At 37.4% G+C, this 209,719-nt stretch overlaps 14 protein-coding genes and 3 long non-coding RNA genes across 23 annotated transcripts in view; 11 read left to right on the forward strand and 6 right to left on the reverse strand.

Moving 5' to 3' along the window:
• The first annotated feature begins 3,951 nt into the window (after window positions 1-3,951).
• LOC107045933 lies at window positions 3,952-4,956 on the forward strand. The gene is made up of 3 exons (XR_001461496.1): window positions 3,952-4,072; window positions 4,278-4,332; window positions 4,766-4,956. It is a non-coding gene; the product is annotated as an uncharacterized LOC107045933 (long non-coding RNA).
• A 1,867-nt stretch (window positions 4,957-6,823) lies between these two features.
• Window positions 6,824-8,774, forward strand: LOC107045931. The gene is made up of 3 exons (XR_001461494.1): window positions 6,824-6,934; window positions 7,815-7,887; window positions 8,485-8,774. It is a non-coding gene; the product is annotated as an uncharacterized LOC107045931 (long non-coding RNA).
• An 8,685-nt stretch (window positions 8,775-17,459) lies between these two features.
• LOC107045932 lies at window positions 17,460-19,938 on the forward strand. Its single transcript, XR_001461495.1, has 3 exons — window positions 17,460-17,584; window positions 19,457-19,514; window positions 19,588-19,938. It is a non-coding gene; the product is annotated as an uncharacterized LOC107045932 (long non-coding RNA).
• Window positions 19,939-35,603: 15,665 nt separating this feature from the next.
• Window positions 35,604-36,845, reverse strand: LOC107045930 (speckle-type POZ protein). Its single transcript, XM_015268343.1, has one exon. The coding sequence runs from the start codon at window positions 36,727-36,729 to the stop codon at window positions 35,719-35,721; it is 1,011 nt and encodes a 336-aa protein (XP_015123829.1). The 5' UTR covers window positions 36,730-36,845; the 3' UTR covers window positions 35,604-35,718.
• Window positions 36,846-39,520: 2,675 nt separating this feature from the next.
• LOC107045924 (speckle-type POZ protein A) lies at window positions 39,521-40,300 on the reverse strand. Its single transcript, XM_015268335.1, has one exon. The coding sequence runs from the start codon at window positions 40,298-40,300 to the stop codon at window positions 39,521-39,523; it is 780 nt and encodes a 259-aa protein (XP_015123821.1).
• Window positions 40,301-43,857: 3,557 nt separating this feature from the next.
• LOC107045951 (cubilin) lies at window positions 43,858-70,283 on the reverse strand. The gene is made up of 16 exons (XM_015268379.1): window positions 70,207-70,283; window positions 69,862-69,991; window positions 68,923-69,105; window positions 68,825-68,851; window positions 68,612-68,752; window positions 67,477-67,580; window positions 66,826-66,973; window positions 64,611-64,853; window positions 62,365-62,991; window positions 59,694-61,297; window positions 56,332-58,421; window positions 53,590-54,113; window positions 52,138-52,336; window positions 45,852-50,785; window positions 44,121-44,232; window positions 43,858-44,026 (listed from the first exon to the last, which is right to left on the reverse strand). Exons 1-16 carry the CDS (start codon window positions 70,281-70,283, stop codon window positions 43,962-43,964), a joined length of 11,208 nt encoding a protein of 3,735 aa, XP_015123865.1. The 3' UTR covers window positions 43,858-43,961.
• A 4,716-nt stretch (window positions 70,284-74,999) lies between these two features.
• On the forward strand, window positions 75,000-86,617 carry LOC107045934 (tubulin alpha-2/alpha-4 chain). Of its 2 annotated transcripts, none has more exons than XM_015268346.1 (8): window positions 75,000-75,080; window positions 80,537-80,759; window positions 81,691-81,992; window positions 82,128-82,220; window positions 84,497-84,682; window positions 84,760-85,008; window positions 86,003-86,166; window positions 86,251-86,617. In XM_015268346.1, exons 1-8 carry the CDS (start codon window positions 75,078-75,080, stop codon window positions 86,372-86,374), a joined length of 1,344 nt encoding a protein of 447 aa, XP_015123832.1. In that variant the 5' UTR covers window positions 75,000-75,077; the 3' UTR covers window positions 86,375-86,617. The 2 variants fall into 2 exon arrangements, with proteins under 2 accessions (XP_015123832.1, XP_015123831.1); XM_015268345.1 differs by lacking the exon at window positions 75,000-75,080 and adding an exon at window positions 78,987-79,116.
• Window positions 86,618-97,091: 10,474 nt separating this feature from the next.
• Window positions 97,092-135,776, forward strand: LOC107045927 (sodium leak channel non-selective protein). Its single transcript, XM_015268340.1, has 19 exons — window positions 97,092-97,220; window positions 98,868-99,056; window positions 99,202-99,425; window positions 101,870-102,144; window positions 102,230-102,471; window positions 102,901-103,293; window positions 104,343-104,534; window positions 104,679-104,816; window positions 104,887-105,290; window positions 106,834-107,313; window positions 108,394-108,646; window positions 109,532-109,699; window positions 111,200-111,829; window positions 116,037-116,673; window positions 117,546-117,682; window positions 117,756-117,892; window positions 132,801-132,957; window positions 133,039-133,342; window positions 135,388-135,776. Exons 1-19 carry the CDS (start codon window positions 97,116-97,118, stop codon window positions 135,564-135,566), a joined length of 5,244 nt encoding a protein of 1,747 aa, XP_015123826.1. The 5' UTR covers window positions 97,092-97,115; the 3' UTR covers window positions 135,567-135,776.
• Window positions 127,427-130,069, forward strand: LOC107045928. The gene is made up of 4 exons (XM_015268341.1): window positions 127,427-127,543; window positions 127,647-127,844; window positions 127,917-128,119; window positions 129,632-130,069. Exons 1-4 carry the CDS (start codon window positions 127,541-127,543, stop codon window positions 129,702-129,704), a joined length of 477 nt encoding a protein of 158 aa, XP_015123827.1. The 5' UTR covers window positions 127,427-127,540; the 3' UTR covers window positions 129,705-130,069.
• A 6,053-nt stretch (window positions 135,777-141,829) lies between the features above and the next one.
• On the reverse strand, window positions 141,830-150,001 carry LOC107045926 (DNA replication licensing factor Mcm3). Its single transcript, XM_015268339.1, has 6 exons — window positions 149,845-150,001; window positions 149,654-149,766; window positions 147,375-147,583; window positions 146,504-146,839; window positions 143,734-144,796; window positions 141,830-142,597 (listed from the first exon to the last, which is right to left on the reverse strand). Exons 1-6 carry the CDS (start codon window positions 149,905-149,907, stop codon window positions 141,943-141,945), a joined length of 2,439 nt encoding a protein of 812 aa, XP_015123825.1. The 5' UTR covers window positions 149,908-150,001; the 3' UTR covers window positions 141,830-141,942.
• Window positions 150,002-150,137: 136 nt separating this feature from the next.
• On the forward strand, window positions 150,138-166,455 carry LOC107045949 (zinc finger CCCH domain-containing protein 13). Its single transcript, XM_015268375.2, has 6 exons — window positions 150,138-150,349; window positions 153,741-158,067; window positions 159,762-160,344; window positions 160,423-160,613; window positions 163,255-164,728; window positions 165,922-166,455. The coding sequence occupies exons 2-6, from the start codon at window positions 153,758-153,760 to the stop codon at window positions 166,210-166,212; spliced, it is 6,849 nt and encodes a 2,282-aa protein (XP_015123861.1). The 5' UTR covers window positions 150,138-150,349; window positions 153,741-153,757; the 3' UTR covers window positions 166,213-166,455.
• Window positions 166,456-168,865: 2,410 nt separating this feature from the next.
• LOC114841613 (putative gustatory receptor 28a) lies at window positions 168,866-170,282 on the forward strand. The gene is made up of 4 exons (XM_029126664.1): window positions 168,866-169,837; window positions 169,909-169,980; window positions 170,045-170,134; window positions 170,211-170,282. Exons 1-4 carry the CDS (start codon window positions 168,866-168,868, stop codon window positions 170,280-170,282), a joined length of 1,206 nt encoding a protein of 401 aa, XP_028982497.1.
• A 2,093-nt stretch (window positions 170,283-172,375) lies between these two features.
• On the forward strand, window positions 172,376-176,779 carry LOC107045938 (fas-associated death domain protein). Of its 3 annotated transcripts, none has more exons than XM_015268356.2 (4): window positions 172,376-173,094; window positions 173,437-173,583; window positions 175,653-175,783; window positions 176,564-176,779. In XM_015268356.2, exons 1-4 carry the CDS (start codon window positions 172,722-172,724, stop codon window positions 176,696-176,698), a joined length of 786 nt encoding a protein of 261 aa, XP_015123842.1. In that variant the 5' UTR covers window positions 172,376-172,721; the 3' UTR covers window positions 176,699-176,779. The 3 variants fall into 3 exon arrangements, with proteins under 3 accessions (XP_015123842.1, XP_015123843.1, XP_015123841.1); XM_015268357.2 differs by having other exon boundaries at window positions 173,440-173,583; XM_015268355.2 differs by having other exon boundaries at window positions 172,376-173,583.
• On the reverse strand, window positions 176,778-196,028 carry LOC107045940 (eukaryotic translation initiation factor 4E-1A). Of its 3 annotated transcripts, none has more exons than XM_015268360.2 (4): window positions 195,922-196,028; window positions 180,580-180,758; window positions 178,800-179,117; window positions 176,778-177,365 (listed from the first exon to the last, which is right to left on the reverse strand). In XM_015268360.2, exons 1-4 carry the CDS (start codon window positions 195,949-195,951, stop codon window positions 177,251-177,253), a joined length of 642 nt encoding a protein of 213 aa, XP_015123846.1. In that variant the 5' UTR covers window positions 195,952-196,028; the 3' UTR covers window positions 176,778-177,250. The 3 variants fall into 3 exon arrangements, with proteins under 3 accessions (XP_015123846.1, XP_015123847.1, XP_015123848.1); XM_015268361.2 differs by lacking the exon at window positions 195,922-196,028 and adding an exon at window positions 183,614-183,694; XM_015268362.2 differs by lacking the exon at window positions 195,922-196,028 and adding an exon at window positions 183,294-183,399.
• On the forward strand, window positions 187,177-191,244 carry LOC107045937. The gene is made up of 5 exons (XM_015268354.1): window positions 187,177-187,316; window positions 188,268-188,894; window positions 189,420-190,241; window positions 190,486-190,809; window positions 190,901-191,244. The coding sequence occupies exons 1-5, from the start codon at window positions 187,305-187,307 to the stop codon at window positions 190,955-190,957; spliced, it is 1,842 nt and encodes a 613-aa protein (XP_015123840.1). The 5' UTR covers window positions 187,177-187,304; the 3' UTR covers window positions 190,958-191,244.
• LOC107045939 (proliferating cell nuclear antigen) lies at window positions 192,914-197,579 on the forward strand. Its single transcript, XM_015268359.1, has 4 exons — window positions 192,914-193,271; window positions 194,315-194,480; window positions 195,753-195,897; window positions 196,851-197,579. Exons 1-4 carry the CDS (start codon window positions 193,051-193,053, stop codon window positions 197,105-197,107), a joined length of 789 nt encoding a protein of 262 aa, XP_015123845.1. The 5' UTR covers window positions 192,914-193,050; the 3' UTR covers window positions 197,108-197,579.
• Window positions 197,580-200,469: 2,890 nt separating this feature from the next.
• Window positions 200,470-209,719, reverse strand: part of LOC107045925 (zinc finger protein 3 homolog) — an 11,412-nt gene continuing 2,162 nt past the window's right edge. For both annotated transcript variants that reach the window (XM_015268336.1, XM_015268337.1), the window contains exons 2-6: window positions 207,933-208,174; window positions 205,274-205,849; window positions 204,044-204,151; window positions 202,983-203,147; window positions 200,470-201,279 (exon numbers count right to left, since the gene is read on the reverse strand). In XM_015268336.1, coding sequence (XP_015123822.1) covers window positions 200,896-201,279; window positions 202,983-203,147; window positions 204,044-204,151; window positions 205,274-205,849; window positions 207,933-208,174 — 1,475 coding nt within the window. In that variant the 3' untranslated portion in view covers window positions 200,470-200,895. The remainder of the gene's footprint in view (window positions 201,280-202,982; window positions 203,148-204,043; window positions 204,152-205,273; window positions 205,850-207,932; window positions 208,175-209,719) is intronic.

Raw genomic sequence — 209,719 nt, forward strand, 5'->3', positions numbered from 1 at the left:
TTTTTATAGAAGATGTGTTATTCCAGTAAAATAAACTTCGTGAAAGATTGACACTGCGTTGGTATAAAAGAAAACGTCTCCCCTTGTGGATTTGTATTGGAATAAATTGACCGCGTCTTCTAAGAAGGGAAGAAGAAAAATTTATTTGCATCATGAAGTTTCTCTCTATTTTTGTAGTCATTGCGATGGTGCTAACGGCTGCTAATGCGCAGTGGAGCTGCCGAAGCCGGAGGTCCCCAGTAAGCCCTTTATATTATTAACAATTATTGTAATATAGTCTCTAGTATACTTTCCATTCTGTTGAATTCACTTGATCCTTACAAAAAAACTGAACAACTTCGAAAGTTAATGCGATGTTTTAATGCCATTTGCGTGATTCCAGTGCTCGTCCCATTGGCAGTGTTGTTCACAAATTTGCCGTAGAAACAGATGTGCCTGTATGTAACAATTTTCTTTTGCTAAGAATAATTTATCAACTCATTCGATTCATCAAGTAATTCATTTGCACTGGAACTAATTTTTTTTAGAGTTGGAAACACATCCAAGCTCGAGAGGAACCAATCCCTGTCTTTGGAGGAGATACCAGACGGGATATTGTGTCTTCTCACATTTTCACTACTTCAGAAGACTATCTCCTGAGTACCCTCGATGCAAACGAAATATCTAAAAATGGCTTTTCACAAGGATTCTTTCATTTGTACTAATTTTCACTTTAAGGATGAATACAATTAAATATTAATATTGAGATATATTGCATCTTGAATTATTACGATACGAAAATCCATCGAAATACGCCTGAATTTCCTCATTCCCGCTACTCCGTTAAAACTTACTGCTGAAGCGATTTCATTTGATGATTATCGTTGAATTATTTTATTTTACTCCCATTTTATGTAGTATAAACATAACTTGAATTTAAAAAATTGAAATATGAAATAAAAAATGAAATCTAAAATGCCAAATTTCTGAAAAATAGGAAAAAATTAATGAGAATTCTATGTCCAATATGAAAATTATCATCAGTGTCAAACTTTTGTAATAAATAATTTATGTTTTGAACTTTCCATTGGTTTTTGTCCTACTCTGTTGAAAAGTTTAATAGGAAATATTCAATAGAAAAAGTCTATATTAAGACATTGTCTATAAAACTTCTTCGGCTTCAATTTTTCAGGTTTTTTCAGTTAATTTTTCCTTTTTTCATCAATAAAATCAACCAAAAAAAAATAGAAAATTTGAGGCAGGGAAATTCTATAGAATATAACTCAATAGCATAAGTATACACGGAGAGAATATAAAATTAAAAATGACAATGTGAACATAGTAATCGAAGACCATACCGAAACAATTTTTATGTCGCGCCGTGCAATAAGTCGAGTTTATCGCACGCTGCGCTTCGCGCAGCCTGCTCAAAACTAGACTTCTGCACGACTTGGCATAAAATATTATAGAGCACTCGGTAATAAATTTCGTTTTCAACGAATGTGTGTACAGACCTCGCCTTCGGCTCGGCCTGTAAACTACACATTCGTTGAAAACGAAATTTGTGCCCTTGTACTCTAATGTACTATAAAATTTGATTTATCTTGACCGAGTTTTTAGGCGTGTCAAATTAATTTTTACTTTCATGCTACCACTTTCTACTATACCGACTCGCAATTTTTACTATATATAGTAAAATTACTATAACCCGTCCAGGTATATCCAAATGAACATCTTCGAAATCTCATGAGACAAAGCCCATTCGATTTTCCTCCTAAGATTTTTAATCGTACTACTCTCTAATCATCATCACATTGGAATTTTTTCATAATGAAAGAAAAAACAAGAAAAAAAAATGAAAAAAACCGACGCGACCGAGATTTGAACTCCCGACGCCGAGAGAATATGCGAATGGAAGGGGACGTTGTCCGCGTGAGGAGAAGAGACGGGCCAGCGCCGCGCACGGTGGCCAGTGGTACTTGTCCCCTGTTTTGGAGATCCGATCAATTAGCTCCTCATGTATAGATATTCCAAATTTTTATTNGAACACCTCCCTGTATCATACCTTAGCCCAACCCTGCTTGACAGTGCCAACACAGTCCGCAGATGGCGTTTGAGTAGAATGGCGAAATACTTGGAAAAAAAAGCTTTCGTGATTCCACAAAAGTGGAAGTCTTTTAAACGTATGTTGAAAAACAGCGATGGGGTTTCATCAGACCAAATGACTATCGGAATATTTAATTTACAAAATTGATGGTCTCTGTGACTAGAGCCTAAGAGGAGTCCGCTCACAATTGGAATGGTTTTGATGGAAATAGGTCGATAGCTGATCACTCCCGTTTAGCTAATAAAATGATGATTTACTTCGAAAAAAAGTGTTCAATGCGAGGGGCTATTCACAGGCGAATTGGGTGACACCGCGATTACAAAATGTAATCGATTACCCAGGATTACGGGACTGATTACACTGATTACCATTGCCCATGTGATAACCGTGATTACCAAGAGCACAGAATGTGATTATATGATTACAAATTATTTCGTCGATTACATTCTGTGATTGCCAAACATCAGTAATCATTGAAAGCACCAAAAATGACTTCTAATTAAATATGAATTGATGGAATAGTGAATTATTAGAACTTGCAAAGAAATGAGGAAAGAGGGGCAGAGATTAGACAGAGGAATGCAGTCTCCATCACTCCATCTAAAAATTTGGGCATTTATAAGTGCTATCAGCAAAATAAATTTACTGAATATCTACCATTAATGGAGAATGAAACTTACCAGCAGATAATTCAGAGATAATTCAGTCGTTGGTTCTCCAGAATAAGAAGAAATTTTAACTCTGTTGAATCAATTTTCTACGGACAAATGCTCTGTGCAAAACGCATTGGCTATGCAAGGTACTGAACCATAAACATCTGGGATTCCAAGAAAAATTGATCCAGGGATCTCTGAGGCTTACCGTTGGCGGAAATGACGCGCTCGAAAATTTAAAAACAAAATTCACGGTTTCACTAGGAACAACTACGAAAGATTACACTGATTACAGTGATTATAAATGATTACCAAAACTTGATTACAAATATGGTAATCATGTGATTACAATGATTACATTGATTTCACTGGGATTACAACTGATTACATCAGCGAGTGACACCACCTTTACGCCTGTGAATAGCCCCTCGGTTCAACGTCTGAAAGACAAATTGAAGGAATTGGGTCCAGCACGCGTGATTAATAAATGTTCGAAATATTTGAGGGGGAGGACCGACTGTCCTGATCCGCCTCTGCCCATGATCCGCATCTGCCTTTGTTTTCAAGCTGCAGCTGGAGTTGGAATTCCAGTTAGGAGCTCCAGTTACAAATTGCGCATTCTCACGGTTTTTGGAAACTAAAACGACCATGCTGCTATCAATGACAGTGTCCAATACAATCCAGCAGTTTCGGGGCGGAAACTGGACTCAAATGCTACCGCGAGACTGCTTTACGCAGTCAATGTCTACAGACACCGAAGTTTTTTCAGTTTCGGGAATGGAAATACAATGGAGAATATTATTTATTTTAGAATAAAAGAACCGATGTATAGACTAAGCCCATACGTCACATCTCTCTGTTTTCTACGACTCAGCCTGCCGGAACTTTTTCCATAGAGATCCGCAGACAAATTTTTGTAACGAAAATTTCTGTAACAAAAACTGTAAAAATCCAGTTGAACAATCAGAATCAGGTTCAGCCGGGACTTACACAGTCGGAACAGTTTATTATCGTGACGTCAACGTATCTTCATTTCCTCATTTTCTTATTATATTTTCGTTTATTACTATAACAATGAGGTAGACAGAAAACTTTTTTATCTCAATTCAAAATATGCAAATATTTTCATAAGAAGAAAGATGAGGACTTTGCTGTTATATAACGTTACTCACCTTCCCTAATCCACATTCGCATTTGAATAAGTCGATCGTATCTTCCGAGACAGAAGTGAAGAAAATTTCTCTGCATCATGAAGATCCTTTCCATTTTCCTAGTCATTGCAATGGCTCTAGCGGCCGTAAGTGGACAATATTGCGAAGGACGGGGACTTCGTGTAAGTTGATCATATTGTTCCCAATTTTATTGATATGTTTTGTAATAATTTCCAATCTACTGTCGCAATTGAACTATATGGAGTTTCGAAACGTAGATAAGTCTATGGAACATGCCAACTATTTATACTTGAAAGTCGATGTTACATTTTCAAATATGAAGTGCGTTGGTGAATTAAATTTTTAAAATAATTTGTGTGATTTCAGTGCCGGCAACATCGGCAGTGTTGCTCAGGGTTTTGCCGCAGGGGAAGATGCGCCTGTATGTGAAACTTTTCTTTCGCTGAGAATAGCCCGGGTGGAAGCTCAAATCAGGCTGGGATAAGAGACTGATCAGTGAAAACCGCTTTTGATCAGTTTTGGATCAGAAATCTAATGCTTGTTTGAATCCATGCCTGATCAAAATGCTAGGATCCGATCTTTCTGATGAATACCCTATCCAATACGGATTCAGTTGCGATTTGACTGGTCAAAATCATATCGAAATTCACTCCATCACACTGGATCCAAATATTCTATTCAGAATCTTACCAGATTCTGATCCGAAAGTCTAATCGAGTAATTCTGACCAGTTTTGGATCTAAAACTGATTTGGACTCAAGCCAACTGAGCAAAATTTCCACTCGAGACTTGATCGATTAATCGATAACTTACTAAGTAATTAATTTGTAATGATTGGTATTATATTTCTCCAGAGTTGGAGACACATCCAGGGAAAAGAGATCCAGGGATACGACGGTGCGTCATTCGGCAAGTCCAATGTGCGAGAAGACCATCGCTTGGGCTACCTTCATGAGGATGAAATATCTGGAAATAGCATTTCTTAAGCATTTTCTCAACTATTTTGCACTCATTCTAAGCGAATGGATGCAATAAAATATCTTTATTCAAGCATACTATTGGGATTCTTCAATTATTATTCCAATACGAGGATTTATCCAACGCTCCTAAATTTCCTAATTCGTCATAGAAGAGAGAAATTTCGTCCGAAATAATTGCGTGGAGCAATGATTCGCTAATTCCTTCGTCTCCTTCTTACCTCCCTTTTCTAAACCGATTCGACACTCAGCTTTCTCGTGCGACGTATTTGCACCGATTGAGTTTGCATATCTATCGTGCATTCTTCTCTTTGACGTCATGCGTCATACAAATGTAAACCACTGCCACGATTCCCCCCACTATTCTCGATCCTTTCCCTCTTCTAATGGTGCTGTAAACTGGACGAGTGGGGATGTTCCTTTATCTGCTTTTCACATGAAATGACGTCACGACAGAGTCCCGAGGCCTGCGGATAAAGGAGATAAGAGTGCACTGTACCGATATTACAGGCACCGGGTTTCTAGGTGTTTCGTAATGAGTCATGACTCGTTTTACTTTTCTCACTGTATAGTTCCTAAAGGTCTTGGTTCCTAAAGGCTGTTTTTTCCACTCACATCTTTCATGTATTTATAACAAATTTTGCCCTATTTTGGCCGCAATTTATTGCTTCACTTCTCGTGAACAAAACTGTTTCACTTCCCGCATTCCAATATGATGGAATTTTAACGATCTACATTACAGTAGACTCCCGTTAGACTCCCCATCGTTATACAGTGGACTTCCCCTAGCTCATAGCGTTCGGGGGTCTGATTCCAAGAACTCGAGCTAGGGAATTACCACCTCCACATCCGCAGGGACGTGCTTACGCGAGAGACAACGTCATTATCTGAGAGAGAACGCTGTAACATACCGGCCGACGACACGACGCTTCCCCTCTCGTGCATGACGTCACTAGTGCAGTGGGGGACACATTCCCCGCCGCTAGGACACGCCCCCCGAGCTACGGATAGTAAGAGCTAAGGGAAGTCCACTGTAGTCGCATTTCCCCTCATATCGATTTTTCGGCCCGCGAGCACTCCCCCCACTCCATTATCTATAAAAGCCTTTAAATGAATGCTCCTGTTTTTCCTGGAGAAGTCATTCTTTTTTAATTCTCGGAAATTTGCAAAATAAAATACTGAAAATATGAATTTACGATAAGTAGACATTTAGTCTGCTCCTGATCGTCACAGAGAGAGGTTATACTTTTATTGTGGTTAAATAGGTTAAAATTTGATTCGTTAGTTGATTGAGTGAAAATTTAAATGAATTGAAAAATGGATCCACATGACAATAATTAATTATTAATAATAACTAATTAATTTTTATTTTTATTGGTCATTATAATATCATAATTGTTATGATAATTATTATTATATTTTGATTTTTTCATCAATAAAATAAAAAAAACATTCAGTATTTTTATTTTATCAATGTCGATTCTGAGAAATGATGCCCGGAGTAAGCGCGTGGTGGTGGAAGGTGTATACAGTCGCATTCCCCGAATTCACTTCCCCAACAGCCCCTTGAGTGTGACTCCAACGGGAGTCTACTGAATCTTATCGCCTCTGTATATGTACGGCAGTCATACATAAATTCCAAAATACACAAATACTCCGAAATGAACAAAATAAAAGCATTTAGCGAAGTGCATCAATATTTCTGTTTCGTCGCTTGAATCCGATTGTGAGTGATGAAATGCCGTTGTGAGGACATACGAATGATAATAAAATAATGAGGTAAGAGGAAAAATGATCTTATCTCCGCCAGTCAGAACCCGAACATATGCATAAGGAAAAAATCGAACTCAAGCATAAACCTTGACAAACATAAGTGATGCCATTGCTGTATAAAAGGCGTATTTCTATTCATATATTCCCCATTCGCATAAAAATTCCAACGTGTGGAATTTGAAGCGAATGTTTTTTTTCCACATCATGAAGCTCCTGGTGTTTGTGGTGGCGATTAGTGGGCTCATAGCTGTCGCTAGTGCGGAAGATAATTCGGTGGGTTTTATCAATTCTCTCCATTTTTCATTTTTTTAGATACTAGGAAAGAGGGCGCGCTTCGCACCCGCAAAAGTGATTAGTGATTTATACATATTATTATTTTTGATCAGTAGGTATTCCTTTTAAATAAATTTAGTACGTATTCCTTTTTAGTAAATTTATTTATTCAAAAGGAGTTAATGCCCGCTTTTATTATCATAAGATTTGAGAAAAAATTTGAAAAATGATCCTCAAAAATTTGCACAATGGAAAACTCACGTTGTAAGGTTTAAAAAATTAGGTGCATCTAAGAGTGAAATTGATCTCATTTTCCAAGTGTGGATATAACAATCGTTTCGTTTTTGTTTCATCTTCGTCTTTGTCTTTTAGTACGTTATTCTTCTTTTTTTTCAATGTGCATATAAATTTATTCATAATAATTCCATTCCATTTCTTATTTTTTTGAAATTTTTTTTGAAAATTTCATTTGAATTTTTTAACTATATTTTCCCATCCATCTTTTCTGCATAGCTTAGCCATCACCATTGATTTGTTTTAACATTTTTTCAAATATATATATATATTAATACAAATATATATATATATATATATATATATATATATATATATATATATATATTATATATATATATATATTTATTTATTTATTCATTTATTTATTTATAAGCTAACATAACCGCGAAATATTCATAAGTCTAGCATATGCTTAACGAAATAGTTTGCTGACCAAACATGTTTCACCTATTTTTTAATAGAGGAAGTGCCCGATTAATAACATGTGATATCTAATTAAAACTGATGCCGTAGAGTGTTGTCTCCGTGGGACAGGTATGAGTTGAATAAAATAACATGTAATAATTGAAATGTATGATTCTAGTGCACTGAGAGTATCCAGTGTAACAGTATCGAGGGTACTCCACCCTATTGCCGTAATGGACAATGTACCCGTTGTAAGTGAAACAATGTTCGAAATTTCTTGATATTCCAGTCACAGCGCCATCTGAATTTTCGATGTTGTGAGGTTGAATTCAATTTCAAGTGAAAGCGTTCGCTAAATTGCTCATTCATCTTGAAAACTGAAGAATATTGGGGTTTTCATGTTAAATAATCACTGATTTTTTAATGAAAGCTTGAATTTTCAAACTCATTGTAAAAATCGAACATCACATATAATTAAATTTTCAATAGATTAAGAATTCAGAAAAGTTGTTTCCTGAATTTTCAAAATTTTCAAGGTTTTTCAGTACCGTATAGACATGAAAATGGAGAATTACTTGAATATTCAATTAANCTCCTGAATTTTCAAAATTTTCAAGGTTTTTTAGTGCCGTATAGACATGAAAATGGAGAATTACTTGAATATTCAATTAATTGATTCGTCAATGAAGAAATATACAAAAATTTCATGTAACTTTGTTGTTGTTAAAAAACTTCAAACTTTTTCGCTTGAAATTTCAAGAGTAATTTTCTAACAGTAAAATTAAAATTAATTTACCAAATAGTAACCAAAATTCCTGCACCAAGTTATTCTAAAATCATCTTTCCAGGGGGATTGATTCCGGATGAAACAGGCTTGGATCCCTGCTCCACAGTAAGATGTACCCCAACTACAACTTGTGTCATCATCCAAGTTCAGTGTGTCACCACACCTTGCCCTGGACGCGCTCGATGTTACCCGAATCCCTGAAGACTTTAAAAAATTCTTGATATACTCAAATATTTCAACAAGGAAGACATACAGTATCGAAATTCCAGAGCATCTATTATAACGATAACAGAAATATACTTGTAGAGGGAGGTTTACCCATACGGAAAAATATATATTCTGAAAACTATATATTTTGTAGATGTAATTTGCACCAACACCGCCGAACCACCTTTAAGCATTAAATCAATTCGACGAGAATTAGAATTTAGAGAGAAAAAATCCAGCACCGCCTAGATTTATATATAAAAGTTGTATAAAATATAAATTTATACAGGATGCCCCAAGATGATTTGTACGGTTAAATAATTAGCTAAAAAGTAGTTAAGGATAATCGAGCGAGGAGGACATGTAGAAGGTGAGGTGGAGGGGTTTCTTTTGTTTTCCTGCAGATAACCAATCGCCGAACAAAAAAATTGTTCCCATTCGGATTCAAAATTCAGGCAATATTAGGGAGTATCTCTGGTTAAAAATTATTTTCGGAGCTAATCAAATTTATTNAGATAACACAGAAATATACTTGTAGAGGGAGGTTTAGCCATACGGAAAAATATATATTCTGAAAACTATATATTTTGTAGATGTAATTTGCACCAACACCGCCGAACCACCTGTAGGCATTAAATCAATTCGACGAGAATTAGAATTTAGAGAGAAAAAATCCAGCACCGCCTAGATTTATATATAAAAGTTGTATAGAATATAAATTTATACAGGGTGCCCCAAGATGATTTGTACGGTTAAATAATTAGCTAAAAAGTAGTTAAGGATTATCGGGCGAGGAGGACATGTAGGAGGTGAGGTGGAGGGGTTTCTTTTGTTTTCCTGCAGAAAACCAATCGCCGAACAAAAAAATTGTTCCCATTCGGATTCAAAATTCAGGCAATATTAGGGAGTATCTCTGGTTAAAAATTATTTTTGGAGCTAATCAAATTTATTTGTATCTGTTCCACGCATTGAATCGTTTACAGATTGTTTTTTTTTAATAAATGAAAAAATATTAATCTATGCGAAAAAGCAGCAACATCGTCGGTAGTTTTTTTTTCACCAGGAGCTGGTACCACTGGCTCGAGGGAGCTCCAATCACAACGCTTTATCACTCTCTCTCAAGAGACGTTTAAATTAACCGCGCTACCCCCACCCTATCGGTACTTGGGACGTTGCTGCGGCTTGGGTACAGTCATCCCAGTCTAATTCAGCCGGTTTCAGGGTTCGTGACATAAAATTTTGTTCAGTACTTGTTGGGAAATTTCGTCCTTAACGTGTGTGGTTACATCACTCGCCTTCGGCTCATGCTGTAAACCCCACACACGTTAAAGACGATATTGCCCCACATGTACTGAAATATACTATTCCTTTGTTTTTGTTTTTTTTTCATGTCAGTAATCTGACAAGTCATTCATCAATCTTCCCATCGACTCACAACCTCTCCATCTTTATCGTCACGCGTCCAAAATATTTTCCAAAACTCAAAAAAAGAAATTAAAATAGCCATCTTTTTATTTGTTTTTCTTATTTTTCGATGTCGGCAATGAGACACGTCATCGAGACCTACTGGAAATAAAAGAAAAAAAAATTCTTCGGTTTCTTAATTTAAGTTTTTTTGAAATTAATTCTCCGCGATAATGGGCCGGAAGGGGTGGAGTGGGTAGGTGACGATGTACTACATAAAAAACCCATTTTTTTTTAATATGAACATTTTGAAAAAATCTTTTTCGGCCCTGGAATAAGTAGTAACAGAATTAAAAAATAAAAAGTCAGACAACATTAAAAAATCAAAATCCAAAAAAAAATGGCCTGATCCAAAAACCGAAGGGGAACTTTCGATTCCAAAAATCATCCTCTACAATACCCTCCGAGGAAAGTGATTATATTTCGCATTCAAATAATTCTTGTAAATATTCATACACTTGACGCGTTTATAATAAATATTATAAACAATATCTACTGGAGTTGATCTACTGCATTTATGTTAATGATTGAAGACTCTCCAAACCACCACAATCACTACATCTCCCCCCCCCCTCCAGCCGGGAATGGAACCCGGGGTTCCCGCGTGCCAACCCCACACTCTAACCATACAGCTACTGCTGTCGATAAGGCTAAATATATTTTTGCAATAAAAATTTTCAATCTCGGCGCACGCTTCGCGTGTTTGGCACAAAAAAATTTGAAAATTTTCAGTAGTAATACTACTAGTGCTTCAAAGTCATCGGACATTTTCCGATAGCTTCGTTGCCTGGTAACGATTGTGTCAAATTTTGCAGGTGTAAAATCCCGAATGCGAAGCACGAGTGATATTTAACGAATTATCTTTCCACTCGGATTTCGGCCAAGCTAGAACAGTGCAGTGAACAGCATCCGGATACACACAGCCATACATTTACAACCCACATTTTTGTTTATCTGTCACACAGAATATTACACGTGAAATGCGTTGAAAAATGAGAAACATTTGAAAAGCTACTAGTGAAATTCCGTCGGAAATTTTTTAGAAATCCGAGTGAGAAAAATAATCAACAAAAGATTTTTTTTGCACAAGTAAGAATTGTTTGAGAACACTGCACTGAGGAAAAAAATGTTTTTGCCAAGTTATTTACTAGCCATAAGTGAATATACATAAATATCTGCATAAGACATATGTAAATTTTTTTGTATTTAGTAAATATACTTGGCAAAAGTAATTTTTTTTCTCAATGTGCTGGTTTTTTCTCAGTGTAATTTCGAGCGTTTTTGTAAAAGCTTATTAGTTATAAGTGCCAAAAAATAAGTTCGATATGTATCCTTGGTTGAATTAAAATAAAGTTTGTATAAAAAAAAGAGGACCCATAGTGAGGGAAATGGTCACTCCCCCGAAAGCGTTGAATAAAGTCTCCAGCTGTACGGACAACGGAATAATTTCTAACTTACGTGTATTGACTTGCCAAGATACCAACATTTGGTCAAATACTTGACTATTATTAATTTCAAACAGTGAAACAGCTTGGATAATGAAACGTCTGTAACTCGAGAATTTCATGGACAGAACTTTGCCTTGAAAAGTCAACAGAATTGTGAGGAAAAAATTCAGTAATGGAAACTTGAGGTATTTCGGGTGTAGATTACCGGAGGATGAAACAGAAGGGGAGTCTTACTGTTCTTGAGCCCTGAGTCAATCGCTGAGCACGAAATTTTTCAATTTTCAAGTAGCTATTTAAGTGTGTATTTGAACATTTTGTGAATATTGATTTTATTCATCAGATTGATTGATTGATTTTTTCCTCATCACCTACAAGTGTCAAAATAGTATATTACGCACGAGTTTCGTATACTATTTCATGTCATAGGGCCCAGAATCCACGATTCTACCGAGCGAAGCGAGGTTAGAATCGCGTGATTCTGGGCACCTATGGCATAAAATTTGTATTGAATGTCACTTTAATTATTGAAATAATATTGAAATGCGTCTCGAGTTGGTAAACCTGTTGAGTGTTTTCTCTCTCAAAGTTCCATGGTCCAACCCATACATTTCCCATGATGCTCACTGACATTCGAATCATGCGTCTGCGCATAAGGGCGTAATTGCCCCGAAACTCATAACTTTACGAATGATTTGTTCAAATAACTCTTATGAAATCTGAAAAAAATCGGAAACTTATACGTGTTCTCAAGAAAGATGTGATTTATCACCCACTAGTTTTTCCTCAATAGTTCATTATTTTTTTGGGTGCCGTAGAAATTTTCCCTAATTGAGAGTGGGGTAACCTCGGAGGTTATAGCTGGAGAACTTACAAAAATACCCACATTGTATTTTCTTTTTTCTTGAAACTGAGATCTGAAGAAAATGTGAAATAATTCTCAATGATGCAGCATATTTAGAAACTTCTCCCATGAATTTTCCATTTTTTTTTTCATTATTTTGACTTTTCAACCGAAACACCTTAAGTAACTAAGGTAGAAGTAAAAGAATTGGTTTAACCCTCGATCGGTCGCGTCATGGCACGAGCGCCGTTCTGTCTCGATTTTTATTTTTTACGCTGAAACGTTGTCGAAAAAAAATCTGAAAAAATTGGAATTCCTACTTTCCACCATATCAAACATTTAAACAATTTTTGTTCTGTGCATCTTTGCACCGATCAAAAATTAAAATTCCTTAAAAATTCGACTCGGTTAATACCTTCGTGTTTAACCTCTAAATGTCAAATTTTCGCACCGAATGGAAATGAATTTTTGAATGATGTTTTCACTTTTCTCGTTTTCTACTGATATTAGCTGTTTTTTTTTATTTTTTCAATTTTTTTACGGCCTCGGAGCCCCTTTTCGGGTCCCATTCGGCACTCTATCCAACCCTATGCATGCGGCGGTGGATTCTACACTGTACCGCATTCGCACTCCTATAGAACATAGAAGTTGCATGGGGAAACCACAGAAAACCATGCCGGTACAGGTTGGTTCCTGTATTAGCAACCTGCCACTCGCCGGAGCCTTCCGTTGAAAAATTCGGTTCCACGGGGAATCGAACTCACAATCTTTCGCATACTAGACTTGCGTCTAATCCACTCGGCCACCGACGTCGGTCCTGATATTAGTTGTTCGTTGGAAGTTCAAAATTACTCATTTAATCATAAATACATCATTCTTTTGAACTTTTGTTTTCTCAAAATGGTAAAATACACGGAACGGCGCAGCGCTCGAGGGTTAATGACACCAACTTTTCAGAGCATTAATACAAAAAAATATCGAATCTAATATCGCATTGAGATAACGTCAATGGTAGCATTAAAAGAAAAGCCACCTGTGCGATACCCTCACATACCATTAATGAGTGTTCCGTAAAAGCCACGTTTGTGGTATTTATTCTCCAGTGGCATTGAAATTTCGAGACGTTAGTTGCTTGTCCAACGACATAATTCTTTTTTTTTTTATCATGAAGGTATGCGCTATGTTCTGGATTTCATTACTCGTAACTCCTGGAAACGTAATGGCTTACCCGGTGAGTTTCACAAACTTCTTTAATTTTTGGGATAATTAAGGTATTTGCAGCGTCGTCAGGGGAGATCGAAAAAAAGTCAAGAAATTGATGATTTTTTTTATACATTCTTTGTTTTTTCAAAACTTCTAAGCGAAATTCCAAATAGCCTAGGAAAATGGGTGAAACAGAGGAATTTTTCTAAAAAATGCAGTTTTCTAATTATTATTAAATATTATGAATAATTAATGGAAAGTAATAATTATTATTACCAAAGACAAGCTAGAAAAACAAAAGAAGGCTTGAAATATGTGGGAAAAAATAGAAAAGTTAATACAAAAATATTTCGAACACAAAAATGGTCGAAATAGATTGAAAATTTATAATTGAAATATCGTTTTTTTAATTAGCGATTGGTTTTTTGCTCCAGACCAATAGATTCCCCTCCGTCTCACCTCCTACATGCCCAATTCGCCATAAATACTTCAACTTATTGGCGTAGGTTTGAAGTAACTCTATTCACAGGATTTTTTTTTCAATTGAAAGATTTCCAAAAATTACAAACAAATACTCGAAAACTCGATGAGATTCGGAATCGTTATTTTTTCCTCCATTTAATTGCCGTTTTTTTATGACTGAAAAAGTTCAAAAACCATTATTCAACTCAGGGTCTTATTTAAAAATCGCCAGATGTTGCATCTCTCCGTTCCAGTGATCGGCACAAATATTATTTTCACCAATATTTTCACTGCAAATTTGTATTTTTTACTTCACCACTGATAATATGCAAATACTTTTTATTATACTACGAATGAGAATTGAGAAATTCCCATTTTTCGAATACTATATCAGAGACTAACCCGAGGAGAAATTTTGTCGGTTTATCATCGGTTACACGGAGAGAAATATTCAAGAAAAATTACGGAACATTTCACGTAATCTGCAAGCGAGAATCGTTTTCAGTGAATTTCTATAGGAATATAAGAGAATAAATCTGAAACGTTCAGTAAATTTTCGGGTCTGTCACCGAAAAAATATGAAAAAGTCACGTAATTTTTCTGGAAGTTGTAAAATCTAACAGAGACTTCAAGACTTATTATGCCTCAGAACATGAGAATTCCTGGATGTTTAAGAATTTTTACGAAAAGTTCCGGAAATATTACGGAACATGTTGTTAAAATCTCCCCCTCACGGTGACTCATGGCTAATCGTGAGGCGTCGGACTGATGAGTAATTTTTACGGAACAGATCGTAGAATTTACGTGACGATTGATACTTTTTATTGAATTTTACTTCGCTCCCAGATTACGTTTCGAAACGTAATTTTTGCGTCTTTTCTTTGGTAATTTTTATTGAATATTTCTCTCCATGTACAGATGCGGTGCAACCGACATGATCATCGATTCCACATAGGTTTCGATCTACAAGAAACTCATGAAAACGTCACGCAGTTACCTCACAAGTTACAAGTAGGTTGCAACCCATCAAAAACTCACGTGATTATTTATTAACCTCATTATTATTAACAATTTGTCAATGATTAATAACTCATTAATTGCCATTGGGGCCAAAGTGTCATCTTGGATTTTTCAGGGGAAAGTCGACTGTCGGCAAAATCGAATTTTTCCGCCAAGTGAACGTTGATTCTGTATTTTCTGGTCCGCCTAATGCCACTGAGACCCTCACTTTCCCCAGAAATGCAGAAATGAACAAATTTTTTTACACGAGGTACTGTACATAGTCCCGTCAGTCTTTTTCATAAGTTGCTCTGGATTCATAAAAGGGGTTATGAAGCAATAAGAAATTATTTGAACACATATCCGCAAACATTAATATTATTTATTTAAAAGAAGTGCGATTGAGNGACTTCAAGACTTATTATGCCTCAGAACATGAGAATTCCTGGATGTTTAAGAATTTTTACGAAAAGTTCCGGAAATATTACGGAACATGTTGTTAAAATCTCCCCCTCACGGTGACTCATGGCTAATCGTGAGGCGTCGGACTGATGAGTAATTTTTACGGAACAGATCGTAGAATTTACGTGACGATTGATACTTTTTATTGAATTTTACTTCGCTCCCAGATTACGTTTCGAAACGTAATTTTTGCGTCTTTTCTTTGGTAATTTTTATTGAATATTTCTCTCCATGTACAGATGCGGTGCAACCGACATGATCATCGATTCCACATAGGTTTCGATCTACAAGAAACTCATGAAAACGTCACGCAGTTACCTCACAAGTTACAAGTAGGTTGCAACCCATCAAAAACTCACGTGATTATTTATTAACCTCATTATTATTAACAATTTGTCAATGATTAATAACTCATTAATTGCCATTGGGGCCAAAGTGTCATCTTGGATTTTTCAGGGGAAAGTCGACTGTCGGCAAAATCGAATTTTTCCGCCAAGTGAACGTTGATTCTGTATTTTCTGGTCCGCCTAATGCCACTGAGACCCTCACTTTCCCCAGAAATGCAGAAATGAACAAATTTTTTTACACGAGGTACTGTACATAGTCCCGTCAGTCTTTTTCATAAGTTGCTCTGGATTCATAAAAGGGGTTATGAAGCAATAAGAAATTATTTGAACACATATCCGCAAACATTAATATTATTTATTTAAAAGAAGTGCGATTGAGCGTCTAAAATTTTGTAATTCAAGGCTTGGACCAAGCCTTGGCTCCAAGCATTGTTCAAGCCTTATGGACTAAGTCTGAAACGAGGTTATCATTTTGGGGCTGAAGGAGGGCTGATTCAAGGCTGAGCTTCAGCCCTGGTTGAGCATTTCCAAGCCTTGCTCCAGGGCTTGATGAGTCCTGTTTCTATCATCAATTCCTACCTGGGCGTCTCAGTCTCGAAATACGTAGTATCGACGGGTCTCGTGATGACTCTGAGTCGATTTATCTCCTCTCGGTTTTCATCTTTTCGCGTTTTTATATGGAGGAAACTGGGACGAAACAAACCGAGATTAAAAAACACGAAAAACGTGTCCGTCACTCGAGACCGAGATGACATAAATTGACTCGGAGTCATTACGAGAGGAGGAGAGAACAAAGATTTTCATGTTCATTGAAACCGAGATCATTTCTCCAAAATATTGTCTCGTAAAGTCTCTCACGGCATCACTACTTATCTTCCTTTATCCAAAAATTGGGGGGAATATTATAACGAATTTGTTTTCTTCAAGTAATGAAATTATTCAACAGGTTTTTCGAATGATACCACTTCAACTTACCGCATTTTCTTACAATTCTAGTGCCTCACGTCTGGGCAGTGTGAAAGTATCGATGGCAGCCCAGCCTACCTCCGTGATGGACGATGTACCAAATGTACGTAAAGGAAAATTATTTCCTTAATCGGAATCCGAAATTTGAATCAAGTCCACATCAAATTACTCTTTCAGGGGGATTAATTCCAGAGGAGAATGGCTCACACCCCTGCATTGGTGTAAGGTGTGGGTCGCATTCAATTTGTGTCATTATTCAAGTTTTCTGCGGGGCTGGACCTTGTCCCGGACAAGCTCAATGCCAGTACTTACGGAAGAACAAAAGTCGTTGTAAAATGTTTTCATAACGTAAATAAAGGTTATCTATACAAGTTTGTCATTGAGATATTAAATTTCCTCGAATTGAACGTCATATCAAAGATAAATGTTCGAGTTTGAAGAATAAGAGTGAAAATATTTCAAATGAATGAATAAATGATACTTCAATCATTGCTTGAAACAATAATGTTATCTGTAGCGCACATAAATTATCCGTCAGGAAAAAAACTCAATATTTATGGAACCTGCAAAGAACAACGCTGCGTTCATATATAACGTATATCGCGCAGACCGTACTCGCATTGGAAAGTTATTCACGTTGAGAAACGGAAAGTGGTAAAAAAACAAGAGCCTTTAATAATGAAGTTCTTTGCTGTTTTTCTATTCGCAATACTGCTAGCAGTGTCTACAACTGCGCAGCAGTGTAGAGATGTCGGAAGATGGGTAAATATATCTCTTACGGAGTTAAAGTGGATTATGTCGGGACAATTTAATCAAATCTACATTCAGATTGGTGCAAAACAGAATAGTATATTGTGCATCAAGGGCGGAAAGTCTTGACTTTCCGCCCAAGGTGCACATGCGATTTTTTAACACCCCTCCAAAGGAAAGTTCGTATTTTGCTCTTTGATGAGCAGGAGGAAAGTATGAACTTTCTGTGCAGGGGTGTGAAAATAGTATATTGTGTTATTAGAGCGTAGAGTTCCACTTTTTTGCACGCACGCGTAACACATCCTTTTTCTTGTGATACCTGCCGAGTTCACAATTAGTAACGGTAGTGGGGGTTGTTTTGTACACGAGTGCGTAAGCATCCACTTTACGCACGCTCTTGAAATTTACGCACGCCGTGCGGAAAATAACCGCTTTACACACACTAAATCGTTTCGAAAACAAAAACAAAAAACACTTACGCACTCGTATTAAAATATACTATTACTCAATAGTATTGAAATATACTACTGAATATCATCCTATGGTAGTTGCAAGATAATATAGGTGCCATCAGGAAATATAATTCAATTTTAAAAATAAATAAAACAATAAATGATATACGATAGAAGAAATTGATGTGCAAAATGACAATCGGGAGGCATATTGCTAATTTATTAGCAAAAATAGTTATGAAGACATGTCCCTCTTGTTTCATCTTGCACCGCAGATCTTTGTTCAGAAATGGCATTTGCAATTTCGCCATCTGGACGAGGCGATAGTCAATACATTGACCACCTTTACCCAAGGTTACTACCCAGGCTGGACAGTACATGTGAATCTAACCAATCGGCGATTCTGATTTGAGCCCAGCGACAGTAACTGACCAATCAGGGAGCCAGAAATAAGCCCAGCGACATATCTATCCTCCTTATCTGGATATCTAGTAACCTTGGCTGCAACGCGTGGGATTCCCCTTTTTCCTGGCTCAGTCCTCGGGAGCTTTTAAAGGTATTTACGGCGCGGACAGGAGGGGGGGGGGGTCGAAAAAAAGTCAAAAAATTGATTTTTTAAATATAGTCTTTGATTTTTTCAAAACCCCTATGCCAAATCTCAGCCTAAGAGAATGGGTGAAACAGAGGAATTTCTCTAAGAAATGTATTTTAACAGGGGGCTCTTATGGCACTTCGGAAAAAAAATATTAAAAATAGAAAAAAAGTTGCCATTTTTCTGAAATTTCGCACTTGGGTGGACCTTTAATGGAGGAACATAACAAAAAATAATCCAAGTGCCATAGGAGAATTGTTTAGAAGGGATAATTAAAAAACTCATGAAAAATAGGAATTCTGCGTGCGCAACTTGGAATAGCGACAACGCCAAGGTTAGGAATCGTGGACGGGTAAGCGCAGCAAATACAAATGGAGTTGTGATGATACATTTTGCTATGGGAAGGAACATAACAGCTTAGTGAATCAGTGCTACCAACTCAAACCTCAAATGGCACGACGTTGTCACTTTTTCTATCCATATTAATTATTTTCCAATTATCCAAAAGACAAGCTAGGAAAATGAAAGAAGCCTTGAAATACGTGAAAAAAACATAAAAGGTATTAAATAAATATTTCGAACACAAAAATGGTCGAACTGGATTGAAAATTTGTAATTCAAATATCGTTATTGTTGTTCAGCAATTGGTCTTCTATGAGAGAACAATAAATTCCCCTCTGTCTCACCTCTTACATGCCCGTCCCGCCATAAATACCTTGAATTCGAAAGAACACGAACTATTCCAAGAAGCAGAGATAGAAGAATGGAGGAAGGGAGGGAGCGGAATTCCCCTACAAATTTAATAACTTCAAAGGGATTAATTGCTGCTTGTGATTTCAGTGCACAAGGAGTGAACAATGCTGTACATCCTATTGCCGTAACAATCGTTGTCTCCGTTGTAAGTAAGAAGCACCTTCATCTCATGATTGAGAAAAAGAAAAGGTTTTTTAAGTCGAAGTTTTCGGTCGTAGGGGGAACAATTCCATCCGAACGAGGCCGTACTAACCCCTGCTCCATCGTGAGATGCGCACGTGGACCGTGCGTAGTTCAGCAGGTTCGATGCCCCAACAGACCAGAGTGCCCTGGAGTCGCGCGGTGTACTATCCGTGCGTCGTAATACACTTCAACTTAACTTTATGTAGTAACTTCATGAAGTAACGCTTGAGAATGAGAAAATACTTGGAAATGAATCGTAGAATTCTATGTGAAATGCATTAGAGGGTTATCGTATGGTGGAAATAATTGGAAGATTAAATAATTCAGTAGCGAAGGGGTAAAAGGAAATACGTCAATTTTGACTATTGAGCAGTTTTCAATCAATATCTCGGAATCTAAGGTAGCAAAATTTTTTTTATATCCTTTTTTGTAGAGCCGATTGAGTGCTATAATAAATGTGATTACGAAAATTTCGCCTTCTCCCTTGGATTCGGAAATATTCCTCAAAAACTCAACTGGGAGATAAGTCGATTTATCTCCGTTTACCACTTCACTAATGAATTGTATGAAACACCATTCCGAAGAGACATCTCTCTGCCACACCCATTCTTCATCTTTAATCTCAAATTGTAACTGAATGGCTGAAGAAATATATGAGTTTTCAAATTCATGGAATTGTTATTTTTGCTAGAATCATTTTTGTCACATGCATCCTGGCTCACCAGTAAACCTTGCAGAATGGTTTGGATCATAGTAAATCTTACTGTAAACCTTCCATTTTTGCAGTTCCATCCATCGGATTCTGAATGGTTCACTTCCGTTTTGCGTATATGTACACTATCGTAAGAGCTATCTTCTTCTGCTATATTTACTGTGTTAGTACAAGTCTGTCTTTGAGGTATGCAAAAATTTAGATTCTCACTTGACTGCAACAACTCTTCGTTACCAATGAATTCCCGAAGAACGGCGAGCGTCTTTAATCCTTTCGAAAAGTTTTTCTTGCGTGATTGCATTGCCTCATTGATGAGCTCTACTATGTTCAAATGACGAATCACATCGTCATTGACAGTTACCACTCCAGCACTGTCCCAAGATGACATGCCTTGACATAGCTCGCAGCCTGCGTACAATTATGGCAGCCTTCTTTTGGTATTTTTTGTGTTCACTCTTAATTATTGATCCGTATGACCGGCGACGGTGGCCGAAGCGGTTAAATCGCTCCTCCGGGTTGGAGAGGAAATCGGCCCATGAAACCGCAAAACATGTAAAAACCCGAATAGGGTATATATGGCATTAAATAAAATGAAAAATATTGGTCCCTATCGATATTGTCATCTGTATAATTATGAATCCGAGAACTGCCTGGATGAATAGCTTGGATGAATATTTCTCAACTCCACAATGTGATTAATGTAAACATGTTCATATTTATCAGTTTCCCTCATTGAACATGCTGACCATCAGTTCAGTGTAATGAACTGATAAAAAAAATAAACCCAGGTGATGTGTTTGTCTCTCCTTCACATTGATTGCCTTGATATGCTTCACATGAACAACAAATACTGACGCATAAAATACCGTCTTTGAGAACAAAAACAAAAGGAAAAAGAAGAAATGATCTCATGAAGCATTAATCTGTCTCGCTTTTTATATCAATAGGAGAGAGAATACTGAGAATAAATATAGGAATAATAAAAGGTGCATTTCCACGAATTGCATTTATTGAGGAAAAATGACATTAAGATCTTGTATCATTTATAAATACAGATGAACCATCACCAACAAATTGAATACCTCGTACTTGAGAATAGTATATGGTTTATAACTCTATGCTCATGATACTCATCATGATAACTGTAACCAACGGATTAATATGAACTGCCCATGAGTTGTTCCCAAAATTGATGCTCTCCAGCTCAACGACATGCCACTATTCCTGGACACGGTGCCCGAACGCACTGGACTTGGTCGATTACACAAGCTGCACCCACCGAACAGGAGGTGTAGGAACAAGGATGAGGCAGATTTCTTTCATCTTCAATAGTTCCCCCTGGAGGTAGCAAAATTCGATCATTTTCGTCTTCGTGGCAATGAGATGATGATGAATCATTTTCATTTATTCAATTTATTGTTTACTAGCTTTAGTGAGGAGATTACAATGTTCTCGATTAGCTAGGGGGAAAAGTGAAGCTATGTTAGCAAATGATACATGAGAATTCCTGCGGTTAAGCATGGAAACAACTGATAGAAATTACCGAGGGGCTATTCACAGACGTAATGTCATTCACTGATGTAATCATTTGTAATCAGTGTAATCTTTCCTAGTTGCTCCTAGTCAGACCGTGAATTTTGTTTTTGACTTTTCGAGCGCGTGTTTTCAGAGATCCCTAGATCAATTTTTCTTGGAATCCCAAACGTTTATGGTTCAGAATCTTGCATAGCCAATGCGTTTTGCACAGAGTATTTGTCCGTAAAAAATTAATTCAACAGAGTTGAGATTTCTTCTTATTCTGGAGAACCAACGACTGAATTATCTCTGAATTATCTGCTGGTAAGTTTCATTCTCCATCAATGGTAGATATTCAGTAAATTTATTTTGCTGATAGCACTTATAAATGCCCAAATTTTTAGATGGAGTGATGGAGACTGCATTCCTCTGTTCTAATCCCCGCCCCTCCTTCAACATTTCTTTGCAGGTTCTAATAATTAATTATTCCATCAATTCATATTTAATACGAGGCCATTCTTTGTGATTTCAATAATTACAGATGTTTGCTAATTACAGAATGTAATCGACGAAATCATTTGTAATCATATAATCACATTCTGTGCTCTTGGTAGTCACGGTTATGACATGGTAATGGTAATCAGTGTGATTGGTCCCATAATCTTGGGTAATCGATTACATTTTGTAATCGCGGTGTCACCTCATTTGCCTGTGAATAGCCCCTCAGGAATTACAATATCATTTCATCAGAAAATATCAAAATTGAAATCTAGTGAAATTCAAAGAAGCCGAGCAATTATAATTCATTAGATTTAGATTGAAAATTAAGTAAGTGAAGCGGAGTGAACACAGAGCGTTAAAAATTTTGATTAAAAATTTCAAGTGTGACAACTGGAATGAAGACTGGCAAATAATAGTAAAGAAAAATAATTATAATGCTAGAAGGTGCTTCCTATTCACATAATAGAGATAATGAATTATATCTATTACTTACATCTGATACAACGCTGATCACGGCAGTAACCCGAACAGCATTGCTTGCTGTCGGTACACTAAAGCAAAAAATAATACATATTCATAAAAAAACCATCCAAAAACCATTCCAGAATTCATGAAGATATTTACCCGAGCCCGAAGACGTCTGCAACGTTGCTCTTGCTCGGGTTGTGCAGCAGCCAACACCACTAGCAATAACATAATAACGAAATATTTCATTTTGCGAGACTGATTTCTCTATTGCCGCAATTATTACTGAAGTATATTTTATGACACAACCGTACCGGGAGCCCTCGTTTTATATACAAAACAAGATTGTTGACTCGTGAGTGTGAAATAAATGTTCAAGTTGTTGTTATATGCATATTTACGCACTTGACAATGTGTTTATTGAGGAAAAAAACGACGCCTTCGTTCATTTTCTCGACAACAAAATTTGACTCTCGAGATAACAAGTGTTATTGCTCGGATTGGTCTGATTCACCGCAATATTTTTGAGAAGAGCTTATTTGGTAAGGATCAAGAAGGCGAACGTGAGATGCTATAAATAATTGTTGTCCCGAAGATCGAAATTTTCCCTTATCTCTCATACTATGGTCATGTATAATTAATTAGAAAAGTTTTTCTTCCACATGAAGAGGCTCACGATCATTAATACGGTGATTTGACTATTATTGATATGACTTTGTATCTTCGAAATTTTAATTTTATTGAGGTCCCCTGAATGATTTTCTCTATATTCGAAAAATCTAAAAAAAAATTTCATATTTTTCTTAAATTTATGATGTGAGAAAATTCAATTCTTCCGAATTTTGAGTTGTCAAAATTTTGTGTTTTAAAAAAGTTGAAAAACATGATTGGAGTTTCAATAACTATCAATGGAAATTATCTGCTCCTTCGATTGAGCATGATTTCAATGAGTCTTGTTCCGATACGAATTTAACATGATATCGGGGAGGTACAACGGGTCGGGTGGGGGTTCGTACCTACCGCCTAGTCACGCTTTTCTAGCATCTCACTCGTTCTACAGTGACGCCCTACACGTTGCCTCTGGTTTAGCGGGTATTCCCTTACAATGCGCCCACCTAAGGGTTAACACCATAGACATATAATACCTAGACCGCGCATTCTCCATATCTAGAGATGCGAAATGACGGTCATTTTTGTGATTGTGTCATATGACCAAAAAATGACGGTCTTGTGACAGTCATGTGACGTCCCGAACTTTCTAATGGCAAATGACGGTCAGATTTTTGCGACCGTCACAAAGAATTTTTGACCGTCAAAAGAGTAAAATAGTAATTTCCGTTACCAAACCATCTATATAGGTGCAAAATGACCGTCATAGTTTTCGGCCAATTGTGACCGTCATGGAAAAATTTTTTGTGACCGGACCGGCGGTCATTGGGACCTCGCCATGTGACCGTCAATGACGTCACATGTAACTGCCGAAGCGTCATGAGGCGTCATTGACGGTCACATGTAACTGCCGGCATCATCCAATGCGAAATTATTGAATTAATCGAATTCATAAGCTCCAGATTACGTGATAATTGTAGAATGAAACCAGCAGCAAAGACAAATACTATTGTTGAGCTCTATAAATTATTCTCGTCTTATCAAACGTCTCATGCCCATGTCTTCGATTACGAATGATAATCATAATAATAGAAAAGAAGGAGAAATGGTCTTATCTTATGTAATTAATACATAAAAACATTACCGTTAAAAAATCGTAATGCTGAATACATTTCAGAAATATGTGAGTCACTTTTTCCTGGTATATAAGATGTCCCCATTCTCAACCTTCACTCATATCGCAAGATATTGACTTTGCGTTCATAGTTTTGAGAAAGGAGGAGAGCATTATTCTTTATTATGAAGATCTTGGCTATTTCTGTCATGATTGTGATGTTGTCGGTGGCTGTCAATGGACAAGGCGATAGGGGCCTTGGAGCCTCGGTGAGTCAATTATCATTAACAACCGGATAATTCAAGAGAGTGTAACAATACGTGGATGGAATCAACTTTACAATTAAAAAATGTGTGATTTCAGTGCTCTGACAGTATCCAGTGTTCTTCGGCCTATTGTTACGATGGAAGATGTATCCAGTGTGAGTAATAAAAATTGACTGATTAAATCTGATTCAGTCTTAATCCGTCAGTAATCGCGCTATGAGACTTTCTCTCACAAAAATTTTCAAGGTATAAGAAACACCTGAAAATTGTAAATATTGAAAGGAACCATTTTTATATGCCTCAAGTAACTATCTCGATTTCTCCTGGTGTAACAAAATTTCCAAAGTGCACCAATAAATGTATAAAACATATTTTATCGGAACAGATCGGAAGATGTGAGAGATTCTCTCATCGCCCGCCTACTGACGGGTTCATGTAGTAATAGAATCGTGAAAAGTATTGAATATACAAAATACAAATCTCAATGCTTCGTCACGGAAAATTGTAATTTTGTCGGAATTCAATTTTCATCTTATGACTTTTGCTTTCAGGGGGGACGATTCGGGGCGAAGCTGGCCGTACAAATCCCTGCTGGTTAGTGAGATGTGCTGGGCCTTGTGTCATCCAACAAGGTAGATGTCCAAATCCACCATGTCCTGGTACACCTCAATGCCGGCCACCTAACTAACTATCGAATTCCAAACGAGCTTTCGAAATTGAGATTTTTCGTCATTAGTGATGCCGTCGAGATTACACGATAAAATTTTTGGATAGATCATCACTGTCTGAAAAAACATCAAAAGTTTTGGAATCGTTGCAATCTCCAAAGACATTGGATCGGTGCATTTCGTCACGATTTTTTGAGCACTTATTTTGCCTGGGTCTCGACTTTTTCCTTTTTTTCTGTTTTTATATCGCCGATATATCGTAACGATAGTGTAGTCTCGACGGCATCACTATTCGTCATCAAGATAGAACTTAATCTGCTCATCATTCTTAATATTCAGTATCGCATATTACATGTACGGTGAAAATGGATCCAATGTCAGAAGTTTAAATTACATTTCTATCTACAGATGAATGAGATAAACATATTATTTAATGGATTAGACTTTCACTTGTAACACAATGTAACATAAATTATGAGAACTAATAAATGAGTTCGGAGAGGTCAAAACGACTTTAACAAGAGCGATTTTTTTAGACATCTTAGCTTTCGTTATCGAAATTTTATTGGTAGAGTACTTTCTGCAAAAGGGACTATCCTAAAAATCCAAGGAAAATTGCGCAGTTGACCACTACAGAAATTGAGAAATCGTGACATCTTGTGCCGCAGATAGAAGTACCCAGCGCGGTTGTGCGAGGTCCCAGGCTTGATTTCCGGCGGGGGATCCGACATTTTTTATCGCGATAATTGCAATTTTTTATTAAAACAGAAATGGATTTTTTCTATTTGAATATCACGGATTTGTCGTCCATCCAGTGATCTATGTTTTTCAAGATCGCCAAAAAAAATGAAATAACCTGTACTTTTATACTCGTAAACACTACTCTGTGAATTTTTTCAAATTTTTTTAAGCACCCGTGGTGGAAGTATTTAGGATAAAAAAATTTCTTTTAGGTGTAAAGAGTTTAAACTTATTCTAAAATTCTTCAGCTTATTCTAAAATAGTATATTTCGTCATTAGGCCGAAAAAAACTTTTCTGGCGAATATGAGTTAGAAAAGTTTTTTTAGGCCGTATGGTGAGCAATATTTTTTGTCATAACGGCTGTAAGCAGTGATTCACGGACGCGTAGCCGCATCTTCATAATACTGAGACACTTTGATATACTGAGACTTTTTTTTCTCGGAAAAGATTAAGATGATATGATGATTCAAATTCAAGGTTCATCGATAGAAATAGATATAAACATAACCCGAAACTCTGGACTACTGTCGTATTAATATTTCTCAACATTCTCCAGCCGTCGCGTTACTCTAAATGCGTTTCGTTACACATTCCCAGTTGTCAGACCAATGACTCATGTAAAAATCCTTCCTTTTAGTAACAAAGCAATGAGGTAAAAAAATATTATCACCCTCTCTCAAGTTGTGCAAACATTTACATGAGGAAAAGGCTGCACGTTAAATACCCTCGAGCGATAGGAGCTGCTTCGTTCATAGAACGGGGGGAATCCCCGGTTCAATTGCCCCACTACATGCAGTCACGCGCGACATTGGGATAATAAAAACATCTGACACCATCGAGTTCCTAGATATCTGTTGTGATTTATGTTTTTGCAGCGGCTGTTCATGAACAATGACCCGGCTAGCCAGACTTGCACGTCTCGCCAAGTGGATTATTATTAGAAATAATGAGCATTGAAGAGGATAATGATATAGTACATGAAGTAGGGAAGAACTGTTATGCTAATTGATTTAATGTTTATCATTTCAGCCTTCAAATAGCATAAATTGTTTGTTCCGGCTATTATCGTGGAGGACAATATATGACCCATCTTGCCCCACTCGCTTCAATTATACATAAAATTGTATAACGAGTCGAGTAAAAAAAAAAATAAAATTTTTCAATAAATCTGCGATACGAGCTCATCATAACACTCATGGCAGAATATGTCTGGTAAAGAATATAATTGTGCGAGGGGAAGGGATTATATTGTTGCGTAATTAAAATAAAATGAATAATCAGAGGAGAAGGAGAAGGAAAAACCTCGATACAAGTATAAAAGAAGGTATTCCCGTACTCACGCGTACTCAGAAACTATTTTTGCATCGGGACGTCAGCAATTCCGTCACCAAATAATGAAGTTCATCGCTGTTTCCTTGTTGCTGGTGTTCTTGATGGCTTCGATGGGAGAAGCTAGAATAAAGGAAATTCCGGTAGACAAATCTTAGACTTGATTTTAGAAAATTGAAAATTGAGTAGGAAAACGAAATGATGAAATGTGAATTTTGCAATTGCGTATTTTTTATTTCAGTGCACCAGCAGTTCCGAATGCAGCACGAAATATTGCCGTTTTGGAGTATGCACTACTTGTAAGTACTACACTGTTAGAAAAAAATGAAATGTCGTGGACAGTTGACTAGCAATTGTCAGGACAGTGACAGTGAATGCCATTTAGGGGATAAAAAAATCCTGAAATTTCAGGTTTCACTGAAAATTCAACTTGGAAGAATCCATCACGTCTGAGTTTCAGTATTTTCTGTTTTTCAAATGTTTGTCTCGATATGTCTTATCTCGTCTCGTGAACTTAAAAAACCGAAAATCTCGAGATTCAGACAAAATAAATACTCCCGGAATTGTGACGAGATGCACCGATCCAATGTCTTTCGAGATTGCGACGATTCCAAAACTTTTGATGTTTTTCCAGACGGCGATGATCTCTTCAAAATAATTCTCGACTAGTCTCGACGGCATCACTAGAAATGTCCGAATGTCGTGGACGAAAATCTTATAGAATTTCTATACGCAATCCGTATAGAAAATTTCTATACGAGTCTTTCATAAGTGCTCCCCCCCTATGACCGTAACAATTTGCCAAGAAAAAATCAGTCATTTTTCATCTACATAGATGCAACTTCATCAATTTTTATGTAAATAAATTTTTTATTAGTCTAATACGCATAATGAAATGAAAATCATAGGCAGTTGTCATATATACAGATCAAACTATTTTCAAAATTGATGACCGTCAAGAATTAGAAGTTGGTTATGACCGTCATTATGCACCTATATAGATGATTTGACATCAATTTGCGTACAAATTATTTGTGACCATAATTTCTAGTTGGAAAATTTGTGCATCACATGAGCGTCATTTTTTGGTCATATGACGCGATTTCAAAAATGACGGTCATTTTATATTTCGAATTGAGTGATGTATTTCAGATTAGCATGAAAACTAAAATTCAAGGGTGCTATGTGTTCAGAAGCCTGTAGTCACCTACAGTAATGAAAATTCATTAATGACAAAAAGGTGAAGTTACAGAAGTGTGACTCAGTTCAAATTTCTGATTTTATACATGAATTTCATTTGCTTCGGCGATGGATGAACAGACCAAATGATATAAATGAGCGGAAACAAAACCACGAATTGATGTGGTCTTTGTTAGGTGTGAATTCGTCACTGTCTATGAGCTGGGTTTCATAATTTAAATTCCTACTTCCATGAGTCATTTACCTTTTTAGGTAGGTGATCATATAGATGTACGAAATGGTTCCCAATACTCCGCCTTACCTTCTAAAGGCATCAATTCAACTTAGAATCCTCAAATAATAGTATACATTTGAAAAAAAAAATTGTTGACCGAGTAATGAGGTAATAATCAAACCTCACCAGCTCTTAACGTAACCCAGCATTCACGACGTGGGTATTACTAGTATGAAATCCCACGACTCTACTTACTACTTGCGCATTGTAAATTTAGAAAAGCAAAAAACAAATTAAAATTAAAAAATTCAATCGGTATAAGTCACATAATGATAATCTTATGGAAAAAATGGAATCTTATCATATGAAATTTCGACTACATCGAAATTGGTACTGATATTTCATAAGTTCATTGAAGACTAATTTCTTTCAACTTGCATATTCATTGAGAAGCCAAATAGCTAATTCATCAGGTGAGTAGTCATATCTCAAATTCAATTGTCTACTTGATTTGCTTTCAGGGGGAGAGAACGAAGGGGAACAAGGCCGCGAGAATCCCTGCAATTTGACAGATTGTGCAAGCGGCTTCTCTTGTGTCATTATGCAAGTCAACTGTTTCACAGCGCCGTGTCCTGGGGCATCGTATTGCGTTGAGGACTCTCGAACTCGATAGATTAATATTTAATATCAGAAATAATTTATTGAAGTAAAGAATTTCACACGATACCACATCTTACCACCTACTTGTCACCTGGGTCCCTCCTCAATTGCAATTTTTTTTTTAACACTGACTTTTTTTTTAATGTCGAGAACATCATGGCAGAAGATAATTTGCATAATAATTTCACAGTTTTGCCAACTGTGTTTAAGATATTAGAAACCTCGTAACAATTGCCTATGGAAACGGGAGGATTTTCATTTTTTACGACACGTTTACTTAGGCATCCCGGTAACTTATTCACCACCCGGTCTATTACGTTGTCGAGTGTCGACAGTGGAAGGGGATTCCTAGGAATGGAAACGATCAACCGCTGGAGCGCGATTATGTGCGTTTTTCTCCAATTAAAACTTATTATTTTTGTCCCGTTTGGAGGCGCTTCTGAACCGCAAAATGACCCGTGGATGGGAAAAACAATCACATGAATGGGTAAATTTAAATTCCCGTAAGTCAGTTAACGATGATGTACCCTTGCTCTTTCCCTAAATGCAAGAACAAATGTAGATTTCAGATCCCATCGAAATCTCCGCATATTCGTCAGCAGTGGTTGGATTTTATTGGTATTCAAGATCTGAACCCGGGAAGGGGTTAATGCGAGAATCATTTCACTTCCGATCATGTCATTGTTGAAAATTAATCTATAGGTAAATGATTTTATCCTATTGTTCCACCTAATATGATAAAACACCTTAAACAGCTAAAAATGAATACAAACTGATTTCTTAGGGAAAAATTGATTAGAGCGAGGGTGAAGACTAATGCTGTTCCTACGATAAAAATTCTTTCAAAATGTATTACCTACATACTCAAAGATAAACAAACATTATTTCGCCCCAACCTCCATAGAATTGGCTATTTATACACTCCCGCCAAAAAAATCGGCCGGTGGCTCTATGGCGCCCTCTACATTGAGTTTGATATAAAAACAAAGTTGGAAAAAAGGCGCAAAATCGCTCCTCTGTTTCGTAGAGTGAAAGTAAGAGGCGCGAGAGTATAAATAAAAATTTTTTAACATAAAAACAACGATGTGACAGTAAAAGTTCATACGATTTGAGTCATTCTTCATTGATTCAATAGTAAAACTGCCTTTAAAGAATAGCATTTAAGACGCTCTTAAATATAATTTTCATCACGCTGACGAAAAGTGAACTTTTCGGCACGCTCCGCGTGCCTAAAAGTCCAATTTCCGCCACATTGTGATGAAAAATATTGTTCGTAACTCGTGAAAAAATGTTTTTTAGCTCGTGGGATTATATCACTCGCCAAAAAACACTTTTTTGCACTCGTTACGAAATATACTCTACTCCTATGAGTTGACACTACTCCTATGTTCACCTCGTGCCGAAAAGTGCTTTTTCTGTACTGCTTCTCACGATTTCTCGTCTGGGAATTGGTATTGCATACTTCCCAAACTCGAAAACTTGAAAATCACTACAAAAAAATCGTGACCCGGGCTGGTGCGATGGGGTTTTTTACTCGTGTGGTTGGCCAGTCCTGGCCTTCAGCTCGGACGCCAACGCTACACGAGTAAAAAACCCCATCGCAGCAGCCCGGAAAAATACTATTTCGGCGTTTACTGGTGATCGAAACATAAACGAAAAGTCTTATTAGTGTACTTGTAAGCGAAAGAGGCACAGTTCGGCCACTCATTGAATGTAACATGACTGTCAAAAAAATATTGTTCGACACATGTGAGCTGAAAATTCCCATTTCACTCGTATCGAAATATACTATTTTTTGTAAACCCATTTTATACTGCTTTTTTTATTCAAAATTATCATCTTGAATAGTAAAAAAGAAATTTAACATCGCAAAAATTCAGTTGAAATAGATCAAATTTTAACGTTTTTCCGATATAGTCTTGGATTACTGTGTTCACATAGTAATTTTTCATTTTATATTCTTTCCGTGTGGATGACCGTATATTGGCTTTTTTTTACATGAAGACGTTGAAACATTGTCATTGTTTTCAGTGAGGGTTGTAGTTGTACAAATAATCTGAATCTATCAATATGTTTATTGTATTACGGGAATGATTTGTATAAATCAACAATATGTGATTCCCTATGAAGAATGAAATCGTCTATATGAGACACATCTTCTCGATACTGTTATCATTCTAACACTTCGTAAACCTAATAAATTTTCTCTGATGTAAAAGGCTCCGACTGTATTTATAGTTTTCGCGAATTATCTTTTGGTTTGAATACAGTGAGGAATTCCAGGACATGGCGCTCGAATACACTGAACCTCTTTAATGATACACGGCCCGCCTGCACAGAATACCGTAGCGCAAGGATCAGTAGCTTTGTCATCCGGAACCTCTCCCCCTAAAAGTGAATAATTCAACTGGAAATGTAATCAACAATTTTTCTATTGATTAGAAGAACAATTCATTTACTTACACTTAATGCAGCGTCCAGCCCGACAATAGGACGTGCAGCACTCGGTACTTTCAGAACACTGCAATCACATTGATGATATATTGTAAAGAGACAGTTGATTTTTCCATTTTGTAGCCAAGTATTAGTTTTTCCGGGATTTTGACCCTTTTGACCCTCGTAACTCTGCTGCACCCTGAGACCCTTATGACCCTAAGGGCCCCAAGGGTCCGCAGGGGTCAAAGGTCCCCTCCGTTACGCTTTCTTGTAACATCAAGTAGACTTAAAATGAAAAAAATTAGGGATTTTGACCCTCTTGATCCTTGTAACCCTCTTGGTTCCAAGGGTCCCTTCCGTTATCCCTTCTTGTAACACCAAATAGACGTATAATAATTAAAAAAGTGATTTTGACCCTCTTGACCCTTGTAATCTTGCTGCACCCTGAGACCTTTATGACCCTAAGGGCTCCAAGGGTCCGCAGGGGTCAAAGGTCCCCTCCGTTACACTTTCTTGTAACATCAAGTAGACTTAAAATAAAAAAAATTAGGGATTTTGACCCTCTTGATCCTTGTAACCCTGCTGTACCCTGAGACCCTTATGATCCTAAGGGCCCAAAGGGTCCGCAGGGTTACAAAAGCCCCCTCCGTTACCCCTTCTGGCAACATCAGAAGGCATAACATTTTAACCCGCTTGACCCTTGTAACCCTGCTGCACCCTGAGAACCTCGGACCCTTGGGGTCCGCAGGGTCACAGAGGTCCCTTCCGTTATCCCTTCGTGTAACATCAAATAGACGCATAATAATTTAAAAACGTGATTTTGACCCTCCTGACCCTTGTAATCTTGCTACACCCTGAGACCTTTATGACCCTAAGGGCCCCAAGGGTCCGCAGGGGTCAAAGGTTCCCTCCGTTACGCCTTCTTGTAACATAAAGTAGACTTATAATAAAAAAATAAGGGATTTTGACGCTCCTGACCCTTGTATTCCTGCTGTATTGTAGAAAGGAGAGCAGAACAAGATTATTTTTCGTCAGAAGGCCCGGTAAACCGCGATCTAACCGAGCGAAGCGAGGGGTCCTCGCGAGGGGGGGGGGAGAAGGTCCTTTACGGGCCTTCTGACGAAAAATTGCATTCATCCCACGGTCCAAAAGTATTTTCTGACGAATGTGATTATACAAAGCCACATTCGTCAGAAAATACTTTGTGGACCTTGTGATGAAAATAACTATTGCAAGCTCTTCAAGCCCGAACAGCTGAAGAATGTCAAATCGGTAGGTTTTTCAAATATTAGAACATGAAATCCTCTGCATAAATGTCTGCACAGGAGTTTTCATAGACCTTTTCCTTCTGAAAATATTTAGAAAAAATATCTAGGAATTTATTTTGAAAAAAAGTTATCATTACCACTTCATAAGTCATTTTATTATCTTGTCTCTGTCTTCTTTTTTGATATAAATGATGATGTTATTTTTACGAGTCCCTAAGATAATCCATAACTTATCTATTTCAATCAAAATTACACTAATTAATTTGGTTGCTGAAGGGAAGACTGCGGTGAAATTTGAATTTGTAATTCATTAAGATAGTATGAACCGGGGTTTCGTCTATATTATAACAAATTGCGACATACCACGGGGGAGAAAAAAATTAAAATACATATCGAAAATCAATATTTTTTAAATCCATCGTTGGTTCTTTTGTGCATATGTCAACTGTGCGCAACGTAATTTTTTACAATCGTCTCTATAATACCCAGAGACTTTCAAATATCACCGCGGCACGTATGAAAAAATTCAATAAAAAATTCTATAGGAATTCTATAAAAATTCTATGGGGTTTCTGTAGAATTTCTGTTGGAATTCTACTGAAAAATTCTATTTGTTTTTTGCGCTGATTCTATTGGATATTCGATAAGAAAAAGTCAATAGATTGTGAATTTCTGTTTGAATTTTTCTCTTGAGATTTTTTCTATAAAAATGCTTGGGCACCAAGTTTCAAAATTTTTTCCACTCGGATTCTGTAATGCAAAACAAAGCAAAATCCTGCGGAAAAAACTTAGAAAATTTGTGCCCAATAATTCTAATAGAAAAAATCTGAAGGGAAAATTTCGAACTAAAATTCAAAATATATTGACTTTTCCCTACCAAGTATGCAATGGAATCAGCGTAAAAAACAAGTAGAATTTTTCAATAGAATTTCGATACAAATTCTATAGAAGAGAAGTCCAATAGCATTTTCTAGCGAATTCGGTAGGTTTTCTACTTAATTTGTTCATGCGTGGATCTCCCCTTAAATTAGTTCATCGTTTAGAAATTCTCTCACCTTGCCACCGTGTTCCATGCAACTGTTCTGCCCATTCGCAAACATCATCAACACCGCCAGCAGTAGAATAATTCCAATGAATTTCATTCTGATATCCGGGTGTTTTCTTGCTGACTCGAAATATCAAGACTGTTCTGATGCCAGTCGACAGTGAGCGTCGTGTATTTATGTACAGAGAAAACCTTGACGTTCGACTATTCCGTAAGCATCTTTTTTCCTTGTAAATATATTAACATTGATTGCGGGGGGGGAGATAATTATTATGTTGGCGAAGGTACATGTGTCAATGCATGGGTTTATATGAAATTAGAACAGATATTGTAATTGAATGTTATACTGATATGAGCTGTTACACCAGCGGGCCAAAAAAGTCGATGCTGGAGATTTTTGTCTCAATTTTTTTCTGAAAATATAATAATTAGACGAAAATTATGAAAACAGAAAAAGTGAAAAATATTGAGAATTGAGGGAGTTATAATTTTTTAAAAATGACTCGTTTTTGTCCAAAAATTTTTTTTTCCAAATTTGCCTCATTATTTCTGCGGAGTTTCAAGCTAGCAAATCGCCCTTTGGTACACTCAAAGAAAATGAAAAACCCTTGAAGTTGAGACGTCATACATAGCATCATCTTCAGTTTGACGGGGTTTATACGAGAAAAAGGTAAATTTATAAAAATCTGAAATTGTCACCAAAAATTGTCAATAAAATGAAAGGAATTTTAGCATCAATTAGATTTTGTCTTTCGCCGCAGTTCGATGGTTATTTTTTTCAGTGGAACTAATATTGAAAATGACCGGAAATCTCGATTATTCATGCAATTATCCTCCAAATGAGGGAATATTCAATTGAATAATAAAAAATGAGCCAATTCAATTAAATTCTCGATTACCAACAAATAAAAGCTCTGTGAAAAATGTATTTCGATTGTATAATTAGAGAAATAATTATTTTTCACTCAAAAAATAATACTGACGATGAATAATAAAAGATACGAGTCTAACCTCCACCATTTGTTAATATTTAATGGAATATTCACTTATTTAAGTGATAATTGTATGAATCATAGCGATTTTCGGCCAAACTCTAATTGGCGTCCAAAAAATTGACATTTTATTCACAATTTTTGGTAAAATATATCCCAGAGAGATACAACAGCTGAATCCTAATTGGAGGATAATGGGATAATGGCGACGCGGATGTATTTCCAAAGGTATATATTTAATGCATAATAAATGGAATTACATGCTTTTTGAATCCATAAAAAATACTTTTTTTAGTTAAAAAAAATTATCCTTCATCAATTTTTGACAGTAAATTACGGAAATACAAACACATGGATATCGATCTCATAATGATGAAATTGAGAATGTTTACAATCAGGAAGTTCTTGGAATGAAAATCTGATATAATGATCAAAGTACTGTATCTGCCTCGAACATCTCCAAAATAAGCTCTCCATTCGATTGTCGCAATGCTTTATATCCTGCGGTCTTCACGAAGCTCTTCCTGTGGAAGTGAATGAATTCCACAGCACTCTTCTTCAATCGCTCAGCATTATGTAAATTAGCAGTTTCCAATATTTCAGCAGCATTCTCAACAGTCATATATTCGAAAAGGTGTTTTTCACATCTACTTTTGAGACTCTCGACATTATATCTGTCCGCGGCTGCAAGCAGACTCATTGCCATAGTTGTCAAATTTGGAGTTTCATCGGTGTACATGAACGTCAATAACTCCCCGAGTACATCTTGATGCATATCAGGAACTTCAACTTTGTTCTCTTTATTCTCCTTCCAATCGCCTTTAAACGTCGCAGCGAACACTGGACTCCGTGCAGATAAAATTGCTTTGTGGGCCTTGAATGTTTTGTTGCCAGTTTGAAGAATCACATCAGTATTAGTATGGTTTTCAAGAAGATATTTCATATCCTGGCGGAGGTTACTCGTAGTATTGGCTGGGAACGGTTTCTGAGAGTCGTCGATAATTTGGAAGTTACATAGAATCTTCAGAGTCTTATCGGAGATCACTTCGGGGTTTTCTTGTAGAGTGCTTTCAGGTATCAGTTGGGACCGTTGGAACGGTAGGAACGAAGTGGGGTATCCTCCTCGAAACGTTTGTACGCCGCTACATATCGTGTCCTTCTTGAAATCATTCGAATTCAAAACTGAAGCCTCCAAGTTCAGAAGTATTGGCTGCTTATACACCAACTCTTTTCCCAGAGCTATTCTGAATGAAGCATTCAATCGATCTAATATGAAGTAAAATTGTACTTCGTCCAAACCATCAATTAAAAAGTTTGACGACGTAATAGAACCTTCGCTTTTACAATTGGGTATCACCCACTTGTACGAACACTGGAAAACAGTAAACTTTTGCAGACGCAGGCGTGTTACTTTAACTACATTATCACAATTCGTCGACATTTTGTATTGTCTAATGCACTTGAACGTCACTATTTGTCTAGCCTCTGTGCACTTTCAACGTTTTTTGGGAACGAGAAATGATGCAATTTATTAGCGATACAAGTCTTATCGTGAATTCTACAGCTGTTTAGGGTTGGCAATAAATCATGCCATGAGTGAGTAATGTATACATAGTTCACTGTAGATGTCGCCAGTCACTTGAATTTCCATTGAATAAAGAATATCAGGGGTCGGCTCTTCAGGGCACTTGGACGGTCTATTCTGTACTTTAAAAATTTGGCTGAAGAGGGCTACAAGTATTAGAAAGTTCATGAAGTATTCTCCCTACGTACGACTTCATGTGAAAAAAAGTGACATTCAGAAAGGTACGGTATTTAAATTCAATCGAGGTTACTTAATAGACCTTTTCATTCTGGAAATCTAGGGGAAATATTTATTTCGTTCATTCAACGGAAAAATCTCCGAAAAAACCATGGAAAATTCTGATAAATATTGAACTTTACAATGATATACACTTAAGCACTCAAAAACCATGATTTATATGTAAATTCGATAAAGTGTCCGCAAATCCTAGGGGAATTAACATGGGAAAAAAGTGTCCGCAAATCTAGTGACTCTCAGAATGAAAAGGTCTATTAGGCATTTGGCGATCGATTTGATCGATTTTGGCAAAGCGATTTCTCGCCGTCTGGTGGTGGTTTGTAGAATTACTATCTTGCGGAACCAATCTGATGGTAGTGCGCCAAGGTTTTGGAGTATGAAATAACAAACTATTCATTGATGTAGACACAAATGTAGACCTAAAAAAGTTCATTACCAAAATTTTTTAACTTGCTTTCGGTTACGAGATATTCAACAAACAATGGACTCAACCGACTCGGCTAATTTCATTATAGAATATTCATCTCTACATGAAATACCTACGCCGCTTTATATAATCGTCAGGAGAGAAATGATGACTGCAAACTTTCATGTTTTTATCGTAAATTAGTCTCAGTTTCAATGCTTCCATCCACTTGTTCCGTAAAATTAAATCGGATAGAAAACTATGGAAACTTAAATTCAGTTTATCCTTTACTTTGCACTGTGGAACACAGCATCCTCTTTTCGAATTCTTGAGATAATTGTTCTGTGCCATTTTCATAAACAATCGGTAGGTTATAAGATCAAAATTTAATTCACGGCTTGTACTTGAAACAATTGGACATTTCAGCACTATTTGAGGTTAGGGTTCTGAGCAGCTCCGCAAGTTAGTAGTTCTCCACGGTCCCCCATTTTTGGCCAGAGCGCCGACGGCGGTTTTGCGATCGCGATTTATCGAGTGCAATACGTCGTATTCTGTCATTTGCAGACTGTCCGCTACGAGTGAAAACCCACCGTTATATAGACATAAAATCGTTAATATCAACCAATGACAGTCCTGGATTCGGAATACTCAACTAGAATTGGTTGAGATTTATGATTTTTTGTCAACATAAAACGAGCAAAATCGCTCCCCTGAATTGGATTCCGACACTTACAAAAGTCGTAAACTCTTTGTAATCAATCAGATGAGACAGTAATTATAATCAAATAATAAATTCTCATATTTTAATGTCGATAAACTACTGGTGGCATTTACCCCTTCAAGACAAGAACCTACTATAATTATAAGTATCCCCCACGCTGGGTACAACAAATTTAGCATTCGATCTGTACTAAACACAGAATCCACCATAAACAGAGGAAACGCAAAGTATACTACCGGACAATCATCCGAACTGAGGAAAACGCCTTGTTCTCAACTCGCTATGAAAATTTAAAAAAAACAATGAATCTTCATTCAATCAATACTCTGTATGACGCATTGCCATCATTAAATAACAAGTGCATTTTTTACAAATGAGTATAGTTATCGTTGTTAATAAATCAGCAATTTACTTCCGGATGGGTTCTCGTTTTTTATTCTTATTTCACTATTTTTTTCTTCTATTTTTTCATGTGATAGTACTATCATTAATTAAAATGTCATCAAAGTTTCGCGTATTATTTCGTTGTGGCAACCTAGCGAATTGCCTAGACAATTTTACTGGCTTTTTATGAAACTTTCTATTAGTTTTTGGCCGATTCTATTGAAATGTTCGATAGAAAATGTTCTATAGAAAACCCAAAAGAATTAGATTTTTCTATACAACTTACTCTATTGAGATATTTTATATAAAATTTCCTCGGCTCAATTTTCTAAATTTTGTTATTTAATTTTCTTCATGAGAAAAAAAGAAAAGTAGAATTTAAAAAATACAAAATTTGAACCGAGGAAATTCTATAGTAAATATCTGAAGAGATAAATTGTATAGAAAAATCGAATTCTATTGACTTTTTCTATTGAATATTTTCTTTCGAACGTTTCAATAGAATCGACCAAAAACTAATCGAAAGTTTAATAGAAATCAAATAAAATTTTCCAACGAATTTTCTAGGTTTTTCTATTCAATTTTCTCGTGCGTGTACTATTGTGTTTCAAATATAGAAAATTGTACAAAAAAATGAACGTCAGGTTATTGAATAAAAATGATAATATTTTGAAAATACATTGTTAACTGATAAAAATGCAAATACACTATATCAATGTGTTACGATTTAATTATTGAAATGGATTATTAAAGTAAAAGTGAATTGCTACCGACATATAGTGATTTTTGTCAGGTGTATGGAGAAATGAATTGGATGCATGCAGTAAAAATACTCTCGCTGATATTCCATGCAGAACAGGGTTGTCAGATGCACTATTTCCCTATTCCAAACATTATTTTTACTTGTTAACAGCAATAAATCGCATCAATTCCTTCGTGAGTGAAGGATAAACTTCTTCCATCACCTTGTAGCTATCAGACTCCACTGCATGACGTAGATGATCAGCCATGAACCCCATAACATGCTCCTTCAATTTGGGGGAACGATGAAGATCAGCCAAAATCAAGATCTCCGCAGCATTCTCTGCGTTGACTGTCGCATACAGAACTTCCTCGCACATACTCCTCAAGAGTGGTACATCGTATTTATCAGCTGCTTCCAATAAATCATGAGCTAATTCCTCCAGATTTGTCACTTTGTCTGTGTAGAAAAATTCAAGCATGGCTTGTATGGTGGCTGGCTCCATGTTCTCAATCTTCACTTCGTTTTTGAGATTTTCTTCCGTCTCCTCATGTGCGAACATTGCTGAGAAAACTGAGCTGCGAGCTGCCAAAACGAGCTTATGTGCTGGGAATTTGTGGGTTCCCACAAGGAGTGCAAAGTCAGTGAACTTTGATTCCTCCAAAAGTCGGCGAAAATCTTGACACCACTGCCCTTTTTGAGTATCGAATGCTTGCTTCATAGATTTCCTTGCTTCGATCACCTTTGAGGTGACTGGTCCTGGTAGTTTAATTTGACAAAGTATTGTGAGAGTATTATCAGAGTCACATGACTCCAGCAGCTTTGCATAATTTGTACGAAAGATACATTGAGACTTATGGCTACCGTCATATGTTGATATGGAGGTACTTATGACTGGATTGTTGGGTATGGAGAGCTCGACGAAAATGTATCGCATCTCGTTAACGTTCTGAGACCAATGAAGATAAAATAATGCATTATTGTTATCCCGCCTAGGCATATGACTCAATCCCTCTGGATACAGGCTCAGCTTCCATTCTACGTCATTGTCAACTGTACAGAAGACTGGTGAATCGATGGATATATTACTACTATGGGGGAGATATTTAAACTCTTTTATAATCCACTTGCACGTGAAGTGTTCCACTTTAACTTCGGTACAACCAATTATACTGGGTCTTGTAGCAGACAGGGTTGATGAGGACATTGTTGTAAATAGTACGAGAATAATTCAGCGCGTCAGGATACTTCAATGTGTTCTGAAATTGCAAATGTTTATAAATTAATAGGTTGATATTGTAAAAACTGCATATGCGCATCTGCAATCATGATTGATCAATCACTCACAAATTCTTCAATTACTTCGAAGATTATTTCAATTGCTAGCTGCAACGATGCTCTCGATGCGGATATTGTTCATGTAGCGTTAGTTTGGTTATTGATCAGATGAAGAGATTATACTGGCGACAATATGAGAGTGATCTTTCCATCTAACCCCTACTTCCCCCACCACCGACGCGCGCATGCGCGGTGGGACGGTGGTGTATCCCTCCGCGTACGGCGTGTTCAAAATACATGAAAAATAATTTCCTGTTTTGTTTTTTTCATTTTTGATGGAAAAACAATGAATTGATAACAAAATTATGAGGAAATACGTGAAAATTAATACTTAATAAATTAATAATAGTAATTGACTTGTCTAATTCTCCAACAGTTGACCAAAAGTNATTTCCAAGTCCTACAGTTCCTGTAACGTTTTGCGTCAATGTCAACAGGCTGACCCACAAGCAGGGTTGCCAGATACTTGGGAAGCCGAACCGCCAATACGTGGCGCTGGTACAGCCCAAAAATAGTCCCCTCCAAAATTTTCCCCGCCAATTCCCGCCCACTTCAAACAAGAAAATTTGAAAAAATTACGAATGTGAAAAATCCAGTACAGCAAATATAAACAAATAATTATAACATATTAAACTCTTTATTCTTTACATTTCCATACAAACTATATTAATATTGATAGCAATATTTTTTTGGCAACACACTTTTGGTCCCGAGTCATTAAAAAGAGTACGAATAGAATAACAATATTAAGATATTCGTCAATTAAATCAAAATTCAACAATATTAGATTCTCTAGTCTTGTGTACTCCTTGTGGACTCCTCAAAAATCTCATAAGCTTCCAGGAAGGTGGAATCGATCTCAACGGTTTTCATTCCAGATATAGATGCCTCGTACATGTTTTTATTAAATCTATATAAGTCTATATAATCTATATAAGTCTTACAGCACTGGTTCATTGTTTTCATATGAACTCGTGTACGGATCAAAGCGACCAACATGGGCATGAGTAGTCGGTTACGTACTTTTGTCTTAACAGCTGTCATAATGCTGAAAACTCTTTCCACTCCAGCATTACTGATAGGCAGTGACAAAACTCTTAGAGCAAACATACTCAACTCTCCAAACGTTCTCTCCTCATTTGCATTCCTCATATTCCACACAGCAATCCAGAAATCAACCACTTTTACAGGCTCCTCGTGATTCGGCAAAATTTCACCGAGTCTCAACGATTGTAGAATCCGCCACTGCGTCTCGATAGTCTCTCGGTCCGCTCCATCACCTGCTAAGTCCCTAGGAAGATCCCTGGCTGGGATGGGATATTGGGAAAGGCAAGTCAGGGGGGAAAAATATTTCAGACTGTCAATCATACCCAGATTCTGGGGTAGCCTCTGCCACAATTCTTTGCACAGACGGATGATGAATAAAGAGGCTCTTTCCTTGATTTCATTGAGAACAGTGGTCTTCACCTGCATCTGTCTGGCAGCAATATCAAATTTTTCACCTAAATCTCGCGAATCAGTTGGAAGAAGAGAATTTCCAAANATATCATCGATGAGATCCTTGAGAAATGTTGGAGCGATGACATTTAAAATTATCTGGGACACTTTGGTGCGATGGAGTCGCAACTTTACAAATATGCCCTTTCCCACAATCCTTCAATAATTCACAGAGATGATCGATACTGTTTATTGTTCCATGAACTGCTGCATGTAGTACAAGTTTGATACCAGTGATTTTACTGTGATCACTGACATGTGCAATGCCTAGATGGAAAAATAAGAAAAATAACAATAAATTTTTATCATGGCCTGACGACAATCAACACCGAACAATATTTTTTTTATCGTTATTTTACATCGCTTCGACCTGGTTAGGGTATACTGCGATAATGATCAAGACTTTAAATGGTTAGATCGCACCATTCTACCCGGCCGGGATTTGAACTCGGAACATTTCGCATATGTGAGTCACTGAACAATAAAGAATTTAATGACATAAAACTTACCACAGTCGGCCAAACTTTTCTGTGCATACAAAATCCTCGTTTCTGCTCTTTGTTTGTGGCCAACTGTGCCTGCATGAGACTTGAGATCATTTTTGTGGGAACGAATGGTCACTCGACACCATTTACAATAGGAATGATCAGATTTTCCCAATGCTTCAGAAGCTGAACTCAGCCATCCTACAATGAACATTTCGTGGGGATGGTGATGTTGATAATAATAAGCTGTTGGTTTGTTGATGTGACAAATACTCATAACCTCAACCGTTTACCTTGGAATTCTTTCTCTTTCTCCCATTCCTCTCGATATTTTCTGACTCGAGAATCTTCCTTTTTCTCATTTTTTTGGATCGCTGGCATTTGAATTACGGTGGGAATGAATAAAAACGCGATAAAAATAAGTCCAGATAATGTATTTATCTTAATAGAACAGAGAATACCAAGAATCGAGAGGTAGTACTCGGTCAGCAACCACGTGTAGGTTATCTTCCAGAAGAATAGCCGTGAATTGTTTTAGTGGAGTCCAAGCATGTGAGTGGGAATTACGTAGAGTGGGGGTACCCTCGGAAGGATAAACTTCTACTGGATAGCCTATATCTGTTGATGCAATCGCCGCTCAGTGGCGCCAGTTGGAAACAAAAATTCCACAGATACAAATTTCACGCAGTTCCTCCCAAGCACCCACACGTTTCACACTTTGCATGACTGACTCTTCATAAAGTGCTTCTTGCCAAAGAAGTAACCTCATCACTGAAATCGAGGTTACTTCTTTGGTAAAATTTAGTATACCTCTCGTCATCTATACTATATTTTTAAAAAGCCATGCAGCCAGCATATAGCCCACTTGGCGGGTTATAGCCCGGAGTAAAAATTTGCCCGCCAAAATGTATCCCGAATAGCCCAATTGGCGGGAAATAGCCCAATCTGGCAACCCTGCCCACAAGTAACCTATTGAAGCAATGAACAGGCCGCAAAAATTCGGCGAGCTTCACTCTGTCACCGCTAGAATGCACCACGGTGGCCGAAAACTGATGACGGTATTTTTTTGGCATCAATTTCAAATACTCGAAATATAGGGAGAGAAGAGAAAAATGGGATAAATCATCAGGAGTGAGGAATGAAGATCAGATATATGTAATACAAACTACCACCGTTATGATTCATAACAATCATACTGAAATTTATCACATTTACATCTTAAATTTTAAAAAACACTAATTTTTTCGGTATCTTATTCAGCACGTTCGAAAGATCGAATTAATCAATCATCATCAATGGTTTGTATCCCCAGATAGTCGGTCCATCACTCGAGTCGTCGTAATCTGGTAAACACAAAACGAGAAATGAATTCACATCTAGTTTAAATGATTCTAGATCAAACGAATATCACATAGATCAATCAACAATAAAAGTCACCTTCTCTAACAGCAACGAAATTGATCTCCCATCCAGTCCCACCATTATTCAGAGTTGTAGTGTACGTTATCTTCACTTCGTTCGTATGACTCTTATACTTTGCAGGGCGTTCCTAAAAAAAAGTTCCTTCGTATAGACAAATTCTTGCATACTACATACGACTAAATTTAATAGAAAAACCTAGCCAATTAGCCAGACAATTTTATTGGATTTCTATTGAACTTTCTATTGTTTTTTGGCCGATTCTATTGAAATGTTAATGTTAAATAGAAAATATTCCACAGAAAAAGTCAATAGAATTCGATTTTTCTATGCAACTTATTCTATTGAGATATTTTGTGTAGAACTTCCTGGGCAAATATTTTCGAAGTTTTTTTTTATTCCATTTTTCTTTGAGCTGCGAGATGGTGATGAGAAGACTGAAAGTATCAGATAGAGTCTGGTGAAAAGGATGTAATCAAAGAAGCTGAAGAAAGAAGTTACTATATGCAGTAGCAGGCGAAGTAAATGTACCGTTGTGCATAGGGCGAAAAGAAGCTTGAAGAGACTAAGAATTGAGTTAATCATAATGCTAATATAATTTAAATATCAGATCAAATTATTCAAATATGTTTTCCGTCAAGACGAGTTCTTTTGATCCTTTTAATGACTGTTAAAACTGCTTAAACTGTGATACTGTGTAATTACCATTACTGATTATACATCTGTCTGTATTATAAAAATCCAAATCGACTCTTGGTGATGAACATTTAGTACTCGAAATTAAGACTTCAAAATTAACAGTCACAAGGGTCAAAATAAGGGTCACGGAGGTCAAAATAAGGGTCACGAGGGTCAAAATAAGGATTATGAAGGTTAAAGCAAGGGTCACAATAAGGGTCACGAGGTTCAGAATAAGGGTCGCGAGGGTCGGAATAAGGGTCACAAGGGTGAGAATAAAGGTTCAAATAAGGGTCATAAGGATTAGATTAAGGGTCGTATGGGTCAGATTAAGGGTTCAAATAAGGGCTAACAAGGGTCAGATTACGAGTCTAAAAACAAGGTCACAGGGACCAAATTAAGGGTAACAAAGATCTGATTAAGGCTCCAAAAATAAGAGTCATGGAGGTCAGAAACGAATGGTAATAAGGGTCAACATAAGGGTCCCTATCTCTTTATATTATAAAAATCCAAATGACCTGGTGATGAAAATTTGGTACTCGAAAGTAAGACTCCAAAATTAAGGGTTACGAGGGGTATAATGAAGTTCAGAATGAGGGTCACAAGGGTCAGATTAAGGGTCACAAGAGTCAGAATGAGGATCATGAGGGTCATGTGAGCGGAGCGGCAGGGTGTTCAGCCCCCTAATTATTTTATATGAAAACAATTTATTGGAGTGTTACAGGGAGTATTTTTCAATGTGTAGATGTAAAACTATAATAGTAGCATCCACGAAATAAAGTATTCTATTCTATCGTTTCTTCTTTTTATCAAGGAAATCGAACAAAACAGAAAATTTAAGCCAAGAAAATTCTATAGAAAATATCTCCATAGAATAAGTTGAATAGAAAAATCAAATTCTATTAACTTTTTCTACAGAATTTCTCTAATGAACATTTCAATAGAGTCGGCCAAAAAGAATAGAGTTCAACAGAAATCCAATATAATTGTCTACCGAATTCGCTAGATTTTTCTATCAAATTTTTTCACACAACATCAGGCAAAAAAATACGTTATCATCAACTTCCTTACCCCTCCGCAATATCTAGTAGCAGATGCCCCATGTTCACTCGTCTCCTCAACCATTAGATACGTGTCGCAATTCTCTCCAGACCCAAGATCAAACGTCGCAAAGTCCAACAAAACCTTCGACCCTCTCGGGACACTAACTTCCCAAATGCAACGGCTATCATTCCTGTAATTATTCGGGAACATCGGCGACGTCAATTTCCCCGCATAATTGAAGATTTTCCCTCCGCAACCTCTCCCCTTATCCGTCGATGTGTAAACGATATCATAATTCTCCCACGTAGTACCGCTCTGAGAGTTCGACATGAGACTAATCGTATTTCCAGTGCTGAAAATAGGCGCGGGCAGCTGCATTCCACAGTACGTCCCAATAACCGGAGCACTGAAGTCCCCATCATAAACCTTGATATATTTATTAGGACATCCAGATCGATCGTAAATTCTGAGGCTCATAAAGTACAGGGAAATGGTATTCCCAGGGGGAACAGTGATCGTCGTCCAGCAGTTGTTGAACCCCTGATGGAAGATTCTCCCCTGAGGACTTGTGTAATTTCTCCTGCAATCCGCGATGGAGACCTCCAGCTCGAACTTCCTCGGCTTCTCAGAGTTTTCGTTCTTTGATTTCAACGCGACTTCAACAACATTCCCCCCAGCATAGTAATCGTAGTAATCGACCTTGGCACAGAAGGTGTAAGTAGCCACAGGTTTGTGATCGTTAAAATGCCTGAAAAGCGATCCGGCTTTTCCATTGATCAAGAAATCCTCCCCGAAGCCTTCTTCAATATGTTTATTCAGTCTTCTGTCAGTCAGCCGAAGGTGGTCCCCTTCGCAGTCGTTCGAATTCTCCATATCAATATTCTTAAAATGAATGTGAAGATCCTTTCCGTTAGATCCCGACAGGACCCACTTGCACTCGAGTCCGAGGGGGTAATCCGCAGGGTAATGAGGGGATTTCAACGTCACAGTTGTATTCTCAACTCTGATAACGGACTCTCCACAGGGGGTGTCAAACGCCTCCAGCGTGGCTGTTGCCCCACGTCCCGTGTTCTCCCCATCGCTGTAGAACCGAATCCAAAGAAGATTCCTCGAGGAAGAGATCGCCGCTGGGAGGGCACTCCCACAGTATCTCCCCACCAATTCCGAGTACGGACCTCTGCCGTCTCTGACTTCCAGGTAATCCCCGCTGCAGGGAGCTGTCTGAGGTAGCACAGTTCTGTTCGGAGTATTTTGAATATCGAAACTCTTGAACGTCATCCTGATGGCTTTCCCAGCGCCGGCGCTCACGCTCCACATGCACTCCTCGAAGTTCTCGTAGAAGGCTTCTCGCTGGGTCCTCCAATCGTGACTGCTGGTCAGGTTGATCTGCCCCCCGCAGCCCGAGGCAATGCTCTTGGTGAAGACAATTCTGGCCTTGAAGCCCTTGTAATGCCTCGAGTAGTCAGAGATGAAGCTGACAGTCATGATGTTGCCCAGGGATTTAGTGAGAGGGAGATTCTCCGTAAGATTTCCACAGTAGGTCGACAGAATCTTCGTGGCGTTCAACTGAGGCCCCTCGTACACTCGCACTTTGTCGTGGAAACATCTGCTGCTGTACTCGATCTCGAAGGTGTCGAACCTCAGGGCGATGCTCTTGTCCGCAGGTGCTGTTACGATCCAAGTGCAGTTCAATCCCCCGTAGTAATTAGAACTGTCACTTGTCATCGGTGGTGATATCACTCCCTCTTCCGTCACCTCTCCCCCGCACTCGTTCATCAGGTATTTGAACACAAAGCCACGTCCGTTGAAGCGTGCGTAAGTCCTGAAGATCATCTCAATCTTCTTCGGGGACATCTGCACCGGCGGCTTGTTGCTACCACAGTAAGGGGTTTCCTGTCTTCTCCAGTAGTACTCATTAGTTATTGTGAGATTCGCCCAGTTACAGCTGGGACTGATATTCTCAAGCTCGAATTCGTCGAATTCCACGATCACCATTCGTCCTTTGGGAGCGAGGATGGTGTAGTTGCAGATGAGATCACGAGGGTAGCCGGCTGGATACCTGGGGGACATGATCGTCTGACCGGACTTGGAAGCCATGAAGACCCCCCCACAGTTTTTATCGATGTGCGCTTTGAAGCCGTCGCTCTCCGTCACTTCGTTCGAGTGAAAGACGACTTTTATGTGATTCGTCGTTGTGTTGAAGGGCGACGGAGTATTCCTCCCGCAGACTTTCCCCAAGGACTTCCAGGCCCTCTCGCTACTGCTCTCGCGATCGAACACTTCGACGTAATCACTGACGCAGTTGGCACTCGTCTCCAGGCTGAATCTCTCGATGAAGGACAGGCCAATGTGATACCCCGGCTCCACATCAAACTCCCAGACGCATTCGCTATTGTTCGGATAGGTCTTTGGGAACCCGGGTGAGGAAATGTCCAGCCCGGAGGATCCGCAGGCCTTGGGAACCGTGTTGAGCTCGAACTCGAAGTCCCCAGGGGCCTCACTAGCGTAGTACTCTATCCACAATTTACTGGATGTGCTGGTGAAATTCTCGGGCCTGATGTTGCCGCAGTACTTTCCAGCCTGCGGTGACTGCGGCCCCCCGTTCCTCACGATTATGTGCCCCTTGTCACAGGCGCCCAGATTGATCTTATTGAATCGCATGAGGATCCCTTGCCCCTCGGGGTACTGCGCCTCCCACACGCAATTCCTCGGGAAGGACACGTTCGCTGGGGTTGTGATTCTGTGCGACGGACCAGTCAGAGCACCACCGCAGCGGTTCCACTGATACTTCACGTCGACACTTATGGGGCCTCCCATAGTGCCATTCATAATCTGAAGGAGATTTATGGGGGATCGACTTCGCATCACGAAAGGTTCTTGTGTTACATTCCCGCAGACAGCACCAATGACTTTATCAGAGACATCTCTCAACACTACGTTCTTCGATCTTGCAGCACACCGTCTGTACTGTCGGCCGAATTTCCCCAGGGAGCCAGTGATGGTGACGGCTAGAGTAACTTCCACCGGCGTGTTGAATGTGATCATACTGATTGGGGCGACGAGCGTCCACGGACAGAAGAACGGTCTACTTCTGTAGGGTTCAGCACTTGGAATTGATAAAGAACCACTGGCATCCCTGATCAACCCCCCGCAAGGCGCTGAAGGCTCAGAACTAAATTTCGCGCTCAATCCCCTGTATCCTGGCTCCGCAAAGAACGTCACCAGCATCAAGTTCGATGAACTGTAGACTACTCTCTCATAATTCGGTGTGTTCGCCATTCCGATGCGCGATGTGAACCGATGATCGTTGTAGAATCTCACGCCGTAGACGTCGGGGCCCTGAAAGTCGATGTCCAGATCGAGGATTTCAAGCTTCACTTGATCACCTGCGGCCACTGTTATCTTCCACGAGCAGTACGTCGCGGAGAGCCGCGGAATTGGATATCCGGACGAGTGGAATGTGCCCTCCATAGTGTTGAGTTCACCCCCGCATTCGCCTATGGTTGCGGAGAAATTGAGACGAAAACCTCGGTAGCTCCCCACGATTTTACCGTTTGTGTGCAGAGTTATGATTGCCTCGTTGGATGATGTTTCGATGGTGTCAGGTCGGCTCCTCATTCCGCAGAAGGTCTGGGGCTCACTCAGTGTCTCATTATTGGGCATCTTCTCGATGATGGCCAGGTGATCTGTGTCATTGCAGTTCCTCCAGCCGGGGAGGTGGAAATCCGTGAATTGGAATTTGAGGGAGTGATGCTCGGGCCCGATGATCCACCAGACACACTGTTTGCCCTTGGGGTATGGGTTTGGATAGTTCGGAGATGAGACTACACCCGATGACGCTCTGATGACTCCTCCGCAGACCTCGTCGTTCGTCACTAGAGCTTTGAAGCCGTTTCCGGGGATGTTCATGTCTGTGTAGTACTTGACGTAGAGCATATTTCCAGAGCTGGAAATGGTGCTTGGGGCCTTGCTACCGCAGTAGGCACCCAGCAGCTGTGCATTATCTGTTCCACCGTCCCTCACTTCGACGTACTCCTTCTGGCATTCGAGACTGAATGTCAGGTCGAAGCGTTCGATGAAGTGGAGAGATAATCTCTGACCAGCTGGTGCCATGAACGTCCACAGGCACTCGGTGTAAGGCGGTGGAACGTTTGGATACCGTGGTGTCATAAACTGCTGCTCATTGACACCTTCTATCAATTCGAAAGTGCCTCCACACTCGACACCAACTTCGCGGTAAGATATTTTGTAGACTCCCTGAGCACCAACAGCAGCAACTTTCACGTAGAGTTTGTTACTGGTGGTCGTCAGGGGCTCAACAACGTCGGAGCTGCAGTATTTTCCGTCGCCGAGGAAGGGAGAGCCTGGCTCTTGGCCGTTCTTCAGGAGAACGTAGTGGTCTCCGCAGCCTTTCTCGGTTGTCTTTGGGACTTCTATGAAGTTGATGGTCACTTCTATCGTTTTTCCACGTCCGACTGTGACATTCCACTCACACATGTATCGCCAGCCCCAGGTTGTACCTTTGGTAGTCTCGTTGAAGTGGATTACACCGTTGGGACCACCCAGTTGACCACCACAAATGCGCGTCACTTCGGCTTTGAAGCCGGTCCTATTGAGGTAGGAGTCGGACTCGAATTTGACGGTCATGGTATTGGTGGGGCTTTCTACGATTGACATGGACTCGTTGCTCAGGCAGTATTTCCCGAGGAGTTGGGCTTCTGGAGGGGGCTCACGGGGTAGTGCCATCCCCGAGAACACTGAGATACGATCGCCTACGCAGCCGTCGGTCTCTTCGAGGTTGAGGTCTTTGAACCTCAGGACCAGGTGAGTTCCAGGGGGGGATGTGATGAGCCAGTTACAGTGTAACATGCGGTCGTAACCATTTGGATAGCCTGGGGAGGTGATGATGTACGAAGAGTTGTCCTTGCTGGTGAGAGCTATCTCCTCGTTGCAGTCGGATACTGGAAGGAAAGGGGAAAATACTAAACGGCTGTGTCATTGATACAGTTGTTAGAATCAACGTGGACACGTCTAGTTGCTAGTTATCTGTGGGTGCGGCGACGTGTCGATGTGGGGATAATGGGGGAGTTACATTCTAGGCGCTTAGGGTTTTTTTATTGTAGGGATTGACATAAATTTAATTTTTCAAAAAATATCCAAATGCTCTAAAAAATGTGAGAATTTTTTCAGACGCAGTAACTGAAGAATTTTCTGTAGAACCGGAGAATTCTCTAGAAATCCGGACAATTTTCTTGAATTTTCCAGAAAACCGGAGAATTTTCTCGAATTTTCTAGAAAATTCAAAAAACTTTTTCGATTTTCTAAAGAATTCAACAATCTAGATTCTAGATTCTAGAAATCTAGATTCTAGATTTTTCTACAAAAAATTGTAAAATTTTCTTGAATTTTCTAGAAAAATCTAGAAAACTACTCGAATCTCGACAGATGGCCCTGGCTGTTAGGAGTAACTCCGCGAGTGACCCCCAACATGAAATTAAAGACGTGTCCACGTCAAAAAAAATCTAATTCAGTAGCCGAGTGGTAAAACGGTTCAAGCCGATTTCAACTATTGACCAATTTTCAATAAATATCTCAGAATCCAAGGGAGGTAGGTAAACTTTTGTTATGACCTTTTTTGTAGCCCTCAATTCGTTCCACAAAAAAGGCCTATTTGGAGAAGAGCTAGGTTTAGGGTAGATGTGGGAAGTGTTTTTTGTGGATAGGCCGGAATTAACTATTAACACTGAGGTATAAAAATTCACTTGTTATTCGTGGGATCGAGCCACGTCGTTAATCTAATATGTACACTCTTCGGTTAATGAAATGAGTTCGTTGACAATTGAACTCTCTATTAATTTTTGGCCAATACTATTGAAATGTTCAATAAAAAATATTCTATAAAAAAAGTGAATAGAATACAATTTTTCTATACAACTTATTCTATTGAAATGTTTTCTACAAAATGTCCTCGGTTCAAATTTTCCAAGTTGTTTTTTCATTCTACTTTTCTATTCTTTTCATCAAGAAAATCAAACAAAAAAACTTAAAAAATTTGAGCCGAGAGAATTCTATGGAAAATACCTGAATAGAATAAGTTCGATAGAAAAGTCATATTCAATTGACTTCTTCTAGAGAATATTTTCTATTGAACATTTAGATAGAATCGGCCAAAAGCTAATAGCAAGTTCAATAGAAATCCAATAGAATTCTATTTTTCTGTCAAAATTTTTCATACATTTTGTTTCCATTTTCTGTAAAAAAATATTCTCCCTCACAAGCTCCCGAATGGATTCGGAAATTCTACACAACTTACACTGAACGATCTCATTGGGGCCCGTGTTTATGATCCTCGGAACTTCATAATAACGAAGTTTGAACCAATTTCCCAATCTTCTTCTATCCCCTTGGAAAGCAATGAACATAACATTGCTAGTAGTTTGAAAAGGTTCAGGAAGGATGGCTCCACAGAAGTTATGGAGGCGTTGTGCGTCACGATCGTAGCCATCGAAAATCTAGACAATAAACAGATCGTGAAATCAATCCCGTAAAAAATTATGAGTAGGGGAGCTGGTGCATGTACCGACCACCTAAGGAAAATGAGTCTTTTTTTCCAGCCTCGCACTCTACAAGAATTCATAAACGGTTAGAATGGGCTTTTCGAGGTGTTTACTCGAATATGTGAAGAGGATAGATTTTTTATTAACATTAAACATATTTAATTATGTAATTCGATTGCCATCGCCCAGTGAGCGATGACCCAGGGCGATGGACTCCAGAGCGATGGAGTCGAAGTTTGAGGGTAATAATATTTTAAAACCTTGTCACCTGGTACCAGAAATACTTCACAATTTCAGGCCTTATATGGCCCATTCCCGTTAATCACTGTGAAAGGCCAACAATTTAATAGTAAAAGCAGGGTCCATTCAAACTTCAATTCTGAACTGTATTCACGGGACTACGCAGCCCTATAGAAATCCTGAGCGGCATTAGGGAAAAACTCTGGGCGGAATTAGCCACAAACGCGGAGGCTGATAAAATAGCCAATCATAACTGATAAAGATATTTTTCTGCTATCGAAAAGGTTGCAATGGATGTGGAAGTGTATAACGAACATACATTTCGCACTCCATTCAATTAAGGACCAACTGGAAATTTGAAAAATCTTAAATTCTGGGGTCGAAATATTTTAAGAATTCGGTAGGAAATGATTTGGATTTTTTTAAACGATGTTTCCACGATAGAAAATTGAAACTTTCTGTTGAACAGGAATCGGAACAATCATCAATTTCAAAATAAATTAAATTTAGCTTCTGTTAACTGATAGTATTACCCAACAATTTTCAATTACCAAATTAATCATCACTCGAATATTCAAATTCCGAAATAATCTATCAACCAGTAATCGTGTCAGAAGTTTGACCATTACATATCCTATTGAAAAATCCTTTTATGGAATTTAAAATTATTTACTCAATAGTTGATAGAAAATTTAAATTATGAATTATTTTAATATTTTCAAATTTCAAGTAACATAATAAAATCATAGTCATAGAACGGCGCAAATTCTAATAGCATTACAAAATATTCCAAATATAATGATTGTCGACTGATCGCTGCTGTTGAAATTACTTGTTGTTATCAAATGGTTGCATAATAAAAAAAGAAAAAAAATTTCTCCGCCAATTCTGAGAAATACGGGTGGGCGGTATTACCTGCATGATCGGTATAAGCACCAACTCCCCTAGTTAACAAGGATGAAACATACCTGGAGTCCGCCGTCGTAGTAATCACACGAGTCTTCACCAAAGCTATCAACATTGAAAGCATCAAACTCGACTTTGATCGAGAAACCATGTTGGACGGTAACTCTCCAGGTGACCTCTTCACTTTTGGTGAAGGGATGAGGGTATAGAGGAGATGCGATAACACCGGAGGAACCAGTAAGCTCGGAGCCATGATTAAACGTGTACTCAGCCACGAATCCCTCCTCTGTACCGACTCCATCACTTCTGAACTTCATCCAGATTGCTTCTTTGGATTCTATGGTTTCTATCTGAGAGCCACAGTAAATACCGATGATCTTTCCCATTGCCGATTGCTCCCTGATTTCCAGATAGTCTCTGTCGCAATTCTCACTGTGCTCAATACTGAATTTCGAAAAGATTAAGGTGATGCCGTTTCCGGGGGCTGTGTGCAGAGTCCATTCACATTCGGCGTTCATGATGTAGTTGTCGGGGTACCCGGGAGAGGCTAGAGTGCCTGATTCCGCATAGTAATCACCTCCGCAGGCTGGAGAAGACGTAGACAATCAACAAATAATGTTCCGTCGAAACGGAGTATTAAAAACTCAATTGATAAGTTATTCATCAGTAGTTTTAAAATATCGCTTGAAGACGTTAATTATAACGAATTCCATGAGTCTGTAACAGTCAATTCCAGTGTTTATACAAATTGTAACATTTGCGTATTTCCCGGGTTCAACTCAAAGATGAAATTATATTTTTCTATGCTGCTTCTCGCGATTCCTCGTCTCGATTCCTCGGTCGGGTTCCGTTACCCCTTAAGGGTGCCAAGTGAATTTGAAAAAAGATTCAAAAAAAATTTTTTCTTTCCCTCCATCATTGGAGAAATATGTATTCATCCATCCGACGAAATTTCAAACCCGCAACCGGAACTAGACATCGAGAAAATAAATGCGGAAAATCCTCTATTTCGCGTGACGAACCTCGAGAAAGCATGGGATCAAATGGGTACGGCGGGTTGAAATATCTCTCTTATTCACCCCGGTATCCCATTGTTTTTTGTCGCNAAATTTCTCGATATGCATAAGTTCTAAAATTTTAAAATTGTCACCGATGTTCACCATCTGTCTAATACTATTAATTAAAAAAATTATAACTTTGTTGGTGAATGTCAATTTTCAAGGTCATCGCCAAATTCACTTGGCACCCTTAAGGCTAACTGTTATGTAAAGATTGCAGCTTAGGATTTTTTTAATTGTATGGATTGACATAAATTGAATTTTTCAAAAAATATCCGAATGTTCTAGAAAATCGGAGAATTTTCTCTAATTTTCTGTAAAATCAGTGGATTTTCTCAAATTTTCGAGGAAACCGAAGAATTTTCTTATATTTTTATTCAATGCTGAAAACAACCCTAAGGAGTCATCCTTGCAATACGTCGAAACCCAAAATGGACAGTCTTCCCCTAGCGTTCAGCCCGGATATATCAAAGGCTCAACTTGTGCAATTTTTCAAATGAATCCTCCCCTGCCCATTACTCAAATGAATGTTATCATATCTTCCATTCAAACAAACTCAATCAGTTCAACTTGTTACATAAATTGTGATCAAATCAAATTAATGTCTCATACAAAATATGTTTACCGTTAAAAAGACTAAATAAGCAAAAAGTATTTCATAACAAACGAAGACCTCGAGACAATCGAAACAAACTTGACAAATAGAATCTTCCACTTGTAAAAATATCGTATGAAAATCTCTATCAAACAACAAAACCTATTACGAATTACTGTTTTGAAATTTTATTTAATCCGTCAGCACTCACGCTGTATGATTTTCTCTCGCAAAAACTTTCAGGGCATACGGAACATAGTAAAAAAATGGAGATTTTGGTGTTACGTGGGCGGTTTTCGTCCTCCTTTAATCAAATCGCTTTTCGACTTGAAGACTATGCTGCACTAGCTACGGTCAGGGCTCACGGGGAGTTCGCTCAAGATCTAACGCGACGCGACTAGGAGAAGGATTTCGACAGGTATTTCTCAGTTAAATAACCGAACACAATCGATCTATTGATAATTTATGGTATATTGAATGGATAATCGATGGTTAAAGTACAAAATCAATAATCAAATGGGTTCGGTTTTTACGCGTGTCTACTATAGATTTTTGGTCAGGAGTGGACGTCCGTCCCACTTGAGCTCCTGCCGTACTCTGTCTTATTCCATAGCTTCAAAGTCGTTGCTAACCGAAAATGCTAAATAAGCGTTTTCACGATTTTCATACCTAACACAGGCATATGTCATCACTGACAATGGCCAAGACAGTCAAACAACTTCATTCTGAGAAGTTGGACTCAGTTATCATCGTGAGATTGCTTATTGAGCATTTTAGACTTTTTCCATAAAGAAAATATCAACTAATCAAAATCGACGAGGTGAATATCTCCACACGTCACATTGGATTGAAACTTTTTGATTGCCTCAAGCAACTATCCATATTTCTTCGGGGGTCAATAAAAATCATTTAGCATGTTTCAATAAATTATAAAAAAAATGATCAAACTCGGTTGAGGGGTGTAAAAGATTTTCTCACGGTGCGACTAAAGGTTCTCGGTGAAACGTCGCGAGTGCTGACGTGTTAATAAAATAAAACATGAAATAAAAGTCGTAAATAACCTGAGGGAGCTTAATTATGAACTCAGGGGCATCGCCCTGTCGATACAACTGACATTCCGTCATTTAAAGATGAAAAAAACTCAAGCTCACCTGAATTTAAGGCCGAATAAGTTGCGCTAAATGACACATCGACATAGTAATACGTGACAAGATGTACAGTAAGTGCATTTCCATTGCTGACAATCGGCGGAGGAGCCTTCGACTCGCACCAGTGCCCTTTGAGCGGTCCCTCCGTGCCTTCTCCCTCATAAACTTCCAGATAATGACTAGAGCAGTTATCGTCGCACGACCCCCATCGGCAATTCATGTCCATATGAGAGATAGTCAGAGTGATGTGATCAGCAAGATCCTCAGCCGCGATGATCCAACTGCAGTTGTGACCCAGATCATGCTGCAAATGCAGATCAGAAGCTGTTGTCAAGAATCCGGTTCCGTTTGTGACGATGCGAGCGCCGCAAGCTCGCGTGAAATCCGCTCGGAACCCCTTAGCCGTCTGAGCTGGGTCGCTTCTCATAACTACCAGAAGGCTATCACCGGATGAGATAATGGGTAACGGAATCTGCTTTCCGCAGAAAGTCTTCAGAAGCGCGTGCTCTCTGGTCGGTCCGTCGAACACTTTAATGTAATCCATAGTGCATTCGATACTTCCCTCAAGATCGACATCGACGAATGTGAGATTGACAAGATGATGTTTGTCGACTTCAATCAACCACTCGCAATTCTGGTTGACCGGATAGTTCATCGGGTAATTCGACGAGTGAATGGCGCCCTGAGCAGCCTTAAAACGACCCCCGCACATCGATTGAACTTGACTGAAGTCCGCAGTGAACCCTCTACCGGCGTGACTCCAGTCCGAATGCAGCTTGATGAACATCTTGTTGATGGGACTCACGAAGAGGATCGGGCTCTTAGAATGGCAGAACTCTCCCAGTTTCGGGGCTTCCTCGTTCTCCCCTCCGAACACCTCGATTCTGTCCATGATGCAAGTACTCTCCTTCTCGGTGTCGACGTCTGTAAAATTGATTTGGACACTGTATCCATAATCGACTTCGATGATCCACTCGCAGTCAACATTGGTGGGGTACCTCTTCGGGTATCCCGGGGAGGTGACAGTGCCCTTCTGCTTTCTGATGTGTCCGCCACATCCGTTGACGATCCACTCGAGCCTGAAACCACCGTAATGTGAGTCACTATCAGTCCGGAAATTGATGAAGACTTGATTTTCCGTTGATACGATCTTCGGCGGAAGGGTATGACCCTCTGTGGGACAGAAATGTCCGAGTTCTGTGCTGGGTGTGTCATACGAGCCTTCCTTGATGTTTAGGTAATCGAAAACACAGGGATTTTCGGTGTAAGGATTTCCAGGCTCAAGATCGAAATGCGAGAACGATATGTTGATCTTGTTCCCTATCGGTGCATCAATGATCCAAGTACAGTTGGAATTGGGTGGATAGCTGTTAGGGAAATTGGGAGACTCGATGACTCCGCTGTGAGCGTGCAGTTTATTCTGGCAAAGAGTGTTATATTTAATGTGAAAACCGTGTCCTCCGTTTCCGAAAGCGCTGCGGAAATGCACAGTGGCGACATTCGAGTTCAATTCTATTGGTAATTGGTTATCAGATCTGCAGTATTTCTCCTTGCTCTTGACAATGCCATTGATGCCTTCCGAGATTTCTAGGTAATCTCCTGAACATGTGGTATCTTCTCTGAAGTCCACATCAACGAGAATGATCTGTAGATGATTTCCTCTCGTAACAGCGATGTTCCAGGTGCAGAAGGAGAAGGCTGCGTACGGCGCTGGGTAGTTCGGGGACATGATGTCCCCGGAACTTCCGGTCAATGTTCCTCCGCATCCGCGTTGTGTCGCGTCCCACTCGATTCTGAATCCCGCTGTATTCAGGGACTCGTCTGATTTGAATCGCAGGTAAAGATAATTCGTGAAACTCTGGATGACTGAGGGTATAGTCTCCCCGCAGTATTTTCCGATCAATGGAGATGTTGCGTGAGCGCCGTTCCTTATCTCCAAGTAATCGTACCGACAGCTGTCTGATGACTCCACCTCGAAAGAATCAATCGACAGCCTAATTTGCATTCTGGTTGGCGCTTCGATTACCCAAATGCATTCCCTCTCACTCGGGTATCTTCGAGGCCACGCGGGGCTCGTGATGGCGCCATTGGAGCTGAAAGTGGAAAAGTATTGGAAGCCGGGTAATTTCATTTATTCCATATCTAGTATTCAAAACCGTCTTAACCCTAGGCTGGTCACAAACGCGACCCTGCGGTTCTGGTCAACTCCACGGGGATTCCCCGCTGTGTTATTTAGGCTCTAGCGTTGCCGAATTCACTCTACACTGCCCGGGCGCGTTTAGCAAGTTTCCGGCAACGTCGCATGACGGGCAATTTCATTTAACATGGGGAAAGAAATTCATCTGTTCGAAATAATTTGTTTTCTTTAGGTGTTTCGGGAAATACGTTGTTCTAAAATCTGCTATAATTCTTTAGACACTTTATTTGACAAAGTCAAATTGTTTTGAACTTTTTCGGTTAGGCAGTCAATTGTTAAAGAAAAAGGACGTGCGGCGGGGTTTCCCTCATATGGTGACCGATCTAGGGTTAAAATGGTTTGGCAGTGATTGGCATAACCTTAGAATTTGAATATTTTCAAAAGTACTCGGGACGGTTAGTTTATTAGGAGGTAGATAATGTAGAAAAAAACTGGCCGTTATCCCTCTTAACTCTCGAGTAGTCGCGCTACGAGCAAAGCGTAGTCTGTTTCATTTGGTTCATGATAACTGCGAAAATATCGATAATCACGAAATGTCAATTTAGGAGTTCCTCAAATAATCTGTCCTCGTGGCATTAAATCTTGTTTTATTGTTCAGCGGCCACTAAATCTTTTTTTGACTCAGCGCTGTCGACGGGGCCTTTCGGGTCCATCGTAACGTCACAGGCGCCAGCCAGGCGGACGAGGGATTATGATCATAAATAGGTCATTGAGTTCAGTATTAAGTTTAGGGCATGAAAGGCTTATGGCTTATGGTTTTATGTCTTGGACGAAAGTTCTAGATTTTTCCGAGGGATTAAAATGTCTCGGATTTGAAAATGAGGTTTGTGGAGCGTTTTTATGAATCTGAATAAATTCGGGTAAATGCTCCATGGGAATTTTTCGTGTCTAGACAAAGGCATAGTGGAGACACAGTCACCACAAAACCAACAGTTAGTGAAGAATTCAATCCTCACCAACTCTTGGCGTGACCCAGGACTCACGACGAGGCCATGTTTGATGGAGAGTCCAGAAAAGGAACTACAAAAAAAAATTATTGATCACGTATATTCGAATTTAATCGATGGACCTTTGGTGTTAGGGTACCATTGGCCGCCAATCGTTTTGTCATCATCCTCTACTCGAAGAATTTATTAATGTTTATATGCCCCTGCCAACTTATATTTACCTGAAATACCGGCCTCCACACGACCTCGAAGTGTCGACAAATCTGTACTCCCCAACGAAACCCTCGGAGGTAACAGTCTCATCGCTCTTGAAGACTATGTTCATGATGCTGCCCAGGGTGATGACTTCAGGCGGCTTCGTCTTCCCGCAATACTTGCCGATCAACAGGTCCTCCCCGTTGTACTCTTCCTTGATCTCAACATAATCGTGCCTGCAGCGGAAATGCGTCTCCAAGCTCCACGCGGTCCACGAGAGCTGAATGACGTGTCCAGGTGGTGCCTGGATAGTCCAGGAACATTCTTCCTCGTTAGAATATCCCTCACCCGCCCCGGGGCTCACAATACTCCCAGGACTGGTCTTCAGGAGACCTCCGCACCTTCTGTCGATGGTAGAATAGTTCGCCTTGAACCCGCGGTATGAGTAACTGCTGTCAGTTTGGAACTGAATGTACATGACATTGTAGGATGAGTAGAACGGATCTTCAGGGATCTTCTCCTCTCCCCCGCAGAGTTCCGCGAGCTTCGTGGAGTTCTCATTGTCCCCGTCGTAGATGTCCAAGTGATCGAAGTAACAGCCACTGTGCCAGTGTCCCTCTATATCCAGGTCGATGATTTGAAGGATAATACTCTTCTCCGCGGGCTGTATGATTTCGTAATGACAGGTTTTTTCACCGGGATACTTCATCGGATAGTAAGGGGATGTCAAAACTCCGGAAGACTCGTGGAACTCTCCGCCGCAGTGGGTGTCGTATTTGATGCTGAAACCCTTTCCGTGGAAGCTGTTATCGGTGCTGAAGACTACTATCGCTACGCTGGTGTTCAGGGTCCTAGGAGCGGGTAGATCTGTTCCACAGTAGGTTCCGACTTCCGGGGATTCTTCATCGGGACCTTCGTAGATTTTAACGAAGTCGTAGTAGCAATATCTGTGGTCCTCTACGTCGAGCTCCTGCCAGGTCAGGCGGATCCTCTCGCCTTCTGGCAGCTGGATCTTCCATGTGCAATAGAGTCCGGACTCGTAGGCTCCCTGCACTGTTGGGGAGGAGATGGTGCCCTGAGGGGCCGTGTGAACACCACCGCAACCGGGGGAACCCTCGACGGTGCTGTAGCTGAGTTGGAAGCCCTGGTCTTGGGTGTCACCGTCCGAGTGGAAGTACAAGATCGCTGTCGATCCGGAAGTCAGGAGAGGAACCGGTTGTGTGTGACCGCAGTAGCGCTGCAACTGAATCTCCCGATCTCCTATTGTTTCGTTGATCTGTAGATAATCCTTGCCGCATGCTGGGTGTTCCTCGATCTGGAGGGTGAAGAAATGGAACTGGATTCTACGCCCTGGAGTCACGACGATCTCCCAAGAGCAGTTTCTGTTCAGGGGGTATTTTCCTGGAGTACCTGGGGAACTGATTGTTCCGAAATCTGATGTTAGGTAACCACCGCACACCGGGGGTATACTGTTCCAGTGGAGGGTGAAGCCCTCGTTTGCCTCTGTACCGTGGACGTTCAGCCACATGTACAGGCTGTTGTGGGTCGAGATGATGTTCCCGTCGCGGGGGAGTTTATCGCCACAGAATCTACCGATGAAGTGGTCCGCTGTGCTTACGCCGTCGTGGAGCTGTAACAAGAGGACGGGAATGGATTTTTTTCTTCTGTTCCTTCGCTGGAGGATATTCCTATCACTCCTGTCATCCCTTTGTTGTTTCACGGGCTGATATTCTTGTTCTAACTACGTAGCATTTACATCAGGATTTATGTTTCCTGTTTCCGTTTGAGTGTTTCTATTTCCGTTCAACAGTTTTCTAGTTATTGAAATTGGCTCTTTTATTGACGCCACATTGCAAAGGTTTGTTGCGTGCGTAGGCCACGTTCAAACAGGTGTTGTCGATTATTATTAATGTATAATGGAAAATTGGAAATTTGCCAAAATTATCATGAAAATAAAATCAACTGATGTAGCGATCGTAATTGAGCAGATGCACGCCAAATTAGCGGGATAAAAAAGTCGATGCTGGGTATTTTCGTCTGTTTTTTTCTGAAAAGATGGCGATTAGACAAAAATTTTGAAAAAGGAACAAGTGAAACATATGGATAATTGACGGAGTTGATGATTTTTTGAAATTTGTTTTTGTCCACAAAAAAAAATTTTCCTCCAAATTGGCCAAATCCATACCCAAATCAATATTTTTCAGTTTTTCTTTCTTTCAAAGTTTTTGTATAATCGCCATCTTTCCAGAAAAAAATTGAGACAAAAATCCCCACCGACGTGTTTGTCCTGCTGATTTCGCATGGATCTGCTCAATTATTGTTTAACTTTGAAAGTGTGGCATTGACACGAACATTGTAAGCTATAATTGAATTGCCTTGAAGCTTGATATCTCAAAGTATCACCGGAATTCCGATTTTCAAAAAATACAAAAATTTTGCAAATTCTATTATACATACACGTACGGACACGGATCAAACATTGCATTTTCGTACTTTTTGGATGATAACGGGTCTTTATAATATAAAAAATCCGAAACTTAAATGTGAATGATTTCAAACTTCCATCCGGAGTAAAAATGTAAAAAACGAAAATAGGTTTTTGTACACATTTCCGATTACGTAAAACAATCGTAAATTTTCCCAATGGAATACAATTGCATTCGAAAGACTTTCTCTATTAATTTTTGGTGAACTTACCTGTAGGAAATTAACGCGACATGCCGGTGTGCTTCCCAACTTAAATCTCGTGAAAGTGACATTCAAGACCAGACTGTGATTGGTCGAAAAAATGAAAGCGCATGATTTCACATTAGGATCACGTCCACCATCAGGAGGATACGACAAGGTTCCAGCAAGGTCTCTGATGTATCCACCACAGTTGCTCTTGGCGGTTTCACACCTAGGTCCCTTATAGGCCGCTGTGCACTCACAAGTAAAAGTATTATCAAAAGCCCTAGAGCAAATGCCATTGTTTTTGCAGGGATTGGGGAGACAAGGATTCACCGCAACATTACAAAGGGCACCGGAAAATCCTGGTTCGCAGTGGCAGATCATGCTGTGCCCATGAGGAACGCAGGTCCCGTGAATGCAGGGATTCCCCGCGCAGGGGTTGGTAGAAATGGTTGATGTGGCGCAACCGTTGGGACCTATCCCGTCTCCTGCGTAACCCGCTGGACAGCGACACTGTACAACGGAATTCGTAGTTTCTACGCAGGCTGCCAGCGGGTGACAGCCTCCATTGTTGATTCTACATGTGCCAATGTAAGTGCATGTTTCGCCGTTGCCCGAGTATCCTGGAGGACATGGACCACAAATTCGCGATCCCTGAAAAGAAAATTGGGAAAGCAATGTGAGAACTTTGCGGATGCTCTGGTCCAGTGGTGGCGTATCTATCTACTGTCACTTCATGATTACACTTAGAAGAAAAATTATTTTTGCCAAATATCCATTTACTTGAGAAGCATTTATTTTTTCAATAACGTATTTCTTCAGTCAAGGCGTTCCTAGGCAATTCTCATTAAGTTTCAATTATGAGCATTCAGTACCGAAGCGGTAAAAGATAATAAGTCGGTTTTTTCCCGAAAATGAATTATTGATGGAAGACGATTCTATATATTGTATTACATATCCCCTATAAACGTTTTGAGGAAAAAAAAATTAACTATATTTTTATTCGAGTGAAAAACGGAGTAAGTGTTGAATTTCATTCTCAACTATGATCCTGCGAGTTAAGTCGACTTATTTCGCTCGAAAATTTTTTCATATCGGAATAAGTCGACTTATACCTTCATTCTCCTTTCATCGATATTTTTCATATTAATTTTATTGAAAAAGAGTTCGAAACTCCACACCGTGTCCGTCTGGCGGTAATTTTTATCACCTCTTCCAAAGAGAATCACCCGCACGGAAAATTATATATATGGAACATATATAAATAAATCTATAATGCATATATGACACATATATTCATCATATACGTGCTATGCAGCATTTTTCGCCGATTTCTATACATAAAAAATATATGGATTAACCCTTCTGAACTGGCTCAATGAGCAAAGCGCCGCCTTTTCTCGATTTTTTCTTGCTGTCTGCAAAATTTTGTATGAAAAAATTTGTAAAAATTACAAAGCCTAGCTCAAACCCTCTAGAATGGACTGGTAAGATTCCTATCCCTTGAAAACCTCATGAATACCATGAATAATAATAATTTAGTGAGACTGGTACGGAAAAGCGGCGCCTCGCCGCCCGGAGCCAGTGGACTCGTGTAGTCGGTTTTTAGCGGCGCTGTTGCCACGTCGTTCATTTCAGTTCAGACATACTAGGAACATCTCTATCACGTGCCGTGTTTGGCGTCTCGTAAAAAACGCAATTTTTTTTTTCGAGTCTAAATGGTGTTTAATTCGAGAAAAATGTGTGCAGTGTAGATTTCTATTCACATATGGGGCTTCAATGTGGCAACACCGCGCTAACCATAATACGGGCGGTGCGTTGCTCACCGCGCCAGTGGACTCGGGTGGGCACTGAACGCCAGTTCACGAGGGTTAAGTATACTGCTATTATGCAATGGTGTATGCAATATATATGCGATATATATATATACGAATATTAAATTCGCATTTATATTAGGTCTATCGCACGGATGTTGATCATATATGATAATTTCTAGGCAACATACATGCAATATTCCCATGTAATTTTTGAAAATTGTTAATTCTCAGTTTATAAGTTTGAATGATGATTTTCTGCTTATTGCTATCATAGCCCTATCTGAAAAACCTATTAGCTAAAATTAAATTCTTCTATCGGAGACGGGTTCAAACCTACAACCTGCAACCTACAGAGTAGCAACCTAACGCGTTACCCCTGGTTGGGTGAATGTCCCTGGTTGGACAATTGAATACTTTGACGATTGACCGCCCATTTATCATGATAAATGTCATTACCGGCACATTTCTGCAATGAACTTTCGGCATTGTGCTACATCCGCCATTATCAACGAGACACTCATCGATGTCCCGGCAAAAGTATCCATTGCCGGAGAATCCAGGTGGGCAATTGCCGCAGTGGAAGCTCCCTCTCAGATTAATACATTCAACTTCAGGGTCCACAGAGCAGACAGGGTGCTTCCCGGCGCACTCGTCCACATCGACTATGCAGGCCGGATTTGTGCCCTCCGCTTTCCAACCCTGTATCAAAGCATAGTCATTGTTTTTATTCATATTATGTTTTGATGCACAGCCGTTGTTTTTTCCATCACTTGTGCATAAAGTTCACTTTCCACACATTGAGATGAAAAATAAGGTTCGACACTCGTGGGAAAAGGGTTCTTTAATCCTTTGCACTCGCCTTCGGCGAGCGCTACACACCTTCCACGAGTCAAAAAATTGCGTGCGGCTGTATCTTCGATACAGCAGTAATTGTACGTGGCTACGTCCATGGCCTTTCCTTCTTTCGCGAATTTTCTAGACGAGGAAGGACGCGCGCTTCTCGCGCGCCAGCTAGATTGCATGGGATAATGCATTCATTTCATAAAATTTACGGAATTACAACTCGAGGTAATTTCAATCATTTGTAATTTCTATTTATACTGATATATGTACTCTCTCGAATTTTCTAGAAACTCCTTGAATTTTTTCGAAATTTCAAGAAACTTCTCGAATTACCAAGAAATGTCTAGAATTTTCTAGAATTCCGACAGATGGCGCGGCACATAGGCACCGTTTCCCAAAATGACCCCCGATATTGAAACCATAGACGTATCCAAGTCAAAATTCTTTGACGCACTCCTATCGAAATATACTATTTTCATTACTATGTGTCGGTTTACGGACATTGTGAAGAACAATTCAGTAGCGAAGTGGTAAAACGGTTTAAGTCGATTTATCTCCCAGTTGAGTTCTTGAGGAATATTTCCGAATCTAAGGGAGATAGCGAAATTTTCGTAATTACATTTGTTGTAACTCTCAATTGGCTCAACAAAAAAGTATTTAACAAAAATTTTACCATCTCCCTTAGATTCGGAGATATTCATTGCAAACTGCCAATAGTCAAAATTGACTTGAACTGCTTTACCACTTCGCTACTGAATTATGCTCGTCACTTGGCCAAAAACAACTTTTCTGTGTTATATCCAAACCAATGTCCATATGTTATATCCAAAGACATCAGCCGGGAATGCTGATTGAGAATTAAATATTCTAAGTTTCCGAAAAACGATGATACAAACAAAGAATGAAAATGAGTTTTCATTCGTTTCCCGTAAATTTTTTTCCTTACAATTGTTTATCCATTTAAATTTAAAAGCTTCTACACTTCTTAAGGTTTATTGGTTGTTATTTCAATAGAGTGATTTTAATCGTATTTATATCTTTAAACCAAAATTTATTAATTAACAATCAATAAACCTGAAGGAGTGTAGAAGACTTTAGGTTTTTTTGGCCTTATGACGAAAACAGTTATTTCGTAATGCCTGCCTGAGAAGTTCACTTTTCGGAACGGTTGAGCGGGCGTAAAGTGTTTAAATCCGCATTGCGTGTGTAAAATTCAGAGGTCGTGCGCAAAGTGAATTCTCGTGCGTAAAGTTTTGCGTACCCCCCGAAAAAACCAAACTCTTACTGCATCCCCGAAAAGTGAACATGACAAACGTTACAAAAAATAAGATTCTACAGGTGAATCCACTGAGAAAAAAAAATTCTAATATCTGAAACATATTTTCTTGAGAGAAGTAAATTATTTTCAATGGCTTAAATCTCAGAATGTGTGCACTTCACAGAACTCAAATAAATTTTCATTCATCACTATCGTTCCGCGTTACGTCATGAATATTTTACATATTGCAATATTGGAAGTGCATAATGAAAAAATCATGAAAACAATAAAGATTAGAAGATTGACCGTTCTTCTACGCGATTTAAGTAAGTTCATTTGCGACAAAATCCTACTTGAGTACAAGAATATTTTAAGGCATGAGGCCTTTCTCGGGTCATGTGAGTTGAAATGCCTGAGAGAATTAAGCAATTGAAGAAAATTTACTTGTCTCAAGAAAATATGTTTCAGATATTAGAAAATTTTTTTCTCAGTGTGTGAAAAGTGAAAGTTTACACACTAGTACCACAATATACTATTTTATAATGTACTGGAATTTATAAGGGAGCGTACCTGATCACAAAGGCAAGTGTAGCCAAGAGGTGTTCCTTTCTGATCGACGCACACACCGTTACCGCACAGCTCTCGCGAGTCTGCTGAACTGCAGGCGGATGTTCTGGAAGCGCAGTGAACACCGAACCATCCTTTTGCACATGAACAGCTAAAGGAATAGGAGAGTTAATGATACTTTTCGACAATGGTCATCTCGAATACTTATCGAAGATACTATACGGAGAAAGAAATGCAGGAAACATTATTGAGCTAGCACAGTAAAAAAGGTTTATTTTGAACTTTCAAAATTCCTGCATTTCGCACCCAAATTTCCGGTACTGACATGTAAAATTCCCATCGAAATAAGACCGGTTTTACTGTGCTTTAGAGAAAGTTTTCTTACATTTTTTTGTGACCGTGTGCACGGAGAAAAAAATTCCAGAAAAATTACTGTGCGGTAAAATGGGTTCATTTCGACGGACCCGAAAAAATTGCCGTGCGCTACAGGAATTGTTTTCGGATTTACCGTGAAAAATTCTTGTATTCCACAGCAAATTTTCCGGTGCGGGCACGATGATTTTTCCGGGGCCGTCCAAACGAACCCATTTTATCGTACTGGCACAGTAATTTTTCTGGAATTTTTGGGCTGTACAAAATAGAAAATCAATTCACCTGTAAGAACCAAGTGTATTGACACAAGTTGCTCCATTCTGACATCCTAAATCGGTTCCTGCGTAGATTGCGCACTCGTTGACGTCGAGTCCACAAGAGGAACCCTGAAGAGATTGAATTTAAAAATCAAAGAATTGTGTTGCATCAAAAATTTAAAAATACTCATACATATGCAGTTAATGTCGAAACATGTTGAATTTTTACATTCATTTGCGTTCATCTCTCATACAGTGAGCACTTTGGAGTTTATTATTTTTTTTCCTGACATTGATTCCATTATTTTACAAACAATATAAATAGAAAAAATATATGATTCTCCTTTGTGCGTACGTCTAAGCACAAAAATATTATAATCCGATGAATGTGCACCTCTGACATCTATACATCATATAATTATGATTAAACCTACATATCATATAATTTGTTGATGTACGACATTGAATAAAAAGTACCAGGAAGAAGGATTCCCATAAAAAATACTATGGGAGGGGTTTCTCGAATGTGACGTCAAAAGAGTCTACTTCTTTCACATTGGCGCGTAGATTTCAAAAGGATTCACAAGTAAAGTGCAATCAAATATTGCAATATAATACTGATACACCTATGCAAAGTGATTCATAATAAACACTAATTATCGCGAGCTGTTTTGCATGTGATTACTGCCAGTAGGGAGGCCCAGATTCATCTTCTCTTTCGTTCCCAACGTAGCATTTGAATTAGTCGCCCGGAAGTCACGTCATTTTTACGTTACGAAACTGTACCTAATGATGCCGTTTCCGTACACTTGCCGTTTCCAATGCGGCGCAGCGCAGACTCTACAGTCGAATACATAGGAAAATGTAACAGTAGCATTGACCATCGTCGATAGCTGTGCAGGCTGACGGTAAAGTCGATGTTGCTAAAAGTTCCAAGTTCAATACCGACCGGGGTACAATTTTCTATACTCGAGTCTTTGACGAATGGGAGGTTACTCATAGAGAGAACGCTTGTATCGACATAACTTCTGTAGTTCCCCCATTTCACTCGAATTTAAAAGGCAAGTGTGGTGCGGCGTAGAAGCCACAGTTTCATACACAGGAAGGGCATGATGTCGAAAGTGACTTAAAACCCAAAAAGAAGAAAGAATAAGACAAACCTGCCAATTTGACGGGCAAAGACACTGATATCCATCGTAAACCCTGATACACGTCCCTCCATTCAGACAAGGGTTGCTGGAACATTTGTTCGTCCGCAATTTCTTCCGCAGTTTCTTAACTGTATCCTCTAAGTTTTCAACCTTAAAGAAAAATAAGTGATTTTGTCAGGTTATTTGTAATAATTGAGAAGCAAAATCATCTATTTCACTTACCCGCGTAGTTAGACTCAATTCCCAATCCTGAAATAGATTTTTTTCAGAATTATTGTATAATTATGGAATTTAATGCATCACTGAGATTTGAAAAATACCCCATGTTCAGCGGGACGTGAACTCGATGCGTTTCCACCAGTATTTCTCCACGATCCTGACTCCAATCTCCTTATCAGTCCGTCAGGACCCTCAACAGTGTGGGCCAGTCTATCTACTCGTGTTTGTAAGTCTAGCCATGGTCCACTCTTCCAATTTTCAACATATCTAGCTGCATGAGCCGCCTATAACCGAAACAAATCGCAGATAAAGTCACAAAGTCACCTGTTATTTATTATTGAGAAAATATGAAAATTTCTAGATGTTGATTATGGACGAAAATTTTTTTGACGACATGTGATTATTAGTAATTTATGAACCATCAATGTTTATAACAAAGAATTATGATAACACAGAATTTTTTCTCGCAGAATTTCTCATTAATAATCGACACTGTAAAATTGAAATTTCATTACTTGTGCGTAAAGTAAAATTTTACGCACGCGTGCGCAAAATCCCACATTCCATACGCACATTGTGATGAAAAATAGGGTTCGACACTCACGGGAAAAGTGTTTTTTGACCCTTGGGAGGGTAACGCTCGCCGAACGCGAGTGGAACACACGTCCCACGGGTTAAAAAACACTTTTATGAACTCGTATCGAAATAGCTACTTTCGTCACAAGGCCGAAAAAAAAGTTTCTAACGAGTGTGAAGGTTGCAGACCGAGGCGAAGCTGAAAAATGCAATGACACGAGTCAGAAAAGTTGTTTTCGGCCGAGTGACGAACATAATTGTTTTTCACAATGTCCGTAAACGGCATTTGAAATATATTATTTCGTCATGATATGAAGAAATTTACTATTATGCCATTCGGCCCAAAAACCGCGATCTAACCGAGCGATGCAAGTCCTCGCCTTCGGCTCAAACGCGAACTCCACACGAGTAAAAAACACCAGAGCACATTCCAGAAATATACTATAATATTTTTTAATAATTACCGCATGGGCAGAGTCCACAAGATTGACATCGTTCACTGTTAGAAATCCCTTCCCGCGAGTTTTTATGGTGACATTTTTATCATGCGCGCTCCATATTATTAGATGCCCATCGATGGACTCCAAAACGGGTCTGGAAAATATTTTATTTAAATTTTAAAAATAATTCAAGATTTTCTCGTCGATTTTTTGAATTCATGAATTAATCGCTGAAGAGCTTCTTTGGAAGCCACTAGTTTTCTGAACACTTGAATGATTGTAAAAAATTTAGTGATCGAAAAACTCGCAGACTTCCATCACTTTCCTATTCAATGATTTCACTATTTTCTTGAATTGATGAAAACACACCTCTCATTCTGCCAAGCGAAACACTGTGTTGTCCCAAGGAGCAAGAGCAACAGGAACCGGAGGACCCTGGGCTCCATTACAATAGACACTCTCAAATTCACCTATTATACTAAAACGCAATTCCTCGCGATAATTACAAAATAAAAAAGTCTCCTGAGGATCTCTGTCACTGAGTGCCAGCTAGAGACTAACACCAGATACCTCTGTTCAGAGTTAAGAGTAATCTGGCTATCCAGTGGGCGTGTAGGAGAGTGATATGGATCGTGGCCCACTAGATATCAAATTTCAATGGATTTTACCATTGATCATGAGGAAAGAATATTCAAGAACATTTTAATAATTTCTATGAAATTTGTTATTTTTACAGTGGGAACAGGGATAGCCAAATTTGTAATATTTTATTACGGTTACTTTTGTAGCCCTTAATTAGGTAATATCACTCTTGAAATTTTTCGAGTACTTAAGTATCATCAATTCAAATATTCAAATTTTCAACTATTTTATCAATCAATAATTTGAAGTAGGAAGATTGACGATTAGTTGTGTAATCAAAAATCCCCTTTCAAGAAATTTGAATTATTCACTTAGTAGTAAATTTACAGTTTCATATTAACGAATTTTAAATATATCATTATTCGTAAAGAATCAGATTATTAATATTATATTATATGAAAACTTTAATCAACATATTTTAAACCTTTAATAATGTAAGGGTCAAATCCTTGTAATATTACAGAAATTTAATATTGATGGGGATCTCTGAGTGGGAAGAAATAATTATTATTTGTTTAGTTTATTTTCACGTGTATATTTCCTGGGTTTTTACATTTTATTCCCTTCCCCGTCCCCATACAAAAGTGGCAAAATACATGAGTCAGCGCCATCAAGGCTATAATAGAGAGAGAAAAGTATAATACCTTACATGTAGGAATAATTGTTATTAAGTGTTATAGATGACTCCTCCACATTTCACGTTATGGTTCAATGAAAAATATTTGATTGTGAAAAATAATAGATTTTCATTTTCCTATGTAATTTATTTTCCTGCAATTTTTTCACAGAAATCTATGACAATGCAAAATATATTTGTCGAACAATTTTTCGATAGAATAAGTTGTTTGAAAATATAACAAAACTCGAAGACTTTCTATTGTTATTTTCTTCTATTTTTTTCAGAAAAAATGCGAAATTCTGACAGGAAATCGGCAAAAATTAAACAGACTTGAAAAAAAATAGTGGCGTTTGTTCGTATACATCATGTGAACAATTTACTGGCGATAGAATCCAATGAGGCGTTAGGAATAAAATGATAATGGGGTTTCAACAACATTGTGATGAAACAATTTCAAATTTCATGGACATTTCACTGGTAATTTTCGGGAGAGTAACATTGAATTCGAATTTGGCGGGGGAGGGGAAGGGGATGATGAAATTTGTGATTTCATAAACAATTCGATAGAATGCTAAATTTGTAAACAGCAGGTAGACAAGAATTCCTCAACTCACATGAATTTTCAATCAAAACCAGAATACTCATTACATAAATGCTCTGAATTTTCCTCGGAATTTTGGATTGATTGGGAATTCAAGTATACACTGTTAGAAACTTTTATCGAATTTAATTCCGACTGAAATTTCAAGGAATTTCGTCTTTGAAAATTCAGAATTTCGTAGAAAAATCAAAGAGAACGGTCAATTTCAGTTCCATTTTTTTCTGAAAATAAATAGAAAACCAGAAAATGCTGGCAAATATATTCTAGAATTTTCAGGACAGTGAAACTGTATGCGATTTAGGGGGAAAAAATTATGAAATTTCAGATTTCACTGAAAATTCAATGTAATTTGGCATATTCACATTAAATTGGCAATTCAAATAAATTAAGAAATTCTCGTCTTTATACTGCTTTAAATTCTGGAATTTTACTGAACTTTCAGTGAAACCTGAAATGTTATAATTTTTGTTTCCGAATAGAAGCATTGTATTTCTCAAAACTAATTCTGGTCTCAGGAATCAGAATATGATGTTTTTGGAGCACGTCCGTATGTATGTATGTGTGTGTATGTGTATATGCGTGTGACTGATTCAGTCTTGCCACGGTCATTAAAAAATAATTATCCAAATCAATTGAATTTGCGGTATAAATATTCGTATTCACGTTATCTAGACCGAGTTCGAACATGGTCTCGATGCCATTATCAGTTTTCGAATTATAGCCAAAAAACCATACGTCAACATCGAACCAACCTTGGACCAACCTTCGGCCAACCTTGCGCATACCTTGAATTAACCTTGTGCCAATATTGCGACAACGTTGCACTAAGCTTGCGTCAACCTTGGACTAATATTGTTTTATCCTATGCGGGTCTCACGAGCGTCTTATGGGGGTCTTATGGATATTATGGAGGTCTTATAGGGGTTTTATGGGGATATCATGGGGATCTTATATCCATTCGTAAGCATATTGCTAATTTATTAGCAAAAACAGGTACAATAATTGATAAAAATTGAAAGCAATATCCCACTTGTTTTCCCTAAATCGCATTCAGTGTCACTGTTCTGAAAATGAGTAATCAACTGTTAATAAACCGACGTCCAGTGGTCGCGGTCATTAAATCGTTAGTTTGGCCTGACGACTACCCAGGTAGGAATTATATAGGCTGACGATGGAAACAAGCCTGGGCGAGCCTAGGTTTGGTGAGGGTCAGTGACTCAGGCCTGGGACGGGCTTGATTTCATCGTTTACTCGAGCCTGAAATGAGGGCGATTCAAAGGGCCATTGCCGAGGTTCAGTTCAGGCCTAGCCTAGGCTTTGAGTATTGAGGCTCAGTAAGTCAAGGCTTATTTGAGCCTATGCACGGCCCCAAAAATGAAAGGTAGTTTCGATTATATTCCTTAATTTTTCTAATCGATTAACGTTTCTCATGCTAATAAAACACTCGGAGACGCCAGAAATGTCGAAATAAACAATTTTTTTTTTCATCTGGGGCCAAAGTGTCATCTTGGATTTTTCAGGGGAAAGTAGACTGTCGGCAAAACCGAATTTGTCCGCCGAGTGGACGTTGATTCTGTATTTTCTGGCCCGCCTAATGCCACTGCGCCCCTCACTTGCCCCAGAAATGCAGAAATCAAAAAATTTTTTTTTCCACCCGGAACCATAGTGCCATATTTAGGCTTTTTTCGGGGGGAAAGTCGACTTTCGCCAAAATCGAATTTTTCCGCCGAGTGAAAGTTGATTCTGTATTTTCTGGCCCGCCTAATGCCACTGCGCCTCTCACTTGCCCCAGAAATGCAGAAATAAAAAAAAATTTATTTTCACCCGGAGCCAAAGTGCCATAGTTGGGCTTTTTTCGGGGGGAAAGTCGACTGTCGCCAAAATCGAATTTTTCCGCCGAGTGAAAGTCGATTCTGTATTTTCTGGCCCGCCTAATGCCACTGAGACTCTCACTTGCTTCAGAAATGCAGAAATAAAACATTTTTTTTACACGAGGAACTGTACATAGTCCCGTCAGTCTTTTTCATAAGTTGCTCTGGCTTCATAAAAGGGGTTACGAAGCAATAAGAAATTATTTGAACACATATTCGTAAACATTAGTATGATTTATTTGAAAGAAGTGCGATTGAGCCTTTAAAATTTTGTAATTCAAGTCTTGGACCAAGCCTTGGCGCCAAGCATTGTTCAAGCCTTATGGACTAAGTCTAAAACGAGGTTATCATTTTGGAGCTGAAGGAGGGCCGATCCAAGGCTGAGCTCCAGCCCTGGTTGAGCATTTCCAATCCTTGCTCCAGGACTTGATGAGTCCTGTTTCTATCGTCAATTCCTACCTGTACCTGGGTAGACGGTCGTGGGTTCGAATCCCAGCCGGTGTGGAATTTTTAACTTCTGATCACAGGGGTTGGGGATTCCACTGAGTGGCTGGGGATCGAATCTCAGCTGGGAAGGGCCCTTAACTTCTGTGAAGGGCTAAGGGCCTACCTGGGCCGGGTTCTGCTTATCACGGCTCGGCCTATCTTGGCTCTGGGGGAGCGGGAGGTTGCTAATGGAGTAACCGACTGTACCCACATGGGTTTCTGTGGTTTTTCATGTCTCTTCAGTGACGAGGAGTGAATACGGTACAGCGCACAAAGTCGGCCACAGACGCAGTGATAGGTTGGGAGGAACGATGGTATCAATTCTTACGGATTGATACGAGCACCTCTGCTCAGGGCACGCACCCTGTTGAAAAACCATCAAAAACCCCCCTCGCTGAAAAACTTACATAAAGTAGGTATAAGTAAGGCGACGTTAAAAAAAACTGTTCATGAAATTTTAATTTTTTTTCTAACAGTATATATTCACCCGAATTTTCGGAATTTCTATTAATTTCCATGAAATGATTGAACCGAAATTCCCAGTTCCCATTGCTTTTGCCATAAAATTTTGAATCTTCAATTACAAAATTTCAGTGGAACTATCATCTGATGAAAGTTTGTAGGAAAAGTACAGGAAATTCCAGTCAAAATTTTTCAACAGTGAACGTAACCAAAACCTCGAATCATGAAATGAATAAACAATGCCCCAAGAATCAATGCCACTGTTTACAAAAGTGCCAATGACCTTCCCCCATTGTTTGCATCCATCACCTAGCACGAATATGTATGTCATTAAAAGTACAGTGCACTGCAGGCAAAACAGATAGAAGATATGCTAATCTACACGAATCCATGTGCACTATAGTGCTCGAGAGGTTCGTGCTAGGTATCCCAGTGGCATCACTCGATTAATACGCCAGGTAGTGTAGTGATCTGGACGTGGAACTGGTCAGACGGCTAGTCCGTGCACACCTGGAGTCGGATATTCCAATTGGTTGAGAGAGATTTTCATTTTCGAAACATGGTGAGTCCCTTCCTTTGACGGAGATAAAAATCAACAAAAAATTGCACGAGAAATTGAATATTTAAACAGTTCTTCTTGGCCTTTTCACTAATAGATCTCAATTTTTACTGTTCGTTTGTGAAAAATTGCGTTGCAAAGGACAGAATTTCTTCTCTATTTCTCATTTCTCTCTTTCATTTCAATTAAATCTCCTAAAATATAGTTTCCCTCGTCGATTGCCTAGATTGTACGGTAATTTTTCATGATTTTTTGTCCTTTTTCAATACATTTTTTTAATTAAAGGCCAGAATTATTCCTGTTATTTATTACATGTATATTCTAGTGACAACTGCACCTCTAGGTAGTATACCGTTAATGTGTTCTGTCACCCCATTATTATGAACCTATCATAAGTCTGTAGTTAAATCATGAAGGGTATGGTAGGGCTATACCCTTACATTATCCATGAAAACTTTGAGACAATATCACGGAGTAATCAATAATTGAATGGAATTTCTTGAAAATGAAATTTTACCGTTTGTTAGTAAAAACGACGGTGCGAAGGACAAAATTCCTTTTCTACTTCCCATTTTTCTCCTTCATTTCAATTAAATCTCCTAAAATATAATTTCGCTCGCCGATTGCCTAGATTGCACTGTAAAATTTTGATTTTGAATTTGTTCTCTTTCGTATATCCTCTCGGATTTATATGATTTCTCCTGTACCTGTGAAAACCTCACTTGAAGGAAAAAACCTACTCAGGTACAGTCATCTCGTTTACGAGACTCCCGCTCGACAATGAAACCGTGTGATTGAGAGTGTCAGAAAATTTGGTGACAGCCGGGAAACGAACACAGGACCCCGCATGCCAATCTCACACTTTTTTTTAAAACCAAGTTTTTATTCAAAAACACTTCAATATTTACGCTATATAGGGGAGGGTGGGGCGAAACGGACCCCTAGGGCAAAACGGACCACTAACAGAAAATTGATAATTTCTGTAACTGATTTTTACACAGAGTTTAATTAATCTCGATCAAATCAACGTGGTTCATAAGTAACGAAATATTTCTTGCATTAATACCTACCTGATCAAAAAGTTTTTCAAAATTATTTGTAATTCCAGTGATAATATTTTGGTGCAGACCAGATGCCCAACTGGGAATTCTTTTCTTTTCTCCAAAGTGTTCATTATTTTCATTATTATTTTCAATATTGTATGATGTTCTTAAGGATGTTCTACACCCTTTCTGCCAAAATTCATGTTTTTTAAATTTTTCTGGCAAACTTATGATGGAATTGACGTGAAAAAATATAACGTTTTTGCGTTTTGTCATTATTCAATGACTGATGAAATTTTAAGGTGGTGCGAACATTTTCCTGCGTTTTCTCTAAACTTTTAAAAAGAATCACAAAACTGTAGAAAAAACGCATGAAAATTATCGCACCACTACGCAACTTCGTGAGCCATTAAAGAATGACAAACCACAAAATCCTTATATTTTTTCACGTCACTCCCATCGATAATTTGCCAGAAAAATGAAAACAACGTCAATTTTGGCTAAAAGGGTGTCGAACATCCTTAATAAATTGCGTGAATGATTGTTTAATTTATTGGAAAAAACTGATTCTACAAATGTGTATTCTGGATTAATTTTGGAGCTTATCGTTTACATTTTGTCATTTCTCTTTTGATTCCTAATTTGAGAATCGGATTTAATTAAATCATTAGCAATTTTGAATTATTTGCAGACTTTAGAAGCCAATCTCACACTCTAACCACGCAGCTACACGCGACCACGGCCGTCGGTTCAGATTGTACAGTAATTTTTCATGATTTCTTTTCCTTGTCAATACCTTTTTCTGAATGATAGAAATGTAACTGCAGATATTATTTCTATTATTTATTCCATGGATAGCCTCTCGCGTTTTTTAGATTCCCCTCCACGTGTCAATCCAAAAAACAAATAATAATTAAGAAGCTATAATTATCATTATAATGTAGATATAAACACAAACGCCATATGGATACGTGATTTCCATACGTTCGGACTAGTGAAAATAACAGCACGTCTAGGTATTATACCGTTAATCCCCTCTGTCACCCCATTATTATGAACCTGTCATAAGTCTATGGATTATTCATGAAGGGTATAGTAGGGCTATACCCTCGCATTATCAATAAAAACTCTGAAACAATATCAGAGGAATAATCAATTGTTGAATGGAATTTATCGAAACTAGCAATTACTAATTTTTTTATTAATTTTAGAACGACATGGAATGGTAGAGGTTGTTTTTCATCGAAGTAAACTTTGAAAGAACTTATATTAGAACAATTGTAGCTATTTTGATGAAATCTATTCACCTTCCGATGTTTTGAAAATGTTTATTAAAATTCATGACTTATCTGCCAGTTGAGTTTTTGAGGAATATTTCGGAATCTAAGGGAGATAGCGAAATTTTTGTAATCTTATTTGTTGTAGCTCTCAATCGGCTCTACAGAAAAGGTTATAACAAAAGTTTGGCTTTTTCCCTTAGATTCCGAGATATTCATCGAAAACGGGTCAATAGTCAAAACTGACTTGTACTGTTTTACCACTTCAAAATGCCTTTAATGGTCACTTTCTAGACCTAGGACTTTCAAAACAATTCCTCATTGTATCAATTTTTCAATAAATATTTCATCGATAGTTTTTTTTAAGGGGAGACTACTATGATTTTAAAGAGTCGTGGGTTATTGGAGTGAGACTTTTCATACGTTGAAGATCGATTATATAGATCTGAATACGAATAATTAGTGCAAAAAAAAATTTGTTTATTGTTCGTTTGCCCGAAAATGCTTAAAATGCTAAAAACAGTGCAGGGCCTCCAGTTGTTGAGCTACAAAACATTTTTTTTTTTGCAAAATTTTCGGAAAAATGTGTGGAACAACAATTACGAGCCAGTTTTTTAGAATTCGACTCCTACACAGCTGATTTCGTTTCTTTTTTCATAACACAAAATTCACTATTTGTGTAAAAAAATACAAAAAAAGCAAATTTAGCCATGTAAGAGGCGAATTAAAAAAAAACTAGCTCGTAATTGTTATTCCACACATTTTTCCGAAAATTTTGAAAAAAAAAATCATTCGTAGCTCAAAAATTGGAGCCCCTAGGCTGTTTTTGGCATTTTAAGTGTTTTCGGGCAAACGAACAATAAAAAAAAATTGTTTTGCACTAATTATTCGTTTTCAGATCTATATAATCGATCTTCAACGTATGAAAAGTCTCACTCCAATAACCCACGACTTTTAAAACTCATAGTAGTCTCCCCTTGACTGATCGTAAACTAGAAAATTGAAGTTTGATTTGATGTAAAGAAAAAATTGAAAAGTAAATAACAACTGTGAAGTAATATGAACCGTAACGAAACAAGTCAGATACAGAACTTCGATTGTTAAACAGAGAATGTTTCTCGACTTTAAAAGCTATTTCTTATCAATAATTTTTCAACTGATTATAGACTGGAAAGATTAAAGTGTCATTTCGCTTAAACAAGAAATTGAAAAGCAGTCGTAAGTGAATTGACGGAATGACAATAGTCATCCTTATCATAACCATCATCCGCAAAAATACATATCTTCCATGCAGATACGATCCAGCTGCTATGGTTACAGCTCGACAACCTTTGGAATCGATTTCATACGAGTTGCACGCCATGCTATTGCATGTAAACGATCGGAATAAACCTATACCCTTTGTCTCTAATGTTAACAATGCTGATATGGCAAACAGAAATGCTTCTGCAATTTTGTCGAAGTGCCGTGGATTATTGATGCCTTCGGGCTAGGTCAAGGCATACAACTGACTTTTTATGTGAAGGTGTTGGAGGCGACTTGGAGACATGTAGAATATCGTGGGGACATTAGTTGTGGCTTAACGGAAGGCACGAGCGTGTCGATTTTATCACTTGCAAATTGGTTCTTTTCTTCGTTTCAATCTTTGTATTTTTTATTTACTTTTCCTTTTTATTTGGTATAAGAATGGCTTTTATTAATGAGCGAATGGCGAAGAAGGTAAAGATCATTTTTATTTGTTTTCTTTTTGTTTTCGAGTGGAAGCATTGAAATTGCTCTATTCGGAGATTTTATAATTTTTCACCTGGCGGTCGACTTTTAGAAAATCCAAGAACGACTAAAATAATTCCACAAACATTGTAAAAAAAAGGACATTTTTCGACCTTTTTCCACAAGTTTTACTGCAAAATCTACAGAACCGCTGACGCGATGTTGTTCAGAATCCAATCAATTCTAAGTTACATGAAGACACGTCGATTAAGTGAAAAAAAAATTGAATCGCATTGTTTTTTCAGGAGAAATCGTAGCACAAAATTTTGGTCACACATATTCCAGTTGAATTTTATTCCTTATAAAGTTCCTCAGCCAGGAGATAATTTGATACTCATCTGAAATCGACTGGAATGTCTCGAAAATGCGAAATAAATAAATTTATTTCATTGCATGTCTTCAGAACTGTTAAACCGATTTTATATATCCTATAAGAATTCATCAAACAATAAAAATGAACCCATTCGGAAGCTTGCCATCAATTTATTGATGATCCTCGTGAACCTCATTTTGACCCTTCATTTCTGACCCTGAATTTTGTAGTCTTAATTTCCAGTACCAAATTTTCATCACCAGAAGTCGATTTGAATTTTTATAATATGGAGATATAAAGACCATTTTGACCCTTGTGACCCTTAGGGTCTGACCCCCATGACCCTTATTTGAACCCTTAGGCTGACCCTTGTGAGCCTCATTTGGAACTGTTTCTGACTCCTCTGACCCTTGTGACCCTTAATTTGACCGTTGTGATCCTTAATCTGAGCCATATGACGCTTAATCTGACCCTTGTGAGCCTTATTTGGAACTGTTTCTGACTCCTCTGACCCTTGTGACCCTTAATCTGACTCTTGTGATCCTTAATCTGAGCCATATGACGCATAATCTGACTCTTGTGAGCCCTATTTGGAACAGTTTCTGACTCCTCTGACCCTTGTGATCCTTAATCTGACCCTTGTGAGCCTTATTTGGAACTGTTTCTGGCTCCTCTGACCCTTGATCTGACCCTTATAACCCGTATTTTGACCCTCGTGATCCTTATTCTAACCCTTATGACCCTTATTCTGACCCTCATGACCATTATTTTGACACTTGTGACCCTTAATTTTGGAGTCTTAATTTCGAGTACCAAATTTTCATCACAGAAGTCGATTTGGATTTTTATAATATAAAGCGAAAAAGTATCTCATCATGAAGATAATTTCATATTCAACTGAAATTGACTGAAATTCATCATTGAACACTGCGATATAAAATGAAGTCTAGTGAATGTAAAAGGTCTAGTCCTCGCCCTCCACGATTCAATTGCTACGTGCCCAAGATAAAAAATCTTGGACAGGTTGATTGACGTGATGTATGTTTACCTCAACAGCGCGAGTGTATATCGATACACATCGGCCAGGCGGGAGTGCAAATGGGCAATGCTTGCTGGGAGTTGTATTGTCTGGAGCATGGAATTCAGCCCGATGGCCAGATGCCAAGTGACGATACATCAACCAGAAGAGACGACTCCTTCGGTACATTTTTCTCGGAGAGCGACACCGGGAAGCATGTCCCCAGGGCTGTTTTCGTTGATTTGGAACCGACTGTTGTAGGCAAGATTTCAAAAAAATTCTTGTGCTTTTTTCCTTTTTACGATTTTTTTTTATTGTAAGCATTTAAACCTTACGGTTTATTCTGCTGTACGAATACAATGATTTTGTATAAATTTACACAAATGATAATTCCTTCATATCACGTACGAAAAAATCCTATGGAGAATTCGAATATTTCCTATAGGATTTTTCTGGTGGGATTTCCTATAGGATTTCCTATAGAATTCACTATAGGGTTTTTTATAGAAAGTAACACACAAAATTGAGACTCGTAACCAATCGGTCTCTAATTTTTTTTTTTAATTCCTTGTCATTAAGAGGCCTTGGAAGTGAGGATAGAAAACATTAAAAAAAAAAAATGAAAAAATTTACTTTTGGAGGAAGATTGATAAAATAATTAACAAAATTGCAATTTTCAACAATTATGAGCATTTTCTAAAAATCATTTATAAACAACCAATTTTCCACCGTAAAAATCATTTGTTTAGAATCGTAACAAATTTATTCGTATTCAGAATTTTACCAGAACTCGAGTTCATGCCTCAAAAAAAAGCTTTCCAAACATTTAAACAATTTAAATTTTTTATTTATAAACAATTATTATAAATCGTTAAAAAAAAATTCTGTGCAAAATGTAATTTGAATTCGCTGAATATTCATGATTTTCTCTTCGAATTTTTCTCGCGCAAGTTAATTAACAAATTTGATGACTAAAAATGGTTGTACCAAATTGTAAAAGATCCTTGGATATCCTTAACTTGAAGTCTGAATTATAATTCTCCTATTTTTTGGTACGAAAAACGGAAAGAATCTACAAAAATGATTTGAAAAATCAAATTAAATGAAAAATTGAATGAAAAATATCATTGAAATAGAAAAATTGACCTCAAAAACGATATCCTTGATTGAATTTTTTTCACTCTATCTTTAGACGAAGTGAGAACAGGAACATACAGACAGCTATTTCACCCTGAGCAGCTAATAACCGGAAAAGAAGACGCGGCAAACAATTACGCCCGGGGTCATTACACAATAGGAAAGGAAATAGTTGACCTAACCCTGGATCGAATCCGTAGACTAGCGGAGCAATGTCGTGGCCTCCAGGGCTTCCTCATATTCCATTCCTTCGGAGGTGGGACAGGCTCTGGATTCTCCAGTTTACTCATGGAGAGACTCTCCGTTGAATATCCCAAGAAGAGCAAACTCACCTTCAGCATTTATCCAGCCCCCCAGGTAACCCTTGTTTTATTTTCTCCTTCTCATGGGAGGGTGGGGTACAAGGTAAAGCTCATGGTGAGAATGAATTTTTAACAGGGTGAATTTTGCTTGTATGATGAAAGGTGCATTCAAGGATTATATGGCTTTCAGGTGTCCACTGCCGTTGTCGAGCCATACAATGCCATTCTTTACACACACCCCACCCTTGAACATTGTGAGGTGGCGTTTATTGTCGATAATCAGGTGAGAAATATGCAAATTATGAAATAAAAACTTGTTTAAGAGCCCTCAGAAGCAAAACAAACTACTGAAATTGGGGAAAACTTTGCGCCATGAATTCTCAATCGAAGCGGGATGAAAAAATCCGAAGCAAAGGTTAAAAAATTCGTTCTTCTCTTAGGAACTGGATTAAAGGTGACAGAACTATTTGCCGCAATACATCAATTCAACACATAGTTTATTCAACTCATAGTTTATTCAACACATACATATCGGGCAGCGACACATATTTCAAATTCTATGTAAATTTAAAAACACAGGAGTCATTGACCTGCCTGTATTTGAATAGGAATAAATATCAAAACAAATTCGAATTCCTGCGGAAATGATTTGTTGATTTTTATTTTCGACGACAGGTGGAAATGGTAAGTCATTGTATCGTTTGTGATCTGGATTATTGTAGGCGCGCTATGAGACCTTCTCTCACAAAAATTTTCAAGGAATGGGAAACGTGCCATACAATGCCATTCTTTATACACACCCCACCCTTGAACATTGTGATCCTTAATGTGACCCATATGACGCTTAATCTGACCCTTGTGAGCCTCATTTGGAACTGTTTCTGACTCCTCTGACCCTTGTGACCCTTAATCTGACCGTTGTGATCCTTAATCTGACCCATATGACGCTTAATCTGACCCTTGTGAGCCTTATTTGGAACTGTTTCTAACTCCTCTGACCCTTGTGACCCTTTGTGAGGTGGCGTTTATTGTCGATAATCAGGTGAGAAATATGCAAATTGTGAAATAAAAACTTGTTTAAGAGCCCTCAGAAGCAAAACAAACTATTGAAATGGGGGAAAACTTTGCGCCATGAATTCTCAATCGAAGCGGGATGAAAAAATCCGAAGCAAAGGTTAAAAAATTCGTTCTTTTCTTAGGAACTGGATTAAAGGTGACAGAACTATTTGCCGCAATACATCAATTCAACACATAGTTTATTCAACTCATAGTTTATTCAACACATACATATCGGGCAGCGACACATATTTCAAATTCTATGTAAATTTAAAAACACAGGAGTCATTGACCTGCCTGTATTTGAATAGGAATAAATATCAAAACAAATTCGAATTCCTGCGGAAATGATTTGTTGATTTTTATTTTCGACGACAGGTGGAAATGGTAAGTCATTGTATCGTTTGTGATCTGGATTATTTGAGAGGCGTAGCTCATGATGTTAACCCGTAGGAAACATACCTTAAAATTGCACATATTGAACGGAACCATTTTTATATGCCTCAAGTTACTATCTTGCTTCGTTTTGGCAGAAGAACCTTTCCAGAACGTACTAATAAATTTATAAAAACTATTTTATTGGAACCGATTGGGAGTTGTGAGAGATTCTCTCATCGCGCGCCTAAAATCAGTGGGGAGATGCGTTTTATTCCCATATTGGCAGCCAACTTGATTCCAACGTTGAAATTTTTCATCTTTCCCTAAATATTAGAGTCAAAATACATTTTTTCAACAGATGATGCAATTAATCTCATGATCGAACTCTGTTAAGATTGGGAAGAATATTTTAAATCACAACTGGATTCATTTCAACAATAATTTTTTTAGTCATCGATGAAAAACGATCGGTCATGTACGCACATATACATCCATTCATCCGAACATGGTCTAAAAATAGCATATTCAAACTCCTGAGATTAAAATTAGTTATCCTGATACAAAACATTGGAAATGGTGGATTTGATGAATACAATTTTTCCATTCGGAAGCAAAAACACTATTACGCACTCGTATCAAACTATACTATACACGGTTAGAAATTTTTTGAAATTTCATGGAAAATATTCTAGTAAATTTCGTGAGAGTTACATTGAATCGGATTTAGGAAACAAATGGTTATGAAATTTCAAGTTTTAAGTAGAATTCCCGGAAATTGATGAGTTTTCAGTGGGAGTGAGATGGAAGTTTTACAGCTCGATTAAATTTTCAGTGGAACATAAATATTCAGAAAGAAAATGACATGAATTTTCAATTCTTCCCAGAATTTTCCAGATTTTTCTAAATTTTCACAGAATAATTGAACTTAAATCAAGTGTCTTATTGATTTTCAGATCATTTGAACAGAAAATCAATGGACTATTTGATTTGTCAATGACAAGATTTCCTGAAATTTCAGTGTAACTTGAACACGATAAAATTTCTGGAATTTGTTGTCTATTTTACTGACTACTCTCCTTATATAAATTCAACATCAATTTATGAAAAAACCATTATTTCCCTCAGGCTATTTACGAGCTCTGTAGAAGAAACTTGAGCATCGAGAGACCAAGCTATACAAATTTAAACAGACTAATCGGCCAAATTGTCTCGTCCATAACCGCGAGTTTGCGATTCGATGGGGCTCTCAATGTCGACCTCACAGAATTCCAAACGAATCTAGTCCCTTACCCTCGCATTCACTTCCCACTGGTAAGTGGAACATGTAATTTGAAATCGAACAAAATTCCCGTTGACCTGATTATACGATTTTCTTGGTTTCACAATAGGCCACGTATGCTCCAGTTCTGTCGGCGGATAAAGCCGGTCACGAGAGGTCAACAGTTGCGGATATTACAGCGTCATGCTTCGAACCGAATCATCAGATGGTTAATTGCGATCCCAGACGGGGCAAGTATATGGCCGTTTGCATGCTGTATCGGGGGGATGTGGTTCCTAAGGATGTTAATTATGCTATTGCAATGATCAAGAAGCAGAAGCATGTGCAATTTGTTGAGTGGTGTCCCACCGGTTTCAAAGTAAATATTTTATTCATCTAGTGATAATTCTAGTGGTTTGGGTTGACATTACTCGTGTTGTTAATTATTATATCAAAAGTTGATTTTAATTTTAATAATATAGAGAGCCCCATATGACTCTCATTAACCTTATTCTAACCCTTATTTTGACTCCCATGACCCTTATTCTGAACCTTGTAACCTTTAATCTGACCCTTGTGACCCTTAGTCTCACGCTCGTACCCTTTATTCTGACCCTCATTATAATCCTAGTGACCCTTATTTTGACCCCTTGCGACCCTTATTTTGACCCTCATGACCCTTATTTTGAACCTTACTTTGATCATAACCCTTACTTAAGCCCTTGTAATCCTTAATCTGACCCTTACGGCCCTTACTCTCACCCTCGTGACCTTTATTCTGATCCTCATTGTAATCCTCGCGACCCTTATTTCAACCCTTGCAACCCTTATTTTAACCCTGTTGAACCTTAGTTTGGTCCCCATGACCCTTATTCTGAACCTTATTTTGACCATAACCTTCATTCTGACCCATGTGACCCGTAGTCTCACCGTGAAATTTATTTTGACCCTCATTATAATCCTCGTGACCCCTATTTTGACCCTTGCGACCCTTATTTTAACCCTGTTGAACTTTAGTTTCATCCCCATGACCCTTATTTTGACCCCCATGACCCTTATTCTGAACCTTATTTTGACCATAACCTTCATTCTGACCCTTGTGACCCTTACGACCCTTAGTCTTACCCTCGTGAGCTTTATTCAGACCCTCATTATAATCCTTGTGACCCTTATTTCCATTCTGGTGAACCTTAGTTTGGTCCCCATGACCCTTAATTTGACCCCCATCACCCTTATCTAGACCCTTATTCTGACCCTTGTAACCCCTAATTTGACCCTTCATTTCTGACCCATAATTCTGGAGTCTTAATTTCGAGTACCAAATTTTCATCACCAGAAGTCTACTTAGATTTAGATTTTCTTGACTTTATCAGGTAGGAATCAATTATCAACCACCAACAGTAGTTCCTGGAGGTGATTTAGCGCGAACAGAAAGAGCAGTTTGTTGTCTATGTAATACAACAGCGATCGTTGAGGCCTGGGCACGAATTGATCATAAATTCGATCTGATGTACTCCAAAAGGGCCTTTGTACATTGGTAAATTCTTCAGAATATTCATTCCATCAAAATTAGTTATGTCATTTTTTTTCCTTTTTCCTTATTCTACTTGGTTTTAATTAGGTTCGTCGGTGAGGGAATGGAGGAGGGAGAATTCTCAGAGGCTCGAGAGGACCTGGCGGCCCTCGAGTTGGACTACCGCGAGGTACAAGAGGACACCGTCCACACCGAGGACGACGAGTACTAAATTTATGACCCAAAACCGCAGTACTTGGAACATCCGAATTTCGCCGCGGGGAAGTCTTCAAATTTCCACGAATCTTCAGCATTAGTGATCACCAGAATTATCATTATTCATGTCTCATTAAATATCTCAAGTGCATTGAGAGAGAAAATTAGTTTTCCTGGAAAATTATGTGTTCCACGGATGAGATGTTTTGTCGTGTTGAATCAATTTAGTTGTAGTCAATAAAGGATGGTTCCATTGAAACATGATAATGTCCGTAGCAGTAATAGTTCTCGTAAGACATTTATGTCTTTTGGGTGAATAGATTGGTTCTATAGAGGATTGGAAGAGAATCCGGTTCTTGTAAGTGAATGTTACACCAAAAAAAAGGTTTATTTAAAGATATGACTAAAAGTCTCATCCAGAAAAAAATCCATATTTTGAGATTTCAAAGCTGTCAAGGATGTTTAGCCAGTGTCGGTAAATTATCGGTAAATGTGTTTTTTTTTCATGGTCAAGGAAAATTCTATAATTTTTTCGGCTGACAGCAAAATATGCAAACGTAACTTTTCTAATGTTGAAAAAAAATTAATGGCAATAGTCTCGGCAGAAGTGAATAAGCTAATTTTTCCTCAAAACGGGCTCTTATGAAATTTATCTCTATAAATAAAAATAAAAATAGAAGGTAATGCGCAAAATCATACTCCATTCAATGGCTAGAACAAAATCTGGGGTACCCGGGGAAAAAGAGGAAATATTTGAATGATTCTATCCCATATAAGCGCATGCTAACGCATGCATTTGGTGCATTTTGTCTATTTCATTTCTAAATAATGAGCATGGGTTTGTGGGTTGTAATTTGTATGAAAGTGAAGGGAAGATCTTCATCTCTCAGTTAAAAAAAAAAAAAAAATTTTTTTCAAATACTTGCGATTTTGGATAAACATCCTTAACACTCGATCACTCGCTCAATGTGCGCGGTACCGTCCGTTTTCGTTTTTTTATATTTTACAGTGTTTCTCGACGCTTAAAAATTCTGCAAAAATTAGAGTTCCTAGTTCAATCGTTTTATTAAGCATTGGCGTTGTCCGTTTTTTTGGGGGGAAATTTTCTAATGATGATTCAATTTTTTTTATTATTAATGGTGATTCAATGCAATTTTTGTGAAAAATCTGCAATTTCTTTTTATCAAATCGGTTAATTTCGATCACGTAAATCCGTTATACTCCATTAAATATTTCCTGGTGGAACATATAATTTTTCGGCAGAACTTTTTTTCTCTCAATGTGTTCACGGAGAGTGAGAGCTGTACACCATTTTTAGAATTTTGTTGAGAGAATCAACAAGAAACATTGTGATTGCTCCAGGTTTAATTGCGCTATTCATTTCTTTTCAACATGTGTGTATGAGAATAATTATGATAATTGGAATAAAAATCTGATTTCAATTGAATTGTTTCTTAATTACTTCAATTAAACGATGAAAAGTCGTTTTCAAAAATCATTTTTCCATATTCTTATTCTATCTGTTGATTTTTTCTCGAAGAAATAAAAGTATTCTCTTCAGAATAGAATTACGATCTCAAGTGAATTTCCATCTAAATAATTCCCCCTTCTCCCTAATGACAATTAATTCAATAAAGAAAATTCTTACTCGAAACTATTAATATTAATTATTTCAAGTGTTCACGTAGAGTCAGAGCTGTGCACCAATTTTAGAATTTTGTTGAGAGGATTAAAAAGGAAAACTGATTCCTTGCGCCATTTATTTATTCAAAATGTGGGTCTTAGAATATTTATAAAAATTTCGCTTTAATTTTTTGTCAATTTCTCCAACTGAACGAATAATCATTTTCAACGATTATTTATTCATTATTCTTACTTCATTTGTTGATTTTTCCTCGCAGAAACAAAAGTAAATATTCTCCTCATAATAGAATACTGATCTCAAGAAAATTCCCATCCAAATAATTCCCCCTTTTCTCCCTAGTTGCAATTAATTCGATAACGAAAATTCGAACTCGCAACTATTAACATTAATTATTTCAACTGTTCCCGTAGAGTCCGACCTGTGCACCAGTTATAGAATTTTGTTTAGAGTATTAAAGCGCCAAATTGAAATTACTTGCACCATTTATCAGATTTCAAAATGTGGGTCTTAGAAAATTTATAAAAACAGTAATAAATACGAAATTTCGCTTCAATTTTTTTTGTTAATTTCTCCAAGTGAACGAATAATCATTTCCAACGATTATTTATTCATTATTCTTACTTCATTTGTTGATTGTTCCTCGCAGAAACAAAAGTAAATATTCTCCTCATAATAGAATACTGATCTCAAGAAAATTCCCATCTAGATAATTCCCCCTTTTCTCCCTAATTCCAATTAATTCCATAACGAAAATTCGTACTCGAAACTATTAACAATAATTATTTCAACTGTTCCCGTACAGTCAGACCTGTGCATCAGTTATAGAATTTTGTTAAGAGGATTAAAGCGCCAAATTGAAATTACTTACACCATTTATCATATTTCAAAATGTGGGTCTTAGAATATTTATAAAAATAGTAATAAATACGAAATTTCGCTACAATTTTTTGTCAATTCCTCCAACTGAACGTCAAATAATCGCTTTTAATAATTATTTCTTCATTATTCTTACTCCATTTGTTGATTTCTCCTCAAATCAAAAATATTCTCCTCATAAACGGAGGAATACGGATATCAAGAAAATTCCTGTCTAAATAATTCCTCCTTTTCTCCCTAATTGCAATTAATTCGATAACGAAAATTCATACTCGAAACTATTAACATTAATTATTTCAACTGTTCCCGTAGAGTCAGACCTGTGCACCAATTATAGAATTTTGTTAAGAGGATTAAAGCGCCAAATTGAAATTACTTGCACCATTTATCAGATTTCAAAATGTGGGTCTTAGAAAATTTATAAAAACAGTAATAAATACGAAATTTCGCTTCAATTTTTTTGTCAATTTCTCCAACTGAACGAATAATCATTTCCAACGATTATTTATTCATTATTCCTACTTCATTTGTTAATTTTTTCTCAAAGAATCACTAATATTCTCCTCATAATGGACTAATGACCCCTCGGAAATTCCCATCTAAATAATTTCCCCCCCTAATTGCAATTAATTCGATAAAGAAGTTCCCTACCCTAAACCGATAACACCGAGTGGCAGTGAATTTAGCGGAGACCGATCGCACCAGTAAACTCCTTGAAATATTGATCCCTGAAAAACGGGATGAGAGCGATGCTACGGCACATGCCCGACTGGCAACTCTCAGCTGGTTGCTCAAAGCCATCCTCCCACCAACACCACACAACACACACACCGTTCAGACCTTAACATTCCTAGCAAGTGTAAAAATGTGCACCACCATGCCGCCTCATTGTTGTTGAAAAGTTTCATAGATTAACAATTACAATGTTTATCGATCGTTAATTGTGGTACAATTGCTATATGTGAAATGTAGTTTATAAGTTAAATTGCCGTTAAGGCAGGATTTTCTTGGCTGAACTGTCACAGAAACGGTGAGTTTACTCAACATATCAATCGTTATTTTAATTTTAATCAAATAAATAGTTTTTATTCGGTCATCCTTTTATTTCACGAAATTATATTCTTAGGCGTGTCGTTGAAATTCGGCCTTCAGTCGCGATTTCAAACGGCTTTTAAGTGATAAAAGCCGCAGATTAGTCAGCCCCCGCCCATTCTAAAATATCTGCGCAAATCTACACCGAAAAAAATGAAATTAAATCGTTTGATTAATGTTTCCAAATCGGTGGGGACTTTTAATCTGAGTTTTGACGAGTTCATTAGTGTCACGTTCTTCAGGACTTAATTGGGGTGGTTGGAATATTTATGCGTGACTGTCTGGCTCGACACGTGCCACTCCAACGGCAAAATCAATTACGCTGTTATAGATGTTGTGGTATAGATGTTTGAATATGATTATTGTTTGTACGTAAAACTTTTTACAGCTGTGGTATTGACAGTAATTAGGGGGATATTAAAACTGCAGGGACGTGAGTATTTTGTGAAATCGTGGTTTCTGTCGTTTTTGCTCGGTGATTATGGGTAATTGATGTTTTTATTTTTGGGGTGACTGAAAATATATCAGAGCAATGCACTTTATTTTCATTTTTTAATGGAAATGAAAAAATTAATTCAGTTTACTTGGAGTTTATTTTTATTCATTACTAGATATCCCTCCGAATTTAGATTTAGAATCTTGAAAAACTGAACAGCATGCGATAGAATGAAAAAAGGATTGCAAGTGGGATTTATTCTGATTAAAATTATTCATCTTTGTTATATTTTCAGTCACGTGAGTGTCCTGCAGTTGTCATTCAACATTTAACATTTGAAATTTACGCGAAAAAAAATTGCTGTCATAAAACTTGAAAATATAATTACCTACATGTGCATGGGACAACATTTCACAGAAGAACAGCCTCAGTACACTGATAGAAAGGATTTTTTTTATTGAGATGTTTCTTTCTTGGAACAAGTATTATATACTTGAACCAATTTCAAACTAATAAGATTTTACGGTGAATATCAATTATTTCTTCTTGAGATACATTTACTTGAATCAAATAAAACAGTCCTTGGTGTCAAGTCACATGTATTCACCACAAAAATGGAAAAGTTCTATTTTTTTAAACCTAATATAATCTCCAGTCGAGAAATTTTCTACTTTCATGAATTGATAAAAAATTCGTACCTAGGAGGTGATTACATTGAGGAATGAATTGAGTGTTGTTTTCTCGAATGAAGCCGATGTTCAAATTGAGCTTTCCGTACATCACATTGAACGAAATTTGTGATATCCAAGTTTGTGTTGAATTGTCGTAATCTGTGATTCTGTTATTGTAAACTAATGCGTTTTTTTTAGTCGAGAAATATAAACTTCTTTCACCTCAACGACATCTTACTACAATCTCAAAGCTTTTTCCGCGTAACAATATTCATCCGGATTCGACATACGAAATGCTCACTTCAATTATAATTTACTTGGAACAGCGTATGGTCATGTTGATTGAGATAACAACGTATTTAGTCATGAGAATAATTTTGATTTTTGAGTGAAACAACGCATTTCTGGAGTTAGTAAACTTTTGGCTAGAAAGAGATCCAATAGTCTCATTATTGCGACAAATAAAAGGAACTGCAAATCTAGAGAAGTTTGATTTCACTTTTCTGCTTTCATTTGTTTTTAATCGAAAATTTAATTTAATTGACTCGTTTTTAATTATTCAATTGTAATTCAGTGAAAAACTACTGGTTTTCAGTGGATATCTTACGATTTTCATGGTAAAAAATACATTTATGGATGCAAAAATTACCCGCCTGTTTAGCTTAGTAAAATTTGAAGTCTGAAGGTCGTGGGGACGGATGGAAGTGAACTTTTACCAAGTGATTTTTGAAGGTTCGGTGAAAATCATTTTCTGTTACAGAAAAATTATACGAAAAAATCGAGCAATTATTCACGTTCACTGGAATAATTTTCGATGGAATACAGAGTAAATTTTACAATACCGGTACAAATCACCCTCGCGTTTAGTAAATTTTTCCGGGACAACGGAGTAAAATTCACTCTTAATCTCGCACTTTTCTCCTTTTTAAGGTGAAAAAGTACTGGAAATCGAGGTTGCTCCACGATTACTTGACTTGTTCGGTAATTTTTCTCCAACTTTTTTCTACATTTGTGAACCCAAATCTTGAATACCATATTTTTTATAGGTTTTATTTTTTTTTTCGTTTTGTTTCAATGTGTATCAATTCACAAATTATCCCAAAAATTATCCCCCAACTCATAAAAACTCATGAAAATCAATTGTTTACTTATATTTTGTCTTTAGATCCTTATGACGCGTGACTGAATCCAACCATCTGTACATTACATAAGGCTCGATAAACAGATCAGTCGATCGAGCACCCCGGATAAATGTAATTTTAGAAATTTATTGCGTTCTGTGTAATGTAAATGGGTGTTGTAATTCACGCAGAAATAACTGCGTTTCGAGAGGAAAACAATGAAATTGGACTTCCATCGATGCCTTTGAATATTTATTCATTCGAAATTATGCTGTGAGTGCGGGTCAAATTCGGCTATTTAGGTTCCATTCGAAAACTGTCACCACGGTAATTGTCATTCAACATTTTACATTTAAGGGGAGACTACTATGGGGTTTTAAAAGTCGTGGGTTATTGGAGTGAGACTTTTCATACGCGCTCCCGCGCGCGCTGATCTATTCATTTGTTGAAATGAAGAAATGGAATTCATTGAATTTCATTTTCCCATGAATACCTTATAAATATTGATAATGAATCAAAGAGAATTCGACTAATGATTGAAGTGAATAGCGAAATAGAGTAAAAGAACCTATAAAGAATTTTTCATTTTCAATTAATTATCTTCAATTTTTTTAAAAATAATCGGTCTCCATAAAAGGACAGAATTTATTCATTTCACCGATGATATATATTTATCATGTATATATATATGACGTGAAAAAAAAATTTACCACTGAAGAATTTGAAATTATGTCACTGAAGAATTTGAAAATGCCGCCTGTTTTTTTGTGAATAACTTCGTGTCACCTGTTGACCAATCAGAATTAAGGATTAGCGGTCAGGCAGTTTCGAGATATTTCGATATAAAACAACTTCACGTTTCTTTCATCTTTAGTAAATAGGATAGTAGTCTCCCCTTAAATTTAAGGGAAATAATTATTGTAGTAAAACTGAAAATATAATTACCTACACGTATATGGGAACACATTCCGCAGAACTGCAGTCTCATTATTTAAGTAGTGTAAATAAACTCCAGTTCAGGCACTACCTCCAAAGAAAAAAAATAAATTCAAAAAGCCAAAAAAAATTATTCATCATTGATAATTTTTCCCATGAATTCTAACTTTGATGATTCAGTTTACATGGAGTTGATTTTTATTTAGTACCACATATTCCTCCGAATTCCGATTTAAAATCTTGAAAAAATGAAAAGAATACGATGCAATAAAAAAATTGTAATTGAAATTTATTCTGATTAAAATTATTCATCTTTGTTATATTTTCAGTCACGTGAGCGCCTTGCAGTTGTCATTCAATATTGAACATTTGAAATTTGAGCGAAAAAAAATTCCTGTCATAAAACGCGAAAATATAATCCAAGTAGTATACGTAAACTCCAGTTCAGACGTTGAGTGTAAAAAGGAAAAATAAATTCAAATAGCCAAAAAAATTATTCATCATTGATAATATTTCCCATGAATTCTGACTTTGATGATTCCGTTCACTTGGAATTTACTGTTAATTATTACCACATATCCCTCCGAATTTCGATTTAGAATCTTAAAAAACTGAACATAATACGCTAGAATGAAAAAAGAATTATAACTGGGATTTATTCTGATGAAAATTGTTCATCTTTGTTATATTTTCAGTCACGTGAGTGTCCTGCAGTTGTCATTCAGTATTCAACATTTGAAATTTAAGCGAAAACAAATTAGTCATAAAACGCGAAAATATAATTCAGTAGCGAAGTGGTAAAGCGGTTTAAGTCGACTTATCTCTTACTTGAGTTTTTGAAGAATATCTCCGAATCCAAAGGAGGTAACAAAGTTTTCGTAATGACCTTTTTTCTAGAGCAAATTGAGTGCTACAAAAAAGGTTCTAACAAAAATTTAGCTATCTTCCTTAGATTCCGAGATATTCACTGAAAACTGGCCAATAATCCAAAATCGATTTAAACCGTTTTACCACTTCGCTACTGACTTCAAGTAGTATACATAAATTCCAGTTCAGACCTTGATTGTAAATTGATAATTGATATTAACAATTTTTCCCATGAATTTTAACTTTAATAATTCAGTTCACTTGGAGGTTATTTTTATTTACTATCAGATATCCCTCCGAATTTCGACAGAAAATCTCTTAAAAATCTAAAGAGAGAGATAGGATGAAAAAGAATTATATCTAGAATTTCTGACAAAAATTATTCATCTTTGTTATATTTTAAGTCCCGTGAGTAACCTGCAATTATCATTCAATATTTAACATTCGAAATTTAAGCAGAAAAAAATTGCTGTCATCAAACTTGAAAATATAATATAATTCCCTACATGTGCATGGGAACACATTCCACAGAAGAACATTCTCAGTAGTAAAGTAGTATAAATAAACTCCAGTTCAGACGTTGAGTGTAAAGAGGCAAAATAATCAATCGACATCCCCCAGTTGAGTTTTTGAGGAATATTTCCGAATCTAAGGGAGATAGCGAAATTTTCGTAATTACAATTGTTGTAGCTCTGAATCGGGTCTACAAAAAAGGTTATATTAAAAATTTTGCTATCTCCCTTGAATTCCGAGATATTCATTAAAAACTGGTCAATAGTCAAAATTGACTTGTACAGTTTTACCACTTCACTACTAAATTCAAAAAGCCAAAAAAAAATTATCCATCATTGATAATTTCTCTGATTTATTCTAACTTTAATGAGTAAGAAATTAATCCATCAAATTCAGTAACGAAGTGGTAAAACGGTACAAGTCAATTTCGACTATCGACCCGTTTTCACTGAATATCTCGGAATCTAAGGGGGATAGCAAAATTATTGTTATAACCTTTTTTGTAGAGCCGATTGAGTGCTATGACAAATGTAATTACGAAAATTTCGCTATCTCTCTTAGATTCGGAAATATTCCTCAAAAACTCAACTGGGAGATGAGTCGACTTAAACCGTTTTACCACTTCGCTACTGAATTCTTTCTTCAATTATTTTTTTAAACAATAGTCCCTCGTTTGAGTAGGGTGTTTCGACATAACACGTCAATCCGGGTACGCAGAAACATAAATTATTTATTACAAGAGTTGCCACTGACGATAATTTTTATATTGTGCCCAGAATTTTTATTCACTTTTTCTGATTTTTTCGGGACTTTAATCTTCTGAATAACCGCTAAAAGATCATTTCCTCACAAGACTCAGCATTATTTTTGCACTTTCAGATTAATTATCATCAATAATACTAGACTTCCGATTGAAAACAAACGCAACCAGAATATGTCCATTCATATTAAGGATGTATTACAGCCTTTTCGCCAAAATTCACGTTTTTTGAATTTTTCTGGGAAATTGTTAATCGGATTGACGTGAAAAAATATACCGTTTTTGCGTTTTTTCATTACTCAATGGCTCACGAAATTTCATGATCGTGCAATGATTTCCTGCGTTTTTTCTAAAACTTTTCGGAAATTCACAAAAGTTTTGAAAAAATGCAGGAAATCGATTGCACTACCATGAAACTTCGGGAGTCAGTCAATAGTGATAAAACGCAAAAACGGTATATTATTTGACGTCAATCCGATCAATAATTTGCCAGAAAAATGAAAAAAACGTGAATTTTGGCCGAAAGGATATAGTACATCCTTAATTTCCGTTTAGAATTTACGTCAGATTTTAATTCTCACTAGATCTGTGCGCGCGCTTTCGCGCGCGCTTATCTTTTTGTTGTGAAAATGAAGAAATCGAATTTATTGATAATGACTTAAAGAGAATTAAGAGAATGAAGAGAATGAACAATGAAACATCAATGAATAATTTTTAATCTTCGATTAATTCTTTTCTTTTTTACTTTTTAAAATAATCTGATTAAAATCTGTAATTGTTGAAAAATTAGGGGAGGGTTATGAATTGATTTCCTAGAGAACTGAAAAAATTTCTTGAATTCTTCGGAAAATTTCACAGTTTTCTAGATAATCGTAGATCACAGATTTTTCTCGAATTATTTGGGAAACCAAAGAATTTTCGTGAATTTTGAAGAGTTTAGAATTTATGTATGAAAATCTGAAAAGCCAGAATTGATCATTTTGGCGTGTGATAAATATGAAAAAATTAAAATTTGGGAAGTGAAGAATAATTTGTGAGTTGAAAAAATGAAAAAATATGACGCAGAAAACATTTTTGGCATTTGAAGAATTTGAAAATACCGGTGTTTTTTTCAACAACTACTTCACGTGACTCATTGACCAATCAAAATTGAGGATTAGCGGTCAGGCAGTTTCCAAACCAATAATACTAGACTACAAAAACAAAAAAACAACCAAAATTCAACAAATTACCCAAAATTCACAAATTAATGGCGTTAATTTGCTTATGTCGCGCCGTGCAATAAGTCGAGTTTATCGCACGCTGCGCTTCGCGCAGCCTGCTCAAGACTCGACTTCTGCACGACTTGACATAAAATATTATAGAGCACTCGGTAATAAATTTCGTCTTCAACGAATGTGTGTAGAGACCTCGCCTTCGGCTCGGCCTGTAAACTACACATTCTTTGAAAACGAAATTTGTGCCCTTGTACCCTAAGGTACTATTTTTGGTTGAGATATTTCGATATAAAACAACTTCACGTCTCTTTCATCTTTAGTAAATAGGAAAATTGAAGTTCTATTTCTTCTACTTTAAGAATTTACATGTGAAGTCGTAGCTTAAAAGATGTTGAATGTGTAAGATGTCGAACTCCTGGATGAACCCCAGCAGAACAATTACCCTCGCCCTCCCATTTCGAGAGACTCATAAATAATTTAACGATATATGAATGTTTGAATGGGCTGGCCTGCGAGCGCGGGAAGTGGTATGAGAATGATTCCAGCGCTTGAGAAGGGAATGAAAATTGATGTGAATTTTTGGAATGTTTTCAGGCCTCACCATTGCGAATATAATCCCTATTATGATTCTTGGGCGCAAGCAGAGCCTCAAGGGGGAGCCCATCCTGGCAGATTACGGCCCGGAGGAGTCCCTCAATGAGAGCGCAGACATTGAATGGGTGAATAAGGTAATAAAGGATAATCTGGAGTCATTGAGAAGAAATGTAGTATTTTTTTAATATTCTTTTTTTTCTTTCGTTCTACACGTGCACTGAAAGAAAATATTAGTTCTGCCGAAAACTTATACGTTCCACATGAGATTTACTTGAGGGAACTTAAGGATATCCAAGTATTTTGGCAATTTTTTTTCGCATGTTTGGCACAAAAAAAAATTTTTCTGATAATTTTTAATAAACGATTTTTTGGCACAAGTAAGATTTGTTTGGGAACTCTGAGGTTTTTCTCTCAGTGTATAATGTGGGCTGTACCAAACTGTAACAGATACTTGGATATCGTTCATTAAGGATTTTTTAAACTGGGCTTGGTGCAAACACTGTTAAAAAATTTCGACTGAATTTTCCGTGCTTGTCATTGAAAAATAAAATACTTCATTGATTTTCTGTTCAAATGATCTGAAAATCAATAAAGGCTTGATTTTTTAGTTCAATTATTCAGTGAAAATTCAGAAAAATCAGGAAAATTCAGGGAAAAATTGGAATTTCATGGCATTTTGTTTCTGAATATTCGTATTTCACTGAAAATTCAATCAAGTTATGAAATTTCCATTTCACTCCCCCTGATAACTCATGAATTTCCGTGAATTCTACCTAAAACTTGAAATTTCATATCCATTTTTTCCATACATCCGATTCAATACCACTTTCATGAAATTTACTATAATATCTTCCATGAAATTTCAAAACATTTCTAACAGTGTGCACTATTAAATATTGTCGCCTGAATTTTCTGTGTCAAATTCCGGAAATTTTTATCGTGCTCAAGTTCCACTGAAATTTCCGGAAATCTTGTCATTGAAAAATCAAATCAGCAGTGAAGTAGTAAAAGGAGATAAGTCAATTTTGACTATTGACCAGTTTTCAATCAATATCTCGGAATCTAAGGCAGATAACGAAATGTTCGTAATTACATTTGTTGCAGTACTCAACTGGCTCCACAAAAAAGTTTATAACAAAAATTTCGCTGTCTCCCTTAGAATCCGAGATATTGATTGAAAACTGGTCAATAGTCAAAATTCACTTATCTCCTTTTACCACTTCGCTACCGGAATATTCCATTGATTTTCTGTTCAACTCCTCTAAAAATCAATAAAATACTTGATTTTTCAGTCCAATTATTCAGTGAAACTTCATAAAAATCAGGAAAATTCAGGCAAAAATTGAAAATTCATGTCATTTTCTTTCTGAAAATTCAACCAAGTTGTGAAATTTCATAACCATTTTTCCCCTAAACAGATTCAATGTCAATATCATGGGAATTACTATCATATTTTCCATGAAATGACACAAAAAAACTAATGCAATTGATTCAAGAATACATACAATTCAATTGTAAAAAATAATACACAACAACAAATGATATACGATAGAACAGAATAACATGCAGTGACCATTCGCAAGCATATTGCTAATTTATTATCAAAAATAGCTATTTTATATGTACAAAAGCAATTTTCCAAGTGTTAGCATTTCAATAATATTTGTAATAACACTTAATTTCAGAAAATGAATTTTTATTAATTATAATTTAAAGCCATAATTTAAAGTATTTCTAACGATATTTCCAATTGTCTAATGACGTTCCTTAAATTTTTATAGCCTTGGGTCATCACCACACTAATGCCCTGCTGTGCCCTCGTATCGCTAGCATCAGTCTGTCTAAACACACCAAAGACATTTGAAGAGATACCAGAGCTGCAGTACGTGACATTCACGTTGGACCTCATCATCACATTCCTATTCACTGCCGAAATGATTGCCAAATTGCATATCCGAGGAATTTTAAAGGTAACCTGACAGGAAGTTATGAAATTGTCTAACCAATTCGCTAGGTTTTTATATTAAATTTTTTCATCCGTGTAATAAAATTGTCTTAGTAAAACAATTTTTTTTGTCAGTGTAGAGTTAATGATGAATTTTTTCTTTTATATAGAGAGAGAGAGCGTATTTGAAAGACTACTGGTGCCAATTCGACGCGACAATGGTCCTCTTCCTCTGGTTCTCCGTAATTCTACAAATGTTCGAGATGCTTGAGTTTGTCCCAAAGTTCAGTGCAGCGTCCGTAATCCGAGCACCAAGGCCACTCATTGTGTTTCGTTTTATAAGGATTTTCCTCAAGTTTACCATGGCAAAGGATAAGATTAATCAAATTTTCAAGTAAATGAACTAAAATTTATTCAGACAATTCGATTGTGAAGTGTTGAAAGGACAAATTCAACAATTATTCTGCAAATGTCTCAGGAAGGATAAGATTTAGTAGAGAATGTCGATAAACATTTTCATAGAAAATTTCATTTACGATGGAATATCTTTTAACATTTCTTTATGAAATTTATCGCTCTGAAAATATTCACAGAATAATTCGCACGAAATTTTTTCAGATCCTTCATCACTTGATCTCAACACAGTGAGAGAAATACGACAAAGTTGTCAAACAAGTCTTGCTTGTGTCAAAAAAATTATGTTTTTGAATTATCAAAGGAGGATTTCTTTTGTGCCAAACATGCGAAGAGTGCGTCGAGATGGAAAATTTTTATCGCAAAAATAGATTTAGTAGTTCCAAAAAAAAATGTATTTTAAGAGATAGTTTATGGTTGTGGCTGTTCAATAGTCACAGACAAAAAAAGAATCCTTAACTGAAATAAGAATAATGATACGATAGCAATCTCGTAACTTAGGGACGAAATATTTCTTGATAAACTTTCGTCTACAAGAGATATTTTCATCCTGAAAAGGCACAGTCTCGTGTGAATCATCCGCCTCTTAAGCCAAATCTTCCTTTCTTGTCGAAAGTAGAGCAATTATTCATGCTTCAGACTGTCAAATTCAAACCAAACAATTTCTGTTTTGGCAATTTTCAACTTGCGGTTTTATCGGCCCAAACAAGACTTGTTTGAGAATATGTTTGTTTTTCTCTTAGTGTAAATATTAAATTATCTCGATAACGAGTGGTTTTAGGAGAAAATTTCACCAGTTTTTTCTAATTTTCTTCTTACACAAATAATAGTTTTGAGGGAACAAAAAGTCCTGGATTTCAGTGAAATTTTCACTCATTTTTCGATTTTTATAATATGGAGAGGTAGAGAGAGTCCCATATGACCCCCATGACCCTTATTAATCTTAATCTGAACTTTGTGACCCTTAATCTGACCCTCGTGACCTTATTCTGACCCTTCTGACCCTTATTTTGACCCTCACTAGACCTCTTGTGACCCTTATTCTGACCCTCATTAGAACCCTTGTGACCCTTAGTTTCTGACCCTTGGTTTTTGACTTTTCATTTTCGACCCTTAATTTTGGAGTCTTAATGTCGAGTACCAAATTCTCATCACCAGAAGTCGATTTGGATTTTTATAACATGGAGAGATAGAGAGAGCCCCATATGACCTCCATGACCCCCATGGCCCTTATTAATCTTAATCTGAACTTTGTGACCTCTAATCTGACCCTCGTGACCTTATTCTGACCCTTATTTTGACCCTCACTATAACTCTCGTGACCCTTATTCTGACCCTCATTAGAACCCTTGTGACCCTTAGTTTCTGATCCTTGGTTTTTGACTTTTCATTTTCGACATTTAATTTTGGAGTCTTAATGTCGAGTACCAAATTCTCATCACCAGAAGTCGATTTGGATTTTTATAACATGGAGAGATAGAGAGAGCCCCATATGACCTCCATGACCCCCATGGCCCTTATTAATCTTAATCTGAACTTTGTGACCTCTAATCTGACCCTCGTGACCTTATTATGACCCTTATTTTGACCCTCACTATAACTCTCGTGACCCTTATTCTGACCCTCATTAGAACCCTTGTGACCCTTAGTTTCTGACCCTTGGTTTTTGACTTTTCATTTTCGACATTTAATTTTGGAGTCTTAATGTCGAGTACCAAATTCTCATCACCAGAAGTCGATTTGGATTTTTATAACATGGAGAGATAGAGAGAGCCCCATATGACCTCCATGACCCCCATGGCCCTTATTAATCTTAATCTGAACTTTGTGACCTCTAATCTGACCCTCGTGACCTTATTCTGACCCTTATTTTGACCCTCACTATAACTCTCGTGACCCTTATTCTGACCCTCATTAGAACCCTTGTGACCCTTAGTTTCTGATCCTTGGTTTTTGACCCTTAATTTCGAGTATCAATTTTTCATCACCAGAAGTCGATTTGGATTTTCATAACATGGAGAGATAGAGAGAGCCCCCATGGCCTCCATGACTCCCACGACCCTTATTAATCTTAATTTGAAGTTTGTGACCCTTAATCTGACCCTCGTGACCTTATTCTGACCCTTCTGACCCTCATTAGAACCCTTGTGACCCTTAGGTTCTGACCCTTCAATTCTGACCCTTAATTGTGCAGTATTAATTTCGAGTACAAAATTTTTATCATCACTAGACTCCCGATTGAGCACAAACTCAATCAGAATGTTTCCGTTCACATCAACTTTCGTTTAGAATTTTCGATTTTAATCTTCAAAATTGACCTTATGTTTATAAAACTTTAAATTCAATACCTAAAATGACTCTTCGTTGAAATAACCGGATGAAAAAAATCAAATTTCCAGGCTTTGTCAATGAAATTAATTTCAGACGTTCGAGTCAACAAATCTACAACGTAACCCTCTTCTTCGGCTTCTTCATGTCCCTCTACAGTCTCCTGGGCGTTCAATTTTTCGGTGAACTAACGAATCACTGCGTCTTGAACAATACAGATCAGAAACAAATCACTATAAATAGTTTAGCAATACCCGATACGTATTGTTCGACTGATCCCGAGTCCGGGTATCAATGCCCCGAGGGGATGACCTGCATGAAGCTGGAGTTATCCAAGTACATCATGGGATTCAACGGGTTCGATCAATTCTGTACGTAAAGATCATCGGAAAGTATTTTCAAATAATATTTTTAGGTCAGAAGACGCGCTATTTACCCATTGTTGGGATTTTCCAGTCATCAGTATCTTCACGGTTTATCAAGCCGCGTCTCAAGAGGGCTGGGTTTTCATTATGTATAGAGCAATCGATAGTCTTCCCGCTTGGCGAGCAATTCTATACTTCAGCACAATGATATTCTTCCTCGCTTGGCTCGTTAAGAATGTTTTCATCGCTGTTATTACCGAGACATTCAACGAAATACGAGTGCAACTTCAGGCAGAGGGGCAGAGGACACATACGAGTACCTCAGAGTCTCAGGTAATTTTTGTGTTTTTGGTTCTTGAGAATTTATTGTAGACTAGGGGGCTACGCCCCCTGCTCACTCCGTTCGCCAACCCCCATATGACCACCATGATCCTTATTCTGACCCTTGTGACCCTCATTTCGATCCCTAATCTGACCCTCATAATCCACGTGAAATGTTCGAAATTTTCCACATTTTTTTTTCATTCTATATTTCTTTTCTTTTCATCAAGAAAATCAAACAAAAAACTTGGAAAATTTCAGCCGAGAAAATTCTATAAAAAAATCTATAATCGAAACTGTCTCAATCGAATAAGTTGTATAGAAAAATCGAATTCAATTGAATTTTTCTACAATAGAAAACATTTCAATAGAATTGTCTAGCGAATTCGCTAGGTTTTTCTATGAAATTTTTGTGCCATACTGATATTTGCGTCTCCACAGCTTCTCTGTGATGAAGACAACGGTTGGAAACTAGTGACACTAGATGACACCAAGCACGGAGGACTAGCGGCTTCGCCCCTCTGCCAAGCTATCCTCCGCTCTCCCCAATTCCGAATGATCGTGATGTGCGCCATTCTCGCGAATGGACTTACAACTGCCACTATGACTTTCAAACACGACGAGAGACCACGAAACACGTATTACAATAACTATTACTACGCAGAAATTGCCTTCACTATTTTCCTGGACCTCGAGACTCTGTTCAAGATCTGGTGTCTAGGTTTCAAAAGTTACTACAAACATTCTATTCACAAATTCGAGCTTCTACTGGCCATCGGGACGACTATCCATATTCTACCATTTTGCTACATGACTGCATTCACATATTTTCAGGTAAGAAAATAATGAAGAATAGACATCTACATAAAGAATAAATCAGTGGTGAATTGGTGGACTAGGATAAGGGCATTTTTTTCGAAAAGGCTTTTTTTTAACCCTCGATCACTCGCCCAATGAGAGCTGCGCCACCCGTTTTCGTTGTTTTATATTTTCGTGTGTTTCTCGACGCTTAAAAATTCTGAAAAAATTAGAGTTCCTAGTTCAATTCTTTTATTAAGCGTTGGCTTTGTCCGTTTGTTTCTCGGGAAATTTGTTTAGCTAAAAAAGAAAACGTTGAACGGATATAGAAATGTGGCGCCGCGCCGCCCGGTCCGAGTGCGTCCCTTTCGACCCCGCGAGCGACAGTGTTGCTACATTCACTGCCACACTTGAAATGCGCCCATAACGGTAAGGGCTAAGGTGGCAACAGCGCGCTCAGTTTAACCCAGCGGCGCTGCGCTAACCGTGCGACAGATAAACACTGGCGGCCAAAGGCGAGTGATCGAGGGTGAAATCGCTTCTCAACAATTTGTAGAAGTGATTTGGCAAAACAAATTTTTATAAATGCAGTTATCAGCTATAATACCCCAAGACCTTCAAAATTATCGGATATTTCCCGAATGTTTTGTTGCATAGCACCGAGAGGGATCAGTTTTACAGATTTTACAGCTATGCTGATCCCGATCGTTGATATGCAGGAAAACTTGAGGGAAATATCCGACGAATTTTGAAGGTCGAGGAGTATTCGGAGGACAATTTCTTCAATTCTGATTTTGGCCGATCAGGGTGCAGTGTTCGGGGTTACGGGACACATCTCACCAAAATGTGAGGAATATCTGTCAAATTCGTAGAAAACAATTGACAGGCTACAGGGAAATTATCAGTCTGATAATTTCCCTGCAGCCGGGGAAATTATCAATGTGAAACGCGTCACGTGACTCCAAATACTGCACTGTGATTGGTCAAAATCAGAATTGAGGAAATTGTCCTAGTTTAACAATTTACGACAGAAATGATAATTGGTAATGATGATAGTAAAATACATTTTGTGATTACTCTTGAAGGTGTTGAGGGTCGTAAGACTCATAAAGGCGTCACCAATGTTGGAGGGCTTTGTTTACAAAATTTTTGGCCCTGGAAAAAAACTTGGGAGTCTTATTATTTTTACCATGTGCTTGCTGGTCGTTACTTCGAGCATATCCATGCAACTATTCTGTTTTCTATGTGGTTTCACAAAGTTCGAGACATTTCCAGAGGTAAATCATCACACTTGCTGCATGGTAATGAGTGATTTTCGCAGTTATTCATTTTTATTTCGTAAAAATCTCTTCTAAAAATTTTTTCTTACTTCAAGGCCTCTTAATCGATATCGCAGTTGACTCGACCATTAATTTTTTCAGGCATTCATGTCTATGTTTCAAATCCTGACTCAAGAAGCTTGGGTCGAAGTTATGGACGAAACGATGGTCCGAACCCATCACTTCATCGCACCTGTTGTCGCCATATATTTCATCGGCTATCATCTCTTCGTCACACTGGTAATTTAAAAAAATGAAAGAGAAAATCACCAAAGACTTCAGTAATTACTGCATTAAAATTCCCATCCAGATCGTGTTAAGTCTTTTCGTCGCTGTGATTCTCGACAACTTGGAGCTCGACGAGGAGCTCAAAAAAACCAAGCAAAAAAGTTTATGCGCCCAAAGTGCAGAAATCAAAGAAACACTTCCCTTTAGATTACGAATATTCGAAAAATTTCCAGCCAGTCCACAGATGACTTGCCTCCACAAAGTTCCCTCAGACTTCAATCTCCCAAAAGTTCGTGAGAGTTTTATGCGACAATTTGTTCTTGATATTGAAGACGAGAAAAATGAGGCTGCCAAGAGGATGAATGAGACATTCGACTCAAAGATGGTTTATAGAAAACAGAGGCCAGTAAAGATTCTGAATAATCCGCCGAAAGTTAGAAATGTTGTAGTTAGTTTGAAGAAAGCCGCTGTTATCTACATAATTAAGTAAGATATATGTGAAGAAAGAAATTTTTAATTTTGTAGGAAACGATAATTGAAAGCACATGTAACCCCTCACGTACGGCGTCCATATAACGCGGCTTGTCCCAATGGCCGGGAGACTTACGACGCGTCAACTCCGTTATTTAGTGAGCGATAACTTGAAAACAATTGAACGAAGAAAATTGAAACAAAATGCATTGGCTGCGTTGAACTTTGAAATAAACTTCCTAAGAACTGTTTTTTTTCCATAATTTCCTCATTTTTGCCACCAATTTCAATGTTTGCCGACAATTGGTTGTCGAGATCTTCGAACATGCTAAATTTATTTATAACAAACAAATTATTCAACAAATTGAAATTTAACTTCTGCCATTCGATAGAAGGATTATTAAAGTATTTTCAGTAAAAATTTCAAAATTTTGGGGGGAAATTTTGTCCCTATGTTTAACCCTAGTCTGGTTACCTCCGCGGGGATTCCCCGCCGTATTATTTAGGCTCTAGCGTTGCCAAATTCACTCTACACTGCCCGGGCGCGTTTAGCGAGTATCCGGCAACGTCGTGTGATGGGCAATTTTATTTGACATGAGAAAAAATAATTCATCTGTTCGAAATAATTTGTTTTCTTTTGGAATTTCAGGAAATATGTTGTTCTAAAAACTACTATAATTTTTTAGACACTTTAGTTGACAAAATCAAATTTTTTCGAATTTTTCCAGTTAGTCAGTCAATTGTAATTAACCCTCGATCGGTCGCGTCATAGCACGAGCGCCGTTCTGTATCAATTTTTATTTTTTACACTGAAACGTTGTTGAGAAAAAATCCGAAAAAATTGGAATTCCTACTTTCCACCATGTCAAACATTTAAACAATTTTTGTTCTGTGCATCTTTGCACCGATCAAAAATGAAAATTCCTTAAAAATTCGACTCGGTCAAAATCTCTGTGTTTAACCTCCGAATTTCGAATTTTCGCACCGAATGGAAATCAATTTTTCAATGATGTTTTCACTTTTCTCGTTTTCTACTGATCTTAGTTGTTAGTTGGAAGTTCAAAGTTACTCGTTTAATCTTAAAAACATCATTTTTTTAACTTTTTTTTTCTCAAAATGGTAAAATACACGGAACGGCGCAGCGCTCATCACGCGACCAGATACGTTTGGTGGAGAGGTGCGACCACTCGAGGGTTAAAGAAAAACGACGCGGGGCGGAGTTTCCCTCATATGATGACCCATCTAGGGTTAATGTGATTGAATCGGTTCACTCTAAAATTTTCATCTACAACTTTTGTTCATTAAAAAAAAATTATAAAGGCATTGAAAAAAAAATAGTTCACTACGGAGACAATTCCATTGACTTTCCGAATATCTTTTCCAAATGTCAATGTCTCTTAGAATTTTTTACTGTTGACGGAAAGGAGGGTCGATGCCATGCATTGACTCCGGCCGACAGGACAAGCTTATGAGTCTATTCATGGTATCGACGCCGTACGTGAGTGGTTAAAACCATTAATTCTTTGATTATGATAAATAATAATTGTGACGGTTTTAGTGACTCGAACAACCAGAGACTACTTCTGGGGGATTCAGCAATGATTCCAGTACCAGGAAAAGGTCTTCTCAAACCTCAAGGTACACTCAGCAGTGCAAAACAACTCCGCATAGACCAGAAAAAATCAATTCGTAGAAGTGTTAGAAGTGGTTCAATTAAACTAAAACAAACGTATGAGCATTTAGTAGAGAATGGAGACATCGGAGCGATAAATAGGGTAACTTCATCGAGAAGCACTCCCAATCCTGATTGGGATATGAAAGTACTGCAGGCCAAGAGACAACAGGCGGAGATGAGGAGAAATCAGCGGGAGGATGATTTGAGGGAAAATCATCCGTTCTTTGATACTCCACTGTTTGCTGTACCAAGGGAGAGCAAATTTCGGAAAATTTGTCAACTGCTCGTTTACGCTAGGTACGACGCGAGACTCAAGGATCCGCTAACGGGGAAGGAACGAAAAGTTCAATATAAAAGTTTTCAGTGAGTAAAGCAAAATATTGAAATGAATATGGTTAATGATTCGAGTATTTATATGAGAGCGGCAAATTTCGATATCTCAAGAATTGTGAAGGTCGATAATAATTTGATTATTGTTTGGCACAAAAAAGAGTGTATTGATCTCATGATTCGTGACATATTAAAAATGAAAGTTTGCACAATGTCTAGACTGTGTAAAATATGACTAGCATATCCAAATATCTTTTACAGTTTGGTACAGACACTATAGATTCAACTATTTTCAATCATGAAGTTTGTCAATTAAATTGTGTGATAAAACTTAAAAAAAAACATGATTATTCAGCGTCTTTAAAATTTAATTTTGCACAGAATTATTTTTTTTCAGATTTGTAAAATCGTTTCTAACGGTTCAATATCAAGATTCAAATTCAGACGTGCAAAGTTAAAATAATAAAATCATTGTAAAATGTGCGGAAACTTAGGGTCAAATGGGGCTCAAACGAAAACTCCAACGTTCGATCACAAAAGTAGAAAAGCATTTCACTGGAGAAAAAATAGCCAAAGTACTTGGATATCCTTAATTAAGGAGAGAATCCGGTGAATTTTGATGTAACACACGATAGGCATAGGCCATAAAACTGAACAGTGTAACTAATGCTATAAAAATTTTGAAGACAAAAAAAGTTGTTTACCTAAAAAATTAGTTAAATTGGACCATTTTTTCGATTATGTCATTTTAGGCTTTGGCACGGCTAACGAACAGTAAACGATTCGTTTTTTTCACACTAATCATCAATTTTTCCATACATGGAAAACAGGGGGACACATATGAAGATCCTCCCTTCAATAACTCGTAATATTGTATTCGAGACATGAAAATCCTTATTTTAAAAACTCGTAATACTCAAAACTCACCGGAATCTGCCATTAAGAACAACAAAGAAATATATGTAACAAGGGCTGACAAAGGCCAAGGATGAGTTGTCTTGAATATTGCCGATTATTTCAATGCTGGAATGAATAATTAAGGTTAATAATAATTTGATTACTGCTTGGCAAAAAAATCATTGATTGAAAACGTTTTCAATTTTTCTGCTGTAGTAATTTTCTTGGACTCGTTACGTATCTAGACTGGGTCATGATATTGGTCACAACGTTATCCTGCGTTTCCATGATGTTCGAAACGCCGAAGTATCGAGTTATGGAGATCCCAGGGCTTCAAATAGCTGAATATGGTTTTGTTATATTCATGAGTATTGAATTGGCTCTGAAAATACTGGCTGATGGTCTATTCTTCACACCCAAAGCTTACATCAAGGATGTCGCCTCTGTTCTTGATGTTTTTATTTACATTGTGAGTTCTTTGTACCTTTATGTATGAATTTCCAACAATTCATGACCTATTTAATTGTAAAATCATCTTAGTAATGAGTTGCGATGGTAACAATCATCAAATTTTTGTCGGAATCTAAAAAATCAATAGAAAAAGCCAATAGAATTCGATTTTTTCATGTCACTAATTCTCTTCAAATATTTTTTATAGAATTTCCTCGACTCAAATTTTCCAATTTTTTTCATTCCATTTTTCTTTTCTTCTCATCAAGAAAATCAAAGAGAAAACTTGGAAAATTTGAGCCGAGGAAATTCTATAGAAAATCTCTGAAGAGAATAAGTTATATAGAAATTTTTTTTCGATTTTTTCTATAAAACATTTCCTATTGAACATTTCAGTAGAATTGGCCAAAAAATAATAGAAATTTCAATAGAAATCCGATACACTTGTCTAGCGAACTCACTAGATTTTTCTATTAAATTTGTTCATCCGTGTAGTCCCTGAATTGATCAAATAATCGACTAAAACATCATAATTTGGACGCATTTTACAATCCTTCATTGTTATTAGGGGAGGGGAGGGCAAAACGGACCACTGACAGAAAATTGGTAGTTTTTTTGCTTCAAATCAGGACCACTGAATGTGTTGAATTAAAAGTGAGTTTCTTGGATCGTAACCGTCACAGGGGTTTTATAGACAACAAGTGTCGTTAAACCACAATTTGATCAGATTTGCTAATCACCTCAAACCACAAGTGACTTCGAATTTGCTCCATTCGGAAGTAAAAAAAAATGATCAATTTTCGGTCAGTGGTCCGATTTGCCCTAGGGGTCCGTTTTGCCCGCCTGGTCCATTTTGCCCTACCCTCCCCTGTTTATTAAACAACCTTTACCAACATCTCCCTAGGTGAGTTTGGTTTTTCTCTGTTGGATGCCGAAAAACGTCCCCCCGAATTCGAGTGCTCAGGTGCTGATGATTCTACGCTGCGTGAGACCCCTCCGAATATTCACTCTAGTGCCTCACATGAGAAAAGTCGTCTATGAATTGTGCAGAGGATTCAAAGAAATTCTCTTGGTTCGTATATCCATTACTTTCTACTAAAATAATAATTATTCATGTGAAACTTTGCATGTGGACTACTTCTAAAACTCCGTAGGCTAGTAGAGTCTCAAACTTCTTTTTTCATTCTTTCTCAAAGGATGATATATTTGACTCAAGAAATTAGTTTTTCATCACTCGTCAGTAAAATAAACTTTTACGCACGGTCCGCGGGTGCAAAGTCCCACTTTCCACATATTGTGATGGTTTGACACTCATGGGAAAAGTGTTCTTTGACCCTTGGGAGGGTAGAACTAGCCTTTGGCGAGCGCAGCTCATCTCTCCTGGGTCAAAAAACACTTTTACGCACTCGCATCAAAATATACGATCCTCAACAGACTGTCCGTAAAACGCCGTTTTACGGACATTGTGAAGAAAAATCATGTGCGCCACTCGGCCGAAATAGTACATTACATGCCCGAGCCTTGGAAAAGATCACCGCCCCTCACGTGCAAGATTGCCTTCCGAGCCGAAGGCGAGGATGGCAACCACGTGTGGGAGGGGGATATGTTTTCCATGGCGCGGTGTGTATATTAATTTTCGTGTCTAGGGACCTGAAAATCGCTGCGCGCCACGAAAATGGGGTTTTTCAGGTCCCGTGACACGAAAACAACTTTTCTGACTGATGTGATTGCATTCCTCGGCTTCACCTCGGTCTGCAACCTCACACTCGTCAGAAAAGTTGTTTTCAGCCTTGTGACGAAAAAAGCTATTCCATTACTTGTGCGCAAAATCCCACTTCCCCACCATTGTGATGAAAAATAGGGCTTCGACATTCGAGGGAAAAGTGTTCTTTGACTCTTGGACAGGTAGCATTTGCCTTTGGCGAGCGCTACACACCTCTCACAGGTCAAAAAACACTGTTACACACATGCTTCGCGTGCGCAAAATCCCACTTTCCACACATTGTGATGAAAAATAAGGTTCGATGCGGGTGTGTAAAACTGTTCTTTGATACTTTGGAGGGTAACACTCGCTTCGGCGCTACGCATCTCCCACAGATAAAAACACTTTTACGGACTCGTATCGAAATATACTGTTTACATCACTTGGGCGTAAAGTAATGGAGATACTTAACAATAGTGCTCCCCGTGCGCGAAATTCCACTTTCCACAAATCGTGATGAAAAATAGGGTTCGACACTGGTAAGAAATAGTATATTTCGATACGAATGAGTGATAGTATATTGTGTTACTAGTGGGTAAAGATCCACTTTGTCACACGCACGTGTAATTTGGCCACATCAAATGGCCTATTTGTCATCAAAATGTGTGGAAAGTGGGATTACGCACGAGTGATGAAAAGTGCTCTGCGCCGCGTGAAACAACACTTTTACGCGCTCGTATCGAAATATGCTATTATACTATTAGATAGCTTTGGCTGTCGGTGCACGCACAAAATGAACGAAAAAAAAATCACAGAAATATGTAACTATTCTCATTTTCTTTCCGTGTTACGTTCTTTGTTCCTATTCAGGTATCAATTCTCCTCATTTTGCTGATGTTCGTCTTCGCAAGTTACGGAGTACAGCTCTACGGTGGCAGATTGGCCCGTTGCAACGATCCAACCATAACATCACGTGAGGATTGCGTCGGTGTCTTCATGAGACGAGTATTCGTAACGAAAATGAAGTTAAAACCCGGTGTGAATGAGAGCTATCCGTCCATCCTAGTGCCGCGAGTCTGGGCCAACCCGAAACGCTTCAATTTTGACAACATTGGTGATGCAATGCTGACATTATTCGAGGTTTTGTCGTTCAAGGGTTGGCTGGACGTCAGAGATGTGCTCAGTAAATCTCTGGGACCTGCTCATGCTATTTATATTCATATCTACATTTTTCTTGGGTGTATGATTGGACTGACACTCTTCGTGGGTGTTGTCATTGCCAATTACTCGGAGAACAAGGGCACTGCTCTGCTCACTGTTGATCAGAGACGCTGGTGCGACTTGAAGAAGAGATTGAAAATTGCTCAGCCACTTCATCTGCCGCCCAGACCCGATGGGAAGAAGTTTCGCGCTTTTATTTATGATATTACGCAGAATATATCGTTCAAAAGATTCATTGCGTTGATGGTGGTCTGCAATAGTGCGTTGTTGGTGGTTTCGGTGAGTAATTTTTTATTGAGATTAAGGAACTTCCGCAGTAAGTACAGGAGGACTCCTGTAATTTCGAGCCGGGTATTTTCGACGGGCGGAGTCACTGCGTCCCCAGTCTCGCGTTTTCAGGCCCCACTTCTTCCGTTTACGGAATGGTCCCATCCAGGGTTGGGTATATTTCACAGATGGGAATTTTCGACGTGACATTGCCAAATACCGGTAATTTACCTCTGGAGCATCATAAATGTCAAAAAGTGTTATAAATCTACTCACAGGAAGGTTCAACTGAAACCTTCAAAACGTTCAAAAGTTAGAGGCACGCAGGCCGGATGATTACAAGGATGGTACGGTCACGAGGATCATGACGCGCGAAGGCCAAACGTCGCAAGAATTAAATCAGAATTATGCTTCCCAAGAGTCAAAAGTCGCAAGGGTTAAATCACACGAGCAAGGTAATGTGGAGGGGTGGAACTACCGAAAGGCTCGACCGCGGGACGTAAGCAGCGTAATGATATGAAGGGTCCAACAATCATGAATACCAAGAAGCAAGAAAGACGATCGTAAGGGTCAAATAGGAGAAGTTCAGATAATCCTTCGTGATTGTTCTGCCTGCCTGCCTATCATTCTTGATCCTCGTGATTTTCAGATATCCCTCTTGCACAGGCGAGAGATAAATCAAGAGAAATAATTCGAAAGTGATCCCCTTTGGCCCTTGTGGTTATTTGACCCTTGAAATTATCCACCCTGGCTTTTTTGTTTGGTCCTAGTATTAGTTTGGTCATTATGAGTTATAGTGGTTATGACATTTGATCCTCGCGAGGAATGACCGTTGCGATGTTTCACCTCGCTTCACCCCCAATCGCTCGGCATGACCCTTGCGAGGTATGATTCTTGCGACATTTGACCCGCCCGATATGAAAAAATATCACGGTTTCGCTCTTACCAATGACCCTCCCGGCGCCAAATAAGTTTTCGACGTGTCAAATAGCTTGAAAATCTACCATGTAATTTACCTAGTTTATGGCAATTCAGAAACTATGTAATTTACCTGAGGCAATTTACTTGCCCAACCCTGGCCCCACCATCTCCCGAGCATAGCCCTATGCGCCCGAGTGTTTCCCTAACCTCAATCATCGGGAAAAATGACGACGCATCAATCCAGGAGAAAAAATAATTGAAAGACAATAGGAGACAGTAGGGACAGTTTCAGTGAATTAAGTGGCTCCGAAGACAGAGAAACATAATGCATTCTCTCTCTTACCGGCCTTCTACACGCGCTTGGCCAATGAGAGCTCGGCCGACTGTTTTCGAGTTCTCGGAATTCGTTCCCCCGTCAGTTCGAAATTATAGGAGTCCTACTGTATATGGCAGTAGAAGGAAATGGACGGCAGAGCTGAAATTTTGAGAATTTATTCTCTGAGAGATTACAAATATCCTCCCGAAGTCCCAAAACGCTGAATCACGTAGATTGTTGAGGAGAAAATATTAAAAATGTGTCATCCACACGAAGTATTATGGCGCCACTTTTTATAAAATCACAAAAAAATAATCGACAATGGAATGAAAATCCAAACATTTCACGAATAGAACCGTATATATTTCAGGAACATATCCCCACAATTTCATCAGCCGCCGCTGCCGGGATTATTTGTCATTACTAAAAATGTACGGCATAGTGCGGGATTATAGTTACGTTAGAGGAAACTCGTGGCTGAAGACTCACTGATAGAACGGATTAGTTATTGTTAACGAATGGATTTTGGTTGGAGGTTAGGGTCTATTCGGTCCCAACAAATGTTCATTCGTTAATAGTTAACGAATATATATTTGAGGAGTCTTGTTTGACTTGACTTTCGCCATTCAAGTGAACCATTCGTTAACTATTAACGAATATTCATTTGGTCATATTCAACTCTACCATTCGTTAATAGTTAACGAATTTCGTTTGGAATAAATGAATCATTCTATCAGTGCGGTAACGTTGAAGGAGATTAGAGTGCGTACGGCACAGGTCATCGTGTGAACTCCGCCAAGGCATATACTATAGATTCTATAGTAGAGTATAGGATTTTATCGGGACACAAGTATGCCAACTGCGTCGAACAAAAATGCGTGGTTGTCAAATCTCTCATGAAAATTTTTATTTGTTGAAAAAATTCGGATAAATAATATTTCGGGATAAAAATTATTTATAATTGACTAATCATGAATAATAAATGCAAAGAAATCCAAACAACGAAATTTCAATACGCCCGTGAACTGTTCGTCACTTCATTATTTTTTTTTTCAAAGGATGCAGCGGAGCGTCGGAACCTTTGATATTTCCCTCCACTCCATAGCCCCAATATTTAGTGCGGAAGTTCCCTAACAGGAGTATAAAATTCTCCATCTGGCTGATGAGGTCCCCTGGAGGTTGTGGCAAAGCAAGCGATATCTGTCAGCCCTAGCAACCTCAACAGAAAAAAAATCAGCAGAATTTCATCTCCCAATACATTTTTTTCTGTGAGACATTTTCTATGAAAATATCTATAAAAAAACACACACCCTGTTAAAAAATTTTCACTGAAATTTTCAGTAAGGGTCTTGAAAAATTCTAAGAAGTAACATGTCCACTGAAATTTCAAGGAATTTTGTCACTGAAAATTCATAATTTCATGGAAAAATCCGTGGGAACTAAATTTTACTTTAATTATTTCAGAAAAATGAATGAAAAATATGGATAATTCCGAAGAAACTCTCTTTAAATTCCAGATTCCTCTGAATTTTCAGGGAATTCCTTTAAAAGTTTCTGAAATTCCCAAAATTTTAAAGGAATTCCTTGAAACTTCAAGGTAATTGGTTAGTGAAAATTCATTTTCACTTGAAAATTCACATAAATTGTGGAATTTCCGCCGCATATTGGAACTTGGCTAGAATTTTCACAAAAACTTGAAATTCCTTTGACTTTTTCCCCTTAAACCGAACTCAAGGTCCTTTTCCAGAAATTTCAGTAAATTTTTTTCAACAGTGCAGATAGTTCTGGAGTTTTTCAGTAGAATCCACGAAAAACAAATGTTCAATAGAAATTCAATAGAATTTCATAGCCGATTTCTTCTGAGTTTCGACCAGCATCGAAACCCAAAAAAAATACTATCCATCTGGTACGAAACGAATGATAGAATAATGAAGCGCAAAAAATTGGTATATCGCTACGATCGGATGATAAAATCGTCACTACACTGTTCCTTTTTCTTAAAGATTTGTATGCTTCCGTTTACTCGTAAACGAAAAGTCTTTTCGTTTATACTTGTAAACGAAAAAGGCACAGTTCGGCCACTCGCTGAGCGTAACATCACTGTCAAAAAATATTGTTCGACACATGGGAGACGAGAATGCTTCAGCTCGTGCGATTGGCAACTTCACACTCGTGAATGGGGATGGGCGATGTTTGTCGATTAATGGAAAACATCGATTTTTCATGCCCAAATATCGATGTTGTTCATTCGACTCAATCAATTCCTCAATAATCGATGTTTTTTAAAACATCGTCCGTCCCTACTCGTGAAAATTCCGTCTCGCTCATATCCTAAAATACTTTTTTAGGCCGTGTGACGAACAACATATTTTGTCATAACGGCTGTAGGCAGTCATTCACGCTACGCGTCCGTGAAAAGAGATTCACCTGCGCGGTGCCGTGGACACGAGCGTCGAAGGGTTAAATGGACATTCCTTACGAAGACCTGGCCGGGTCCTTCCGACAAATTTTTCTTTTGAGATCGGTTGACTGCCCATGGAACAGAATCCACACGGAGACGCATCCGTATAACCAATTAGATCGCAAGATTTTCCCGCCAATTTTATTTGCTCGATTCTGATTGGTGGACGCAGATACGTCTCCGCGTGGATTCTGTTCCATGGGCGGTGGCCAATCCGCGATCGCAACGTAGATGTGGGAGCCACCAAGTGGTCTCTAAACGAACTACTCTTGGGCGGCAACCAATGAGATCCTTGGGTGGGAACCAATGATGGAGCTCAACCAATGAGATCACTGAATTCTCTTTGATCTGATTGGTTGCCGCCCAAGAGTAGTTCTTGGAGAGACCACTTGCTGGCTCTCGCATCTACGTGGCGTTCGCGAATAGTGTTTTGGATGCGAATATCATCGTCATATGCAATTATCCACTCCTTCACCTCTCTAAATTCTCAACAAACTACACGGCTCTTCTTACTATTACAGTGGGTCAGTGGAGCCGCGTATGCCGAACACCTAGCCACAATCTCGATGATAATGGTCCTAGGCTTCGTCGTCGAGGTGATAATGAAGAACATTGCATTCACACCACGCGGATACTGGCAGTCCCGCCGGAATCGTTACGATCTCCTCGTAACAATTGTCGGAGTGATCTGGATAATAATGCACTGCATGATGAAGAATGAATTATCCTACTCGATCGGTTACATGTCAGTCATCCTCCGGTTCTTCACGATAACCGGCAAACACACGACATTGAAGATGCTGATGCTGACGGTGGGAGTGTCCGTCTGCAAGAGCTTCTTCATCATCTTCGGAATGTTTCTCCTCGTATTCTTTTACGCTCTCGCTGGAACTATTATTTTCGGAACTGTCAAGTATGGCGAGGGAATCGGAAGGAGGGCGAATTTTGAGTCGCCGGTAACAGGCGTTGCGATGCTGTTCAGAATCGTTACCGGCGAGGATTGGAATAAAATCATGCACGACTGTATGATAGAGCCACCTTACTGCACCCCAGCTGCCAATTACTGGGAGACTGACTGTGGAAATTTTCACGCCTCGCTGTTCTACTTCTGCACTTTTTACGTTATTATTACGTATATTGTGCTGAATCTACTTGTGGGTGTGTATTTATATTCTTTACTAGAACGTATGTTTCATGTGTTGCTGATTAATGATATGTAATCATCTTAGCTCTCGTTGTAACCATATATCGAAATATTTGTGGTAGAGTTATCCACTGAAAAGTGGCGAAAAGTGTTCTTTCGTTTACTTGTAAACGAAAAACGCTTCGTTCGATTTCATTACCACCGAATACTTGAAATCCAAAATTGTCCCCGGAAACGAGAAACTTTTTTTCTCTGTGTAAAATGGTTTTCAATCCTTCACATGTCCCCGAAAACCAAAACTGTTTTTTTCTCTGGGAAATTAAAGATCTTAAGCTACTTTCGAGATGTCGTCATTTAGTTAATACTTAATTAACACATAATACATGTGTTAATACTTAATTAACTAAATGACGACATCTCTAGTTAATTAAGTATTAACTAAATGACGACATGTCGAAAGTAGTCGCAGACATGATAAAAAAAAATTTATTGGTGATTAAAACTTTTTCACGCTGGACGTCTCAATAATTTCTCAATGGTTATCGAGATATTCCAAACGAGATTCGTTAACTATTAATGAATGGTAGAGTTGAATATGACCAAATGAATATTCGCTAATAGTTAACGAATGGTTCACTTGAATGGCGAAAGTCAAGTCAAACAAGGCTTCTCAAATATACATTCGTTAACTATTAACGAATGAACATTTGGTGAGACCGAATAGACCCTAACCTCCAACCAAAATCCATTCGTTCACAATAACTAATCCGTTCTATCAGTGAACCAAGATGCATGATGTTTACACATGGAGAAACAGTTATCAGTAGCAAATTCTTTGCAATTCAAAAATAACGTGATAAGTCTACGGATTATCATTCTCCCATAGCTATTATCATGGAGAACTTTTCCCTCTTCTATTCCAACGAAGAGGACGCGCTACTATCTTACGCTGATATCAGAAACTTCCAGAACACGTGGAACGTCGTGGACATCCATCAACGCGGCGTGATCCCAGTCAGAAGGGTATTTATCAATGATTTTGATTCAATAAAACAAATCCTTCGATGACGCGTAATGATACCATAGTGCATTTCAGGTGAAATTTATACTGCGACTGCTGAAGGGTAGACTGGAAACAGATCCTCAGAGAGACCGGCTGTTATTCAAATACATGTGTTATGAACTCGAGAAGTTGCACAATGGGGAAGATGTCACGTTCCACGACGTCATCAAGTGAGTTTTGTTCATTTTCTGTTTCTCGCAAACAAACATGAGATATTTTCTCTTCCGTGAGAACTTTCAAATAATATCTTACACGCCTCCTACACGGTAAAGAGTTTGGTGTTGACGCTAATACCAAATCGGTGTAGTGTAGTAAATCTAGCATTTAATCCCCTTATCAATTCTCCCGTTGATGAAAATATACCAATAGATAGATAAAAATGTCCTGAATACCATATCAAAATGTTTAAACGTAATTTGAGGGGGAACATATTGAAAATAATTAAAAACGATTGGCTGTTCCGGGTGAACGCCAAAAATCTTGAAGGCTTCAATTGAACTCCACTGACTGTAAAGAAAAAAATACTGGTATGTAGAGGCGGAAATTCTCTGCAAAACGGAGTCAGTAAACAATATTCCAGGTGTCTTAGTTTTCTCGTAAAAAAATCTTCAAATTTTGTAAGAAGGAAATGGGCTCCAGAGCTGAAATTTTGAGAATATATTCTTTGAGTGATTACAAATATCCTCCCGAAGTCCCAAAACGCTGAACCACGTAGATTATTGAGAAAATATGAAAAATGTGTCATTAATACAGTCTTATGGCACCATTTTTACAAAAATCACAAAAAAATAATCGACAATGAAATAAAAATCCAAACGCTTCGCGAATAGAACTGTATATATTTCAGGAACATATCCCCACAATTTCATTAACCGTCACCACAGGGATTATTTGTAATTATTGAAAATGTATAGCATAGTTCGGGATTTTAGTTACTTTGACTAGTCCCTGTGACTAGTCACTATTAGTAAGAGAACCTTTTATACTTCCTTGCTAGGGCCGTCAAACACCCTATACCCAGCTATTACGGTTACGCTTACGGGGGATCCGCTCACTTCCGGAATAGTAGGATGTAGGGATTTTAAGGATGTAACTATGGGACACTCAATGTCTGGTAAAAGCTATAGGTTTATTCTTGGCTAAACTACGAACTAAATACAAGACACTGATTCGGTTGGGGGGTTCGGTATACGCGGTATTAAAAGTGGAGGAGCTGAGATGACCGTTCAGCTTCACTCCCGTACGTACTCTGACTCTTATGAGTCCCCAAAAGTTCCAAGACCCGAAATTACAGATCTAAGCAATCCCACGGTCCTGGTGCACTAATACAGTTTCATGTCATCACTGACACAAAACTAAAACAGTCAAACAGCTCTTCTTCTAAGAAGCTGGACTCAGGTGTCACCATGGGAATGCTGAGCTCTGCTCGTGAACGAAGAGACAAAAATCACATTTCTTTTCCCATCGTTTAGAATTATAAATTGAATGTGACGTATTATTCATAATACGTCATTGTTATTCACAAACAATCGACGTATTGATCACAATACGTCACACCTTTAAATCAGGAATACTGAATGTGTTGAATTAAAAGTGAGTTTCTTGGATCGTAACCGTCACAGGGGTTTTATAGACAACAAGTGTCGTTGAACCGCAGTTTGATGAGATTTGCTAATCACCTCAAACCACGAATGACTTCGACTTTGCTCCATTCAGAAGGAAAAACAAAAATTATCGAATTTCTGTCAGTGGTCCGTTTTGCCCTGCGGTCCGTCTTGCTCTAGCCTCCCCTAATTTTCAATGAATTTGTTGGCCCAAACAAGACTTATTTGAGAATTTGTTCGTTTTTTTCTCACCAATGTGGGGTGCAGTCGTGTGAAGGATAAGACGGCCGACAGTAACGCAGATCAAAAAGAATGGGGGGGNGGGGGGGGGGGGGAGACAATGAAGAGAAGAGTAAGAAAGGCATAAGTTATGCCGCATAACAGGCTGACAATTGCAGTAAATAATTATTTAGACTGGATGTGATAAAAATGTAAATCTAATAAAACTCGTCAGATTACAAATTTCGTGTACGCGATAAAAATATGAACGGTAAGAAGCTCGGTGTGAAAAGGTGAATGGAGGTGTGAGTAGTTCACAGGTCAAAGCCCGAATGTCCCGCTTGTCCCTCCATGTGTCGGTGGTCCGGCGGGCCCTTGTCTTAGGCCCCGAGTCACCAGGAGTCGTCAAGTACTCGTCAGTCTCCGTCAATCTCCGATATCTGTCCTCATCTTCGCTAATATGAATATATGAATGAAAAATAAGATTCATTAGCCCGGTATTAATCAAGTCCGTAATTTAAAGAGTCGTTCCTGTTTGGTTCGGCAAAACAATTTCCTCCGATGACAAGTGTCTCAGTTCTCCACGTCAGTCTATAGGACTTCCTATAGATCCGTGTCTACAAAAATTTTTAATACGCACAGTCTAGCAACTTCTCAGCCAAAACTCCATTAATTTCTCATTCGCATATTTATTCTTACTGTCAACAGGATTCTACGAATTGTGTGCATAGTAACGCGATCCATACATCCGGAGAAGACAAACGATACAGTTCCCTCCCAACTTAGTCGACACGGATAAATCCCAAGATGCAAATAAATCTCCTATGTTAAGGGGAAAGCCAAATTATATAACTAAAAGTTATCAAAGATGATCTATTAAAATTGGATCGAAATCGGTTGCCATCCTTTCAAGTAACAGTAACATGCTAGGGAATTTTCTGTATTCATGAAGCTAATTCTGTTATTAAATGGACTATTTAGCATTCTGTGACGATTTGTATGATTATCCATTCAACATGGCTTCATCAGAGGAATTATGAAGCTTGTTATAACCATTCGGGGGATAGTGCCTTTAAAGGAAAAATTGTAATGGAATTATAATTCGAAACATCCGTTTTAAGAAATTAAGTTCAGAAATAAAAGAGGGAAACTTTCAAAAATGCTATGGAATTCGGTATCCAATTACCTATTTAGAACTGTAGAGATTTTTCAAACTTTAAATACTGGGGCCGCATGATCATAACTCAGGACTGAGGTTGCTTTATTCGGAGAGTTACTTTAGCGTAAATATCCTCTCAGCAATTGATACATTGGCGACATTAATCCCGACGTAATCTAAACCAAATGACGAGCCTTTGAGTTCCCAGTAAGGAACTTATCCGACTGAGATAGAATAAATTTTTTTCAAATATCAAATTATTTGCATTTTATGACGACTTTTTAAATACAACAAGATCCTACGATAAACGGACAAATATGCGTTTCTTTTAAAAATATTTGGGAGTACTTTAATTAATTCTTTACCTTGATTAAGTATTCTTTCTATGCAACTCAATTGAAATCAGATGGAATCACTGAAACGTGAGAGGTCAAGAGTAAAGAATTTAACGACCTTTTGTTCGTGTTCATAAATAAAACTAGGGACTGGAAAACTGACGGAACTAATCGTCTTACTCACGTTTTCTCACGTGCAGACATTGTGTGCAGTAACAACGAAGCAGTCTACAACTGCACACGAAATTACAAAACTTCATTAAGGGGTCTCCGCAGTTGCGATGGGCGCGCGAGTGAGTGGAGTGTGAAATAGTCAAGTTAGTGAGGTTGGTTTCGAGAGAGACGGGACATCAAATATGGCGTATGTTGGATAATGACAGACATCGCCATAGTATTTTTATCATTAATTTATTGAACAAATCAACGATAAAACCCAATGGAACTTCGTGCCCATATTGTTTAGGGCTTAATATAGAACAATTTAGCTTCCTTTGCTGGCTAGCACATTGTCAACCGTGTGAGGGGTATGGGACAAAGTAGCGTCCATAAAGGTTGTGTATAAGGCGCAATTTGAATAATTAATTAAACACGAACGAAACCATAAAAGTAGTTAGAATTGCTTTTACAAATACCTTTTTAACATTTTTGATTACTATATGATATATTTAATTCGCAAGCACATTGTCATATTTTACCCAAAAGTACTGCGGAGACCCCTTAATCCGCCAGCACTCACGCTATATAACTTTCTCCTACAAAAATTTTTAGGATATAGGTAACACAGTTAGGAAATGGAGATTTTGGACTGTAACTTTTTGATTGCCTCCAGCAACTATCTCCCTTTCCTCTGGGGTCAATAAAAACCGTCTAGCATGTTTCAATATATTCTAAAAAAATATTTTTTCGAGGAGCGTCAGAGATTCTCTCACGGCGCGATTAAAGGTTCTTGGTGAAATGGCACGAGGACTGACTCGTTGAACATGAACGCAAGCAAATAATTAATCGCAGAATATTACCCAAAATAACTGTCCCTATCGGGAATTTAATTATGGTCAGATTGTCAAAAAAATATCGATACTGTGGAGAGATTTTTCACACCGAATTTCGATTTTTTTTAAATACCGGGGCCGAAGTATCACAACGCGAGACTGAAGTGCCTGGACGGTTCGCCCTGGGCCGTAGGCGACAGCCGAGAGCACTCAATCGACTGAGACGCATAATTATATCATTGGTCACCAAATTGTTTGCTTGATATCACATCTTTGGATTTACAACAAGAATCTACGATATACGAACCATTGTCCATTCTTTAAATTGTTACATAAGGATTGTTTAATGAGTCTCTATCTTATCTAAAAAAACTTACTATAACACTTTCAATTTCAAAAAATCGAATGCAGAAACAATTTGAGAACATCGTAGCCGTAATTTGAGAACATGCAGCCAGTGGACATGAAAGTGCGGCAAGATTTTATGCTACAAACTTGTGTTTTCGGGGTGAGGGATCCAATTTTTTTTGTATTTTTGCGATTCCAGTGGGCAATAATTTATTATAAACAATTTTATCTCAAGTTCTCACGAAAAATTGATTTTCCATGCACACGATGAGACATACCAAAAAATGTTCAAAATAAAAGTTGTTCGGCTTTCTCATATAAACAAAACTTTTTTTGGTTTATCAAAATCGACCCAGTGGTTCGCCCGCTAATTAGTGTTAAAAAATTCGAATTCCTCGCCCCCCGAAAACATAAGTTTCGACCAAAAAATCTTGCCGCACTTTCATGTCCACTGGACAGGGTACAGGGGGTATTGCGTATAGACTATTGATTTCATATGCAAACCTAATGGAACCAGTCATTCATCTTTTCATCAGTCCGTCGACGAGAGCACACCGATTGCTTATCGTAAGAAGTGCGCCATATTACTCATACCTTCCAGAGGAGGCAGCCAATATGTGTAGTGACTTCTCCGCATCGCGTTAGTCGTCGCTTGATGGTTATATTGGTCACAACCCAACTTTTCTCCTCCCAGCATTTGATTGTTTTTTCAAGTTGTGTAATTAATTTGTACACAATGTCAGTGGAAACATTCGAGATTATTTTAACCAGATCACCACCGACTTATAGTCCTGGTGACATTGTGACGGGAAAAGTGATTTTGGAATTGAATACGACGATCTTCTGTCGAGGTACGTATACAACTTAAATTTTTTACATTCCGGCAGTGTGGCTGGAATCAAAAAATAAGTTTCGTCACGCACTGTTAAAAAAAAATTGACATTCCATGCACACTCGTCTGGTAAATTTCAGGAGAGTGACATTTAATCCAATTTAGGGAGAAAAAAAAATGAAATTTCATATTTCCCTAAAAATTGAATAAATTCCAAATAAGACCAGAATTTCTCGACGTATTTGAATTTTCAATGAAAACATGAATATACAGGGCCAAATTAAACTGAATTTGCACTCAATTGAATATTGAAGGATATTTTCACCGCAATTTGACTGATTGATTTTTCCATGAAATTCTGAATTTTCAATTACAAAATTGCTAGAAATTTTTGTGGAATTAAAATGTAATAAATATTTCCAAAAAGTGGAAATATTTAACTTAAATTTTTTACATTCCGGCAGTGTGGCTGGTATCAAAAAGTAAGTTCACGCACTGTTAAAAAAAAATTGACATTCCATGCACACTCGTCTGGTAAATTTCAGGAGAGTGCTATTGAATCCAATTTAGGGAGACAAAAAAATAAAATTTCATATTTCCCTAAAAATTGAATAAATTCCAAATAAGACCAGAATTTCTCGACGTATTTGAATTTTCAATGAAAACATGAATATACAGGGCCAAATTAAGCTGAATTTGCACTCAATTGAATATTGAAGGATATTTTTACCGCAATTTGACTGATTGATATTCAGAACCATTCCATTCATTTTTGGTTCCATTGATATTTTGATTGTTTTTTCCATGAAGTTCTGAATTTTCAATTACAAAATTGCTGGAAATTTTTGTGGAATTAAAATGTAATAAATATTTCCAAAAAGTGTACCGGAAATTTTAGGCACCAATTTTTAACAGTGCATAGGGTAAACAGGTCAATTTCTGGACGATTTGAAGTTGCATTGAATATTCCATGAATAAAATAAAAATTCTGCCGACAACAAAAATTGTTATTTCCATCCGAAAACTTTTCTGACGAGTGTGAGGGTTGCAGGACGAGGCGAAGCCGAGGAATACAATCACACTCGTGAGAAAAGTTCTTTTCAGCCGAGTGATGAACATCATTTTTCGTCATTGCGGAATGACAAAAAATATATTCCTCGCCTTCGGCTCGGGCTGCAAACTCATATTCGCCAGAAAAGTTTTTTTCGGTCTAATGACGAAACATACTATTTCTTGACAATGTCCGTGAATGGCGTTTGACAGACAGTGTGATGAAATGACATTTTTATGTAGGAATACAGGTGACGTTGACAGGCACAGGTAGACTCCGCGGGTTGGAAGATAACTACCTGCATCCTAACGAAACAGCGAGACATGCGGATTCAGAGATATATGTTCAGAAGACAGTAAATGTAGGCGACAGCTCGGGTAAAGTAACATTAAAAAATCAGTAAAAATTCCGAAACTCTGATTCCTTGATAAAACTAACTCTGTTGAGATTTTTTCTCTACAAATTATTCAATATCGATGTTTATTCTTTTTTTCCTTTAAGAAAAAACTTAACAGAATCATTTGAATTTGAAAATAAACATCTATTGATTTTTTTAATACAATATTTTTATATTACTTTATAAATCACAGTGCACTGACCTGTTGGCTTCTCATTTTTAGAAGGGACGATTGAGAATTGGATTTTCGGTTATAAGTCGTTCCTCTTTAATTTCCTTTTACCGGAGAACATTCCAAGCAGTTTTAAACATATAAACGGAGAGATTTCATACAGCATTGAAGCAGTCATTGAAGGAGTATTTGGGCCGAAGTATACCAAGAAGATTGATTTGACCGTAGATAGTCCTTACGACTTGTCGACATATCCATCCGTGAGTGAGATAAATTAATTGAGCATTATCGTGGTGACGCCAGTTTTCGAATGGTTAAGGTGCACCAACACTAAGAGAAAAATCGACATAATATCACAAGAATCATTTCTTGAGTGAAAAACATCTCATACATATTTGATCAATTTATGAAAAGATGATGTCTTTTTTTCGAAATGAGATAATATTCCTTAAAAGACAAGAATAGTTTGATAGAAATAAAAAAATATATTGCTTCTCTTCGAACTTAAAACGATTGAGCGTACAGTAGAACTGAGGAGATTGTGCCCCTCACAGTTACCCCCACTTTAGTCAATCTCCACTCACATCCTTGTCTCCCACCTTTGAAAACTAAAGGCACAGTCTCCAGTCTAACCGTACACTGATAGAAATGGTGGAACGATTCAGTTGCACCAAACGAGGCTTCTTAACTGTTACCCGGATTCGTTAACTATTAACGAATCGTGGTAATAGTTAAAAAGTCTCGTTTAGTTCGACTAAACCGTTCTATCAGTGTGCGTGATGGTTATATTTTTTTAATATGTAGAGGTTTTCCTCAGCATAAACTGTCTACTATTCATTCAATATGAAATTCTCTGATTCATAATTCACTGAATCGAAGCTTTTAATATTTTGAGTCATTTTCTCATCTTCTGACACAAAAAAACCGATTTCATGTGGCAAGAAATTCTCACTTTATCATGAAATGTTTATGTTCAAGTCATGAACACTTCACCAAAATCTGAAATTGTCTGACACATTATCCGGAATTCTTATCCCAAGAAATTTATTCTCAAGAGATGAGATATTTGGCGCAAGAAATTATTTTTGTGATATTATGACGATATTTCTCTCAGTGCACCCATCAACAGCGGATTATCAATGTTGTATCCCGTCAAGTGTGAAATATTAACTTTTAGAAGTCCATTCGGATGTTTTTCCGCCAGAAAGACAGTTAATTTTTATTGAAAAACTTAGGAATTGGGTGAATATTTATAAAAATAAAACAGTGCTCCGAATGCAGATTTCGAATATCCAAAACCGAGGTAAATGTTAAGAAAGAGGGCCCCACCACCGATCTTTATGAAAACTTAACCATGTGATCGGGATGGTGTTATTAGCCACTTAGTAGCTCTTAATTTTGTCGGAAAAGTCTCAGTGGGGAAAAATCGCGGATAACTTACCTCACAGCTCTCTGCGTTACCGGGGCCCAACCAACGTGGAGGTGGCAGTGCTCCGGTCCCAAAACAACACATTTTGACATATATAAAGACAATCGGACAACACAGAGATGAATGATATATGGTTCTGAATAAGCAACCCCCTCCCCCGACCACCTAGACATGACCCGCTGCTACCCTTCTTGTAGCTATTTTTTAATTGAATAAATTAAATACACATACCTGGGGAACCGACTGTAATGGTTAGGTAGGTGGGGTGTTGCTCCGGCGAACATCCAAGCTAAGCAGCGTTGAGCTGGGTTAGTACTTGGATGGGTGATCGCTTAGGAACACCTCGCTCGCACAAAAACCACCGAATGACTGACCATTTAATTATCGCTATGTTTGTAGATGATGATAATGTTTTCGCTACCATTAGCTAATGAATATTGATATAAAAATTGAGGAAATTAATCGAAAGTAACTTTAATTTTCGAGGCCTTGCTGAGCTATGAATAAGCCTTGAATACTGGAATACTGGAGTACTGAGCCAGTATTCAACTGGAAGCCTGGACTAGGCCTGAATTGAGCCTCGCCAATGGCCCCTTTAATCATTTTCATTTGAAACCAAGCCTATCCCAGGCCTGAATAACTGAGCCTCGCCAACCCTGGGCTCATACAGGCTTGTTCTCATCGTCAACCNCGGATTCGTTAACTATTAACGAATCGTGGTAATAGTTAAAAAGTCTCGTTTAGTTCGACTAAACCNTATGAATAAGCCTTGAATACTGGAATACTGGAGTACTGAGCCAGTATTCAACTGGAAGCCTGGACTAGGCCTGAATTGAGCCTCGCCAATGGCCCCTTTAATCATTTTCATTTGAAACCAAGCCTATCCCAGGCCTGAATAACTGAGCCTCGCCAACCCTGGGCTCATACAGGCTTGTTCTCATCGTCAACCTATGTAATTCTTACCTGGGTGTATTCCCTTCAATGGCCAAATTCGTGTTTATAAACACGCCATAAGGTACGTGGTTATTTTTGGTGCCGAATGCCGCTGCCTTTCTCATTCCTTTGTTGCCACTATGACTAATGGTTTTTTCTGGTATTAATCCCCAACGAGGCATCTCTGACAGTCAAATTAATCCTTGAAATACTTAAAATTCCTTCATTTATCTATTAGAGGAGATGAATAAAATTCATGTGGGGCTGTCTTTCTTAACATTTACCCAAAATTGACTTCACACTGCCAGGGTGCGTTTAACGAGTTTCTGGAAACTTCGCGTAGAAGTCATATGGTGAGCCATCCAGGGTTGAATAGAATTCAAATTACCTTATATCTGGTAGAGATTCGTCATCGACGATATCCCCGAAATAATTATGTGATATATCATTCCACAGCGCCCAATTCATGATTTAATACATCAAGATTACAACTGCTGCTGCTTATTTCCCTGCATCGGGGGAGATTCTTTACAAGCGCATATACGCAGTCCAACAGATTCTTACGTCAGTGGCGAAACCATTTACGTTTTTGTTGATGTTAATTTCAGTTCAGCAACAGTAGAACTGTCTCAAGTGAAGTTATGGTTGGAACAGGTGAGTCGAAACAATCTAATTGGCAGCTGAATATGTTCAAGTGGAATGTTTGCAGCTCCGATTTATTTTCAGACACTGAAGTTCGATTATAATAACGGTAAACAGAAATTACTGCGCAAGATTATAGTCCCGACTCCCTGCAATGGTCCATTTCTTCCTCAAACAACGATTGAAGTGGGATTACAGGTGCCAATTTTACTTCACTCGGATTTTCCACATTGTCGATTTTTGAACGTAGACTATCGTCTGCATGTTGAACTGACTTTATCGGGATGGTATGTAATTTGCATATGATGAAATATCATAAATTAAGAAAAATTCAATAGAAAATCCCAAGACATTTCTATTCGGAAAGATCAACAAATTTTAATTTTTTCATTCAATAGTTTTTTTCATCGATATAATTTCTAATTATAATCGAACAAAAATGCAGTGGACGAACTCTGAACATTGATGCCACAATCTTTCTGTCGACTAAATCTTAACGATGGACGAGCAGGTTAAAAAATGCAGCCAATTTTATGAATTTTTTAAAGTATATTCTTCGATATATTCCGTAGCCCCATGCGGAGTTTCAGATTGCTACAGAGAATGGTTCAAATGAACTAAATTGTTTTAAAAAACATATTTTAACCCGTGTTCTTATAGCAAATGTAGAAAAATCCTCATCATGAACGTAAAAATGCAGCCAATATTGATTAATACCGTCGAGGATTAAAGTTCGTGAACAGCCTTAACTTGCATTCTATGTATTCTGTTTACGAACATTAATACTCGACTGTACACCTTCAACATTGATATTGACAAATACACCTTCTGCATGAAAAATTACATCGGTTCAGAACATTTTTTTAGATAAAATTAACCAGAAACCAGAAAAAAATCAGAAAATTTTTTCCATCGACATACGTTTATCCAAAAATTTCATCACCACGTCGGTATAATTTACTATTGACAAGCAAAATAATAGTGAATGAAGCCCAGGATCTCTCTGTGAAGTGAGGACTAATGAATGGTTCCCACATGAGTGACAGTATTGTGACAGTACTGTATGTGTTATCACTGTATTTGGCGTAATCTAAAACCGAAATCATTACAATGGTTTCTTTCAAGGGGATGCGTGTTAAAGAGCAAACATTTCATAAATTTTATTGTTTCGGAGAAATTTATTATTTCGGGGAAATTATCTTTGGATATCATAAATTCCACAACGTTCCTGAATTAAAAATAAAGATAAAGATAAATAATCTTCACAGTTATCGTGTTTACCCCCGTCTGATCGGCAAGCGCTACGTTGTCGCAACTCACAGCTGCGCGCGCAGAAATTCGGATTTTTAGTGGTTTTTTATTAATTTTGGTTAAAAAACTAATTCAACCGATGTTTTGTTATTTACAGAAGATGTATTCATCAATATGTCACACGTGGACGAAGTTTCGTGACATTGGCTGCATTTTTACATTCAGTCTATGCATTTTTCCACATTTCTCATAAGAACACGGGGTAAATTCCGTTTTCTTAGATAATTTATTCCATTCGAATCATTAAACTCAGCAATCTGAAGCTCCACACAGAGTATCGAAATATATCAAACAATGTACTTAAAAATTTCAAAAAATTGGCTGCATTTTTTAACTCGCTTAAATATCGTTAAGACAGTAATGTGTGTAGAAAAATAGGAATCTAATGTTTGGTGTCTATTGATTTTTTTTTTCATGTGCATTTACTCATGTCTTGAATAGGAATAATAAAGAATATTTATGTGAATTTGTCTCGTCATGGACTGAAGCAATCGGTGTATCGAGAGAGCATACGACATCAAGATTGGATCGAAATCGGTGCAAACCCGACGCTTGGATTAGTCAAAGCCATCAACCAGCTGAGCTTTTCCAAATGATGTGACATGCTAAGAAACTTGCCGTTCAACACCAGCTGTAGAAAAGATACAAAATAACCAAACGTTTTATGAAATGAAATATTCAACATTCCGTGATATTTTGTGAGGTTATCATTTTAGAGTGCTTATTTAACGAATAATTATTCTCAGTAAACCCGAATCGAGTTTGTACCATGGTTGAACAGCAGGTTGTTGGGATCATTATTGCTGTATTGTTGCCAGACCTATTTCGCCAAGTTATATTGAATTTTATTAAGGACGTTCAATTTTATACCATTCTATAGTATAATATATCATTTTTTAAAATATTTTGTAAGTGAAGGCCCTCGGGCAACGATCCGTTGCAAGCTTCTTGTGACAAGTTCCGTTAAAAATAAAAAAATAAAATATTTTATAACAAAATTATATCACGCTATTGTATATGATAGTTTTTTTAGATTACATACAAAAAAAACTTTATTTTAAGACTCATGATCTCAAATTAAGACTTTCGAAATTCTTAACGCAAAACGACTTTCAAGCTCCAAATTAAGGCTTTAGAAAATCTTACTTTAAAACATTTGAAATCTTAAAATAAGGTATTATTTTTTTGAATGTTGAACCCGAAAAATCGTACAATATTCCTATAATTGGGCTGTATGGAGATGTTGGGAAACTTGACTAATATTGCATCTGCGAATATATGCATCCTTTCCTAGTGGTTTAAAATCTTATAATCACCATTTTGCAAGGGTCTGATGAAGCTTGACCCTCTTCCATCAGTAGTGTTTCTACTATTCTGAGTAATGAAAATTGATTCTTCCAATCAAATTTTGTTAAAACAAACAAATCTCTGAAATTTTCACACAAGACCTTTTTATAAATTTTTGCCTCAACTAAATTTTATTGGCAGAAATAATTTTTTTCACACACCTACACGGAAAGTTCATACTTTGCTCCCTGATAAGCGGATGGAAAGTGCGTACTTTCCACTCGAGGGGAAAAGTCACTTTCACTCATCAGAAAGCAAAATATAAACTTCTTTGCAGGCGTGTTAAAAAATAGCATGTGCACCTCAGGCGGAGAAAACATGACTTTCCGCCCTTGGTACACAATATACTATTTCCTGGTTTTCGAATATTTTAGAGAAGAGGTCAAGAAATGTCTGTAAACGAACGGAAATTTTTTTTTTGCGCAAGTATAGCGTCGTAACTCGATTAATATTGCCTGTCTAGAAAAAATGAAGGAGTACTTTTTTTACTGCAAAAGTGTCATATATTTATCTAGGATTTTTACTTGCAAAAAAATGCAATTTACAATGAATTTGTTAATATAACTATTCGAACTCCTGGGGCCAAAATTATTCGTCCTGCCGCAAAAAATTGGAAATTTCGGATTTGGCAAATACAATGCTTCCATTCGGAAACAATGTACTATTATTTCTCCCAAATGTCCGTAATCCACGTTCCACAGATAATAAATGCGGAAATGAATATCAAATGCTAGATCCTGCCTAAGTGCCGATCAAATTGATAAAGAATGAAGAATGAGTCATCTCAAACCACATGTTAGCCAACCGAAATATACATGAATCACACTGTTCAAGAGAGATGATTGGATTTTATCTACATCCACGAAGACTTCGCGAAACTTTATGATGCTGTCTCAATTTCGATCGATCACACGAGTGAAGTTAGATCGTAATCAGATCAAATAAGTGTTTCACGATATGAACGTTCCATGTTAAAATTACGATTGGTACGCTTTCAGTGGGCTCGTTTGATCGATCGAATCCTGATCCAGGAATGGGGGAATATCATGTGTCATAAATAAATAACTTTTTCCTCGTTCGGAACAGCGAACATACGCAATATTCCCCACAAGATGTATGACACAATTCAATTGCGAGATAGTTTAATATGTAATAGAAGGAAAGAGTCAAGAAATCGACTCAGCGTTTTGCCTCTTCGAGTTGTTTAACTCTCCAGTAGTCGCGCTATGGCCTGAACGCCACCGTTTTTATTTTCACGATATCTCTAGAAATGTGATGAATTACAATCTGCCTATTTACAAGTTCCTCAAATGATATGTCCTGATGAGATTAAACAGGGCAGGGTTGCCCTGCACTGACAATTTTTTTGTCGAGCACGGTTAGCGAGAATGAGCGCAGCGCTCACCGCGCGACTACTCTCATAGTGGAAATTTGACGAGCGGTGTTGCCGACCCTCGTGGTAGTCCCAAGCAGCGTGCGCGGAGTGGGGGGTCGCTGGCCGGCGATATGTCTATAGCATCGTATGACTCTGGCAACGCTGCGCTCGAGAATGTGCGGACGGCGCAGTGCTTACCACTAGAGATGCAAATGCGTCACATGACCCGTCATATGACGGTAATGTGACCGTCATTGACGGTCACATGACGAAGCGTTCATGACGGCTGTCACAATTCCCCCTCCCCCTTCTGTGACCGTCACAACTTGTCAAAAAAAAATGACAGTCATTTTTCATTTATATAGATGAAACTTTATTTTTTTCTCCGTCAATTTTCAGTTGAATTCCTTTTGTATTGGCCTAATCCGCATTTTGAAATGGAAATCACGATTTTTTTCCATCCATATAGATGAAACTATTTTGTTTTATTCATGACCGTCACAAATTGGAAATTAGTTATGACCGTCATTATGCAACTATATAGATGGTTTGATAACAATTTGGTTACAAATGATTTGTGACAATCATTTGTAGTTGGAAAATTTGTGCGTCACATGAGCGTCACAAAACCATCATTTTTTGGTCATATGACGCGATCTAAAAAAATGATGGCCATTTTGCATGTCTACTTACCACGCGACCAACGTTAACAGAGGGTGGAGATTTTGTACGCCTAGTCGCTCCATTCTTGAGTTGTATGGGTGAAGTCAGGGCGTTACGTACGCCCAGCAGCCTTACTCTAGAATGCCTCCTTAACCTTAAGTACGGATAAATCCTTTGTCAGGGGCTATTCTGAATGTTTGATTAACAAAAACCTTAATTAATTGAAATAAATCATGTCTCCTGGGGTGTTGAACGAATGTTTTTGATTGCAGTATGCTATCATACCGCACAGTAGACGTTCGAAAAGCATTACAACTCGAAGAGATGTTGGCCCGAGAGGAGTTCGAGTACCTCATCGAGGAGGAGGTGGCAAAGCAGACGATTCGAACGTGGTTAGAGGGATGTCTGAAGAAAATCCGAGCCACAGGGGTAAATACGACTCCTATATTCTTCACTCATTTATAGATTTGAAGGACTGTTTCACGCCAAATTAAATTTACTTTACCACAGAAACAACAGAATAGTCTCATTGTGGGTCTCAGAGCAACAAACGACCTGGCAGTGACTCCTCAGGATCATCCGGAGGAGAAGAGCCAAGAGAGTAGTGTAGACCGCGAGGAAGAACCAGAAGCTAAGGAGACTGATGGCTTGAGGAATCGAGGAGGAAAGAAGCCCGTTGTATTACCTAGGTCAGATAGCATTGGTAGCAGTTCAGGGAGAAAGTATCTAGCACCAACATTATCAGATCCTGCCTCCGTCCGCAGTGAGAAGGAGAAACTCGCTGCCCCTAAAAAACGTAGTAGCCGGCCAGCACGTATGTATTTTATAACGTTTTCAGAATATTTAAAAAAAATTGCGGGTAAAGATACAGCCGTAATTGTATGTGGATACGTCTGTGGTCTTCACTTTCCTTCACTGAACATCATAATTTTTTATTGTATACTTTTATATAGGTTATTAGACGAATTCAGGATTTCGCACCGTCTCGTCATGATAAGACGTTTTTTATAATCGCGATACGATTGAATTGTTATGTACAACCAAAATCCCTAAACAAATGTTCAACATGTTTCATTTTCAACGAAGTTATCACATACAAACACCTTTGGAAATTTTAACGCGGATCCACAAATTTTATCTATTTCGTGCAATAATAACCAACTGTCCAGATGTTGCCGACCAGCGCTAAGGATTCCTTAAAATTGTAATTTATTTTTGAAAAAAAACTAGAGCATTTTTTAGAAAATCGAGAATTATCTAAAGAATTGTAGAATGTTCTAAAATTCCGATGGATGGCGTCACCATCGATAAGGAACCATAAGGACTTTTTCCCTAAATCCCCTCCCCCCATAATGAAAACAAACGTATCCACATCAACATTTAGATGATGGTATTCAAGTGTTACAATAGTATATTTCAGCACGTGTGGGGCAATTTCGTCTTTAACGTGTGTGGGGTTTACAGCATGAGCCGAAGGCGAGTGATGTAACCACACACGTTAAGGACGAAATTTCCCCATAAGTAATGAACAAAATTTTATGTCACGAAGCCTGAAACCGGCTGGATTACACACTCGACGCTTCGCGTCTCGTGTCTAATTCAGCCGGTTTCAGGCATGAGTGGCATAAAAGCATTTTTTTATGTCCTCCCCCCCCCCTGTAGTGATTATGGCGGTTGGGAGAAACTTCAATCATTAACATAGATGAAGTATATAAACTCCAGAAGATATTGTTTATAATGTTTATTATAAACGCATCAAGTGTGCGAATATTTACAAGAACGTTACGATGCGAAGTATATACACAGTGAATATAATATCTACAGTGTATCAACCAGTGCCTCGGCAGTACACAATAGACTGATCGTGATATTCGGGATTACGAATACCGCACAAAAGGGAACAGAAGAATACCTTATTTCAATGTATTTAGAAGGAATTAAAATGTATCGAAATAAGATGACGCGTGACGTATGCCGGGCGAGGCCGAGATGTATCGAAATTCCATATGAAAATCCCATTTTGGAACACCCCGAAAAAGCTGTTTATTATTATTATCTATCAAAGAAAAGAAAATTAATTGATTTTAGACTGACCGCTACATAACAGTGGAATTTAAAGAATAAGAAACTTGGAAAATGGACTTTTACTTGTCCTCGCGGTTCAGCCGTGTTTTCGATTAAAAATTACATCAAAACATGAAAAAAATCCCTATTTAATTATAAAAATCCGTCAATTTGTTCGCAAGATATGATTTTTCAAATATTTCAGCTTTTGTTATGTCACAGATAAACAATTGATGTTAGATGAGCGAAGATTTGGAGAAAGCATGTACTTATGTAGTACTTGACTGTGAATATGCCAATTCAGGATTCTCAAAACCAAAAAAATTCAGGGTTGCTGAGTTGACGTGGAATGTCCCATAATAGTATACTTCGTTACGAGTGCGGAAAAGTGTTTTTGGCTCGTGGGAGGTTTATAGCACGAGCCGAAGGCGAGTGATATAATCCCACGAGCTAAAAACGCTTTTCCCACGAGTATCGAACGATATTTTTCATCACAATCTGTGGAAAAGGGATGTTTTAGGCACGCGAAGCGTGCCTAAAAAGTTACTTTTTCGCACAGCGCGATGAAAATAATTTTTTTATATCAAATTGCCTTTTAAACTCAGCGAAGTCGTTTATTCGTTATCAACATCACCCAAATTTTCACGTGTCATATCTCGATGACTACTGAATTATGGAGATATTCCAACTGAAAGCGGCACATCTGTTTGGACACAGAATGCATGATATTTACACATAGCCCAAAATTCTCTTCCTCTCATTCTCATCTAAAAATCTTGAAACCATTTTTTTCAGCTCTGGTCAAAAATAATTTGCCTTATTTAACGGAAGGAGCAGAGCAAAGCCGTCAGCCGCGCGAGTCATCGAACATAAAAGCAGCAGCTCCAAAAGTATCAAGTATTACCCTAGAGGTACGCGAATGGTGGCGCGAGCAATTGGCGTACAGCAGTGAATCAAGCGAAGATGAGTTCTGAAAAATCTCGATGATGTTCTGCGTGAGTTTAAAAAAGTCATAAAATTCCACTAATAGTCGTTCCTCGCAATGGGACAACTAATTACGAGAGGAAATAATGAATTCAAGGCCCAGTCCGCTGTGAAAGGCGGACCCTCTGACGGCCGTGATAACGATAAAGTCAGTGATTCGACTCGGCTCTTCTTATCTACTACTCTATCGACGCTGTAGATACGCCCTCCTCGATTAAGGGGGGGTCACACCACTTTTTTCAAGTACCAGAAGTATTTGATGAGAAATTTTGGTTATTTAAAAATACATCCTTCCGTCTATTCTTTTTTTACATAAAAAAAAATTTGAAAAAAAAATTCCAACATTTTTTATTATTATATCATATTTGTGGTACTTGAAAATAGCGGTGTGACCCCCCCTTAACATCCACGACTAAGAACACACAAAACTACTGAAAAGCAGAGAAAATAACGCACACGAGAAATTTTTTTATTTCTAGGAAAAAACAAAGTATTTTATCATCGAAATGTTTTTTCGTGTTTCTGGGTGCCTAATCACGTGAATCGAAACATAATTCCTTATCACTAATTTTATTTCGTTTTTACGAGTGATAAATTGGAGATTTTAGGGGCGAAGAGGTGAAACTTTTTCGTTGATTATTTAATCATTTCGGTTATGAATTGCAATGCGAAAAATTTTGAAAAAGCTTTTTTGAAGAGGTGATATTTCTCTGCAAAAAAAACAAAAAAAAAATTTGAAAAAGCTTTTTTGAAGAGGTGAAACTTCTCTACAAAAAAGATCTCTGGATGTCAGATCAGAATGAATGGATTCATAGCTTTAGTAAATTAGAAAATGTGACGAAATGGACATCCAGATTTTTCAAATGATTTTCCAAGAATTGTTAATGTGTTTGAAGTGTCAGTAGATCTAAAATAGTAGTTTAGGTCTGTTTCATTGACGCGGGCCGTAAAGAATGAACTGATAGAACGATTAATTTGTTATGAACGAGGTTTGCTAACTATTCACAAATGATAGTTAATTATTAATGATGAACCGGTGAGGAAAAACAATGCATCCAAATTTATGAAATTTTCTAAAATACATTCTTCCATATATTCCGAAGCCCTGTGCGAAGTTTCAGATTGCTGAAGAGAATGGTTCACATGAAATAAATCATTTAAAAAAACGCAATTTAACCCGTGTTCTTATGGGAAATATAGAAAAATTCACATTATGAACGTAAAAATGTAGCCAATGTCCCGAAATTTCGTTCACGTGTGACATAGTAATAAATACACCTCCTGCAAGAAAAATTACATCGCTTCAGAAAATTTTTCAGTGCAAATTTACAAAAAAAAAACACTAAAAATCAGAATTTTTGCGCGCGCAGCTGTGAACTGCGGCAACGTAGCACCTGCCGATCGGGTGGAAATAACCGTGCCAAATTCAAACGTCTATAAAAGATAATTGCGCATCTAAAGTGAGGCCCTGGGATTCATTTATTATTTTTCTCATCGATAGGAAATTAGAACGACGTAGGTGATGAAGTTTTAGATAAACGAGTTGCGATGAAAAAATTTGCACGTGTTTATGCGCGTGACTATGTTCACTGAGAACCCTCAGTAAGGCGTGACAGGCTCACCAACTCTGAGAAAAAAAGTATTATGGCCGACGTTGCCATTTCTTTTTCCCAAATGAATCATTTTGGATTTATTATTAAAACTGAATATAAAAATGTTTTGATACATGCAAGATGTAGGAAAAAAAATTGAACAGTCATAAAAAAAATTGTTTAACCATAGAAGACTTCAAATATGATCTAAATATTTAATTGAAGGGGACAGAATTTGTTGTTCAGAAATTGGTGTTCTGCAGGATTACTTTCATCGCCGATTCATCATTAACGCCAATTATTAATAAATACACATTTGAGTAGAACAAATCAACAAGCCTTCCACAACATCCACTTCTCGATAATAAATAAACTCGTCTATCAGTGTATTTGACGAAGAAAACCCCAACTATATTCAGCTCAAAGAATTATCTTCCAACTGTCGTCACCAAAATAATTAAAAATGAAAAACATATTCACTTGAATAATATTTCAAAAATATCAAGACGTCCGTTGCCCTGATAATTGAAACATCTCATAAATGACTCATTTCACCTCTTCGCCCCTCATCTCAAACTTTTAAATAAAAAAAATAATCAGGATGGATTCGTTGAAATAAAAAAATGAATGAACATCGCCTGATTGTAGAGACTGCTCGATAAACAAATAACTAAAAAAATTAAATAACTCAAATTGATGTTGAAAAGTAATCTAGAATTTGTACGTAGAGACGATTAGATTTTTTACGAGTGGTCTGCCACAGCCACACCCCCTCCCCCTCCCTCCCGCGTCCTGGCACAAGTGATAGCTCTTACGTTTGTATTGAAATCGTCGGAGTTCGCTGTTGAGAGGAAGAAAAACCAAAATGTTTAAAAAAAAACGTTTAAAAACTAAAAAAAAATATATAAGGGCAACTGTTAGTACAATGAGCGCAGGATACGATTCGACGAAGTCATTTTAGCGATGGGAAACGATCCGGCTCCTCTTATTGAATAATTAAGCGTTTAAAAAAAAAATGAAAGGAAAAATGAGAAAGATTTAAGTTAAGTCAATTAGACGTTATACTGCATGTTACAGACTGAGTGATGTTAGATTTTTTACGATATTTAATGATGAAGAAAATAATGCCTAACAACACAAAAGGAAAACCACACTGGGTCTAAATAGTTTATTATTCCCCTGATTTTTTCTATCCGATTGTGAAAATATTCAACAGACGAAAATCAAATTATACAGAGGATATACTTTTCTTCGTGTTGGGCAGAAAAAAAAATTATCATTACCATTGAGAATATTCTGTGATAAATTGATAATTAAAAGGAGATTAATTGAACAGAATTGCAAGGTTTCTTTTAATTATGTTCACAAAGCTTTCTGAATTTATCAAAAGGATTTAGAGAGAAAAAATATCAAGACACTTTTTCCGCGAAAATAACAAAATGTCTTTCAACATGTTTTTTCTTTAAGCACCGATTGGATTCAGGTATTCGCAACAAAATTTGCATTCGATTCTTCAATCCATCTCCTGTTACTCATCACTTCATTACAGAATTGAATATTTGTATTTGCGGATTACGAGGCGTTATTATTGTTGAACGATTGCGTATCGTGATTGTTTTCGAACGTAGTAGATTACCAAAAACGTTATTTATTTTGATATTGATAATAAATTCAGTAGTTCGAGTGGTGAAATGTAACAAAATTGGCTTTTCATATTTTGTTAAATATCAAATTATCTCGATACTTCTACATGAGGAGAAAAGTTATCAATATCCATTCAGTAAAAATAAATATTCCGTAGAATTCGGGCGCAACGAGTGAGGTATCTTATTTCAAACCGCTGATCCCCATTTTTCTCTTCTCTATAAGCATCGGTGGGGAGGGTATAGAATTCTCAGAATTCCATTGTTCTACTGTCCCTAAGGTATCTTATATAAAGCCAAGGCTTATATAAGATACCATCTTGACTGTACCCTCACGTTCAGAAAATTTGCCGGAGCCAGCGGAGAAAAATTCACTATTCCCCTTACACTGTTTTCTCCGACATAGGCTGACTTGACTTGACTTCTATTGGCAAATTACAAAACGGGCCACTTATGAGTTTTAAGTGAAAAGCTTTACGATTTTCACCTACAATTGAGATGACTAAAGCCAATTTATTTCACGAGTGATCATAGAAATATCAACTGGCAATAGAAAATTGAATAATTTTATTAAATTCTCAACTGAACTTCCATTGAGTGAAGAAGTCGTCTTTGGTAAAATGTAACGAACACACTTTCATTGATTTTGTCACTAGCTTTCCGATTCTCAAATCGATCGTCCAAGCAATTAGATGATCATCTGTTTCCTCTTCACCGAATTTCGTCGTCAATTTTACGAAACTGTTGTTTTTTTAAAGAAAATTGGAAGAATCTCACTGTAGGATTACGATAGGCTGAATTATTGCAACCAGGCGCACTGCCAAATTCATTATTTTTTGTTACTCTGATGTCGAACCCCATTTTTTAATTGATTTTTGAATAGTATTCCCTCTGCTCTTAGGATGCCTTTATAACTGTGTTGATATGCACAGACAATATAAATCACGAGAAATTTAATAATAACCGGCAACAAACAACTCTTTTGTATACATAAACCCGTTCAGTGACTCCAAATTACCTGTTCGTACTAGTACGCGCTACGGCCGGTACAGCCCGTCATTCAGTGCTAGAGTTCCCAATTGAAATTTTCTCTTGAAACCACTCGGTTGATATATATAACAAACAACAAAAATAAAAAAATTACTTGTTATTGTTCACCACTTAGCCACTGAATTCGTAACGAATATGATGACGTGTTCCACCAAAAAAAACATCAAAGTATTTCATTAATTAATGAACCTAGAACTATTGATGAAAACATCAAGAGGAAGCCTCAAGAATTTTCTTTGAGTTTCGCTGGGTGAAACTTGTATATTTTTTATGAGGCCAATTGGCAGATGTATTCGCAGATATATTACGTTGTAGATTAACGGATACTCGAAGTGTTATTATTTAATGTAGTGTAAAGGACAATAGAGTATACGTGGATTTATGAATGCGTAAATGAACATAATTCTTAAGAAAAAATAAATAAAAATACGAGATAAAGATCAAGGGGAGTGAAAATTGTATCGACAGCCTAAAGATTATAAACAATTGATTCGAGAATTATGAGAGATGATTGCCAAGGATGTATACACTGTCGCAGTATGAGTTGATTTTATATAAATATTTACATGGAAAACAAAATTAAAAATGTGACATTAGACGACGTAAGCCATTATAACGTTTTACGTTGACGTGATAAATGTTGAATAATTGTTGCCTAGTTTATGTGCCAATGTGTTGTAATATATAGAGCTAATAAATGTTACTAGATAAAGTAATGAAACCCAGTCTTTTATTGAAAAAAATATTTTCTGCCTTGTAAATAATTTCAGTGGTTAATAGGGAAGAGTACATTATGAGTACATTATGAGTTTCTGTTTTTTGTTGTCAAATTTGGTATTTTTCAATATGAACAATGGAAATACAATTTTTCCAAAGGAAAAATAAATTCTACTATGACTGTAGTCAAACTAAAACTTTCCCCTCATGCACTTAGTTGCAGATTACGGTCTGTGGCTCCCATTGTCAATTTGTCTCAAAGAGAAAAGAAATTTGAGTCCAACGATTCGATTTGGACGAGTCAGGTTTTATCCTGAAACCTGAACAAATGCCTTGGAAATGAAAAAATAGGGGAATCCCACTCGGCCGTTCTCAATCTATTGCTGATTGAAAACGACCCTTTAACCATCGAGTAGAAATTGAGTAGAGTGGGGGTAATTCTGAGGGGCACAATCTCCTCAGTTCTAATATACCCCGCTCTCCCTTAGTGGAATGAAAAAAAAAAAACATTTACACATTTTCTGTAGAAAATTATGGTAATTAGAGTATATAACTACTCCAAAGAATTTTTCGAGGAAATTGAATTATTTTGCCATTTAGCTACAAAAGAAATTTAAATCAACAAGAAAATTGAGTCGGACTCAATTAGGTAAAAAAAAAGCTCAACGGCCTTGCGCAGTGGGTAAGGTCGTGGCCTCACGTGCGCAAGGTTCAGAGTTAAAATCAAGGTCGTGTAGAATCGTGAGATCTAACCAGTTTAAGGTCTTGATCCTCATCGCAATAGACTCAACCGAGTCGAAGCAATGTAAAATAACATTTTAAAAAACTTGAAGGGGCGACTGAGTCAAATTATGATCTTTGTGGGGTTCATACTGGATAACGCTAAGGGCTGGTGAAGCCTGATAATTTAAGAATAAGTGCTTCACTACACATTGAATTTATATGAACACCTCATAATTACAATTTTTCTAAATTGCTTTTAGAAGGAACAGCGTAGAATGGGAGGTCCCGTCCATCTACAATTCATTTATAGCAACCAGTTTCCGACACAATATACCTCGAAATACTTCAAGATCAGGATACGAACTATAATATTTACCTATCAGTATTCCTGAAGAATTGGAATTGCTATGTTATCTAATTAACAAAAGGATGTTTCCTGACATTTTTGCAGTAGTAGTCTTAATCAGTCTAACATAAATAGCCGAATACATTAAATGTGAAAAGGGACAAATACAAAACCCCACCCAATTCGCCTTGAAACACATTTATTAAATCCAATCAAAAAAAAAGTAGAAAAAGAATTAATGATTACAAATACATAATTAACTAGAGAAAAACATGGCAAAAATTACAAAAAAAACTTAAATCAGGAAAACTTGATCATCCGCCAGCATGATCTGATTGGCATCAGTCATCTTGTGAATGGCAGCCTTGACCTCTCCACTTGAGAACTCAGGGCTGTGTTCCTTATTCAAAAACTCCTTGACCTTCTCCACAGGGAGTGACTGTGCCCGTTGCTGCTGGAACAATTTATGCAAGGAAGTCCTGAAGAGCTTAAACCTGTCATCAGCAATGGTCTCAGATCCCCCCTCAGTGTCCATGGACTCTTGGAGCTGACTGGCAGTCTCCTCAGCAATTGTTTGCGACCTAGTGACCTTCCTGACAGCCTCATCCACGTGAGAATCATCATCCTCACTGTCGTACTCGTAAGGATCCTCCCCAGCGGAGACACTCCCCCTCCTCGATCTCTTCTTCTTCCTGGCTTCACCCTGAGTCTCGTCTCCAGAGCTCGCCTCGCTCTCCATCCTCCTCCTCTTGTTCTTCTTCTCCTTCTCGAGAACCTTCTTGAACAACGCAAACTGTATCAGCTCAATAGCGAAGTTTGCGTCATCAACGGTGACTGTTTTTGATAATCTTGCCTTAGCGTGAGCTGTGGACAAACGAATGAGGGTCTCCAGGGTTCTAGCTGTCACCGGTTGAGTCCTCGCTCCATCTGCCTGTACAGTCTCCTCAGACCTGTGTGAAACAAATTGTAAAATCTTTTTCAAAGAAATATTAAATAAGGAAACTAGGCTATCCTGGGAATGCGTCAAAATTTTCCAACAATCCATCATCCTTTCTAAAAAAAAAAAAGCATGGGTGTTTGAAATCCTGTTCGATTTCGGGAAGAATTCCGGACCTTTCCGACTTGTAGCCTGGGGTATTCGGAAATCCTCGCCGAGTACCGATTTCACCCGAGAGGTGTCGATTCGCCTCCCGAATTTTCAGTTAGTTATTCGTCACCAGCCGAACGCATCAGTGCGAGAAAATTATCTTTGAACAGTTATCGTACGTAAAATCATCGTGAATAATTTTCTGAAAAGTGATGAATTTCTGAAAATTTCGATGAAATATTATCATCAATATTTCATTTATATATAATGATGCTTCAGCATTCGTAACATCACGTTTAATGGAACCAGCAGAAACCTAACTTTCAGGGGAATTCATGAAAAATTCGAAATTTCCAAAAATTATCCTAAAAATCAAATTAACCGAGACAGTTATTGTAGCCATCTTTTAACTTCGTCATCGCTGCATTGAAACAAACATATTGAGCTATGATTAAATTAATTTAAAGTGCAATATCCAGAGATATCTGCGGAATTCTGATTTTCAAAAAATACGAAATTTTGAAAAATTTCACAGAAATCAAAATAACGATTATTGCTATCGCTTTCATCTTCGAACTCGGTCAAAAGGACATCCCAACGAATTTTTCAAGCCGTCATTTAATGAATTTGAAACATTTTTTTTACTTATCGTGTTACAACGGAATTTTGAAAAAATTAGAAAATTTAAAAACGAATCAATAAATTAAATTTTAACTAATGGCGATGGATAGGGCTTAGCAATACCTTTATTTAAGAAAAAAAAGTGATTCAATTCAATTCCATCGATTGATTATCGAAACAAATGCATTTTCGGACTTTTTGGATCATAATGAGTCGATATAACACAAAAAATTCAAATCTTAAATTTGAACGATTACAATATTTCCATTCGGAAGCAACAACTAATTGAAAAAAAGGAATATCAAGCCTGCCCGGCAAAAGGGCATCACCAAGGGTGGCGGTAGTAAAAATCAAACAAAAAAAAAAACAATCACAAACCTGAGCCTGGAGTACTCATCAGCAATCGTCCTCCCAGCCTCCTCCGTCAATTTCGGCTTCATGCACCTGGCAATATGAATGTACTTCCTCATGAATTTCACACTGAGTATCTGATCCGTCTTAGCCCTGGAGTTGCCATGCAGCAGTGAATCGTACTTCTCATAAACCGGATTATCCTCCTTGTCAGTCTCCTCAGCATCCACGTCCCTGGTGCTCAGCATGTCCGCCTTGCTGTTGAGAGGAAGAGCCTCACCATCCTGTTCCGTAGGTTTCCTGTACCTGTGCATCCTGACCACGTGCTCGCTGATCACATTATCTAGATCAGCGTCCACGAGGTCCAACATCACGAAGAGCAAATCGAAACGAGAGAGGAGTGAGTCCTGAAGCCCGATGTTCTCCATCGGTGTCTTGTACTGGTCGTAACGTCCGTAGACTGGATTGGCAGCTGCCAACACCGAACACCTGGCATTGAGGCTTGCGTGAATTCCAGCCTTGGCGATTGTCACCCTCCCCTGCTCCATCACCTCGTGAATGGCTGTTCGATCGATGTCCGACATTTTGTCGAACTCGTCGATGCAGATGACCCCTCGGTCCGCCAGGACCATGGCACCAGCCTCCAGACGACGCTCCCCAGTTTCTTGGTCGACTGTGACAGCTGCTGTCAGACCGACCCCTGACGAGCCTCGACCTGTCGTGGGGATGGCACGAGGCGCTGTGCACAGGACGTAACGGAGGAGCTGGGATTTGGCGACTGAGGGGTCACCTATCAGCAGAATGTTTATGTCTCCTCTGAGGCGGGTGCCGTTCGGCAGGACCTTCTCTACTCCTCCCAAGAGGAGGCAGAGGATCGCTTTCTTTATGTACTCGTGACCGTGTATTGAGGGCGCGAGGGACTGCCCCAGGAGCTCGAATATGTTCTTTCGGGGATTGGTCTTTGCGAGCTTCTTGCACATCGCTACGTCCTCGTGGGAGATCGAGAGGGTCGCCTCTTTTGAGAGCTGCGTGATGCTGTTGGCGATGAGGACGGTGCGGAAGGTACCGTTTGTATAGCCGTTTTGCTTGCCTGAGGCGAAATCGTGGGGCATGAGATTATGTTTGTGTTTTTTGAGATTGGAAAGGGAGATTGAAGATTATTTACAGGTGGAAATGGTTTAGTCGTGCTTAGGAATGGGTTTTCTTACCGTTCAAGATTGGCTTGTGGGTTGTTGTGGGTACGAAAAAGTTCTTTTGATATCTCACCGTAGTTGCAAAAATATTTGCAAAATAATATGCATCGTTTTTGATCGATTTCAAATTTCGATAGATGTTATTCGGTGAGTAAGCATGACATTGTTAAATATTTTATGCGGGTTATGCGAGTGATTTCAAAATAGTTCAAATTTCTCCAATAAATGAATAAGTGAAGAATTTCAGTTTTTTTAGATATCGCTGGAGGATTCGAATGCGAAACAGTTCTCTTAGAAATTTTGTCTAGTTGCAGAAATATTTCCAAAATATTCTGCATGTGAATTTTTTATCCCCTTTTTTCAATCGAGTCTACGCTTTGAGAGATGTAAGTACAAACTGTAGATAACCACGAGATAGCTGACTGTTATTTATGGATTTATGAGAGTAATTCCAAAATCGCTTTAATCTTTAATTTCCTCAAGAAATTAAATGGTGCCAGGCGGAGCGAAATGTCAAGACTTTGATCATGTACTGTGGCATTGTCCGAATCACGATCAACAGAGAATAAAATTGTTATACAACTTAAAAAATTCAACATGTACTGCTCCCCATACTACAAAAAAATTCGCAGATGCAACTGACCATAAATACATAGACATCATTTGTAAATACCTTCAAGAATGTGAATTAAAAATCTAAAATGAAAAAAGAATACCAACTGTAATAAGTGTAACAAATTGAGAAAAGTAAAATAGCAAACATAGTGTGAATAATCTATAATTAGGATTCCAGCATTTTAAATTTAAAAAAATTAAATGATAATGCTTATTTGCAGTAAAAAATAGCAATGAACCCGCATAGTTTTTTTTTATTGTTCGAGATAATTGTTCACGTTGTTTTCCTGATATTTTTGGAGGTATAGAAGTTTACAGGTTTATAAATTTTTAGCAAACCATTTGGATACGAAAGAGTTCCGTAAAAATTATTGTCCCCTTGCAGAAATATTTGAAAACCAATCTGCATGAGAATTCTGCATTGATCTTAGTTGATATGTACATTTTAAATTCACATTCAATTTTTTGTATGTTCCTGATAATATTGAAAATTAATAATTTTAGCTTGTTGGAATGTTAGTAATTTTATCTGGTTGTAAATGATCTATTTGAAGAATTGAATCCTATTTTGACGAAAAGGTGGCTGTAAATTATTCACGATGTTCAGAAATTGTGGACTTCAGTAGAAAAAAATGGATATTACATTAAATAAAGATGAAGTGATGATCTGTTCGACATGCGTCTGATTTCATATTTTCCAGGGAAATTGTACATGTTTTTTTTTTCCTAGCGACATAGCAACTTTTCTGGGGAACATTTTTTCAGAGAAAAAATTTTCCGGAGATTTTTCTCCAGGGTATTTTTCACGGGAAAAAAAATCCGGGGACCAAATTTTCCCATTCACAGGCAGAGTTTCTGCTTTGAACTAAGGACTGGAATTTAACCCTGATTTTTAAAAAATTATTTGGGACTCATCTGGGGGGTGAATGTATCAAAATTAGTCGAGGATGTGGTCAAGTCGCACCTAAGTCTATATTAGATTTTCTTACCTGGGAGACAACGGAAATTTCCAACCACCTGCACTCGATCTCCAGGCTTGCAAAGATCAACTAAATCGTTATCACAAATGATGTCGACACTGCGAGGTAGTTGACCTGCTGGTGCCTTCTCCGGCATCTCTTGGATTGATAATGTCTGGTGATCTTTGAATGTCGAGAGACCGAATTCGGTCTCCAGGGGATTTCCGTCAACGTCTTGTGTTGGGTAGACTGCGGAGCCGGGGAAGGCCTCGAGGGAGGTGAGATCTGTGTACGCCCGCTCCATCACGGTTTTTGTGGTTGGACAGTAGTGAACACTGCGGACAATCTTTGGACGCACGAGGGAACCTGATGTCAGAGAAGGGGAATTTACATTGGGATTAGGATCCAATTATATTTATGTTGAAATTTTTCTCTTCGTCAAAGATTGATTTTCTGAATGGAGAAAGGAGAATATAAAATCATCATCAAATTGACGAATATTTTTTTTGTTCATTCATTCTAATTTCTTCAATTGATGATTCATCAAAGATTGATTTTCTGAATGGAGAAAGGGGAATATAAAATCATCGAATTGATGAGTATTTTCTCTGTTCATTCTAATTTTTTCAATTGATAATCGAATTAGTTAATCCTAAAGACTTTTGATTAAAATTAAATAATGGAAATTTTGAGATTTTTTCCATTGAAATGCATTATAAATTGGTTGAAAATTCAATGAGAGTTCGGTCTTTAAATGAAATAAAAAGTAGGACGAATAAATGTAGAAAAAAGATGAAAATTGACAGAGAATGTAAGATCGAAGTAGAACTGAGAAATAATTCCTCAATTTATTCATGTTTTGTTTCAATATAAATTTGAAATTTTCTCAAAGGATACTTACACTTGGTAACAATTCCCTCCACACAAACTAGGTTCCCCAGATACCTCGAGGTGAGAGTTCTGGGTGTGACATGACGATTACCAAAGCTCCCCTCGAACCCAATGAAAAAATCGGGATTCCCTTTGCTGTAGTCGGTGTCAACAGTCGATACAAATTGCTTCAGAGCATTTTGAAAGGCCATGGACTCCTCGAAGGAATTTGTGAGGAGACTGCAACCAATAATACATGCCCATTAGCATCATCATTATTATCACTCGTGTGAGGCTATATATTTTTGCATAATATTCCCATTATGATTTAATAAACAAATCACACATTTTATAATTTTGAAAAAATTAACAAGGTAAAAGAATATGAAATTGAGATAATTCTTTTATAAAAATAGGAAAAAATAATAATAATGCATTCACAACTTTGAATTATTATAGAAAGGAAATAAGTCCATATAATCGCACACGAGAAAATTGTATAGAAAAGCTCCATTGAAATTCTATCGAAAATTCAACTAATCTTTCGTCGATTCTATTGAAAAAATTTTCAACAGAATATAGTTCATAGAAAAAATCAGTATAATTTGATTTTTCTATGCAACTTTGTCTTATTGAAATCTTTTCTATAAAGATACCTCGACGTAACTTTCTCAATTTTTTTTTCTTCGATTCTTAGAGCGACAGGAAAAAAATGGAAAGAAAAAAATTGGAGATTTATGTCAAGAAATTTCTATAGAAAATGCAATCACACATGAGAAATTTGTATAGAAGAACTCAATTGAACTTCTACCGAAAATTCTATTAATTTTTTGTTGATCCTGTTGAAAAAACGTTCAACAGAAGATATTGTTATGAATGTCTATTATCTCATTTAGAATGCATTCCATTTTATATGTTTCTGTTCCATTTGAACATCTCTTCTGAAGTTTATGTTTCTTTTGTTTTTATCATTCTTCCTCTTCTCTCGATTTATTGTATTGGCACATTTAATTTTCTATCTTCCCATTTTATTTTAATGAGTGCTTTTTTCTTAATACCTACGCGATTAAATATTTATGGGGAAAATCAATTTAATTCGATTCTTAGAACGAGGAAGAAAATGGAAGGAAAAAAAATTGGAAATTTATGTCAAGGAATTCCGACAGCAAATGTAATGCCACACGAGAAAATGGTATAGAAAGAATCTATTGAACTTCTATCAAAACTTCCATTAATCGTTCGCCATAAAAAATCTAAAAATATAATTGTATAGAAAAATATAATTGAATTTTGCTATAGAACTTGGATTAATTGAGGTATTTTCTTGCCTCAGTTCAAATTTATCATTTTTTTATTCGATTCTTAGAATAAGAAGGAAAAAAATCAACTGCAACAGCTGAAAATTTTCCTTGAAAAACAATGAAAATGTTTTTTTTTTGAATTTCAACTCAACGTCAAACTAATGTCAACATCTTTAAACCTCGATTAAATGGTTCCCGGATTGTTTTCCCCCAAAAAAAATTCCCCGGAAAAAAATTCCCCCCGAAATAAATATCCCCGTAATCATTTCCCCTTATCACTGAACATGAAGATTACACATGCACGTATTACCAATATCAATTCAATTTATTACGTCTCTCAATCTTTAAAACCCATATCAGAATTCAACATTTTCAAAACAATTTTTTTCCAAATTTCAAAACAAACTCTCATGCCTACATAATCAGTACAATACGATAAACATTCACAATCCATCATAAATCACTTAATTACTATCATTTACCAATCAACATTATCAAAATAAATCCCCAAAAAGATTTGAATCAATCTCTTGTCCCCATAAACAATCAATTATCATAATAAATTATTTTTGTCTTCCAGAGTCAAAGTTCCCTAATACACTTAATGCTAATCAATCTCGTACCCCCAAAATTAAATCAATCATCAATGAATCATCAAATTACGCATTTAAAGTAGAATAAGATTAATTTCCAACGATGAAATAAATTCATTCATTCATTTTTCATGTCCAGAAAATCAAAATTCAGGGGAAATTATCAGGGGAAAAAAATCCGGGGAAATTTTTTCCACCGGAAAAATTTTCCGGGGAAATTTTGACGGGGAAATAATTTCCGGGAAATTTTTTCCGGGGAAAAACAATCCGGTCACTCGATTGAATTATTCAAGTTTACTTATGATTTTTCGAAGTGTCCATTTTACCCCATGTGTCCACTTCCCCCATGTCCATGCACCCCAACAATCGCACCTGTTGCTCCCCAACCCAACCCCTTAATAATAAAAACCACTCACTTGATAGCTCTCGTCGGATTTTTCCTCCTCAGATCATTGATATTGACGTACAGTCTGTATTTGTTCTCCTCGATCATATTCTTGACGAGATTCAGGTAAATCCCTTGGTCCTCCTGGAAAAACAAACCCCCAGGAATTAAGGTTATAGAATGAAAATTTCCCAAAAACGGCCAAAACCTCAAGATAATTACCCCATCATCAAGAAAATCCAAGTACTCCCGCTCCATATCCTTGATCCTCTGGTCGATATCCATTTTTGCAGTTTAATCCTCACTTTCTCTTCACAAAAACAATATCTCAACAATTTTATCCTCGCGAAATATTCTCAAAGCGTTCCGGCACAACAATTCGCGCGGGAACTCGCGCAGTCGCCACTGCTGCCACCACTCAAGCCCCAAAACTCCAATTCCGCCATTTTTTCTCTCACGTTTGCGCACATGTTCAGCGAATAACTTCGCACTTCACGACTGAAGTGGTACATATCTATATCAAAACCCCATCGTTTGTGTATTTTCCATGAATTATGGACGATAAAGAAAGATAATATAAGAATTGACTAACATCTCTATCGACTAATGAATTGAAATTCATTTTCTAATTCTTATGCATCGTTCCAAGAGTCTCGTTGAGGGAGCTAACCATCAGATGACGTAAATACTCGACGAGAGGAGCATATTTTTCTCCAAAAAATACCGGGTAAGTCAATTTTTTTTCCAATACAATAAGTGAAAACTCATGATTTATCAGTTCATTGTTTTTCCATCGATTTTGTTGAGATGTCGATGAAAATTAAATGAAGGAAGAGAATTTTTGGAGTAGATTCGAGGTTGTTTTGTGAATGCCTTGGGAACGCGAGGGGTTAGGAGAATTACTAATGTATCATTTCCTTATAGAATTTTATTTTATGCAAAAAAGAGATTTTGACATTTTCTGTAAGCCCAAGGGTTTCGGAGATATTCATGAAATAATGCAAACAGTTTTTTTGGTCAATAAGTTGAGGTAATGAGCCCTCTTCACTCTTCAAAATTTTCTGACGTAACGAGGCGATTTGGATTAATCGAGTCTCACTTTGAAGACTAGAAGAATGTCATGAGAATAAAAAAAGAATTGAGGAATTTCACTCTACTGATCCCGAATTATTAATGATTGAAAACATCCAAAATGTCAAGAATTGGAAATTCTTAAAATAGGTTGAAAGTTTATTTCGTGAATTTCTCGGGGATGAGGAGGGTTGGAACAATTACTAACACATAATTTTTATACCGAATTTTATATTCTACAAAAAAGATCTTTTGATATTTTTCTGTAAGCCCAAGGGTTTCGGAGATATTCATGAAATAATGCAAACAGTTTTTTTGGTCAATAAGTTGAGGTAATGAGCCCTCTTCACTCTTCAAAATTTTCTGACGTAAAGAGGCGATTTGGATTAATCGAGTCTCACTTTGAAGACTGGAAGAATGTCATGAGAATAAAAAAAGAATTGAGGAATTTCACTCCACTGATCCCGAATTATTAATAATTGAAAACATCCAAAATGTCAAGAATTGGAAATTCTTAAAATAGGTTGGAAGTTTATTTCGTGAATTTCTCGGGGATGAGGAGGGTTGGAACAATTACTAACACATAATTTTTATACCGAATTTTATATTCTACAAAAAAGATCTTTTGATATTTTTCTGTAAGCCCAAGGGTTTCGGAGATATTCATGAAATAATGCAAACAGTTTTTTTGGTCAATAAGTTGAGGTAATGAGCCCTCTTCACTCTTCAAAATTTTCTGACGTAAAGAGGCGATTTGAATTAATCGAGTCTCACTTTGAAGACTGGAAGAATGTCATGAGAATAAAAAAAGAATTGAGGAATTTCACTCTACTGATCCCGAGTTATTGATGATTGAAAAAAATCCAAAATGTCATAAAAATTGGAAATTCTTAAAATAGGTTGGAAGTTTATTTCGTGAATTTCGCGGCGATGAGGGGGGTTGGAACAATTACTAACACTTCATTTTTATACAGAATTTTATTATATATATAAGTTGTAATTAGTTGAAGGGGCTTTTATTTAATGATACAAAAGAGTTTCTTCATTTTTGCTTGGGAATGGAAGCATTGAAATCGTTATATATTTAGATTTTCTAATTTTGATTAGAAATAATGTGGAATGGTCTGAAACGTAAAAATACGAAGTTTAACCGCCTTGTGTGTATGTGATAGTATCCACCTGGTGGTCAACTTTTAGAAAATTGAAGAATTAGAGGACTAAAATAATTCCAAAAAAGTGAAATTTCGTCAGATTATAGGTATTAATGACAACTAACTTTGTGCTAAATTTCAGCCCAATCGATTCAGCCGTTTTTGAGAAATCGCCATTTGTTTCTAAATGGTTTTTCGCAAATACCTCAAAAACTACTCAACCGATTTCAACATTTCTTTTTTCAAAATATTCATCTTGATGTCTTCTATCTCAATCATTCAAAATATGCATGTCCGTTCATATAAAGTTTCAGAGATATTTCTATTTTTTGTTTTTTTGCTCAAAATCCTTGTTAACACTCTCATTTTTGCAAAAATCAACATATTAACTTGAAATTTGGCAAGAAGTTTCCTCTTTGCACCAGAATGTTTCGTATTGAAAATGGGCTAAATCGGATGGTTAGTTTAGGAAATATTCAAGTTTGTATCTAAATCTATTTTCTTGAATACCTCAAAAACTACTCGAGCGATTGCAATTTTTTTTCCAAAATATTCGTCTTGAAATCTTCTATCTCACTCAATCAAAATATGCATACCCGTTCACATAAACTTTCCGAGAACTATACATTTTCTGGTTTTTCTCTCAAAATCCTCGTTAGCACTCTCATTTCTTCAAACATCAACATATTAATTTGAAATTTAGTACGAAGTTTCCCCTTTGCACCAGAATGTTTCGTATTGAAAATGGGGTAAATCGGATGGTTAGTTTAGGAGATATTCAAATTTGTTTCTAAATCGTTTTCGCAAATATCCCAAAAACTACTCGACCGATTTCAATTGTTTTTTTCAAAATATTTATTATATTTTGTTGTTTCCAAATCGTTTTTCGCAAATATCTCAAAAACTACTCAACCGATTTCAATTTTTTTTTCAAAATATTCGTCTTGAAATCTTCTATCTCAGTCAATCAAAATATGCATACCCATTCACACAAACTTTCCGAAATATTTACATTTTCTGGTTTTTCTCTCAAAATCCTCGTTAGCACTCTCATTTTTGCAAACATCGACATATCAACTTGAAATTCAGTAACGAAGCGGTAAACTGGGTTAAGTCGATTTTGACTATTGGCCAGTTTTTGACGAATATCTGGGAATCTAAAAGAGATAGAAAAATTTTTGTCATGACCCTATTTGTAGAGCCAGCTGAGGGTTATAAAAAAGGTCTTGAGCTAAATTTTGCTATCTCTCTTAGATTCCGAGATATTCCTCAAAAAATGGCCAAAAGTCAAAATCGACTTAACCCGGTTTACCGCTTCGCTACTGAATTTGGCACGAAGTTTCCTTTTGACATCAGAATGCATTAGAAAATCTGCATTACGAAGAAAGACATAAACTGCAAAAATGGGAGACATAAACTGCAAAAATGGAAAAAATATCCGAGAGTGAAAAAAATTTACAATGCTGAAACCATTCGGAAGCAAACCATCAATTCACTAGCGAAGTGGTAAAACGGTTTAAGTTGACATACCTCCCAGTTGAGTTTGAGAGGAATACTTCCGAATCTAAGGGAGAAAGGGAATTTTTCGTAATTACATTTGTTGTAGCTCTCAATCGGCTCTACAAAAAAGGTTATAACAAAAATTTTGCTGTCTCCCTTAAATTCCAAGATATTCATTAAAAATTGGTCAACAGTCGAAATTGACTTGTACCGTTTTACCACTTCGCTACTGAATATATTGATGGCGAAGAAAGCCCTTCAAAACATCACTCAGTGACATGCTCACCATCATATGCTCGCTACCCCTGCTTGTTTCTCAGTGTCTGCACATCTCTGACCTCCCAATTCCCCTCAACTTCCTTCCACATTTCCCCACGAATTGTCTCTCTCTTCCAGCTACCCCCACCGCCCCCATGGAGTCCCGAGCAGTGAAAGACGCTCCCCCCCTGGAGGACGCGCCGTCAGACACGTCCACCCCGCAACGACCGCTGCTAAACGACAGATCTGAGACCCCAGACAGCAACCGCGCGGACTCAGTCTCCTCCAGCCCCAAGATCTCCAAGCCAGTCCTGGGTAAGGCCCAAGCGAAGAAGCGTCTGATGGCCTTCGCCAAGTTCAACGCCTCGGTTAAGCAAGCCCTCGAGAAATCCAAAGAGAAACTCCAGCAAAACCCCCCCAAAGACGCCGATCAAAAGCCGAAACCAGAGCCCCCGAAGCCCCCAGGGAACCCCGAGAACCCCCTGGACCCCCCGCCAGACTCCGAGGACGACCAGAAGTCCCAGGCCTCCACCAAGAAATCCAAGAAACTTTCCGAGAAGAAGCTCCCAGCGATCGAGGAAATAATCCAAGAGGAGGCTCGCCGAAAGCAGATGATAGCTGGTGAAGTTGTCGAAAAACCCCCGACCCAGGAAAAAGCCCCTCCCAAACCCCAACCGGACCCCAGAGGGCGCGACTCCAGCCGAAGATCGCGGGAGGGTCGTTCCAGGAACTGGGAGGACTCCAGACGATTTCCTCGCTCAAGCGACAGGAAATCCCCCCACAGAAGCTCCTTCGGCTCCTCAGACACTTCCAGAAGACGAAGAACCCCCGAGAGGGACCGAGGGCGGAGCCGACGGGACCGAAGACGAAGTGTCTCTCAAGAAGACCAGAATCCCAAGGGCAAGGACCCAGAGAAGGACCCCGAACCCTCGGACGCCAGAGTCGACCGTAGAAGCAGAAGCAGGAGGTCCAGGAACCGCAGCAGGAGTTACTCGGAGACCGAGAACAACTGGAGAGCCTTCAAGTCCCAGGGCCACGTCGTCAGGGGTAAAATCCCCCACAGCGACCCTCCCAACGCCCCAGGAGTTGACTTGAGGTCGAAAAACCCCCAAGAGTTCAAGAGCCATTTTGATCAGATGCTGATGGTGAGTGACGTCAGGTCTCCCAGGGCCTCAGTCCTGGTCAATGGGATCGACGATGGGCTGAGGGAGTACCCCCCAGAGTCCATCAGGATCACCAGGAGGGTCAAGGGAATGGTGTACTCGGAGAACCCCAACGTCTCCTTGTACTTGAGCAAGAGGAGACTGGCGCAGGTGCTGCCTCCTGAGAGGTGCAGGATCATGAGGGAGATCAGTGATGCTGACTTCAAGGACTTGGAGACCTACGAGGCAGCGGCCACGAGAAACTGGTACAAGAGGATTGATTCTCATGGGAGGCTGGAGATTGTCAGGAGGTCCAGTTTGAGGGATCCTCCTGGGGAGGTCCCTCCGAAGTCCAAGTGGGAGGTGGAGGAGGATTCTAAACATCAAGAGGATCGTACTGAGGAGGATGTCGAGAAAACCCCTGAAAAAGGGACAGTGGAGGGGATGACAACCCCTGAGGAGCAGAAAATTGAGGAAGCTAGAGAGGATGGGGAGATTGAGGAGGGAGAGGTGACCAGTGGGCTCGCCTCTGAGTACGAGGAGTTCATGAAGATGGTGAGCACCGAGCCTGAAGGCTCTCCGAAGGACTCTTCGTCATCTCCAGAGGTGAAATCCCCGAGAGAGACTGCGAAAGTTGTCGAAGTCAAGGCTAAAAAATTAACAGAAACTGAAGAGGAAGCTCCTCGTGAAGATCCTGGAGAGGGAAAAATAGTTTCTCCGAAGGAGGAGGCCCCGAAGGTCGCAGAGAAGGTGATAGTGGAGGAGGAAAAATCTGCGGAGTCTGAGGAGCCCCCGAAGTCGAAAGATTCCAAGGCCCTGATGAAGAAAACACCCACCAAGAAGCCCACGAAGAGGAAGAAACCGACGTCGACAGAGACGAGTGACTCCTCGAGTTCGGACTCTGAATACGAGAGACGAAAACGAAAGCGAAGGAGACGGAAGAAGAAGAAGAGATCGAGGGACTCCAGCACTTCCAGCAGCAGCAGCAGTGACGACTCGAGCAGTGAGGACGTTCCCAGAAGACGAAGGAAGACCTCGAAGAAACGAAGGAAACAGAAAAAGCTGAAACTACGAAGGAAGAAATCCAGGAGGGACTCTTCGGATTCAGACTCCAGCAGTTCTCCAGAGAGATCCCGCAGGCGAAAGAGGAAGAAGAAAGTGATCTCCAAGCACTCGAAGACGTCCAAACAAGAGCGATCTAGGACCTCAGAGAAGCGAAAGCTCCAGAAGATAAAGAAAGAAATCGAGGAGGAAGACATTCCCCTGGAGAAAGATCCCATTCCAACTCCAGCTGACGTTCTTGACGAGAAAGACCCTCTGAAGATCGAACAAATCGTCATAAAAATCGAGAAAAACATCACTCCTAGTGCCTCCGAGCAGGAGGAGGGAGAGATCATGGAGACAATAGAAGAGAATCCCCCGGAATCTCCAGAATTCCAACTGGAGAAAGAGAAAATTCCAGAGGAGTTGACAGACCAAGAGAAAATCGCTTCAATCCCAATTCCTGAGGAAGTCCACCCCCCGGAGGTCTTGAAACCCGAGGAAATCCCTCTGCCAGCGACTCCAGAGGTCTGCAAGGACATTCCCCTTCCCCCGAAGGAGAACCCCGATGAGGAACTCCTGGAGAAGAAGAAGAAAATTGAGCTGGAGCTCCAGAAGACCCGAAAACTCAAGAGCTCCCAGAAAAAACGAAGCGGCTCTGTGAGTAGTACCTCGTCCTCCAGCAGCTCCAGCAGTTACTCCTCGTCCTCCAGCAGTTCCAGGGATTCTGGAAGAGATAAAAAAAAGAAGGACCACAGGAAGAGGTCGCAGGGGCCGACGAAATCCTCGGGGACGATCAAGAAGCCCAGGAAATGCCTCACAGAATTCGATTTTGATTTTCCTTCGTTGACGCAGCTGGAGAAGACGAGAACGTTGATTGATGACTGGGAGGTGGACTCCATGGAGGATGTGGAGGATCTCCCGAAGGACAAGTCCAAGAAACTGAAGAAGATCGAGAAGGAAGTGAGGTACGACCAGAGAACCGACACTTACATTGCTGTTGACAAAGAACTGGTGAAGGAGAACAAGAAGAAACAGACTGGGAGGGTTTGCTTGAGGATCTGGGAGGACGAAGAAGAGGAAGGGGAGCGAGAGGCTTTGCTGATGAAAACTGATCCTGCTAAAGCGACAGAAGCTGCGGCTCCAGTTGAAGACCCGAAAACGAAGGATGAAGCAGAACCTGAGGAACGAGTTGAAGATCCTGGAGATAACAAGGTTGAGGAGCGGCTGGAGAAGTCTGAGGAACCTCCTGCCCCTGAGGAGAAGCCTCCGGAGGTCAGGAGGCCTCGATGGGAGAAGAAGTCCTCAGATTTATCAACGGATCCACCCACACCTGAGGGCCCCCTGGTCCCGGTGAACTGGGAGGAAGAGGAGGAGTGGACGAGCTCACTGAAACCGCTTGATGTCAAGCCAGTGCCTCCAGCTTCCCCTGAGAAACCAAAACCAGAAGCTGAGGAATCTAAAACTGAGGAGAAACCTGAAGACGATGTCGGGGAAAATGCTGAGGCTGAGAAGGTGGATCTGTACAGCCCGAGTTCCCCAGCTGATTCCCATAAATCGGAGGCTGGGGGAGGTACTTCGGAGTCTAGTGAATCCACTTCGGAGGATCCATCATCAGAATCCTCGTCGGAATCACTGGAGTCGTGTAAAGTTGAGGCAGCAAAAGTCGAAGGGCCTCAGGCTGAAGAGGCTAAATCGTCGACTCCTCCTCTAGTGCCTCCACCAAAAGATGATGATTTCCTCCTGGAGAAATGCACGGAGGGCCCCAAGGATCCTCTCCACCAGCTGAAACTAGACATGTTTTCAAAATTACGTGAACAGGAACTCGAGAAAATTGAGAATAAAGAGGAGGAACGGGACGTCACCCCCAAGAAGTCCCCTAAACCTCCAACAGAGACTGCACCGAAGGCACCAGCTGAGCCCTCACCGAAGTCAAAAGAAGTTTTTAAGAATACGTTTGTAGAGATCACCCCTCAGACCTCTAAGTCCCCAGAGCGTCGGAAGATCTCACCTAGGGATTCAGAGAAATCGAAAGCCAGGATCTCGGAGGAGAGGACCAGCAACTCCAGCTATAGGAGCAGTCGAAGTTCTGCGAAAGAGCCGGAGAAGCCGAAAATTGAGGAGAGGAGGAGGGATCGGTCACCCTCTCCTAGGAGGAGATCCCCGGGGGAGAGGAAGTACAGGAGGTCGCCTTCCTGGAGGAAGAGGCACAGCAGGAGTAGGTCCAGAAGCTGGTCCAGGAGCAGGAGTAGAAGTCCTGATAGGAGGGATCGACAGAAGAGGTAATAAAAATATGAGGTTTCCCTCTTGGAAATTGACGTCGATTTTTTCTACGATTGGGCGGCTAGAAAAACTATGTCTCAATTTTTTTCAAATTTTTTCCACAGCCCATTTTGGAGATATGATTTTTTCTTTGCTTTATCGTTTTTTTTTCAATAACTCGGATTCTATTCAGCCGAGTTTTATTTATGACGCGTCAAAATTTTCCATTTTCTACCATCTATGAGACGATTTTGGGTAATTTTTTTTTCAATACCTAAGTGCACATAATACCGAATTTATCAAATTAAAAATTTTGAAAATTTGAATTTTTTAAATTATGTTGCCTTTGATTTTTCTGATCGTTTTTTCAGTAACTCTTATAATCAAAACAAGTATTTTGAGCCGTCACACAAGTTGGGTTTCGTTCTGGATCTATTTTATTTTTAATTTTTTCCTCTCAAAATTCCACGAATTTGGTCAAAACACCCCAAAACGACTTCGATTATATATCGAAAAATATGTAACATGTGAGTATACATTCAAATTCACTCAAACAGTCTGTAATCAAAGTCAATCAACGCCATTTTGGGGTGTTTTGAGCGAATTCGTGGAATTTTGAGAAGAAAAAATTGAAAATAAAATAGATCTAGGACGAAACCCAACGTGTAGGGCGCCTTAAAATACTTTTTTTATTACGATAGTTACTGAAAAAAAGACGACAAAAATAAAACGTGACATAATTTTGAAAATTCGGTATTATAAGCACCTAGGGATTAAAAAAAAATTACTCAACATATTCTTATAAACGGTAGATCCTATCCTATCGTCAAAAGGAGAAAGGAAATCGATCTCGAAATATCTCGAAAATCTCGAATACGTGAGGAGATAAGAAGGCGCGTGCATAGCACGCGCGGCCGGTCGCGTAATCAAAACTTTTAACGCGTCATAAAGCCAAATCGGATGAATAGAACTGGAGTTATTGTAAGAAGAATGAAAAAAAATGATATCTCCGAAAAAGTGTTGTCCAAAAAAATGTAAAAAAAAATTGAGAGATAGTTTTTCCAGCCCCCCAATCGCAGAAAAATCTAGATCACTTTCATGCTCATTTGACATGGAGCACCTCATATTGATAGAATAGATACAATTTAATTATTCATCATTTATTCGTGATTTATTCATTGCCTAAGATCCAAAGGATCCTGTGAAAATTCGTGACTTGTACATAAATTCAACAAATTTATTAAAAATTGAAATATGAAATAAAACCAAAATAGAAGTTAATATCAGTATAAACATTTTGATTGAATATGTGTTCAGTTGACTGACTAATATAATTGATAATTAATTTAGAAGTGCTAAATAACATAATCTTATGGGACTCAGACAAACGAATAAAAATTCAATGTCGAGTATGAAAATTATTGGCAATTAAACGAGACACTATTGTTATAGAATCAGGAAAAGTATTGAATGAATGAATGTCTTATACTCATCAAAGTTAGAATTCATATAAGAAATCATGAATGATGATTTTTTTTCCATTGGAAATCCATTTTTGATCCTTAATAACATATAAAATCATTAACAAAATACAGTATTCAGTCACTAACGATAAACGATCGACTTTTCCAATCAACTCACCCCATCCCCTAATTAATTCTAATTACACATTCAATTCATTTCCCACATAATTCAGACTCTCTATTTATCACAGGTTTAGACATCCTGGAGAGGGACGAGAGAGATACAGCCCAGGGCGTTCCAGGGGGAGAGAGAGAAGGGACTGGAGTCTGGAGAAGTCTTTGGATAAGGGTTATGATCCTCTGGAGATCTTCAGGGGTAGCAAGAGGTTCGAACCGCGGAGGGTGGAGGTGCCCAGGGAGGGGAGTGACTCCCAGGATCTTTACGATGTCCGACGTCTGCTGGAGCTGCCTTTCGACGACAGGGGTTTCTCGAGGGAGAGGAGTCTCGACAGGGACATGATGGAACCGATCATCCCTCCCCTGTGTCCTGACTTGGAGCTCAAGTGCAGGTACAGGAGAGAGAGGGAGTGGGATCGAAGGGAGGGCGAGAGGATGAGGAGGAGGTCCCCAGAGAGGAGAAGGGAGAGGAGGAGATCTCCCAGGAGGGACAGAGACAGGGAGAGGGTGAGGGAAAGGGAGAGAGAGAGGGAGAGGTTTTTGTCCAGGTCGAGGTCGAGATCGTGGTCGAGGAGTCCTGCGAGGAGTCGAGAGAGGTCGAACAGCAGGAGCAGAGAGAGGTCCAGGGAGAGATCAAGGAGGCAGAGTCTGGAGAGGGTGCAGAGTCTGGAGAGAGTGCAGAGTGTGGAGAGAGTGCACAGTTTGGAAAGAGTGCAGAGTCTGGAGAGAGGTCAGAGCAGGAGGAAGTCGAGGTCCAGGTCGCTTTCTCCCAGGAGACGGAGACAGGAGAGGTTCAGGAGGAGCCCGAGTGGGGACAGGGGGAGGAAGATTGAGACTATCATGCATCCTTCTGGGATGAATTCTCCGGCTCCTGAGGATAGTGGGGCGATGATCAATGAGGGCACGCAGGGGGCTTCGAGCTTCAGGTACTCGTCCATAATTTTTTACGATTGTTTTCTTAGTCACGAACATTCACGTGTAGAGATGCAAAATGACCGTCATTTTTTAGATCGCGTCATATGACCAAAAAATGACGGTCTTGTGACGCACAAATTTTTCAACTACAAATGATTGTCACAAATCATTTGTAACCAAATTGTTGTCAAACTATCTATATAGTTACATAATGACGGTCATAACTAATTTACAATTTGTGACGGTTATGAATAAAACAAAATAGTTTCATCTATATGGATGGAAAAAAAACGTGATTTCCATTTCAAAATGCGGATTAGGCCAATACAAAAGGAATTCAACTGAAAATTGACCGAGAAAAAAATAAAGTTTCATCTATATAGATGAAAAATGACTGTCATTTTTTCTTGACAAGTTGTGACGGTCACAGAAGGGGGAGGGGGAATTGTGACAGCCCTCATGAACGCCTCGTCATGTGACGCATTTGCATCTCTATTCACGTGCTTCAGTTATTGAATTTTTCAATGACATGTTGGAAAATTGTTGTTCTTTAATGTGTTTACTAATGAAATTTTCTGATTACGATTTTAATTTCTTCTTTTCCATGATTAATGGTTACTGGTGGGGTTCAGGAGATGTACAAATTTGTTATGGTTTAGGAACAATTATTTTTCATTGGGAAGTAGCGTTCGCTCCCAAAATTGCGTGATGCAGAAATGTTCACTCATGGTTCAAAATGAAGGATCAAATGAGACTCAAATGAAAACTCCCACTGTTGAATATTCAAATGGGGTCGAGCGAAAATATCAAGCTGTTTGAAGTCTGATCTTGATTTTTTTATTTTCAACCGTTAGGAAACAAAAAATTAGTAATGATTTTCATTTTTTTCTATTTCAACGTATACCTTTCGGTTTCTACGGTTTCTCATTCCTTTATTCCGTTTTTGCCGCATTTCTTTCCAGTTTTTAACCAGTAATAATTTCGAAAGTTTACTCCTCGAAAAATATTAATGAATCGAAAATTAGTTTTTATTGAAAATGAAATACTCTTTTTTTTTAATAATTAATCAACAGTAATGTTCCGTTAAAAAAATCATTAGTTCTAATGTGTCATCATCTACACATTTTTCACCCTAAAAATCGATTCCATGTTTAAAAAAATTAAGTTTTCGAAATTTTAAACAATTAAATTCTTTATTCATAAACAAAAAATTTTGACAAAAAACATTCTGGACAAAATATAATTGAATGACGCTGAACATCCATGATTTTTTTCGAATTTTTCTCACGCAATTTAAGTGACAAATTTGATGATTGAAAATGACATTGACTGGCATTGAGGGCGAAAAAATTGTAAATCCTCCAACTCATCCCTGACACACATAACAGTAGTTTTATCATTTCAGAAAAAACAGTTTTTCAGAAAAACGCGATTCGTCAGGGACGACTTGGAAGCTCCATAATTCTTTTACAGTGATTTTCGCTCAAGTGCAAAATATTTTCATGCTTCAATAATTTGTGACGGAATTTTCGAGAATTCCGCCACCTGTACACAACTTAGTCGTAGAATTAAGTAAATCGTAAGAGTGAGTAGGTAAGTGTGAATTTATTTTGATCTTTTCGGAGAGAGAGTCGCGATTCCTTTAACCCCAAAGTTAACACCCCTACCGAAGGGCAATGCAACACCCCCTTTTAGCTCCAGCTCGTAGAAATCGGTCTCCAAGAACATCAGGAAGGGCCTCTACGGTTTATATTTTAAGTTTTGAGGTTCACGTGGGTTAGTGCCGTCACAAATTTTTGTTATCTTCCATTGACAACGAAAAAAAATAGAATCAAAGAACAACAAAAATCTCGTGTTATTTAACCGGAAAACTTTCCGCTCATTTAGGCACCCCTTCTAATCAAGATAAAGCATTAAATTAGTGCTTAAATTTTTTATTTATTTTCTTAAAATCGTGGTAGGGGGTGCATCAATTAATATCTGAGTCAGGATGTCCTCACGGACGTCCATCCTTAAACCAGGCGCGAAACGGTAAACCGGTTCAAGTCGACTTAGCTCTTCGCTGAGTTTTTTCGAGAAATATCTCAGAATCTAAGAGAAATAGCGAAATTAGCATAATAACCTTTTTTGTAGCTCTCAATTTCCTCTACAGAAAAGGTCACTACAAAAAATTTGCTATCTCCCTTAGATTCCGAGATATTCATTAAAAACTGACCAATAGTCTGAATCGACTTAAACCACCACCAGAAATTCCAGAGGTCCTGAGATCACTCACAAGAAAAAACCTCAAAAATATCACAAAATTTTTTAAAAAATACAAAATGCAGATCTGAAACGAGTCCAACATAGAAATTAATCATAAAGTATATACAATTACAAGTTGAATCCTGTACTTTATTGTAATAGCAAGCTGTAATTACTCTCTCTCTTCTTGTTGATGGCTGAATGAGCCCGAACATAGGGTTCAAAAGCTTTAATAAAAAAAAATCGACTTAAACCGGTTTATCCCTTCGCTCCTGAAAGTCCTACATTCTTTTGATATATCTATAAAACTGATCAAATAAAGCCATTCCCAAAAATCCCCTTCATCCTATTAATTTCCTAATCCGAGAAATATTGAATGTATGCAACGTCCTGGTGTCTCTCCTTCAGGTATCAGCCAGAGCCTCCCGAGGACTTCACTTACTACCCGAGCAACAACCTGACGTACCCCCCACGCGTGGAGGACTCGTCAGGCTCTCCAAAACGCCTCTCCCTGGACGACCGCCTGGAGCTTGAGCTCGGAATAAAAAAATCCCAAGAAGGCCCACCCTATTCCCCCAGTTACCCCCACATGCTGCCAGCATCATCGATCCCACTGCCTCCATCCCCAGCCCCAGGGCCCAGTTTCCACCGTCCCCCTACAGTCCTGCAAGTAGGCAACGTCCTCCAGGTGGTCCCCAGGGACTACCAGCCCGCTGGAGTCCCCCCAGTCCCCTGTCCAGACATTCCGCCATCCCCAGTGCCACCAGCAGCCAACGGCAACCGAGTCCTAAGGGTTGGAAACGTCCTCCAAGTCGTGCCAACCACAAACCTGGACTGGAGTGCGACTGGAGCCCCCCTCGTCAGCCTGGACAGACCCCCTCCAGCATTCCCACCCCCTCCAGTCCCCAGTGTCCCCTCGTCCCCTCGCCCTGTCCCCGTCCCCGTTCCCCAGGTGTCCACTCCAGCAGTTCTACCCAAATTACCGCCACCTAAATCCCCACCAGTGCCTCAGCCCGTCTATAATTACGAGGCAATTCTGGAGGCTAGGAAGAAGGAGAAAGAGGAGAGACGAAGGTTGAGGGAGGAGAAGAGGAGTGAAAAAGAGAACCGGAGGATCATCAGGATGAGGAAGAGGGCTGAGAAGGTTCTGGACAGAGTTGCTCGAGCCAACGAGACTGCTGAAGAGGCGCCTGAGACTCCAGAGGATCCAAACAAATTGGTTGACGATGAGGAGGAGGAAAATGCTGCTGGAACTCCTGGAGAGGGGTCTGGAGATGTCAAGGAGTTCGGGGGGGATTTCGATGAGGACGAGGAGGTGGACCTCGAGGGTGACGTCGATGAGGATGATGAAGAGGAGGACGAGGTGGAGGAGAGTGAGGAAGAGCAGGAGGACGAAGACAACAGGGTGATACCTGGGCTAGGGGATCTGAAAGAATGCGAAGGGAGGGTTGATGTTGAAGGGTCTGGAGGTGTTCTGCCAGCACCGAAGAAGGGGATTCTGGTGCCTCCAGGGCTGTGGGCGAATAGACTGCTCAATGGAGATGCTGAGGAGAGGATCGACGCACCTGAGGGGTCGAACGAAGGTGAGAAAGAGGCTGGGGTTGAGGAGTTGGGGGATGAGGAAGGCAGGGAGGAGAGGGAAAAGAGGATGAGGACGAAGAGGGCGAGGGCTAGGAGGAAGGCTGTGCAATTTGCCGATGGGGTGAAACCTGGGGAGGGGACCAGCCCCAGTGGCGGTGAGGGGGACATGCCCTCCCCTCCGCCACCTGTTTCGTCTTCGATTCATGATCCTGTGAGGGAGATGGTGAAGAAGAGGATGAGGAAGAGGGAGAGGAAGAAACCGAAGAGGGTGAAGGTGGTGAAGACTAAAAAGAAGGTGAAGGTGAGAGTTTTCATGATTTTGTCGCGTCTTTCTGGTGGTGGACTAGGAATGCTTCTGAGGAGGGGTTTTGCGTCAGTGAAATATCATTTTTGATGATTTTGCTTCTCCATAAGTTTCCTATTTTTTGTGTTAAGGTAACTAAATATGGTCTAAAATATCCGAATATGCGATTTTTAGATGGTGTCTGTGTGTGTTTTCTCTGGATTTTCTTATCAGGGATCAATTGATTTATGAATTTTTTCATAAATATGGACTTTAATGAGCCCTATTCATTGACACTAATTAAAATTTAATTTTTTATACAGACTCGAAAAAATTTATATTTTTCCAAAAATCGCTTTTACAAATCACTCAAAATTAAGGGATCAATAAGGGATCAATCGAATTTCATGAATTTTCTCGTGAATATAGACGTTGATAAGTGCTATTAATTGACACTAATTAAAATTTAATTTTTCATACAGATGCGAAAAAATGGAAATTTTTTCAAAAATCGATTTTTCAACCATCACTCAAAAAATTGTCGTCAAAATAGAATTAGTCATGGCTCAAAAAATGGATAACAATACCCTCTTGACTCTATCAGACTATAATGCTGGTCGCACAATTTGTTGTTGAATTACAGCACATTGTTGATGTGATTTAAAAGAGAAAATTGTTTTTTTCGTGATTACTGAAAGAATCATCATTAATAGCAATTAAATCACTTCTTAATGAAGTTGAAATGGTGAGAACAGCATCATTACTTAGCAAGCTAGACAATACCGTCTTGAGGTTTTTATATCAAAATTTTTATCTCTATTTAACTCAAGTCCCAGTCTACTATATTGAATACTTATTCATATTGATTCATGGTTCGACTAACTTCTGACAGAATCTGGGTTCAACTCTGGCTAAATTCTGGATAAACCCTGACTAAATCCCGACTATACACTCACTAAACCCTGATTGAACCTTGATTAAACCCGAACTGAAAACGACTGGAGTCCTGAGAGGGTCTGAATGTAGAATAATTTAACCGAACGAAATAATACGCAACATTTTGATGACATTTCAATGGATGGTAGGACTATGACACGAAAAAATGGGAGAGAATAGTGAAATAACAATTTCAAAAAAGAGAACCCGTTCAGAAGCAACAATTACTACACCCATTTACAGAGAAAATGCCATTATCCACTGTTCCATTTCAGGTGAAGATAATCAAGCTGAAGAAACCGAGGATAACACCCTTGACAGCCCTGATGTTGGACGAATCAGACGAAATGGATGATCGATCCCCACCTCCACCACCCCCAGGCTCACCACCTCCCCCTCATCTATGGCCAAGCTACCTAGCTGCTTACAGTGCAACCTTGAAGGCAGTGGAGACCGTTGTGTCGCCTCCCAGTGCACCTCAAACAGCACCACCTCCCACTCCACTTCCACTCCTTGTGCCACCCCCTCCGTTGAATTACACTATTCAACCCCTCAACAAGGCTTGAGTTGAGGTTTCTGGAAGACTAACATCCACTTTGGATGGTTGAGGGTGGGAAACTGTATATAGAGTATTTTATTTCATCTGTTCTTTTCTGTATATCATAATATGACTACATCCTGTCTATCACTTGTCTATTTTTTTGTATGAGAGAGATAATGTCTATTGATGAAACATATTGTGAACTCGTTATGTTGAAGGATTATGAACATTTCAGTAAAATATATGACTTGACAAATTTTGCAATGATCATTCTTTATTATTTTTTATTCATATTTTCTTTCCTACTACCATTACGGTTTTATAGGCTCCCCATTCGTCTGCCTTGCCTCTCCCACTTCCCGCTTCTGATTATATTCGGACCTCTTTCTCGAGATTACTAAGATCCGATCAATCAGCCCCTCATGTATAGATATTCCGAATTTTTATTTTTTTCCTCATTGAAGTAGTTTTGAAGAAAATTGCGAGCTAATAAAAAACATTTGCTAGTTAGTACTTTTTTAAAAATAAATTTTTGGAAAATCACCTCTGAAAAAAAAAGGCGTTATCCCGTCTATTTCATTATTTCCAAAAAATTTTATCACCAATCGATAGCAAATTGTTTGAAGATTTTTGCGAGTTAAGAAAAAATCGTCAATGCAATCCTATTATTGTGTAAATTAACAATTCCAATTTCAACTGAAAACCAGAGTTGATGACCAGAGTTTGTAACAGAGATGTCAGACAAGATATGGATGTTTTTTTGGGCTCAAATGAAAGAGCGGGTCGAGAAATGGCGTGCTAGGACCTCTAAAGATGGTTTTGAACCAGGGGAGACTCCTAGACCCCAATGTTCTATACATACTCCTAGACCCCATTGTCCTCCTAGACAATGATGTCACAACTCTGCTGTTCAATTGAAAACAGACATCATCTTTAGAGACATTTGTCATGTTTGGAGGCTCTGGCACGTCATTTCTCGACCCGCTCTTTCATTTGCGCCCAAAAAAACATTCATATCTTGTCTGACATCTTTGCTACAAACTCGGGTCTTCAACTCGGGCTTTCAATTGAAGGCCCGAGTTTGTAGCAAAGATGTCAGATAAGATCTGAATGTTTTTTTGGGCTCAATTGAATTGAAGAAGGAACTATCGGAATTCTAGAAGATTCTAGACATTTCGAGGTAAGTAGAGAAGTTTCTTTGAAATTTCGAGAGAATTCAAGGAGTTTCCAGAAAATCCGAGGGAATTCAAGGAGTTTCTAGAAAATTCGAGAGAATTCAAGGAGTTTCCAGAAAATTCGAGGGAAAGCAAGGAGTTTCTAGGAAGTTCCAGAAAGAAGGAAAGACCACGGACGTATCCACGTACAATTACATCTGTATCAGAGATACACCCCCTGCACTTTTTTCCATTAATTTTAACCTGATGAGTGTAAGAAATTGATCCATCAAATTCTTCTTTCAATTTTGACGTGGCTACGTCTATGGTTTCAATATAGGGGGTAATTTTGGGAAACGGTCCTTATGTACAGCGCCATCTATCCGAATTCTAGAAAATTCTAGACATTGCGAGGTAAGTAGAGAAATTTAGAAAAAATTCAAGGAGTTTCTACATATTTCCAGGAAATTCTGAAAGTTCCTAGAAAATTCGAGAGAATTCAGGGAGTTTCTAGAAAATTCGAGAGAATTCAAGGAGTTTCCAGAAAATTCGAGGGAAAGCAAGGGGTTTCTATAGGAAGTTCGAGGAAGAAGGAAAGACCACGGACGTATCCACGTACAATTACAGCTGTATCTAAGATACAGTCGCCTGAATTTTTTTCAGTAAAAATTTTCTGGTTATTCGTATTGAGAATAATTCCGGTTCCCCTCCTACCTCATCCAAATCCCATCCAATCATTTCCTATATCGTCACAAAGATGTGGAATTCTATATAAATTCCCTTCTTTAATGTGGGAGGATTTCTCTAGGGAGGAAAGTTGCTTCCTCGGGCGGGAACTACTCACTTTCCTACACGGAGAGAAATTTTTGATAAAAATTATCCTACCGTTCTGTAAAAGTATATCATGAGTCATCGTTTCCTTATTTCCATCCCGAAATTTAGTAAAAATTAATGTGATGATCAAATTTTATTCTACGTTAGAGAAATCTTATCCTGATAAAAATAAAAATTACCGTGCCCGTAGAGTAGAAATTAATGTACCGGTAGGGTACAATTTGCTAACCATTCTAGAATTTTCGTTGTCATCTACATAAAAATTGCTGGACTGAAATGGTAAAATTTATTATCCGTCAGAGGATAAAATTTCTCTAACGTAGAATAAAATTTGATAATCGTATATTAATTTCTACTAAATTTCGGGCTGATGAGGAAACGATGACTCATGATACACTTTTATAGAATGGCCGGGTAATTTTTATCAAAAACTTCTCTCCGCGTGTACCGCTCATCAGAGAGTAAAGTACGAACTTTCCGCGCAGGTGTGTGAAAAAATTATTTAAATGACGGCCATCAGTGAAAATCAATAGCATTCGCTGCCTCATTCCATTATCGAAATTACTCGCTGCATCTCCACACCATTCCTGTTGATGAATTCAGGTCATATATCGACTCAGTTTTATTCATTGGGACATTATCCAAGTTAGTGGATCGTTCACGTTCATCTGCGTTCATACAATCCCAACAATGTTCTCGAAGAAGAGTCTGATCATCTTCAAATTCATACACATCGTTTCATTCCTAGTGGGCTTGGCCCCCTACAGCATCAAGATTTTGCCTCGATCCTCTAAACAATCCGGATTTAACTTCAGAATCACATACTCTGGACTGGGATGTGCTTACAATATTTTATTGATATTCATATTCACTGGAGTAACTCTCATTATCACACCATATTTGATAGAATGGCAGCATTTTGACCGCTCAGTGTTTATGATGATTGTAGTCGCAGTTACCACACTCGGGAATATATTTTCAACAATAGTCATTTTTTATTACACTCTTCATCAACAACAGAGTGTTGCTATTGGAAGTCAACTCAGTGAATTTGATGAAAAATTTAGGAGTAAATTCTGCAATCTGCTTAAGAATGGCAGCACAAATCGACTTGCAAATGTCGAATCTTGGCTAACAATTTTCTTATATTTATTTTTATGGTGTGGAGTTATTACTACCTCCATAGGCATTCAGCAATCACCACCGAGTATTGCAAGTTTCTTCTGTGCTTTGATTCTGACTTCGGTTCTTATGCAATACAGTTCCGTTATTGACAATTTAAGAAGAAGATTCAAGAATCTGAATGAGGTTCTTCAGACAGTTTTTAAATGTCCAATTCCGAGTCTCGAGGGTGTCCTTTTGGTCGGGAATGTCTCAAACAATCGTTTGGTTCATAATAATTTCACAACATTTAAACAAACGCGGAATAAGTTGTACAAAATCTCTTGTCTCATCGCCGAATTTTATTCATTTCCAATTTTATTGACAGTATTTTACAGTTTTTGTAGTATTATTACTACTTGTTACTATTTTCTCATGACCATTGCGCAAGTAGAGAGATTTACACTGGACACTCTGACTCTCAATACTATATTCTGGTTTTTTCTGTGTACATATCCTACTGTTGCGTTGAGTAGAAGTGTGAGAATATTCAATAAGGAGGTATTCATGAATTCATAATTTATTCTATTACGTTTTCCATCGGAATTTGATGAAATGTGAAATTGTCGTAGATGCATAAAACAGCAGATGTTATTTACGATGTCATGGAAATGTACGCGCCCAACGGAGAAATAGAGTATCAGGTATTGAAACCTGGTGACGAATCATTACTACAATTCAATGATCTCGTAATTTTATGTTTTACAGTTGACCAATTTCGCAGTTGAACAAATACACAAGAGAGTCGAATTCACAGCGTGCGGAATCTTCTCTTTGGATTGTACACTTCTGCATTCGGTGAGAAATACTTTTAATAACAATCAAATAATTCGTATCGCGTGATATTATCGATTAATTTATCCTTTCTTGACAGATGTTTGGAGCCTTTGTGACGTACTTACTGATTATGTTGCAGTTTAAACCAAAAGAGGTTATGCAAAATTAGAATTTCAACATTGAAATAAAATTTCAATATCTTCCGACAACGCATTTTCTCATTTCATAATGAAAACTCCATATGAAGTGTCATAGATCGATAATTCATTCCATTATAGAGTAATCGCGATAAAAATTCATGAGAACATCAACATAATCGCTCATCAGTTTCATTTCTCGCAGATTTGTAATTGAATTGGAAAGCTATATACAATTTTCGCGGCACTGCATCCAACCCTATGCGTGCGACTGTGGATTCTATGGGTGCGTTTCACAATCGAGGTAGTAGCAGTAACAGTACTGCAACCCTATCCAATTTTGCTTGCCTGCAGCTAGAGATGCAAATGCGTCACATGACCCGTCATATGACGGTCATGTGACCGCCCTTGACGGTCACATGACTAGGCGTTCATGACGGCTGTCACAATTCCCTCTCCCCCTTCTGTGACCGTCACAACTTGTCAAGAAATAATGACAGTCATTTTTCATCTATATAGATGAAACTTTATTTTTTTCTCGGTCAATTTTCAGTTGAATTCCTTTTGTATTGGCCTAATCCGCATTTTGAAATGGAAATCACGTTTTTTTTTCATCCATATAGGTGTAACTATTTTGTTTTATTCATGATCGTCACAAATTGGAAATTAGTTTGACCGTCATTATGCAACTATATAGATGGTTTGACAACAATTTGGTTACAAATGATTTGTGACAATCCTTTGGAATTGGAAAATTTGTGCGTTACATGACCATTTTTTGGTCATATGACGCTATCTAAAAAATGACGGTCATTTTGCATCTCTAACTACAGCACGATAGTTGATTCCGAAACGCCCGCTACAGGTCTTCAAGTATAGATTTTTCCTTCCGTGGGAACCCCCTCTCTACGTGATTTTCTAAACAGATTTGAATACCTAAACTTATAATTCCTATCCGATAACTTTTCTTTCTTTCTTTGTCTTCTTTGTTTGGATTTAACGTCACATCAACAGCTACGTTATTAATGACCTAACCTACTCTAAAAATCTCGTAAATTTCGACCAATTAGAGCTATGCTTACCGATCGGTAATGCAGGTATTCTGTATGCATCTTTGTTTCGTTGAAATTTCAGATTTTTAGAGCACCTTAAATTTCCACCAATCAAAGCCATGCTTCCCGATCGGTAATACAGATATTCTGGATGCGTAGCTCTGGGGAGCAATTTTGCTCGTTTTAGGTCGACATAAAATCATAAATTTCAACCAATCCTAGTTGAGTATTCCGATTCCAGGGCTGTCATCCTATTTACTAAAGATGATCGAAACGTGAAGTTGTTTTATATCGAAATATCTCGAAACTGCCTGACCGCTAATCCTTAATTCTGATTGGTCAATACGTAACACGAAATTATTCACAAAAAAAAACATGCGGCATTTTCAAAGGCTTCAGTGACATAATTTCAAATTCTTCAGTGGTATTTTTTTTTTCACGTCATATATATATATATATATATATATAATATATATATTTCACATGTATATATATTATCGGTGAAATTAATAAATTCTGTCCTTTTATGGAGACCGATTATTTAAAAAAATTGAAGATAATTAATTGAAAATGAAAAATTCTTTATAGATTCTTTTACTCTACTTCGCTATTCACTTCAGTCCTTAGTCGAATTCTCTTTGATAAATTATCAATATTTATAAGGTATTCATGAGAAAATGAAATTCAATGAATTCCATTTCTTCATTTCAACAAATGAATGGATAAGCGCGCAAGAGCGCGCGCATAGATCTTGTTGGTTTAAATTTACAATTTTATGTTGACATAAAACGAGCAAAATCGTGCCCCTGATTCGTTGAAATTTAAGTTTTTTAGGGCACCCTAAACGCGCAGAATTCCGGCCCAACACTCCCCATTGAAAATTCGACTCTCAAAGCTATTCTATCTTTTGCTGATAAAGTAGTTGCCTACGAATGAGGTAGTCCGCTTCTCTCTCTATCCAATATACCCATGCTGCCATCTCACAGTGCCAGAAGCTGTGGCAGAATCTACGAAAGATCTCCACCTGCTTCCACCTCTCACTTATCTCATTCTCAGACGAAAACTTCGAGTAATCAAAGCCACATGGTGACGATGACGATTGTACAACAAAGCTTCAACTGCGCACATTTTCTGTAACGGTTACCATAGGGATCTGTGACGATAATAACAGACGTTTGATATCAATTCTCCAATTCGATAGGAACACTGATAAAGTTTCATCACGAGTGCGCAAATGACAACGAAAGCGATTGGGTGAACAACTAAGTTCGAACAATCAGAGAAAGAGAGAGAGAGAGAGCGAGAGAACTCGTGAGAGGGGGTTGGATTAACTCGATAAATCCACAGACAACGGGGATTCCCAAAAGGTTCCCACAAAGGTTCACTTGTCCTTACGATAAAATTAACAGGGTAGCGAGAATGACGAGAGATATGGACCCCGACCTGATACACCAGAATTTTTTATCACGACAATCGAGATTTTCCGAGTTGAAAGAACATTTCATTGATATTTCGGGTCCACATGTCACGGGAGAAGTTCTGGAAAGTTTGAAAGAGTATTATTCCGGAATAATACAGTCGAAACGGGATAAAGATCGTGTGAAAAACATCGCAGGACTGCTGAGGATCTTGGAGAGGAGGGACGTTCTGAGATACGATTCAATAGAGCCATTGAAAGAAATTGCTAAAGAGTGCATTAGAGATAGAATTTTGATTGAAACGTTGACTTGTTATGACGCAGAAATCAAGACTGAACTACCGCTGCCAGCGATCAATCATTACAAGTACAGTGGTGAGTATTTTGAGAGTACAAGTGTCACTGAATATTTATTAAATAAAAGGGATAATGGTGATGGACTTGTTGATCATGACATTACCGATCCTCGAGTCGAAGAGACACAGGCGTATGAGACGACTGAAGAACAATTGTTGTCTGCACAAACGAGTGTCAATAAGAACAGACTCTCTGGATCAAAATGCTTTCGTCATCCACATCATACACATCATTTTTTATGCATCAAGAGTAGTCGGTGGAGGGAAAAATTCTCCCTCATTGTTATATTCTCGGTGTTGGTGGTCTTTTTGACGATTATTGCTACGATTTATATGCATTTCATTAATTGTCGATCATCAGCAGTTGAGGGATCCAGCCAGAGTTCCTCTCGAAGTCAGACACATGCTGTGAATTTCTATCCTAATCAGACGTCGTTGCCTGTCGTTCCTTATGCTACCCCGTCTGCACCAACTTCTAGTGGGCCTGTTTCAGATGTTCAAGAGAGAGGTATGATATTATTTTTAAAATCATATTTTGCTTTCGAATGGAAACTTTGTAATCGTGATTTTTTTTATTTCTTAATTTTGGGTGGAAATGCCTAGAAGTGTCATGAAACGTGAAGAAATGATCCTATTTACTAAAGATGAAAGAAAGGTGAAGTTGTTTTATATTGAAATAACTCGAAACTGCCTGACTGCTAGTCCTTAATTCTGATTGGTCAATATGTGACACGAAGTTATTCACAAAAAAAACACGCGGCATTTTCAAATTCTTCAGTGGTAAATTTTTTTTCTCACGTCATATATATATATTTCACATGTATATATACCATCGGTGAAATTAATGAATTCTGTCCTTTTATGGAGATCGATTATATTAAAAAATTGTAGATAATTAATTGAAAATGAAAAATTCTTTATATATTCTTTTACTCTACTTGGCTATTCACTTCAATCATTAGTCGAATTCTCTTTGATTCATTATCAATATTTATAAGGTATTCATGAGAAAATGAAATTCAATGAATTCCATTTCTTCATTTCAACAAATGAATAGATGAGAGCGCGCGCATAGATCTTGTTTTAAAAAAATGTCTGTATGTATGCAGGTATGTGTGTGCACATGTGTTCGTAGATCCAACAAAATATGGGTACCATCCCATTTAAATTTTTCGAGATATCGTCATTTTTGTATTTGTTTTGGTCGGAATTCACTTTTGCGCACTACGACATTCGTAAAAGTCAGGGAATCCTTTTGAAACTTTGGTTTCTAGTTAGGGTTGTTAAGAAATATTCCTACATCAAATTTTAGGTCGATATATTTGATAGTTCTTGAGATGGAACAATTCACCCAAAATTCTTGAGAAAAAATAAGTCAACAAAATGATTTTTCCAACCGCCAGTATAGTTATAAACATTCCTCCTACTCCAGGCCATTTTGCGGTTCTCAGCGATTTTACTCTCCAATTAAATTGAAATACAAATCTTCAGTACGTGCCAACGTTTCGAGCGTTATATCCACTCCTCATCAGGGCAATTTATTCATATTTATCTACAAAAAAATTTACAAAAAATTCTTATTACCATCCTCTTATAGAATGGTAATAGGAATCCTCATATTCCTATTACCATTCCTATTACCATATAGAAATAGGAAATAGGAATTTTTTGTAAATTTTTTTGTAGATGAATATGAATAAATTGCTCTGGTACCCGCCTCAAAAGTGCACTTTTGAGGCGGGTACCACAAAAAATAGGATGTGTTGCACGTGCGAGTGGAAAAGTGGAACTTTACTCACTAGTAACACAATATACTACAACGCTTGCTACTGGATTGAATTCTACTAAATTGTGATGTACATCTCATTGACACACTGAGCAATCGAAATTTCACATTGTACCATTCAAACTTGTAAATGCTTAATTTAGTGTAGGTAACTCGACATGTATAACTCAAGAATGGGGAATTCAAGAAACACTAAATCCATGAAACTCGGGCCAGGATAAGTGGATTTTATTCTTCTTCAATGCCACATGTTCGAATTACCCACAAAAAATTGAACATTTACAAATTCGAATTATACAAGGTAGAATTTATTAATAATTTGAAATTATTTATATTTTATTTATAATTCAGTAGCGAAGTGGTAAAGCGATTTAAGTCAACTTATCTCCCCGTTGAGTTTTTGAGGAATATTTTGGAATCTAAGGGAGATACCGAAATTTTCATAATTACATTTGTTGTAGCTCTCAGTCGGCTCTGCAAGAAAGGTTACAACAAAAATTTTGCTATCTCCCTCAGATTCCGAGATATTCATTGAAAACTGGTCAATAGTCAAAATTGACTTATACCGTTTTACCACTTCGCTACTGAATTGGATTGGTGTATTTCAATTTAGTCTAATTCAACATGTACATCGTATGATTAGAATGTGCAAGTTATAATTTCTGTGAGGAAGGTTTTAATCCGAAACATCAAATGTCTCTAAAAAAAGGAGGGACTCAAATGTATGCTCTACCTAGATACCACCTGTTACCTAGTATTCTGAAATAACTGATTCAAATTTTTCATTTCAGTTTTTCAGAGACTCAGCGAGAACCTGGGAAAATACTGGAGAGACTTGGCCAGATTTTTGAATGTTAAAGAATGTGAAATTGATGCAATCAACGAAAAGACGTATTTAGGAACAAAGGAAAAAGCCTATGAGGTGAAAAATCTTGTTTTTTTTTTGTTTCAATACATGTGAGAGCAGACGGGGAGAGGGTTAAATGAGCCTTTTTCAATCAGCAATTGCCCCGAGATTGGCAGAATGAAATTGAAGAATTTTTTTTGTCAAACTTACGAATGAAAATGGTTTTACCGCACTTTCCTCTTATAATAAAACAGAGCAGAATCACGCTAAATCAAGAGGCCAAAAAATTCGATGCTGGATATTTTCGTGACAATTTCTTTCTGAAAAAATGGCGATTTGACAAAAATTTTCAATAAAAAAAAAAGAAAAATATTGATAATTGAGCTATGATTTTTTGAAAATTGCTTTTGCCCAATTTTGTTTTCCAATTTCTATCAAATCGTCCTTCGGCGCACTCAAAGAACATGAAAACCCCTTCGAAAAGAAAACGTTTTTTTTTCAATCTTTAATTATTGAAAAACATAATTTTTTCATCTGAAATTTTTACCAAAAATTATCAATAAAATATCAAGAATTTTGGCGCCAATTAGAGTTTGTCTTTCGCCATAGTTCGGCGGTTATTAATTGTTGACATATTGGAGTCAATTTGGAAACAAAATTTTTTTAGATAAAAACCGGTAATTTTCAAAAATCATAACCCCTTCAATTATCAATATTTTTCAATTTTTGACTAATTGCCATCTTTTCAAAAAAAAAATTGATATAAAAATCCCCAGTATCGACTTTTTTGGCCTGCTGATTTGGCGTGGATCTGCTCAATAGCAATTGAATAATCTCATTAATGTATACTTTTAGGCTCTTTTGATATTCAAATCCAGATGTGATTCCTGCAATTGGAAGATTAAAATGCAACAAGCACTGGAGAAAGCACGGCGGAAGGACTTGGCTGAGATGATCAACGAAATTATGTTGTCCGATAATCTGTTTTGATATTCTTTTTCATCAAATAAAGATTATGAATTTTCATATAAATCATGTATTATTATTAAATTGAAAAATACAAGAAATATTCTAGCGATATATTGAATACGTGTATTTTTTAATGAAAATTTGAGTAAACGTACATATAATCGTAGGATTAACTATTGTTGGGCTTTACATTTTCTAAGGCTTAGAAACAACCTCTGCAACACAGAAATACAGCAACCCGCACGTATTTCACGTAAACCTAATAAATCTAAGTATGATACAATGTTTTCCCTCTCAGTTATTTTTTCTTCTAGTTTGTAATCAGTTAATTCTTCCTTTAAATAAATGTACGGTCACTCGTCTGAGCTAAAGATCAGTGAATCATAAAGAAAGAGAAATAGGGTGAACATTTCGCTCAAAAGGCTTTCTTTGAAAATTACTTTGTAGTCTTAACACATTTCCATTCCACGGTAAACGCCTCGATATTTCTCACATCATTTATTTTTAATTTTTTTTCGATGCGTAATTTGTTGTTAACGAATTAGCTCCAATGAAGTCAGGGAAGGATTCCATCTAAACTTGATACGTATTTTTGGTGATACTGCCTGCCTTGACCATGGTGTCTTTGTGTACTTGATATCCTATCGTCTGTCTTTGCTGGATTCCCAATCGCTCTTTTAATTTTCTCCTGGAAATGAAAAAAAATTAATTATTGACAAACAGCCGAGTAATTTCTATTTTTTTTCTTCATGACTCCCGAATGTAATCGGAATACTTTTCTTGACAAAATGACCTATTGCACACAATGGAGTTACTTCAACTTTTGACACATTTTTTCAATCATTCAACCATTTTCAAACATCAAGTGTGTCAATTAAATTGCGCGAGACAACTTTGAAAAAAAAACATGAATATTGTGCGTCATTCAAACTACATTTTCCACCGAATGATTATTATTTTAAACATTCGTTGTTTATAAATAAATAATTGAAATTGTTTAAATTTTGGGAAATCTTATTTATTTTATTTATTTTTAGGCATGAAATCGATTTTTGGTAAAATTCTGGATGTGAATAAATTTGTTACGATTCTGAACAAATGATTTTTACGATAGAACATTGATTGTTAATAAATTATTTATAGAATTATAGAAAATGGTCGTAATTTTCAAAAATAGCACATCTTCAATTATTTCATCAATTTTCTTTAAAAACTTTCTAATTTTTTCAGATTTATAAAATATTTTCTAATGGTTCGAGATCGAAATTCAAATTCAAACCTGCAAAGTTTTAATAATAAAATCATTTTAAAATCTCCAGAATCTTAGGGTCAAATGGGACTTAATGAAAGCTCTGAAGTTCGACTACAAAAGTAGAAAAGCATTTCACTGGGGAAAAAATAGCCAAAGTACTTGGATGTTAACGATATTCAAGTATCTTTTACAGACCACTATAAATTCAACAATTTTCAAACGTCAAATTTGTCAATTAAATAGCATGAGAAGAATTTGAAAAAAATCATGAATATTCAGCGTCATTAAAATTATATTCTGCACCGACTCACTATTCTATTGAACCGTCGTTGTTTATTAAATATATAAATAATTAAAATTGTTTAAACTTTCGGAAACCTTATTTTTTCAGACATGAAATTGATTTCTGGTAAATATATGAATATGAATAAATTTCTTACGATTCCGAAGTAATTTTTATGGTAGAAAATTGTTTATAAATTATTTATAGCAAATGCTCGTAATTTTCAAAAATTTGAATTTTTAAATCAGTTCAGTAATCTTCCCTCAGAAGTGAATTATCTATTTTTTTATTCAAATTTTGTAAATGTTTTCTAACGTTTCAATATGGAGATTCAAATTCACAACTGCAAACTTTAAATAATAAAATCATAGTAAAATATCCGGAAACTTTGGGTCAAATGGGACTGAAATGAAAGCTCTGATGTTCAACTACAAAATTAGACAGGCATTTTCCTAGAGAAAGAATAGTCAAAGTACTTGGATATCCTTGAGACCTTATCCACAGAAATTGCAGTCCTCGCAACGCGTCAATCCAAAACGAGATTGAAAAAAATGTTGAATTGCTGCAATGAAAATCCTTCAACTCACCCAATCTCCAAGACACTCTCTGATTTAGTAGCATCAGCCGTCCAAGCAGCCAATTTATCTCCCTTGGTTCTGATATTGACAACAGCCCCACAAACGTCATCCGAGTAGTCATCAAAAGCCTCACCAATCATGCAAAGCAGTATCTCGAGCCAGAGACGATCAAGATCACAGCTCCTCTGCTTCTTATCCAGCTGCATGAGCCATCTTCCGCCCTGTTTATTAGCATCATCCTCCCACATTGGTCGAATTCCCTTTTTAAACATACTGTAATCGCAGCCCTGTTTCAGCTCAGAAGCCAAGATGATGTGATTATATAACCTGAAATGGTAAACATTCTTTATACGGATCTTGACTCGTGGAATGAAAAAAAAAACGATGAATCAAATCCCTTACACAAAACTTCCATTCGGAAGCAAAATTTGCTCAATACTTCGAATGCAACAATGCGAATGTAAAAAGCACTCAAAAATAAATCAAAGTTCACCGACCGAGTGGTATCCGAGTGGATACCACACGATCAATCTCGAGTAATCAATTATTAATTAATTCAGTAGCGAAGTGGTAAAACGGTACAAGTCAATTTGGACTATTGACCAGTTTTTAAGGGTGCCAAGTGAATTTCAAAAAAGATTTTTAAAAATGTTTTCTTTCCCTCCATCATTGGAGAAATATGTATTCATCCATCCGACGAAATTTCAAACCCGCAACCGGAACTAGACATCGAGAAAATAAATGCGGAAAATCCTCTATTTCGCGTGACGAACCTCGAGAAAGCATGGGATCAAATGGGTACGGCGGGTTGAAATATCTCTCTTATTCACCCCGGTACCCCATTGTTTTTTGTCGCCATCACATTGAACACATCATTCCCCATATCTTCAAATTTTTTCAAATTTTTCTTGAGTTCCTAGGGGGTTGAAACGTTCAATTTAATCAAAACTCCATAAGAGGCCGTGTATAAGACTGATTTTGTTTATTTAATTTCTCGATATCCATAAGTTCTAAAATTTTAAAATTGTCACCGATGTTCACCATCTGTCTAATACTATTAATTAAAAAAATTATAACTTTGTTGGTGAAGGTCAATTTTCAAGGTCATCGCCAAATTCACTTGGCACCCTTAAGGATGTTCTACACCCTTTCTGCCAAAATTCACGTTTTTTAAATTTTTCTGGCAAACTTATGATGGAATTGACGTGAAAAAATATAACGTTTTTGCGTTTTGTCATTATTTAATGACTGACGAAATTTTAAGGTGGTGCGAACATTTTCCTGCGTTTTCTCTAAACTTTTAAAGTCATTAAAGCTATTAAAGAATGACAAACCACAAAATCGTTATATTTTTTCACGTCACTCCCATCGATAATTTGCCAGAAAAATGAAAACAACNTAAATGCGGAAAATCCTTTACTTCGCGTGACGAACCTCGAGAAAGCCTGGGATCAAATGGGTACGGCGGGTTGAAATATCTCTCTTATTCACCCCGGTACCCCATTGTTTTCTGTCGTCATCACATTGAACACATCATTCCCCATATCTTCAAATTTTTTCAAATTTTTCTTGAGTTCCTAGGGGCTTGAAACGTTCAATTTAATCAAAACTCCATAAGAGGCCCTGCATAAGACTGATTTTGTTTATTTAATTTCTCGATATCCNGAATATTTCGGAATCTAACGGACACAGCAAATTTTTTAATATAACCTTTTTTGTAGACCCGTTCGAGCCTTAAACCGTTTTACCACTTTGCTACTGAATTCTAGTGTGTAATAGCAACTCTTACGCCCAGAAATCCTCAACAGTATCGAAGCTAGAGATCTCTCTTTGACTTTCTTCCCACGTTTTTTGCCTGTCGGGTGCATAATACCAGAATGTCCACGTATTTTGGAGTGGGTGCTTGATGAGAAGTTCAGGTGGATATTCCTCAAGATTAGCTACCTCCTGATCCTTCTTCTCGACCTCCTGAAAAAGAAAAATTTAAATTATCAGAACATATTCCAAAGTCGTTTTCACAATTTACTCGTCAAGTGGTGAAACAATCAACTGTCAATAAGTATTGTGTATCAACAATAATAATAAATTGAATATTGAATTATCTCAGTAATAAGTGCTTTGCAGAGAAAGCGTCACAAAAATTTATTGAAAATTTATTCAACTACCAAACGGCTGTCGCACATTTTATCCTACAACAACTTTGTTATGTCCGGAGAGGTCGGCGTTGGAGGACTTTTCAAGTTATTAATCTAAAGTATTCCCCAGACAATTGTTAGAATTATCAATAAAAGAGTAATCTGAAGGCTTATTTTTATCTCTTTTTGTTTTATTATTAGGACGACTAGTCCTTTTCCTCTCGGTACGAGGAGCGATAAACGAATGCTTTGTGGCATTCACATCAATTTTCTAGCCACGATTAAATCCCTCTCAATAATGCTTAAATCCGAAGAATGCTCTCATGTGGGGCAAAAATATATTAATGTCACAGTTGACACAGAATTCAAACACAATTGTCTCTTCAGCACAGATGTTTCAATACCGTTTCGCCTCCCATTCCCTTACGAAAAATAAATATTTCTTCTGAATTTCACCTTCAAAAATCCCTTAAATCCAAGAATTAAGAATTGTGAATGTTTGAAGCATAAGCACGTTTCAAACTAATTTTATATGTATAATTTCATTGATTTCTCTGATGATTTTTCAGTAATTATTAAAAAAATACTTTTAAAAAAATCTCACAAATAATATGCTGTAACTGAATAGCAAATAGTGCAGTTCTTATGATATTCTGATGGAATCAAGAGGTCATTCATATCAATTTTTTAGCCGCGATTAAATTCCTCTCAATAATAAAATCGATTTTTCGAAGATCAATATTTTCCTGATTCTATAATAAATTTGATTTTAAGTTGTGTCAATGCATAGAATTCATAAAATCCCATATTCAGAACAAAATGTAGGAAATTCGATAGCTTCTTAGAGGGAAATTCCCTCAAAAACAAACACCCATACAAGACACGATATAAAAAACATATTTAAAGTTTAGACTATAATCGGCTGGCCCAGACCAAAAAATTGGGAATTTAAATTGGAAAAATGCTCCCATGTGGGGCAAAAATATATAAATGTCACAGTTGACACAGAATTCAAACGCAATTTCCTCAACACAGATGTTTCACTACCGTTTCGCCTCCCATTCCCTCACGAAAAATAGATGTTTCTCCAAAATTTTTCCTCCAAAAATCCCATAAATCCAAAGATTAAGAATTGTAAATGATTGGAGCATAAATATGTTTGAAACTAATTTTATAGATATAATTTCATTGATTTCACTAATGATTTTTCAGTAATCATTAAAAAATACTTTTCAAAAAATCTCACAAACAATATGCTGTAACTGAATAGCAAATAGTGCAGTTCTCATGATATTCTGATGGAATCAAGAGGTCATTCATATCAATTTTTTAGCCACGATTTAATTCCTCTCAATAATAAAATCGATTTTTCGAAGATCAATATTTTCCTGATTCTATAATAAATTTGATTTTAAGTTGTGTCAATGCATAGAATTCATAAAATCCCATATTCAGAACAAAATGTAGGAAATTCGATAGCTTCTTAGAGGGAAATTCCCTCAAAAACAAACACCCATACAAGACACGATATAAAAAACACATATTTAAAGTTTAGACTATAATCGGCTGGCCCAGACCAAAAAATTGGGAATTTAAATTGGAAAAATGCTCCCATGTGGGGCAAAAATATATAATGTCACAGTTGACACAGAATTCAAACGCAATTTCCTCAACACAGATGTTTCACTACCGTTTCGCCTCCCATTCCCTCACGAAAAATAGATGTTTCTCCAAAATTTTTCCTCCAAAAATCCCATAAATCCAAAGATTAAGAATTGTAAATGATTGGAGCATAAGTATGTTTGAAACTAATTTTATAGATATAATTTCATTAATTTCACTAATGATTTTTCAGTAATCATTAAAAAATACTTTTTAAAAAATCTCACAAACAATATGCTGTAACTGAATAGCAAATGGTGCAGTTCTCATGATATTCTGATGGAATCAAGAGGTCATTCATATCAATTTTTTAGCCACGATTTAATTCCTCTCAATAATAAAATCGATTTTTCGAAGATCAATATTTTCCTGATTCTATAATAAATTTGATTTTAAGTGTGGCAATGCATAAAATTCATAAAATCCCACATTCAGAACAAAATGTAGGAAATCCGATAGCTTCTTAGAGGGAAATTCCCTCAAAAACAAAAACCCATACAAGACCACACACACACACATACCCTTACAAACATGCAGACACGATATAAAAATCACATATTTAAAGTTTAGACTATAATCGGCTGGCCCAGACCAAAAAATTGGGAATTTAAATTGGAAAAATGCTCCCATGTGGGGCAAAAATATATAAATGTCACAGTTGACACAGAATTCAAACGCAATTTCCTCAACACAGATGTTTCAATACCGTTTCGCCTCCCATTCCCTCGCGAAAAATAGATGTTTCTCCAAAATTTCTCCTCCAAAAACCCCGTAAATCCAAGACTTAAGAAATGTGAATCATCGGAGCATAAGTAGGGTTATGGCTATTTGTAGAATAGACAGATATGGATTGAATGTGTGTGTTAAGAACGGGAACAGACGGAGTGTACCGACCGGAATGACCATGCTGACACCCCAACACCCACTATTTTCATCACAAATTATGTAAATTCATCATCGAACCGATGCACCAAGATTATTCACGAATACTAACGATCAGTTTTTCATTATTTTCTAACATCATACCTCAATTTCTTCAGTATTATTAGTAGCCATGTCACACAGTGATATACGCTAATACACGCACAAGGAAAAGACCCCTCAACTCAAATTGGTGAAAACCTTGGAGACATCTGCAGGAGAAATTTCGATTGGACCCCACGCCTTTGAATTTACCGTTGAATAATTTTCTTTCTTGTTTTCTATCTAATATCCATTCGTAGAATGTACGCAGAAAATCTTCGAAGGAATAGACAATTTATGAATATTAAATGTTAAAAATGAAGAGGGATTGGTGCTAATGGGTGAGTGCAGAACAACTTTCACTCATTTATTCAGTACTCTGGAATATCCTGTTCAGTAATATTTCCAACCCAATTCACGGAAATAAATGAGAGATGAGAAAGAGAAGTAAAATTGTGAAATGGATTCAGTTTTTATGAATCTATTGCAATATTTTCATTTGGGTTTTGTCAATTTTTAATTTAGACTCAAATGCAATATTTGAGTGGGGCCTTAAGGGAGCGCTTTGATCACTCGAAACGTGCAATTTAATATTTTGTGAATTTTTTTGAAATTTAGTCTCTTCTCCATATCGAAAATAAACAAAAGAAAAATAGTCGACGCAGTAATCCTCTATATAGGGGAGGTTGGGGTAAAACGGACACTTTTCACTTTTTCTAAAATGTTAATGAGGGGTTGAAATGTTGATAAAATTCAATAATTTTTTTTTCAGTGCAAAGAAAAATTCTTTCCCTTTGTGACGAGCCTAAACTAAGCTCAATTCATCAATTTGTTTCTGAGTTATGAATAATTTTAAAAAAGTCTAGTGTCCGTTTTACCCCACCCTCCCCTATATTATAAATGTTGTTCTACTATAAATTTTTATTATAATAATAATTAGTAAAGATAATGTAGGGGAGGGAGGTTGGGGTAAAACGGACACTTTTCACTTTTTCTAAAATGTTAATGAGGGGTTGAAATGTTCATAAAATTCAATAATTTTTCTTTCAGTGCAAAGAAAAATTCTTTCCCTTTGTGACGAGCCTAAACTAAGCTCAATTCATCAATTTGTTTCTGAGTTATGAATAATTTTAAAAAAGTCTAGTGTCCGTTTTACCCCACCCTCCCCTATATTATAAATGTTGTTCTACTATAAATTTTTATTATAATAATAATTAGTAAAGATAATGTAGGGGAGGGAGGTTGGGGTAAAACGGACACTTTTGATTTTTTTTTAAATGTTAATGAAGGGTTGAAATGTTGATGAAATTTAATTTTTTTTTTTCAATACAAAGAACAGTTCTTTCTCTTTGTGACGACCCTAAACTGAGCTCAATTGATGAATTTGTTTCTGAGTTATGAACGATTTAAAAAAAGTCTAAAGTGTCCATTTTACCCCACCCTCTTCTATTTGTCAGTCTTCGAAATCAAGAAAACGCATTCTATTTATTTTGCCGCCCTCCCCCGCAAGTAATTTCAGGGATTAAATCAATTATAATAAGTTGATGAGAGTAATACATATTATTGTCATTCAAGTGATTTCTGTTTCCCTTTTTAAAGTGGTCTGAATAAACTCCAGTTGAGTCGTTGAGGGTAACGAGGAAAAATATATTCAAAAAACCAAAAAAATAATTATACATCATTGATCATTTTTTCCATCAATTTTTACCTGATGAGTGTAAGAAATTGATCCATCAAATTCTTTCTTCAATTTTGACGTGGATACGTCTATGGTTTCAATATGGGGCATGGAATACCTCATATGAGGTATTCCATGCCAAATGAGTCAACGGCTAACCCTCACCCTCTTGAAAATTGATGGCGTTTTTTTCTACGATTAGGGGGCTTGAAAAACTATCTCTCAAATTTTTTAAGATTTTTTTGACAGCCCAGTTCGGAAATATGATTTTTTTCAAATTGTTCCGTTTTTTTACAATAACTCGAGTTCTACTCGTCCAATTTCAATTTATTAGGGGGCGAAATTTTCCATTTTTCACCAGCTATAAAAATGTTGTTTAAAAATTTTTTTCCAATCTTTAGATGCTTGAAATATCGAATTTTCGAAAAAAAAAAATTGTAAAACTTGAATTTTGCCAATTACGTCACGGTCGATTATTTTAATTTTTTTTTTCAGTAATTCTTATAATGAAAACGAAAATTTTGAGCCGTCATACATGTTGGGTTCCATCCAGGTACTATTTTTTTTTTAAAATTTTAATTTTTTTTTTTAAATTGCGAAAATTTGGTGAAACACCTTAAAACGACTTTAATTATATATCGAAAAAATATGTAATATGTAAGTATATATTTAAATTTACTTTATACTGTTTGTGATCAAAGGCAACCAATGACATTTTGGGGTATTTTGACCGAATTCGCGGAATTTTGAGAATAAAAAATTGAAAATAAAATAGATCTAAGACGAAACCCAACATGTATGACGGCTCAAAATTTTTGTTTTGATTATAGGAATTACTGAAAAAAAATTAAAATAATCAACCGTGACGTAATTAGTCAAATTCAAGTTTTTCAACTTTTTTTTCGACAATTCGTTATTTCAAGCATCTAAAGATTGGAAAAAATTTGGACAAAAAGCATTCTTATAGGTGGTGAAAAATGGACAATTTTGATCCCTAATAAATAAAAATCGAACGAATAGAACTCAAGTTATTGTAAAAAAAACGAACAATTTGAAAAAAAAAATCTCCGAACTGGGCTGTCAAAAAACTCTTTAAAAATTTGAGAGATAGTTTTTCAGTTTATACTTTGATAGTTTTTCATTTGTCAGCGGTTGACTCATTTGGCGTGGAATACCTCATATACATGTGTTGACAAAAATTTGCTTGCAAATAATTTATGACCATCATTTGTAGTTGGAAAATTTATGCGTCACATGACTGTCATTTTTTCTCTTCTTTTTCTTCCTTACTGGCTAGGCTTCCAAAATAGGAGTATGTGCCATGACCGTCATTTTTTCGGCATATGACGCGATCTCGTCGCCACCGCTGCAGCTGCAACTAGAGATGCAAATGCGTCACATGACCCGTCATATGACGGTCATGTGACCGTCAATGACGGTCACATGACGGTTGTCACAATTCCCCCTCGCCCTTCGTGACCGTCACAACTTGTCAAGAAAAAATGACAGTCATTTTTCATCTATATAGATGAAACTTTATTTTTTTTCTCCGTCAATTTTCAGTTGAATTCCTTTTGTATTGGCCTAATCCGCATTTTGAAATGGAAATCACGTTTTTTTCCCATCCATATCGATGAAACTATTTTGTTTCATTCATGACCGTCACAAATTGGAAATTCGTCACGACCGTCATTATGCAACTATATAGATGGTTTGACAACAATTTGGTTACAAATGGTTTGGGACAATCATTTGTAGTTGGAAAATTTGTGCGTCACATGACCGTCACAAGACCGTAATTTTTTGGTCATATGACGCGATCTAAGAAATGACGGTCATTTTGCATCTCTAGCTGCAACAAGCGGAAAATGAAAATCCACCCTTACCCAAACGAAGCCACGAGACTAGGAGTTGGCACGCCTCACCTGTTTGGCATCTAATCCAGTCGATGAGTAGTAATTGATGCGCTTCGACTGCAGCATAATATTGTAAGAAAACTAGAAAATCGAACCAATAACAGCTGCGAATAAAAATTGAATTTGAAGAGGCTGTAATAAGTACGAGGGTGTCAACGTTATGAATCGTTTGGTAAGTTGTTTATCGAAATTTAATCTATTATTGTCGAATGCATGTGAGTGCATTTTATAAACATTATTGTAGGTTAGGGATAGATAGAGTAGACGCTACAGTCAATTCATGGGAATTGTGATCATTCCATGCATTCCCGGAGATTTAAAAACGTGTTGAGGGGTAACCGAATGCCGCTAATTTTTAATTTTCTGAACAAATTTCGCGTCCGAAGTTATGAATGTTTTTACTAATCGGAGCACATTAATCTCCAGGAAATAACTGCAAATACGAATGGCTTTCATTGGATTCTCCACACCATAATTAACTGAATAGGGTGACCAGGCCAATTGCTGGACGGTTAAAGGAAATTCGACTTTCGTGGTAGGATCTAAAATAAAAGAATCACCTAAACGGGGATATGATGTCTTCCGTACCTTCAAAAATGTTTTAATTAGAAAAAAAATGTTTAAAGTGAAAATAACAAAACAAAGAATAATTCAATTGAGGAATAGTTGAATGTAGCCGAAACCCCCAATTTCTGGACGACGGTCATATTTTTTTTATTTATTAAATGTTGACCAATAGAACAAAATAATTGATCACATGATTATACGCAAGTGACATTATGGAGAGGTGAAATAATTAATACTGTTACGTGTCCCCCTTCGAATTATAATTCAATTGTCCATCATCTTGAAGATGACACGGAACCCCCTTGACAACGACTGTCTTTTGGAATAACTTGGATTGATTAATTCTCTTTGGAGATGTCTTCGACGACTCATCTTCTGTACCTAACTAATTAATAAACCGCCCCAACCATTTGAATATTGTGTCGTTTCCCTTCTTCACCGGTTACAACAATACAATTTTCATTTTATTTGTGGAATATTCAATGCAAGTTGAAATCGTCCAGAAACCAACCCCCGTCCAGAAATTGACCTGTTTCCCTATACAATTGATTTTCAGATAAACGAAGATAATAGCGGAATAAAAATGGCATACAGCGAGTCAGAGCCACAGACAGCCTCATACGGATATGAAACTGCATATCCAACATACACAAATGCATCTAGTGGGCAAACAGTGACGCAGCCACTGCCCGGACAGCCGCCATTGCCACCGATGCCACCACCAGGAGCACTACCACCCATGCCAATGTTTTCCGCAATGCCCCAAGTCCCCCAGCTCCAGACGTGGGGGCATGCAGCCCCCTGGCAGTGGATAACACCACAGGCCGCCGCTCCAATACCACCGCAGCCCGCTCGAGACATAAATAATGCGTTGAAATCATCTCGAGGAAATTACGTGCGCAGGGACAGGTTCAATCACAACAGGAACAATGTCTATGCGCAGAGAGGCTCCTTCAATAGGAATGAGAGGCGAAGGTTCAAGCATCAACAGCAACCTGGACAGTTCGATCCTACGACAGCGACTTATTGGCAAGGCATCGACTGGCAGAGGGCGAATTTTGCTACGGCACAGGGGGATGGGCTCATTAATCATATGAATGCCCAAATGCAAATGAAGAGTGCGGCTGCTGCTGGCAGCGCCGATAAATCGGATACTGGTGACCAAGAAGTGAAGATAGTATCGGTGAGTTGTTTACACGCACGAAAAAAAAATTTATTGATTATTTTTGGTAATCGGATCTGGCCTTCCCTGGGCCAATCAGAGTTCAGTATTCAATAATATGAAGTACCCCTTTACACAATGTTTTGGAGATAAATTGAAAAAGGGAATTGCTATGGATCCATTCGGAAGCTTACTACCAATGGAATTGGTAGAAATAAAAAATTAAATTACAAATAACACATGAAGTAAGTCAAATGCCTTCTGCAATATAGGAGCGGTCACCTGCTTGTTTTGTTTTAATTAATGAAATCAACAGAAAGAGTTATAACATTTGAGCCTTGGAATTTCCATAGAAAATATTTCAATAGAATAAGTCGTATAGAAGAACCCACACCTATTAATTTTTCCTCTAGGAATATTTACCATTGAACATTTCCATCGAGAAGAACTCGCAGGTAAACTGCGGAATGAAAGATATCCAAATGATAAGAATAAACAGCTCATAGAGGTTAACCTACTCATTTCTAATGAACTTTTTTTTCTCAGGAAGTACCTGTTAAAAAAACGAAGCAACGGAAGCCGATGTCCCAAAGTTATCCGATAAGAAACTGGAATTTAGAGGATGCAAAAAGTGCATTAAAAGTAGAAAATGAATATAACCGAACCGTTCGAGCTCAAAGTCTAATAATAAAATTCCCCGATCCTGATCTCAACAAAGATATCGTGAGAGAGTTCCACTCAGGCATCCAAAACATCCACTTCCAGAGTCCCAGTGGGCCACGATATTGTTTCATTCAGATGGCTGAAAATGTAGATATAGACAAGGCCATCGAGGAGTTGGAGAAGATACCATTTGGCGTTGGGCATTTGAAGGTCGAGAGAAAATCCCTGAGGGATGAAGATTATCCACAACCAGAGGAAATCGATCCCTACACACTTTACGTGGGAAATCTGCCGGAATCAGTGAATGTCAATGAGGTGAAAAATAAATTTCCTACAGCAACGAGAGTTGATGTGGGATATGCCCAGAAAATGAGGAATACTCGTTACGCATTTATTCGATATGCGAACGTCGAAGACTCGATAGCAGCTTACAAACAGGCGCACGACCTCATGTGGGATACCAGGAGCATTATTGTGAGATTCAGGCGGCAACGGGGCAACACTTGTTTACCCGGAGAAACTAAAAATAACCCGAAAAAAGTCAAGGATGAAGTGGAAGAGGGTGGAGTTAAGAAGGAGGGGGCCTCGTGTAATGGCACTGAGAGTAAGACGAGGGGTGATGCGAGCACGAGGGATAAGAGCTCGATACAAAGGGATAAAACATCGGTTGCGCCTGCTGCTGTAATACAGCAGAATCAACCATGGGTAATTCTTTCATTTTCCATGGCTTTTTGGAATTTTTATGCTAAATGGCTATTTTTAAGCATTTTATCAAATGTGTCAAAAAATGAACAGACTCCATTAGGTGCAATACTTCATCCTAAGAAAATGCTTTGTTGATGTTAAAGAATGTAAATAAGGGAAAAATTGCACGTATCTTCATTTATTCCCTCTCGAGCTATTAAATTCTTATTTTTTTTCATAAATTTACATATTATTTCGATTTTAGACATCAAAATCGCCACCACAGGCCTCCGAGGCTGCCGAGCCTCCACCGACTAAAGATTCTACTCCCCACCCTGAAGAAGAAATTGGAATATTAACGGCGATAAAAGAAGAGCCTCAAGATTACGACGAACTGGACATGTCGTATATTCCCATGGGGGATGACGATTCTGACGATGAAAACGACGAGCCCGACGAGATCAATTATACCAATGATGAGATGGACGAGAACGATAATGAACCGGATGTCAACGACGATTCCGATAATTTAACTGATTTTGGAATGAAAGATAAGCAGGACGATGATACGAATTCTGATGCTCCTGATGTAAGTTTTTCCAATGCAATATGATGAATCAAATTCGATATTTTGTTAATCCTGTTGTCAAGATCATTTACCCATCAATTTTATTTTTCAGCATTTGGATCACATGTTCAGTGCCATCACAGATACAGCTGGAGACATTGAGCTCTAATTACCTTCTGTATACGACAAATATGAAGTGACTCAACAATGCAGAAATGCTGGACTTCCAACATTGAAACGAATGAGATTGTAAATATTAAAAATTTGTAAAATGCTTCTTCTGCGTGACAGCCAAATAATTAATTTCCGTCTGTCTCGTTATTATTAACCACTCGTACAGTGATACTTCCTGGGCATTAACTTATAAATTTCTGGTATTGACCAAATGGAAATTCCAACCGCCCATTGGAGAACGCGTGATACGTGTAATTTTAATGATTGTAAATTAAAACATGATTTTTTCTAACGGCATTGGCTATTTACTAATCCTTACTAATTCTTACTTTTATTCATTTTGTTTCATTTTGTTTTTTCTGGTGATGAACAAAAATTAGGTTTAATGGGTCAGGTAAATGCACCTATGCTCATCCCTTTATATTTTAATAGTCATTTTAATACGACTGGAGCTATTATTTTAGTTAATAAGGAAAGTTATATACACCAATGAACAGTGATTTAATGAAGAATAAAAGAGGAAAATCCCATTCACATAATTGATGCTACGACAGAGTGACTTCTTAAGGATAATCGGGCGAGGAGGAAATGTAGGAGGTGAAGCGGAGGGGTTTCTATTTTCCTGCAGAAAACCAATCGCTGAACAAAAAAAATTTTTCCCATTCGGATTGAAAATTCAGGCAATATTAGGGAGTATCTCCGGTTAAAAATTATTTTTGGAGCTAATCAAATTTATTTGTATCTGTTCCACGCATTGAATGGTTTTCAGATTGTTTTTTTTTAATAAATGAAAAAATATTAATCCATGCGAAAAAGTGGCAACATCGTCGGTAGTTTTTTTTTTCACCAGGAGCTGGTACCACTGGCTCGAGGGTGCTCCAATCACAACGCTTCATGCTCTCTCTCAAGAGACGTTTAAATTGACCGCGCTACCCCCACCCGATCGGTACTTGGGACGTTGCTGCTAGAGATGCAAAATGACCGTCATTTTTTAGATCGCGTCATATGACCAAAAAATGACGGTCATGTGACGCACAAATTTTCCAACTACAAATGATTGTCACAAATCATTTGTAACCAAATTGTCGTCAAACCATCTATATAGTTGCGTAATGACGGTCATAACTAATTTCCAATTTGTGACGGTCATGAATAAAACAAAATAGTTTCATCTATATGGGTGGAAAAAAATCGTGATTTCCATTTTAAAATGCGGATTAGGTCAATACAAAAGGAATTCAACTGAAAATTGACCGAGAAAAAAATAAAGTTTCATCTATGTAGATGAAAAATGACTGTCATTTTTTCTTGACAAGTTGAGACGGTCACAGAAGGGAGAGGGGGAATGTGACAGCCGTCATGAACGCCTCGTCATGTGACGGTCAATGACGGTCACATGACCGTCATATGACGGGTCATGTGACGCATTTGCATCTCTAGCTGCTGCTCGTTTGGGCTGCGTGCGCAAAAATGTCATTCTTCAGTACTTTTTTCGCTATTATTAATAAACAATGCCCCCAGGCGACAATCGTTTTCACTCAAAAAATCATTGATCACATGTTCTAAATGTGTCTAAAGTTTCATGACTTTGGCTGCATTTTTTCCTTGGGTTTTGCAGTTTTTTTTGTGATTTCCATAAGATCACGGGTTAAATGACGACTTTTTCAAAAATTCATAATAAATTAACCACGCTCCCCAGCAGTCTGAAACTTTGCAAATACCTTTTCCATCATTTAAAAAATACGTAAAAAAAAAAAGAAAAAAATGGCTGATTTTTTCTAACCCTCCGGGCTCGCCCGATTATCCTTAACGACTTCGCTACTGTTTTGATCTCCCCAGAGAATTGAATCCTGCCGCGCGGAAGTGGCATCCGCCATACTCGAAGATGCGCGCGCACCGATGTCTCACGAAAAGCGCGGGAGACAGAGAGTCAGCCGCACGAGGGGGAAAGAGTGCGAAATATCCCGGAGGCCTTTGTCCATGTCCACTTTTGTTGCGTCGTCTACCGGTTGTCCCTCGCACACGAGATTCCCACGAAATTCCGTTTATTCTTTCACCGATAAACAATAATAATTGAAACCAGTCAAAATGTTCGAGGCACGTTTGATACAGAGTGCAATCCTGAAGAAGGTTTTGGATGCAGTTAAGGATCTCCTGACTGAGGCTACCTTTGAATGCTCTGATTCGGGGATTACGGTGCAAGCTATGGACAACGCTCACGTATCCCTCGTATCCTTGAGCCTCAGAAGCGATGGATTCGATAAATACAGATGCGATCGGAATCTATCAATGGGCATGGCTATTGCAACGTAAGAATATTTTCTTTCATTTTTCATTTTCATTCCCTTCTCAATAGGTTATGTTCCCTTCTGGTGATAATGCATTCAAGTGCAGGGGCTAAATGGACATACGCCCTTTTATGAAATGCTGATAATTTACTGAATTGTTGTTAAAATAGGACAATTTTCTCCATGAAATGTTCAATTTTTACCCTTCTGATGAGCCGGGACTAAACTTAATTAATTTTTTTTTTTAATTTAGCTTGTGAATATTGAAAAAAATTTAGTGTTTATTTTGCCCTCCTCCCCCCCTATCGAATTAATGAACATGTGAGTTTTAATTTAAAATTGTTATTACAATGGGACAATTTTCTCCGTGAACTGTTTAATTAGTTTCCTTCTGTGACGAGACTAGAGTCAAATTAAATAACAATTTTTTTAATTTAGCTTGTGAAGAGTCGAAAAACATCAAGTGCTCATTTTACTCGATCCTCCCTGACTAATGAATGAAGATTTGAGTTTTCAGTCAATTGTTATTAAACGGGATAATTTCCCTCATCAAATGTCCAATTTTTTCCCCTCTGTAATGAGCCTGGACTGAACTTAATTAACGATTTCTAAAATTGACTTATGAAAATTGAAAAACATCAAGTAATCATTTTGTCCCACGTTCCCTCACTAATTGATGAACATATGATTTTTCATTCAATTGTTATTAAAATAGGACAATTTTTCCCGTGAAATTTTCAATTTTTTTCTTCTGTGACAAGACTAGACTCAAATTAATTAATAATTTTTTTAATTTAGTTTATGAAGAATGAAAAAAAATGAAGTGGTCAATTCCCCCCCCCCTTCCATTGTCACTAATCAATAAATATACGATTTTTCATTCAATTATTATTGAAATGCAATAATTTTCCCCATAAAATGTTGAATTTTTTCCTTCTGTAACGAGCCTAGTCTGAACTTAATTAATGATTTTCTTTACATTCAACTTATGAACATTGAAAAAAGTCAGGCATCCGTTTGACCCCACATTAATTAATGAAGATGTTTTTTTTTTTCATTTTCAGCATGTCTAAAATCTTGAAATGTGCTGGGTCTGAAGACACCGTGACCCTGAGGGCTGCGGATAATCCTGACACTATATCATTTATTTTTGAATCATCGAACAAAGAAAAACTGGCTGACTACGAGATGAAACTCATTAACATGGACCAAGAGCATCTGGGAATACCGGTGATTATTAATTTAAAAACACAATAGAAATAATTAAGGATATCCAAGTATCTTTTGCAGTTTAGTAGACCACACTATGAATTCAATCATTTTCAACATCAAATTTGTCAACTTATTGTGCCTGAGAAAAAATTGGAAAAAATCATGAATATTCAGCGTCATTCAAATTACATTTTGCATTGAATTATTTTTTTAATCATTCGTTCTTTATAGATAAATAATTGAAATTGTATAAACTTTCAGAAAGCTTTTTTTTAGGCATGAAATCGATTTCTGGTAGAATTCTGAAAATGAATAAATTTGTTACGATTCCGATTGATTGTTTCTAAATTATTTATAGACAATGTTTTTAATTTTCAAAAATCGCAATTTTTTAATTATTTCATCCATTTTCCGGCAACAGCAAATGTTTTAATTTTTTTCAGATTTTTACAATGTTTTCTAACCATTCAATATCGAGATTGAAATTCAAGCCCGTAAAATTTTTTTTTTAACAATAAAATTGCTGTTAAATGCTCAGAAACTTAAGAAATCGGGCTCAAATGAAAGCTCTGATGTTCGACTACAAAAGTAGAAAAGCATTTCAGTGGAAAAAAAATAGCCAAAGTATCTTTTACAGTTTTATGTAGACAAAACAATAGATTCAGTCATTTTCAATCATCAAATTTGTCAATTGAATTGCGTGAGAAAAGTATGAAGATTGAGCGCTATTAAAATTAAATTTTCAATAGAATTATCTTTTTTTTAAACATTCGTTGTCTATAAATTATTTATTTATTCATTACTTATTCACCTGTTTCCGAGGTACGACCTTATAACAGCGATATAGTACAATAAAATATGCTCATATACAAAATTTTGAAAAGAGCGATCTTTCCAAAAAAATTAGTAATAAATCAATGACAAAAAGAATGTCACAAGGAGGCATTATATATAGATAAAACTTGTAATTTTCAAAAATTACAATTTTTCAATTATTCCATCAAACTTCCACCAAAAGTAAATTTTTAAATTTATAAAATATTTTCTAACGATTCAATATCGAGATTCAAATTCAGACCTGCGAAGTTTAAATAATAAAATTATTGTAAAATGTTCAAAAACTTAGGGTCAAATTTGGCTCAAATGAAAGCACTGATTTTCGACTGCAAAAGTAGAAAGCAAAGAAAGAAAAAACGTTACTGTTACTGTTTTTCTTTTCTCTGCAAAGAAAGTAAAATAAATCCTCAGGCCACAGCAACACAAAATCGAATTTTTGTTCTTTCTCAATAGGAAACATTTTACTCGTGCGTCGTGAAAATGCCATCCCAGGAGTTTGCCAGAATTATTCGCGACCTCTCCCAATTCGGTGAGAATATCACGATTGCGTGCACCAAGGAGGGAATAAAATTCACAGCCATTGGAGACTCTGGATCAGGTAAAGAATAATTGATTGACTCACCTCTAGTGTAAGAATTCTCGATGTCAGCATTTTTACGTGACTTTCTTCGACGACAATCTCACTGTGACTGAGGTACTTCGGGTTATAAAATCGCCGGAGACAAAGGACAGGAGACCTTCGCTGTCGTCTTGTGTTTGTTTTCGTCGGGATGGGACGGAAAAAAAACAAAACAGTGGGGATTCGGTTGCTACGGATGGGTATTAACGTGGAAATATTTTCGAACGTGAGGGTTTGGATTCTAAATATTCATCGAATGGTCATTATGAAGGGAATTTTCAATAAATAGTACTAATTTCCACGTAATGATTTCAAGGGCATAGAGATTTTTTTTTATAAAAACCAATCAGACAGTCCAGGGCCTCCAATTTTTGAGTTACGAATGATTTTTTTTTTCAAAATTTTCGGAAAAAAATGTGGAATAAGAATTACGAGCTAGTTTTTTTTTAATTCACTTCTTCCACGGCTAAATTTGCTTTTTTTGTATTTTTTTACACAAGTAGTGAATTTTTTTTTTATGGAAAAAAACGAAATCAGCTGTGTAGGAGTCGGATTCCGAAAAAACTGGCTCGTAATTGTTGTTCCACACATTTTTCCAAAAATTTTGAAAAAAAAAATCTTTTGTAGCTCAAAAATTGGAGGTCCTGGACTGTTTTTAGCATTTTAAGCGTTTTCGGGCGAACGAACAATAAAACAAATTTTTTTTTGCACTAGTTACTCGTTTTCAGATCTATAATCGATCTTCAACGTATGAGAAATCTCACTCCAATAACCGGCGACTTTTAAAACTCACAGTAGTCTCCCCTTAAAGGGAATGATAAACTAGATTAGAAGTTTGCTCCATTTCAAAAAAATATTGCTAATTCATCAGCAGCAATAGCGATGCTCAGATATAAACAATGCCCTCATCCCCTCCTTTCTCTTGTTTCCAGCCAATGTCAAACTTGCACAAACAGCAGATGCAGAAAAAGAGGAGGAAGCTGTGATAATCGAGATGCAAGAGTCCGTGAAGCTCTCATTCTCCTGTCGTTACTTGAATTGCTTCGTGAAGGCAACTCCCCTCTGCGCCCAAGTCCAGCTGTCCATATCCAACGACGTGCCCCTCGTCTGCGAGTACAAAATCGGCGAAATTGGTCAAATCAGATACTACCTGGCGCCCAAGATCGACGATGAGGACGACAATGCATAAACCCCATCACATTTACCAATAGGTTCGAATGTCTCTCACTTCCAGAAGCCAATTCAGTCTTGAAGAGAACAGATTTTTTCATTCCCAGTGAAAGATCGTTGTAAAAAAAATGTGTGCCTCAACTTTGGTTAAATATTCAACTATTATGCAGGTATTTTTGATACAATTGTAATATGCAAACGAGTATTTTTCCAATATAATATATTATTCAAATTTTACATTTAAAAGTTAAGTTTGGCTCGTCACAGTGCTAGCGCAACGTAAATTGACACTACAAGTTGTTTTTGTAGTTGGGCAACACGTTTCAAGATTTATAGAAAAAGAATTCCATACCGATGTCAAGATTTATTCATCTCATCACTAGTAAAAATTCTCACTCTTCTCTCAACTGTGACTCTATTTCTTTTCATAGAATCGTATTGTTAAATTTCCATTTTTTACTTTTTTTCAAATACATAATAACGTAATACAATTTTTGAGGAAAATTCATTTGAAATAATTGTCAAGTACATTGTTTCTTTTATCGATCCTCCATGGAAACTATCCTACTCACAATTTCAAGATATCCACTCTGAAATTTGTCCCAAACCCTCAATCCTATTTTATACTATGTATAGGCTACTTTAATATAAAAATACATAATTAACTTACGAACTGGGGGAAATAAGTTTGGGCCATTCTATGGATTGAATAGCCTCGGAGTACTTTATAGTTATGATCAGAATCTTACGTCTAATTTTCTTCGATTAATCTCTACTTTTAATTTTTTATTTCTCAATGGATAGTATGGTTTAAAGTTAGGGGAGGAAAAAATACTGAACCATATATTACATTTTGCAGTACTCGCAATAAACGCCCTTACAACATCACTTGAGTCATTCGTCATTTCTCTCTCTCTCTCTCTCTCTCTGTTTTGTATCATTACCTCACTTACACTTTTATGCATACACTCTCGAGGTACTTGTTCTATCCAGACTAATTATGGATTAATTAAATCTTTGGTAAATTGAATAAGTACGTTTTTAAGAAGATTTGATGTAGTAATTGAACATATGTTTTCCACATTTTTTTACATGACAAAAATGAAAAGTCAAAGCTTCTCCTTTAGTTTGGCAATCACGATCAGCCTCTTTGGTGTGGAAAATTCGAGATTTAGTAATTTTTTTATCCATGTAACCAGAATTAATGAGAGACTACAACTGAATAGGCATAAGAGACTAAGAGATTCGATGAATGAAAAATATAACTAGGGGTGAGAGTGGGACAAAATGAAACAGTTGGAAAACGTTTGTTTGACGCAATTCAATCGCAATTGATAAATAAAACAAAATTTTTGTTTATCAACTTTTTATTATTATTGGGAGTACTGATGAGAATAATTTTCCACTCAGTAGAATGGAAAATTATTGAGAAGTTTTGACGGGAGAAGATTCTGTCAATGGATTAATTGAAAAGAAAATGAAACAGCAAAATCCAAAGTCCAGAGGAGGGCCCAGGGGACGAGCCAGAGGGGGAAAAAGAAAAATGTGATGCTGAATTTCAATCGAATGAAAAAAGAAAAGGGTAATCGCCCTAATCTAATCAATTGAATTATAGATAAAATATTCCGTATTACTTGAAAAGAGAACTGTAGATAAAATTAGTGGAAATTATTAATATTGTTGTCTCGATATAAGAAATATATGAAAAATCTTCGGGAGTTTCGAATGAGGAGAGAACATAGACTCAGCGATGACGAGGTCTTAGTTTGACTGCTGGAGAGTCAGGGGACAAGCTGACTAGTGGACGTTGAGATCGAGATCTAACAGGGGACTGGGATTCATCTGTGAAGGTAGTCGCTACGCTATATAGGGATTTCGAATATCAGTGATTTTTTTGCACCACGTGTTCTTTTCTACCGAATAGAAAATTATTATTCTCATCGGTACTCCCAATAATAAAAACAGTTGGTAAACAAATGTTGACAACGATTTTTTTTTGTTTGAATTACGTCTGATAGTCATTTTTTTCGGCTGCTTCATTTTGCCCCACTTTCCCCTATTAATTTAGTAATGAATTTAGTTTAGGGATGAAATATTTAATGAATTTAAGGTCCAGATGGACTATCTTTCAAACGTTATCTCGATTGTTTTTCATCTTCATTATCTCAATATATCATAACTCGCATTGGATTTTACATCACGCTGGAGTCCCTAAAAATTATGATTGTGTAATCAATAAAAGTAGATAATGAACTGAACATTTTCAAAGAACTTTTTTAATAAAGATTAAGAAGTAAGTTCCGTAGAGAGAAATTGTAAATGGATAATTTATCATGACAACTGACGATCGAATAGCCATTGGATGCTGGACATTATTAATTTGCAATTTGCTCCCTATCGGGTTTATTTCTCAATATTATTGGAAAACGTTCATTGAAAATGTTCAGTTTTTTTCAATGTTTTTTCGATTATGCATCATAATTATAATTCATCGTAATTCTTTGGGACTCTAGGACTATGTAAAACTGAACGGCTATTGGAGAACATTTCAAATTATCAAAATAGAAAAAAATAACTGAGATCACGTTTGAAAAATAGCACACGCGGGCCTTAATTCAATATTTTGGGGAGGAATTAATGTACTGTTCTAGACCACTCTGTCAAGAATTTACAAATGAACCTAAGTCAGTGGTTGTGGTCAGTCTGGTTACATTGATCCAATTCATAAAAATTTTACTTGGGAAAAAAATATATATTCAAATTGAAAAGAGGAAAAAAGGCATTTCTAGATCGAAGTCACCACTTGTCAAGACAATATCAAAAAATTCTTGATTATATATCGTATCTTTCACGCAATCACTGCCATGCTATTGAGCTTTTCTCGTATTTTGTTTGGATCCAGGGCTATATCTCTCTCAAAAAAAAATTCATCTCAAAAATTTCACTATCCATAAACTTCTCAAATATTTTTCCAATAAGAAAATCTGGAAACAATTTTGTAACTTGGTGATCTGAAATAATACTTCTCAATAAAATATTTTGGGAAAAAAAACAAACATTTTCATTTTCAAAAAATGTTGAGAACATTTCAAACTTGCTGAATTTTCGAACAGACATGTTCGGAATACGTTAAAAAATCACGAGTACGAAAAAATTCGTAGAAAAACCTAGGGAATTCGCTGGAAAATTCTACTAAACTTTTCATTACTTTTTTTTTCATAAAAATATTCAACGAAAAATATTCTATCGAACAAATTAATCGAATTCAATTTATCAATGCAACTTATTCTACTGAGATATTTTCTATCGAAATTCTCAGCTCAAATTTTCCAAGTTTTTGTTTGATTTTTTAAACAAAAATAGAAAAAATAGAGTGGAAAAACTTGAATAATTCATGTCGATAAATTCCTATGCAAAAAGTCCTGATAGAAAAAGTTCTACACAAAGATGACATTCTAGAATAGAATTTCCTCTATAGAGTAATTTCTATTGGCCATTTTCTAAGAACAAATGCGGAGTAAACTGAATACAATTTTCAATCAAAGTCCATTAGAAATCCAATAGAATTTTCCATCTATTGTATCTACCTTTTCATTGTCCCACAGTACCAATTCAGAATTGAATTTCCATTTCAATTCCTCGCCTCTCATTATTCATAAAGAAATTTCCAGAAAGAAATAAAAAAAAATTCAGGAGAAATATAGCCCCCGTGCCATTTTGTTTCATTGATTTTCAACTTCATTATTCGAATTTTCTGTGTTTGTATTTGTTCTTTCAATCCGAGGAGGCGGAGTCGCCGTATTCCGCCTAGGTATGTTTACTCCCATTACTGCCGTACAGGCTTGGATGGACAAATTTATCGTGCAACGTTCTCAGATGCCTCAGCAAATTGCTCTTAACATTGAAACCTTTTTTACAGTATGAACAGAGAAATGGCTTTTCACCAGTATGCGTTCGCTGATGAATGACCATGGATGCATGGCTTGGAAATACTTTTTGGCATATGTTACAGAGTTTCTGATGATTGTGGATACGTTTGGGTTTCGGGGGGGCTGAGTTGTTCATCAGGGCGAGTTGCTCCTCCGTATGCTCAGTTTGAATGTGACGAACCCATTCTTGGGGTGTTGGGTACATGTTGCCGCAGAGATCACATTTTAAAGGGGGAAAATCTTTGCTGTCGTCATCATCTCCCTGTTTAAAAATGCAATATTTTATTAGTTTTTCAAGGCCCGGGTGGATTAGCTTTCCAACGTTATCTCGATTGTTTTTCTTTTCATCTTCATAATGTCAAATATATCACAATTTACATTGGATTTTACATCACGCAGGAGTAGAGATGCAAATGCGTCATGTGACCGTCATTGACGGTCACATGACGAGGCGTTCATGACGGCTGTCACAATTCCCCCTCCCCCTTCTGCGACCGTCACAACTTGTCAAGAAAAAATGACAGTCATTTTTCATCTATATAGATGAAACTTTATTTTTTTCTCGGTCAATTTTCAGTTGAATTCCTTTTGTATTGGCCTAATCCGCATTTTGAAATGGAAATCACGTTTTTTCCATCCATATAGATGAAACTATTTTGTTTTATTCATGACCGTCACAAATTGGAAATTAGTTATTACCGTCATTATGCAACTATATAGATGGTGTGACAACAATTTGGTTACAAATGATTTGTGACAATCATTTGTAGTTGGAAAATTTATGCGTCACATGACCGTCATTTTTTGGTCATATGACGCGATCTAAAAAATGACGGTCATTTTGCATCTCTACGCACGAGTCCCTAGAAATTATGATTGTATAGTCGAAAAAAGTATTTTAAAAAACTGAACATTTTTAAAGAGCGTTTTTAATGAAGATTGAGAGATAAGTCCGATAGAGAGGAAATAGTGAATGCATAATTTATCATGGTAACTAATGATCTGATTGCCATTGATTGCTGTGACAAATAACGATCTAACAGCCATTAGATACATCAAATTATTAATTTCCAATTTCCTCCCTATTGGGTTTATTACCCATTTTTATTAAAAAACGCTCTTTAAAAATGTTCAACGTGTTTTGTGGCGCGAGTTACAAACGAATTATTATGCCGAATTTCGATTAACGCGTCTCGAATATTCTCTATTGTCGTATTCGAGACAAATATCATCCTATCCTTGTTCCTAACGAAATTTCTGGACAATTCTCGAACCTTTCATAGTAAAATGTATATAAACCCTCGTATTCCCGACCAAAATGTTCAGTCCGATTCAGCCCGATACCGAAACACGATGTAAACACATCTCTGTAAATCTTGGTGAAAAATTTTGTTTTGGTCCAATATAGTCACTGAAATTTTTTGAAAAATATAAAAAGGGTCGAACTTTGAAAACGACTGGTTTTTTGAAGTTTTTTGATGTTTTTCTGAGGAAATCGATGGAAGAACGAATTGAAAAAAATTGACATATTTTTGTATGAAAAATGTGTTCGAAGACGCACATTTTGTAAAAAAAAAACTCAAATCGGTTGATTTTTACGGAAGTTACAGGCATTTGAAGATGAAACTTGCAAAAAAACATAGCTGTCCACAGGATGCCTCAAAAAATCTGAAAAAATTTGAGAAGTCATATTTTTCCATATACAACCACAGGAAAAATCGGCAATATGATTGGCGATGGTGAGGATTTTGACCTGGGTGAGTTCACATGGAATACCCCATATGAAACATATATTTTATATATGTTTTTAATATAAATTGGGCCAATTTAAGCTATTTTTTAATATATTTTTCAAAATATTTCAAATTTTCAAATTTTCAAAATAAAAAAAAAATTAAGATCACGTTCGAAAGATAATCCACCCAGGCCTTAACACGATTAATCATTCGTTAATTGATTATTTACCTTTCTCTTTTTCCTCCGATTTTCTGTCATATCTGCATGGGTGAATTCAATGTGTCTCACCCAATCCGAGGGACGATTGAACGTTTGACTGCACATGTCGCAAGTCAATGGAGTGTACTCCTCCTCTTCAATGTCTCCGTCTTCATCACCACTGTGTACAATTTCCTACAAAATGACATGAAAATTTTGTGACATTTTGTCTCTGACGTTTGATTCCTTTAATTATTTCGTCAGCCTTCTTCACTCTTTAATTTTATCAAATATTGTCAGACATACAGTTTATGGGACCATTATATTCCATTGAGTCTATTCCCTTTGTATTTTTACCCATAAATCAAGGACATTTGTTTAGAATTGCAAGTTCTCGACAATTTTTTGATTTTCTAATTGACAGCTATTTTCTTCATGTTGATAAAAATTTTAATCCATCATTTTCAATACTTGTGTCGATACAAAAATCAATAACCGTTCTTGACGTTTTATTAACAATTTTTGGTGAAAATTTCAGATTTTTCAAAAATTAACTTTGTTAGTGATTAACGATTGGGAAAAAACGTTTTCTCGCATAAACCCTGACAAACTGAAGATAATGCTATGTATGACATGTTCTTTGAGAGTGCCAAAGGACGATTTGATAGCTTGAAACAACGCCAAAATATTGAGGGCAATTTGGAAAAAAAATTTTGTTTTGGACAAAAACTAGCCATTTGACGCTTTCAATTATTTTACCAGCCTTTCTCATTCTTTGATTTTGTTACATATTTTGGGACATGCAGTTTATGGGATCATCATATTCCATTGAAATAGTAACAGTGTCATACTATTGGAAATTTCAGAACTTCTGGTCAATTTTACGACATTTTTGTGTCTCGAAATTTACATTGGAAAAAATTTAAAAAAAAATGAACGTGATCACATGTGTCAAAAAATGAAGGCACTTCATTGTGTATAACAAGTCATTTTGTCGCGAAAATGCTGCATCGGTATTAACGTATTCCAAAACCGTTGTCACAACTACTCCAAACAATCGGTAAATCTGCATAACGAATTTCACATCTCACCGGTTTGATATCAATCTCGTGATCTATTGTCAGGGATTCTGACGGATCCATCGACTCGTCCCAATCAATTGGCTCATCTTTCACTAGTAATTCCAGATTTAATTCAGCCTGAAAGCAAGAAAAAATTATTTTTAATAAGGAATTCTGCAGCGAAGTGGTAAAACTATTTAAATCGACTCTTAGCTGAATTTCCGAGGAATAACTCTGAATCTAAGGGAGATATTTCTCGAGAAATTTTCGTAATGACCTTTTTTGCAGGTCTTAATCAGCTCTACAAAAAAGGTTGTAACATAAAATCCATTTCAATTACATTTTTTCAAAAATCGTTTTCTCGAAAAAATGCACCTAAAAAATACTCTTGGTCTATTCTGTCAACTCTGGAGAGGATTTCCCCCCGAAAAAATTGCTGGAACTACTTGGATATCCTTAAAGATCTTTTACAGTTTGGTACAGGCCAAATTCAATCATCAAATTTGTCAATTAAATTGCGTGAGAAAAATTTGAAAAAAATCGTAACTAGTCAGTGTCATTCAAATGACATTTTGCGTTGTTTATAAATAAATGATTAGAAATAAATGATTGGGTTACTTTTCGGCAACACAATTTTTTTAGACATGAAATCGATTTCTGGTAAAATTCTGAATATTAATAAATTGGTTACGATTCCGAACAAATAATTTTCATCGTGAAAAATTCATTGTTTACAAATTATTTTCATTATTTCATCAATTTTTCTTTTGCTATTGCACTCTTTGAGAAACGATTCCCCAAAAATTCATGAGAACTAATACTCTCGGTCTATTTTGTAAACTCTAGAGAGGATTTCCCCCCGAAAAAATTGCTCGAACTACTTGGATATCCTTAAAGATCTTTTACAGTTTGGTACGGACCAAATTCAATCATCAAATTTGTCAATTAAATTGCGTGAGAAAAATTTGAAAAAAATCGTAACTAGTCAGTGTCATTCAAATGACATTTTGCGTTGTTTATAAATAAATGATTAGAAATAAATAATTGGGTTAACTTTCGGCAACGCAATTTTTTTAGGCATGAAATCGATTTCTGGTACAATTCTGAGTATTAATGAATTGGTTACGATTCCGAACAAATGATTTTTATCGTGAAAAATTCATTGTTTACAAATTATTTTCATTATTTCATAAATTTTTCTATTGTTACTGCATTCTTTGAGAAAAGATTCCCCAAAAAAACATGAGAAGTATTATTTACATTATCTCCATCGCTTTTGCTCGATTTGTTGGATTCTGCTTCACTACTGCTGTTGTTACTCCGCCTCTTCTTCCCATTTGCCTCGACGTTCTCCTTATTTTTGTTCTGATCATTGCTCTTGCTCTCCTCAGTGAGCCCTTTCTTGGGATCCTCACTCGACTTGTCACTTGAACTGCTCTTCTTCTCTAGAATCTTCTGCACCGGCTGGGCTGATGACGGTTGAAGTGGCGGTTGCACTGGTTGCTGTTGCACTGGTGTAGGTGTTGATGTCGGCGCTGATGCCGATCCTACATCAGCTGTGGACTTTTCGTGGGCTGTCGGCTGCACTAGTTTTATCTTCTGAATTTGACCCGATGCCGATTGCTGTTCCCTCTTGTCCCTCTCAACTTTCTGATTATTCGACTGAATGTTCTCCTTTTTACTCGCTGAGTTGGATCGCCACAGGCCTCGCACTCGAAGGATATCCCCGGCTTTCAACACTCCCTCCAATTGATCATTGGTCACTGTTGCTTCACCGCTGTACATGTATTGAATGAGAATTTTCAGGGTGCGATAGCCAATCTCTGTTGGTAGAACCTGTTGAGAAAAAAAATGGTCTTAGAATTTTTTCTATAAATTAAGGACATTTATTTGAAATTGCAAGCACTCATCAAGTTTTTGATTCTCTGGTTGACAGTTATTTTCTTCATGTTGATAACAATTTTAATCCATCATTTGCAATACTTGTCTCAATGAGAAAATTAATAACCGCCGAACCGCGGCGAAAGACAAACTCCAAGTGACGCCAAAATTCTTGACATTTTATTAACAATTTTTGGTGAAAATTTCGAATTTTAAAAAAATTAACTTTTTTAGTAATTAACGACTGAAAAAAAACGTTTTCTCGTATCAACCCCGTCAAACTGAAGATAATGCTATGTATGGCGTCTCATTTTGAAGGGATTTTCATGATCTTTGAGAGTGCCAAAGGGCGATTTGATAGCTTAAAAATTTTATTCTATTCTTCATATGGATGAAAATTTTATTCTATCAAAACGAGTCAGTTATTCACAATTAGATTAGAATAGGAAGAAAGCATGACTTATATGCAGTTTAATCTTTTAAGCTGCATAATGAATATCGGCATTATTTGCCTAGATTCCTCAGATTTTCCCTTGGCCAAGGGATTCGGTATATTTTGTCACAGTACCTCCTATTTTTCATCGAAATTGTTCTCGAACTTGAAAAAAATTCAATTTTCGAAAAATGAATAAACTTGGAAATTCTCAAACCCGAGCATATGAAAAATACTATAATTCATTATTTTCATAAATTCATCATTTTGAAATTTGAATTATGAGTTTGAAAAGTTGTTTATTTTATCTCAAACATATTGATTTCGCATAAACATGAAGATTCTCAAACGCGAGAATATGAAAAATACTATAATTCATTCTTTTTTCATTTTGAAAATTTGAATTATCGATTTGAAAATAAATCCCACCAGGACCCATGTATAATGAAAAATTTATTATTTCATCTAGCCGAAGTTACTACTAAATTTTTTTCAATCATCAAAAATGTTCCTTTCATATTCTTCCCATCGGTCTAAGAAATCACAAAATTTTCCGCGAATTTAAAAAAAATTCAATTTTCGAAAAAAGAATAAACATGGAGATTCTCAACCGCGAGAATATAAAAAATACGATAGCTCATTCTTTTTTAATTTTGAAAATTGAATTATCGATTTGAAAATAAATTCCACAAGCGCCCATGTAAAATACAAAATTTGTTGATTTCATTTCGTCAAAGCTGCTACCTTCAACTAATTGTCCTCAATCATAAAAAATGTTGATTTTACCCATGTCCCCAGTGATCTAACAAATTACACAAATTTTCTGGAACAAAAAAAAGTAATTCTCAAAAAATGAACAAACATGGAGATTCTCAAACGCGAGAATATAAAAAATACGATAGCTCATTCTTTTTTAATTTTGAAAATTGAATTATCGATTTGAAAATAAATTCCACAAGCGCCCATGTAAAATACAAAATTTGTTGATTTCATTTCGTCAAAGCTGCTACCTTCAACTAATTCTCCTCAATCATCAAAAATGTTGATTTTACACATGTCCCCAGTGATCTAACAAACTACATAAATTTCCTCGACCAAAAAAAAGTAATTCTCAAAAAATGAACAAACATGGAGATTCTCAAACGCGAGAATATAAAAAATACGATAGCTCATTCTTTTTTAATTTTGAAAATTGAATTATCGATTTGAAAATAAATTCCACAAGCGCCCATGTAAAATACAAAATTTGTTGATTTCATTTCGTCAAAGCTGCTACCTTCAACTAATTGTCCTCAATCATCAAAAATGTTGATTTTACACATGTCCCCAGTGATCTAACAAATTACACAAATTTCCTCGACCAAAAAAAGTAATTCTCAAAAAATGAACAAACATGGAGATTCTCAAACGCGAATATAAAAAATACGATAGATCGTTCTTTTTTCATTTTGAAAGTTGAATTATCGATTTGAAAATAAATTTCGAATTTCCTCGAACAAAAAAAACATTCTCAGAAAATTAAAAAAACATTCTCAAACGAAAAATTCAAAAAAACTCAATCTCATTAAAGTAGTACCTATCGATCTAACGTTATTGGTGACTCACCACGATAATTGGAGCGTTGGTATTGGCTCCAAAATGACAAGTTTGAAAAATGTGGCTGAGATACGAGGAGCAGGCAGCGAGTACAAAGCGATGAGCAGCAACATGACGTCCGCACGATGTAGCAAGTAAAACATCGGCAAAGGACTCTGAGTGCAGAAGTGTCGCCACAGAACTGTGGAGATGAGCCCCATAACTGTGCCACTTGAGCTGATAATTCTCCGATGCAGCGATCGCCATTTTTTCTAGTGTTTCAAAAACATTTAACAATTTATTCACTGTGTAGGGGAGATTGCGGTAAAACGGACACTTTTGACTTTTTTAAAATGTCAATAAAGGGTTTAAATGTTGGTATAATTTAATTTTTTTTTTCAATACAAAGAACAATTCTTTCCCTTTGTAACGAGCCTAAACTGAGCTCAATTGATCAATTTGTTTCTGAGTTATGAATCATTAACAAAAAGTCTGAAGTGTCCGTTTTCCCCCCCCCCCCTTCCTAAAACGACTGGCAAAACTAACTGGGCATTGAATGTTAATGCAAGCGTACGTTGGACCGCTGAGAAATCACGCGCCTCGACTCTATTGTTCCCGCAATCGATCCAAAAACCCACGTTTCGAAAAGCCCCCATGGTACTCCCCTCCCCCCTTCCGCCCTATTCAAGACACCATTGATTCTCATTCGCGTATGGACACTCAAAGTTGGCGCCGAAACACGATCCCATCCTGCGAAAGCAATAAACATCCGTTTCCCTCGAAAATCGGCAAAGAACAGTGCAATCGTCATTAAATTGCATTAAGGATATCCAAGTATTTTTTGCAGTTTGATGCGGACCGCACTATACGTTGACAGAACAAATTATTTCTATTGAGATGTCTCTTTCTTGGAACAAGTGAGGTATTGGAAAAAATTTGGACAAAAAACATTCTTATAGATGGTGAAAAATGGAAAATTTTGATCCCTAATAAATCGAAATCGGATGAATAGAACTCGAGTTATTATGAAAAAACGAACAATTTGAAAAAAAAAATATCTCCGAACTGGGCTGTCAAAAAAATCTTTAAAAAATTTGAGAGATAGTTTTTCAAGCCCGCCAATCGTAGAAAAAATCGCCATCAATTTTCAAGAGGGTGAGGGTCAGCCGTTGACTCAATTCTTGGACCAATTTCAAACAAATAAGATCTTACGGTGAATATCAATTATTTCTTCTTGAGATACATTTACTTGAATCAAATGAAACAGTCGTTGGCGTCGAGTTACATGTATTCACCACAAAAATGGAAAAGTTCTATTTTTTTTAACCTAATATAATCTCAAGTCGAGAAATTTTCTACTTTCATGAATTGATGAAAAATTCGTACCTAGGAGATGATTACATTGAGGAATGAATTGAATGTTGTTTTCTCGAATGACGCCGATGTTTAAATTGAGCTTTCCGTGCATCACGTTGAACGAAGTTTGTGATATCCAAGTTTGTGTTGAATTGCCGTAATCTGTGATTCTGTTATTGTAAACTAATGCGATTTTTTTAGTCAAGAAATATAAACTTCTNTTCAGGGATTATCTAATCTCGGGGAATACTACCATCCCTGTAAATTTGAACGAAATCGGAGGGGGGGGAGTGATACTATATATTTACCACTTCGCTAAACTTCTTTCAACTCAACGACCTCTTACTACAATCTCAAAGCTTTTTCCGCGTAACAATATTCATCCTGATTCGACATACGGAATGCTCTCTTCAATTATAATTTACTTGGAACGACGTATGATCGTGTTGATTGAGATAACA

Source organism: Diachasma alloeum, unplaced genomic scaffold (genome assembly GCF_001412515.2).
Source record: "Diachasma alloeum isolate Michigan unplaced genomic scaffold, Dall2.0 Dall_scaffold_01136, whole genome shotgun sequence".
In the NCBI taxonomy this organism is placed as follows: domain Eukaryota; kingdom Metazoa; phylum Arthropoda; class Insecta; order Hymenoptera; family Braconidae; genus Diachasma; species Diachasma alloeum.

What these genes read in the sequence shown, in the direction of transcription:
- LOC114841613 (XM_029126664.1), top strand. Translation starts at nt 168,866, where the DNA reads ATGTTCTCGAAGAAGAGTCTGATCATCTTCAAATTCATACACATCGTT. An exon ending in TGAGAATATTCAATAAGGAG is followed by an intron (nt 169,838 to 169,908) that starts GTATTCATGAAT and finishes AAATTGTCGTAG; the next exon opens with ATGCATAAAACAGCAGATGT. An exon ending in ATTGTACACTTCTGCATTCG is followed by an intron (nt 170,135 to 170,210) that starts GTGAGAAATACT and finishes CTTTCTTGACAG; the next exon opens with ATGTTTGGAGCCTTTGTGAC.
- LOC107045949 (XM_015268375.2), top strand. Translation starts at nt 153,758, where the DNA reads ATGGAGTCCCGAGCAGTGAAAGACGCTCCCCCCCTGGAGGACGCGCCG. An exon ending in GGAGGCAGAGTCTGGAGAGG is followed by an intron (nt 160,345 to 160,422) that starts GTGCAGAGTCTG and finishes GAGAGAGGTCAG; the next exon opens with AGCAGGAGGAAGTCGAGGTC. An exon ending in AGACTAAAAAGAAGGTGAAG is followed by an intron (nt 164,729 to 165,921) that starts GTGAGAGTTTTC and finishes GTTCCATTTCAG; the next exon opens with GTGAAGATAATCAAGCTGAA.
- LOC107045939 (XM_015268359.1), top strand. Translation starts at nt 193,051, where the DNA reads ATGTTCGAGGCACGTTTGATACAGAGTGCAATCCTGAAGAAGGTTTTG. An exon ending in ATGGGCATGGCTATTGCAAC is followed by an intron (nt 193,272 to 194,314) that starts GTAAGAATATTT and finishes TTTCATTTTCAG; the next exon opens with CATGTCTAAAATCTTGAAAT. An exon ending in AAGAGCATCTGGGAATACCG is followed by an intron (nt 194,481 to 195,752) that starts GTGATTATTAAT and finishes CTTTCTCAATAG; the next exon opens with GAAACATTTTACTCGTGCGT.
- LOC107045926 (XM_015268339.1), bottom strand. Translation starts at nt 149,907, where the DNA reads ATGGATATCGACCAGAGGATCAAGGATATGGAGCGGGAGTACTTGGAT. An exon ending in AATCCGACGAGAGCTATCAA is followed by an intron (nt 147,584 to 149,653) that starts GTGAGTGGTTTT and finishes TATTGGTTGCAG; the next exon opens with TCTCCTCACAAATTCCTTCG. An exon ending in AAATTTCCGTTGTCTCCCAG is followed by an intron (nt 144,797 to 146,503) that starts GTAAGAAAATCT and finishes ATTTCGCCTCAG; the next exon opens with GCAAGCAAAACGGCTATACA.
- LOC107045937 (XM_015268354.1), top strand. An exon ending in AAGAAGTGAAGATAGTATCG is followed by an intron (nt 188,895 to 189,419) that starts GTGAGTTGTTTA and finishes TTTTTTTCTCAG; the next exon opens with GAAGTACCTGTTAAAAAAAC. An exon ending in TACAGCAGAATCAACCATGG is followed by an intron (nt 190,242 to 190,485) that starts GTAATTCTTTCA and finishes TTTCGATTTTAG; the next exon opens with ACATCAAAATCGCCACCACA.
- LOC107045940 (XM_015268360.2), bottom strand. Translation starts at nt 195,951, where the DNA reads ATGCTGACATCGAGAATTCTTACACTAGAG. An exon ending in ACTGTTGAGGATTTCTGGGC is followed by an intron (nt 179,118 to 180,579) that starts GTAAGAGTTGCT and finishes TTACCATTTCAG; the next exon opens with GTTATATAATCACATCATCT. An exon ending in GAGAGTGTCTTGGAGATTGG is followed by an intron (nt 177,366 to 178,799) that starts GTGAGTTGAAGG and finishes TTTCATTTCCAG; the next exon opens with GAGAAAATTAAAAGAGCGAT.
- LOC107045930 (XM_015268343.1), bottom strand. Translation starts at nt 36,729, where the DNA reads ATGTCGACGAATTGTGATAATGTAGTTAAAGTAACACGCCTGCGTCTG.
- LOC107045951 (XM_015268379.1), bottom strand. Translation starts at nt 70,283, where the DNA reads ATGGAGCCCAGGGTCCTCCGGTTCCTGTTGCTCTTGCTCCTTGGGACA. An exon ending in TTGTGGACTCTGCCCATGCG is followed by an intron (nt 69,106 to 69,861) that starts GTAATTATTAAA and finishes TTTCGGTTATAG; the next exon opens with GCGGCTCATGCAGCTAGATA. An exon ending in TTCATTGCAGAAATGTGCCG is followed by an intron (nt 62,992 to 64,610) that starts GTAATGACATTT and finishes TTTTCTTTTCAG; the next exon opens with GGATCGCGAATTTGTGGTCC.
- LOC107045934 (XM_015268345.1), top strand. Translation starts at nt 79,084, where the DNA reads ATGGCTTTTATTAATGAGCGAATGGCGAAGAAG. An exon ending in TTTGGAACCGACTGTTGTAG is followed by an intron (nt 80,760 to 81,690) that starts GCAAGATTTCAA and finishes CTCTATCTTTAG; the next exon opens with ACGAAGTGAGAACAGGAACA. An exon ending in CTCGCATTCACTTCCCACTG is followed by an intron (nt 84,683 to 84,759) that starts GTAAGTGGAACA and finishes GTTTCACAATAG; the next exon opens with GCCACGTATGCTCCAGTTCT.
- LOC107045924 (XM_015268335.1), bottom strand. Translation starts at nt 40,300, where the DNA reads ATGCGATACATTTTCGTCGAGCTCTCCATACCCAACAATCCAGTCATA.
- LOC107045938 (XM_015268355.2), top strand. Translation starts at nt 172,722, where the DNA reads ATGACGAGAGATATGGACCCCGACCTGATACACCAGAATTTTTTATCA. An exon ending in TTCAGATGTTCAAGAGAGAG is followed by an intron (nt 173,584 to 175,652) that starts GTATGATATTAT and finishes TTTTCATTTCAG; the next exon opens with TTTTTCAGAGACTCAGCGAG. An exon ending in CAAAGGAAAAAGCCTATGAG is followed by an intron (nt 175,784 to 176,563) that starts GTGAAAAATCTT and finishes GTATACTTTTAG; the next exon opens with GCTCTTTTGATATTCAAATC.
- LOC107045928 (XM_015268341.1), top strand. An exon ending in TGAAGTTATGGTTGGAACAG is followed by an intron (nt 127,845 to 127,916) that starts GTGAGTCGAAAC and finishes ATTTATTTTCAG; the next exon opens with ACACTGAAGTTCGATTATAA. An exon ending in GAACTGACTTTATCGGGATG is followed by an intron (nt 128,120 to 129,631) that starts GTATGTAATTTG and finishes CATGGACTGAAG; the next exon opens with CAATCGGTGTATCGAGAGAG.
- LOC107045927 (XM_015268340.1), top strand. Translation starts at nt 97,116, where the DNA reads ATGATTCTTGGGCGCAAGCAGAGCCTCAAGGGGGAGCCCATCCTGGCA. An exon ending in ACATTGAATGGGTGAATAAG is followed by an intron (nt 97,221 to 98,867) that starts GTAATAAAGGAT and finishes AAATTTTTATAG; the next exon opens with CCTTGGGTCATCACCACACT. An exon ending in GTGCGTTGTTGGTGGTTTCG is followed by an intron (nt 111,830 to 116,036) that starts GTGAGTAATTTT and finishes TTACTATTACAG; the next exon opens with TGGGTCAGTGGAGCCGCGTA.